Below are 277851 nucleotides of genomic sequence, written 5' to 3' on the forward strand. Positions count from 1 at the left end.
TGGATAAGAGTGTCTGCTAAATGCTATAAATGTAAATGTACAAGAACAATGTAGGAATAGACTGATTGCCCGGGCCCATTCTTCCTTGACATCAGATCACCCAGGTGAGGCCCGTACTTACCAGTTACTGGGCAGCAAGTACTGGTGGGAGTCTATGTTAGCAGGCATAGATCTGTTTGTGTCATCTTGTACTGCATATTAACTTACCTGTTTCACATCTGTGGTCCCATTTAGCAGGTGACACAGATCTACCTGACTCTAGTGGCTACACTACTACACATGTGGACAAAATTGTTGGTACCCCCGGGTTAATGAAAGAAAAAGCCACAATGGTCACAGAAATAACTTGAATCTGACAAATCTAATAATAAATAAAAATTCTATGAAAATGAACAAATGAAAATCTGACATTGATTTTGAACCACGCTTCAACAGAATTATTAAAAAAATAAACTCATTAAACAGGCCTGGACAAAAATGATGCTACCCCTGAAAATAATGTGATCAAAGGGATATGTTAAATCAAGGTGTGTCCACTAATTAGCATCACAGATGTCCACAATCTTGTAATCAGTCAGTGGGCCTATATATAGGGCTACAGGGAGTCACTGTGCTGTTTGGTGACATTGTGTGTACCACAGTCAACAGAGACCAGAGGAAGCAAAGGAAAGAGTTATCACAGGAGATTAAAAAGAAAATTATAGACAAGCATGTTAAAGGTAAAGGTTATAAGACCATCTCCAAGCAGCTTGATGTTCCTGTGATTATAGTTGCTCATATTATTCAGAAATCTAAGATCCATGGGACTGTAGCCAATCTCCCTGGACGTGGCCGCAGGAGAAAAATTGATGACAAAAGAGCCCAAAAACACTTCTAAAGAGATTAAAGGTGAACTTCAAGCTCAAGGAACATCAGAGTCAGATCGCACCATCTGTCGTTGTTTGAGCAGTGGACTTCATGGGAGACGACCAAGGAAGACAACATTGTTAAAAACAAATCATAAAAAGCCAGACTGGAATTTGCCAAACTACATGTTGACGAGCTCCAAAGCTTCTGGGAGAATGTCCTGTGGACAGATGAGACAAAAATTTAACTTTTTTGCACATCAGGCACATCAGCTCTATGTTTACAGATGGAAAATAAAGCATATCAAGAAAATAACACTGTCCCTACTGTGAAACATGGAGGGGGCTCTGTTATGTTTGGGGTTACTTTGCTGCATCTGCCCAGTGTCAGAAAGCTTGGTCTCAGTTGCAGGTCATGGGTCTTGCAACAGGGTAATGACCCAAAAACACCCAAGAATGGCTAAGAGGAAAACATTGGACTATTCTGAAGTAGCCTTCTATGAGCCCTGACCTAAATCCTATATCTTCCTCCTTCCAGGAGCTGAAACATGGCGCCTGGAAAAGGCACCCTTCAAGCCTGAGACACCTGGAGCAGTTTGCTCATGAGGGGTGGGCCAAAATACCCGCTGAGAGGTGCAGAATTCTCATTGACAGTTACAGGAATTGTTTAGTTAAGGGTACCATCATTTTTTTAGATTTAATTCTGTTGAAGCATGGTTGAAAAGCAGTGTTGGGTTTTCATTTGTTCATTTCATAGCATTTATATTTCTTATTACTTTTGTCGGATTCAAGTTATTCCTGTGATCATTGTGTGTTTTTCTTTCATTAACCGAGGATTACCAACAATTTTGTCCACGAGTGTATATTAACTATCATTGACCAATTCTCTCGTAGTGTCAGATTTATTGCGTTTTTTGGTGAGGATATAGTTCCTAAACTATAGTTCCCAGACTCTTGTGGGGGGTTCTGTCACACTCCTGGGTTTACCTCCTGGCCCTGTGGACACCTTGGACTTTCCTTCAAGACTCACATAACTGTCACATACCCTTAATCAACCAATCATGAACAGTTCTCATGCTTGTTGTCACCTAAGCACAGATGACCCTCACCAGTGTATGTTTCTTTGTTCCTGTATTTAAACCTCCCTCTGTAGTCTGTAGTTGGACCAGTTTTCTGTGCTGTGTTTATGTTTTTTACCTTGTCCCTTTGGCTCTGTTTACCTAATATAGTCTGCTGTTATTTTAGATCTTTGCCCAGTATCTCAACTCTGATTGTTGCCTAGCCCATGTCTTTGTTTTCTTTATTGATTTTTACCTGGTCCATATTGTTTACTGTATTTGTGGATTACCTTCTTTTCATTAAAGACTCTCTTGTTTTTATCTGTGAGTATCTGGTTTGTCCAACCTCCGTTACAAAGATATAGTTTATCTATAAAACGGGTACAATTTTCACCTCTGTCAGTTTTGTCTATTCAGATTTGGAAAGCTGTTCCTCAGACCACTGAAAACTTAAGGATTCCAATATCACAGGACTAACTGATTTAATTCTATTGAACTAATAAAACCGATTGGCAATATTAGTAAATGTTAACACTGTATGCTGTGTTTAATAGGGGAAAAACAATAGATTCAACTTATATCTTAGTTTTACCTGACAGTCAGATTTATGTAAACGTATTTATGTGGAACATAACTGCTGTATGAACCATTGTTTGATTCCATTCCTCAGTGTAACTGACAGAGCACTGATACCCCTGACACTTTTACTTTTTATCGGACTGGACAGATATCAACAGTTATCTGGCCTACATAAAGATAGTGCCATAAGACCACATTTATTTGTTAAACATTATGTAGAAAGGTTTGGATCCATACTCACAGAACGTACTCAAACATATAGCATTAAAAGATTAAATTTGAGGTGGGTGGAGGAGGGGGAGGCTGTGCAAATGTGCTAGTTAGTTGTTATCTGTCAGTGTGGTACTACCTGAAGAGAAACCAACTGGAGCTTTTAGAGTAACATTCACAGACCACTGACCTAATGATACAATATTTTGTGTACAATATTTATCATTCTGCTATGACTTACACAGTGGATTTAAAGCTCTTTGTAGGAGCTGTGCTGACTGACTGATCCATCTCTTTTCACCTCTGGCCCAAGTTAGGGCACACCAGCAGCAAAGCAAGCACAGTCACTTCTGCTGCAGCTGGCTTTCTGCTGAGTTAACACTGAAAGTGCAGCTACACACCAACAGGAGACTAAAACCAAGAACCTATAAAGGTAATGCATTATTGATCACACTACAGGTATTAAAGATGTCTGTTACTATTAGAAAATGGCCTCATGTAAGCACAAGAGAGACCCTAGCATCTACTGCAAAAATGGTGCACTTACAGTTATTGTAATTAGATTATATCATAGGTTTTTTCTGTGTTTTTGGTGACACTGCACTACTAACCAGAAAAGGAAACTCCAGAAAAAATTCAGAAAAGGAAGCTTCAATAGCTCTTATATCTGTAATAACTGAACTCTGTGAGAATCATAGCTCTTATTATACATTTCAAGGGATCATGGATCATGGTCAAACATTTGATAAATGCATGATTCATGCTTACTTTTTACTGATGTAAGTCTTCCATCAACAGTAGCAGGTCAAAATATAAAGTGTACTGAATCATTTTTAATTGCTAAGTGCTTTTTACAGCCAAATTGTGAAATGTCCTCAACAGACCAGTTTAGTTACTGAATAGAGGACTGATAGCAAAACCTCAGAAGCTAACAGGTGCCAATATTACATTACAGCCCTGGATTAGCATCACCAAGAAGGATATCCTGTGTCTGGTGATTTGTATAGATTGCAGACCTCAGATTACCGTATGCAAATTCTTGGCAAAGTGCTTTGCAACGAAGTACTGCTAATGACACTTTTATACAAGGTAATATGACTGTCCCCAGTTAGGATCGCCATAAACAGACCTTGTAGCAAAAATACCTTAATTTCCAATGAAGATGTAAATGCTCTCAAATTACAGGTGGCTTTCTGCACTTGTTTCACTTGCAATTGCTTCATTTTGACTTGTGATAGAGTGCAGTATTACAGTTATATTAGCTTTTATGGCCATTATGACATTTTTCTGTGTTGTATAGAACAACATGTGTTTTGAAGTTGCTTTTGGACATCAGCCCACTCATACTTTGGTACAAAGAGTTTTCCTTCAGAGAGGGAGGCATGTTGGTTTAGCCACTGGTAATGATATTAAACGTCCTGTAGTCATAGGCAATGGTGCTGATGATGCACCCAGCCTACACAAGTGGTTCATGGCGATGCATATCAACCGACTGCGGCTTCACATTGCCCCCAGGAGGGGCTGTGAAGGTCCTCCACCGATTTTAGTTTCTGAAGGGACACCCAGCAGGAATAAGGCATCACCCTCCCCATTTGTATTCATTTGCCTGGGACTGCCTGCTGAAACATTAATGTGCGTCTCTGTTTCGCAGAGGCAGGGGTGCCTCTGCCCAGCTGACGGCACAGATTGCACTTTGCCTGCCAGAGAGGGGGAGAGAGAGTGTAAGGGAGAAGCGATGAGAGAATGCTTCTTGGCATTAGTACTAGATGCATACTACTAAAAACAGGTTTCCATGGCTGCTTATGTCATTTACAAAAACATTTCTGTGAAGAACCACCCACTCAAAGGTTTAACAGGTTTTTAAAAGCTGATTACTTTATAGAATTTCTGCAAAATACCATTTTGGCACTCTCTCTCTATCTCTCTGTCTTTGTCTCTCTTTCCTTTTTTTGTCTCTCTCAGCTAAGTGGCGCTAAACTAAGCCTTGTGAGATTAAGTCTGGACTGGCTACAGACGGCTTTTGGAACACCCACTAGGGGCTGCACGAGGAGAGCACCAGCACAGAGTGAGATCAATACAGCGAGCGAAAGGGAGAACAAGATGATGCGGGGAGGAGGGTGAAGGGATATAGAATAGAGAGGGTGAGAGAGGAGGGAAGAGAGAATGAGGTGGGAGAAGGGGGGTGTCAGTGAGAACAGAGGGGTGGGGGGTGGGGGTGAGGGGGGGTGGGGGTGAGGGGGGGGGGGGGGGGGGAGAGGCCAGTGCTGAAGAAGAGGGAGACACTGAAATTGTATGCGAGCGGGAGGAGGAAAGAGAAAGACAGACGGAGAGGCAGAAGCAAGGTGTAGCTTCCCACACTGCAGCCGCGACAGGCAGGCTGATAAGAGCTCCCATTTAAACGGTGGCAACAACGGGCCATATACCACTTTGTCGCCAATAGATCTTGTCTTACGGCAACGACATAAGACAAGAAGCTTCCTTTGCGTTCAGAGGAAAAGAGACACAGAAGCCAGCATCAGAGAGCCGTGAACGACATCACTTACTGGGCTTCTCTAACTGGGTAAGTTTACCTGCATGTCTGAAATGAGTATGACTTTATCTAGCCTTGGTGAAGGTGCTAGATAGGGCTATGGGTTGACTAGAGGAGTAATTTGGTGCTAGCAATTAGGGTTGTAATGTAGATTAATTAGTTCCAAGGTTCCACATTAATCAAAACATTATCACACCTAAACAGCGTCAGTCTACTGATATCATATCACTGACTGATGCTATGATCAACTAACTAGAATTAGCATTACTATTTTTTGCACCAAGATTATATGGTCACATGTGAATACTGAGCTGTTTTTGTGTTTCTAGCAAAGGAAAGGTTATGAGTAGTATTGGCTTATGCTGTTTATTGTTTATTGTTTATTGTTATGTTTATTTTATTTTTACAACTTTTGATAAGTTGCTATGTGTATATATTTTATAAAATGAACAATCCATTACTGATATAATTACATGTTACATAGTGCAATTACATATTCATTCTAATTATATTTGTACCTTTTATGGTTGGCTATTACTTTAGAACATAGGGATATATTTTATCATGTGCTGATACATTTTTGTGCTTGTAATGTTTTGCCTTACTGAAAGACACCAACACAATATGTTCCATCATCTGATGATTGATTTTGACTTTCCATATAAAAAAATCATCTATGAAAAAGGGTACAATTACATATTAATTACCTGATGATATTGACTTTGGGTATTGGCTTTGATATAACTTTTTAGATTAACATTTAAATTCAGAAACTGAAGTGCTTGACATAAACACTAGTTTATATTTGTATGCCCTAGTTGTGAAATACTGTTTTAAGGATGTTTGATTGTGATCAACCTTATTTCTACCATTTCTACCACTTTAAGAGAGCCACATGATCCAGTCAAAAGATTAATCATACTTAAAGATTAGTCCAGAAACTCAAACATTACCATATTCATGATTGTATCATACACTGTAAAATGAAAAACAGTGGTCAGATGACTAGCAGCAATGGCTGCCAAACAGAAACGCAAAATTTAAGTCAAAAATCTTAAATCAAATTAAGTGGAAAAACAAAAAATTACAGAAGTCTAAAGAAGGCTCTGTGGAGAAACACTGTCACTTTACTGATTGTTCCCTAATTATTATGATCAAACACTTTCTAAAGAGTGACAAAGTTCTACAGCAAAATTAATCTTTCAAACACTGATAGTATTACATTGGGGTAGCACAAGAGTGGACACTACAGCACACAGCCACAACACTCACAGTCACATTCAGCACCATAGAAAAATGTAACTTGCTTTTATAGCCTACAACATTAGGTATAGGTATGCATAAGATAAAAAACAAACATGCGGACATATTGAGCCGACATGCCCAATATACAAACAGATGGTGCCAGAAGTCAGTGATAAAGATGTTTTACTCAAAGAGATTGTATTGCACAAATAAATTCTACAGGTCACATTTATTATTAAAATAGCTACATGTTCAGAAATGATTAAATCCAACATCAGTGCAGTTCCAGTTTTCTGTGTTGCTGAGTGTGACTATATGCCAGCTGATTACTGCAGGATTATGATGTCAGTTATTTGGTAGTTTGGTGGTCTATTCAATAAAGAAATAAAATAAAAGAAAGACTGTAAGTTATTTTAGAATATTATGTTTAGTATTTTAAGCACATTCAACCTAAACATTTGTTTTCTGCTGAACATAAGTTTTGTGTTTGACTTTATTAAAGGTGTTTGATCTTCTTAACCTTCATTGTGAATTATCTTAATAATTCATGAAAATAACTGCCAGAGGTGCAACATGCAGAATATTTAAACCTGAAAAGAACTTTAGCTTTGTACTTTATTTTGTGCATTTTGTGAAGTTTGTGCATTATTTTTTTTTTTATATCTTTGATAAAAATCTTGTGTATCTGGAATTACATGCTTGAATGTAAATGTGCACATAAATCTAATATGACTGACTTTGAAATTATAGAGATAAAATGATTAGTATGGACATAAACTATTATATAATTATCTGCATGTTTAACATATATCGCAATTTTACATACATTTTAATGTAATTTAAGAAAGCAGAAATATACTGCATAAATAATAATATTTGTCCAGTAACAAATACGGAGTCAATGTAATTATGCATTTTGCAATATATTATTATTATTGGTATAATACTTGAAATTAGTTAATTAGATACTTTACACATAATGCCTGTAATAAAGACTTTGTATACAATCAAAAAGAAAATCACTTGAAACACAGTGTAGTTGTGTTTTTCATATAATACTGATGCTAAACTGTGTATATGCCAGGCACTGTAATTAATAATGGCACTTATCATGACTGTACTGTTTGGGAGTTTTATAAGGCCTAGGGCTATTAGTTTCTCATCAGGACACAAACGACAGCTTTGGACTATTTGACAGTACTGTATGCAATAATATTTATTATGTGCTTGTATTGTTGGACTGTCTGGCCTTGCCCACCCTTGCGGAGATAACGTGCAAATAATCCTGAAATCAAATTTAGGGAAAGAATTGTATTACTGCAGGGATGTTCTGGTGCTTAGGGCTAAAGTGTGTCCAAGGCCCAAGTGGTATGGAAACTGGACAGCTAGAACAGGTTTTCAGGTCAGCTCAATGGATTTTGCACTCTGGTTTGGTGTAACGCAGGATATCCTTAAATCCAGCAGCAGCCTGGTCCCTGAAGCCAGAAAGATCCTATTTCTCCACGCCCAGTTTGCATTTGCCATCTCACAGCAGTTTAATGCAGCCTTCACAATCCCCGAAATCTATCCATTATTATTCTGCGCTTTGGGAAAACTTTCTGCCTGTGCTGTTTGAGATGCTGTTGCAGCATTGATACACCTGCTTTATAATATCTTTATTTGCCATGCCTCATCTTGCCTTTATTAGACTTTTGATGCAATTTCTTGCAGACAGTTTTATGTATCTGCTTTTTCTCACTTTATAGATGCACCATGAAGGTTATTGTCATATTTATAGGTGTCTAATTCATCAAGTCAGCTGACAGTATTGGTCATAAGCATAGAGTTGGATATTGGGATGATATTAAAAACTGCTGTTGTCTTTACTGCCAAGTTTCTGCTGCCAAATAAATCATAGCTAGTGTCCCTACTCTGAGCAGTGTCACATGATGGTGCAGCATCGCCTACAAACACAGCATAAAATGAAAGTTCAGGGCTACATTGTAATCTCTCTCAGGCATGAAGTCAAAGCATTTCTCCCTCCCATGTCTGAGAGGCCAGATAACATTCTCTGTCTCCTCCTGCTAGGAAGAGGTCCTATCCATTAAAGCACACAGCAACAGTAAAATATATGTAAATGTAGATCAATAATGCGCCACATGGACAGTAGATGTGAAAAGCTCTGCTTCAGCTAAAACCTTGCATGAACTACCAAGTAAACATGTGTATGCCACTGGAGCACCCTAGTGTGGTGTAGAGTGGTAGAATTGTGTTCTCTGGAATGATGGTGCGCCATCCAATACTTTTGGGATGAGTTGGGAATGAAGTGGGGTGGTGATCATCCAACATCTTGACCTCACTAACGCTCTTGCGGTTTAATGAAATCAAATCCTCACATTAGTGATCCAAAATCTAGCAGAAAGCCCTCACTGGAAAGTAAGAAAATTTGTGTTTGGTAGATTATTTCTTTGTTGTAACAATGTTTCTTGGCAATAAATCCTATACTGTTGGAAAGCCTGTTAAGTTCCCTTTTAAATGCCACATTTGTAAGGAACATGCATTTGTGGGATAAGCATGTGAGAATGTGGGTTGCGCCCATGAAAAAAATTGCCAAATCTTCTTATTTGCTTATTTTGCTGTTGCTACTGATACTTGTTTTGGGCCTCGGGTACCCCCATGTGCTGCTGATTGGCACCTGATTGGCAGCACCTGTGTGCATGGGCCTTGCTACAGTGCTGAGTGCTACAGTGCATTACATTGAGCTCTGTTCTACCTGGTTCAGTCAGCACTGTGGCATATTGTCTTCCTGAATGTGATCTTTGTATAAATTCACTGACTAAGTAAATAATTAAATGGTAACTCCAGCACCAGAAGCAGAAGCAATACCCCAGGTGTTATTCTATGTTGCAATTAATGGTTTACATAATATTTTTTAATCTAAGGGGTTGCCTGTGCATAGTACCAGCAGTACTTGTGTTTCACACAAGGTTCTTTGTTTATTGCATTTAAAAAAAAGCCAAGTTAATTAACCCAAGCTTTTCATTTGCATTTACTGTTCTCTGGGCAGGGACTAGTGGCATTTAAAAACAGATTGGTACATGAATATGGATGGTCAAGGACCAGTGTCACCCTAATAAACACGTTGACATGGCTAACTGGCCCATTCTCTTTCAGATGAGTCTGGAGAATTTGGAGTCTGCTAACCTTTCAGTGGAATCCAACTGACTATTAATATCGCCACTGAGTTAAATACAGTTTCCAGGAATGGTAATGTTGAATTATCTTTTGGGGCATTTTTTCATTGCTCCATTGCTGACCATCAAATGACCCGCATGTGGATCTTCATTTTTAGTTTGCCAACCTCATTACAAAGTGATGGCATGTCTAAAAACATGATCATGTCAGAATGGAGAAAACCTCTTTGTGCTGCAGTGCTGGAAAATTATACAGCTTAAACGAGCCATTTCTTGTCCATCTGCCTTACATGCAGCTATGGCTCGTTCTGTCACAGGTTCAATCTCTTTGATAAATGTTGTGCAGGCTTAGAACTGATTGGTGTTCACCTACTGAGTACCCGTGGTGGCGTTGCACAATAACCAAGTGGAAAGAGAAAAAGAAAATGAAGGAAAGAGAGGAGAGAATTACTTGAACCCATGCCCTTCGCTTCTGTGCTCAGCTGCAACCCCCCTTCACCCCCTCACCACTTACCCACTTTTTTCATACAGTCTGATTGCTGCAGTCCACTTCCTTAAATCTTGCTTATAACCTTGTGTATGCAGTAGGTGGAGCCGGAAAGCCCTTGCTCTGGGGTTCTGAAAGCTCATTGGCTGCAGATTATGCCCTGAGGTAGCAAGCTGCCCTAGAACAAGACACTTGTAGAGCATCATAGCAGTACAGTTAAACTTTGGGCATGTTGGTTTACACTAATGGGGTTAGCTAATTAGGCTAGGTCAATCAACATTGCCTCTTCTGTTAATTTGCTCTAGGCCACACAAACTACATTGTGATATCTCTGTTCTGGATGCCTGCTTTTGGCTTTGATAGAGCCATAAAAGCCAACCCATTAAATATTATGCGAATGTGTGAGGAATAAGTTGGTACTTTTGTGTGTGTGTGTGTGTGTGTGTGTGTGAGAGAGAGAGAGAGAGAGAGAGCATAAGAGAGAAAGAAAGCAAGCAAGGAAGTGATTGGTTGGCTGATAGCATGAGATAAATTTCGAATGGCCCACAGTTTGAAAAGCGTTGCTGAGCAGAGGAAATCAGCAATCGATGGAGGGCCAAAAAAGCCCCAGTTATATACTACTCAGTGACAAAGAACATTTGTCTTATCAGCTAGTGTTTGATCAGGCACAGGCTAACAGGCCAATTGATTGCTCTATAAAGCTGTAGAATTGTAAGAAATGAATAAATCAAAAGAGATTTACAGACAGGCAGACAACAGCCAGGGATTATTTCAGACCACTTGGGATTGGGCTAGTGTGGTGCAGAATTGTTTATTTGCTGGGTGAAAGAAAAGAAAAAAGTTGTAAGAGAGGACAGCAAGTGGCAGAAAAGAAGGGACCAAGGACAGTCATGTTGGATGAACGGAGTGACAATACTGGTAAGCTGAGAGGGCAGCTCTGCAGTTCCACTTATAGGAGCTCTATAGGCACCTGTCAATCAGCTACATCAAAGTCAAACAGCAGCCTGTCAGTGTCCGAATGAATGAGCTTGCTGACACGCTCAGAAGTTCTTAAAATAAATGTTAGATTAAACAAGAATGCCCCTACGCAATTTTAGAAGGTCTTGAATTCAAATAGTCAATTACAGCAAATTGATTCTTGATTGGGAAAATTTAGTGCTTTTAAAGCTAAAATCTCAAATGTTGGGGTTTGAGCTCACTTGCAAGTCCTCTTCTCAGAAGTGGGATGTTTTTAGGAAAGCTAATATTGACTGTGCTGTCTCTGACTTTCACACAAGGCATCTAACTGTAAGGCCGGCACCATTACTTGTTCTCAGATGAAGCTTGTGCAATTGCTGGGTTTTTTTTTCAACTCTTCTGCCAGGCTTTAAATACCAATCCAGAAGCTTGACTGTGTTCAGTAGACCCTTGCATCATGTGGCAGGTCCTGTGAGGCCGTGGTGTAAAGTTCAGGCTCGTAGGCCCTGAGCTGTCTGAGATAGGTTGTTTAAAATCGTGGAGAAATCATGTCAAGGGAGCCATCGGAAGAGAGGAGGCATGTTTACAAAATGCTTTAGCTCTTTCTTTTTCTCTGCTTGTCTGTAACAAGTCAATGCACAGAATGTTGAACACAAGATCATCGAAGCCGTTGTCCACCAAAATGGTTGGGCGGATTTTCAGTCAGGTCTGAGGCAGACTAAGCTTGTTAACTGATGGGTGATTAAGGAGTAAAACAATTATTTGCTCCAGTGAAGTTTTCATCTGCATGCAATTAGAATGAAATGTATCATTAACTTAATATGCTCTCTGCGTACAAGTTTCATTTCCTAACCTTTGCAGAACCAATGCAGAAGTCACTTTAAGAAGACATACATTTAAGTCATACAACTCTGTATATTCCCACCCCTGTGACAGTATATGTGTAATACATTTTTTGATACAATGTCGTTGTCAATTACTGCTGCTAATCCTGCACTTAGAATGGCTTCCAGTGTTGTCATGTTCAGTGACTGCTGTCTGAATCAGTCATTGACAAATCCATAAAGAATACTCTTTTTATACAGCAGGTCTGCCAGCCAAAGCTCCAAATACTGTGTTCTCTGTGCTTAGTGCCATGCAAAAGAAAACCAGCCCCAAGATAAAAAGAAGAGAAAGATGTCTTGTGCAAATATTTTTGCATTTTCAACTCGTTACTCGCAACTTGTTATTAATTTTTCCAAATTGTGAGATGGCTTGATACAAATAGTTTTGTAATGACTGCAGAGGTAGTAATTACAGCAGTGGCACTGATTACATGTACCCAGTAATTAAAGAAATACCATTGATTTCCCACTGAGAGAGTCCAACAGTGTAAAGCTTGATTCCCAAACACCCAGCATCCATCCTTCTATCCCTACTTCCTGCTCCCCTGTGGCGATAGGCCAATCAGATAATTGCAATTTGGGAAATGAACAAGCGGTCAATTCCAGTTTGTTGATAGTTAGAACACATTGATATTTTGAGGTATTCTAAATTCAGCTTTTTCATTGATGGCTAGGACTGAAATGAAACAGGTGTACTTTGTTGCAAAGATGTGCCTCTTCAACCTTGTTTTATTACAGAAATTTGAATATTTGCTCTGACACAGTGTTTGAAGTTTTGTGGCTGGCTCATGTTGGTCTTTTAGCAGCAACTTCTCCCCATCTGTGCAGGCAGATGGAGGAAGACTCCCACATAGCCTTGTAGCAGTGTTCAGCTGCCAATTTCCACATTTTTTGCTTTGTAGTTAAAAGGAAGAAAAGAAGTATTTGCTTTACCACCTGCATCTTTACTGTTCCATTTCTTTCACACTTTACCTCCTACCACCTCATTCATGATTGTGAATTTGGAGCTTTTGAAATTTCGATAGATAGATAGATAGATGAACACACACGCACACACATTCACATGTATATACATTTAAAGAAAAATCTCCCAAATTTTGTTACTGGCCATTAAAAGCAATATTCAAAATCCCTCTTTTCACCATCATTAAAGCAACACAAGCTGTGCATCTCATAAAGTGCTGTTAATGTCTCCAGGCCTTGCGGACGCATATGAATGAGGCAAGGAAAAAAAAGAACTCTAGCCTGATCGGCTTTTAAAAACCCAGCCACGACCTCCACCGTCTGAATTAATATTTCTCATTATTTGAGCTCACCACCCCAGCGAGAGCGCACAATGAGGCTTTCTGGGGCCGCTAGCATGTGTGTGTGCCGTGGCCGAGCCTGTTATGAGGAGGAGGACATTGGAACTGGCAAGGGGCTTTTGTTTTAATCAGGACATTTTGAAGAGACGTCACACTCTCCAACACGCTGCATAACTCAAAGCTTCTGACTGTGAAGTCTAGTCCACAGAGTTGTTCTAGCCGTTTGTGGATTATGTTAATTATTTATTTTTCCAGAAGAAAAAAAAAAATTTTGGGGACACTTTTGCTTGATATTCACTTTGACCTTAATGGGTATTGACTTTGTGTATTGTAGCGAGACAGGAATTGACCAGGAAAAATACACTGACCTTTTACACATTGTTCCAGTGAGGCTGCATTGCAACTCTTGCATATCTACAAGCATGAAGATGAGTGTGGTCAGTGTTTAAGAAGAGTTAACTGAGCCAGTGTCAAGTGTCCTAGTGTATGTCATGGGCATGAGTATTTTGAATTTTCCATTTTAATCAGTATTCACCATTGGTGAATACTGCACAATACACATTTTGTTAATTTATTCATTAATTCATCTAATTTCACAACACACATTTTGTATTCAACCAGTATAATTTTACTTACATAATCTTGCTCATTTATATATTAAATAGGCTTTCTCTTGGTTTATTGGTGAGATGTATACTACAAGCACAAGTCTGTCTATTGAGATAAGGCAGAGACCATTTTCAGTGCAGGACAGCAGCCATTTTCTTCTAAAGCACATGGCTTAAAAAAACATGATCCCTTTGAAGTTCAATTATTCAAATTGGGATTGGCATATTTAAAAGAGAGACTGAAAAGTGAAAAACAAAAAAATGGAGGCACAATCCCAGACAAGGTCACTGATGACAGACTCATATTTCTGTCATTTTAATTAACAATGTTAACTGACTGAATACAGAAATTGCACAAACACAGCTATTGGTTCAGTATCCAAAATGGGTAAATCCAGAAAGGGTCCACATATGCAAACATTGGTGTCAGCCCAGTAGTACGCTATAAACCAGATTGAGCAGGGAACCATTAAAAGGAATTAAATAAATGTTTTCCAGGAATATTTTAAAGAAATCCTCAGAACGTGCTGAAGCATTCATGCCTGAAATTGGGGGGAATCATGTTTAAGGCAAACTTGTTGGATCATACACCACCTATTGTCAGTTTTGCAGCATTGCACCTTTTCTATGGCCTCGACCACTCTTATATAACTACAATGAAAAGGGGACACGTGGGTAAGGCAAAAAAATGTTATAAAGCAATTCAAGGGTAACTGCCCTTAAAATCGGACTAATTTTTAGTGCACATCTTTGCTGTGGCTGGACCGTTGTTGTGTAGAAGCCATCAAATCTAGAATGAGATGAGATAGAAAAGATGAAAAATCTTTTTGATGAAAAATTTGGACCAGCGTTTGAATAGGCCATCCTATGGCAAGGTTTCCTGGTGAAAATGGAATCCACTGCATCGCCAGAGGCACCCCAGGTTCTCTACACACCATTCTCTTTCTCCACACAACTAAACACTTAAATAACACCCAGCACCTGAAGCATGTCTTCAACACTTGCATTTATTGTTGTTTGCCCCAACAGGAATGCCTTATTCCTTATCATTCAAATTCTTTCTAGCATGAGCTGTGGGTTAGGAAGAATTAAACTGATGTTTTACTTTCTAAGACAAAAAAAAATTGTTTATACAGTTTACCTTAGACTGCAAAAAGAAAATTGCATGAAGATTATAAATAATGATGCATGTTGCAGTCTGCACTGAGAATATATAACACAAGATTACAAACCACCTACTGTGCATAAGGCTCACACACTCTATTTGCTGTCGCTGCTGCTTCAGAATTTTTTTCTAATATCTGTTCACCCATCTGTCATTTTTTCCGCAGGTTCTTTTTCAAGACATTCTGGCAGCACATATGTTCTCCATCACCTGCTGAAACGAAAGTGTTAAAAAGACCACAAGTCCTAGAATAGTTATGGGTCAAAGGGCTTTTATAAGAGATATACAGTGGGGGAAAAAAATATTTAGTCAGTCACCAATTGTGCAAGTTCTCCCACAACTATGAGAGACAAAATGTGAAAAAAAAATCTGAAAATCACATTGTCAGATTTTTAAAGAAATTATTGGCAAAAAATGGTGGAAAAATAAGTATTTGGTCACCTACAAACAAGCAAGATTTCTGGCTGTCACAGACCAGTAACTTCTTCTTTAAGACGCTTCTCTGTCCTCTACTCATTACCTGTATTAATGGCACCTGTTTGAACTCGTTAACAGTATAAAAGACACCTGCCCAAAACATTGAACAGTCACACTCCAAACTCCACTATGGTGAAGACCAAAGAGCTGGCGAAGGACACCAGAAACAAAATTGTAGACCTGCACCAGGCTGGGAAGACTGAATCTGCAATAGGCAAGCAGCTTGGTGTGAAGAAATCTACTGTGGGAGCAATAATCAGAAAATGGAAGACCTACAAGACCACTGCTAATCTCCCTCGATCATGGGCTCCATGCAAGATCTCAGCCCGTGGGGTCAAAATGATCACAAGAACGGTGAGCAAAAATCCCAGAATCACACGGGGGGACCTAGTGAATGACTTGCAGAAAGCTGGGACCAACATTACAAAGGCTACCGTCAGTAACACACTACGCCGCCAGGGACTCAGATCTTGCAGTGCCAGATGTGTTCCCCTGCTTAAGCCAGTACATATCTGGGCACGTCTGAAGTTTGCTAGAGAGCATTTGGATGTTCCGGATGAGTATTGGGAGAATGTCTTATGGTCAGATGAAACCAAAGTAGAACTGTTTGGTACAAACACAACTCGTTGTGTTTGGAGGAGAGTGAATGCTGAGTTGCATCCAAAGAACACCATACCAACTGTGAAGCATGGGGGTGGCAACATCATGATTTGGGGCTGTTTCTCTGCAAAGGGACAAGGACGACTGGTCCGTGTACATGAAAGAATGAATGGGGCCATGTATTGTGAGATTTTGAGTGCAAACCTCCTTCCATCAGCAAGGGTATTGAAGATGAAACGTGGCTGGGTCTTTCAGCATGACAATGATCCCAAGCACACTGCCAGGGCAACAAAGGAGTGGCTTTGTAAGAAGCATTTCAAGGCCCCGGAGTGGCCTAGCCAGTCTCCAGATCTCAACCCCATAGAAAACCTTTGGAGGGAGTTGAAAGTCCGTGTTGCCCGCCGACAGCCCCAAAACATCACTGCTCTAGAGGAGATCTGCATGGAGGTATGGGCCAACATACCAGCAACGGTGTGTGCCAACCTTGTGAAGACTTACAGAAAACGTTTGACCTCTGTCATTGCCAACAAAGGATATATAACAAAGTATTGAGATGAACTTTTGACCAAATACTTATTTTCCACCATTATTTGCAAATACATTCTTTAAAAATCAGACAATGTGATTTTCAGATTTTGTTTCTCATTTTGTCTCTTATAGTTGAGGTCTACCTATGATGTCAATTACAGGCCTCTCTCATTTTTTTAAGTGGGAGAACTTGCACAATTGGTGACTGACTAAATACTTTTTTTCCCCACTGTAAGCGTTCCCACAGATGGGCTTGACAAACCACTAATGTTGTATGTTCAAAAGCAGCAGTTCCGATGTTGTTCAAAGGAAATACAGCCTTCTTTTTTCAGGCCACTACTCCTGTGTAGCCCTGAGCCAACCATATTCTGAAACAATATCAACAACTCCTTGTTTGTCCTGTCATTTCCATTATAGTGTGTGGTGCATGCCAGTAAAGAGTAGGGTGGGTAGATGGAAAGTCTTTCTCCCCTATTCTCTCTCTTCTCTTTGCTCTTCTCTCACCTCCCTTTCTTTACCAGTGTCAACTCTGTCAGAAGCATCCTGACTGTATGTGCAGTTGGATCAATAATTAGCTCTGGGTTTTTCAACATTTACATTTTTTTCACACTAACCAAGTGAGGCTATACTGAAGGTCAGTTCTGCTCTCTCGCCCTTGTTGGTGGTTCAACTCTGTAGGTGTATGTATTAAAACCTAACAGCAAAGAAGCATTCAGTGACCTAGAGGCAAGTTTATCTAATCCACAAACATAAAGAGAATCTAAAAATTTAGTTTTTTTGTGAAAAACATTTTGGGCAGATGGAAGATGGAACTACCCACGACAAAATTTACCTGGCGCAACATTAACTCTTTGGTCAATGTTAGACGAATGCCTAACTCAATATGCTTTGTAGCTTTCTGTGGCAGTACGAAATTTGTCTTGTAGTTCATTTCTGTAGATCCAAAGCTGACCCAAAGCTGCATAGTTGGGCTAATTTAAAATGCAATCAAGCAAGCATCATTGCTCTACTTACACTGCCAGGCAGTTTTGATGCCAGCCACTGCACACATCACACACGCTTGGAAAAGTAGAGCAAACAGTATTCCTCCCTATCTTTGGGTTTTTTTTTTCGCCATTGCATTTTACATTTTACACTTTAGACCTTGTATTAGTATTGTCTGTAGTTGGAAGACGTTTGTTGTTGGTGGTGATCAGAATTTTTTAGAAGGAATATCTGCATTATTTCTTATGAAAAGTGCAGAATCAACAACACTCAAAGACACTCAGAATATTCTTATAGAGGGCAACTGATCTATTAGATTTATAGACTTTATCTATTAATTTCTATTCATAATTTTATACTTAAATATTTAATGTACAGCTAATAATAAAACAAGATATATTAAATAGATAAAGTTTGTTAAATAGTTTAAAAAGTTACATTTAAAAAAATACATTTATATCTTAACATTTTTGAATATTTATAAAATCACAGCCACAGTCATCATGGTCACATCTTTTTCAGACACATGAAAACACAGAAATTACCTTTGAGAGCAGATTTCTATAAACAATTAGCAGACTGGTTAGTGCAATTTTGCAGTTTACTCACACAGTTTTGCAAATGCGAATATTTATTTATTGTATTTGCTACACTAAAACAGAGCTGAAAAGCCAACAACACAAATATTACCTGACTCAGACTTAGACAGTACAGTCCAGTTGCAGAATGGTCTCCCAACTACACAGCCTATCCTTTTCATATGCTTTGACATGTTGGGTGTTGTTGAAACACATTCTTGTATACAGAGTGTGCATTTAACTTGATTAGGATTGTTCTTGTTGTTAAAAAAATAGCCATACTTTTTATAAATGGTTACAGCTAGCCTAGTTTACCAACCACATTCACCTCAGGTTTCAGCTTATTATCAGTAAACCACCAGCATGTTCTCTCATGGTTTTTCTAAGCAAGCACACCAGCTAGCTCTAGCTGCTAGAATATAAAAATGTGATTTTTTAAGAGCTTCCTGTTATTGTATAAGAACACTGGCTCTGTTTGAAGAATCTTCAATTGCTTAGTCTGATGATTTAACTTGTAGACTTTCAGGGGGAAGTCTGACTATTTGTACTGCTAGATTTTATTATTTTTCTACAGGTTTCTTTAGATGCTCATGCAGGACAGCGATGGTGCTTGCAGCACTTGCTTTTACACATTGCACAGCAAACTTTTAACATCAGGTGTAAAGTAAAGTGTTTCGAAAGTAAAGTGTTTCCAAAATTTTACCAGAACTGCCGTCTTTATGTTTCACATTTTGGGACATTTTATGTAAATGAAACACGCAAACCCCCATTGAGTCTATTTTTTATTATCAGCTTTATAGATAATGATTTGTTATAGCACTTGCATGAAGAATATTGGGTGAGGTGCTCATGAGCCAGATTGCAAGACAAAGGCACTCGCTGATGCCTGGTAGTTTCCTTTCTCTTCTGCCTCAGATGTTTTGCCTTTGCGACCCCCACAACCTCCCTTGCAGAGCTGGAGCAGTTACCAAGGCAACGGCCAGCTGCTGGGTTGGATTGAAGGGCAGTGGAGGTGGAGAGGATCTCGTAGGTCCATCGTCTCCCATCCGTGCCTCTGAGCTCATGCTTGGTCCAGCCTGTTGCTCAGGCAGTAACCAACCACAACTTTACATAGTCTATCCTTGTGTAATATCTACACATATATTCTTGAGGTTGTTTTATTCTTGGAGTTAAAATTTATTATCTTTTATGTCTTATAAGGTTTCCTATTATGTTTCTTTATAACTCCTGTGTGTGAACCGTAATAAAAATGAACTTAATTGACTTAGTTTCACACCAATGTGAATTAGAACCCATCAGGAATGTAGTTATGTTAATTTTGCTGTAAAAATCTAATAAAATGAGCTAATAAAATATTTAATGACATTACACAATGAATAGTAGAGAGTAGTAATACTGAGTAGTTCTTGTTCTTCTATGTGCATCGGCCCAACTGGTAAACAATTTATATTGAATTACTTTATGCAGAAGCCAGCTATCACTGAATTCTATGAGAAGATGCTCTGATTCCTGGCCCTGCATATCAAGCGTACCTTTTTATATATATCTGTGGTTCTGCTAGTTTGTGCTGGCTGGGGCAGAAACAGAAGCCATAGAGCATCCAGGGCTGGCTGTAAAACTCTGCAATGAATAGAACCTGAATGTGAATGAGGCCAAACCATGCTGAATGTTTAAAAAGTGCCAAAAGATTCTCTCCAACTGGCTCTATACACTAGCCTCCAGAACAGTAGCTGTAATTGAATGTCCAATTGCTCTACTCGCTGTTGGGGAAACAAGGCTTGAAGAGTTTGCTGCTGTTGGCTGAAATGCACCACCTGTCTGGTCAACTGATCTCAGGTCTATAGGCATCCAGCACAGGGCAAATGAGCAATTAGCAACAACCAAGTGCTTATACTTTCATTCAAGTGACTTGGTCTGAGCTCAATGCATCTGGAGTATCAGGACTATATCTGGATAAGGCCAAGCCACATAAAAATGTAAGACTACAAACACCCAAGACATGTTTAAAACAAATCTCATTGCTCAAACCATTATAGGGGGTGGCCTCAGACATATTTGAGTCAAATGGTATAGCAATGTAAACCAGTGCTTGTACTTTCATTCAAGTGACTTGGTCTGAGCAAATTATGCAGTGTGCAATAAATATTGAAGTTAACAACCATTTCCTTGGTCTTGTCTATATTCTAGTAAAGGTTGTTGACTGTACACCAGTCTGTCAGCTGCTGCACCTCCTCTCTGTATCCTGACTCGTTGCCTTTTCTGATGAGACCCAGCACAGTTGTATCATCGGCAAACTTTATGATGCTGTTAGTCTATGAACAGCATTCTGACATAGGTGTCCTTCTTCTCCAGGTGGGTAAGGGAGAGATGAAGGGTGGTGGTGATGGCATTGTCCGTGGAGCGGCTGGGACGATATGCAAACTGCAGGGGGTCCAATGAAGAGGGCAGTTGGGTCTTGATGTTCGTCATGACTAACCTCTCAAAGCACTTCATAATGATGGGTGTGAGAGCAATGGGACGATAGTCATTGAGGCAGGACACCGTGGACTTCTTCGGCACGGGGACGATGGTGGTGGTCTTGAGGCACGTTGGGACAGTGGAGCTGCACAGGGAGACGTTGAAGATGTCTATGAGAACATCCGTCAACTGGTCTGCACACTCTCTGAGCACTCTGCCGGAGATGTTGTCTGGTCCTGCAACTTTCTGTGGGTTGACTCTGCGCAGAGTTTTCCTCACATCAACTGCAGTCAGGCACAACACCTGCTCGTCCGGCTTGGGTGTGATCTTCCTCACCAATGTGTTGTTTTGTGCCTCAAACCGTGCATAGAAGTCATTCAGGGCATCAGGGAGGAAGGCATCACTGTCACAGGACGGTGGCATTGTCCTGTAGTTTGTGATTGCCTGGATGCCCTGCCACATGCGCCGCGTGTCACCCGTGTCCTTGAAATGGCTGTAGATTCTCTGGGCGTGTGTGCGCTTTGCCTCTCAGATGGCTCATGACAATTTGGCTCTTTCTTTCCTCAGGGCCACCTTGTCACCCACTCTGAAGGCCGAGTCGCGGATCCTCAGTAGCACACACACCTCAGCAGTCATCCATGGCTTCTGGTTTGGGCGTGTGGTGATGGTCTTGTAGAAAGTGACATCATCAATACACATGCTGATGTAGCCAGTGACTGATGCTGTATACTCCTCCAAGTTAACAGAGTCGCCTTCTGTTGCAGCCTCCCTGAACATGTCCCATGCAGTGCACCTTAAAACAGTCTTGAAGGGCAGAGATGGCTCCTGACGGCCAGGTTTTCACCTGTTCTGAACTGGTCTGGAGCGTCTGACGAGAGGTTTGTATGCTAGAGTCAGCCACAAAGACGTGTGGTCCGAGAACGCAAGGTGGGGGCGGAGCTCCACCTGGTACGCGCTGGGGATGTTTGTGTAAACAAGGTCCAGCGCGTTTGCTCCTCTCCACATGTTGATGGAATTTAGGGAGGACTGACTTGAGATTAGCATGGTTAAAATCGTTTTATTTCTGTTTAAAAAAAACATATGGTCCAACAACTCTTTATTATAGGTATTAAACTGTAATTTTGAAGGTTGTTGACCTCTTTATTTGTTAGATTATGTAGCCATTGTTGGTAGCTAGCTACAGAGGCTACAGAAATTGACTTAAAAAAGATAACATTGCCAAACTAAGAAACTCCTTATCTCTACAGGACGCAGAAAAGCTAGTACATGCTTTTTTTATCTCAAGGCTAGATTACTGTAATGCACTTTTGTCAGGTTGTTCCAGCAAGAACCTCAATAAACTTCAGCTGGTTCAAAATGCTGCAGCCAGGGTCCTTACTAAAACTAGAAAATTTGACCATATCAGTCCAGTTCTATCAGTACTTCATTGGCTCCCAGTTAAATTCCGTATTGAATACAAAATTCTTCTATTAACATATAAAACCCTACATGGCCTCACTCCTGACTACCTGCGGGATCTTATTACACACTACGAACCATCAAGATTACTTAGATCTCAGGGTGCTGGCTTCTTACTCATTCCCAAAATTCAGAAAACCTCAGCAGGGGGAAGAGCCTTTTCTTATAAAGCCCCCCAACTCTTCATTCCTCAACCTTCCAGATAATGTTCAGGACTCAGACACAGTCTCAATCTTTAAATCTAAGCTGAAAACTCATCTGGTAAAAGGTAAAATGGTAAAGGTGCACGTATTTGTCACTGTACAGTTTACACTGTACAGCGAAATGTGTCCTCCGCATTTAACCCATCTGTGGTAGTGAACACACACTCCAGTGCCCGGGGAGCAGAGAGGGTAAAGGGCCTTGCTCAAGGGCCCAACAGTGGCAACTTGCCAAGCCCGGGAATCGAACCTGTTTAGTTTAGCTTTTGGAAATTAATGTTTCCCCTTAGATAAAGGTTGCAGGTCCAGGGGTTCGTGGACACAGAGAATTGTAGTACACTGAGATGCTGGAGCTGTCTTCTCGCTGCTTACACGCAATCACTCAGGTTTATGGATGGTGGAGCAGATGGACGCTAGCGTTTCAGGGTGCTCCCGTGTCTGTGTTACCTTCTGGCTCTCTTCTTTTAATTAGGCTGTTATAGTCAGACCTGCCGGAGTTGTCCGAAACACTATGATACCTCTCAACATTCTCTGCTGTCCATAAAATCCTCCCAGAACTAACTCTCTCTTTTTACCTTCTCCAAGTAAAATTTTACTTGACAAGACTTAATAATAATAATAATAATATTAAATTAAATCTGCAAATCAGTGACCCTAAATAACTCTGATGCTTGACCTTCAGACATGCAACAAAACTTGTTCATGCTGGGCACCAGGGTTTTCAGTACCTTCGGACTGTGTCAGTAAAGCAAAGTGCAAAGGTCATAGTGGAAACAGTGAAACAAAATGCTGAAAATTTTACAGGCAGATGATTAAATGTCAGGATAGCCACCATGACCCCCTCTGCAGCATTGTTTTTGTGGGAGTGTGCGTCTGTTGGAGAAAGTGTGGTGAGTGATAAATTGTACACAGAGCTGTGAAGTTTGCTTTGTTAATTGTGTGGGAGGTTGTAGGAATAGAATACAGAGATATTCTTTTTCTCTCTCTTGCATGTAGTGTCTACTCGACTCATTCACTATGAAATTTTACAGCCATCTATATAAATACATGGAATGTGTGTAGAATAATTTCAGCAAATAATTAGCAAGAGCTACTTAAAGTTCTGCAGTTGCAGTGAAAAAATAACACTCATTTATCAAGACTGTGTGTGTCCACTCTTTGGTGTACATTCATCAGTGGCTACTGTTCCAGAAAAATAACCGAAAAATGGGGGGATTATGGAGTTATGTAGATGGCGTGGGTGCTTGTTCTACCTTGCATTTCTTTGTTCATCAGAGTGATGTCATGGTATAATAAATTATATTTTATAAACACGATAAACGCCTGCAATAGCCTGCAATACTGCATTGTATTGCTACTGCTACTGTTTTGTATAAGCACTATGTTGGCTCCCTTACACTCTCAATCAGGTCCCTGTTTCACAAAAATTGGTTACTGAGTTAGCCAGAAAAGTCTGTTTGGGATGAGGTCAGAATTTTCCACTGGATCACAAAATTTTGTGAGCAACAATTCCTCAGGCCCAAATCTGCAAATGTGCAGGCTTAAGTTGATGGCTAGATAGCAAGTCATGAGCTGATGTAAGTAAAAAAAAAAAGGTTAAATCATATATGCTCGATTCATCTAAAATTTTTGTGATACTATACGCTAGTTTTATTAAACAGGGTTAGCCTGGAATAATCATATCCAGCTGGAGTAAATTTTCTGTGGGTAGAAAAAGCTAAGCAATCCAAAAAATATGAAGAAACCAGCAAAGAAGAAGTGGTTACATAAAATGATCATGTTTATTATGGAAGAAATAGGTACAGTTTTATAATTTATTCTGTAAGCCCTGCAAAGCCAAACAAAGTACAGCAGCCCTAGCTAAAAAGAGGGAAAACGCCATCCTTATATTTAATCTTTTATAAGCATTATTTAAAAAAAAAAAAAAAAACTAGGCTAGATGTTGTATTTGTACAAGCAATCTGGTAGAGTCTCTACTAAAGTTACTCTAATATCTCCTGCATTTCTGGCCCTTGCTTTCCCCTTGCTGTAGCTTTCCATTTATCACTGGCTAGACATAGGCTTTACGACAGTCCACCAATTTATATAATGGGCTTCTGTTCTAAAGGCCTAATCCATAATATGGCCATTTATGAGCTGTTTTGCCCCTTTTGGCTTGTTTTTCCCGACCCCTTTTTTGTACAACTCTAGTTTGACCCTGTATGTGTCATTCTTCTGATGACATTGCACGGGACAGGCATGTGCCAATAATAATGCCCAAGCTTTTATCTCTTGCCTGCTGTGTTTTTCTCAGCATCAGTCAGTCACTGCAGCTTAGAGAGTTGAAATAGTGGCTTCCAGCGTGTTATTAAGCAAAACCTATAATCATGTCAGTCATGCTGGGGAAAAGGAGAGATACCTATACTGGCAGATAGACTAGTTTAAAAAATGAAACGCAGTGTAAACGGAAATAAATTGCCTAAGATCGCTTCATTTCTGCAATGGATTGATATAGGCATCTATGAAAGAAGCATACCTGTAGTATAGCGTTCTGAACACATACTTTAGGCATTATTATTTAAATAATATAGGGAATTGTTGTGGGATACATAGAGCTGTGCTCATTTCGTACTAATTGTATAGTTGTATGTTGCTTTTGTCTCGCCAATTATTTTGTGAATACCAGAACTGGTTAGTGGGCACTCTACTTTGACCAATTACTCGAGTAGAATTGATGGATTAATGGACATTCCTATATATTTTGTCATGATAATTTTTTTGTGTCACTGATAAATTTTAGTATCAGTAATCAGTAAAAATATATGTTCACCACCAATTTATTCAAAATGATTTACTAATTCTTTTTATATGTTTAAAAAGGAACAACAACGAAAACATTTTCAAACTCCTGTGATCTTTGAGGTTTGCCAATGTATTTTACAAGAGTTTCCAAAGAAAAAGCACAAACAAACAATAATAACACAGTTTTGACCTAGTGATTTTGTACTTCTAAATTAAGTTGTATTTCGGAAATATACTTTTCCTTTATAATACTGAAGTAACAACACTTGAGTATTGTTTAAGGCTACAGCCTGGACCTTGTTTGTGTTTACACTGATCTCCTGTCAGTCTGTGTGAGACTTCAGTGCCCTATTATCCTATTATTAGTTCCCTGTATCACTGTGGGCACAAGAAGAACTACATAAGAAGAAACTACGCTGTAGTGGACAACATTACGTACTAGGGTAAAATGCTAACATCAACACACCCCTCAAATACAGAAGTTTGCTCAGTCTAGCCAAACGCCGCTGCAATACCATGAAGAGCTTGTTTTAGCATGTGTGTAGCATGATTAAACAACAAGTCTCCGTAAAAAGAGGCTTTAGTGTTGTACTTTGTGATAATGACTAGGAATTAAATGCAGATTTAAAGGGAAGAATCATTTTAACCATGTTTCTTAAATCTAGAATAATGGTTCCTTTAAAATAACTGTTCATCCTCTTAAAGGTGGAGTATGTGATTTGTCTTAAAAACAGTTTTTGTTCTATTTTTTGAAATACATAACAATAGCAGTCAGTAAACCAGAAGCTCTGATGACCTAAAGAAAATTGATTGTTTATTCATGTTTATTCACATTATTTGGCCATGCCCACTTTCAAGAGTCTGTTTCTTCTGATTCTGTGGTACAGTTTTTGATTATTTAGTATAAAAGTGATTTATGGTTGTATCATATTCAAAGTGAATGTAGCCTAAAGTAGGTTACTGCTGTGGACACTGAACAGGCAATTTAATGTTATTTAAAGCTATTTAATCTACCCAACAAAATAAAAAGATCAATGTTGTGGGGCACTATAGCTAACTTGTATCCACTACCTTCCAAAGCGACCTGCGCCTATGTTTAAATATGCAAAATGTCATATTCCTGAAGTCCATTTGTCTGCTCTTATAATTTTAATCTTAGCCTAAGAGCTAACTAAAGAGCCTCACAAGCACCTAATGCATCGTAACACTGTTGTTCAAGCAAAATCCTACTCTCCCGATTATCGTGTCACCCTTTAGCTGAGCATGTTATACTACTCATCTCTACCTAATCTATGTCGGAAGTTCTAAAACAAAGTAAATACTCCTTTGTTGTCATGTAAATTAGGAGAATTGCAGACACAGATCTGGAAAACATATTAGTTTGGGCCGTATTAATTAATCAAATGGCATAATTGCCTGTCTACCTACCTACTGCCCTTATGCACATGCTCTGCATGTTCACTCATTTGCACGCAGAGTCCGTTACACAGACTCAAACATACACACGATTGTCTAATGTTAGCTCCAGTTAGGAGCTGACTTCACAAGCTGGCACTGCTAATGACAGAAAGAAGGAAAAACAGAGCAAGAACAGGCTTTGATCCAAAAGAGATTAGATAATGGATGAAGTCAAACTGCAGTTAACATCAGTTTGGTTTTCCAACGGTGGAATACTCTGTGGCTTGTAGTCAGTTATATAGTCAACATAGTGGCCTTTTTTTATATTTGCTTCTTTGTGCTTATAAAGTGTATGGATAATGGATATGGATATATGGATATGGATAATAAAGTATATGTATAGAGGTCCCTGAAAAATAAAGTGACGTATGCAGCAGATTAAAAATCTGGTTAGTGCAAACATAAACAGTAGTGCAAATTATAATGTGCTTATAGACTCTTAAAGTGGTGTGTATAACCAGTTTGTGATAATGCACAGTTCAGTATTGAGTTGTGTGTAAGTTTGTATGTTTTAAAGTTGAGGGGATTATTTGTGAAAACAGTTTTTCAATCTGCCCCAATTTGCTGCTGTAGTCGTTAACGTAGGTGCTGAAAATGTGTCAACAACTAAATTTAAGATGGTGCATCATATTAACAATATTTAAATTTTATTCATGAATTTAGCTTTCATGCCACTTTGTCTCAAACACTTCAAATGCAAAGTTCAAACAACAAGCGCTTTTCCTCCTTACTATTATGTAATTGCTCTATGAGGTCAGTTTCCTCTGGATATAAACCATATATAATTATTATAAAACCTGCTACGACAAGAGCCTAGTCAAGTCAAGTCAGATTTAATTGTATAGCGCTTTTTACAACTGTTGTTGTCACAAAGCAGCTTTACATAATTAGTAATTAATAAAAGACAGAGACAGAGATCAAAGACCCCCAGTGAGCAAGCCAACGGCAACAGTGGCAAGGAAAAACTCTCTCAGAGCTGGAGGAAGAAACCTTGGGAGGAACCAAAACTCACAAGGGGGACCCATCCTCCTCTGGTCAGAACTATTTAAACATTATTGATAAAAATTACCAAACCAGATACAACAGATAGTTAATAGTGGTGATATTAATAGTGGCAGATAGTTACAAGTCCATTTAGGTTTTAACATGGTCATTAAACAGGTAGCAGTGCGAGGGTGTGCCGCTGGTCTGTTATGGGTGGTGGTGGGTGGGGGGTCTGATAGTCGGATTGGTAGGTGGCAGCTGGTCTGACGCAGGTAGAGTGGACCTCAGCGGGCAATCTTCCAGCACGTCTTCTTTATTTACTTGCAAACTATTTCCTTGACATTTCATATACATTCACCTGTAACCATGGAGCTGAAGTGAGCTTCAATTGTTGTTTATGTTACTGTAGTTCTTTTAACAAAACAGACCCTTTGTCTTTAAAATGTGTTTTAAATGTCTCTCAGTGATAATGTGTCTATGACAACTAGCATGATTAAATGGCATGTTTTTATATTTGAGACCTAGCTGAAAGTACAATAAACTTGCCAATATCCATTTAGCTACAGCATAACTGTGAGATTGTGCTCACCCAAGTGCAAGAAAGTAAACTGATAGTATCGGGTGCTCACCACAAAGTATCTCATGCTCACCACATAGTATCTGGTGCTCACCTCATAGTATCGGGTACTCACCACTTTCTTACCTAAAAAAAAATACATCATGTCCTTTAGGGAATTCGTAGAAATGTTCTCTCTGATAGACAGTAATGTGTGGCCCTGTTCTAAGTCTTGAGACTCACACTGCTTTAAGCATTACTAAAGACACTTACAACACCCATCACTGAGTATACTGAGATGCTGGAGCTTTCAAAGCACTTCATTATGATGGGTGCAAGTGCGACAGGACAGTAGTCATTATTGAGGCAGGAAAGATGGTGGTGGTCTTGTTGGTAAGTTGGTACGACTGCGCTGCTCAGAGAGAGGTTGTAAATGTCCGTAAGAACATTTGGCAGCTGGTCTGCACATTTGCATTTGCAGAATATTTTGTCTGGTCTGGCTGCTTTCTATGAGTTGACTTTGTGTAGAGTTCTGTGGACAAGCAGAGTACCTTTTACCTTTTATTTTTCATCATTCTGTGCTTCCAACTGAGCATTGGAGTTGATTAGCATACCTGGAAGGGAGCCATCCCTGTCACAAGCAGGTGGAGGTGTGCTGTGGTAATGCCCTGGATGCCTTGTCACATGCGCCATGTGTCAGCAGCATCTTGAAAGTGGCATGAAATAATGGATTTCTTTGCGTAGGCACATTTTGCCTTTTAGATTGCTGTTCTCAGGCCACCCTTATTCTCTGGCAAGATCAACTAGCACAACCAGCCCCACCCAGCCCCAGGTTGCACTGGTTTCTACACCATTTAGCCTTGATGTAAACACACAGTTCTAAAGGTGACTAGGCTGTGGGGTCCTGAGTGGAGTTCTTTATCCAAGTCCTTACACAAACACAGCAGTCTCTGAACTCACACTGGGTAGTCTGTTGGAGCTAGATTTTCTAAGTGGCAAATCCTGGATAGCAGGAAGGGTAGGGCCACCAGGCCACATGGAGTTAACTATAGGCTTAGTATGGACCATCATGCGGAGCTCTTCTCACAGTCACAGTGAGTGTGGCTGATTCTTAATTCATAGCAGGGTCTGGCAATGGCAGACATTAGTGCTGATTGTTGTGGTTGTTCCTGTTGTGGCCGCCAACAGAATGGTAGGCGAAAATAAGATATAAATGGGAAATAAAGATTAAAGATAAATCAATTTTTTTTTGCGCTAATGAATGTAAACCATTTTAATATGGATAAATGTTGGCTGCCCGATTATGCTTGGCCAATAGACTGATGTTTATATACATTTTCTGTTTCAGTGAAAATGTTTTGCTGTTTTTTTTTCTTTTGGATAAAAAGCTTTTATCTGTGAAAAGGTGGAACCATTCTCTTTTTGGTTCTTCTCACAGGATTTAAGCTGTCAGACAAGTGCAACAAGCTCTTCGTCTTCCCCTTTCAAAAGAGAATTGATGCATGTCTCACCTGTGATGGAGCACCTTAGGATTAGACACTTCAGAGAGGGGATTTTTCATTTTTGTCTCTTCTTCTTTTTTGGGGGCTGAGGGGAGATGCAAAAGCTTCATCCCTTCCTTTTTCAGTTGCACACATTGCACTGTACATGTGCGCTTGCAGAAGTGACTGAGACGCAGCTGTCCTAAGCCTTTTGTGGCAGACTTCAGGCATAAATAGGATGCCATCTGTCGGAAAATCCATATCCACATGTTATATATCAAACTACACAAACCTAATTTATGCAACGTATATGTGAACAAATCAACATGTATTTTGGGAGTGTGTATGATTATTCAGTTAATTACTTGCTTCAACAGACAGTCTTGTATGAATTGTCCCTGCATTATAAACCAAGCATATATTTTTAGAACATTCTCAAAAACTTATTATAGAGATTCTTTCTTTCACAATGCAGCCGTAATGACTAGACAGAGTCAAAGACATTGAAAAGATGTTGAATAGCTTTTCCCTTTTCATGTTACTGTTTATATAATTGTACTGTTTGAGTACAATTATGGTTCTGTTTTTGTTTATTATATGTTCATCCCTGAACTTGCATTTTCTGTCTTGTCTTATGCTTGTTGATGACTTATCATGAGCAGACTGTCAAAAAAGCATTTCACTGCAAGTTATACTGTGTATGACTATGTACGTGACAAATAAAATTTGATCTGACAAATTAATTTTATCTGTTTTGCTGTGGCTTTTTAACCCTGGGCCTCACAGCTCCAGTCAAAAATAGGCTTCTACCAAACAAGCCCTTTCCCCTGATGGGAGTTAATGGATGCAAGTATTAGAATTGAGTCTATTAAGTTGGGTATCACCTCCCTACACTCACCGACATTGGGCATGATTCATAAAACTCTGTGGTAACCTTGCTGCATGACATGAAGTCCTATATATAAAGTTATGGTGGCGGTTCTCAACATGTCACTCTCTCTTAACACATGAGCTCAGAAATAGCCAGAGAACAATGACATGTTAATAAGCTAATACATATTCATGACCACATTAGCCACAAGGGACTACATTTCCCATGTTCATTGTGCACAAGAATGTAAAGAAATAATTGAAATTCCAGTTATGGATGTATTTAAAGCAAATATGCTCTCTGCTTAAAATCATATTTCAAAAGAGATTAATGTAGGATTTTTGGCCAAACACTGTTAAAAGCCACAGCTATGTTGGGTAGGAATAATTGAGGGAAGCAATTCACTTCCCTCCAAACATGCAAAGATAGTAACCCCTCCCACTTGCACAACATTCATTTCAGGTGTATTGTAAGTGCATATTGTGAGTGTGACATAGTGTGACCCTAATAAATCCCCTCTTCATTCCCATTTATGACTTCTCCAGAAATCACTGTGCTTCCTCCTCTTCAAAAACAACACAAAAACTTTACATCAAACATCTTTACATTGCCCTTTAGGAACATGATTTTGTAAAATTGCTTCCTGCAGAGAAGCTCATACCATTAATATGGATCAGATACCTGCATTTGTTTTTCTAAACTGACTGTGATTAATGAAGGATACACTTTTTCTCATTAACTATTTGAGGAAGAGCAGTTTTCCCCATTAAGCATTAGTTACTATCAAATTAAACTTTGGCAATGTAGTCATGCAACCATTATATTGTTGGAATAACCCTCCTCATTTTTCTTTCATGCTATTTTAATTCCATTACAGGTCCCTGAAGGCAGGGACACTCCATACTGCAAAGAGTGAAAGAGTGCAGAAGGTTCAGAAAAGAATAAGTGATTTTAGTATTTCCATCACGTTTCTGGAGCTGTCTGTATGATATTGGCATGAGAAGTCTTATCTTGTCTGTGATGAGATCTATCAAGATCTATCAGCAGGTGTGTAATTATCCTCGAGTGTGACTGCAAGGAAAATGATTTAAAAAATCGTAAAAAATCTTTAAAAATCTACTTTGGGGGCCATGAGTATTAAGTATCTTCTTGTGGAGTTATGACATAACAAACTTTTGGGAGAAGGACCATGCCCAAAACTCATCCTCCTGTCCCTCAAGCCCCTTATGTAACCCCGCTTCTCAGTTTAACTCGAACTTCTCAGTTGTGTCGAACAAACATCGCACCCACCTTCACACCATCTCCTCCCTTTGTTTCATCACTCACCACACAGACCACAGGAAAGCTGCACTCCAAGCCAAAATATTCTCTACTCCACCTTCCAGTTCAGACATGTATAAAGTACTAGAGACCCAGACTTCAGTAATAGTACAAGTGCTCTATCAAAAAGTGACTTTTTTGGGCACCCTGCATGGTCAGTACTCAACACCCCCTTTGGCAGGTATCACAGTGTGTAAACATTGTTTGTATCCAGCCAGGAGTCGTTTAATTCTTGTTTGGGGGATTTTCACCCATTCTTCCTTGCAAAAAGGTTTCTATGATGTGTATGTAGTTATATGAGAGTCTTACTGTTCTTTTGAGTTCTATTCACAGATTTTTGATGATGTTTAGGTTGGGGGAATGTGAGGGCCCTGGCAATATCTTTAGCTTGTGCTTTTTGAGGTTGTCCATGGTGGATGTTTTCCAGAATGCATCAGGCTTGTCTTCATGTTCATTCTGGCGCTTACTTTTGTGGTGAAAATGCAGGAAAGATTTTCTTCTGATGTCTCTTTCATTAAGGTCATGTTTGTGCATGTGATACTGCACAGCAGAAAAGGCCACCACCACTACAGAATCTGCTAAATCTTTCTGAAGGTCTGTTGCTGTCAAACAGGGGTTTGGATTTAATAGCAATCCGAGAGCAGTTCACTCAGAAAGTTTTGCAGACCTTTGCCTCCACCTTTCCTGATAACTGACATTTCTTAATTAAATTACCAACAAAGGAATGGCTAGCTGAAACTGCTTTGCTATCTACTTGTAGTCTCTTCCTGCTCTGTGAACATCAACTATTTTAATGTTTAGAGTGCTAGACAGCTGCTTAGAGGAGCCCATGGCTGTTCTTTTACTTGTTCCCTTACTGATATTATATTGAATGTCTTATTATATTTATTTTTTGCAACAGCATTTGGATGACAATAATAGTGTTCCTTGTAATAATTCTGCTGAAGTTAAACATAAGTTAAAATGTACGGTATTGTGCAAGGTTAGCATAGGTTAGTGACCAAAGTGACCACAGCCTACAGAACAAATCTGAGAATAGTAAAATGTATGTTTGAGCAAGTGAGAGAAAAGATGTATGATACATTAAGATAAGTTTATTCAGGAACCCAATTCTGGAACAGCTGGCATTTCCATGGAGTTTAAGAAGCTGCTTTATCATCAGAATTATCATCTGATGTTACACACATACTCTACAAACTCTTCTTGGTTTAGCAGTGGTGTTTGTCCAAGAGCAAGCATCAAACTCCTGTGTCTGAGGGATGTGATGGTGATAGCATTATAAGCTGACATGTGGTGCTGCCCTAAAAAAAACCTTCTTTTTTTTATTACATTTAAACATGTAAACATATTGGACATAGGGTGTTTTATTTTTTACAGGACTGTACTTCCAGATTTTCTCATACAGTGAGAGATAGCTTATTTGCATTATCATTACATTGTGGAGTCCAAAAGAAATCACCCCAGTATAGGGGGCTAAAACAATTGACTTGTTAAAAACTTTCACCCTCCACCAGAGGAAGTAAAATTAACATGCTTTGAGCTGGGTCCTTAAGCTCAAACACATTGGGCAGTGACATATATTCAGTAGATAGATGGATGCACAGGGCTGGAGGGGATATCAATACTCATCTGCACTTGTAAAGAGAAGGAAGGGAGGAGGAAAGGAAATGTGGCAGATGGAAGCATCTGTGTTTGTCTAAATCAATTTGTTCTGAAGGTTTCACAAAAAAACTGCCACTCAACATTCTTTTTCATTACTCCTTTCCCAGTGTGGTACAAATGCAGTTGGAATGCCAGATAACTGCCCAGGTTACTCCTTTGAGAGCATAATTAGAGAGGGAGATTTTGGTCATTAAAATCCTATCATCAAAGTGAATAAAATTTCACAAGGTTACCAGAGTCCTTTTAATTCCCCACACAAACATTGGTGTCAGTGACATTACTTGCCCTTGGGCAGGAGGATAGTGGTACTTAATGTTATCTTCCCTATACAATAATGAATAAAACACAGAATGAATATGTTAAGTACTAACATACTAATTCCTAATTAGATGTCAGTCTCAGCTAAGAGGAACAACATAAATACAACAATGTTCATTAACTCTTTTCCACTTTCTGGTAGCGTTGGGCATTATAACTAAAATACTACTTAAAGTGTTGACGGTATATCAAAATGAAGACCTTATTTCAAAATTACAATGTGTTTGATGTGTCAGATGTCTGTTCTGTGTCTATCTAGTTCAAGGCCAAGCTTATACAAGCTTATAAGCTTATTTCCACATGTGCATTTAAAAGAGCCACTAAGTGGAGGCGCTGTGGGAGCTCACTAATAGGGGATGTCGCACTCTGAAAACAGGTGGGACAAGCCAAGCCCACTGTCGTTGTGAGTTAAGGACGGACAGAGTTGGAAACTCAGGAAAGGGAAAATAAAACAAATCTGCAAATGAAATGTGCCTGAAAGCAGTTGAAAAAACATCCTAAGACCATTCCCTCTACTCTGCACTTTGAGGTATGCTGCTGTATTCTCTAAACGTGTGATTTGAGCCTCAATTAGTTGGAAGACGGACTGTTGCTGTGGTGATACGTGTGCTGGCTAACTTATCTAGCTAAATACAGCTAGCTAGGTAGCTGACTACAAGTCCAAACACGACAGAAACTCTGCAGTCTTAATTTATCTTTATGTTACTCCTTACACCTTTTGCTCAGCTTTGCTCTTAAACACAAGTTTTTATTTTCACTTATGTGAGTAGCTCTGCAGTTACTTGACAGCTGCTGAACTGAACTAGCTCAGCAAAGGCTAACTTAGCGAGTGGTCTACAAATCCAGATTTCAACAGCAGTTCTGTAGCAATCATACTGTTATCCTGCTAACAAAGCTTATGCTAAAGCTGTTCTCTCCCCTGATTCAGAGCAGTTTAAATGTTGCAGTTGTTGTCCCCATGGAGGCAAAGTCATGGATATATATGGCTGTGCAATTACATATCTAATTACATAGTACATTTATTCAGTTACAGTTATTCAGTCAGCTAAGTAATTTATGTACATATCCATGATTCATAAATCATGCAGAAAGCTATTATCATAACACAGAGTATAGCCAGGCACTGTGAAATCCCTATGCCACAGGGAGTCTCATCTGCAAAGGGGTGGTGTCACTGCAGGCATTCCAATTAACCAGGAGTATACCTGATTCCACATGTTTAATCAGTCGGTGTTAGTTTTTAAATGTGTGTTACCATGTTTTCCATCATGTTATAAAAGTAGCACAATACTCCCCCTGTTGTTGAATGCGCTGCAATATACACAAATCAGCCCTAACATTAATACCACCTACCTAATATTGAGTAGGCCCCCTTGTGCTGCCACACCAGGTCTGACCGTTGAAGGCATGGAGTCCACAAGACCTCTAAAGCCGTCCTGTGCCATATGGCACCAAGACACTAGCAGTAAATCCTTTAAATCCTTTATGTGGTGAGGTGGGGCCTCCATGAATTGCATCAATGAGCCTCAGGTGCCCTTGGCTCTGTTGCCTCTTGCATTGGTTGTCCCTTCTTGGACCACTCCTGGTAGGTACTGAGCACTGCCTACCAGAAAAAGACCAAAAGACATGCCTGATGCTTTGGAGATGCTCTGACACAGTCCTCTAGCCATCACAATTTAGCTCAGATAATTATGCTTGCCCATTTTCCTGCTTTTAATGCATCACCTTTAAGAACCACCTTGTGGTGCTAATGTTATGACTGATTGATGTAATTTCTGAGTATATAATGCACATGTTAAGAAAAAAATCGGATTATTAGCCACTTATTATTAATGTAAAGTGTATTTATGTTCTTGATTTAGTTCTCAGAATGTTTGTAACATAAACAATAAAAATCTTGGCAAAAACGTTTGCCTCAACATGACAGATATGCAAGTCTGTGACATCCAGTAATATCTGGACCTGGGGTTTTAATTACAATGTTTGTAATAAAAATAAATATGTCAATACAGTGCTTATGTATTTTTAGTTGCTAATTTTTTTCAAAGCACATACACTACATAGATGGCTCACAAAAAGCTAAATGTGTTGACAAAACTGTCAAATCGAAAAAGAAAATATCATCGTAAGGGAACAAAAAAGAGGCTTTTAATTATGCAGTGTGTAATCTTCTTCAGGTTTTTTTGTTCTGAATAGGCCTATGTGTGGAGAACTAAATAATGCATAATATTGTTCCTTTGTTTAATCATACATTTGTCCTGTCATAAAACCTTCTCTCTACAGGCATGAAAATAATATGTTGTTACCTGCAAGGCCCATGTTTTGACACATTTTCCTTAAAATCAAAAGGAATAAAACATTACATTGTGATGTGGTTCCATTTTTCACACTTTATTGTTACCTTCAACCATTCACACATTTCTAAAATACTGATAAACAGTGTATTTATCAGTATTTTTTTAGTATATCTTACTGACATGGTACTTACTGATATCAATTACCATATGTGAACATGCTAACGTTTTCGTTTTACAAGTAAACGTATCATATTGTAACATTCAATTGGTACATTTACAGGAATATTCTAGTAGTGAAAAAGAATGTTTCTTTTTTATTTTCACTGCATCACATATTCTTAATTTAGTCAACATTATTAATGCTGTCTTTTAATGTTTTGTGTGTCAGTTGTAGTAGTTGTAGGATTTAGGTCAGAAATATGCAGTGGCCACTCCTATACCCATACCTGTTTTGTTGTTGTCATATAAACTTTTCAGACCAAAATTAGTTTGGCTCTTAATGTTAGCATTTCTATAATTTGTTTTAAAATAACAAAGCTTAAGTTTGTATTTGTGTCATACTATCATTTTAACATACCCAAAACATTTAATTTCTCTGACAGAAATAAGTGCTTACTGATCCTAACTGTGCTCTGAATGAGCTCTCTTGCACACACAAAAAAAGTCACAGCCTTGCACATTTTATGCAGTTATGGAAAATGGCATCTTATGGCAAGCTTCGTAGACACAGATGCACTTTACTAAAGCAAACATACAAATGTTGTAACTCCTCTGGCAGCAAATTTAAATGAGTCAAATGAGATGCCATCACCAAAGTGTCTGATTAAACTTGCGCATCTTTTGGCAATATCTAAGCTTTAGACTCTAGCCTATTAACACTAGCAATGACTATTTTCTGAGTACATTGCAAAGCATGCAAATACTTTTTACAACATGTCAGAATAGTCTGTGGAAGATTTGTGTTTTCAAGAAGAGGTGTGTTGGTGAGTTTGCTGCTGCTATTTTTTTTCTCGAAATGGTCTTGATGGCAGTTCTCCAGGATCTTTGATTACATTGCCTTGTAGTTAGAAGTCAGTTCAGAAGACCTTAATCATGATAAAGCCTATATTGGGTAGAGTGCTTCCTCTGCTTTGTGTCCATGCACTACCAAATGGTGTCAACAATTCCATTTTTTTTTTCCTGTGCACGAAGTCCATTTAATCACACTTTAAGATGCCTGCTGAGAGAGAGATGGTCTAGCAAGGAGCTGTCCTTAGTTCTGAATCAATGCACACAAAATGCTTACTTGTGAAACTTCCTCCCTTCTTATTCTTTCTCCTCTGAAACAACTTGATCGCCAATGACTTTAGATATCTCCACACATGATTACTAAAGAGCTGGTGCGATGGGTCTCAGGACAAGCAGTGGACAGCTGAATCTTGCTCTGCTTTAGGCACTTCCCATGTTAGCCACAGTTAATGGAACATCTCCCATCAAAAAAAGCATCATAAGTGGCCCATGCATAGCATAACAATGGCAGCCTTGTCAGAGGGAAGTGTAAATACACTATGCTGTGGATGAAATCAATGGCGGCTTCTGCTTATTCAAATGCCTGATAATCGCGGGCCTCATAAAGGACATTTATTAGACTTGGCCAGACTACATTGGAACTCTATGTCGTATTGGGATAAGGGTTCTGAGCCACAGATGAGCATTAATTCTCAGCTATTTAAAGTGCTGAGAAGGGGAGGGGAAGTACACCAGTTTGTGTCTGTCTCCTGCTGCTCATAGGGCACACTTTGTTGGTCTTACTTAAAATCCTTAACAAGAAGGCACACACATATTCAGCTTAGGATGGTTTTGACGCACAAAAGATTGGTGATAATAGTCGATTAAAGCAGATACTGATTGTATTGTTCTGTCTAAAGTCTAAAACAAATCAAAATCTGATCTGTTTTTAATATTATTAAGGCTTGAAAAATACAGTAGGAAGTATAGCTTACATCCAGAAAACATCTGGAAATGGGTCTCTTGCTGGCAGGTAAAAATCCATACTTTTCATGTTTTTATTGTTCTCTAATAAGGGGTAAAACATCATGTTTCAATAAAAGTAGGACAAATGAACAATTTAGAAACTGTGTTTGTTCTCATGTCAAATGTACCAGGTGTACCTTGACCACCAAGACACCAAACACTAGAAAGCAGATGTTATCCTGCCTGCAAGTTACATTGTTGACATATACACTGCAAATTTATTTTTGCTTTATTAAATGTTTTATTCAGTATTTTTATGTATTTTAGGAGGGTATAGAAGGTAATAGAAATAATGTCATACAATTATCTATTTAAGTCTTTTGTCAGTGTTTTTGCTTTGATTTGATCACCTGGATAATTTATATAAAAACTCTATATTGATACTGTACAACTTTCTCAACTATTATGATCTATGATCTAAAACCCTTTCCACCACTTGTTACTTTCCGAAAAAATATTTACACCCTGTAAAGTTATACAGGGCAACCATATAGTAGTAATTTTATAAATGTATCTGCTACTGAAGTTGATTGTTATTATTGAAAACAGTAATTTGTATAGTATTTTGGATAGTGATTGTGATATCATTATGGCTTGAGGGTTAATATTTACAGCATAAACTTTTCAGGGTAAAAATATCTCCCAATTGGTTTAGTTCTGCAGGACATTTTCCATGCCCTTTTTCACGTTTGTTGCCAGAAGCCAGCGTAAGATATCGATTTGTTTGAATGTCACAGCATGCATGTTTATATATTGATGCACTGCTGGCACAGTAATGGCATGATCGATATTGAAGTTTTTCCATATATTTGACACATCAACTTAGTCTCACTCTGAGGCCTTTCTCCATTCCATAAATACATTACTCAAACAAGGGCCAATGTGTGAAGGGTCCGCTAAATGATTAGCATGCAAAACTAAATGAATTGCCTGATTAAGCTTCACACTGTCATTAACCACAGTGAAGACAGACAAGAGCCCATTGATGACTTGCCTCTCATTCAACAGACAAAAAAAGAAGTTTTGCTACATTTTGCTTAACCTTTTGCATTTTGCTGCTTGCGGGCTTAAACAAGATAAATTACTTGGCTAACTGCAAGTGACACCACAATATTTCATTATCATTCACAATTCTGAGAGAAATGGACTATACTCAGTGTGGTTCAGTTTGCGTGTTTAACAGATATTTAGTTAAATTTAATTGTCATGAAACCCCTCAGGATGGTGTTAACATTAACCGTTAAAAGTCACAACCTGTTGTTTTTTTTCTAAACTCTAAACTATTTTATTGTAAATACATAGTTGTATTTACATTTGTGTTGTATTTACATAGTTGTATTTATAGTTGTGTTCTGTTTGTTTGAATGTCAAGAAATACAAAGAAATACAATTCTTATTTCTTAATCTTATATTAAATGTATTATTTCTTCTCAATGTAAATCCAGTAAATTTATGTTGTCTTCTTCTGTCTGAACTTTTGTATCACATTTTCTCATAAATGTAGAGAATGTTTCGTCTTCAATATGCTCTTAGATATTTTGCCTTGGGGTCAGCTGTACAAAGTTTGAGGGCCAGTACATCACTGGAATAAAAGAAGAAAGATGCCATTTTAATTAAAGTTGGCAGATTTACCCTTCACACAAGGTTTAAAACAGCATGGGGCCATGCTAAAGAGGACAGATGTAAATATATGACTAATATGATGTTGTCTGGATTATAGCGTAGTAGTTGTGGTGCTGTATTGTAATGAGCAAGAAACAGCAGATTTAGCCTGAAAAACACAAATGCTCTGCAAGACTGAGTAAGCCAAGTTTAAAGGTGTTATAGTTTAAAGGTGCCCTAGAATGTCAAACTGTATTTTTCCTTGCATAGTTCAATAATGAGAGTTTGGTAAATAGTATCATACTGTGAACCTCAAACAACCGTTGTTCCTTCATTCAAAATAAGCTCCCACATTAGCAAAATGGCTTGTGTTATTTATGCCTTGAAAATATATTGACAATAAATTGACAGTAGTACTGGAACACTGCTCATTCAATGTTTCTTCCAAAATTATGTGTATTAAAAGGGAATTATCCTGTTTTTATTGGAGTAACTGTCTCTGCTGTCTGGGAAGGCTTTCGAGTTTTAGAGTATCGTTATGAAGATTTGATTGCATTCAGTGACAAGATCATTGGTAAGGTCAGGATGTTGGGTGATAACCACTCCATTTCACCCGCAACACCACATGATTGCATAGAATACAGTTCCACTGGTCCACAGCTTAATGCTAACCCACACCTGATGTTAGGCATGGTGCCAGTAGGTTGTATGTTTATCTGCTACAGAGAGTCCTATACAGCAAAAAAAAAAAAAAAAAAATCAAAAATCAATAAGTTCTCTACAGCTCAAGTTATAGACACACCACCTCTTATACCAAACTACCGAAGCTACATTAGAACAGATTTTATTTTTATTTTATTTTAGAGACCTAGTGGGCCTATGAGCTTACTGTAACTGCATATATGGAGGGGTAGGTCACCAAGACCAAAGCCTGACAGGCCTGTCTCTGCGTAGAGAAGGAAAAAAGAGGGGCTTATCAATTGGGCTTGCACATGCAGGGGTCACAAAGACACCAGATGTGGGAGACATAAAAGAGGCTCTTCCAAAAACATAGGCTTCTCTTTGTTTCTCTGGCCCAATTGAACAGCTTATTCCACACAAGAACTCGCCCCTGGGACAGAGCAGAATTGATTCCCTGAAAGCATAATCATATTACTCTTCTCCCCCACAGAGAGACAAGCTGCTGTTAAGACGATTGCATCTCTGGCATGGCGTTGTCTGTCAGAGATGGAATTTTTAATTATCACTTAGAAGCCAATATTTTGTGCATCATTGTTGGCATGCTCAAAAAGGGGCTAGTCATGTACATGTAAACCACTTAAAGCAAAATATGCTATCTCCATACTGTCTGAGGGCAGTTAATTAGATAAACACTGACCACAATGCAAAGAAAATTCTGTGGACTCTACTTACTTTAAGACTCCATACTTTCATAAAGAGTGGTGTGTTCAATTGTCATAGCACACCCATCAATTTTTTATATTTTCAGCTCCATGAAGTGAACAAAAGGGGAAAAAATTACCACTTTTGTGACAGTTAGGCTAAAACAGATTCCTTTTTGTTGTTGTTTTAGGGATAGAAGGCTTGCTCAGACAGTATAGAATTCTGAATTGCCTCACTCTGAGGTTGATGGGTTCACAGACCCGGCTGGTTGAAAGCGTGGGAAGAAGTGGCCAGTTTAATTGCGTCCAGATCAATGAATAATGTCAGGCTTTTCCCCTCCTGAATAATCAACAGCGGAGAATGAGAATGAGCAGCAGACCACAGTAGACAGAGACCATCAGATAAACTGCATAAAAGTTTACCTACTGAATAATGTTGTATCCATCGTTTGCTAATATTAACAGCTAATTGGTCCAGCAAAGCACCATCTAGACCTCCTTGCTATTTAAGTATGCATGTAACAGTTTCCTCACTATCTCTTACTGTCTAATAGCCAGCATTAAATTAGAGATCAACCGCCATATACATTGGAATTGAAAAGTTTTCTACCTGATTATTTCCCATTGCCTCTTATTGTGCCTGTTTGGGTTATGTGGAGTCATATAAGAGAGATACACAATATCTGCTGTTAAAATAAAACAGGGCAACAGGAAACATGTATCCCTATTTATTGACAAACAACAAAAGTGTCTTTGTGTGGCTATAAACACATTGATTCAGTCTTTTTTCTCTCTCAAGTGTTTCTGTTAAATGTTCAAGCCATATGAACCAGTGTTTGGCCCTGTTTGAATATAAAAAAATCTTTTAGTCAAACAGAAGAGTGACCTTGTAAAGGAGCAGGAGCAGAAATACATCATCTGGATCACAGGCATGTTGACTATGACCTGAGTGAAAGTAATTTATTATGTCATTCAAGTGCTCATGTGTGCTTGTACGTATGTGGGTGGGTTTATGTATTGTAATGTAAAGTATGTTTACATTATGTGTATTTATAAGCTAAGGGGATGCAGTCTTTAACCCACCCAAAATAAGGTTTTAAAACAAATTTCTGGGTGGAAAATAAAAATTGGGCCAGGAAAAGCTAACTATTAAAATGAGACATTGGAGTTAGAATGACAGTTTAGGAAAGAAAAAAGGAGAAAATCTGCTGTTTTGTCTTTTAAACATATGGGGCTTGTTGGAGCTCGGCATTATATCACAACCAGCTAGTAGAGGTGCTAGATTTGTGGTGGCTTCACTTTTGAGAGACAGTGCAGTGTCCAGGCATTGTTATCTCTGAATAATAAACAACATGGCTCAGAATGCGCTAAATGAAAGTCGATTCCTTCCTCCACATTTTTACATTTTTTTAATTGTATCACAAACATCAGAAAATACTATAATACACTTCTACCTTCCCTCCTAACTGACTGCTACCATATACTGATTTAAAACATGAACTTATATCAGTAGCAATTGTGGCTTCTCTGTGTGCAGTTTTCACTAAATTCAAATTTAGAAACCAGGCATGTGACCGTAGTCTGAAAGGGTCATTTATTCGCCACTATTGGCTTCACAGAGGCACTTGTGCTGCTTAGTTATTGGCAAACACAGTTTGGCTCAGTTGGAATTGTTGAAGTGATGGCCTATGGGCTAATGGCACCAATTATGATAAGACTAACATACAGTGTCTTTGTCAATTAAAATACTTTTTCTGCCCAGGAAAAATTCTTAATTCTTAATCCACCTAATATTTGAGTTAAATATTTAGGTGATTAATGTTATTTTCCATCTGACAACCTGTTCAATGCTATTTACACACTGATATTAGCAAACCCAATAACCTAACAAACCCAAACAAATTAAGTAGTCTTATTTATATTTCAAGTGTATAGTATTTTTAGTTTTTTCATTAGGTTGAACTGGCAAAACACATTTCATAGTGTAAGAAAGTAGAAGAAGGTAGAAGAGAAAGACCAGCATGATTCTGTTTACTTGTTAGTGCTGCAACAATTAATAAACAAAGTTGATTAGTCATTGACAGTGTTAGGTATGGAACTTGACAGTGTTAACTCTGCTGGAGTTACAAAAACTAAAATTTTGATACTTGATTATTCATCCAATACATAAGTATTCAAGTAATAAGATGTGAGAAAGAGCAATTACTAGAAGCATGACGTGAGTGAGGGAGGTGTGATCAAATCTCCATTCACAGGCATACGTTCAGTCGTGCTTCACATATCCCACTCCCACCTTGAAAGGAAAACACATTATGCGTCACCATTCACAAAGCCCATTCTGCAAAAATGACTGCAGAACTGTACATCAATGATACAGATTTTTTTCTATTATTTGCCAGCATACAATTTGACATGTAGATCATATTAATGCTGCTGTAACATTCATGCATGAACAGGCACAGGCAGTGCATGTTTACTGCTATCACCCCATGGGTCACTTTAAACGTAGCTGCTTTACATACAGAGTACTAGGCTGTTTTTGCATATATAAGGCTGATAAAGAAGGAGAGCTTGGGCACAGGGTGCATTACATCACCGGCTACATTACATCAATCATGCTAATCCACTGGTTCCTGCAGAAACACAGCTAAGCCAGGGAGAAACTTCTGGGAATCTGTGAGGCACAGTGCTGAATTTGATAAAGGTGCTGGAGATGAGTTGCTGCATGCAGAATCTTTTCTTTGATGAAATTTCTCAAGATTGTTTGCAATTCAGATGTTTAATTTCCTTGTGCCCAGGTAGGAGACAGTTTGCTTCAGGCAGTGTAGGTGGAATGCTGATATGAGATGTGCTACCATTTTAGATAGAATTGTAACAAGAGGCTTTCATTTCTGCCAGCAGATGATTTGCATGGATGTTTACCTTCATGAGCAAGTCATAAACCAGCAAGAAAACAAAGATAAAGGTCATGCTTTGAGCCACCAATGCCACCTTTCCTTCGAAAGTTTGTAATTGCTGCAAGTACAGGCAGTGAATGAGGCTATTTTGTCCGTGTGGTGAGCCGAAAGAAGAACAAGAAGAAAACATCTTAATTTTTTTATTGTTTAATAAAGGTTGCTTTATTGCTAATATTTTAGTATCTATACTGTTTCCTGAAAAGGAAAAAAATAGCATAGAGAGCTGAGGGTCCATAAACAGACTTTCCAAGCGAAACTGCATCTTATTAACGAACCCTGAGATTTTTTTATCTCAGTAATCCACAACAAGACTAACTAGCAATATGGTTAGGTTCCCAATTACTTCTAACAGGAAGTACCTATTAAATGTTGTGAGCATGCATTGATTTGGTAAATAAAAAAATGCCTAGACTAGGTAACATAGAGGCTGAGGCCGGGCACCCCTGTTGGCCGGTCCCTAGAGCAAAAGTCAACAATTTGATATGAAATATCTGTGCAAGCAAATAGCAGATGCCATTGGTAAAGTGTTTGTTTTGTGGTTGCAATCCTGGAATTTTTCTGCCAAAAAGAGTTAAAGAACAACACTGCTCTACATAACTGTTTTGAATATGTTTATGAAGTACATTTATCACACACACTCACAAATAAATAAAATCTGCACACCCCTTTCACCTTCATCACGGTGTATTACATTCGCCTTCTACAATAGGTTGAATTAATATTTTACATTTATATTTTACACACAATCAGCAATCATTTTGAAGTGAATACAGGTTTTAGAAATACAATTTTACTTAACTGTCAAAAAGGGTCACATCTGTACACACCCTTAGCCCTTAACTTGGTTGTCACAGTAGCTTAGAGGTGGAGGCAAACACAAATGCAAGCAATGTATTTAACAAAACAAGACATAACTGGAAACAAAGAAAACCAGAATGGATAACAAAACTAACAAAAGAAACAAACAGGCCAATTTATAATATTCGGAAGCATTGTTGCTATTTAAACAATGCAGGCAAAATTGATAGTGGGGGGGGGGGGGGGGGGTGTAAGATAGCAATGAGTATCGCAACGCAGGGTGCAGGGTGTAAGATAGGGCCCAGAGACTACTCATACACAGACCAACAAGCAACATCTGAGACAAGAGGGCAGGGCTACAAAGGAGGCACAGGTGGGAACACTAATGCCAAGACGTGTCTTAGACGGAGACAGAAACAAACACAAACTGAGCCATGTGCTAAGCAGCATATGGGGAAAACCAAAAAAAGTGACAGAGGGGCACAAATAGGATAAAAGCGTCAAGTGGGCTGTCTTGTACTTTTTACTAGGGATTTCTTTCCGTATGGCCACTCTATCATAGAGCGTAATTTGTGGAGTGCTGCATGGATGCTTGATCTTCTGAAAGATTCTTCCATCTCCATAAGGGTAAGCTGGAGCTCCGTCAGAGTGAGTCTCAGGTTCTTGCTCACCTTCCTGGCCAAGAACCCTCTTCCCCAATCGCTGAGTTTGGTGGTTTCAAACTTTTCCATTTACGAATTAGGTTGGCAACTGTGCTCTTTGTAACCTGTAAAGCTACAGCAATTTTACGGTACCCTTCTGCTGATATAAAACAATCCTGCTTCTTGACCCTATGGCCTAGAGTTTGCTCTGACATGCACTGTCACGTGTAGGACCTTATATAGGCAGGTGTTGGCAATGTCCACAGTCATGTCCAATCAATTGAATTTATCACAGGTGGACTCCAATTATGTTGCCGAAACATCTAAAGCAGCATCAGTGGAAACAAAATGTAACCTTGGCACACTTTTGGGTGGCATGTCAAATAGTGTGCATACTTGGTGTGGTGTGCATATGATATTTGACATTTATTTATATATATATATATATATATATATATATATATATATATATATATATATACACACACAATATTGCCAAACGTATTCGCTCGCCTTCACGTTCTTATGAACTTGAGTGACATCCTATACTTATATGATGTTAGGCCACCCTTTGCAGCTATAACACCATCAACTTTCCTGGGAAGGCTTTCTACAAGGTTTAGGAGTGTGCTAATCTTTGCCCATTCTTTTGTAAGAAACCCATTTAATGAAGCTCTCTGTGCACTGTTCTTGAGCTAATCTGCAGGCCACATGAAGTTTGGAGGTCTGTAGCGATTGACTCTGCAGAAGTTGGCAACCTCTGTGCACAATGTGCCTCAGCATCCGCTGACCCAGCTCTGTCTTTTACGTGGCCTACCACTTTGTGGCTGAGTTGCTGTTGTTCCTAATCGCTTCCACTTTGTTATAAAACCACTGACAGTTGACTGTGGAATATTTAGTTACAAGGATCTTTCACATCCTATCACAGTACCACGCTGGAATTCACTGAGCTCCTTAGTGACCCATTCTTTCACAAACGTCTGCATGCCTAGGTGCTTGGTTTTATACACCTGTGGCCATGGAATTGATTAGAACACCTGCATTTAATGGTTTGGATGGGCCAGTTAATACTTTAGGCAATATTGTGTATATTGTGTGTGTTCAGTTTTCTTTTTGTAAAATCTATTGGATTTCACTAAAATAGAGCTAGCTATGGAAGATGGAGCTTGAACTTTACATGCACCTAGTGTTTGGGAAAGCATGACAAAAAAAAGAGAAACATATTTATAGTTTGCAGGTTGTGTTAGCCCCACTTAGTTCAAAAATTCCACTGCATTCATCCATCACCCTTATAATGTTAAAGTTAAGAATTGTATGTGAGGTCAAACATCAGAAACTTTTTTGTGGATGCATTATTGTAGCTGCTAACTACTCTGCTGCTAACAAGGCAGTAAGTATTCCCCTGAATCCAGTTATTGAGGGGAAGGGAGAAGAAGGGAATGTAAAAAGTGCTGATGGTGTAGGGACCAAGGGATCAGTGCTTTTTTATAGAACAGGTTGTGATCACACCCTTGAGAGAAGAAGGTTGACTGGCCTTGCTCAAAGCTGTGCATCAGTGGCCTGGAACTCAAGGAGGGTATTAAGCCCTCAAACTGGAACTAGAACTTTGATCTTATGGTTTTGGTGTCAATACTGTTGTTGAAAGATCAAATTACAGTAATAATACTTTTTGAACAAGGTATAGATAAATCTCCTTAGGAACGTGCATAGTAAAAGTTTTTAATTAACTTTGAGCCAATTCCATTTCTTCTTTAATGTGAACAATGAATGATGTTGAATAAACATACATATTTTCTACATATGCAGTGTATAGTCACAATAATACTAAAGGCCATTACTTTTACTGGCATATTTAAATACACTATACACATACACCAGCTATACACCAGCTTCCATCGGCCCGAAAAGTTTCTGTAAAACAAAACCAAACTTTTCGGGTATGTTTGGATCAGCAGTATGTCCGAAGGAGGAAGAATGAAGCATACGCTGAAAATAACACTCTGCCTACAGTAAAGCATGGCAGTGGTTCAGTGGAACTGGAGTGAGGACTGGTCTAAGAATCCTTTGGAATACCAGAAGCTGGTGGATCATGTTGGCAGCAGGTCACAATATCAAAGTTTGCTTTAGTAAGTACTAAAGATGCTTGTCTTGAAGGGGTTTAATAATTCTGAAACTGCTGCAGTCATTAAAAGCGCTTTGGCATTTTGTGTTGAATTTGTTTGTTTTATTGGTTTATTGCAAGCAGCTGAAAGTTTTGTTTGATAATCCTAATTTGCAAAAGGGAGTTGAATAATTTTGAATGCAACTGTAGATCATTTTAATCACACAAGAAATACTTTACATTTTACAGTCCCTTTTTTAAAGCTCACTGTCCCACTTTCCTATTAAACGACAGCCACTTGCCACATAGCCCCACAACCAGGAAGGTACAATTCTGATCCACTGTTGTGGCATGCTACATCACTGTGTTTGGACCAGGGTAATGTGGATTTATTGAAATGTAATACTGTTTCCGGTACTAATGGGACATGATGGTGCTTGAGAATTTGCTGGTGCTTGTCAAGCTTTGCTGCTTTATGTTTGCTGCTATATAATCTAAGTTTCCCTTGATTAGGGGGTTTATTTTTAGGCACGAGGAACACAAAGGCCAGGCATTAATGAATGGGACCTTTTTGCAATGTGACAGGAGAGAAATTGACTGGCTGGCTGGCTAGCAGTGTTCTCTGGGGCAGGAGAGGGGGCAGCTCTTTGTTTTTGCCCTCTGGGGATCCGGAACACAGTCTAGTACACAACACTATTATACAGTCTGTGTCTTTGTGCATCTGTGCTCAAAGGGAGGCAGATATATAACATGACAAAGTGGATCTGGTCATAGGTAATGTATCATGTGGGTTTCAGAATGCATCTAAAATCCTCAGGGATGATGACTCTGGTATCACCATAATCCAAAACTTCTTACTAGAGTTTAACAACCAACAGATCAATCTGACCTCTTAGCCTTGATGAAAATTTAAGCTCATGTTGCCTAACATTCCTAGTTTACTGTATGGTTTTGATTTGTGCAATTTTCTAGCTGGACAGAATCAGTGATGAGGGTATTGACCCCTGATGAGAACATATGAATGACTATTGTTAGACCAGTGGTTATAACTACCAGGCTTTTCGTTCTCCACATGTTCGTCACACATGGGGGACATATATTTTATCCTGATCTGATCATCATTGCGTTTGATAGGGTTTGATTTCCTTTAGTGCTGTGGATTGTAGTAACACATGTTGTCAGGCAGTGAGATAGGGCAAGTTACAGTTTAAAACCAGGTTCACACTTACCTGTGATCCTTATCACACTGATTGGGCTGTCAAAAAATCTATATGTGTAGGATTCTGTATATAGCTCTAATTTCCTTTGAACAGTCTGTGGTGAGATGGGTCCACTTCATCAGTTGCAGTTTCACAGTAACTGTCACAGTCTTTAATTTTCCATCTCCATTGGCAGCCTGTGACCGGGGCTCTGAGCTTTAAGACAGAGCAAAATGGCCCAATAGCATTTAATTGCCTGGTTTTATGGAGGCTGCAGAGGAGTAATAGCCACTCAGCAATTCTGTCCACATGATGGATTCTGCTGGCTGATGGTTGTGGATGAGTGTATGCGTGTGTGTTGCGGATGGGGGGTACTATAGATGAGACATGCATTTAGAAACAGCATGTAAGATGCAGATCAATTAAAAAAAATTATAATATCAAAAAGGCAAAAACATTAGAAAATGAATACTTGGAAATTATTATTTTGGTATAATATAAATCATTCATATGGAAATTATTTATACATTTGAATCAAGTAAATGTAGTACATTTTCTTTGTGCTGCACAGTCCTAAAACACCTATTCCCTGCACATTGTTGTATGTTCTGTTCTCTAAGATACATTCAAGAAGGGCTGTTTCTTCATAGGATTCATGTTTCTAAATTACATTTACATTCACTTTATATTCTGTATCAACAGGTAAGCTACTTACCAGAATTCATCTAATTGTTTTAAGGTGAGAAATGGATAATGCCAGAGTACAACATGCTTTTGTTGTTAGCGCGAGCAATAACCGTGAAATGTTTTTTTTTTTTACATTGAACCATATTTACACATCTTATCATGTATGTTCCAAAATGGATGCTAAAATGGTTTAATTTGACAGAAATGGGGCTGGGCCTGTGTATCAGTCTGGCAGAAAGCAATCTCTGGAGCTGTTCATTATTGCCATTGCAATGTAAACCGAAATAGAGGACAAATGTCTGTCAAAAAATTGCTCTCAATTCAAATACAGTTCAGTCTCCCTGACACAGCAGTGGAGAAGCAAAGCAGTCCCACTAGCACATAATCAACTCCACATTCAACAGCGCAGACACATTTTCTGCTCCTCTGTCATTTTCTCGCTCTTCAAATTCTTTTCTCGTTCATCTCCTGCTCATCTCCCATGGTGAGAGAGTGTTCTGTCCTGTGAAGAAGGTCGCACAGTTTGATCCAATCGGGCTTTATTTCTTTGCATTGCTTCTCATTTATTATCACTGGTGTGTATTGAAGAGCATATGAGAAACATGTGGTAAAAGTATTGTGGACAGATGACATAAAAATAAAATACAGTCAAGCAGCAGGAGTTATCCGAATATTATAGAAGCATAATGTTAGTATTAAAAAAAAAGTGGTGCTGTAATATATATTTTCAGTATTATAGAAAAGATGATTGTTGATTTACACATGGCAGAAATGTCTCTATTCTAAACAACTGCAGGTTTCACGATCATCAGTTCAAACATAATGTGTTGCAAATATAAGTGCAAGATATGCAGAGGCATTTACACTGCAATGGACTGAGAGGTTGCCATCCAAGAAAGAAGCCTGTTGTGTTTTTTTAGCAGAGACAGTATTTTAGATTTGAGCCAGTCATGCTTTTCTGTTCTCTCTTCTGCTCATCGGCATGCATGTGAACCACAAATGAACTGCCAAAGTTTAATCATAATTTTTTTTTGCTGCTGTAGTCTTTGAAAGCGATACACAGACATTTGTAACTTCTATTCCAATGCAGGACAAACAGAAACCACCTTTGCCTTACAGCCTGCATGTGTTGCATGCATTGTAAAACAAGCAAATCAGAATATTAGGAAACAATTAGGTAATCATCATTCCCCTCTGACTGTAGACTGTACAGGTGTTGGTCATAAAATTAGAATATCTTGAAAAAGTTGGTTTATTTCAGTAATTCCATTCAAAAAGTGAAACTTGCATATTATATTCATTCATTACACACAGACTGATATATTGCAATAGGGATAACCACACCCTGGAGAGGATTGTGGAACAAAAACCATTCAAAAATGTGGGGGAGACTGGACTGCAGCTGTCCAGACTGGACAGACGTATGCAAAACATGGGTTTCAGCTGTTACATTCCTTGTGTCAAGCCACTCTTAAACAAGAGACAGCGTCAGAAGTAATCCAGGTCATAGAAAATTTGTGAGAGTGTGAGAGTATTGTGAAGAGGAAGATGCGATACGCCAGACCCAACAATGCAGAAGAGCTGAGGGCCACTATCAGATCAACCTGGGCTCTCATAACACCTGAGCAGTGCCACAGACTGATCGACTCCATGTCACTCTGCATTGCTGCAGTAATCCAGGCTAAAGGAGCCCCAACTAGGTACTGAGGTATGAGGTACGTATGAGACTTTAGGGCAAAGTTCATTCCAAACCAGGGGTGGTCATAATATTGGAAACCACTAACTTAGAGGGATGTTTTAGAGCCTCCGTAGTGAATGTGTGTCAAGAATGGACTTCTTGCATATGCTTCTCAATGGCATAACAATGGTGCCCCTTGGGCTATTGATGTTGGAGTGGTATAAAGCAAATGACGTCTTGCTTGTGTCATCCGATCCAAGGTCAGTTATTCTTACTATTAAGTTGGTGGACATGATATTCTGATATGTGTATAAAGTAGAATATGTTTATTTTGTAGACTTGGCTAAAGAACATTGTTGACATGACACCAGCTCCTGAATGTTGCTGAAAATTGCTGACCTGGCCTTGTCTTATGTGTTTGCGACTCATGTGTTTTTTTGTGATGTAGTCAGTCTTAGTGAATCAGCAGTAGTTAACACCATTCAAGGGATATACATTTCTGAAAGTGAGATAAATCTCAGAAGCAGTTACAATAGCCACAATGAACATGTGGATAAGCAGAAGGTCTCACGCACATCTGTGTGTCTAATGACACTCCATGTGATAGTGTTACAGCTACCTTTTAATAAGTAAATTCAAAGTCTCCATCCATGAAAACCAATTACTTGCTGCAGAGTCTAACAATGAGCAAGGCTTTATTATCTAGTTAAGGATTAATGGAACCCCCCCCTCTCTTTCCTCTAGCAATGAACCACTTTCAGAATTGTATTTAATGTCACATCCATCTAAATGAAATTCTTCACTTAACAGATGTTTATTTTGTAATACATCATTAGGACTAAACAGACCTACATTAGGCGAGACAGACCTACATACAGCTATTAATTTACATTACAAATAGTGCAAAAATACATTTACATTCTATTTATGGTATAGACCATAAAGACTATTATTATTATTATTATTATTATTATTATTATACATCTTTTTAAATCTACAAAATGAAAAAATAAACATTCATATCATCTTATACGAAAAACAATAACTCTAATATGACATTTGGATCGCCAATTGCCCAATCCATACCTTCTCCATTCACATGCATTGCTTCAGACATGGGTGTTAGTCTTTACCCTCCCAATCACCTCTTTTGTCCAAACTGCTGATGATGCAATGTCTCCAGGCAACAAGTGCAGAGGAAAGCATGTGTACCCGGCTCTTATTTCATACTTAAAGAACACAATTTAGCAAAGCGAAAAATACTGATTGCTGAAACTGTATTGTAGTGAATCCAACAACAAAAATATTATGTTGTGAAAACTCCCAGTTCCCGGCAAGACGTTAATTTTGATAATGTATTACTGTGTTCCTATGACTTGCAAATGTGGCCCAAATTGTGTTTCTGAAGATAGACTTTATGAGCAGTCCACACCTAAAGGCTGCAGGCTACATATATCGCCTACTTGTCCACAGGTACATTTCAGTTTGCAGTTTAAAGATAACAAACAAATTCATTTCTGTCAAAATGCTGAAACCTTTCATTTATATGAGTATTATGAAAACTGCATATGATTTTTTTTCATGACTGAATGCCTGATAACGTGGTATCCGTTTATAAATTGATTGCATATTATTTGTGTTCAGCATTAATAATTTATGATAACTCCCTCGAGACAAAGAAACAAACCTTTTTTTCATCGAAGAACTCCCTCTATAACATGAAAACAATGCTAATTAACCCTTATCATTGTCCTTCCAGGGCAATTTGTAAAAACAATTTCTGGCAGCCTTTTCATCTCTGCCTTCATTAATGAGGAATGTATTATGAGTTATGGAAGTGCTGGAAGATAATTGCTGAGCCTTTGGTTTTTATTGTTGGGAAACAGTTCTTATTTCAGAACTTCAGCTCATCATCATTGCCAGTGGATGTCTTATGGTGAGTTGTTGAGTTAATGAGGAGTGCTGCACGTCCTAAATGTGTGATGCACAGTATGCTGTAGAACCTTTTTTGTTGTGGTGGTTGCTGTGGTGGTTGGATTGTAAACATACTTGCTAATATTGGCTTGTTATAATATGTATGCATATAAAAATTTGGTATTTTAGTTGTGGCCCAGAGCAAGAGTTTCACTTGTAGACTGGGGGAATTCATGTCTATGAACCAATGCATAATGCTTCTTTGAGCCATAGGCCACCAGTGGATGATGACTTTAGAGTTATTGTAATTGTATTGAATTGTTGTTTCAACATACAACTAAAGTGTAAGTAAATAATTACATTTTTATTACATAGCGAACTGCACAATCAGTTATGTTTACATTCTGTTCTGTGATGCTAATTAATGTGACAACATAGCAAAATCCTTGATGCACAAATGTTTGTTTATATTCAGATCACAATCTCCTTTTCTACAAACACATACAGTACTGTACAGAAGTCATGACATTAGAATACATTCAAATAAAATAATGATGGCCATCATTGCAAAAAGTGTGAAAAATGTATTCTATAAACACTTATTTAACACTTATAACACTTAATACAGCTTTTCAACTTCTAAAGGCCAACCTGACACAAATACCTTCATCCATTGCAGATTAACTCACTGCCTTGTTGACATGTGGTAGTTGTTGCAGATCAGTCTTATGAATGGTTTCAGATCCTGAAAGTAATAGACCCTTGGAGTGGTGCAGGCTTACATATTTCTCTCAGCCCTGCCAGGCAGTCTTATGATAACAGATTGAACAGATACTGGCTTTTAGTGTTTGAATGCACATTCCCTGCCACAAGCCACTGGTGTATATCCATGTCCTTGATGGGCTGTGATTGACATTGACAGGTGAATGTAAACTCATGGCTGCATGCACTGCCTAGCTGTGACGGATGTTGAACGTTTAATGTGCATCAGCGATTTTTGCTTTTATTACAAAGCGTGTGCCATGACTCGCCGGCTCTGCCTCCTTGCCAAAACCTTGAGCCTGTCACTTCCTTTTCTCTCAACATCTCTGGAGGATTTGTCAACTAAATGTCTATTATCTTTGCAGCCCTCAGTAAATGTGTTGCGTAGACAATGTTGGATAGCAGATTATATGATTTAGGCTGAACTGCACTGTGTTTAGATTAGCATGGTCACATGGTCTCTTTTTTTAATGGACAATGTTCTCTTTTTTTGCTGCAGGACAATATTTTAAGAAAACAAACAAAAATGCTGTGCTGAATAAGCATGTAATACCTGTAGAAAGAAGCGCAAGTAGCCATTTTGTGCTGTAGATGCTGCCATATACACTTAAAGAGAACAACTTGTACTCTAATTATTGTGATACATATGGACTTGATTTGTAAAAACATCAGATGTGTCAAATGTAAACAATGAAACTGCCAATTTTACATCTCCACAATGCTGCAAAAGCCCCTGATGTTGTTTTAGTGAAGCACTTTAACATTATATTTTTGGTGTCAGAAACATTTGTTTAATCAGAATTACACAGAGTGACTAAAGTTTAAAGTATATTGCTGTGCTTGCCTAAAAATGGTAGTTCCCGTCAAATGCTTTCTAATCCTTAAATCATTTGCTTTTCATTTATTAATAGATGTGATGGCAGATTATGTTTTTTAATGTGTGGTAAGTTAAATGGCCAAATTAAGCATTTTTATGCAAATGATTAATTGCCATGACTGATGAATCTGAAATTATTTTCCATGACATATTTCAGTTCTCTTTTTGATAGCTGGAACTATGTAGTGAGTGTGTCTACCCACTTAGGTAGCACCTCATCACTGGAATGCGTCATTGCTTTGGGAATATTCCAAGATTGCTTCCATGTCACATAAAAATAAATCAGGAAACCAAGAGAAACTGCTTTTGCCATGAATAGACTTGGACAGCACAATTAATAACTAAAAGTAAAGTTGGTTAATGCACAGTTTGACTGTGAAGAGAATTAGACATCCACCTTGAAGATTTCCTAAACAGAATTTACATTCAGCGCAAGATGATTTAGCCAGTCTGATGGCTACAAAGGGAATGTAATATTCTAAACGGATGTTTTGAGCCCACTAATACAATGGTGCTGTGTATCTTCTAAACAAGTCTGTTCTCCCTGGTGTGCTCTTGCTGTAAGTGTATCCTCATAATTAACATTTGAGATGTATTACTGGTAAGGATTAGCAGGGAAGGAGCATTCCATGTTCTCGTCTTCATGTAAACTCCCCCTGCTGGGGATGTTGCATAATCACTTTTGATGTGCTGGTGGACAGTAGGCCACTCAAATCAAATTATGCATGAATGCATCTGCCGCTGTTCTGAAGTTAAAGCTTAGACTGAAGCAGCAGGATGAGACAACATTCAAAATCACGACAAGTCACAATTAACAAAATGTCCTACAGGGAAATCAGTTAGAAAAAAATAGCTGCTGCATGGATTAGCTGAACATGGTGGAGAGACAAATCTGTCCATGACAGATGCCAAAGTTGGTATGGGTGCATTTGAGCAACACACATTGTTTGCAGATCTGATCAAATTCACAGCTCTTTCTTACAAATACCAAAGTTAGTTTGGATGCATCTAATACAGAGTAATACAGGTGGTTTACAGAGCCAAACAGATTTGCAAAGTTTTAGTTTTTTTACTGGACTTTTTCCAAGTAGATGATTTACTGTAGATTACGATATCTAAACCTTAGCCCCTCTATTACTAGAACCCTTTATTGGCATCCCACTAATTGGTGTGATTTAAATGAGGTGACATATAGTGAGATCTCTACAAGTATGTGTGATAGTTGCAACTGCAAGGGTGTCATGTCCCGAAGGGACCAATGTTGCAAAGTGTCACAAAGTGAAAAGAAAGTATATTTGGGTGGACTAAATGTTGGGCCACAGGTCTGTGGACAATGCCTGTGTCTAACATCTGTGTCTGGCCAAGAGGGACAGAGCAAGGAGGCAAAAACTCTAGTTCACATTTCCTGTTAATTGTATGAGGATTTTTGCCACTTAAGCCAGCCTTAATGTATGATTGTGCTTGTGCTTGTTGCTGGAACCAGGTATCCATCACATGCATTCTATTGGGGGTTCTGAAACTCACTGTTGACTATGGCTTCAGCACCCTGGACAGCAGCCAGTTGGGCTTGAGCCACAGTCACAGGAAAAGGTGTGATCAAGGCCACACAAGAAAAAAAAATCTGCCTCAACAAAAATAGCTATACCATTCATTTTACCCTCCCAGTTTATTGGCTAAACTTGTTGGAAAGAGTGCACTCTAAGTAATAAAAGGTATAAAAAGATATTTCTCATTTATGCCAATCAGAATAGCAGAGAGAAATGAATGCAGTACTCAAAATGAATGCAGTTTGCATGTTGTTATTGCTGTTAATTGCTGTTGACAGTGAGTAGGACAAACTATAGCTTGCTTTTGACTGGACAGCTTACTAAGTAAGGGACTATGGTGAATATAGGGATGAATGTGGTCTGCCTTTGTCTTGGTTGAATATGCAGCTTTTTTTAAATCAAACATTAAACATTTAACAACCACATTGACCATTTGTGACGGGCACAGATGGAATGTGACTTCTGCATTTATCCCTTTCGTGCAGTGAACACACACATACACACCAGTGAAACACACACAGTGGACAGTGAGCACACATGCTCGGAGCGGTGGGCAGCCATTGCTGCGGCGCCCGGGGAACAGAGTAGAGAGGGCGAAGGGCCTTGCTCAAGGGCCCAACAGTGGCAGCTTGCCGACCCCGGGTATCGAGCTCTAACCACTGAGCCACCACTACCCCTGCAAATGCAAACCAGCTCCCACCAAAAATGACTTTCAATTACTTCTGACCCTGTACCCGTCTCCTAATTGAAGCGATCTTGGAAGTGATCTTGGACATTGGTTCTAATATATCTATCCAGGGATGACAAAGCATCCCCAACATCTCTATTTCTAATTAGATTAATGTATTTCTCATGTTGTATGGCATGCCAAGCATGATAGGTGATTACCAGTACCAGTCCAGGCTCCCTGTGTTCTCAGTGTATAAAAAGATTTGTGATTATTGGAAAACACAGCCTCTAGTCAATTAATTTGGAGATGCAAATAAATTCTCATCAGCAGCTGGGCATTATTCATTGTCTTTTAATGAAGAGATGATAATAGGGTAGAGATATGACCTTCCCTGAAGGAAGACAATATTATTTCACCCAGTTACTGTGTTAGTGTTAGCCTTCTAATTATTAAAACAGCCTCAAGAAATTGATGACCTAGAAAGACAGTGCTGTCTTTTTTGGCCACTGTAAAAAAAAGTGATGATATTTACTTCCTATATTCTTGATGTTAATCTGGATTTAGTAAAAGCTGTTCAAACACATCAAATCAATTCCTTTCTGTTTCATTATTTCATTGTTCTTTTTTAAGTCTTTTGTGTACACAGATGGTTCAGTTTTAAAGGCTAAGACACATCTGGCCTTACTGTTTGGCCTTCCCAGATAGGCAGAGCCTATATGAACCACTTTTTTCAGAACTGGGTCAGAATTCTCAACCAGTGCATCCCAAAAGCAGTGCAGACTCAGCAATCCTGTTAGGAAGCAACCTGAAATCAGCCCAAAGCCCTGCTGAGACCTTTTAGCTAGAAAAAAGGTTTCATAAGCTTGGTTTGGCTAAGGCTATCCAAGGAAGGCTATCCAAACTGCTGGGCCACCCACTTTGATTGCTTTCACACCTGAGAACAGATGGTAATAGGTGTGATTGGCTCTTTTTCTCTTGAGTTATATTTGCCTGAGCCACAAAGAGGTGACGTGCTGTTCGTCAAAGTGGACAATAGCAAATAGAGGGATTGAATGCATCATTAATCACAGGAGGCTATATAGCTGGGCATGAGCAGTGAAGACCTTGGGTCTCAGGCTTTTTCAATGTCTTCCAGTGTTCCAGTGCAGAGAGAGAAAATAACAAGATCATAAGATATGTTTGCAAAGCTTGGACCATAATTAAGAGGTCAGATGTCAAATCATCTGGGAAAATAGATAGAGTTGTCTGGCTGTTCTTCCCCCCTCCCATTTTTTTAAAGAAAGCAACCTTGTGTTATCTTGACAAGTTAATGACAGGTTGCTACAGCAGTTTTTCTATATTATGGCACAACCTGTTTATTTATATTTAGGAATTCATACCAGTAGTCTCAGTTTGGCTTTAGGCAGTTGCCAGACAATCAGATCTGTGTTAGTATGTGTTATAACTGGTCTCACACTTATACTTTTGACATCTTACTCACATCCTTGATTTGAATATGCTGACACTTTAAAAAAATGCCATGCAAGATTCTTTATTTTGTGAAACACTCCATAATAGTTGTCCTGGGTTGTTTTTGTTCTTTTTACCTTCTTGGACTTGGACCTGAAACCAGTGAGTGGCTTAAATGTCCATGTGTTTGTATGAGTCTGTTTCTTAGAGTTGGATCCACAGGGAGCACACATATCCAGAGACAGAGACTTTTAGCTAAAGCAAAAAGAACACTGGGGCTGCTATTCGTCTCGCTCAAGTCCCAGCTTAGAAGACACTGTCAAGTACAGCTAAAAAGCGCTGTTTTAAAAAAATCCATCACACGTCTCTAAGCAGAATTCAGTCACTGTAGAAACCAGATGAAGACCAGATGATTTTTTTGTGCTATATCAGAGTGGAACCTGCCTGAAACATTCACTGCCATTCTGTTTTTAATTATCATTGAGTGGTCACCCCACCTCTTTCCCTCAAGCAGTCTTCAGGCCATGTATGTCTAACGGTCTGTAACGGGCAAAACTGGCAATTTGTTCAGCTGTAAAAAACAGCAAAAAACGACACATGGCAGACAGGATTAGTTGTGCTGGCTTGTTCTCAAAAAATGCTTAATTCTGGTAATTCATTCTTCTTTTGTTTCTCCAGGCCATGTACAGAATTCCAGTTAGGGTGCCACTGTTATTGTGCTGCTGCATTTACAGCATTTATGTGGGAAAGAGAAGATGAGCAACAATGCTGTGTTACATCACAGCAGTGCTCCCTGTTTATTTGTTTATATATAATATTTTTTATGCTGTGTTACATTACAGCAGTGCTCCCTGTTTATTTGTTTATATATATTATTTTGTATTTGTTTGTTTATTTTTATATTTGCTGCCCAACCAACTTGTAGTATGAACTTAAGAAGAGTAATTATTTTGACAATTGGTCTGAAAAATCGTTCTAAGTCTCTTCTCCCCATCTTTAATGGCAATCTATCACCGGTAAGAGCTCAGTAGGGATTGACGGGGATTGCAGAGTTCCTCTCTCTCTCACGCTCCCCTCGTTTGTGCCAGAGCCAAGAAAATCCTTGTCTAGCCCTTTCTCACCTGCATATACCTCCAACCAGCATTAGATGGGGTGGGGGGGGGGGGTAGAGAGAGAAAATCTGTCAGATAAGTCTGCCGGAACCTTGGTAGGGTTCAGAGCTTTTTATCTTTCTACTCACATTTGTCTGTCATGTAACTAAGGCATGGAGGTAAATTTTTTGTTTTATTAATCCTTTTAAATTATGCTTTTATGACATAGGCCTACCACAACTAACTGGTGCATTAACTATGCTAGTCATTTCTGCTTGCCAGGTTATAAATTACACAATGACTAAGGCATTCTGCCCTTGTAAGAATGAGCAGCCATCTCTGTTGACAGATTACAGCTATTGTTGCCCTAGTATCAGCCAGGTAATAAAATTAAATGCTCGTTGACTTTTGAAAACTACAGTGAAATATATGCACTGAAACACTTTGACTTCCCTCCTTGGACCAGGAGATTTAGCTACAAGCCACAAAGCTATTAAAATGCTTTTAATAAGACACTTTAAGCCAGCAGCACATCTTTTTCTACCCACAAGCCATCAGGTTCCTGAACAAGATGTGAACCTTTCACCAACACCACTGCACTCGGATACTTTATTATTAATACTATATATATCACTGCTATGGACAATATCACTAGTCACTTTATACAACAGGAATAGACAAAATCATACATATTTATATTTACAGACTATACCTATATTTTGTGTATATTTTGTATTTATATAATATACATTTTATATAACTTTATTTTAATATGTTTAGTATGTATACAGTTTGTCCTCCTGTAGAGCATCAACCTGAGCCTCACCACAAGCATTTCAATGCACAAATGTCCTGACATGTTGTGCAGATGACAAATAAACTTGAAACTTGAACTTGAAACTCCGTGTGTCAAGACTTTTGTACGCCATCTGATTGCATTTTTCTTTGTTTAAAAGCAGAGAAAGGAGGAATACAGGGTTCCAAGTCATGAGACTGTTGTGTTGTTTTGCTAACGTACTAAATTGAACATTTTGTTTAAGCCGTGGAGAGCAAAGATTAAAGTTTATCTTTTAATCTTTCCTTAATTTAAAATATATTTTTTACTTTTACATTTTTAGTTTTTTTTTTGTTTTTGCAACTTTACCTGATGCACATTGACAAATCTGTAGCCATGTGTTTCAATGGAATGTTGCTATTCAAAGAAAGGTTCTCAAAAGATCCCAAGGTTTTAAGCTAGTGCTTCTAAAAAAAAAGAAAAAAAAGAGTAATCTGCATTTTTTTGTAGCTTATGCTGAAGATAGTGCTGCTTTTTCTGTAATGAACACATGGAAATTACATATACTTTATACTTACAATAGTAAAACATTGGTATAAAACACTGACATAAAAATGATGCAGGTTTATTTGCCTTTTTTCCATTTGTGGGCCTGTATATAATGCAACCAAAAACTGCTTGATGGTTTTCAATTAGTTTTGTTTTTTAAACTGTCTCTCTCTTTCTCTCTCACACACACACACACACACACAAACACTAATTCTTCACACAGATTCTCGTCAAGCCCTCTCTTGTCTCTTCAAGACGTATAATGTCTTTCACAAGCGAGAGTGCGCATGCGAGAGAGAGAGAGCCAACAGAGCCGACAGAATTAATGAGAGGAAACGGAAAGGCCTTGCTGTGTGTTTGGATTAATTCTGTCTGCGAGAGAGGAGAGAGAGGGAGAGTGAAAGAGATAGATAAAGATGATGAGAGACAGGTGGGGGGTGGCAGTGACAAAGCTTCACTTACCTGTGCCTCATTTCACATTCACATTTGTATAAGCTGTGTTTTCTATTCACCAGCTATGAGCAAAAACCCATACTGTTTACTGATTCACTCCCAGCGTGTATTCTGCTCTACTCATAGTGAACACTTTGAGGTGAGTGTGGGTGATGTGCTCGGAATCCGGATTTTTACACTTCTCTCCACACACCTCACTCCAGCACACACAGTGCACAGCGACAATCGCAAATACACTGGCTGTGGATTGCTCAATTAATTACATTTGCATCTGACAGTGTGCAGAGAGATCAAACTTAAAAGATCAAATTTACTTTTGGAAAACAGTTCTGTGTAGTCAAAGAGAAAGCAACATTGTGTATCATTTTTACCCTAAAATAACAGCCTCAAAATCCTGTTAATGCTCAATGACTGTAATGGGAAGGATAGCATCTCTGTTGTTGCTATTTGGGGAACTGCTCAACGTTGCACATCTTTTGATTACTATTTGTGTTGGGACTGTTCCAAGTTTTTCTGTTCCGATACAATACATGCATTTTGTGTATTTGCCGATACCGACCTGATACCATTGTTGAATTTATAAACAATATACCTCACCATGTGGGAGAGACTTTCCTACATTGCAGGCGCTCAAGTCTCTAATCAAACTGCTTTTGCCTCTTTCTGTGGTTTTTACAGGCGCTCAAGTCTCTAACCGAACCGCTTTTGTCTGTCTCTGTGTTTTGTTTTGTTTTTAACAGTGATGGGGGATTTAAATCTGGAATATACTGATATTTTGTGGAAAAAACATATTTGTTGATTTTGGACTCAAAACAGAGTTCAGCTTTGTCTGCCTGCCTGCATGTGTGTGTGAGATGCCTAGCTCGCCCCTCCCTGCGCTGCTCTTAAGTAAACAGAGCAGGCTGCTGAATGCTGGTTAGACGGGGTCGGCTGTAAAAAGGCAAATTATATTGACCATGATTCTATTTATAAAAGCAATAAAGAGAAAACATCCAGGGCGGTATATCTTAGAATGTTAGTTCATATTGCCATTGAAAGGCATGCACTAGTTTGAAACAACACTTTTTTTAGGAACTGACATATAATAAAAATACATGGAATTATGTAGTGACCAAATAAAAATTTGTCAAAACTCTCCTAAGTTTAAAATGATCAAAGCAGCCCACTTTGTTTAGATGCAGATTAATTAAGCTTCAATTCAGAGCTTTGCAGCAGGGGTAAGGATGATCCACACATACTAAGACAATTTAGGTGTCTGAAAAGCATTATACAAACAATATTTGCATGTTTCTTTGTTTTATTTTAATTGTTCTGGAATCTACTTCACTATTTAGAGTTTTCTTAGAAACAAATTTCAAGCATTTGTGTCTTTAGCTTAAAAGTTCCTTGAGAGCTGTTTAAAAGACTATGTGTTCTGTCTTCAAGCTGAAAATGTTAAAAATGCACAGCAGTCACTTTGTGAACTGTGTATGTATGCTGCTTGTACATCATAAAACGAAGCCTTTAAATCTTATGGATTCATTGTCCTGAGCAGAAGGCGACCCCCTCCCCCTTACAATTAACCCAGCGTGCACAGCAGGCTCACTGCCTTTATTTCCAGACAAGCAATTAATCATCTTTTAATTCATAAATTGAATAGCCCAATTTATCATGGAAATAATTTTTTGCACAAAACAATTTATGCTTTCAGAAATAGTCATTTTCATTAACATAAAATTGGTCATTTTTCACAGTCATTAATATTAGTTCCTCAGGGTGGCTTTCATTTTCAAAAGCGGTTTATGAGATTTCTGCAGTTCAGCATTTGGACGCGCTCATTTCTGGTGTTGTGTGCTGAATAAAGGCGACCTCCGAAGCTCTGGATTTAAAATGTGCCCCCATTTGCTCTCTGAAAATGGTATTGACTTTTGAGTAGTTGAAAACGTATGCTTAACCTGTGAAGTTAGTGTGGCATGCAGCTAGTGCTTATGTCAATAACATTTCTAAATGTTTGTCCTGCATGAGTGTATACTAATTTAATGTATAGTAATGTTTGTCCTCATGAAGCCTTTCTGTCTAAGTCTTAATATTATTGTATCAGACAGACATTTAATTAATTAATAGTGTGGTTGGTGTGGCGCAACAGATAAATCCACTGAGCTAAAACCCCATGTGGGAGACTGGGGTTCGATTCCCAGTCTGGGTGACTGTGCTGCGCTACACCAATAAGAGTCCTTGGGCAAGACTCCTAACACTACACTGTCCCACCTCTGTAAGTCGCTCTGGATAAGGGCGTCTGCTAAATGCCATAAATGTAAATGTAATTTAGAAAAAATAGTGCTTGATTTAAAAACATCTTTATACTCACAGCTCTTAAAGGACCACTGCTCAAAAAGCATTTTTTTTGTCTGTGGAAGGAAAGAACGAGGGTAAAACAGGTTTTCTGTGACAGGTGAAAAATGGCCATGGTGAGGGAATCTATCTGCTGCATCAACACATCGGAAATAGGATCTCTGAAAGACAACAAATTACAGAAAGGCTGTGTGTTTCACAGAATGCCAGGGCAACCTCTTTCCCACTTCTTCCCTCATTTACTGCCCTGACCGATGTACACATGGCAAAGCAGCTGATTCCACAGCCTCTGATCTAGGGGTGATACTTGAGATATTTTCATGACACACATACATATCATGATACAGTTTTAACGGTTTTACTATCTAATAAGCTACTAAAAGGTTTACTAAAAAGTACCAGAAGAAATAAGTTACGCTGAAAAAAACCCTATTAAATAAGTACAATGCAATGAAGAACATTTTCCATGATTCTTGTATTCATAATGCTTTATAAATGCATACATGTTATAATGGATAAAACTGTAAAAGAGTATTTGACTTCAGTATTTGAGTTCCAGAACATATTGAAAACTGTAATATTTTAATACACTATAATTACATACAACACTGTGTGGAGCTCTGTGTGAGGTAATGAAAGCTTTTAAGTGTAATAATTTTAGTACAGCATTGTTTAATGATTCACATGTAGGTATCAACTGTAAACCAAGTAAATGTCTCCCAACTGTGTAAACTTCAATATTCCACAGTACAGGGATTAAATAATTATGCAAACAAAAAATGTATTTTCTTACATAAAACCTATATCACTTTAAGTGAATTAGTGTTGAGGTTTAGACTTTAAAAAAAAACTCAAATGATCAGTGTTATTTATAATCCAAACAGATATGAGTATTTTTATTGGGATTGAATGAATTTGCAAGCCACTGTGAAGAATAAATGTTATGTTATTGCTGCTGCAATACGAGAAGGAAGAGAACTTGTAAGGGAAGCCACAGAGAGGCAATTATTCTGGAGAGGAGGTAGACAAGTCAACAGTGCCAAGAGCTCTGCATACAACTGGCCTGTATGTGAGTATAATTAAATACCAAAACAAAAAAATACCAAAACATCTCTTGTTAAAACTAAAGGATGGATGGAAAATATGAATTACAGGAAGGTACTGCACAAGGTACCCACAAAATAATAAACTCCACTGATGCTGGATTTAATCATTTCTCCTGTGTTGGTGTTCCTCAACAAGTTGAGCTGTTACTGAACTGAACTGTGCTGGTTCAGTAATATACAGTCTGTTTGTGTGTAGTATTCTACATATTTGAGTAAAACTCACAATTTTCCCATTGGCTCCTGGCAACACCTACTTGCATACTGGGTGGGTTGTCCCCTCCCTTTCACACATCACCAGTGTGAAGTCACCCCCCCAGCTACCTCACCTTGTGTGTTCATTTGTAATATATGTAGTTCCATACCTGCCTGGCCTCAGTGTTTGAAGGCTGGATGAGCTTTTTACCACTTTCTCTGCTGGTGAGCATGGCTGCGTGTTGGCTGTAGTGGAATGCTGCAGTGATCACTCGTGCACTAATGTAGAATAATGCTTTCAGCATTTGTGAAGATGGTAATTGTTAATATGTCATGTCCCTGCCAGTGGATAAAATCCAGGACTGGAAACTGGATTGACTGTCTTAATAAAAGTATATCTTATAGTATTTTTAGTACATTTCCAATACACTCAGTGTATAATAGTAATTATTGTACTGTATACTGTAAAAAAATGTAAACAACATTGTAACAAAGTTATGATTTTGTACTATTTGTGTGCAAAATTGTTTAAGCACTCTATGTGCATTGATTGTTAGTGTGGCTGCAAGTACACTTTAGTGCACTGTAGCATAATAAAGTTTAGTATACTTTTTCTAGGGTATATATTGCAAGAACAATAAATATGAGGAATTTCTTCATTAAAAAAAAGTTAATTTAGAAAGAATTTAGTGTCATTAACTATTTTACATAATCTATATGTATAAAAATAGTATGATATGCAACTGGCATTATTTTTACATTTAGTACATTAATTAGTGAAGGACTTGTTAGGGATGGAAATATGGGTGTTTTTTTTCTTCTTTCAAATAGGTATGTTAATTTGTTCAGTGCCTATTTTTTTCCGTACACAGCACTTTTGTTCTCAAATGGGATTCTAGATTGTCTACAAATATTCAATTTGCATTTAAAAGTTATCTCATGCCATAACAGTATGCACACTGCCAACACACTGTATGCAAACAAACCAAATGTGTATTCACTCTAACATGGTACTATGTGGAAGAAGATGCCAGTACACTAGTTTTGTAGTGTTTCTAGAGAAGACTTGTGTTTATACTGCATCTATTAGAGTCTTTGTTTCTCTTTAGACTACTGTAAACATATGAGCTTCTGTATCTGTATGTCTCTGGCCATATATGTTGCAGGGCATTGGTACCAGCTATGCTCAATAGTCAGAGCCAGTTATAAGGGAAGAAAAGGGTAAAGCTTCAAAAGGCCAAGGTGTGAGCAACACAACATGTCTTGCTTTTTCTTTGTACACCAGTGTTAGCACAGAGCACTCAAACATAAAACAGCAATGCATCCAGAGATTCATGTTAGTAGAATCTCTCAGTATGTGTATGAATAGAGGTTTGTGTGTGTGTGTGTGTGTGTGTGTGTGTGTATATATATATACACACGTTCTTGTTAGCTCAGTGAACCATTTCCTTTTCTTTTGACAGGTGCTAGCTCAGTTTCTGTCTTGACATCTCCGGGTTACCACTTAAATGTTTTCGTAACTTTCTATCTGCCCGCCAATAAAAGTGATTACAACAGAGTCATCCAAAAACCTGCCCTGGCCCAGTTAAAAACTAAGAAAGTGAGTAACCTACACATAAAGGTAACTTCAGATAGTCAAATAGTAGATCAAAGAGTCTGAACAAAAAAAATCGCATTTGCAAAAATTGCAAACTGAACCAAAACAGAAAGTGCAATAAAAACAGAGCAGGTTAAAAAAACTTATAACCACTGACAGGGAAACCTGCTTGATATGCACTGTGAACACAACACCAATACTATACAATAATATGTACAATAATAATACAATAAAATGTTCTAATACTGAATTGTCATACAGCTGAAAGAATTCTGCATGGAAGAGTGGGAAACAAATTCTCCTAGTTGATGTCAGAGACTGGTAGATCATTGTAGAAAGCTAACTAAAGTTATTTCAGTCAAGGGGGGAAATATTAGTCATTAGGGCATAGGTTGTCTTGACCCTTTCCTCATAAGAAATGCATTTCTATTAATTACATTTTACAAATAATAAAAAAAACATTTAATTTTACATCCATCTCTTGACATTGTTTCAATTAAGAATGCCACATGTTTAATTTATATTAAAAAAAGAAAATGATTATCATGGGGTGTCCTAACCTTTTCACATAACATTTAAACAGATTTTTTGAAAAAGCAAAACTATTCAATCAAATGTACTTCTTTGTCATTCTTGTTTAAATAAAACAGCTTGCTAGAAAGGAGGCACTAGCTCAGTCTCACTTCTGGGATCACAGTCACAGGTGAGGGTTTAATACCGAATTGCAACAGTGTAGTTGCACATGCTACTTGGTTTCACCTAACAGCAGACAAGCCCTTTGGGTGTATGTGTGGGTGTATGTCTGAGTGGCATTATCTCTGGGGAAGGGCCTGGTGCCTATAACATCTTAATGAAGCACTGAGATCCACTCTTAATGATGCCATTTGTGAGGAGAGGTGAAGTGACAGTGCTGGAAGCCTTTGATCTGCAGCTTCTAATCAATGAGAACAGTGTCCTTGCTGCTGCAGCTCTGCAGGTTCGATACTATTTAGATAAGGTATTAATGTGGCGTGTATTATCTCCCTAAATTCTAAGGTCCAAAAATATTGGAACTCATGCACTTTCTTTAGAAAGTGTCCCACTTCTCCCAGAACATTGTTGCAGTTACAGATTTAGCATTCACATTTATTTCTTTTGTTTGCATTAGAACAACACAAACTAAAAGAAAAAGAGAAAAGAAGTCATATCTCATCAATTTATTACCTTATTTCACAGAACTCCAGAAATGGACTGGAAAACCTTCTTGGCCCCCTCAATTTAATAGTTAGTAGTACGCCTGTTGGAAACAATAACTGAAATCAGCTGCTTCCTGTAATCAAGCATGACTCACACCTTGCTACTGGATTTTTGGACCACCTTTCTTTCTTTCATTCAGATTTGCAGGGTGGCTTCCCCCAACTGCTGTTTCGAGATATTTCAACAGGAATTAGATGTGGACCCTAACAGTTTTAGATGTGGACCTAAACAGTTTCTGGTTGTTTTTGATGTATGCTTTGGGTAACTGTCCTGCTTTGAATTTGGTTATGTAGTCACTGTTCAAAAATCTTCCATCCGCTTTTCTCTTCCGTTCACATCAAAGAATGTTAGCTACAGTGCCCTTTGCTGCAAACGTCTTAAATGCATTGGGCACAGTAATATTAAGATTTCTAGAGATAATTGAAATTGAAATTGTCCATACATTTCCATAATTTCTCACATCTTCTGGCAGTTCTTTTTTTTTCCTCCATGTCCATGTGCTACTTGTAATTTCTGTTGTTGTCCAGTCCATTTTTGGAGTTCTTTGTGGAATAGGTTTCTTTTTCTTAGCTTTTTTGTGTTTCTTCAAAGAAGTTAACATGTAAATACTAAATAATTTGTAACTGCAACAATAAGAATAACATACTACATACTACATAATAATAATAACAATAATAATAATAATAATAATAATAATAATAATAATAATCAACTAGATACATATGACTAATAACTGAGAAATAGACTTTGGGTTTGGATCAGAAAGTTGGGTAATGCAGTGGTGTAATCGAGTATGAAGTAGTAGGTAGTGAGAATTCTACACAGGGAACAAGGCAGGTGTTATTGGAGGAATAGAAGTGAGGACCCCCAGGAAGGGTCAATAGGCTTCTTTCTCAGATGCATCTGTGATAATACTAAAGTGGATCAAAATGCAGCAAAGACAGGCTTGATACCCAATTGACCTGCAGCCAGGCTGCTCAATAATGAATGCCATAGGGCCATGCAGTCAAGCATACATTTTACTCACTGATCGCTCACTGCTTAATAGATGTACAATCTGCTGTCTGCTCCAGTACTGTTTGTCTTATTTTAGCTGTTGTTCTCAGCTTCTTATTTCTTTTGAAGTCTCTCACGGTTACTGGTTCTTATTTTATTAAGTTATTGCAAACGTGTTTTCGCAATAACTTAATAAAATAAGAACCAGTAACCATGAGAGACTTTAGCGACTGAACCTGACTGAAAGCCACAGGGCTTAACGGGAGGGATGAGATTTAAAACAGTGAAACCATTCATAGTGATAGAACTGCCTCAATTGCGATAAATAAAAAAAATAGCCACAGATTCTGTTCTAGGCTGTTAAGTTAGCTAGCAGTGCATTGTGTAATTCCTGCAGGGTCCAAACAAAAAACACTTGACACTGTAAATATGTTTATACTGACAGGGTTATAGTACAGCTCTGCATAGTATCGGCTGTCCTCAGTTGTCTTTTGTAAGTCAATCAGACTCTAACACACTTTGGTTAAAATGTGTGAACGATGTACAACTATCAAAAAGAACTACATGCTGTTAGTTTGTCTGATTTCAAAAGAATTTTTAAACACAGTTTAATAGCTTACAATAAAATCACAGTGATGACACTTCAATGACATTATAAATAAGGTAAATTGTAAAAAAAATTATATATATATAAATAAAATAGAGCTAATTTATGTTCTTGCTAAAAATAAAAATTGGTGACAACATGCAGGTGTTTGGGAAATTGAAACCTATGGTGGTTAGTAAACTAGATTAGCTATAACCATGTAAACATAGGTTGAACTGTGGTCCAAAAGTCTTTAGATTTTGTAACATGCTGATTCAACTGAGTACATTTATATTTACATACAGCAAATGCTCTTTTCCAGAGTGACTTACAAAAGTGCTTCACTGTTTACTCAGAAAATACCCTTAGCTACTTTCTATAGACTAGGATCTGAAGATACCTCTTAAGCCTACATACTACTAAATACAAGAGTCAAGGATACCATAATATTGGACACTACGATTCACCCAAGTACTCTCTGGAAAAAAAGGGGATTTTTTTCACCCAGGGGAAGTTTATTCCACCACTTCGGTGCCAGGACAGAAAAACTGGATTTGGGGTGCTGTAACAGAATCACAAATTCTGTGGAATTGAACACAGCTCTAGATTTTCTAAATATGTTTATATAAAGATGTTAGCCATTACAGCACAGTCACTGAAACCTCCAAAAGCCTAGACTTAATTAAATTTCTCTCTACATATACATTATAAAAGATTTATTTCATAACACAATATGGCATGAATATGAAGTATGAAAGATAATGTAATGCAATGATGAAGGCAAACAATCAAAGCCATTAATGGCATTTATTGAAAGAATTTCCACACCATAAACATCAAACTGTTTAAATTTATGAATGCAATAAAAAAATATATAAACAAGAAAAATTAAGTGAACTCTTTGGAATGAACAGGATTTTTACTAATTTTCAATAAAACCATCCAATCATTATCTGAGTCACAGTTGTAGACTAACAATCTAAACTAAGCTAACAATACACAACCATTTGTACTGTTTTTGTCTTTGAGCACATTGAGAAAACTAAACATGAAATTGGAGAAACCAAGAGGAAAGGAGAACCTAAAGGGAAACCCATGGGGGAACCCATCTTCCTCTGGTCAAAAGTAAATCAAAACAAATAACAGCAAAGCATGAAATGAACTAATAAACACAGTAATGAAAAAAAAAAAAAAAAAAAAAAAAAAAAAAAAAGAAAAAAAAAAAAAAAAAGAAATTGCCAGCTTGAGTGCTTTGGAATTGCGGTTATTTGGTTTCTGGGTGAGACTTACACTTGTAAACTTTAAATTCAGTCATCTTTGCACATACCTATAAACTACATGTACTGTGTATTGTCCATGGCACTGCAGACACTGAACCATGACCACCGCACTACATTTCAGGATGAATATACAACGCCCTCCACAATTATTGGCACCCCTCTTAAAGATGTGTTCTCAGGCACCTTATAATTTTTTTATAGCATAGAACAAAGGAATTTATTTTTCTTTTTCATAAACCTCCTTTCACCTCATTGTAAATGTGGGTTGATCTTTACGAAACTGGTAGACAAACAGAACAATAAAAGCAAATCCAGCTGCAGAGGCAAATGCCTGAACTAAACTGAGCAAATCTCAAACAAACTAAAGGAGGATGTCAAAGTTAGTTAATTCTACAAATTTTCCAAATTCCAATTATTAAAATACATTTTTAAATTCCTTGTTACATATCAGGATACTGCTTTAATGTGGGCTCAGTTGGCCACCTCACATCTCCTTAGTCCATATGCATGTACTTTACAAATAGTATTTCTAATTGTGTGCCTTTAGTATCACTGCTACTGGACCAAGACCCAAGTACCTCATTTTGTTCCTTTTAATGTCCCGAATGGCAATATGCTAATTCTAATGCCTCATCATGCCTGGTCAGGCATGGCAGTGGAAAACCAGGAAACACTTGCAGGGATGGGACGATGCAAGACTTTAATAAGCACAGTTAGGGAAACAAGACAGGGTTTACAAACAAGATGGGATAAACCAAGACAGCAGCAACTGAGGGACAAAACCAACAAACAATACAAACTTGACCAATCAGACCAGACTTTAACAAGACAAACAGGGGACTGGGAAAAGTAAGGAGCTTGAGTATATTAGCAATTAACAAAACCAAAACAGGGCAGGATAACAAAACTACTGAGCCTAGCTCAGGAGGGGACAGAGGCATAAGGAGAACAGAAAACCACCAGCAGCCCCTAGGTGCTAAACAGGGCTGGGATATTAATAATAACAAAAAGCTACAAGCCAGGCTTGGGCCTACACAAACAAATCACCAGGACACCCAGGGAAAAAAGGGCTAAGTGCTAATAAGCACAGCTAACACAGAAACCTAACAATAACAACAAAAGCAGGTTTACCTAAGACAAACAGAGCACAAGAGATGTGGCAAAGCAGGACACTTTTTGAGCAGGCTGTGGAAATCTCTGGACCTTGGACATTTCAGTTAATTCACAGCAACCAGTTCATGAAGGCCTAAGGCTTTTGTTGCCACCGTCCCAGGTGTTGTGCATGAGGTTAACGAGGGGGGAAGCAGCTACAGTGCGCATGCTCAGCCACTCTCCAGAAGCTTGGTTGCTGACAGGGCTCTTGGGCGGAGCCCTGGGATTGCCACAGGGAAAAGCACAAGAACAAGGTCCTGACAAACCTGGTGAAATTTCATCTGTTGGTTTTAAGTAAAAATCAGTGAATAAATCCTTTACAGAAAACCAAAATGGTATTTTAATGTGTATTTAGTACATTTTAGTTTGTATTTATTTAGTGAATTTAACATATTGGGAAAAATAAACGTGATGAATTGACGTTTGCACACGCCACATTGTTAAATATATTTTTGCAGGTATAATAGGACAGGACGATATAGTATATACTATATCACGATAGTATATATCAAAATAAATTTTTTTGTAACTACAGTATTTATCATAATACATGTAGTCACAGACTTAAAACAAGTAGTGTCACAGATAACAGTAGTGACAGATACTTAAAAACTACTGTTCAGATACTCTCCTGTACGGATTTTTATTCAACATCTGCTGAACTTCATCTAATTAAGCCAGTCTAATTACACTGTTTTGTAATGTGAACATATAACTAGAAATGTATATCATTGCTGTCTAATGAATTACATGTATCTCTAAAATGGTAACTTTTCAAGAGAAGGCAAAAATGTTTTTAACGTTGAATGGAAGTTAGGGAAAAATGAGTTTATTCCAAGTAATGTAAAGCATTCCTATTGGTCTGTCCATCCAGAATAATTTACACAGTAGACAGGCCAGCGTACAAGTAGATAGAGAAAACTACAAACAGACAAAAATGGAGATACATGTTTTTCATTGGACAGCTGTGATAGGTATATATAACTAGAAAAGTGCATTTTCTGAAGGAAACGCAGAATGGTTGCGCAGTTAAAATGGTTCATGCTGGTTGTTATGATTTTCCCAGGGGGTTGCTAGGGCATAGATGTGTGGTAACATGTGAAGTGCCAAAACGTTTACCCAAAAGATGGATGGTCCAGCTTATCCATTATCCAAAATCGCCAACAAAGCAGCAGAAGCATCAAGAAAAAATGGAAAATACTGCATGGTCCTACACTGCATGATTTTATTTTAAAAAATCTAATGCTTAATATATGTGGAGTAAGAGTAGCACATGTTGAACATGGTACATTCTAGATGTGTAAGAAAACAGAAATGGTGCATAAACAGTTCTTGATCTGTAAATGATAGGGTTCCAGAATTTCAGAGTTCCTTAGAATCTTAATTATTCTGTGTCGTTGCACTGGTAACCAACTGAGCTCCTAAAATATATTATTATCTGCATGGTCGCAGAGATGTACCCTTCAAATCTATTTATTGTGTGATAATGTTTTAACCATGCATTGAACAAAACATCCATATATGAAATTACTTTCACTCAGATAGAGGTTATTACATTGTATATATTCATGAAAGTAAACAAGAGACTTACATTCTGGTTCCCCAGTCCTCAGTTTACTTGCTCATTTAAATGCCTTGGACCGTGTTGCCGTAGAAACCTTGAAGGAGGAGATTTTTAAAACCTGCTGGGTCACAGGTACTGGAAATGAACAGGCTCCAATGATCCTGAAAGACAAGGCAATTTGGCAGGCGCTGTTGGAGTAATGAGAATAGAATGGTAATGTTGCAGGGCCGAGTTGTCCTGCTCTGAAGGATGAAGTAAGAGAGTGAGGGGGCATGCTTTGCCTCTGCAGTGTTTGTATCAGGGTGAACATTAACCTGTGCAAATAGGGGTTACGAAGTTGCCCCCACTACCTCGGGGCATGCGCCTGTCAGCGTATAACTCGCCACAGGTCCTGCCTGCCAGACACCCCAGACAACTCTATTTAAATGTTTTGGGCCAATGTGTACATAAGAATAGAAAGAGAGATACAGAGAGAAGCAGGGACATAACTCAAATTTAAGGATCTTGTTTCCCCTTGAAGTCATTTTTCAGCATTCATGTGGTTTTATGCACCATACATAGTAAATTATTTGTATAACCATTTTCTCTTTAAACTGAACATACGTTACACAGCCTGGATCAGTATCCATTGCAGTTGCTGTGCTGTGACATCTCATTGAACACAAGCACATTAGCAATGTTACTCGTGTCAGGTCCCAGTGATTTCTCCTGTTCTGAAGCAAAGATGAATTCAGAACAGACATGCTGAAGTGTACAACTACACCACTCAGTGTTCCAGCAGAAGCAAAACACTCAGTAATCATATTTGTAATGGCAGAAGCTGATAATGATATGTGGAGGATTTTCCTTGCTGTTAGGACATGAGTACTTTTCCCTCTGGGGACTGGAAAGTACTGTGATCAAGCACAGCACAGGGGAGTGAGCAAACATCAATGCAGCTTGCATACATTATTCAAGAGTTGGATGTGGTATCTTGTGTAAGCTTCTTTTAGAAAACTGGAAGCATGTTTGTTTATGTGAGAATGTGTGTGTGTTTGTGTGTGTGTGCTGGCATGCATCTCACTGATAGCAATAAGAAAACACTCAAATTTTGATGTTAACCATTTATATTTTTTAGCCATTACTTGGTGGATTTAATCGTTAAAGTTTTAGAACATGGATGTTCCTGTGATGGCATTTTAAGGATTGTTACAGATCTTGAGGTCTTCTCTAAAACAGCCTAACATGGTCATATTGGCAGGTGTTTTAAATGTTCTCCACACCAAATTATTTTTTCAGACTGTAGAGTGGCTAATTTTTAAATTATTTTGATATTGTTTAAATCCCTTCCCAGAATCATATGCATCTGCAACCTTTTTTTTTCAAAGGCCATAGAAACCTTTCTGAATCCCGGCATGGTAATACCACTCACTTTAACAATCAAGAGCAAAACAACTAAATGTCTGTGGTTTAAATATGAAGTATGGTTTATTAAATATGGTTCTTCAAAATCATCTCAAATGATGTGATCATCTATAGCTAATGTGCCACACCTCAACCTAATTTTAGACATTTTAAGTAGTATCAAATTTTAAGTTACTAAAATAAGTTATGTACAACTAGGTACATACACCGATCCGTCTTTTTTTGTTCTGATATCGATACATAAACTTAAATTACACCGCTAAACTATATACCTTACCATGTGGGAGAGACTAACAAAAGTTAGTAAACATGTTAATGTCAGTTTAATGCTTATTGTTTAATGTTTAAATATATATATATTAACACATATAAATTAATCAAATTGCTGTTCATTTGTCGCTAAAATAAATTATAGCCTGTGGTCAGGACTTCTGGGCTCCTCAAATGAAAAATGAAATTTGAAGTCTGTGTAACCAAAGAGGAGCGAGCAGCTCCTTCCTTCTCGGTTCTCCTTATATGGAAGACCAGCTCTGGCATTGACGTCATTACCCCCTTGGTCAGTAATTGCATACAAAATATTTCCATGTGGTAGATTTTCCTAATTAGCTTCTTCTTTGTCCCGACAGTCAGCATTAATGGGCTTCTCTAAGCTGTTGACCTTCACTCTTAAAATTATGATGTTAAAGATGCTCTCAATGCAGGCCAAAATTAATAGCATTTTAGAGGCACATAAATCTTCTCCATCATGTTAAAAGGTTTAAGGTCACCTCAACCCGGAAATTAGGGTATCAGAGAATCTCAGAATTCCCCCCTAGAAGAAAATCTTTCCTGTGCCCTGTCCACAAAGCTCAGGATCACACGTTTTCAAAGGAACATCTAAAGAAGTCCTGTGAGCTGATGGATTAAAAACTCATCAGTTCAGTTCATCAACACAGCTCACTAGCGCAACAGGGCACAAGGTGAAGAAAATCTGTGGATAAATCTCAAAAGAGCAGTGCAATCAAGATTAGCTAGGAAGCCCCTAGAACTAGAACCCTTTTGCAAGAATGAATGGAAAATCCCCCAACAGGAAGCTCTCAGCTGGCTAAAGTAAGCATACAGTATGCTTCCTATACTTGCCAAAAAGGGTGTTACTAAGTACTGACCATGCAGGGTGCCAAAACTTTAACTTAAAATAATCTTGCTTATATATTTTTTTATGAACCAGAATTGTGTAAGTGAACTAGATATTCTGTTCTATTTAGCATTTATTTTTTAACTCTTAATGAGATGGAATATATGGGGAATTCTCAGATGGACTGTAGTATATTGTGAGAGTAAATACATGTTAAAAATGTGAACACTTTCAAAGAGCAAAGAATATTATGCTAGCATAGTTCTGATTCCTTGTTGGTATTTTGCTCTTGGGGCTTGTATCCAGTCAATGTGCTTAAAAGTAAGAACCATGTGGTCATGTAGTTGCTATCTTTCCATTATCAATAGGGCCTTTCCTGATGCAACATAAAGCTGACAAAGCCTCCCACTGTGTTATCTTAGAAAGAGGTTAATGCTTTTGTTGACCTGCTAATGTCTTAACTATGTGTGGCCTCCATAGCTTATCACATATCTACTGTACACTGTTAACATATTCTTCTCTGAAATGTGTCTGAACTCCAGCAACACTGCTGTGTCTCATACACTCACATTAGAACCATGCATGTCTCTTTAATGCCACTGTCATTGTTATGTTGATGGACCATTACCAGAATAATCTTTGGTCACTGGTGTTTCAAGAGATACAGTCAGTAATTTTATTCTTACAAAGTACTAGATTTTCTGTCCTATTAGCACAATTAAAAAATGCTAACACTTTAATGGGATGCTATATAGGGGCAATCTCAAAAGGACTGTAACATTGTGTCAGTAAATACATGTTTCAAATATCAGGCTAGAATAGTTTTGATTCTTTGTTGATATTTTACACTTGGGGCTTGTTTTCAGCCAATGTGCTGGAAAAGTTTTATATGTCTACAAAGTAATTGTATGCCTACAAAGTACACCTTTTGTGTACCATACATCTGTACGGTAGGTCCACCTGATAAATATCACCAGTATATGTTAGTAGAACTGGCAAGTTCTTTTGGTGTTTACACTGTTTTGATAGTTCACTGTACTGTCAGTTTCACTGTATTGTCATTAACTGAAAAGAGTTTACCGTGACGTGAACAGTTTTTTTTTATTGAAACATTTATTTAAAAAACTTTCGAGCATTGCTGTACACACACTGTAACACTGTATAGACAGCAGTTATACTTGATCATGAGTTTGCTGTGGTAAAAAATAGACAGATATTGATCTCTCATCACTGCTTGTCACCTTAGGCTAAAAGATCCCAGTACTTATTAGGTCTCACAACACACACACAGGCTGTCCTATAATGACACTAGTCCACAAACACACAGGAAGAAAATATGCCTTTTTAGCTCACACTCAGTTTAGTAGCACTAATTTCATACACCATGTAATGGAGCAAAATAAAAGAAAATCTAAGTTGTGAAGAACTTTCCCAACCTGCCTCTATCAACTTGATTTGTATGTGTTTGACCCCAATATGTTTTTCTCAGCAATAATAAAAGCATGGAATGATTTTATGTGAATTATGTGACAAACACTGGGGGCAAACATTGGCCATTGCAAAGAGCATGAGACCAAACAGATGATTCCCAGCAGCCTATACTCTTAAAAGAGCAACATCAAGCTGCTTGGAAGACCTAATCTCACTCTGCTTTGAACTGAGCCAAAATCGCTTAGGAAGGTGCCCACTTCCCTGTGGTGCTCTAGTGATAATGACAGATCTGTCCCATTAGAGAGTACACCAGACCATGGATCCATTTAATAATTATCTGACTTTAAATAGAAAGAGTGGAAAAGAGAAAATCTGTTTTTGTCATATAGGCATGTTTAGCAGTGCCACTAAAGGGGTTGTGATTTCAGGGAGTTGTTTAATTCAACAGCCATTAATGTTAATGTGTTAATGTGTGCTAAGTGGAGTGTGTTTCTGCTTCTTTTTTTCTCACTTTTTGTAGATCTTTTGAGAATGAAATGTGTTCTGACACGTCACTTAAATGTGAAGGAGGGAGAAACGAGATGAGGTTGGAATTAAAAAGCCACATTCTCTGTGGACCAATACCACAACTAAGTGGAACGAAACTAGGGGTGGGATTCACCAGAGGCTGTACTGTCACAATGTTTAAAACATGGTATAGAATTCTTGTGATTTTATTGGACAATATTGCATTTGTAGTAAACTTGAAAATTGACAATATGATTTCATACTATTTAGATGGTTGGCTTGGACACATGGTTCAGAAAAATAAAAAACATCTCAGCACTATCTTCTGGATAATTATAGTATGACAGTGGTCTAGCATATTAAAATATTAAATAGAAAATATGAGTACTTGGCCTCTGTGGATTAATGTTTTTGTCATCCAAACTATCACAATGCTACGTTGTGCTTGTTTTTAAGTTGTTTCTTTTTTTTGTTTTTGTTTTTTTACCACTATAACTGCTCAAGCCCTACACCTGACAAGACAAGAGACATTGTGGTGTGACTTGGCTCAATGACAACAGTTTAACTTTTCATTTTTACTGATGCCTCTTTGCATCAAATGTATTATTAAGTATAGTAGAAGCTGGTGAACAGGTTCCTCAGGGAAAGAAAAAGGACAGGAGATGTATACCATTATTAGATGTCCACAAAACGGCACTAAATCTTGTAAAATCTTCCCATATCTTTCAGTGCGGCTTTGAGGAGTAAATTGATATTGGTTTTATTGTGAACTTATGTATTGTTTGATCTTTGAAGGCAGAGTAGTCAAAGTAGGTTATCATAGGATCTTGATTCATGTTCTTTAAAGATGATCTCTCTCTTCTCCAATTCTTTTCTCTTTCTCCCAATCACATAAGCCAAAACTAAGCATCAGACAGTTACTTTTAAATCTCTAATTTTTATTCTAGTGATCTAGTGATAGTTTTGTTGCCGAAAAAGATCAATCCAGTGAAAAACCTTCAATCAACACATTGTATCATGTAATTTTCAACATCCCTTCCCAAACTCAGCACAATGTACATATAATCCTGAAAACCAGTATTAAAGTTTTGAAAAATGAATCCAATTTTAATTGTTTTGTGGGTATATTCTTCTCTCACTACCAGACACTAGATGGTACTGGAAAAAATAAAAAGAGACCAATTTACTCTGTGTAAAAATGGAAGGCCTTGCCATACTCTTTTATTAAATAGTGTTAACCTCAATTTATTAGGATTCAAGAGTTTGTCATGTGCACAGCAGAAACAAGCAGTTACATTGTACAACTGAATTCTTACTTCATCCATTTACAGACACAATCTTATAAATATCAATATAAAAAGAGAGATTTTTGCACTGTTTGATTTTTCCTGTAAATCATGTTTTTGGCCAAATTTAGTTAATCTTTTACTAAGCTATTCTCTGTTAAGAACATTCCTAATTTCTCAATGCATTTGTTGCATGTGATATGTAGAAGTATCACAGAATTGTCAGAAATGTGAGGTGGTTGGACGTAAGTTATTAGAACAAGAATAAAAACCAAAACAAGAGCTTAACTGAAAACCAAATAATTTAACTTCAAAGGCTTATGATCAGACAGGAACACAAATACACAGATACAAGAATAATCAACAAAGGCCAGATGAGGGCAGAGATAAGATGTTCATGTTCACCTCAGAATTCATTTTGCTGCTGGCTTCAGTGCATCATCAATGAAGATATGTGCACCAGTACCTGTGGCAACAGTACATGCCTAAGCCACCAGCCTGTTAAGGTGCTATGTTTTGAATTGTGAGCAGTCCACACTTTGCTCTTTCCATCACTTTGATACATGATAAGGCTGGTCTCATCTGTCCACAAGACCTTTTTCCAGAATGATATTCCACACAGTTGATTTTGGTAATCCCAAGGTTTGACTTTTGTCTCTAATGATTTTCTTCTTGTTTTTCAGCCTTATAATATCTTTTTTCTTGTCTTTATGTTAAACAATGACAACAGGCTTCAAAGGTGTGTAATAGCTTAGAACAAGTACAGGGATCTTTAGTATGCTCTAATGAAGCACACCAAGTAATAAGGGCCTGTGAATAAAAATATCCCAAACATTATGATACCCTAAAACAGCGAGCAATGATAATTTCAACATGGTGAAACTGAAATATACGCAAATACATTTTGCGTTAAGTCTGGAATGCCTTTAATCATGTCAGATCTAAACTGTTTTGTAATTAAGTTTCACTTTTGAAGTATGAAAATGAATGTTAGTTTTAGATTAAATTTTGAGAAAAATATTGCTCAAAATATCAACATCTCTCCTCTGTTTGTGTCTGCAGAGCAAATCAGCAGTCTCTCGTAGGAATTGAAGAAACCCCCCTCCCCAGACCCTCAGTGACAATGTGTGGTTGCACCATAGTGGTGTTTATTTCTCTGGTGGGCTTGGCACTTATGTTCTTTGGTGCTGAAGCTGTCCCAGCCCATGATGGCAAACTTGTGCGGACCAACAGGTTTAAGCGGCAAGCTCCTGATGGTGGAGGCCTCCAAAGCAACCAGACACAGCCTATAATCTTTAACCATGTTTACAACATCAATGTCCCTCTGGAGTCCTTGTGCTCTGTTGATCTGGACTCCACCGCAGAGTCAAGTCAGAGGGATTCTGCAGTTCCTGATAAGCTACCCACAGAATACACGGAGCAGACCATGGACTCAGATAGCCAGGTGACCTTCACTCACCGCATCAACATCCCCAAGCAGGCATGCGCCTGCCCTGCCTCAGCCACCCTGCAGCAGCTAGCCAGCCGTATAGAAATGCTGGAGAGAGAGGTATCCCTGCTACGAGCTCAGTGCAGCGGCAGCTGCTGTGGAGAAAACTCTGCCATGGGTGAGTCACAAACAAACATGCCTTCCCAGTTGCAGTTGATGGAAAGAAGACTGTTGGTTGTACAAAAGTCAACAACAAGTATTAATTTTTCTAACCGTTAGAAATGTTAGCATTATTATAATGCTTAATCATTTAATAGCACTTATTTCTCATTTCTCACACATAGCTCATTAAAATAATCAGCAAAATTATGACAAAATTATGACTTTATTTAGGACCGGTGTGCCCAAATGGAATCAGGACATTCAACATAACTTAGGTGATACGTAATGGTGAACAGAAATCGGGCAAAAAAGAAGAACCAACAAGCATTATCCATAACTACACCCCAGGGCCTGATAATGTAACATAAAATTGAGACAGTCAACGTGAAACTTACATTTTTCTCCCTTGACAAATAACTGGTTTTCAAGAAGACATTTTAACACTTTAAATTTTTTAACAAAGTCATTGTAGGAACCTTGTTCTACTAAAAGCCTACAAAGCAAATTCAAGCCTTCTCAGGACTAGTGGGTGAGTTGGCAAAAAGATTTTAAAAAAAGGACCCCATTGAAAGATTCAGGGATCCGTCAAAAGTTTTACAGTACCAGTATTCTGAGCAGGTAAAACGGGCGGACTAGGGGATTAATCTTACTAATTGTGTCAAGATCTCTTTCAGATTCGCATAGATCTAAGCAAGATCTCATTGTTGTTCCCCTTGCTGCAGATTTAGAGCACCCACAGATTGAGTCAGAGATTTAAATAAATGCTTCCCAGGCCACAACAGAGAAAACAATCTGTTGCTTGGATGGCTGGTCTTTTAAGATCTTCCTGGCCTTGATCCAGCACTGCTTGCTATAGATGATCTGCAGGTCAGGTTGCTCGGTACGAATGATGCGCTTAGCTAAACACACCACCCTCTAGAGAGCCCATCTGTCCCTCTTGCTGTTCCCAAAGCAGACTGTGATATTTCCTGTTCACCTTGAAGGGTAGTCTAAAGTCCCTAAGGCGTCTGAGGTGCTGAAGACAGTGACAGGCCTTCTTCACCAGGGAGTTCATGTGGCAAAAAGAGGGTCTAAAGCAAGAAGGAATATGCAAAAAAAGGCAAAGTGTGATTGCAACAATCGTGACTGCAGCCTCTTTTCCGATGCCATCTTAGTTCCATTAAAAATACATTTATTAATGCAGTAAATAAAAGCGTAGAAGTGTACGGATTGCAGAAAACGAAATCCACTGGCACAGCAGGAAGGTAGGGCTAGGGTGTTTTTTGTTTTGTTTTGTTTTTGTAGCTTTTACATAGATGGTCATCCAAGAAGGCTGGGGTGGAAAGAAACCTAACTGAAGAAACAGAATGTCCTGATTATTATTGAGATGTCATCAAAGCCCAAAGTAAATTTGACAGGCATGAATTCAGAGATACAAATACAATGTTTTCCGCCAGTAACTGACAACACCACTCTTTTGAAGGAAATAATCTTTTAATTAATAATTTTTATTGCAAAAAATGAGTTTAATATAAACATAAAAAATGTTTGTACATTATTTTTTACTATTATGCCTAAAGTAGCTAGTGAAGGAAACCAAAATTATTATTGAGGGTTTCAGTATTTGTCTCTTGGTTCCTCTTCCTGCTGCAGTGTGCTAAATGGAGGCAGTGGCAGTGTCTGTTGGGAGAACACAACCATGGATGGTGTTAACATTGTGCTTGTTTAAAGTCTCAGTGGTGCACTTTAGCGGATTCACATCTGCAAGCCAAGGCTATGGAGGCCCTCCAGGGGTACTAAAAACAGCTGAAACTGTGGTGTAAGAAAAAGAAAGGCATGTTAAGCTAAACAAATGAGGTTAGATGGGAGATTAATTACAAGACCATTGACATAGGTCTTTCCCCCAGACCCTTGGTGTAAAGCTAAGTATTTCAAGGAAGCTGGCGCAAACTAGGCTACAGTTGTCAAAGCTAATGAGATTACAAGCTGCTGCCTCAGTTTCAGTCTGGTGATTCTAGAGTCTTTAAAATCCAAAATGATTGAAGTGTTCAGTGAGCAATTAAGATCACAATAATAGGTTGATAAATAGGAAATTGAAACTTGTGCAAGTGCAAGTAATGTTTCATAACTTACGCAAAATATAGCATAGCATTTTTTGTTATATTTGTTTGTATTCATAATTAGAAAAAATAGAAATTTTGATTATAGAGATAGAGAAATAGAGATTTTGTATATAAGAAGATTTTAGGATTGATGTTGGGGTACTGGCCTCAGTATCACTTGGACTGAAAAGAAAACCATTCCCATCACAGGTTCTGAGAGAAGTCTACTTAAGATGAAACTTTCTTTTTGAAAAGACTATAACTAAATATGTCTCCATTAACCAGTTTTCACTGTCAAAATAAATAAGAGTGTTGCCAAACCTTAATTATAATGATTCTGCCCCATATCCAGGTCGCTTGGACTTTGTTCCCCACTGCAGTGGTCATGGAACCTTTAGCATGGAAGTATGCGGCTGTGTGTGTGATGAAGGCTGGACGGGTAAGAACTGCTCTGAGCCACGGTGTCCAGATGACTGCTCTGGCCAGGGCATGTGCATTGAGGGCGAGTGTGTGTGTGATGGGGACTTCGGCGGCGACAACTGTTCAGAGCCAAGATGCCCAGGAGATTGCTCAGACCGTGGCCTGTGCGTTGACGGAGAGTGTGTATGCGAAGAGGCCTACTCCGGTGAGGATTGCTCTGTTGGCAGATGCCTGAATGACTGCTCGGACCAAGGCATCTGCATAAATGGAACATGCCAGTGTCGACCTAGCTTTCTGGGAGAAGACTGCTCACGTGTCTTCTGTGCAAACAACTGCAGCCAAAAGGGAGAGTGTAAGGATGGCTTCTGCATCTGCCAGGAAGGCTACACTGGAGATGATTGTGCTTCAGGTGAGGGACATTGAAAATTAATTCATATGTGTTACACTGAATGCAGCATTTTGTAGCATGTTTACCTTAAAGTAACAACTTCAGAGTCATTGTGATAATCTATCATCACTACTCTGGGCTTGGCATGTTAACTACACAGAGAACTACACAGAGAGCTAATTACAAATAGCGAACAGAAAACTGCGTAACACTGTGTAACCAGTCATGTTTGTAAAAAAAAAAAAAAAACCTTTATATTTACTCTACTGCACCAGTCCACATGCCGGTTTTGTATCCCTCAGTTTCACTGCAGTGAAGAAAACGGAAATTTCCCACACCACCTGTAGGGGGAGCCTAGGAACATAAAAAAAAAATTAATTCTCCATTACGGTGCTTTAAATCCCATAGCAAAGTTGAATAATTAATTACCTATTTAAATAATTACCTAGACACTGTCCTATCTGGACCTGGACTGAAAAACTATTAATTAATTTTAACAGTGTGTTTAGACCACTTCTTGTTTTACCCATCTTCTTAAATTACCATTTCAGGCCTTACATTTACATTTGTGGCATTTCAGCTGACGCTCTTATCCAGAGTGACTTACAAGGTTACCTGTATTACAGAGGTGGGTCAGTGTAGTGTTAGGAGTCTTGGAGACTGGGGAATTGAACCCCAGTCTCCCACATGGTGTGGTAGCTCAGTGGCAGGTAGTGGTGTTATCTGTTGCGCCACAACAACCACCTACCAGGCCTAGAGATCTGCTACTGCACTGATCATGCCATATGCTGGTTCTGTATCTGTCAGTTTGTTAAATGCATGTGTACCATGACAGAGAACCTAAAACGTGTTTTGTGTTTACTGCAGTGAGAGTAAACATGAATTATTCACCACACTAGCGGGGGGGGAGGCAAAAAGAAGCAAAAAAATACTAATTCTCACATAACGCTGCTTTAAGTTGCCTCCTTCAAGCAGATGTTCTGTATATTTGGATAAATAATTACTAGTAATCTGTAACATATTGCATTTCAAAAGTACCCTTACCAGTACAAATATAGCTATTATTTTGCAGACATTTATTGACATTTATTAAAGTGACATGATTTTATTCCTGTGTAGTATCACGTATCGAAGCACTGCTATACAGAACGCCACTCCACTCCTATAAATTAAATGAAATAAAAGCATTCAGCACATAGACTTATGGCTGGGCGATATGATAAAAATACTATATCACAACAAGACAATTTTCACAATACATGATATGTATTACAATACATGTAATCACAGTCTAAATTCAGCAGTAGTGACAGATTCTTAAACTACAATTCAGATATGTATATTGAGTACAGTGATTTTTATTCAACATCTGCAATTTTGCGCCTTTTTTTCCAACACGTTTCTTGCGACCCTGTTGGCCATTTGCCATGAAACGCTTGATTGTTCGGTGATCACGCTTCAAAAGTTTGGCAATTTCAAGACTGCTGCAACCCCTCTGCAAGACATCTCACAATTTTTGACTTTTCAGAGTTCGTCAAATCTCTCTTTTGACCCCTTTTTCCAAAGGAAAGGAAGTTGCCTAATAATCAAGCACACCTTATATAGGGTGTTGATGTCATTAGACCACACCCCTTCTCATTACAGAGATGCACATCATCTGATTTACTTGATTGGTAGTTGGCTTTCAAGCCTATAGAGCTTGGAGTAGGACAACATGTATAAAAAGGAGGATGTGATCAAAATGACTAACCAAAATACAAACATGACAACAGAACATGGGCAACACAAAACGCACACCTGAGGCTGGTGTAAAGCTAGGGAGCTAAACGTAAACAGGGAAACAGAAATGGGGAGATATAACTAGAACTAAACTACTGGCCGTGCCAGAAAGTAAACATGCTAGAAAGTAAACAGCACTCGTCAGGTGCAACAGAACTTACTAGACGTGGATACGAAGCTTAGGGATCAGTTGCTGTACCCCAGAGGCGACTCAGAACAAACCAGTGCAGTAGTACTCTCATGAACGACTCTCACAGACGTCCTTGTGGAGAACTAACTAGACACTTGACTATGTGGACCTGATACAGACGCCAACTCACCAGGTTGGCTCAGAACGGCAACAGTCGAGTTGAACACAGAAAACGTGAAGGACTCCTATGGACGTCCTCGTGAATCTCTAACAAGACATTGGACTAAGCTAAGACGCCAACTCACCAGGTTGGCTTAGAACGGTGAATTCTCGGCCAAGGGGTGTTCGCGTTAGCTCCCTAAATACCACAGCCTCAGGTGAACCAAATCAATAAAGCAATGAACACAAATACGACACATGTAAACACAACTTAAAACACGGCGTGATACATGAACAGAATGTCAACATAAAAGTCCCAAGCATGTGACGTGAACATGAACCTTGAACTTACAATCCGTGAATCATGAAATCAACTGAACATCAACTTAAAAGTCCTTGAAGCCTGTGGACCACGGCTCGGGACCGCCCCCGGGGCAGGCACGGCGACGCGGACCTGACAATTATTAACAATTAACATTGCAAATGTCAGGGTAACACTGGAATGGAAGCTTAGCATCATCCAATTGACAACATGTCAATTGCAATAATAAATCATCACACAATAGATTTGTGTATATGATTTCTGATACTGTCACAAAACCACAATACATTGCTAAAAACAGTAGAATCAGCCATCTCACAAACTGAAATTTGTCTGGTTGTTCTTGTACATGGAGTATAGTATTTTACTTGGTTACTATTTTAGCATTGTAGCTTCAATGCAAAACTAAGCAGTAAAGTTCAGACATCAAACATTATGATTTGTTTGGCAGACTGTCACTTTTTTAGAGCAGCATTATGGGAAATTATTATTTCTTGCTCCTGAGCTACCCCTACAGACAGGAAGTGTAATTTGTACTTTGGGACACCACTTAAGGACACACATTCCTGAACAAAGAGATATAGAACAGTCACTGAAAGTAAAAGAAGCTCATGGACTCAGGCAGTAGAGTAACATTACAGGATTTTCACAAATATGGCTTGTATATGTTCTTGGGAGTGTTGTCCTGCCTATTTCACCGAAGTTACATAGTGCAGTTAGCATCCTAAAATGGTTACATTATTTTTAGAAGTAGTACGACATACATCTATTAATAATAAGCAACCTTTAATATTCATTTCATTTAGCATCAGATTCAGATTTATTATCCTGCAAACACACAGAGTCCATGAATGAGAATACCTCAGTTTGCCTGGGCAGAAGAGCAACTGCATGGCTGACTGGTACACACAACAAGTCCAGCTCCTATGCCCCCAACTGCAGCTCAAAAATTGGGGATGGTTCAGTGTATAACAGCATCCATTTGTCAAAAGTCACATTCGCTGTGGAAGACATGTCACCTTAGCTAGGGCTGAGGCAATTTCTGAATCACACTTCACTTGCAATCACAGCTGGTTCTAAGAGGAAAAAAAGAAAGCAGGCAAAAACCTCCCACGTCGCCGCAAACAGCTGTCATCTCATGAGAAAGAAGAGCAGGAATAAAAGAGAGAAAGGGCAAATCATATTACCAAGCCTGCACTCTCCTTCTCATTTTCTCTGAGACCCAGTTGCGGCACAATTGCTCATTTCATTGCAATTAGGAGAAAAATAGCAGACCGGTGTGTGGGAGAGGTAGGAGAATACAGAAAAAGGCGATTCAATTATTATGGTCTACTCAGGTTCAGGAGCTTCAGAGCAGCATAAGCATTTTATGCTATCACAGAGAAGTGGTGGTGGGGAGGTGTGCTTTTGCCATCAATTGGTTGACCTTCGTTAGATAATGGAGGTGATGTTATGCATTCAGATGGGTGACAAGCACAGTATAAAACTGAGCTTTCTTTAAAACATAACAAGTTACTGACTTCTACTGTATAAAATTATATACACAGTGTTTTAGAAAATATATATAAATTAATGTCAGTATATATATTGTCATTAGTTGTTTACAGCTTCTATTGGCACAAGAAAATGGAACATGCATTAAATTACAGTGATAAAAAAGTGACGATATGTATACTCATGCAGTTTACACTTCTGAAGAAAAAAAATATTTACTATTTATGTCCTATTTCACGGTTGGCACTTTTAATGCAGACAAATGAAGGATTCGGATCAGGTCTGTCTTGTTGAACATGTGAATTCTGTATGTTCTGCAGGATTCTGTATAAATTCACTATTAACTGTAAAAGGGTAATGGATCTCAGTCGTGATATTCCTGCAATTTTGTGCAACCAGTGTTGGATTTGGCGGCATTAACCATTTACACTAGTTTTTCATTGCATTGCATCTCACTGACTTGCCTTTCCTAACAGCCATTTTGCTACTCAGGAACTCTGAAAAAATTGTGCCACTCAGTGTGTTTTATAGATACGGTCATACATGCCTGACTTCACTGCTAGTACTGTGTATACATTTCTGACTCTGAGCTTAAACCATTGACCACGGTCAAAATATGTGACTATAGATTTTTCCTTCCATACCTTGAAAAGGTAGTCTGTTTTTCAGCTTTTTCTTCTGCTCAACTGAACTTTGTAATTGAAAACCATACATGCAATTTGCCATCTATTCTGCTTCTTCAAGCACATAAGGCCTTTTTTAATTTCTTAAACGCCAAGGCACTCACCAAACTGTGTCCTAATACACTTTTTCAGATTTCTTGGATCACAACCAGGGAATTTATTGCATTGCATTGGCTGTATCACCATGAAATAAAAATGTCCTTATTAACACATGGGAAATATTTTCAAAAAATGATGACATTTGGGATTTGAAATGAATCTAGCAATTTACTTATGTATGTATGTACAATGTAGTACAATATTATCAAAAAATCAAAAGGGAAATACTAAAAGAAAATGTAACAAATTGGAGATTTAAGTAGTTGCCTCTTTAATTCTATCTTGTTTTTTTAATGAAATTAAATAGAATGTGCTTAAATCATTGTGCAGTCAAGCACATGACTCTATCTCTAATCAGTAGGTTTTCTTTACATTATGTCGTGATACAACATTAGAGTATTGACCTCAGCTGCATTTTAGTAGATGACCATGATTACACAGATGTTTTTCTCACCACTTTAAGAACATGTCATTTATTTACTGTCGCTCAATTAGCTTGGTCTTATTGGTCTTTGTACAGTGGCTCTGATTAACTCTTTGCATTGATCCTAAATCGTTGATCCTAAATTCTCTGCTTTTCATTAAGTTTCTGCTTAGCTTCTGACTGTTGAAGGCCACAAAAGAGATATTTATAAATCAGCAATTTAACCCTGCTTTTTCTGAATCAGATTGAATTCAGGCATTACGATGACCACTGTGTTTCAGTGAAGCATAACTCCCACAGCCTTCAGGATATAAAAACTATGATGAAAATTGTAAGCAAAACCCCTAAAAAAATAATTTAATGAACCTTTTATGTCACACATTTCCACTTTAGAAAACAGTAGTCAGCTACACATATTTCAGCATATTTTTTTGAGCACGACAGCTATCCTGCAACACTTTGTAATAAAGAAAGCATGTTTGATTTGAGCATGAATGATTATGCAGTTAAAAACAATGATGACAAAAATGGTGACTGGTTAAACAACATATGGAAGTGAATTGCTGATCATAACAGTTCAAATGGTCATCAGTGCTGAACTGGGAACTAAACTAACTGGAAACAGTGACCTTGAACACAACCACAACCATACCCTCACTGAGTTAAAGGACAATGTAAAAATGTGTATTTAAAATTATATGTATTCAAAAATTACTTCTTCTGCCTTCTGTTATTTTCAGATTCCACCCTTGCACACAATAAAATGCCAGTCATTTCTGTTGGTGTGCAAACATGAGAGTTTGATGTTTAAGCGCCTTAAATGAAAGTGGAGCAGAAGCTGGAGTGGTAAACTTTAAGTGGGTTCCTTAGGACTCTTTCCCCAGTTTGAGGGGTCAGTGGTGGAGAAGGAGCAGGAGGAGGCCCATCTGTCTGGAATGTGTGCAGATAGAGCTGAATCGCTTTCTCAAGTCTTCAGTGGCTCCCCAGGGGCTGCTTACTGCCTCTCTGAAACCCAGTCTCAAAAAAACTCTGGGTTTTTCTGTCATGTTTGGCCCAAGTGATACTCAATGGCTTGTGTTTTAGTGCTTAAATTTGCAAATTGGGTCATATTGTCAAATTTTTGATGCAGCAAAATGCCAGATCTGAGAATTTAGGTGGAGCATCCTCACACACCAACACATATGGCCCACATGACCCATTAAAATGACCTTTTGCAACATTCCTTTTTCAGCTGTATCCAGCTGCACTCTGAAAATTACCTGAGCACAGAAAATCAGTTAGAAAAAAAATTAAGGAACTACATTACTAGGTATTATGATGTTGGGATGTTTTAAGCATGATTTGAGCATGAATGATTATGCAGTTAAAACAATGATGACAAAAATGGTGACTGGTTAAACAACATATGGAAGTGAATTGCTGATCATAACAGTTCATAGAAAAACTAGCAGGAACATGATTCTACCTACATGATTCTAGAGCTCATTGAACATGTATATAAAAGGCCCTCAAGGCACTCCAAATTTTTACCAAATCTAAAAACATAAAAAAAAAAAAAATTTCATTTGAACCAAATTTTTCCATTCTTCTTTTTGGTCCTTAAATGTTTTACTAAGTAGGACTGGTTTGTTTGTAAAACACATAATTTCACAAAAATGCACAATGAATCATAAATCATGAATATTCTTTTTTATTCTAGCTGCACTAAATCTGGTGGTTTACTTTTGAGGCGAGCTAAAGCTGAGAAGCTGAGGCGAAGGAGGTGGTGTGTTAAGATTGCAATAAAAATGTTTCAGAAAAAGTCTGAAAAAGTATTAATTATTATATATATTTATATATATTTATTGAACAATTCTGCTGCTTAATAAATCTACAGAATTTGGTGTTTTCTCCTTTCATAAAAAAAAAAAAATCAAATCTTTATTTAGTTATTTTGAGTTTAAGTTTAAAGAGAAATAAAGGTGTATGCTGATCCTGTTGAAAAGGTGATTAAATACACTGTAAGAACTTATTTTGCTGTCTCAACAGAACCAACTAGAACCATGGGTCACAATGTCAAATTAAGTCAAATATAACTTAATTTACTTTGCTATGAAAAACAATGTTTCAGGTGCCAAGTGTGTATTAACTCTCTGTGAATGAGATTCTGTGTAGAGGTTTTATTCTGTTTCTGTATGTTGCAGCTTTTCATGCCAATATTCTGAATGATCTTATCAATTTAATAATGCAGAATAATGGAAATAAATGGTTGTATTCCCTTTTAAGAGTTGTGCTTCTGTTGACAGTGGCTCCTCCTATGAATCTGCGCATTCGGGGCGTGACAGAACGTACCATTGATATGGAATGGGAGGGTTCACTGGTTGTGACAGATTACCTGATCACATACATTCCTACAAGCCCTGGTGGAGTCCAGCTGGAGATGAGAGTTGAAGGAAACGTGACCAACACCACCATCAAAGAGCTGGAACCAGGCTTGGAGTACAACATCAATGTCTATGCTGTGATAAACAATGTCATCAGCGTCCCAATCAGCGCCTTGGTCTCAACCTGTGAGTGATCTTTTTGCTGAATCATATCATGACTCCCTTCATCAAATCCTAAATTTGACATCAAATTGTAAACAGACACTACACAAATTGTATACAGAGAAACACAAAAACAAATCTGCAAGCCTGTGAAAGTATTTCTAGTACTATTAACAAATTGTACTTGTACTTGTGCTAATTACAGAAAAATCCTTTTCAGAATCTACAGAAAATTTCATCATGCAGTATTCATCTTCCTCTGCAGTACAGTGTACAACTGTGGAGTTAAAATAAGGATGAATTGCCTCAATTTCTTTTTACGCTATTATGAATATAATAGCATTCATAAGGTGGACATTATAAGATGAATTCTACTGGCAGTAGAAAATGGCCTGACAATTGTTACAAATACATTGAAAGTTTAAATTGAAATGTAAGCATTAAAAAGTTGTTAGTAAGGTACATCACTCAATTACAACAATACTTAAGTAAAATACAAATCCACACATATTTAGATAATAATAATACAAATGTACAAGGGTAATAATGTAAGAGATTTATTATAATAAATAAGTGATTACTGGATAAAATAACAGCAGTAATTAGTCATTGTAAATGTTGGGATTGGTTAGTAGTGTAGATATTTGCCTGCTGTCAGTGGAGTGTCCCAAATAATTTAGTACATTTCAACATTTGTCATGAAGCTGGATGGAAGATGATTTCTTGAACATGCACACAGATACCCATTTTTCTTTCCTGCAGATTAACTTGTCTTTGCCAACAGGATATGATTAGATGCCTGCCACCTGCTGAGTAGCAATGCCAGATTGGCAAAAGGCTGCAGGGTACTTCTTCTGCAGTCCCTGCCTGTCAACCATGTGCTAAAAGAGAAAAAAATACCACAGCCAAGAATAGTATAACACATCCTTCGTATCACAGCAAATGTCCCATTCAAAAGCCAGTTGGGCATTCTGCACGCAGGCATTAACCACTGCCAGATAAACTACTGGCACATGAGTTATTATAGCTAATTTAGAGGTAATTGAGTGAATGGGAGCAAATTAAATCTGACAGAAATTGCAGCATGTAATTGGCATCTGGCTGTTATCAACAGAGTTTCTCATGCTTATCTTAACACCTGTAATCAGGGATGACCGAAGTGATAAGCTTTTGATAAATTTTTAAAAATTTCAAAAGCCGTTGCAAAATCACTGGGCCAGAAGGAGTGTTGTTATAAATTATTGGTATAGCATAGTATTGAAATTTGTTTTATGAAAAGCAAATATTTATTTCACTTTATTTAGATTTAGCATGTATGTTTTGTGTGTGTATTTGAATGTATTTGAGTGTGTGTATATGAATTGGTTATTTGTTCATAATCATTTTAAAGATTTGTTTATAATTTTAAAGAGAATGTATATAAAGAAGAAGTGTCTTTGTATCAAGCACATGCAAACAATTAAGTTTGTCTTGCAACTTTTATGGTCCCACTATCTATCCACTCACATATACAGTGGGGAAAAAAAGTATTTAGTCAGTCGCCAATTGTGCAAGTTCTCCCACTTAAAAAATGAGAGAGGCCTGTAATTGACATCATAGGTAGACCTCAACTATGAGAGACAAAATGAGAAAAAAAAAATTCTGAAAATCACATTGTCTGATTTTTAAAGAATTTATTTGCAAATAATGGTGGTACAAGACCACTGCTAATCTCCCTCGATCAGGGGCTCTACACAAGATCTCAGCCCGTGGGGTCAAAATGATCACAAGAACGGTGAGCAAAAATCCCAGAACCACACAGGGGACCTAGTGAATGACCTGCAGAAAGCTGGGACCAACGTTACAAAGGCTACCATCACACTACGCCGCCAGGGACTCAGATCTTGCAGTGCCAGACGTGTTCCCCTGCTTAAGCCAGTACATATCCGGGCGCGTATGAAGTTTGCTAGATAGCATTTGGATGTTCCGGATGAGTATTGGGAGAATGTCTTATGGTCAGATGAAACCAAAGTAGAACTGTTTGGTACAAACACAACTCGTTGTGTTTGGAGGAGAGTGAATGCTGAGTTGCATCCAAAGAACACCATACCAACTGTGAAGCATGGGGGTGTCAACATCATGCTTTGGGGCTGTTTCTCTGCAAAGGGACTAGGACGACTGGTCCGTGTACATGAAAGAATGAATGGGGCCATGTATTGTGAGATTCTGAGTGCAAACCTCCTTCCATCAGCAAGGGCATTGAAGATGAAACGTGGCTGGGTCTTTCAGCATGACAATGATCCCAAGCACACTGCCAGGGCAACAAAGGAGTGGCTTCGTAAGAAGCATTTCAAGGTCCTGGAGTGGTCTAGCCAGTCTCCAGATCTCAACCCCATAGAAAACCTTTGGAGGGAGTTGAAAGTCTGTGTTGCCCGCCGACCGCCCCAAAACATCATTGCTTTAGAGGAGATCTGCATGGAGGAATGGGCCAACATACCAGCAACAGTGTGTGCCAACTTTGTGAAGACTTACAGAAAACGTTTGACCTCTGTCATTGCCAACTTTTTAAGTGGGAGAACTTGCACAATTGGTGACTGACTAAATACTTTTTTCCCCACTGTACACCACTCCTCCTTCGAAGTGAACAAGAGAGTGAGAGAGAGGAGTGCTGTCTTGGCTAAGGAAAATGTTGATTTATTGAGCATGCTGAAGACGGAGGCCAATAATGCATCAATCTGTGCCTTCTAGATCTCTCGAATCCAGATGGTTTACTCTTCAAATCTATCACAGAGACATCCGTGGAGGTTCAGTGGCAGCCCTTCGACTACTTGTTTGATGGCTGGGAAATAAGCTTCATTCCCAAGGTAAGGCTTTTCCTTGAGAGGTCACACTTCAATTGATTCTTCCCTTCTGCTTTAGTTTCTCATATAACAGTGCTGAAAATAAATAGCCACCTGTAAGCATACCATTCTCAATATGCACTGCTTTGTAGACAGACTGTAATAGCTATTGTAAAACTCGGTCAAGGCAGGGGATGATACACTTTGCCTCAATTCATATGCCATTTCTGAGTAAAAAGAGCATTTCCAGTTACTATACTCTTCAGAAACATAGGTCTGCTAATGCTTAGTACTTTAAGTGCCAATATAGCGATTTTGCAAAAAAAATCAACTGTCATTTCCAGAATAGGGAATCTGTCTCTGTTTATTTGACATATTCATATTTTTCTTTTTTATATATATAAGCCTCTGTTAAGGCTCCAGAAAAAAACGGTTCATTGCTGGGGGTTAGAGTATTAATGCGAAATATAAATATTGAGCTTGTAAACAGCATTTCCCTTTTGGCGATAGGGCGAGAGATGGCCTTCGTCTCCTAGCCTAGAACACACAAGGGATTGTCTTTGGGCAGTAGAAAATTAGCCAAATCCATCTCTGGACAAGCCTTAGATGTCATAGTAGCAATAACCTCCATGTTTAAACAGGCAAGCTTTGGTTTTTTATTTTCTCTATAAACATCAGCCTTTTTAATCTACATCTCTTTTAGCCCCTGGTTCCTGCCACAGAGCAGAATGGGAGATAATCACACAAGATAATCAAGGTTTTACAGAACCCTGAGTTTTAGATGAAAAGCAGGACAACAAAAGAACAAAATACCATGGAAACAAAGATGAAATTGGAAGTCACATTAGAAGTGGTGATAGAGAGTTTAAGCCTAAGAAACACTTGTGTCAGTGTCAGAAATCTTATAAAAATATAATAAAATATAATAATCTATATGCTAACAGGAAACCTTTGTGTGGAATCAGCAAGAAATCAATGAGCAAGAGTAAAAAGGGAAAGACAAAAGAATGAACCATGAATTCAAATGGACAAACTTTAAAATCACTAGTTCACTTTTAAACTGCCCATCAACCTGCCTAAGTTGACTACATTTTAAGAAGCATTTGTGTTTTCAATTTTATTTTCTTTAACCATAAACAGCTATTTGCTGAAATGTTTTGCTGCATTTAGCAATACTAGTTTTTACATTTTTCATCTTAAGTTCATGTTTATTATAGTAACGTCCTTGGTATGCTCTGTTTCCAAACTGTTGTTAACAACACCCACCTGAAACTGAGTGCCAAAGACTTCTGACATCACAACAAGGGGGAAAATGTATTGAATGTAGCATATTTCCCAAACTGTTACTGTGACCGATACTGTTGCAAACATTTTCACATAGTTGATATTGTCTAATTATTATTATCTAACTATTATGTTAAATTATAGCAAATCAACAAAACACACTCTTCACTGCATAAACATTATAATTATAAACAATTATAAACATAGGACAGATGAATATCCCTAATTTCTTGATAGGGCAGTGCATGGTACAAGTGATCACAAATGCATGGGCAGTTTAACACTTAACACTTTGTACAGAACATTGGGCCTTTATTACCAACTATACATAAGAAGTAAATTCTTCCTAAAACTCATTTACACAAATTCCTAAGGTTCTGACATTTAGCATGTTTTCAAATTTGAGATTTGTTCATAGTTTTTACGACCAAGGGATCCACCATTATAAGAGCATTGCTGTGAACAATTTCTTGTGGTTTTCAAACAAGTGAATTAATCTCTGACATCATGACACTTTGTTTTTTAGAACTGTAGAATTTTATGTTTAGGACAATTCTTAAGAATATATTGGTAAATGAGACCCAGTGTTTCTTGAAAAAAATGTCTTATTTAGACAATGGGAAAAATAAATCCAATATTGACAAATCAAGCATCTTATCAGTGATGTGTCATTGCGCCTATAGTGTAAGTATTGTGGGCAGTGGTGGCTCAGCGGTTAGAGTGCCGGGATATTGATAACAGGGTTGTGGGTTCGATTCCCGGGCTCGACAAGCTGCCACTGTTGGGCCCTTGAGCAAGGCCCTTTACCCTCTCTGCTCCCCAGGCGCTGGAGTTGGCTGCCCACCGCTCTGGGTGGGTGTGTGTATTCATTGCCCCAACACGTGAGTGTGTGTTCACTACCAGATGGGTTAAATGCGGAGGACACATTTTGCTGTACAGTGACAAATACATGCACCTTATTGTGCTTGAAATGCCTGAAAGATTTATTAAACATTTGCTGGATATAAACTTAGAGAAACTTGCCTCTTGAGGTGTCATTTGTGTTTCAGTCCACTTTGGATAAAGAGTGTTACTGTTTGTTGCTGCATGGTTCCTTGCACCATTTTGGTGTATGTGTGTATGTGTGATGACTGATGCTTTCTCTGTTTTTCCATTTCAGGATAATGATGGAGGAATGACAGCTCAGCTGCCCAGCACAATCACCTATTTCCATCAGACTGGTTTAAGGCCTGGAGAAGAGTACACGGTTAATCTGGTGGCTCTGAAGGACCAGGGCAGGAGCCAGCCAGTCACCGCCACAGTGACCACATGTGAGCTTGGCTAGTGTTGCTTTGTGCCTAATATACACTACACAACATTAAAAAAGACAGAATCAATGCACTGCTGCAACATGCATTGCTTGGTTAAGTCCTCTTACATTAAATCTGGGGCACCTGACAAAAAGGGCTTAATGTTGAAATCTCTGTTTGTCATAAAAAGGACCAAAAATGTCTATTACTATAAGGGGTGGCTCTAGGGCAAGGCCTCCTCCTGCCACCAGGGGGAGGCCCCGAGTCACCCCAGCCAGTAATCGAGCCCACAGATCCAGTTGCCCCGGTGCTGGATATTTTGACTCTGGTCGTGTGTGTCTGTGTGCCTGTGTAGTTCTCAAGTTGAAGGCTGAGTGTGTGTCACTCCCCTTCATGTGTCTCTCCCGAGTCTGTCTCCCTGTGTCTGTGCAGTGTGACTGTGTCTGTGTGTGTGTGCGTGTAGCGCCCTTAGTTGTATTTCCCTCTAGTGTTAAAGAGGTAGCCAGCTCTCCCCTGGCGTCCTTTGTTTATTTGTTTGTTTGTTTCCCGCCTTTTGTTTCGCGTAAGATGTGACGTCTCCTTGTTTATTAAACCCACCCCCCTTTACGTTTCATTTGTTGGCTGCTTTCATAACTGCTGCTTTGGTAAAGCGGCAGAGCGTCAGTCTCGCGACGCGGAGGCCTGGGTTCGAGTCCCGAGCGTCATTTCAGTTTTACCTGCTCTAAGATTGAAAGACTCTGCACTTGGGCCCGTTGGTCACGTGATTGTGGTAGCTCACTCAGTAGCACGGCGGCCTGGGTTCAAACCCCGCTGTAAGTGAGCACCACATTACAATTATAAATTGAAGTCTGAACAACTTCTCCAGCCTTCTTCCATTTAAAACCTGGTTTCTGTGCTCACTAATTCATGTATAGAATATGTTTTAGTCCAAAAAAGTGCAGCTGTCAAAACAGGAGTGTGGAGTTGTGATGAAAACAAACATTTAGAATTATGCTTATATTTAGATTTACTGCCCTCTGTGTGTCAGCCACTTGTTGCCTACCATAGATATTTGTTTTGTATCCTGCCAGTTAATGTACATTTAAATAACTTCCATATTAACAATCACCATCTTCATCAATGCTGATGGCATCATTTTGCATTAGGGATAACACATATAGGAATGTAGCGTGGGGGATGACGACACACTGAGGGTACATGAGGGGGGAAAGACATGTCCAGTATGCATATAGATGATGCCAGGAGCCAGTTGGAAAGATGTAATGGTTACTCATCAAAGCTGCACTGCCCAAACATAAGGCACACCAAATCTAATTGACACAACTCCGTTCACTCAGCTAAACAATATAATAAATTCACCTTAACCTCAAAATATGGCAAAATCTCAGCTGTGTCTCAGCTATATATTTTAGAGCGATAGCTATATATTGAGAGTGATATTGAATGAATGCCATTAACAACATGAATAGCAAGTTTTGTCAGTGGTGGCTCAGCGGTTAGAGCTCTGGGCTATTGATGACAGGGTTGTGGGTTCAATCCCTAGGCTTGGCAAGCTGCTAATGTTGGGCCCTTGAGCATGGCCCTTCACCCTCTCTGCTCCCTGGGTGCTGCCCACTGCTCTGGGTGTGTGTGTGCTCACTGCCCCTAATTCATGTGTGTATGTGTTTGTTACCACAGATGGGTAAAATGTGGATTTTGCCATACATAGTGCAATGAGAAATACATGCACCTTTACCTTTAAATGCCCATCCCTGTTTGTACCTGGTTCATTCTCTTTCTTATTGGTTATTGCTCATTGGCAAGAAGTAGTAAGACTCTTACTACTTAATATTTGTGTGCTCAAATTACAATATTGCAATTTTTAATTTTAAACTTGACATGTTTTGAACTGATCAGAAAAAAACACATGAACAGAACAGTTTGTTCCAGATCTGAAAAAAATGTTTTTTGGCCATTCAGAAGTTTTAAAACTCCATGACTGTTGTGTCTATCCGTCTGTATATTCTGTTTCTTTGCAGGTATAAAACCATATGCACATGTGCATCTCATTTTTCACCTTATATATTATTGACATTTCACCATATGGGTGTTCATCTTTCATATTCCAACCCTTACAAGAGCTAACTTAGTACTGTATATAACAAAATTATATTAAAACAGAAAAAGCAGAAATAATGGCTGTACAGAGCGTAAAAGAGAGAGGAGAGAAAAAGAGAGTCACAGAAAGAGAGTTACATAGAGTACATGTGCATGTTTGTGCATTAGGCAGATGTCATAAGTGTTACACTGCTTGAGCTAATGGAAAATGTCACCTTGGTGAATGAGCAGGTCCGCCAGCAATTATGCACTTGTTGTAAACTTCACCAGAGAATTCTCGCTCTGTCACTGACAGACAGAATGATTAGATTCAATTGAACTTTTCCCCAACAATTCAAACTATGTGTCTGCAGCGAAAAAGCCATTAATTTCAGTCGTGCTTCAGTTGTAATTAAAGGTGCATTAATTATGCATATGGGGCCATTAATATTTCACATGGTATGTGCAGAGACCTTATTGGATAAAGAAAGATAAATTTGATCTCACTTAATTAGTTATGTGCACAAAAATCTATTTTCTCTAGAAGCTTGCGTGAAGAACATACTGACGGACTGTCAGATGGCCGTGCCAAACTATAAAAACAACTTTCTGACTTTTAATTATTTACAGTGAATGTGTAGATTCTGTCCAGACCCCAGGTGTGTTCCTGTTTAGTGGTTGTCTATTACAGTGTGGCAATAATGAGAAGGATCTTTTCTTGAAATAACAAATGGAATTACTACTGATAACCCAGTACACAAACCCTCTTAATGACCTTTACTGTTTAATTGCTTTGAGATTTCATCCTGCATTTGTTTTAAATCCCAGCGTACTGAGAGAAGAGTAAAAGTAATCACTTTACACATCCAGTACATTTGAGAGCTATGCCTGTTAATGCAGCTTAAATGGAGGCACTTAAAAAGTAAAGAGATGAAGATGAATGGAGAATGAAGGAGGCTGGAAAAAGTCCCTCACTGTCCAATTAGCACTTTTAAGTTGAGTCAGAAAAAGACCAGGGGTAGCCTAGACTTCTGACCCCAATTCCCCTACCTGATTAAACCTGTTTATAAAATAGCTGTTTTACTGCCCCCTCTGAGAACAAGGTTAATAACTCACCCAATCAATTAATTATATTTTGAAAGGCTGTTTAGAATTCTCAGAAATGCACATATTGTTTTCTAATGTCCTGTATTAGGTGATCACTCACTGTCCATTTATTAGAAAAATGTACTTGTGTTTCTACTCAAGGGTGACTTATAGGGAAATATTTACTTTTTTGAAAACATTTACTATGACTTCCACACTGTGACCACTAGGTCACCAAAATTTGGTAGGGTTAGGTCAGGACTCTGACTTGGCCATTCCAAAACACAGATTTTCCTTTTCAGTCATTCTTTGGTTGATGTATATGTGTGTTTTGGTCACCCAGCAAGTCATGAAGGGCTGCTCTTACATTCTCCCTGTAAAATGTTTTGCTATTAATGTATTGTTCCCTCAATGATCATAAGACTTCCAGTCCCTGAATCCCTAAATCTTGTTTCTCCCTCCACCATGCTTCACAGTGGGGATGAGGTTTTGGTGTTATTGTGTAGTGTTATTTTTCCATGGAACATTGTATTGTGCATTTTTGTTAAACAGTTCTTCTTTTTTTCTCATCTGTCCACAGAAGATTTTTCCAAGTTCCCCAGTTTTTTGGACATCAGCATCTTCCTTTGCAGTTCTTTCATGTACACAGTTCTTGTTCAGTTCAGTTGTTTCTTCTTTTCTGTAGGTCATTTGCTTTACCCTGGGGTTCAAATTCACCTGACATTGCCCATTGCACTCCTGGAGTGATCTTAACAGGACACATAATCCTAAAGAGACTTGCAACAGTCCTTAATTTTTCTCTTTTTTCATACAGGATTGATGTATACATCAATCCTGTATGAAAAAAGAGAAAAATTAAGGACTGTTGCAAGTCTCTTTAGTCTCTTTAGGATTATGTGTCCTGATTAGGTCTTCTGAGTTCTTCTAAAGCATGGTTCACATAATCCATTCTTTCTGGTAAAGAACAGATTTGTCAGGTGTTAGGCTTTGTGTGTCTTTATTTAATGGCCTAAGCACCTGTGAAACTCACACTTCCAATCACATCTCCTTAATTAAAACACTTTTTGCCTTTTTAGAAAACCATTAGCTTTTAGAAAAGTAATTTCCACAGAGGATAACATTTTTTCTAGCCTTTGGATGTTTACTCAGTGTGCTTAATTGAAGACCTGAACAACATTACTGAGTGTGTTATTAGTTTAGTTACATTGTCTATAATACAGGAAATTCTAAAGGTTTCACTTTTTCTTGCAACTGTAACACCTAATGAATCTGTTTGAGAGAAAGACAATAGTGTGTAAAATTGCATCAAGGCAAAGGGGACAACATGTTTTTAGATATTAGTTTATTTTTATTGGTCACAGACAAAAACAATAGATAAAGCAGTTGGTGTATTTTGCTGTTGCAGTGTGTAGGTTGAGAGCAATCAACTAGTGTACAAACTATACAAAAGCATACAGGAGCTGCACATTAGGTGCTTCTAATAAAGTGACTGCTGAGTTTAGTTTTTCGGCAGAACCTAAAAAAACAGTTTTAAAGTACTTCATTTTTCTACAAGTGAAGACAACTGCTTTTGTAAATGATCAGGGAAGAGTAGAATCCAAAAGTTCAGCGTTTTAAGGATTTGTTCTAAGAGTTCCAATTTCTGGAACTTCTTTTGTCCAAACTTAACAGACAGCTGGCCAAACCACATATACAATATGCTAAACATCTTACACTTCTGGACAAAGCGAATACTTCACCCAAAGCTCTCCTAGAATGGTCAGAATCAACAACTTTTTCTACACCATGACTACACACTGATGGAATAACTAAAAACACTACTAGCTTCTGTTTTTTAAGTGTTCAGTGTGACAGTCTGTCATAATACTCATATTATATACTTATTTATACAGGCAATTTTTCCATAATTAGTACATAGCCACTAGAATATAAATTATTACAGGGGTAATGTTATTTTTTTGGGTATGAACATTACTGAAACACAAATATAATAGGCCTGTAACTTTCTTCTGTCTGGGTATGGCCACAACACCTCATCTACATCACAAGCAGTGTTCTCCCTTTCCAGACAGTGAGGGAAGTACCGTCTGGAGTGACGTATTAACCCCTGGCACACTCCCTCATCAGTGTCACCACTGGCCTCCTCTATTGCCTGGAGAAGCTGGATGCAATGGTGGGGCTGCCATTCATATACATTCCTCCTCCATGCTGAAAAAACTCCTCAATAGGAGTGATTTTGCCACCACGCTGGCCAGGAACACAGACAATGACACAGTGTCATAATGTATAAAGTATAATGTTCCTCCCCCCTGCGGTTAAAGCCCAACTTTGTCAGTGTAAAGGAACTTTCCCCAGCAGCTGCATCTAGCTCCATCACCCTCTGAAACCAAGCATTACAGCATTGACAGTATTAAATACACAAAATACTCAATATTATGTTGCACAGGGCAATGGATTACAGTACCAGTGAGAGGATAGCATACCTGCTAAGTGCAGTTGCTTCACCCGTTTAGAGTTGCGCTGAAACTGGACCCTGTGTATCTGCTTCACGCTTACTTGATGTTTATGATGCAGATGGCCCACTGCAGATAAACTCACGGAATGGATATTTCAAAATGTGACATTGTCTGTAATGATGTATTGTCATATTTGTTGAAGGTGTATGCTGTTGTCTGCTCTGACCATGTTGACAACTAGGCTGGTTTTATCAAAGTACAAAGTACAAAACCACACACCTCAAATGCAAAATACCTCATATATACTGCAAAATGAAGCCCTGCAACCAAAAATTACATATAGCATTTTCAAAAAAACTCCATGTCATTCATATTACCAGATTTTTGTCTATCCAGCTACACACTGTTGGGCATAATGAAAAGCACTCTCATCTTTAGTAAGCTTTGCCATAATACTGAAATAGTTTAAAAGGTAGAAAATTCTGCAAATACTTCTGTATTTGCTGAATTTTCTACCTTTGAAACACACATGGTGCTTTTTTTTTTTTCACCAAACAAGTCAGTGCAACATATGCACAGCAGATATATTTACATTGGAGTGAATAAAATATGCTCACAAAAAAATAACAATAAACAAAAAAAAAATGACAGGAAAAAATGTGCAGAAAAAATATATCTAAAAACAAAAAGGCAAGAAAAATAATTAGGCAGCATCTTGCTCAACAGCTGTGTCTGGCCGCAACACCTTGTCCACATCACAGGCAATATCTTCCTAGACATCGGGAGAAGAGGTGCCTTGAGTGTCTATTCCCAAATCGCACCCACATCTATTTCATCATATGCCTTTGCACAAGAGATATGCGCACAAAGGGTTACGCGGTTGTATTTCCACCATGCTGAAAATAGCTCTTCTATGGGGTTCAAAAATGGTGGGTATGGTGTGAGGTATTGCATGAGAAATAGAGGTCAGCAAACCAGGTTTGGACAGGGGCTGCACAATGAAAGCTTACATTGTCCCATACTACAATGTACCTGTTTATTTGATGGTTTGCATCATACATACATTGTGGTGTTCCCACCACGTTGGCCAGGAACATCTATAATGGCTCTGTGGCCAATGATGTTTTTTCCCCTTCCTCTGGTCTTTGCTAGGTTGAACCCAGCCTGTTTCCTAGTGTACTGGATAACACAAAATTGACCGCTTTTTGTTCTTTGTTTTAAGGGAATACTGGAAATGGATGTTCATGCAATCCCACATGACTTCATCTTTATAGATCCTCTCACTCTTTCTCCCCCTCTTTTTTTCATCCTCCCTCTTCTTCTCACTGCAAAGTCTTCCATTGTTATTATTTAAAAAAAAAACATGCTCACCTGTGGTGTTTTTATAGTTCTTACTTCCTGATTGAAGTGGTACTAATTAACCATTGAGGTGTTTGGCCAGGTGGCACATACAGTTGAAACCAGAAGTTACACTACTTTACACTACATACACTATTTAAAAACACATATGTTTTTTTTTATTGTCTGACCTGAATTTAGAATAAACTTTTCCAGTTTTAGATCAATTAGGATTACCAAAATAATTTCTAATAATTTCTATTCATTTTTTTGGGCCTTAGCAAATGCAAATGACTAAATGAAGTCTTTCGCCTCTTGTAGACATCACACAGTATCCCTGTAAAGTGCGATTATGGGGACTCAAACAAAACCCAATGAAAGAAAATCTTGCCTTTGTTTGGTGCTCGAGTATGAAATCTGTGTGTAATGGTAGCTTAGAACAGTTTTATATCTAAGTTCCCTTACCTGTTTTTAATGGTACTTTGGGAGATGGATATGCTTTTTAGCTCCTTATTCATTGTGACATTTAATCATCCAAAGAGTTCCAGCACAGAGTATGAAGCATATATCTTTTCTACAAATACCTGTACTGCAAATATGTAATCCCTTTTCCTAAAGAACCATCATGCACCATAATGACACAGATGCCAGCTTTGTTAATTCTCCTATATTCTCCATGCTGTAAACCTTAAAATTTGTTTATTTATTTATAGATAGTTAGGCATTTTCTTTGGCTTTGAATTCAGTAAAAAGTTGTTTGCATACTTATTTAGAGGAGAGCCACCCATTATACATTTTTGTCAAAAGTAAAAATGTCACACCTAAAATTGTTGATACACAATTTCTGGAACTTATTATAAAAGTATCTGCAAAATAGCAAGCAAAAGAGATTTTGAGAACAGATATTGAGATATTGAGATAATAGATAATGAGATTTATGTACAAGTTTTACCATCTACAGCATTGTCATTTTTTATGTGTTCTGTTTCTATATCCAAATCCTTGTTGGAAAAATGTGTTCTTTGTATCCATTTCTTAGTAATCGATGGACCAACCCAGCTTATAGTGCGTGACATATCCGACACAGTGGCATTTGTGGAGTGGACACCACCCAGGGCTAAAGTGGACCAGATTGTCCTGCGTTGTGGATTAGTTGGAGATGACGGACCCAAGACCACGTTCCGCTTGGAGCCCACTCTGAGCCAGTACTCCCTGCAGGTCCTGCGACCTGGCTCCAGATATGAGGTCTCTGTCAGCGGAATTCGCAAGGGCAATGAGAGTGGATCCATATCTGCTGAGTTTACCACGGGTGAGCACATGTCTGGCACAAACAGAATGACCAGCTTGACAGCTGCTGTTACATTTTTCCTAAATACTTTAATATTGCCAAACTTTGCCAAAAAATTAAATTTACTCAATATTCCCCATACCCAAAATTTTGTCGGCCAGCCAAGACATGTTTGTAGTTCAAAGTTTTTCTCTGCAGCTACATAGTTAATACAGCCGAATACTTAAAATAAAAAAGTTCAAATCCATCTCTAGAGTACACATGCATCTGCCCTTACATGATTTTTACTAATTTTTCTTTTGATTTAATTAGCTTTTTTGCGTTATTACAAAACATATTTTGTGAGGAGAGAAATTTTGTAATTTCCAAAAAATCATCCATCCCTCACATGCAACTTAAATTACTTCTGTAATTGCCACCAAGATGTTTACAGAGGATCCTGTAAGTCCTGTAAGTTGCAAGGTGGTGGAGGAGCTGCTGCAGTTTGGACTTGGTTTAGCCCACTTTTGCTCCAAGTTCAAGTTATAATGCTTGCGTGATCTGTATAGTAGCTGCTTTCGTTGTTGGACAGGGCTTAGCATGGGCGTGCTTACTATTGTGTTGCTAATGATGGTTGCTAGATAAGTGCTATGGTAAGTGGTTGATTTGGTGTTGCTAGTTTATCACTAAGGTGTTGCTAGATGGTTGCTGTAGGTGGTGTCACAGTACCGTATCCTTAGTAGATTCTGTTGTGTTGCTGAGTGGTTTTCAGATAGGTTTTAGATAGGTAATAAGTGATTGTAATGGTATCCCAAGTGGTTTCCATGGTTGTTGGATGGTACCTATGCTATGTGGTTGATAAAGTATTTTTGGTTGTTGCTGTGGTATTTCTTAGTAGTTGCTAGGGTATTGTTTATAGTTACTAGGCAGATGCTGTTGCATCTGAGGTGGTTGCCCAGGTGTTGCCAAGTAGTTGCTGGGGTTCCCCATGTGGTTGGTTGGATGTTACTATTTATGTTTTATTTGTGTATTTCTGTTATTGTGACATTAAAAGAATGCAGAGACATCTGCACCCATTTACAAATCTGTATACAAACCTCATTAGCACCAGGCTAATCAATCTGGAGTTGGATTGGTTTTAATATCTTTGCTATGGCCAACTACAATTAATAATACAGTCTGTCACAGTTCAGAACTACCCCACTCACAAATCTTGCAACCATTACTCTAAAAGGCTGTAATCATCTATATGTCTGAGCCTTCATAATTACAATGGTTCCCAAAACAAACTGAATTACATTCAAGGAAATTAGTAAAAAATAAGCTTTAGTAAACAAATTAGAGATTTTGGATTTGTATTACTGTATTTTTAAGCAGGTTGTAAGGGACAATCTGAAAAGGAAAATAGATTATCAAGATATGGGGAACAAAGAGATGTGCATTTTGGTTATTAACCATAATAGCCTGTACATTGTTTTCTAGCTGAACATTTTTACACATGCTGTAAGCTGCACTGTAAACAAGAAAACATGCATAATGCGTCAAACCTCTGATGACCGGTCTGAGTAGCCCAACCATTTTCAGTTCTTTCGTTTTTCTCAGAGATTGATGCACCCAAGAACCTACGGGTGCTTGAACAGACCTCGACCACGTTGGAGCTGGAGTGGGACAACAGCGAGGCAGATGTGGAGGGCTATCATGTGGTCTACAGCACTTTGGCCGGAGACCAATATGACAAGGTTGTTGTCCCACGTGACGAAGGGGCCACCACTAAAACCACTCTCATCGGTGAGCCTAACCATAGTACTGTTTTCATGGTGCGGAAAAACAGAACAAAAGGGTAGCTTAAACAGCTGAAATGGTAAGTGTGCTGATGTGTTCCTGCATTGCAACAAGAGGTTGTGTCGAGTTTTTCTTTTTCTTTTTTACCTCATAGCTCTTCCTATAAAAATTACAGTCTAAACTGAAAAGAAAATCATGGCATGTTCAATTTTTAAAAGGATTTTGAAAGAATCTTTTAAGTGTCCCTTAACCAATTTAGTTTTTAGACACTGATTATACATACTTTTGTTAATGCTAGCATAGTTTGAAAAGAGAACATATTGGAGTCCTGGACAGGTTTGTTTTTTATGGCCAGGCCTGAAATGTACCACCTGCCGGAAACCACTTTCAATTACTCAAAATGTATCCATCCATCCATCCATCCATCCATCTACCTACCCACCTACCTACCTATCCACCTACCCACCTACCTGCCTACCTACCTACCTACCAACCTACCTACCTGCCTACCTATTTCTCAATCACCCTCTCTTTCCCTTCTCAGACCTGCAGCCTGGTACAGAATATGGCATTGGGATATCAGCCATTCTTGGCACCAACCAAAGCGTCCCAGCCACGATGAATGCCAGGACGGGTAAGCAATGCGAAGATCAGATTAAACTCAGCTCTCAGAAAATGCTAGCATATAATAAAATTATAACAAATAATTTATAATCATTAATAATGTTTATAAAGTTTTTTTTCTGTGTTTGTGTGAATGTGAATCCAACTTATTTGGATAATATTAGATATTTACTATTCAAATTAATACAATACAATACAAATAAAATACATGAGTAGACCCCAAAACAAATCTTATATTTAAAACATAAAGTTAAATCTTAATTTAATTAATGTACTAAAAATGTGCACATTTTAATCACAGAAATTCAAGGTATTCCCTTTTTCAGAGCAGGTGGTCATTCCACATCCTAAGCCTGATTTGTATTTTCTTTTCTGCAGGTTTGGATATTCCTATGGACTTGATGATTACTGATTCCACAGAGAATACTATCTCTTTGCTCTGGGGCATGGTCCAGGGACCCATAGATCACTACAGGGTGACTTACACCTCAGCCAGTGGAGTGACTACTGAGGTGACCGTGCCCAAAGACATAAACAGAACCATACTAAGTGGCTTGGAGCCAGGCACAGAATACACCATCACAGTCACAGCCCAGAGGGGCAGGCAGCAAAGCTCCGCTGCCACGATCGATGCTTTCACAGGTAACTTGCTGTAGTCCTGTGGATATCATGCATAATGCAGGTCTATCACTGTAGGCTATAGGATACCATGCATTATTAGTATGATAAGTATGTATGTCAACATACATGCAAATTATATATTGAAAGAGGTGTAGTGATACTTTAAAGAAATAAATAGGCAAAAATTAAATTTTACTCCCCATTTAATAAATGTAATCATTCTGTTTGTGTTGGCTATGTCCAAAACTGAAGGTACAGTGAAAAATGACACCCAATGGAAATAGTTATCTTTTTTTTCATATTTGAACATATGGACATTGGATCTTAATTTTAACAATATTGAAAGACGGAGGTCATATAAAGCTGAATCATCCAATTGCCAACATGGCCAGGACAGGCCATCCAAGTTCAGCCCAAGAGCAGACCGCAAAATGCATAAAGAGGTCTCCAACAGCCCTAAAATGTCATTGTGGGACCTACATGATGATAGCACTCACTTTAAAAATTAAGAACAAACCAAACTTAAGTTTCAATAATATGACACTCTTTAAATATGTTCTAAACATTTGCAACTGATATGCTGCGCCAGATTTTAATTGAGTCATTTAAAGTAATAATAAATGTGGGTGTGTCTTAACTCACAAGACAATTGCATTTCTATTATTTGCAGTTTACAGAATATTTTTCATTTTATTTGCTAAGTTATAGTAACTCATTTTATTATTGTTAAAATGAAGATACATGTGTTTAAATATCTATTAAATATATAAAAAATGTGCATGTTGCCCATGCTTGGTGTTAGTGCCTTAGAAGGGTGGTGATGAATGTACCTGTAACCAAACCACCTCTGAAACAAGCTTAAAAGGCAACAGTGCACCACTTTGCACCAAACTATGGACAACTGACTGCTTTCTCTCTGCTTATAAATACATACAGTTGCATCCAGAGTGTACATACACTCATCATGGACAAGAATATCATGGCAGTATAGGGGTTTTCAGTGATTCAATTGAACTATTCTTTGTTGAATGAGTATACAACTTAATTTAATACAGGGTTGCAGTTAGACATACAGCACATCAAATCTAATTGGTTAAATGTCCTTTAGCATGTTGCACTTGAAGATTTTATTAGCAGATTTATGGTTAGATACTTGACCATTCTTCTTGGCAAAATTAGTAGAGGTTAGTTCAATTTGTTGGTTTATCTGCCATTCCTCAGCCACCTTTATTTAGTTTCAGCATTCTAGCTGATGGTTTGAGGTAAGCCTAAAGAATTCTGAAATAGCCCTTGTCTCTTTATTATTCCATTCCCTTTGTGCAATGTACCATTTCCAGAACTATACTTAACATTCTTTATTCTTTAACATAGATACTTATATTTTTTTTCCAAAAAAATGTGGACGTCCACAAGAAACAAACAGTTAAACGAATTTGTGCGCTAAAAAGAAAAAAAAACGTATATAAAGCGACAGTCATTGTGCTCAGTTTTGCACTGAGCTTCCATTGTACCGTGTGTTGGTCACTCACACATATGTATGTTGAACACTCATTCTGCCACAGAAAAAGGACAGTCTTTATTGAATTTATTGGTTTTCAATGAATTATTGAAAACCTAATATTGTCAAGACATTCATGTCTGTGATGACTGTATATAAGTTTCTAACTACTTCTAAAAATGAGTTCTAGCTTGATGTGTACTCATCTGTGAACCTTTAAACACATAGAAAAAAGTATTTATTTTATTAGTTTCAGCTTTATTTGTTATCAAGGACTTTGTTTTATACAAACACTGTCTAAATATTAAATATAGAAACACTTGGATGGACCACAAACATATATCACCATAAAGTATTATTTGGGTGGTGAATCATTCTCAGCACTGTAGTGACGCTGACATGGTGGTGATATATGTTTGTCTAAGGTGGTCCTGTGGGCTCATGTCCATTGAATAATATGGTAAAGGAGGGAAATAAAGTATGCAGAGGAACAGATGGAGAACCACAAAGTGCTTCTATATGGTGAGTGGGGCTGATTAAAAAGACAACGTGTGTATAAACAAGGATGTAATATTAATATTATGGCTGATTAGTGCATATCATTGTTAAAATTCTACTTTTCAATCTTTTTCCAGACATTTTACACACAGGTATTAGTAAAAGATTGTTGTAAAATAACATGTACACATCAGCAACTGTATGAAGAGTTATTTACATTGACATAATATTTATAATATGGCCTGTGTACACCACATTGGTTTTGTAATGAAGCAATTGTGATGTTATTTCAGTGTTAATTCAAGGGCTTTAAGAAAAATATTGATATAACTCTTCCTGTTAACAAAATCATCCATTTCTTTACATAGCCCATTCATTTTTAAAGACTCAAAATTCATCGGACAATTGACTGAAAAGCAGTTTCATGGCCTGCAACATCAAAGGGCGTGGAAGACTGTGGAGGACAGCTAAAGTTGATGATTGCAGAAATCTTTCTTTGGTGCAGAACAACTACACACATGGACAAAATTGTTGTTACCCCTTGGTTAATGAAAGAAAAACCCACAATGGAATTTGCCTGCATGTTGACAAGCCCCAAAGCTTCTGGGAGAATGTCCTATGGACAGATAAGACAAAACTTTTTTCCAAGGCACATCAGCTTTATGTTCACAGATGGAAAAATGAAGCATATCAAGAAAAGAACACTGTCCCTACTGTGAAACATGGAGGAGACTCTGTTATGTTCTGGGGCTGCTTTGCTGCATCTGGCACAGGGTGTCTTGAATCTGTGCAGGGTACAATTAAATCTCAAGGCTATCAAGGGATTCTAGAGAGAAATGTGCTGCCCAGTGTCAGAAAGCTTGGTCTCAGTCGCAGGTCATGGGTCTTGCAACAGGATAATGACCCAAAACACACAGCCAAAAACACCCAAGAATGGCTAAGAGGAAAACGTTGGACTATTCTGAAGAGGCCTTCTATGAGCCCTGACCTAAATCCTATTGAGCATCTTCGGAGGGGCTGAAACATGCCATCTGGAAAAGGCACCCTTCAAACCTGAGACAACTGGAGCAGTTTGCTCATGAGGAGTGGGCCAAAATGCCTGCTGAGAGGTGCAGAAGTTTCATTGACAGTTACAGGAATCGTTTGATTGCAGTGATTGCCACAAAATATTAAGTTAAGGGTACCATCATTTCTCTCCAGGCCTGTTTCAGTATATTTTTAAATAATTATGTTGAAGCATGGTTGAAAAGCAATATCTGACTTTCATTGGTTAATTTTCATAGCAAGTTATTTCTGTGACCATTGTGGGTTTTTCTTTTATTAACCGAGGGATACCAACAATTTTGTCCATGTGTGCAGCAGGATGAATTCTGAAGTGTATAGATCTGCACTTTCTGCTCAGATCCAGTCATGCTGGGAAGATGATGACACTTTACAGTGTGCATGGGTCATGAATCAAACATACTGTGAAAGCAACCCAAAAGATTCTTAAGGCTCAGAAATTCAGTGTTCTCAAATGGCAGAATGTCACCTGACCTCAATACAATTGAGCATGCTTTTTACTTACTGTAAGACAAAAATGAACACAGAAAGACTCGCAACTGAAAGCTGAAAAGCAATTACAAAAATATATTTATATACAACAAAATATTAAAAATGTCACTGTCCAAATACTTGTGGAACCAACTGTGTTAACACTTGTACCTTTCTTAAACTCCAATGAACTTATTGTTTGTTCACATCTAATAATGGTTATTAGTTCATTTTTATTTAGTTTATTTTAATGACTTGCTATTGAGTGAGTTGAGTATTGAGTATTAAGTTATTATAAAGCATTCAATCTTTATTGTAAATGTCCGCAAACAGACTTCTTCAGTCTTTCTCCATGGTGTCATTGCTGGTGTATTTTGCCTTCAAAAAAGCCAAACACATATTCATCATGAGACGACAAAGCAACTTTTTTTCCAGTCATTGTCTAAAGAATGCTTCTTTTGTTTTGCACTGGAACTAAAAAAATGATGTAGCTTAGAAGTAATGTACATTTGTAAATATTAATTTGCATTATGCAAAATATGTGGCTAAATATTCACAAACTTGCATCAAACCACATTGAATGAAATATTTTCTCTGTGTGATTGTGGCCCTTTATAACACACTGTATATCTCTCTATCAAAATAATACAATTCTACTACTGTATATGTGACTTCATTTCATACAAAACGTACACCTTTTTGCTGAACTATTCCTTTTAGCTGGCTACTCACTTTTTTCCATGTGTTTCTTTTACCAGCAGAGATAAGTCCACTGGTTTTCATAAAAATCATTCAGTTAGGGTATATTGATTATACATTATGTATGATAAATAAAACAACTAAATAAAATTATGCATAGTATGATAATGATAAATCAATGTATTGTTCTAATACTTGATCTGTGTAATATTCTTGATCTGTGTAATCTACTGTAAAAATACTGTGCTTTCTTGGCATTTCAATCCTGTTAATTCTTCTGAATGGTTATGCTACCATCTAGCCCTGTTTTTTTCTTAACAAATCAAATCATTTACACATCAAAACCTAATTTACCTGCCAGACTTGCCCAGTCATCAACTACGATTTTTTCCTTTTTTGGCATGGCCACGAAGACTTATATCAACTTTTTGCTGTCATTTCATTTCATCTCCATATTCTTCTTTTCTTAAAAATCCCTCATCTACTCAGTGAAAGATGCCATCCACCTTCTGTGCCAACTTTGCATTCTCTCTGCCGTGACATTCATTCAGCATAATTCATTCTGCTTCTCTGAGAAGATTCACAGATCAGCAAAGAGTTTCTTCTTCATAGTTGCCAGCGATCTTTGAGGACGTGTTGTCATCTTGTAGTTCACCATTCACATCTTGATGAGGCCTGAGTCTAAGCCACTTTTGTGTATTGAAATAACATCAGAAGATTGGAAATCTCACAAAAATGACCCATGTCATTTGTCGGTTGATTGACAAATCAACTTTGCAGTAGGCAGCTAGCAAAAAATGTCAGGGCAAATTAGTGATGTCAAATAAGTGTGTTAGTGTTAGCTTGTTCAGTGGTTGCTCTAGGCTTTCTCTGTGTGTGTAGTATTGACAGACAGGAAAGATAATCCCATCATTATCTATTACTACTTTTTTTTTAATTCCTATTAATGATGTACAGATTTATAAGGGTATGGAGAGAAAATATTAAGATTGATCACTTTACATGTCAACACCACACTTACCAAATTTTTTTTTTTTATTTTGGCAAAAGCGGAGACTACTAAAAACCTGAAGCCTTTTGTTGTTCTTGCTTTGTGCATAATCAAACACATCAAGGAAGATAATTGTGGAAGCAGTTGTTATTAGGTTTTGTGTCTTTTCCTGACACAGGCCTAACCCGTGCTTTGCTGCCACACTGGAAACTGAAATAACTAGTGCAGTCAGAGAACATTTTGCCCTGAGAGTCAATAAGGCTTTTTAAAGGCAGGATCTGCAAACGGTGGCTTTACCTGGAGAAAATCACCTGCCTTATTTTCCCACCACTGTGGAATACTTGCCTGTGATGAACAATATTCGGTTAATGCAACCAATGAGCTTGTTTGCTTGATTACACTTTTTTTAGGCAAGTTTGAAAACCGCTATTAAGTTTTTCCACAAACAAAATGGCTTAGACCCAGAGTTCCTTATTTGGGCATACATGGTGGACTGCCACATCATCATGATGCACAACCTCAGAGGTCAATGGTTCATTCAATTTCAGGCTTCCGCCCTGTGAGCCAGCTGTACTTCTCGGACATCACAGCTGACTCATTGACCGTGTCCTGGAGTGCCCCTGCCCCACCTGCTGATAGTTTCAGACTGACCTACAGTACCCAAGATTCCAGTGAAAAGTCTGAAGTCATTTTATACGGGTCCAAAACCACGGCCATCCTGACAGGCCTTTTGCCTTCCAGAGAGTACACCGTTAAACTTGTTACCACGCATGGAGACATGGCCTCGCAACCCGTCATGGGCATAGTTGTCACAGGTACTGTCTATTCATCATTCTTCTTCAGATAAAGAAAAGAGTGAATGCATTAAAAGCTGCTGTATCCTAACAAACTGTTATGATGGTTAACATGCTACTTTGTAAACATGGATCCAGTTGGTTTAGGACTATATACTCTGTAGCTTCTGAGTGCTGCAGCTGTTCTAGCATTGCCATGTCATTCCTATTTTGAGTCTTGGTTCCAATCAAGTTTTCTTCCTCTTGCCATGAGGATGTTTTTCCTTGCTATTGTCACCTCTTGCTTGCTCTCTAGGGGCTTGGACCTAGAGCACTGAAAACTTAAAGCAGAGTTTAAAAGTTTGCAAATAGAAAAATGTATTACATTTGTGAAAAGAAGTGTAACATCTAACTAGGCATAAATGATATGATATGAGATGTGGACTAGATTTACTGGTCTTTTTTAACTTACTGTTTAGCTTACACAGTGCAGTGCTGTACTAGATGCCAGTTCAAGATCATTATCTGCATATTTGTACAGACAACAGTTTCTTATCACAGAGTGGCTTGTAGCTAAATATTTGAAGGGAGTAGACCACTCTCTCAATTTGGCTATGCAACACTGTTGTGCCTGAAACACTCATTCCAGCTTTGTAATGAGAGCCATTCTCCACTTAAAATCATATCTGGTCAACAGCTCTGTGGTCAGAACCGACTGATATAGAGTGGCTGACTAATTGTGCATCAACAGAAGGGCTATAGTCTCTTATTGTACACATATAATGTATAATGTAGTACACGTATAATGTAGTACACTGAGATGCTGGAGCTGTCGTCTCGCTGCTTGCACGCAATCACTCAGTTTTGTGGACGGTGGAGCAGATGAACGCTAGCGTTTCAGGGAGCTCCCATGTCTGTGTTACCTTCTGGCTCTCTCCTTGTAATTAGGCTATTATAGTCAGGCCTGCCAGAGTCGACTCTGTCTCTTTATCTTCTCAGAGTAAATGGTCACCCAGCCCAACCTGCTGAAAGATTGCCTGCTGATTATGAACAGAACAGTTAAACAGTATAGATGGTTTGTAAAAAGCCCTATACACATAAATCTAACTTGACTTGACTTAAAACACCACACGTCTTTGCTAATCAATTACTCATTCTACTCAACTACATCACTCATTCATTCATTACCAAACACTGACATTATAATTGTTTTGGTACTTATATGTTTATTTTTAATGTTTGCTTCAGAAAACTAGCAGACAAGAAATCTCATATCATTCTACACAATGTACTGTATAGAATTATTGGCACCACTACTGAATATTACAACAAAATGGTAATATGGAGTAACAATATGGACACAATAATTTAAATCAATTGCTTCCTGTAACCATGAATGAGTTTCTTACCTCTCTGTTGGAATTTTGGACCAATCTTCTTTTGCCAACTGCTCCAGATCTTTTAAAACATCTATAGACCACCACCATGTTTGACTGTAGAAGCCGTTTACTTTTCTTTGAAGGCTTCATTTTAATTTCTGTAAATGGTATAATGATGTGCTTTACCAAAAAGCTCTTTTTGGTCTCGTCTGTCCACAGGACATTCTCCCAGTGGGGTCCTATTGGGTCTCCTGTCTTAGCATATCATTTAATTCAGATGGCAAAAATTATTACTACCCCTAATTATTTATTATTCTCTGTCTGTATTGTGTTGCACTTGTGTTCTGTATGCACTGTGTCTATGTTGCACCATGGTCCTGGAGGAACGTTGTTTCGTTTCACTGTGTACTCTGTATATAGTTGAAATGACAATAAAACCCACACTTGACTTGACTTGACTTGGTGCAGGCTGACACTGTTGTAGCCACAGATCAGCTTGAATTTGTTTGGAAGTTGATTGAGGTTCTTTAGCCACCATTTGAACAATTCTTAGTTGCAATCTTCCATCCACTTCCAAGTGTCATTGGCTACAAACTTCTTAATGATGTTGGGCACAGTGGACACATAAAGATCTCTGGAGATGAACTTATAGCCTTGAGACTGTCTATACGTTTTTGCAATTTTGGTTACATCCCCAGACACGTCCTCAGACACGTTTTTGCTCTTCTTTGTTTTCTCCATGTTAGTGTGCTACACAGTCACCATTTCTCCATTTAAACTAGTTGAACTTGTGATTTCTGTATTGCCAGCACCTGTTTCTTGGTGCAACATGTACACATTGAAGATACATTATGTAATTAAAATCAGTTTAATTTTTTTCATAAATAGGCTAATAATTCCAATTTCAAAAATAGGCAAAAAAATAAACATACACTATATTGCCAAAAGTATTTGCTCGTCTGCCTTCGCACGCATATAAACATCCATAGGGTTTAATATGATTGACCACCCTTTGCAGCTATAACAGCTATAACTCTTCTGGAAAGACTTTCCACAAGGTTTTGGAATGTGCTGAAATTACCATGAGCACTGTTCAACAGTCCAAAAGATTATACTGATGTATTAAATGTATTAAATCATGTGTTAATGTGTTGATTGACTCTTCTGTAGGTATGGACCCTCCCAGGGAGATGACAGTGTCATATGTCACAGACGACTCTGTGACCATATCATGGATTCAGCCACTCGCTCCTTTTAATTACTACAAAATGTCCTACCAGTCTGCTAAAGGTACTGTCCTTCGCAGTCCACCTTCAGTAAAAAACCTACTTCAAAGCCTCTGAGAAACTTAAGATCTTTTGTTTGTCATGTTACAGGTCGAGTTGACAGTGTGGTAATTGACAAGGAGGCAACTAACTACACTCTGACCAGCCTCTATCCGGCAACAGAATATGAAATCAAACTAAATGCTGTGCGTGGAAGCCAGGAGAGCAGAGTCATCAGCACCAGCGTTTTCACAGGTACATGCAGATTGTTTTTCAGTGGTCAGGGATTACAGATTGAATTAGACATACAGTATAGTGTAGGAGTTCTGGAGTGTACAAGTTTACCTTGATTATCTAAGTTAAAACCAGTGTTTAAGGGAATAGGAAATAAAAAAAATACTTTTAAAGATCCATCATTCTATAGGTTTAACATTTCATTAATTTACTTTTTCTGTATTTCTTAGGTTATAGCATTTGAAACATTACACTAGAGGAGCATGCCATGAGCTTCAGTATTACTGTCTGCACCTTGACACTCAAACTTACATTCTGATGACATTCCATTTGTCACAGGCGTTTATAGTTTATAGTATAAATTGTATAGCTTTTTTTGTTTTCTTGTTTGAGAAAGTTTTGCCCATTCGTCCTTTCGTAAAGTTTTTAGTTGAGGTGCTTAGCCTATCATGTACTGCTCCTGAAATATCTGATATTCTGCACCCATTGTCTCTTAATATACCTTTGCTTTGTGAACATGTTTTACTCACCACTTGTTTGCATTTGAAATGCATTTGAAGACGAAGAAAGGTTTTACTCTGATGATTCAGTAGAACAGTGTACCACCACTCCGGAGCTAAACCTTCCTGTATTTTTTTGTCTTTTACCTTAAAACAGATTTGATTTACATTTCTAACAGGATTGTGTGGTTCTCACCGTTTTTAGGTCTTAACTTGACTTCCACTGTTCCTGTTAACAGCCATTTCTTAATTACATTCTTAAAACTGAAATTGCTTTGCTGTCTTCTTACAGGCTCATCCTGCTTTGTGTCCATTAGTTATTTTAATGTTCAGAGTGCTAGGCAGCTGCATAGATGGGCCAGTGGCTGCTTATTGTTGGGACAAAGTTGAAGAGTCAGACTAATGGGGCAGTGGTGGGCAGTGGTGGCTCAGCGGTTAGAGCGCTGGGATATCGATAACAGGGTTGTGGGTTCGATTCCCGGGCTCGGCAAGCTGCCAATGTTGGGCCTGTGAGCAAGGCCCTTTACCCTCTCTGCTCCCCGGGCGCTGGAGTTGGCTGCCCACCACTCTGGGTGTGTGTGTGTACTCACTGCCCCTACCACGTGTGTGTGTTCACTACCAGACGGGTTAAATGCGGAGGACACATTTCGCTGTACAGTGTACACTGTACAATGACAAAATACGAATAAAGCTTTAAAGCTTTTAAATTTGCATTACTTGGTCTTCCCTCACAATAATTGTGCCATAGCCATAGGCCTTAAAAGATAATGAAGGATATGAGAACTTACATTTTCCCTCTGACATTTTACAAAACCAAAAAAAACACACCCTTCGATCTACTGGTGCCAGGGGGTATTCCTGCCTTGCACCCAATTATTCCATGTAGGGCACCCTCCACTAACCTGACCAGGGACAAGCAGCTAAGGTGGATGTATGGGTGAATGGATAAAAATAAATGAATCATTTTTTAAAATGCGGGGAGCAGAGTTGAGTCCGATTATCAAACCCACTACCATATCATTAACATCCACCACTGCCCTTCTGCAAAGGTTAGGCCAAATATGTAGTAGATTTTCTGTTATTTTTACGTTATGAAGACCTCTACCCTGAACCATTTTGTCAGCAATGCAAAAATTTTTTTTTTTTTTTTTACTTTGCTCGTAATTATAACAGGATTGGCAGTTTAACTGAATTGACCAAATAATTTGAAAATGTGGCATTTGTCTACCGGTAAAAGGAAGAAAATCAGGAAGTTTTCAATAAAAAAAGCAGTTCTAATTATCCACTTTTATGGTGGCATGTTAGAGATTGAGGAGTAGGCACATTTTTCCCATTCTCAGCTAATTAAGGAAATTGTGATCTTCAGGCAGATCATCAAAACAAATTACCTTCAACCTACAGAGCTAGACTATTTTTATACCTTCTATAAAACCTCTCACACAAAAAAAAAAATCATAGGGAAATGTTAGACTGCTGCCAATCATCCAGCACTGTGCTTTCAATGGGGTTTTTTTGATCTGGGTATTTTTTGTGTGTGTGTTTTCTTTTTTTGGAAACTCTTCTGAAACTGCTTTTTTCCTGCAGCCATGGACATGCCAATGGAGCTGACCGCACTGAATGTCACCCCTCAGGGGGCGCTGCTGCGCTGGACCCCACCACTCTCCAGTGTGGACAACTATGTACTTACGCTTACCCGCAATCAGGGTAGGACATCAGCACATCAGCATCCTGAAAAAAAGAACGAGCGAGAGACTACAAGAGAGAAGCTTCTCTCAGCCTGCAGGCTTGTGTCAATACCAGCACAAATAATTGCTCTGCAGTGTTTGATGCCAGGGTAGTATTGACTCACTGCACAAGAGTCTTTTTTTAAATTTACTTGAGGGTTCATCACAGACTATGGACTTTCAGCTGTTTCAGTATTTTTGGATGATGTACATGCTTGATTTTTAATTATGCAGTAAAATACAGACTCTGAGAATTGTAAAAAAAAAAAAATCAGTCACCAAATTCTTAGACAAAAATGTTTATCCTTTTGTAAAAAAAAACAAACAAAAAAACAAACACTGCATATTTATATATCATAAACCATACAAAGTGTACAAGCAGTATGTGACTTGCGTTAAACTGACTAGAGAAACACATCTTATTGGTTGTGGTGTGTCATGATCCATTGGATGGACCAAAGCGAGGAGTGATAACAATAAACCGTAAACAAAACAGAAATGAAACAATTACAAGGGATAAGGAATAACTTAACAAAACCATGACAACACTGAGCAAAACCAAAGAACACACCAGGGGCTGGTGAGGCACTAGGGCTGTGCTCTTTCGCTACTCTGAAACAAACTTCCAAGCAGAGCCTGGGGAAAACTAAAAACTAAGACAGAAAGAGTAGCGCTAGTCAGGCGCGTTGAACTTACAATACTTGAGGGCATGAGGAGTCAGACGCCAAACCTAGACGACTGATCCAGTCCGACGGAGAGAGAGCTACCTGCTGAAACGAGCTGGAGAGTCGCTCACTCCCGGAGCTCCTGGACCCAAGCTTGCTGAACCTATGAAGCCTGGCGAGAGATCGCCGCAGACCTGCAGTAGCTCCCTAATGGACCCTGAGACGAGAACTGCCTAGTTAGTTAGCTTTCCCTGCTAAGCTAGCTAGGTAGAAAGAGTCCTCTGTACGAGGATGGACTCTACAGACCAGATCGATGAATCGGCTTACTCTGAAACCTTTCGTGGAATTCCCGGACCAACGTAGGGTCCAGGACATGATCAGCCGGTTCCCAGGAGCGTTCCTCTGGACCAAACCCCTCCCAGTCGAGCAGGTACTGCAATCGACCCCCACGCCTTCGAGAGTCCAGCACTCGTCGAACCGTGTAGGTGGGGGTCCCCTCGATCTCCACTGGTTCCGGCGGCGTGTCCTCCGGGGTGGCCTCGTCCAGGGGTCCAGGTACCACGGGCTTGAGCTGAGACACATGGAAAACCGGGTGAATAAAGACTGTGGGGGTAGTCGGATATGATATGCAACTTAGTTGATTCTTTTTTCTATTACATAAGGATCAGAGTACTTAACTTTTAGTTTGTGTGAAGGGAGACTCGTTCGGAGGTCCTTCATGGCCAACCAGACCCGGTCACCTGGTTGGTATGTCATAGTCTCCCCTCTCTTCTGGTCCGCTTGGGCCTTGTAGCATCACAGGAACATCTGGATGTGCTGGTGGGCTCCGGTCCAGACCGCTTCGCTGCGACGCATCCAAGCATCCACTGCTGGGACTTGGGTCTCCGTGGCAGTCCAGGGGGCCAGCGGAGGCTGGTAGCCTAGGTATGGGGTCAGGCCAGTGGTTGCGCACCTCAGCGAGTTCTGGGCCATCTCGGCCCAGACCAGATACCGGGACCAGTCGCTGGGGTAGTCATGGCAGTACAGACGTAGGAACTTCCCCAGCTCCTGGTTAGTGCGCTCGCACTGGCCGTTAGACTGAGGGTGATAACCCAAGGACAGACTTACACTCTGGGCCCCCCAGTCAGATACTATGTCCTCCGGAATCCCGAAATTCCGGAGGACATGGTCTACCAAGGCTTGAGCAGTCTGCATTGCTGAGGGCAATGCAGAGAATGGTATGAACCTAACCCCCCCTTGAGAAACGGTCCACTACCATCACCACCACCGTGTGCCCCTCAGACATAGGCAGGTCAGTAATGAAGTCGACAGCCAGGTGAGACCACAGACGTTCAGGAACGGTTAGTGGCATGAGCTTCCCCGACGGGAGCGTCTTCGTGGTTTTACATTGAGCACACTCACTGCATGATGCCACTACCCGATGTATATCTGCCCTCATCCCCTCCCACCAATATTTGGGAGAGAGCAGATAGTACGGGCGGGCCTCACCTGGATGACCCGATGCCGGAGAACCGTGAGCCCAACTGATGAGCTTCTCCCGGAAAGCCCCCGGGATGTAGACCTTGTCCACAGGGCATGATGGGGGCACGGTGGTGCATTTGAGGGCCTTGTCTAGCTCAGTATCCAGGTCCCACTGAATTGTCGCAATGGTGACACCCGACGGCAGGATGGATGCTGGAGCGGCCTCTCCCTCATCTGCAGTGCAGAGATCCAATTTCGTGAATATCCGGGCTCCCCGCAGCTGCTCGTGGGCGGAAGGCACCAACGGCATAGGAAACAGGTACCTATTGGTGATGTCGTTGAGTGCCCGATAATCTATACATGGCCTTAACCCACCCCCCTTCTTCCTGATGAAAAAGAACCCTGAAGCCACCGGAGACTTGGACGGAGTGATGTATCCCTGAGCTAGGGCCTCTGTAATGTAGTCCTCCATTGCCCTCTCTTCTTCCCCTGTAAGGGGGTAGATCCTGGCTTTAGGTAAAGTGGCCCCTTCTACCGGATTTATGGCACAATCGTAAGAACGATGGGGGGGAAGCTTAGCGGCACTGGACTTACTGAACACATCTCGCATATCATTATACTCCGGTGGCAGGACTACCATGTTTTCGGGTTCGGGGCTCTCTACGGAGGTAGACATGACCCTAAGGGGAGCTAGGTTAAGGCACTTGTCCTGGCAATAAGGGGACCAGGATGTAATCTCCCGTTCAGGCCAGGAGATATGGGGGGTTATGCTGGCTCAACCAGGGCAAACCTAGCATCATCTCATGCTCGGAGACAGGTAGAACCAGCAGGGACGGCACTTCCTGGTGGAGGAAGCTCACGGCGAGACGAAATCCCTCGGTGAGTGATGGGCCGAAGACCCATGGGCTGTCCGTCCAGGGTGGTGACGCAGAGGGGCTTCGGGAGCGGCACGGTCGGGATCCGCAGATGCTGCGCGAGGTCAGCTCGCAGGAAGCTGCCCTCCGCTCCACAGTCGATCAGTGCTGAAATGACAAGAGACTGGCTCTAGTAGGAAACCTTGACTGGCAATGTGATCGACCGGGAAACAAGTCCCTGGACGGGCACACTCACCGCATTGGTGAATAGGCAGGATTTCAATGGGAGTCGTTGAGGGCAGGCCTTCCTTCCGTGCCCCACAGCCCTGCAGTAGTAGCAGAGTCCCTCTCAGCTCTGTCTACTGCGTTCTTCCTGTGTGAGGCCCCGGGCGCCCACTTCCATGGGCTCGCAGGTCGTTCCTGCTGATGATGTCAGGGTGGTTCGCCCCTCTAAACCGGCGAGCAGCTCTCTACTTTGGACAGCCGGACCGGTCTGCCTTCCAGGCCTGTCCGCTGAACCCCCAGCTTTCGGGAACCTGGGGTTAGTAGGGCGACTAAGAGATGGGGCCAAGCTAATAGCGAGCGCAATAGGCTCGTCAAGCTCAAGCGACTCACCCTGGCATGCCATCTCCCGCTGCAGATGCGGATTAATTCCATTGCGGAACAGCGCCACCAAGGCCGGCTGGTTCCACCCGCTACCAGTGGCTAGCGTTCGTAACTCCAGCGCATACTGGGCTGCCGGCTTGGAGCCTTGCTCCATCCGCAGCAGGAGATTGCCCTTAGTGAGCCCCTCTTGGGGGTGTTGTAGCAGGTAGCTCTCCTCTCCGTCGGACTGGATCAGTCGTCTAGGTTTGGCGGCTGACTCCTCATGCCCTCAAGTCTTGTAAGTTCAACGCGCCTGACTAGCGCTACTCTGTCTTAGTTTTTAGTTTTCCCCAGGCTCGGCTTGGAAGTTTGTTTCAGAGTAGCGATATTGGCTCAGCCCCGGCAGCTAGCACAGCCCTAGTGCCTCGCCAGCCCCAGGTGTGTTCTTTGGTTTTGCCCAGTATTGTTTGTCACCGTTTTTGTTAAGTTATTCCTTATCCCTTGTAATCGTTGCTGCATTTCTGTTATGCTTACGGTTTATTGTTATCAATAAACTCCTCGTTTTGGTCCATCCCCTGCGAGTGTTCTCCTGTCATTGTCAGACCAAGTGGATCATGACAGAAGCCCTTCTCGGACTACTTGAAGCAGTTCAAGGCGGTGGCCTTGAACTGCTTCAAGTAGTCCGAGAAGGGCTTCTCACTGAGGTCCTCCCAGGTGGCCCAGTGGATATGAGAAAGGCGATCTTCGCCTGGTCAGTGCCGGTTGGGTGATTATTAAAGAAAACCGCACACTGTAGCAAGAACCCCTTGCAAAGCTCTGGATCGCCATGGTACGCATCCGGTTTTCCAACAGGATACGGGCTAGGGGAAATCGTAACAGGGCTGGGAGGACTAGTGGGCTCCAGCGAAGTCTGCACCAGTTTTGCGAGCCCCTGGATGCCACCCACTAGTTGGGTGACCTGTTGCTGTTGGTCTGCCTGTTGCTGCACCAGTTGACCAACAGTATCGGACACACTCTTCAAAGTGTGCTGCTGTTGCCCCAAGAATTGACCTTGGGCGCGAACAGCTTGATTCAGGGCGTCCATCCACGCTGTTCGGAGGCGGTCGGCCGAGAATTCTGTCATGATCCACTCGGTCTGACAATGACAGGAGAACACTCGCAGGGGATGGACCAAAGCGAGGAGTTTATTGATAACAATAAACCATAAGCATAACAGAAATGCACCAACGATTACAAGGGATAAGGAATAACTTAACAAAATCATGACAAACAATACTGGGCAAAACCAAAGAATACACCTGGGGCTGGCGAAGCACTAGGGCTGTGCTAGCTGCCAGGGCTGAACCAATATCGCTACTCTGAAACAAACTTCCAAGCCGAGCCTGGGGGAAACTAAAAACTAAGACAGAAAGAGTAGCGCTAGTCAGGCGCGTTGAACTTACAAGACTTGAGGGCATGAGGAGTCAGCCACCAAACCTAGATGACTGATCCAGTCCAACGGAGAGGAGAGCTACCTGCTGAAACGAGCTGGAGAGTCGCTCACTCCCGGAGCTCCTGGACCCAAGCTCACTGAACCTATGAAGCCTGGAGAGAGATCGCCGCAGACCTGCAGTAGCTCCCTAATGGATCCTGAGACGAGAACTGCCTAGCTAGTTAGCTTTCCCTGCTTAGCTAGCTAGGTAGAAAGAGTCCTCTGTACAAGGATGGGCTCTACAGACTAGGCCGATGAATCCTGAGTTGCTACCGTTAACTGAATAACCTGGGTGCATGAGGTGCACTAAGAGTAATTCTCAGCAACCGGCAGCTGGCACTAGCCCTACTAAAATACACCAGCCCACAGGTGTAACACATTAACCAAACAAAGAATAGTCACATGACAAACATAACCAGAAACCAAAATGGCGAAGAGGGGTGTCAACCCAAAAGTCCCTTTCAACATAAAAGTCCTTCCTTTGACTAAACATGACATGATTCATTAACATAGAGTTCATTTTCGCCTGTGAGCCGCGGCCCAGGATTGCCTTTGGGACGGGCGCGGTGGCGCGGGCGTGACATGGTGGTTGTAGACTGAGCTTTAATACTTCTCCCTCTCTTCCCTTCAGTCACAGCAGACACATTCCTGGTGGAAGGAAATAAACAGGATTATCAGCTGAGTCAGTTGATTCCCAGCACTGCTTACTCAGTCGCTCTCTACGCCACCAAGGGCCCTCTCACCAGTGGCACTGTCATCGCCAACTTTGTGACGCGTAAGTAAAGTGCCTCCTAACTTCCTATGTACTTCTAGGTACTAGCAGTAGGCATGGGGCATCACTAGCACTCCTGAAGTTTTTCATTTTAGTTTTTTCTTTAAAATTTCATGTTTCCGAAATTCCAAAAAAAAAAAAAAAAAAAAAAAAAAAAAATATATATATATATATATATATATATATATATATATATATATATATATATATATATACAGTCATGCCCGAAAGTATTCCTACCCCAAAGTCAAAGTTTGACTTAAATTTACTTTTATTTAACCAGAAATTATATTTTTGCCTGGAAATGACACAGGCATCTCCCAGGAGATAACACGATGATGTACAAGAGGCATCATTGTGGGAAAAAATATTTCTCAGCTTTTATACACATTTGAACAAAAAGTGGCATGTCCAAAATTATTCATACCCTTCTCAATAATTAATAGAAAAGCCTTTATTGGCTATTATAGCAATGAGACGCTTCCTGTAATTGCTGACCAGCTTTTTGCATGTCTCCACTGGTATTTTTGCCCATTCATCTTTAGTGATGAGCTCCAACTCTTTGAGGTTCGAGGGTCTCCTTGCCATCACCCTGATCTTTAGCTCCCTCCACAGATTCTCAATTGGATTCAAGTCAGGACTCTGGCTGGGCCACTGCAAAACATTAATGTTTTTGTCTGCTAACCATTTCTTCACCACTTTGGCTGTGTGTTTTGGGTCGTTGTCGTGCTGAAATGTCCACCGGTTCCCAAGGCCAAGTTTCTCTGCAGACTGCCTGATGTTGTTGTTGAGAATCTTGATGTATTGCTCTTTTTTCATGGTGCCATTTACTGCGATCAAGTTCCCTGGTCCATTGGCTGAAAAACACCCCCAAAACATTAGGTTCCCACCACCATGTTTGACAGTGGGGATGGTGTTCTTAGGGTTGAAGGCTTCTCCTTTTTCACGCCAAATGGTGCACACATCATTGTGGCCAAACAATTCAATTTTTGTTTCATCTGACCATAAAACAGAACACTAGAAGTCTTCTTCTTTGTCCAGATGAGCATTTGCAAAGGTCAAGCGGGCTTTTGTGTGCCTTTTCTGGAGAAGTGGTGTCCTCCTTGGCCTGCGTCCTTGGAACCCAGCAGTGTGCAGTGTCCGTTGAACTGTCTGCCTTGAGATGTCGCCACCAGCAGAGTCCAGATTCACCAGGATGGCCTTGGTGGTGATCCTTGGATTTTTCCTCACCTCTCTCACTATTCTCCTGGCCAGCACAGGTGTCGCTTTTGGCTTCCGACCACATCTTCTGAGATTTTCCACAGTGCGGAACTTCTTGTATTTTTTAATAATACTTTGCACTGTAGCCACTGGAACTTGAAAACATTTTGATATGGCTTTATAGCCCTTTCCTGACTTGTGAGCGGCCACAATGCACAGCCGCAGGTCCTTAGTGAGCTCCTTTGTCTTAGCCATGACTGTCCACAAACCAACTGCAGAGAGCTGCTGTTTTTCTCCTGTTGAGTTGATTAAAACAGCTGTTCCCAATGAATCAGGGTAATTAGGATGCTTTAAAACAGCTTGGACTATTTGGAATGGTATAGAACTTTGGATTTTCCCATATACTGTGACAGTTTTCAAAGGGTATGAATAATTTTGGACATGCCACTTTTTGTTCAAATGTGTATAAAAGCTGAGAAATACTTTTTCCCACAATGATGCCTCTTGTACATCATCGTGTTATCTCCTGGGAGATGCCTGTGTCGTTTCAAGGCAAAAATATAACTTCTGGTAAAATAAAAGTAAATTTAAGTCAAACTTTGCCAGGGGTATGAATACTTTCGGGCATGACTGTATATATATATATATATATATATATATATATTTCACCTGCATGTCACAATATTTTTCTTAACTGCCAATCACAGCTTTCATGTCTTGGCAGGCACTCCACTAGTCTTTCACATTGGGTGAGTTTATGCCATTCGTAGTATGCAAAAAAGGGGTGACCTGGTAGGCAGTGAGGTTCAGAGACGACACAGGGCTCAAGTGACACATATACCTTTATTTTTAACCACCCTGCACCGCACCCAAATGGAAACTTAAAAGAACATAAAAGAAAATTTCAGAATGAACTGAACAGAACATAACAGAAATTCTCCAAAATGACTTTTAAGTTAAGAAGGGATTTCTTTCTCTAGTAAAGTTGCTGTTTTAGAGATTCATTACCTTCTTCTGATCAAAGCATTATGATGCATAAAATGCATGTTTACAACTCAATTTGTTTTACAATACAAGAAAGGATTCATGTTCTATTCCCTTTTATAATTCCCTTATATAATTCCCTTTTCATTTGGAGTGGTTTTCTCCAACAAGGCAGTAAAAGTTCGGAACCTTGACCCAGCAGCCCTTCCCAGAGCTTTCATTAAGTTGCATTGTTTAGGAGGATTTAATTTGTGTAAAAGTGTCACAGGCCACTGGCTTCACCACCCAGGCGCCAGCTAAATCCTGACGCAGAATCGCCTGATAGGGGTTTGATGGGTTCAGTCGACTTCAAACAGTTTGTTTCTCTTTTTTCTTTTTTCCTCCCTCCCATTTTATGGTGATTTAATTCGGAAATAGTTATGCTCCAATACCACAGGAAATTCTAGATGCTGCCATGCTCTGATAACATGCAACAATGCCTCATCCCCTGACAGAAAAAAATATATATAGTAAGAGTGGAACAAACATCCTAAGGCTGTTTTGTAATATATGGACTCTCCTTCTGGGGGTGGCGAGGTGTCAGAAATATGTCATTTTGGCATTTATGGAGGAGCTTATGAGAGCTTAGCAGATAATTGAGATGAAAATAGAAGACCGATTTTCCACCTCCCAGTAGAGGACAGCACTGCCTGTCTTTAGCGTTTGGATTACTGTAATACTTTAATGGTTATGGAGATGGATCTGCAGTTGTGAATATAAATAGATTCTCAGGTAGTGCTTATGCTGTCACATGCGATCCCTTATGGCCAGATTATGCTCTGTTGGACAAGTTATTAATTTACTGTCCGCTGCAGCTGTGTTTAAGGATAAATGCTGAAACATTTAAACATTCTTCAGTGCCTGTAGTAGAAATCAGTCATATGTTTTTTGTTAGTGTATGTATGTTTATGTTTAGAACTAGACAATGACCAGTTTTAACCTGTAGGGATGATTGATACCATAGATGTTCTTTTCAATCCAATACCTAATACAAAGGCTAGTGTCTACAGTGACGCCTACATTTTATATCTTTATCTTAAATATAAGATAAAGATATCTTTATATCTTGTAAAAAAAAAGAGAACATGTAAACACCAAAAAAAATCAATGAATAAATAAAAACATTTTAAACATTTTCTGAATTGGACATGCTGTATACACTGACAGAATATTGAATATTAATCCAACAAATGCAGAGTATGCAAGCATGAAGCAGCTCAGGTTTTACAAGCTTTCACCACATTGTCACATTGACCCTGTACTTTGTTTGATGCCAGTACAGCTATTTAAATGTGTTGTTTGTCTGTGCAGCTTCACAGCTTATGGTAAAGAATGCTCTATATACTACCTATTGCAACAAAAAAGTGAAAGAAGCATGTGGAATGTTGTGGTAGAGTGGCATTACAAGATTTTGCACAAATAGGACTTGGGGTACTCAGAGTTTTGCAGTTTTTGTGAGCATTGTCCTGCCTGCTTCTCCAAAACCACAAAGTGCTGTTAGCAGCATGCTAAGCCCAAAGTGGAAACAGTACGGATGATATTCTCCTTATTAAATGTCATTGGAGCATCACAATGATTTTGGAGCTGTTATTCTATGATAAAAATGCACATTGCATCAAGGTTAGTAGCTCAGCATCCTTTACAATGACTAATGTCACCAAATATCAGTTTGGTATGTCAGTCAAATGTAAAATTTTAAACATTGGAAGAACATTATGTTTATATAATGTTGTATAACATGTTTATATATATTATATAATATTTTATAATATTGTTTATATAATATTATATTTTGTTATTGTTAAGCATGTTATGCCATGCATATCAAAACACATTATAATGCACTGTAATTGTACTGTAATGCAAGTGGCTTATTGTCTTTGTTAGAATCAATTCTCAAAAGAAACATTGACATTAGAGACATTGAAACTTCAGTATTAACATGCTCATCAAACTACTGTGACCTAAAATATAATTACCTTCGTTTAAGTTGCCTATAAAGAGATGAGGTTATTAAAACATTATTCCATACAGAGAGTTCTGTTCATATCGTGTGAGAAAACAATGGTCCAATCTGCTTCCAACACAGACTGGCATATTAGTTGGATCCTTGGCATGCAAATATTGTATTTATGTGTGGTAACAGTCAGTAAAAACAAGGGGACAGAGAGATAAGATAAGCTGTCAGGACAGGAGGTTATGGCTATGTGAACACACACAAGCTAATTGTCTCGCACTTCTAGTAGATCTCTTACTGCATCACAATCACTTGGGACTGCTCCTCATTTATACACACCGCTGGGTTTGCTCTATTCAGGTACATTGCTGAAGCTCTTCATATTTACACAGACACATGCACATGTGTTTTTATACAATGTAAGGATTGATTGTTCAGTTGTCTCCCAGTACTTTGTTCACCGATCAAATGTCTCAAACCCACTGGCAGAACCAGGCAACATCTTCATTTTAGTTGACAGTCGACATTCTTAAACAGTTGACAGTCTTAAAACAGTAAAATTAGCCCATGACTTGCTGTGGTGAACAAACAAATTTAAATGATGCACCTGGTCACTGTTTATGTATAACATTGTGTAAAATGTAAAGTTCAGTCATAGTTATGGTTGTAAGAGAATATCATTATACCTGAGTTTTTCAACTTTATGTTATGCAATACAGTAGTTATTTACAGTAGTTATTTTCAAAAGCACAGTATGGATTTGTACATAATAGTTCCCATGCCGTCATGGCAGACAGTGGTTCATGTTGTGTTGTGTTTAAAACCACTAGATAGAAATGTTGTCTTCAGCTATTAGACTCTTCCACCGTAAAAAGAAAAACACGTTTTTTTGTCAGCCAGTCAGTCCTGCTGTCTTTTATCAGTCAGAACAAAGCTGTTATTTCAGTCAGTCAGCTAGTTTAAAAAGGAGTTACTAGTAAAAAGAGTAAAAGGAGAATCGGACAGTGGGAACAATAAGTGGGCCTTATTCTGCAATAACTTTGTTTGTGACTGGATCTGGAATTCAGTTTTGTTTTGTGTCAACACAAAAGACATTTTGTGTTGACTTGTTATATTAGTTGTGTTGAGATATTAAAATGTTCCTATTTGGTTTATTGCAAACAAAGCAGAAGTTAAGACATTTTGCTTAATAAACAAATTTGCAATGGGAGTTGCAACTGCTTAACTGCTTAACCTCTGTAAAATTGTTTTGTTTTGTTTTTAAAAGCATTTTAGGAAGTAAGGGCCATTTGATTGTTCCTGGTGGTTGTTTTTCCTGAAAAATGTATGATAACAAACACACACAGGTAGATCAGTAGGAGATTATGGTGCTGAAATGCATAGGTCAATAGAACACACAAGATCATCTGGAATTGTTAAATAGGTTTCTTTCTGCTTTCCCTAATATTTGATGTTTCACTTCGCAGCCATGGATGCACCCCAGAACCTGACGGCCAGCGAGGTCAATCATCGCAGTGCCCTAATCTCCTGGCAGCCACCCATTGCAGACATCGACAACTACATGCTGACCTACAAGTCGGCTGATGGCAGCCGTAAGGTAAACACAAAATGGAACACAAAATGTTGTGAATGTGAAAATGGAATTTAAAACACATTTGTGAACTACAGATCTACCAAGTAAATACATAGAGAGCATTTTTCAATCAATATTTAAAAAGTGAAACAGAAAATATTATCATATATGCTTACTAGTGACTCTTCAGAAACAATTTTCTCCAGCATCCATCAGTTTCAAGTAATTATATCATACTCAGTATGTCTGATGGTTGGAGTTTCAAAATCCTTTTGCATCATCTTTCTTAAAATGGACTTACTTGATTGAAATGTTTTTTTTTTTATTTATATATAATTACAGCACTGCTTCTTTTTCAGCAAAATCAGGATTGACCTGTACTGTTTCTTGTGCCACTGATTATCCAGAAGGTGTCAGTAATGTGCGGTGATTGTGCACTTGGCTAAAAAAATGTCCACCTAAAAAAGTCCCTCTAGCAAAGTAAAAGATACAGATTCATACTAACTCAGACACTGACTTATACTAACCTAAAATGCTTCTGTTTTTTTTTTTTATTAAAGCAGCATTATGTGAGATATGTGTCAGTATATCTAGGTCCTGGGCTCTGCCTGCAGTCTTGTGTAATTTACATTTTGAGCCACCACTAAAGCTAATAGATTCATAACTGTTATAGAAAGTAAACAAATCATAATCATGTGGATGCGGTAGAGTAATGTAACTTTTTTTTATTTTTACACAAATATGACTTACATAGTGCAGTTTCTACTGTGTCAGGCCTGGAGTAGATAGACACTATCATGCTTTAAGTGCCCTGCAAGTAATTGTACGTTAAGCTGTTTCAGTCAGTAAGCTACATGGTTGGTCTTTCTATTAAAGAGGCAAGTTTGCTTAACCTTACATTATTGACGCATGATAAGGACATGCTATATATTCAGAATTTGTTTTTCTGTAGAGTGTTTTACCACGTTACAATTTACAGAATTATCTAGTATAATAATAACTCAACTTAAAACATGACCTTTCATAAAAAAAGTTATTATTGACATTTATATTTTTATTTCAAAATTAGGTCACAGGCAATGCTCTGTCAGGCTTGTCTCTATGAGAACCTGACAAATAGTGTTTTATTTTTCTTATGCTGCTAGATGTGGGGCAGAGAAAAAGAAAATGATGGAGAATGATGGAAGGAAACACTGATTGTCTCTCCATAGCAGATCATCCTGATAAAAGTATATTTTATCAAAAACAAAAGAGGGTAGAAAAGCTGTCATCAGTTTGAGACTAAAATAGAAAGCCATTCTCATCCTCTACTTCCTGGCAGCCTGATAAGCCATTTCCTCTGCTATAGAGCCTTCATAGCTGCTCATATAGAGAAAAACAAAACAACACAACTAAACAAAAAAGAATGCTGCATGGAAGGGCAACTTTACATAAATTGCACAGCACTCAACAAGACAGCAACACAACAGTTTGCTAGGCGGGCCAGTTGCACCCTGGTTTGTATGTGTTCCTTTCATGAAATATCTCTTTGTAGACCTGCAGTATTCAGAAGTCCTGCTTATTTTACTCAAGGCCATGTTTACACTGCATTATTACTGACATTTAAGTAATTCGCGTCCAGTGCTAAGAGGGTTAAAAATGACCAAAAAATAAAGAATATTGTAAAAAACAGAAAAGGCAATTAACAATGAAACACAGGTAGACAATTATAACAGTGTAGCTATTTTCTTAGAGAAATTACAAATAAATCAAGAGTGCCATGAGTACAGTTTCAAAACATTGAACTACAGGACAGGAACAGGTCTGGTTGACCCAATTCAGCATCATCATCGGAAGACTGGTTTCTGAGAGTCAACAGCTTGTATGATTAGTATCTCAAATGACAGCACTTTGTAGTGAAGCTTAATACTGGACCAAGCCTCAGTTTCAACTGTGAAGAGAACACTGTAGGTTTGACGGGTGGATTGGCAGTAAGAAAATCATTGTATAGATCGCAGAATTAGAAAAGCTGCATTACCAATGTAAGCCTGCTTTCCTTATTTTGCCATCTTTCTTACTGCCAATCCACCTGCCCATTGACTTTGTTGAAGTATACATGATCTCAGTTTGCTACTATTATTATATTAACTACATAAAAGTAATTTTGACCAGATGAGAATGGGTCCCCCTTGTGAGTCTTGGTTCTTCTCAAGGTTTCTTTCTCCAGCCCTGGAGTAGTTTTTCCTTACCACTGTTGCCTTTGGCTTGCTCATCAGGGTTTTTTGTTGGTTTTCTGTCCTTTTACTGTATTCCTGTAAAGTTGTAGTTGTTTTATTTGAACACTGTACTCATAACTACCCATACAAGCACTGCACTACACTGGGTGTATAAGGTACAGTGTTTCCAAGGCTCAGTGGAACAGTGTAGATATTTACTGTATATGTATGATGAACACAAACACAATTTTTAGTTTTCATGTGTAAAATGCCTCATACACTACTTTCTTTGTAAAGATAAGCCTTTTTTAACTAAATGAGTTATAGTTGTGCCAGATCTAGCACAAACTGTTTGGTACATCTGCATCTCAGCTCAAAAAATTAAGAGAATTACACTGCATATTAAAGTTTGATGATCCAGGTATTTAAAATTGTTTTAATACAAATCCATGCTTTTTCTTCTTAATTAGCAAAAATGTAACAGCATTTTAAAAATAACATTAACTACATGAATATTGCAATAAAATGGGAGTTTCATTCCCCATTATGAACATATTCTTTTCAAAATGGTTTGGAAATTAAGGAAAGATAGAAATAATAGTGATCTCAGTGTTAGATGATGCCAGATGTGTCTGTAGATATGACTTGTAGTTTTCCAATTAAACATATAAACACACTCAAAGTTTGCGTGTGCCAGTTCTACCTGGTGTTTAAAGAAATGTATGTAAGGTTCTGTAGAAAGATTGTTTCTGTCATGCATTTGTATGTAATTACCTCCAAATTTCTATACAAATGTATGTAAACATTAATGCCCTATTAATATACTTTTCCACCAATATCTTGCTTGACACAATGTAAAAAATCTTGACTATAAGGCTTTATGTAACTGTTTATGGTGTCTATTACAAGTTACTGCGATATTTGCGATACTTTTAGGAGCTGATCCTGGATGCAGAAGACACATGGATTCGCCTTGAAGGGCTAGCGGAGACCACTGATTACACAGTTAGACTACAGGCAGCCAGAGGCCTCGAGACTAGCGCCATCGTGTCCACCTCCTTCACAACAGGTATGTCATATTAACACAGATAAACAGCAAATAGAATACACTAGGGCTGTAACAAACAACTATTTCGGTCAAATAATCAAAGCACATGCAAAATAGGACCAAAAAAATATATAATCCCTTAATTAATTTAGATTAATTTGCATAATTTCTCAGACCACCAAAAAAGAAAAAAGATGAGACATTAATCAAATGAGACATTCTTTTTTACCTTTTAGTTTGAAATATTTTCTGTATTTAACTCACACCATGCTTCACACAAATATAACCCAGCTCTCCAGTCACACAATACAGTGATGTCATTGCAGATGTGTGGCCATGTTGTTGATGGCTCCTGTGGCACAATTTTTACAAACCATAACGTAAGTAAGTATTTTAAAGGATGCCCCAATCTATTTTGTTTTCATCACATCCTGATCCTAATATTGAGTATTTACCAATATTCTGTCTAATCCAGTATTTTCTGTATATTTCACACTTACATGCTTCATAGTGCATAAAATATTCTGGTCTGTCTGTATTTTTAAAATATTTTGCTTTTTAGATTTAGTATGTGCAAGATGCTTTATGGTTCCTTTTTTTAGTTTTTGGAAAGCTAAGAAGGCTGTAAGAATTGCTCACTAACAGCTAAGCTAATTATGATGGACTACACAAGCCTACCTCTTGTCAGCATTAAACAAAGCAAAAAACTGTAAAAACATCAGAGTCTTTGTTAATGTAGGTTGCATGCACAATCTGCCTCCATAGATCAGAAGGCAACTTGTATGTCTTCTGCGGTTTGTTCTGTTTTTTCCACTGAGTTTTATTGCACGTTTTTAAGCTTTGTAAAAGTAGTTTCATTATAAATATTATTTTGCAAGGCAGGTAGCTTCACCACACTTGAAATGTTGCATTGCAGATATTTAAAGTGTCAGTTAGGCTGTTTTGAATTTCCACTAATAAATAACTCTGCATACATGTACACTGCATATTAACTTCTGAAAACACTACCACAAGTGGATGGTGTTCATTAACAATGTTAGACCAGCAACTCCTGTTCTAAACTAAAGCAGCAGACATCAGATTTAATAATAATAGTAATAAATCATGTTAATTAGATTTTGGGGGGACCAGCGGGCTAAGACGCTTCCACTATTATCCGAGGATCGCTGGTTCGAATTCATCATCCGCCGGAGTCAGAGAGAGCACAATTGGACTTGCTCTCTCAGGGTTGTGTTGATGGCACTGTGTGATGTCAGCACAGGCATCTTTTTGTTGCTGTACCAGACCTGGGGAGCCGCGCTTTGCTCTGAGCAACCTGGCTACCTAGCAATACTGCATCAATGGCAGTTCGAAAATCGCATTGCTAATCATAGTTTTTCAGGGGAATTGGGTAATTGGCCTTCCTTTAATGGACAATAGGATGGGGCTTAATATAACAAGTACTAGTAAAATAAAATATGCCTTATTAGTCACTCTTATACCAATTGTTTATTAGGACTACTTTCTGTGTTCGTGATATTGCTTGTTTTTTATACAAGCTTACTATGAGCTTACTATGAGTCATTTTCTGTCCCCTGTGATTTTACTGCACAGTGTGCACTGTCGTTTGTTTTCTTTGTGTTTATTTTTAGCTGTAATTAAAATTGTCACTTCGTTTTTCACATCTCTCATTATCTTTTGTCATAGTTAAATTAGTGAGCTTCCTTCCCTACCAGTTCCTGTTTTAACAGACAATTCTTCTCTGGTCCTCTTAAGTGGCTTTTACAGTGGTATGAAAAAAATTGGCCACCCCTGATTAGTTTTATGATTTTCCTTTATAAATCATTGGATGTTTAATAAATGTTTGGATCAGCAATTTCAGTTAAATGTATCAGAGAAGTTTATAGGATTTACAGAAAGTGCAATAATTATTTAAACAAAATTAACAAATTAACAAAAACTAATTACACATAATTTAACACAACATTTGTTTGTAAGCTCATTGACCTACATACACAGGTGAATCCAACTATGAGAAGCAGGTTAAGGTGGCAAATTTCAAATTTCAAGCCTTAAAACAGCTCATAAATGACCTGAGAACAAAGATTGTTCAACATTATGGTTTAGGGGAAGGATACAAAAAGCTAAAGCCAAGAAAAATTTCAGATAGGCAGAGGCGAAGGATGGTGAGAACAGTCATAGTTAACTCACAGACCAGCTCCAAAGCACTTCGCACAAGGAGAGGCTGTATGTGCAGTAATGCAGAAGAAGCCTTTTCTGCACACACGGAGTCGCTTGAGGTATGCTAGAGCACATTTGGACAAGCCAGCTTAATTTTGAAGTAAGGTGGTGTGGACAGATGAAACTAAAATTGAGTTATTTGGACATAACAAGGGGCAGAAAAAGAACACAGCATTCCAAGACAAAAACTTGCTACCCACAGTACAATTTGGTGGTGGTTCCACCATGCTGTGGGGCTGTGTGGCCAGTACAGGCACTGGGAATCTTGTTAAAGTTGAGGGTCGCATGGTCCAGTCAATATCAGCAGATTCTTGAGAACAATGTTCAAGAATCAGTGACAAAGTAGAAGTTGCGCCAGGTCTGGATACTTCAAGAAGACAACGACCCTAAACACTGCTCAAAATCTACTAAGGCACTCATGCAGAGGAACAAGTACAGTGTTCTGGAATGGCCATCTCAGTCCCCAGACCTGAATATTATTGGAAATCTGTGGAGTGATTAAAAGCGGGCAGTCTATGCTCAGAAACCATAAAATCTGACTGAACTGGAGATGTTTTGTAAAGAAGAATGGTCCAAAATACCTACAACCAGAATCCAGACTCTCATTGGAAGCTATAGGAAGCGATTAGGGGCTGTTATTTCTGCAAAAGGAGGATCTTCTAAATATTGATGTTATTTTTCTGTTGGGGTGCCCACATTTATGCACCTGCCTAATTTAATTTAAATAATTATTGCACACTTTCTGTAAATCCTATGAACTTCATTTCACAATATCACTGTGTTCATCTGCTGTATGATATATTTAACTGAAATTGCTGATGCAAACAATCAATGATTTATAAAGGAAAATCTTGAAAACTATCAGGGGTGCCCAAACTTTTTCATACCACTGTATACTTTTCTTGTTGGTGATGGATGTTTGCCCAATCTCACCCTTAGGAAATCGATTATTTGCCATGCCTCAGAACTGCGCTCAGCACCTCTTAAACGGCGAGCTTCTGAGCGGAGTCTACACCATCTACATCAACCGAGACCCCAACCAGGGTGTGCAGGTCTACTGTGACATGACCACTGATGATGGCGGCTGGATCGTGAGTATTTTGGTTGTATGATTGGTTGCATTGAGAATGCACATTAAGAATAAAAATACTAATCGTATTGTTTATTAATACAATTACAATAAATATATAATAATAACAACAACAGCCTGGTTGGCTGTGTCTTGCATGCTTGAGGGACTGATATATACTTATTGTGCACTAGGGGGCAGTGTTGCACTTAAAAATTAAATTGAGCTTTTTGCACAGCTTTATCATTTTGCCACTAGAGACTACTAGGCTGAAACCTACATGCTATTCCACGTCACATGGTTGTGTTTAGGTGTTTCAGCGTCGCCAGAATGGCTTAACCGATTTCTCCAGGAAGTGGAGTGACTACAGGACTGGCTTTGGGAATCTGGAGGATGAATTCTGGCTAGGTGAGAGGAACTGAATATGTAATGTCTAATAATATTTTCCAAAATGCTGGGAAAGCAGGAACCATGTGGGCCAATCCCTATTCATTATCAAAACAAATCGGGTTCCCAATTAACCAAACAGCTGTATATGAAAGCATCAGTTCTGTTAAGGGAGGTTTCTTTTTCCTACTAACATTTTTTCCATCATAGGTTTCCACTTTGTTTCTGTAGTTCCCAGTGAGTGAATTATCAACTATATTCAGACTTTTAAGAAATCTGCTGAAACGTACTTGAACAGGGTTGGGATGAGGAAAAGTATTTCAGCACTATCTGCTGAATCTGCTGAAACGTACTTAAACAGGGTTGGTATTTTCTATATTCAGATATTTTTGTCTACTGAAATACTTATCCTCATCAGCAGATAGTTTCTTAAAAGTCTGAATATAGAATATATCGACTGCAGAATGCAGCCATATCAATGGCATAGTGAAATAATGAGTTTGATGCATTGATCTGACATATGACCTAGTGTCCTTCTTCAGGTGGGAAATGGGCCAGTTCCAAAACAGCAAAACTGGTTCATTTATCGCTATATTTACACCCCTAAAATATACGTACATATAGACCACTAGCGAAAGCTCTGGTCAAAGCTGGTGAAACAAAAAACAATGTGTTGTTAATACTGGAATGCAACCCATCATCACTAGTCAGTGCTAGTTTTGGGAATACAGATTGCTACACAAAACAGAACTCATGACTGCAGTTCCGCAGAGGGGAACTTGCTAGGATGGCCAGACCTGGCCGTATCAGCATCTGCCCTTCAATGTCTCTATTTCAGTATAAATGTGGTATTAGGTTCTCAGCAGATTTGCTCCATTCTTAGTTGTCTGTACTGTGCTCTTCAACTTGGTGCATCCCTCAATTTCTGCTTTCCCCACAATCCACTCTGCATGATTTTATCAGCAAGCAACATCAAGATCCCAGCACGGCATTTCTTCACCATTGGAACTATTGGAAAATGTGTTTATCTTTAGTGAAGTCATTAGTGTGCGATATTTGATGAGATGGAGGGATCTCTTAACATTTATGGTCAGAACATCTGGACACATAACCTTTTGGTAAAGCTATAATAGTAGTCCCCAGTACTCTTATTTTTTCTGTGCCTCCAACACACTTGTACTGCAGCTTGAAATATTGGTTTAAACACACTGAGACCAGACTCTTCATGTTGGAGTTTGGACAGAACACATTAATTAACATTGTTAACATGGTTGTCATCAACAATTTATTCAGTTAGATTTTATTTATTGGTAATTTGATGATTAATGTTATTTCCCTAAGGTAAGCTATGTTGTTTTTTTGTTGTTGTTTTTTTTGTTTTGTTGTTTCTTTTCATGAGCATAATATGTGGAGCCACACCCAGGTGTAGACAGATCTCTGCAGGCTACCGTTGGGTTCAAATTGGTGCTTTGGGTTTGGTTTGCCAGACTTTTGTCAAGCTACTATATTGGGTTTGGATTACAATTTTAGGCCTGATTAAACTAGGTATGTGGTTCATGATTGCTTGCTTCTGGTGTGTTGGTATTAAGACAGAGCAATGTAAGGTTCCTTGACAGAACTGGAAGATCCTCAGACTCTCAACAATACTGGAAGTACTCTTGTTATAGTTTTTTGGTCTTTGTCCATTTCCATGTAGGCCTGGATAACATTCAAAAGATTGCAGCGCAAGGTCGTTACGAGCTCCGCATCGACATGAAGGATGGCCAGGAGGCAGTTTACGCTAACTATGACAGGTTTTCCATTGGAGATACCAGGAGTCTCTACAAACTGAGGATAGGAGAATACAATGGCACAGCAGGTGAGTGGATGTAAATTAAGAACTAGCCTGGACATTGGACATTGATCTAAAATATTTTTTTAAACTCTTCATTAACTAGTCTCTTGTAAAATAACACATTTCTTACAATTTCTTAGTGAATACCAAGATTGTCATGTCTAATGCATTTATTAAAATATATTCCATTTATTTTTTGACACAGATGTGCAAAAGCTTATACACAGCTTGTCTAGTCCCTGTAAGAAATTATTGCTAATAGAATAGGACTCTCTGGAGCAGAAAAACATTAATCTGTTGGCACCATGCCTAATGCCAGGCGTGGGCTAGAGGTTTACAACTGAGAACTGTGTTCTCTGGAATGATGCTCCATCCAATTCTTTTGAGATGAGTTGAGGAGTTGAGGATGATGTTGGGTAGTGATTATCCTTACCTCTCTAAAGCTCTTGTTGTTGAATGCAATCAGATCCTCACAAAAACGCTGACTGAAGACCCATCTCTTTTATGAGTTCTGCCATTTTATTTTCAGGCAACGTGTAGTATGTTAAGTATTGTGCATCTATGTAACCATACTGACTTTTGTGTTTGGCAGCATCTAGCTTGAGGTATATTTTGGATTCAAGCACATACACACTAGATATGGATATTTCCTTAGTAAACAGCAAAGCACTTTTGTAAGTCGCCTGCTAAGACCGCAAAACCATCTGCTAATTCCCTAAATGTAATGTAAATGTATTACCTTTGATTTCAGAGGAAAAAAATGAATCTGCGTAGTGCCAATACTCTAGTTCATATAGTGTACTTGATATTTTACACAAACGCATTTAGTGGCAAAGATGCCATCATCATTTCCAGGTAATAGGGATCATGACTGTTTACATATTATATATTATTGCCAAAGCAGTTTTCTGTGTGTTGAGCTTGTGTTCTGAGGAGATTTCTGAAAGATAATTGACATTTACATTGTGAAACTCTTTATTCCTTAGTACACTCTGTACCTTTGCTATGCCTTTTTTTATTCCAGGTGACTCTCTGAGCTACCACCAGGGTCGACCTTTCTCCACCAAAGACAGAGATAATGACATTGCAGTCACTAACTGTGCCCTCTCCTACAAAGGAGCATGGTGGTATAAGAACTGTCATAGAGCCAATCTCAATGGCAAGTATGGCGAGTCCAGGCACAGTCAGGTAAGCTTTTGATATCTTAGGATATTGAGCCATGCTACCTTTTTTACCTATCCTTTAATTCAAATATTGAAACAGCAAACTTCATCATTACAAACAAAGGCTGTTAAAATGTTACATGTTTGCCTCTGCACATTTTTTATCAGAAATCTTTTAGCATGAGCAACATTTGTATGTCATGGCGTGTACGGCCAGACCAAGAGGGATGAACACTCGCAGAGATGGAGATCAAAGCAAGAGGGTTTATTAACCAAAACGAGCATAAACACAAGGGGTATGAAAAACGTGAGCAGCAACTAGGGGTAAAACAAGAAACAGATCCTGAACGTGACAACCAAAATGGCGAACACAAAAGAGGGGTAGCTGGGGAACAAGCCGCTAGACCAAGCGGCAAGGCCGACCTAACCTGAATATGCAGCGTGCTGCCGTGAATGTGGGTCACCTTGCTTGAACGTGAATGGCCTGGAAACCTGGACAGGAAGCGAGCGTGTCTCACTTGCCACGAGAGTTGACGGGAGACCTACTCCTGAACGTGAGTCGAGAACTAGAGCTGACCTGAACACTTCAGGGTGTCTTAGAGATTCCAGATGAGTCAATTCTCGGCTGAGAATCAAGGGGTAGAAGCTCCTTAAGTACCCCCAGTCCCAGATGCAACACATGAACAAAACCAAGGAACAGTGAACGATCACAAATGAACATGAATCAGCACAAGTGAACAGAACCAAACACACATGAACACAAACTAGGCGGAACTGAGGAGGAAGTCCTTATTTGGGCCTGTGGGCGGCGGCGCGATACCAAGTGCCTGACATTGTACTTCTTTTCTTAGATCTGAGATGTGGCTTATGCAGTCATATTGAGAAAAGAATGCAGAAGTAATGGCAGACATCACCAATCACAAATGCCTGGCGTCCTGTTTGGAAACTATCATGTTCTCTACTTGATCTCACTTTAACTTACGAAGTCACCAGTCATTTGCTTCTGAGTTACACTTTCTAAGTGATTTAGCAATTATTCTTCAGTGCTGCAGGGGATCTGGTTGACATTTGGATTCAAAGTAAAACCACTGAAATCCAGCCTAGCCGCTGCTGCTATTTTGTATAGCTGCCATTGCAAGTTACAAAAAAAGGTTAATTGTTTGGAAATGTGTAAATCTGTTAGATACAGTCAAAGCAACAAAATACCATTATGTTTGTGATATGCATTAAAATGCAAAAGTGTAGCATTAACGTGTTTTTTGAGATTTAAACATACCACATTAATGATCAGAAAAAGAGCATGTATGTGTCATGAAGCATGTGTGTGAGAAGTCTGCACATTTTCTTTCTGTTGGCGTATATTGAAAACATATTTGTGAACACTGTGATATTGTAAAAAGTTAAAGTTAAAATTGGAAGTGTTTAAGTTTGATTGTGGTTTATAAGATTTATTTATTACAAAAGTAAAGGTGAATTTAATTGATTGAATATAGGTTAAATCTACACACATCTACAAACCATCTAGAGTGGATTATTAAAAACTGAAACTGTTAAAGTAAAATGCTCCTTTGCATATTGCAGGATTCTGCGCTGCTTTAGCTAATACTGTGCCAATACAGGCCTGGTTTGTTTGAGAGTGAGAGGGGATGTGTGCATAATATGGATATTCTAACTAGTTTTTTAATATCCTGTTTTGTTTTTATTTTAGGGCATCAACTGGTATCATTGGAAAGGCCATGAGTTTTCTATTCCATTTGTAGAGATGAAGATAAGACCCTACAACTACCGCAGCATCAGTGGCAAGCGAAGGAGGTCCGCTCCGCATTAATCAGCCATTCTCCCCTGTCTTACTAGCTGTTCCTATTTTTAAATACAGTAAGGAAAAGAAAGTAAGGCTATGTTGTTCAAAACTTTGAAAAAAAATCCCTTTGAAGAATGTTGAACAGAGGCTAAAGATAATTCCCTTCTGTGTAAACCTTTTGGTCCAGTGCGAAGTATTGTAAAAACATTTACAAGTGCGGCATGGTATTGTTTACGTATTACCATGAATGACTGGCAAAAATAACTACATTAATAAAGATCACAGTAGAAAGAATCTTATTTTAGCTCCTTTGAAAAATAACGTTTTAGAAGAAAACAGATGCCCAGAAAAATAAGAGCCTTCTATTTTTATAACTGCTGAACAAATAACTGTACAAACTGTACAATGACTGAATGATCTATGCTTAGGACTTTTCTCACTTATTTTATTTTGGATCAGGAACTGATTTTGGTCACCTTAATTCAGTTCATTTCACCGCCTAATATGTGGATGCAGTAATTTGCCTTTAAATCTTTGAAGAAGAACCTTTAATTACATTGCCAAATGGATAAAAATAAATGTTTGTAGTCAGCCATACATTCTCCTGTTCAAAATGCATGTTATCTGGAGACATATAACACACTTATTATTCTTTTGATACTTGCTCTGATGGTATTTGCGAAAACCAAAGAATTATGAAGAGGAAACATCTGCAGATAGTAAGATTGGCCTATTTCCACACTGGATTACATTCTGTAAGTTAAAATGTTAAAAGTTTAAATACGTTTAAATGCTAGATGCTTTTAAAGAATAGAGTGAAATGCCATCATTGCAACTCATAAAGAATCCCAGACAATCTGGCAACCTTTCCTTTGAATGTGTGTCCAGGTGTATGTGCATGTGTCTCTATGTGGGAAGAAGAAGAAAAATAAAACAGTATTACGCTCCCGATAGTTTAGCTTAAGATTATTGCACCATATTAAAATCTAGTGTCTTTGTAGGTTCTTTCTTCAAAAAGAAGAATAAGAAATATCCATAATCTTTTCCAATTGTTTGTCTAACCAGTGTTTGATTACTGAGTCTCACATCACATACTTCTTTTAGCTTGAAATGAAATCTATTCCTACTGAAAGCCTTTTTATTTAACTCTATTTTCTTTTTACTGTACTGACTCAACTTTGTAGATTAACATCACCAATGCATTTTTGTAAAAAACTTGTATGTAATAGATTTTTAAATCATTTATAGTTAGATGACTGTATTAGGTCCTTTGCCACTTTAGTAGTAAATCTAAGCCACACAGTTATGAGATTTTCTTCAAATGTCTTCTAAAAAAATGGAATTCTTACCTCAGCTGTTATCTGTAATGTTTCTGTTTTACCAGCATATTAAATTTTTTGGTTACGCTTACTTGACATAGCTGCAAGATTTAATGCTATACTAATGTATTTAAGTGCAAATATAAGTTTGAGTTAAAAGTCTCCCTGGCATGTTCACTCATTAGTTACCGCTATTTATGTAAAACCGTTATTATTAAGGTGCGTAGGTAAATTCCAGGTCTAAAAGACAATCAAAAGGAAAATCAAAGACAAATTATAATGGATAATGGATGTAGATTCTTAAAAAAAAAACATCAGAAAACTCATTTGAACAACAATAGGTTCTCAAAACATGTAATAAATCATTTATGCAGAATTTGTTTTGTATTAGTTTTCAAGTAAATTGAGATTTAAAAAGTCTACTAAATAATTGTAGTTTGCAACAAATGCCCAAACTTGCATCAAATGCACATCTTTCATGAAGTATTTTTTTTTCACAAAATCATCAAAACACAATTTAAACTTTTGCATACAACTATTGATAATGCATTTTCACAGGCTATTCATGTCTAAATGACTAACTTATGTATGTATTTATTTATGTATTGATTACATTCACATAATTGCACACAATTGACAGATAAAACCAGCAAAATATCATGTTAACTGATGCAATTGCACATGTTTAATGAAACTTCGAATCTGTCAAATGTGCCTCAACCTTTTCATCTGGCATGTGTATTTTTGCCCATGTCACATGAGAAAAGCAGGTAACCTCAATACTTGGATCATTATAGAAGAGCTTTCCCGTATTGACACAATCAACTCATGACATTTTCAAAAGTTTAATAAAGTCCACCTAGGATGTCCTGCAGCCACCATATTACTCTAATAATGAACACATTTCAACAATCTGTGCCTTTCCATATACTTTGCACATTAGTAACTAAACCCTGAATCAATTAAAAAAAACTTCTGTTTCCAGTATATTCCTGTTGCTAAAGTAGTTGTTAAATATTATCACAAAATGCTTCAAATTCCCATGATACAGCTTACTGATTCCTGACATATTGACAAGCTGCTCTAATGAGCTTTTCTGATTAGTGGCACTGTAATGTGTTAATCTCCTTTTTAATGTGTTAGACGCCACAGTCATGGTAGTTTCTCAAACACTATTATCAGGCAAACATTTTACCTAGACAAATGCTGATTAAGACTCAAAGCAAATATTTTATCATTAAACAGTGTTTCTCAAAATGGAAAGTGATTACCTGAAACTTACAAATCGGTTCAAGACACAACCAATAGCCCTTACAGTACTTCATTAAGAAGTAATTAAAGCAAACACTAAATACACTTTAACCTCAGCTCTGTCATGTAACCTCTTCAAGTGTAAACAAAGCTCCTTTTTGCATTGGCACACCATAACTAGCCTTGCAGTCCATAGCTAACAGCAGTGCACATTTTCTGGCCAGTCTACATTGAACAGAAATAATTTCATTTTGTTTCACATTCCGTGCCTCATATTTTATTTGAATCTTGTAGATATAGCATACAACAATGAGCCAAAAACATTATGACCACCTTCATAATATCAAATATGCTGTAGATCTTCTACATACTGCCAAAAGAGCTCTGACCCACAGAGGAATGGTTTCTGCACATAATGCCCAGACCCAGAATGTCCCAGCAGAACATTTCTCAGAGCATCATACTCCCTCCACTGACTTCTCCTCTTGCCACAGTATAGCTTGGAGTCAATCACATCCTTAGGTGAATGACACACAGCCGACCAAACAGCATATTCTTTTTGCCCAGGCTCATTGATGAGCCCTGAGTCACTTGTTCCAGTTCAAATTATTACCACTGATGACTGGCAGAACCCTTCAAGCAGTTGCCTAAAGATTGTAGAAGTAGACTGGAAGGTTACTCCCCAGAACCGGCATTCCAACCCCAAATTGTTGTTCAAAGATAATCAGTTTTATTAACTTCATCTACATGTGGTCATAATGTTTTGGCTCATCAGTCTATGTATGTTGCAGTTTTACCGTGACTCTTTCAATAAAGAATTCTGGCACATTGCTGGTGCTTTTTGATTTCTAACAACTGACTAAATCATATTCACAGCTAGTGATTTAGCTTGTACTTGCTAGAGTGATGTTTTTTTGTTTGTTTGTTTGTTTGTTTTTTTAGAAAAAGTTGGTCCCACCAATTTTTTTTTGCTTGATTCCACTGTCAGTTCCTAATTATGTTGTTGATTAATCTGACATGTTATGCCTTACAGCTCCTACAAAACTAGTGTAAATGTATCTATGTAAAAGACGCAGCAGTAAGGCATCATATGTTTTTCACTTAGAAACATATGAGGAAGTCAGGTAACAACATTCAAACTAAGTTAATTAGAATGTCTTACATAATGTCTTACCTAATGTCTGAGTGAATGTTTTTACTGGACAAAACCATTACATAGCTTTAATGAACTGATGTGTACCATGTTACCCTCAACACTGTCAAGGAAGCAAAACAATATATAATAATGTTTTACAATTCCAGTCAGATTTTTGGTTTTTCTTACTTTTACTTTGCTCTCCTGGCTTTCTTTAAGAGGAGTAGTGTATTGTTCAGAAAACGTTTTAGTGCAGAGAGAAAGCAGAAGATTTCCCTCCATTATTAATTTGCCTAGCATATGGCAAAGGCCCTTCCAATTTCTCTCCATTTTACATTTTGGCTCAAGACTTTACATGGTAACACTCAGAAATATGTCTCTCATAGATCTTGAGATTCCGACCTACTCATGGTAGTCAGAAACCAGTCAGCAGTACGTTTCTCAACAGCACCATGGCACAAAGACGGAACTTTCAGGGTCGAGTGAGAATCACACTGAACAAGGCGCAACATGGGTTTTAAAGTGGTCCAAGACCTCCAAATGAACCCTCTGAAAGCCATAGATGCTTTAATACAGTGTAAATGTTTTTAACCTGCATTGCTTTTGTAATGGTGAATGTCTAACATTAGTTAGAACTTTAGTTATAGCTAAAAATGCAGAAATTACATGTTGCGGGGTGGCACTACAGTGAACCGATACTATAAAGTCAAATCAGTTGTTAAATAATTGAATTTTGGCAGTGGAGTGATTGGATAATTTAGGCACAAAATTAAACTAAATGTAAGACCCAAAGCAGTATACACACGCTATATAATACCCTTAAACTGCATATAATAATATGTTTAACTAAAATAGCCGCAGTACAGTTATAATGCTGATCCTTTTTATCCATGTGAAGCTTACATGGAGCACCAATAGGCTTCTCACTTGTGACTTGTGAGATCTTCTTAAAAGAGATTTTCTTTAGTGTCTTAAAAGTTTGTTAAAGTTCACAATCATCTTCATAACAAATTTCTGCATGGTGAGGAGGTGTCCACATATTTTAAGCTGCTGTGAGAGAAAAAGTTGCTTTTTTCATCTTGAATTTAACATCAGAAATATTAAAATGTTTAAAAATTGGTTGCTAATGTTGAAACTTTCTAGGCAGTTTGTGCCAATTAATTATGAACATGTTCTCTACCAGTTAATATGGGCCCAGATTATTGTTAATGCTGTCATTTCCTTTTCAAGGACTTTTGAGGTAATTCCTACTGTAGTTACTTCTAATGTTGACTAATCTTTGAAACTTTAAAATTGATCATTCAGTATTCATACGTTAGATTTTGCATCCTTTCTTTCCACAACTCTTTGTATCAGCTGAGAGTTTTAATATTGAATTCTATGAAGACACACAATGTGGGAAAAGGAATCTGTCTACTAGACTAATTGTATTATGTTGGATAACCCTGGATATTAACCCTGGTCACAGATCAACTTAGTTCTAGTTTGACTAAAATGTGCTGTACAATTCCTTTTTTAATACATTTTCTACTCATTAATAAAATATTCTACAATTAATTTGGGTGTTTTGCCTCTTATTTTTGAACAGAATGTAAAAACAGGGTGGGCCATTTATATGGATACACCTAAATAAAATGGGAATGGTTGGTGATATTAACTTCCTGTTTGTGGCACATTAGTATATGGGAGGAGGAAAACTTTTCAAGATGGGTGGTGACCATGGTGGCCATTTTGAAGTCGGCCATTTTGGATCCAACTTTTTTTCAATCGGAAGAGGGTCATGTGACACATCAAACTTATTGAGAATTTCACAAGAATAACCATGGTGTGCTTGTAACTTTATTCTTTCATGAGTTATTTACAAGTTTCTGACCACTTATAAAATGTGTTCAAAGTACTGCCCATTGTGTTGGATTGTCAATGCAACCCTTTTCTCCCACTCTTCACACACTGATAGCAACACCTCAGGAGAAATGCTCGCACAGGCTTCCAGTATCCGTAGTTTCAGGTGCTGCACATCTCGTATCTTCACAGCATAGACAATTGCCTTCAGATGACCCCAAAAATAAAAGTCTAAGGGGGTCAGATCAGGAGACCTTGGGGGCCATTCAACTGGCCCACGACAACCAATCCACTTTCCAGGAAACTGTTCATCTAGGAATGCTCGGACCTAACACCCATAATGTGGTGGTGCACCATCTTGCTGGAAAAACTCAGAGAACGTGCCAGCTTCAGTGCATAAAGAGGGAAACACATCATCATGTAGCAATTTCAAATATCCAGTGGCCTTGAGGTTTCCATTGATGAAGAATGGCCCCACTATCTTTGTACCCCATATACCACACCATACCATCAATTTTTGTGTCTTGGAGGGATCTATCCAATGTGGGTTAGTGTCAGACCAATAGCGGTGGTTTTGTTTGTTAACTTCATTCACATAAAAGTTTGCCTCATCACTGAACAAAATGTTCTGTGTAAACTGAGGGTCCTGTTCCAATTTTTGTTTTGCCCATTCTGCAAATTCAGTGCGCCGATCTGGGTCATCCTCATTGAGATGCTGCAGCAGCTAGAGTTTGTAAGGGTGCCATTTGTGAGTAGCTAATATCCACTGAAGGGATGTTCGACTGATGCCACTCTCCAATGACATGCGGCGAGTGCTACGCTGTGAGCTCTTGCTGAATGAAGCTAGGACAGCCACTGATGTTTCTTCATTAGTGACAGTTTTCATGCGTCCACATTTTGGCAAATTCAACACTGAACCAGTTTCATGAAACTTGGCAAGCAGTTTGCTAACTGTAGCATGGGAGATGGGTGGTCTCGTAGGGTGTCTTGCATTGATATCTGCTGCAATGACCTGGGTACTGCGTTCACCAGACATCAACACAATCAAATAAAGTTGGATCCAAAATGGCCGACTTCAAAATGGCCGCCATGGTCACCACCCATCTTGAAAAGTTTTCCCCCTCCCATATACTAATGTGCCACAAACAGGAAGTTAATATCACCAACCATTCCCATTTTATTTAGGTGTATCCATATAAATGGCCCACCCTGTACTTATGCTGGGTCAACTTCTTTTACAAAAGAAATTAAAAGTCCTAGTCCTAGCTGAATCCTGAGTCAGTGTTCTAGCTTGTAGTATCTACATAAAAATGGTATGCAATGCTGATACAAGACCTGCCCTACCTTACTTACTTATTAGCTTAACTTACAGTTAGCATGACACAAATAACATGCTAATGTTTATGTGCTTTCTCCTTTGGAAACATCATCTTATTTGGTACCAAATCTACAAGAAATGTATTTTTGGAGTCAGTTGACATAAACTAACAAGTCACGGCTGAACTTGTTCTTGCCGTAGCTATTCTAAACAGATCAGCAGGTGATTAAACCTGTAGACAGCTGAGTATTTACACTTTAAAAGAGGCTTGCTAATGTCTCACAATGGTTCCTGTCACAGAATTCCAGAAGTTGCCCAGGCATTCCACAGCCATGTTCACTCTTTCTACTGCTGAATGCTGCTGAAGTTCCCTGGGTGACCCCTGCTCTGTGTGAATTTGATGTGAAGTGGCAGAGCATGCCATCCCCCAGATCTCGATAAGTCGCTGAGCGCTGAGAGCTAATCCCTCCTGACAACACAAGACGAAACTGGAAAGCTGACTGTGTGAGGACCTGCTAATGGGTTCTGCAGTGACTTGACTCTGAAGAGGAAGCATCAGTAATACACTGAAAGGAGCTATTTTTGCATGATCAGCACAGCTGACCTACCACAAGGACTGCAATATCAGTTGGACAACAAATCTTCGTCTTAAGGTAAGCTTGCTTCTGTTATCTAATGTTACCTTAACTAATGAATGTAAGGTTCATTCTGATGCACAATATTCAACACCTACAAACAATAACAAAAATGTAAATGAAAAAAATAGTCACAAGCAAGCACAATACTCAAAGCTACTCAAAGGATTCTTAGACCATTTGACCATTGTTATTAGGACACGTAACTGAGACACATGGCTGAACTTAGAAAGACAAGTTATACCACTGCTGAACACAGTCCAAGCTTTTGTAGGGCATCAGGACACTTAAGGGGAAGAAGAAGCTTTCCAATGGCCAAGAGCAAGAGGGCACTCTGTAAAAAGGGGGCTATTTAGAGCTCCCCAGCCATGCTGAAATTGATGCACTCAGGCAACATTCCTTTATAAAGCATATTGCATGAGACATGTTTTTTGTTTTTTTTCTCTCCTCCCTTCCATTTTCCACAAAGATGTCACAGCATACGGTGCAAACTCACTACAGCGCCCCTTTAGGCTGTGCATTCTATAATAAGTCTTGTAATGAAATGGCCCTCAGGCCTTTTATGGGGCTTATTTGGAACTCTCTCTCTCTCACTCTTTCTCCCCCTCTCCCTCTGTGTATTTGAGCGTGTAGTTATCTCTGAAAACATACTCAAAAGCCTCTCTTTTAAACACACACTATTGTGTGAACTATTGTGGGCTTACACTGACTAAGAGATTAGTCTAAATCACTGTAGATGTCATGTCTCTCCCCAAAACACACACAGGTTCTAATCCTAATCCTGAATCTAGTCTTCAATAAATTAATAGATAAAAACAGAATCTATTTAAAATTAAATATTACTGCACTCAACCATTTCTTATGACTGTCATCATTTTCTGGATGTAGTAAATGTAGGTTGGTTTCTGTCATTACTTAAAAACTACATGAATTAGCTAGTTAGCATGCTTAATAACATTAGCAAGACTAGATACAACCTCCCCTCACTAAAACAGGGGATGGAGGAGCTTCACGTGATATATTGTTTAGAGGGTACAAGTTGAAATGGTTAAATTTGTTTGATGGACTAAAACATTCATGAAAGAGAAAAAAATTGTATTTTTTTCAAAAATTACTCTAGGCCTAATGCTGTGAACAAATAGATCCATTTATGGCAGGCACTGAATGTTCTACAGTTCTTCATGATGTCATAGCACTAAGCTAATACATTTTATGAGGCTGACTCATGGGCTCCGTTTTACTTTGTTGCTGGTTAGCAACCACCTGTGCTATATTTAGTTTCTCCAAAGACTTCTTCAGAACCATTGTGCTTTATTTTTCATTAAGAGAGCAGCTCATAAACAGAGCTCTGTCATGTTCCTGAGATGTACACAATGCTTTAGAGACAGGCAATAGGCAGCCAACTCCCTTTACAATCCAGTCAGGCTGAAGAATAGCTGCTGGCAACGATGCTTCTTCTAGGTTACTGTTTTGCTGATAAAATTTTTTTGTATGTGTCATTATATATTGGTACTAATATGAAGTCTTTGGCGATCATATTAGTGTTAGCTTCAAGGTTGTCTATTAAAGGAAACTTCCACACCCATTTTCACCCACACCCAGCACTTCCTGAGAAGTCAACAAAGTCGCTGAACTATTGAGTCAAAAAGTTCAGTTCATCACAGAATCTCATTTATGGTTTCACTTCCTTTACGTTGCATAGTTGAATAAATTGCACTACAGTACAGACAAAACTGTAACTAACCCTAGTTTAACCTAACATTGATGATACAGTTGTTCATCATTGACATCTTAAGTAATACGAGAGGTGCGCCTTTAGCATTGTAGGTAGAATCTTTTGGCTGCAATGTTTAACTTCACATCTACTTTTACTGGAAACACACCTCAAAAACGCTCCACTAAACACACTTTCAGTTCTGTTTTCTGTTTTTTCTTTTTTTTTTTGGGCTCAATCTTACTTCTATTGATTGATTTTAAAATGCCCTATATTGTACTATATAGGCTTACCATAGAGGTGTACAGCACTCTCCCATTGTCACTGGTCAGTATCTGACTACAGGACTGTTGACCGCATACTTATAGAAGCAAGGACACTGATATAGTAGTGTGTGCACCGCGAACTCATCAAGCAGGGTTTTAACATTACCTACTACCACTACCTAAAATATTTTGTATTTCATTAGGGCTAATGGAAGTATAACAGAAACATGGACATAGTTATCAACGATATACCAGCAATGTAAGCGTTTCTAATAACATGCCTAGTGAGTACTTGTCAGGGATCTTCAATCACAGGCCTGTGGGATGAGTTAAACCAGGGATGTCTGAGCAGGGAAATCACTGAACTGTGCTACCAAACATTGCCCCTTTAGAGCCAAACTGAATAATCCTTATGTTAAGCATTAGAACAAGTGGAAACATATTTGACTTGTGTTAGTTTAGAGTCAAATTGACATGGCCATTAGATTATTAATTATTAAGGATTATGAGGTAACAAATTATTTTCATTAAAATCCATTTCTGCCAAAGATATAACATTGTAGACGAGATAATTTTTTATAGTGTTTATTTTATAGTGTTCATTATGAAGCTAAATAAAATTATCCAGATGTACACACAGTTTTGTCCACTGTCTGACATTTTAATTTAGTGCTTGTAATGCAAATGAGTTTCAGTGAAAATGGTTTAGGTTTTTTAGCAACATGTTGGTAGTTCACAAGCTTGACAGCTTTTCTTCTTCTTTTCACTTCCTCTAGCTTTTTTTGGTCCTTGTCTGGCAGACATGGTTACAAAACATGCATGCCTGCTACTGAGTTGCCTCAGCAGCATGAGTTCATGCTTGTGGGATGTGAGATTACACAGTCCCACACTTTTACCCCCCTTCACCCCTCCCTCCCTTGTCCTGTGACATCACAGGCAAGTTGAGTGTATAATGTACCCACAAGAATGCGAGCATGTGAGGCAAATAGAGTGAGTGTGAGTTAGGCACAAAGCTCTCTCTCTCTCCTACACAGAAGCCCTGCAATAGAAACACATCTACACAGTCTGGAATTAACCCTGTCAGATGAAGCTGTAGATGAGGAAGGAACCATATTTCGTGCCTTTTTGAAAGTTATGTGACAACATGGATGACCTCTGCACCTTCTCTGTACAGAGTGAGTAAAGTCAGTGCTTTAAGAGTGTTTCATGGTGTTGAGGCAGTTGATGGATAGTTGTTACATTCTACTGTTAAGTTCACATTGTGTTTCCTTTAACTTTTTACACTGCTGCTCCACAGCAACTCACAGCGTTTATAAACATGGTGAGAAACATTTTTTTTTTCAAAGTATTAAAAAATATATGAATATATCTAAAAATGTGAAAGACATTTTGAAGAGCAGTAGATCACCACAAAAAGCAGTAAATCATCACAAACAGTGGATCATCTCAAAAGAGAGGTTAGTTGTTTGTTTAAGATCACTAATGGAACCTTTTTCTTTTTGTAAATATTGCTTAAAAAGGTATAAAAGTAGATGAGGTGAGGTCATTTATTTTTTAAGGATAAGACTTAGTATACGATTTGTGTACTAGTGCACAGTTTTTAGATGTAAGCAGATGGGTTTGAATCCAAGTGAGGTTGAGAATCAAAGTTTTGACATGAAAAATGGTTTTTGTGACATTAATTTCAGCTTGGTTTCCTTCTATTATAAACTAATAAGACAATGTCCTCTGTTCAGTTGTACACTGAAAAAGATGATTAGTTATTATAGTTGTTATTTTTTGGACTTATAATGAGTTTATTGTCAGCATAATTTATACCACAGTTGATGTACTCAATCAGCTGAATTTTTTTTTTAAATCTAAAATGTACTGACGAAGTTATTGACAAAATCAAAAACTGTGTTGAAATCTCAGCACAGACAAAGTCAAGTTCTCAACAGACTTTCAGTAGCACGTAACAAACATTGTGAGTGCATTACTAAAGCCCATCCTGGCTTTGTGTGTAGTTCATAGATTTTTCCTGTTTGCCATTCTTGAGTAACTCAAATGAACATCAAGAAAAAAGGAACATTCCTTTTTTGGAATATTGTGTGGAGCAGCTGGTGGCTTATATTTATACAAGTTGTTGTTTTTCTTAGCTGTACCAAGTATTTCTTTTATATGACGATCTATTATAAAAATCTATTGTCATTTTTTTTAAGTTATTGTCAACACAAGATAAATAGACATCATCAACATTGTGTTTATGGTTGAACAACTCTGGTTGATAAGAAAACAATTGTAAGGGTCTATGGAAAAGGTTTAACAGGCTTTCAAGGTCATCACAGCTTGTCACAGAGGTGTAAAGCGAGGTGTAAAAGATTCAGAGGGTGGTTTCCTGTTTTGAAGTGGAAGGCAGGATGTTGAGTTGACAAAACATAGGCTTTTTGGGCCTCAAAAAGATACAGCATCCTGTAACTTTATGAAGACATCACTTAAAAATGACCATTAAAAATGTATTATTCAGTCTCCTTTTTTGAGAACTACCCAAGACATTTCATTGTAATTACTTTTCACTTGACCTTCTACTTCATTAGTAGAGTAAACCAGATCTCATGACTTGTCTCAATTACTATTCATCTCTCCTTGTTAGTGTGTTCTTTAGGAGAAGTCCAACCTGCTAAATCTTACTTTGCAGGGCTCTCAGACCGAGTGGCAACGACTCCTTACTGCAACTTTTATGAGAGTCAGTCTAAATAAGACACTTAACTGAGGAAGGAAGACACCAGGGAAACTGTTGTTCACCCAACTCACCTTCTGCTCTCTCCCTCTTTCTCTATCTATCTGCAGAAATGTCCTCATTCCATCACTTCAGTGAGAGTCAAAGCAAGAGGGACTAAAATAGAGTTGGAGACTCCAGAGGAAGTGAGACTGAGTGGGACCCAAGTGTGTGGGGGAAAATAAACGTAGCTGGCCTTCCCAAAAATGATATCATCAATAAGCAAAAGATTTTGAAGGCATGTGGATGAGATTTTGTAAGAGCTTCAGGAGGTATATTTCTGGATTCAGCCGGTGGAAATCTAGGATCTTGCCACTCTTCAAACCTTTAATAGCACTGGTTGGTATCTGATGTTTCTACAGGGTGTTCCACTACATCAGAGGAGCTACAAATCTGGGACTGAGCAAAGGAGTTTACAAACAGGGTTAGGCTTGGCCTTGAAGACCAAACTCAAGATTGTCTGATAGGAACACTCCTTTCCCCTTGACAAGTGGTGAAATCAGGACCTTCTAATCTGTTCAAAAGGCTGACCATTTACCATAAAGGGTTAAGAATCTAACCACTTTCTATCCCCTCATTCAATAGCACTGGCTTGTATCTGACTTGTAGTTCTTCGTGATGAAATATTCTCCTCCATCAGAGAAGCTGAACTGAGAAGGGGAGTCTACAAGCAGAGGTAGACTTGGCTTGGGGGGCCACAGTTGAAATATCCAGATAGGAATCCCCCTTCCCCCTTGACAAGTGGCACCAACGGAGCTGAAATCACCTTCTAGTCATCCTACTGACAATTTGCAACAAAGGATATTTTGAGTTTGATCTGTAAATGAAGTCTTGAGGGAGTAGAGGAACTTGCTTTAACCAGGCTGAGCAATGAAGGAGCAAATCACAGAGTTTTTCAATGACTTGTGGGAGCTTGCAACCGCCAAACATAATGAGGGTATCTACAACACAGTGTGTCTTGTGGTACTGCTCACTCTTCCTTTGGTTGTCTTCTTCACTTCCCTTGTAGTGTGCTGCCATTGCTGTTGCTGCCATGCTGATGGATGCTTATGCTGTTGCCGCAGAGATAGAACCACAGTCACAAGCACCCAGGCAGAAAAGAACAAGAAGAAAAAGAACAAGAAGAAGAATGGTGGCCAGACAGAGGAGGACTTGTGGATTTCAGTCAAGACAGACCCCATGACTCCAGACAGAGTGGCCCTTACCATAGTGTAGCTAGTAGGCTTTGTTCAGCACCAAAGGCCATGCTAAATATTAATTTATGTCTGGCTATTGTTTACTGCATGGTACAAAGGGTACTAAAGATTGTATTGTAATGTCTGAAAAAGGGAAAAAACAATGATAAAATCCAGTTCAATTTGTTTCAAAGATCTTAGTGAGGGTGTTAAACTGAGCTGAACAATAGTGTGGGATTTGTGTGTATGCATGTTGGCACTAGTGGATTTCTCTTTCTTTCACTGAACATACTCTACTGGGCATCATGTAGTGCAGCATTCTTTAAAAATTAAGTGATTGTAGAATCTGCTAATGAGCTGTGACCACGTTGCTGTTTTACTTTAACAAGATATACACATTAAATTACAATGTGCCCTATTTTGTTCAAGTCGATAGGATTTCTTAAAATATTTACACTTTCTCAGCCCCTGGTACAACCAACTTAAAAGCAGTTTTAAGGCACAACTACCACAATTCAAAATGTTCAGATATATTTCAATGTGGTTAGCGCAAAGCACAAAAAGCATTTCATACAGGAAAAGGTATTGCGTGGCACTGGGGAAAACTTTCTAAGATGTGAAAATGAAACTTACTGGTTATGCAGAAGCTGCAAGATGTATTTGCTGAAAGTTGTACAGATACAGATCCTGTGTGTTTTCATACTTGTATATTTTGGATCGAACTGTTGACAGATCCTAATGTTAAGGATACTAGTTGTCTATTTAAATTGAAGTACAAAAAGATCAGGGAGATGATTGTCATTTGCTTGAGCATCATTTTTGATAAAGTTGTGTGGTAGGGAAATTTGAATGAATTTTTTACTGCATGAAAATGCTTTAGTAAAGTCATTGTGAATGTACTGAAACATTTGTTTCTCATTGTTTCAAGAGAGACTAATTAATGCATGCAGAAGATGATGGCTGTGTCTTGTTTAAAAAAGTAAAGTCAACTAAAATAAAGATATTTTTCTATTTTTGATTTTCTCATCTGAAAATAGAAAAGGCTTAATTACCATTTATGTATTAATAAGGTTTAAGAGCAACAGTCTATCTTGCCCCTTGTTATGCCTGTTCATGTAAGCTTTAATGACATTAGGTGCATCTTTTTGACTTCGCTCAGAGGTAACAATATGGAAACATCAGGATTAGCGAAATAAAAAATAAAATGAATTCAAATGTATAAGCACATCTGCATATTTTACACACATTTGCATATTTTATGTTCTCCTTTTTGTGTGATAACTGGGTAAAGTTATTTACAGTGGGGGGAAAAAAAAAGTATTTCGTCAGTCACCAATTGTGCAATTTCTCTACTTAAAAAGATGAAAGAGGCCTGTAATTGACATCATAAGTAGACCTCAACTATGAGAGACAAAATGAGAATAAAAAAAATCTGAAAATCACATTGTCTGATTTTTAAAGAATTTATTTGCAAATAATGGTGGAAAATAAGTATTTGGTCAATAACAAAAGTTCATCTCAATACTTTGTTATATATCCTTTGTTGGCAAAGACAGAGGTCAAACGTTTTCTGTAAGTCTTCACAAGGTTGGCACACACCGTTGCTGGTATGTTGGCCCATTCCTCCATGCAGATCTCCTCTAGAGCAGTGATGTTTTGGGGCTGTCGGCGGGCAACACGGACTTTCAACTCCCTCCAAAGGTTTTCTATGGGGCTGAGATCTGGAGACTGGCTAGGCCACTCCAGGACCTTGAAATGCTTCTTACGAAGCCACTCCTTTGTTGCCCTGCCAGTGTGCTTGGGATCATTGTCATGCTGAAAGACCCAGCCACGTTTCATCTTCAATGCCCTTGCTGATGGAAGGAGGTTTGCACTCAAAATCTCACAATACATGGCCCCATTCATTCTTTCATGTACACGGACCAGTCGTCCTTGTCCCTTTGCAGAGGGCCCCAAAGCATAATGTTGCCATCCCCATGCTTCATAGTTGGTATGGTGTTCTTTGAATGCAACCCAGCATTCACTCTCCTCCAAACACAACGAGTTGTGTTTGTACCAAACAGTTCTACTTTGGTTTCATCTGACCGTAAGACATTCTCCCAATACTCTTCCGGAACATCCAAATGCTCACTAGCAAACTTCAGACGCGCATGGATATGTACTGGCTTAAGCAGGGGAACACGTCTGGCACTGCAAGATCTGAGTCCCTGGCGGCGTAGTGTGTTACTGACGGTAGCCTTTGTATTGTTGGTCCCAGCTTTCTGCAGGTCATTCACTAGGTCCCCCCGTGTGGTTGTGGGATTTTTGCTCACCGTTCTTGTGATCATTTTGAACCCACGGGCTGAGATCTTGCGTGGAGCCCCTGATCGAGGGAGGTTAGCAGTGGTCTTGTAGGTCTCCCATTTTCTGATTATTGCTCCCACAGTAGATTTCTTCACACCAAGCTGCTTGCCTATTGCAGATTCAGTCTTCCCAGCCTGGTGCAGGTCTACAATTTTGTTTCTGGTGTCCTTTGACAGCTCTTTGGTCTTCACCATAGTGGAGTTTGGAGTGTGACTGTTTGAGGTTGTGGGCAGGTTTCTTTCATAACGAATTCAAACAGGTTAACGAGTTCAAACAGGTGCCATTAATACAGGTAATGAGTGGAGGACAGAGAAGCCTCTTAAGAAGTTACAGGTCTGTGACAGCCAGAAATCTTGCTTGTTTGTAGGTGACCAAATACTTATTTTCCACCATTATTAGCAAATAAATTCTTTAAAAATCAGACAATGTGATTTTCTAAAATAGTTTTTTCTCATTTTGTCTCTCATAGTTGAGGTCTACCTATGAAGTGTCATCGCAAGCGGTGCGAGCGAAAGCGCGGTAAGAGAGCCGGGGTTCGCGCGAGGCTAAAGGCTAGCCCTAGCCGCCCGGCTATACCATCACTATTCCTCGCAAACGTTTGCTCCCTCGACAATAAACTGGACTGCATTCGACTCCAGCGAGCGACCCAGCGAGAGTTCAGAGACTGCTGTGCTCTAGTCTTTGCGGAATCGTGGCTCAGCGACAGTATTCCAGACAGCGCCATTCAGCTAGACGGGCTAGCCTCGTTCAGAGCGGACAGGAGCGCGGCTCTGTCCGGGAAGACCCGCGGTGGAGGCGTGTGTGTTTACATCAACACAGAATGGTGTAACAACGCTGTGACTGTCGCCAAGCACTGCTCTCCGCTGGTGGAGTTCATCATAGTCAAGTGCAGACCTTTTTATTTAGGGGAATTCTCCGCCGTGATGATAGCCGCCGTGTACATACCGCCTAGCGCTAGCGCTAATGCTAAGGAGGCACTGTGGGAACTGCACGGGGGCATCAGCGATCTGCAGACCAAACATCCAGACGGACTGTTCATTGTCGCCGGAGATTTCAACCATGCAAATCTCAGGTCAGTCCTCCCTAAATTCCATCAACATGTGGACTTTGCCACGAGAGGAGCGAACGCGCTGGACCTGGTTTACACAAATATCCCCAGCGCGTACCGGGCCGAGCCCCGCCCGCACCTCGCGTTCTCGGACCACATGTCTGTGTATCTGACTCCAGCTTACACACCCCTCATCAGACGCTCCAGACCAGTTCAGAAGCAGGTGAAAACCTGGCCGGCAGGAGCCATCTCTGCCCTTCAGGACTGTTTTGAGTGCACTGCATGGGACATGTTTAGGGAGGCTGCGACTGAAGGCGACTCTGTTAACTTGGAGGAGTACACAGCATCAGTCACTGGCTACATCAGCAAGTGTATTGATGATGTCACTGTCTCCAAGACCATCACCACACGCCCAAATCAGAAGCCGTGGATGACTCCTGAGGTGCGTGCGCTACTGAGGACCCGCGACTCGGCCTTCAGAGTGGGTGACAAGGCGGCCCTAAGGAAAGCAAGAGCCAAATTGTCACGAGCCATCCGAGAGGCAAAGCGCGCACACGCCCAGAGAATCCACAACCACTTTAAGGACACCGGTGACACACGGCGCATGTGGCAGGGCATCCAGGAAATCACAAACTACAGGACAATGCCACCGTCCTGTGACAGTGATGCCTTCCTCCCCGATGCCCTGAACGACTTTTATGCACGGTTTGAGGCACAGAACAACACGTTGGGGAGAAAGACCACACCCAAGCCGGACGAGCAGGTGTTGTGCCTGACTGCAGTGGACGTGAGGAAAACTCTGCGCAGAGTCAACCCACGGAAAGCTGCAGGACCAGACAACATCCCCGGCAGAGTGCTCAGAGAGTGTGCAAAACCAGTTGACAGATGTTCTCACGGACATCTTCAACGTCTCCCTGCGCAGCTCCACTGTCCCAACGTGCCTCAAGACCACCACCATCGTCCCCGTGCCGAAGAAGTCCACGGTGTCCTGCCTCAATGACTACCGTCCCGTAGCTCTCACGCCCATCATCATGAAGTGCTTCGAGAGGTTAGTCATGAGGAACATCAAGAACCAACTGCCCTCTTCATTGGACCCCCTGCAATTTGCATATCGTCCCAACCGCTCCACGGACGATGCCATCACCACCACCCTTCATCTCTCCCTTACCCACCTGGAGAAGAAGGACACCTACGTCAGAATGCTGTTCATAGACCTTAGTTCAGCATTCAACACCATCATCCCACAGAACCTCACCAGGAAGTTAAGCCTGCTGGGCCTCAACACCCCCCTCTGCAACTGGATCCTGGACTTCCTGACAGGAAGGCCCCAGTTAGTCCGGTTCGGGGACAGCAGCTCCAGCACCATCACCATGAACACTGGGGCACCCCAGGGCAGTGTACTGAGTCCTCTGTTGTTCACCCTGCTGACTCATGACTGTGTTGCGAAACACAGTTCTAACAGCATCATAAAGTTCGCCGATAATACAACTGTGCTGGGTCTCATCAGCAAAGGCGACGAGTCAGCATACAGAGAGGAGGTGCAGCAGCTGACAGACTGGTGTACAGTCAACAACCTTCACTGGAATGTAGAGAAGACCAAGGAAATGGTTGTTGACTTCAGGAAATCAAGACCGGACCACTCTCCGCTTAACATCAACGGCTCCTCTGTGGAGATCGTTAAGAGCACCAAGTTCCTTGGTGTCCACCTAGTGGAGAACCTCACCTGGTCCCTGAACACCAGCTCTACAGCCAAGAAAGCCCAACAGCGTCTCTACTTCCTCCGGAAGCTGAGAAAGGCCCGTCTCCCTCCACCCATCCTCACCCTCTTCTATAGGGGAACCATAGAGAGCATCCTAAGCAGCTGCATCACTGCCTGGTTTGGGACCTGCACAGCCTCTGACCGCAAGTCCCTCCAACGCATTGTGAGGACAGCTGAGAAGATCATCGGAGTCTCTCTCCCCTCCGTCATGGACATTTACACCACCCGCTGCATCCGCAAAGCAACCAGCATTGTGGATGACTCCACCCACCCTTCACACAGACTGTTCTCCCTCCTGCCATCAGGAAGAAGGTACCGCAGCATCTGGTCCAACACGACCAGACTCTGCAACAGCTTCTTCCCCCAAGCCATCAGACTCCTCAACACAACTCAACTTCTGAACTGATATCTTTCTGGTACATGTACACTCTCCCTCTCTCTCTCTCTTTCCAACCATTTACCCCAGATAACATGGGAAGCATTTTTTGCACAGGCATTTGCACTAATAACTTTACTACCTCACTGGACTCTATTTATTGCACATTGCACAACTTGCACACTACCGTCATTATTTATTATTCTCTGTCTGTACTGTGTTGTGTTGTCTGTCCGCACTTGTTTGTTTGTGTTGCACTTGTGTCTTGTATGCACTGTCTATGTTGCACCATGGTCCTGGAGGAACGTTGTTTCGTTTCACTGTGTACTCTGTATGTAGTTGAAATGACAATAAACCCACTTGACTTGACTTGACTTGACGTCAATTACAGGCCTCGCTCATCTTTTTAAGTGGGAGATCTTGCACAATTGGTGACTGACTAAATACTTTTTTTCCCCCACTGAATATCATTATCACAACATAGGGCTCCAACAGCCGTTAAAATTCCAGGCTTTTGAAGACAGGATTGTGGGTTCAATACCCGGGCTCGGCAAGCTGCCTCTGTTGGACCATTGAGCAAGGCCCTTCACCCTCTCTGCTCTTTGGGGGCTGGAGTTTGCTGCCAACTGCTCCAGGTGTGTGTGTATGTGTTCATTTCCCCTAGTTCACTAGTGTGTGTGTTCACTACCATGGATGGATCAAATGCGGAGGGCACATTTCATTGTACATAGTTTGATGACCAATACTTGCACCTTCTCAAAACAAACACTCATAGAATTTGTTTAACAGAGCTGGCATGCTAAAGTATCAGGCACACCTGAAACAAAGTACTTTTTTGTGTAACATCATGGGAAAGTCGAAAGAAATCAGCCAAGATATTTGGAAGAGAATTGTGGACCTGCACAAGTCTCGCTCATGGGTGCAATTTCCAGATGCCTGAAGATGCCTCATTCATATGTACAAACAATTATACGCAAGTACAAACAAGATGGGAATGTTGTTAGAAATCCGGCGTCCAGGAGACAGATTCAGGAGTCAGGAGACTGGATCTTCAGTGTTGATGAGTTTATTGATACACACAGAGATGTACAACTCGATCGGTCACGGTCAACCCAGTCTGATTAGGGGTATTTTGAGAGGGCCTTATATACATTGGAAATTGTGGGAGGAGAAAGGTTGATGAAGAGGAGTTTAAGGAGGGGTAGGAGGGGGATAAAGGGTAGGTCACTTGGAGTATCAACAATAGGGGGTCATAGTTATGACTTTAAAGAGGGGTAGGAGGTGGGTGAAGTTGAGGGCACTTGGAGTGTCAACAATAGGGGGTGATAGTTATCACTTTAAAGAGGGGTAGGAGGTGGGTGAAGTTGAGGGGGGGGGGGGGTTATGGTATACAAAGAGAGTGAGTGACCACTTTAGGCCGGCAGACAAAGGGTAACAAAAGATGAGACAAAGGATTAAGATAACCATTTGATAACAAGTTGAAACCACATGAAAGTAATGTTAGAAAAGACCATATTTTCTCTCAATTCCCCCTTTGATTCTCCCTCATGGAGAATCACAAAACAATATTAAGACTACTAAGTACAATACATATGTACAATAAGAAGTCGAAAACAAAAACAAACAAAATAAAAGGCAATAACTATACAAAAACAGGGCAGTGCCTATTTCTATATTATTATGCTAAAGAATGTCACATTGAAGTTGTCCATGGCTGCAACTTCCTGAAAAATACCATAGAGAGTTTTCTTCTGTGTCTGTGAGCAGTCACAGTGTGTGTCCAAGTTATGTTTGTGAACATCAGTTGATGGTAGATCATCCAAGTAGTCCAGTGGTCAGCTGGTTCTTCGAGTCTGAAGCTTGGGTGCAATGTGTAAACTATTCTTGCCATTCTCAATGAACAGGAGCACTGTCTGGCTCCAACTGATCTGTAACACAGAAGTAACATTGCGCAGTAAACTGTTCATTGTTGTTGGGAATTTTTCAGCAATAGTATACCTGCTCATCCCCACTATCTGTCCCTCAGAGGAGGCTGCTATGGTAATGCATAGTGTGTTGAAAGTCTTCACCAAAGGGTTGGCCCCTATGGCATAAAAACCATAGTTCTTCCCTGAGGCTCTGTGCATTACCCACCTCTTCTCTTTACTGACCCTATTATTTCGTTCTGATGAGCAGATACAACCTTACAGTAAGAAACATGAATAACTGTTTCCTTTACATTTCACTGCTGAATCAGTGATTAGCATAACCTGAAATGGGCCACCCCATCTAAGTTCTAAGGACTGTTCGTCACTGTTTCCTCACCAAGATCCATTGACCTTTCAGCAAGTAGCACAGTTTTGGCTAACTAATCTTGTTAGTTCTGAAAACATTTCTGAAACACTAGTGTAACCAGGTAGTGTAATGCTAGTGTCACATCATCTGGAGAAATTTTCACACCATTATTTAGCCATATCTATTATTCCACAGATCAGTGGTTCACTCTAGTGTTCACTCTAAATCTACAATAGGGCCATGTTGCCCAGGGTTATCTTTAAGCAGATCGTATAGTGGTTTTTAAAAATGTAGCATTACTTACAAGGCCTAAGAAAGCTTGGCAATTAGTGCACTGTGCTTGGCAGTGACATTGCGATAACTGCAGCTTCTCTACAAGGCACAATTCCTCTAGAACCCTGGGTAACATTGTCCAGAATATGTACACCAGCACAACACAACTGAACTGCATCAGGACCTTATGTCCCTTGCTTACATAAAAAACAGTAAAAAAGAATAAAAAAAAGTGCATTCATGCATTTGATATGCATTTTCTCATTCACACTACTTGGGTGTCATTAACATGCTACAGTAAGTATGGTGAGTTCAATTCTGTGGACAGTTTAGTTTAAACCACAGCAGGAGGAACTGTTGATGTCCCTATGACTCTCTGTATTCCATTGAATATCAGAAACAACTGCTCTGTGACTCCCTGCAAGGTCCTTAACGTCAAAGACAATTGCTCTTGTGAAATCCCTGCTGGGCTTCCCTGTGAAAACCCCCCCGAAGAATTTCCCACTAGGTTGTCTCTCAACCTTGCACCCATATTGTGGCTATCTGCCCGCTTTTTGCGACATACTCTAGAAAAGTGACCAATTTGATGACAGTAATGACATTGTTTCTTCTGATTAGAGAACCTCTTGCTTGCATCTGAGTTAGAGCTAGTCTCTTTGAGGACATTAATTGATGCTGGAACATGGCATGGTTCTAGATCAATGTCCAATCGGTCAAGTTCATTCTTAAGGTCACTCCACTTAGTTTGCCGCCAATTTGGAACAGCAGTCACCAGAGCTTGTTTTAGATCTGTCCGTAGTGACTCAACCAGCTGTCCAAAATGGGGACCATCAGTTGTACTGTCAATGTTATCACCATTGTATTGATGAATGCCTGAGTGACGCAAAAAGACTCTTTCAAATCTCTCACAGAAGTCTGCTGCAGACTCTCCCTTTCTTTGTCTACATTTGGTTATCTGTGTCCAGTCAGTTGCTTTATGGCATTGACAGCTAATCCAATCATTGAAAGCTTTCCATCCCCCTTCAAGGTTCTGGCCATTGTTACCCATAGCATTTAACACCTTTTTAGCAAGCTGTCTACTGTCTGCAACGTTAAGTACCTGGCTTGCTATAGCTACAGCATCATTGGGGTGCAAAGAGTAGAGATTCCTTTTCTTATGCATGAGGTCAATGAAATCAAGCCCCATTTTCCTTGGATGCTTAAACTCCTTGGACAACTTGTCCAAAGTATCTGCATCTAAAGGAACATGACCAATTTCTACACTGGTTTCAGTACCTCGGCATTTTGCGTGATTAAGTACTTCAGAAGATACAATGGTTACAGGTCTCATCTGAACTCGCCTTGCACTAGGATGTTCAGAACCCTCGTCAGAAGATGAAGATTCTGATCCATCAGAATGAACAGTCTCATTGCCTTTGTCGTTTACAGATAATTCAGGATACAGCCTTACTGTTACTTGAGAATCTCCATCCTCTGTGTAACATGGCTGACCTGCTGGAGGGGCAACAGAAGGACACTGGGACCTTGATTTAGTTTTACAACTAGCATGCTGCTGTTCAACTTCTGTCAGGTTTTGCTGAAGTGTCTTACATGTTCTATTGGCATTTATGGTAGCTGTTTTATGCCGTCTGCATTCACTAATTAGTTCTAAGATCTTTCCCTGAGCTTCCTTTAACTCATCTTCCATAGACTTTAACTTGCATTTCCAATATTGCTTAATTACAAAAAGACACTTCTTCACTGAGTCATGCTTAAGGCCATAACCTAAAGCTACCTTACACTCAGCAAAAGTCCATTCTCTATCAGCAGAGAAACCTTTGGATGAAAAGTACTGAGTTATCTTTTGCTCATTAATATGTTTCTTCACTATGCCATTGATTACCTTTTCAAAATCAGAATCAGTCCACTGAGGCATTTCAGTCCCTCCCTTAACTAAGGTGCTGCTTTTATAGTTAAGAGGCTTCCATGAGTCTTTACCAAGATTCTGAGTATGTTGGCCTTTTCTGGACATGGTGAGGAAACAGGAGAACAAAACCAAGTTTTCTTCTTATTAACTACAGAAGAACAAAAACACAACTCATCAGTAACAAACAGACCTCTCTCCGTTCAGAGAGGATTCCGGTTACAAACGTTACATTTAACGGTAACAAAACAAACTTCTCTCCTTTAGAGAGGATAACAGCCACAAAACACTAGGTTTTTGTCAGTGACAAACAACAAAACTTTCCTCAAAAACAGAGAGGATAACAGCCACAAAACACTAGGTTTTTATCAGTGACAAACAACCAAACTTCCCTCAAAAACAGAGAGGATAACAGCCACAAAACACTAGGTTTTTATCAGTGACAAACAACCAAACTTCCCTCAAAAACAGAGAGGATAACAGCCACAAAACACTAGGTTTCTATCAGTGACAAACAACCAAACTTCCCTCAAAAACAGAGAGGATAACAGCCACAAAACACTAGGTTTCTATCAGTGACAAACAGATAACTTCTCTTCTTTCAGAGAGGCTAACAATTACTGACTCCTCTGTCTTAGGAAACCAGAATTTCTCTTCGATTCGAAATGGCGTTTACTCACCAAGAAGGTTTCAGTAGGCCATCCGGGTCACGGCACCAAACTGTTAGAAATCCGGCGTCCAGGAGACAGATTCAGGAGTCAGGAGACTGGATCTTCAGTGTTGATGAGTTTATTGATACACACAGAGATGTACAACTCGATCGGTCACGGTCAACCCAGTCTGATTAGGGGTATTTTGAGAGGGCCTTATATACATTGGAAATTGTGGGAGGAGAAAGGTTGATGAAGAGGAGTTTAAGGAGGGGTAGGAGGGGGATAAAGGGTAGGTCACTTGGAGTATCAACAATAGGGGGTCATAGTTATGACTTTAAAGAGGGGTAGGAGGTGGGTGAAGTTGAGGGCACTTGGAGTGTCAACAATAGGGGGTGATAGTTATCACTTTAAAGAGGGGTAGGAGGTGGGTGAAGTTGAGGGGGGGGGGGGTTATGGTATACAAAGAGAGTGAGTGACCACTTTAGGCCGGCAGACAAAGGGTAACAAAAGATGAGACAAAGGATTAAGATAACCATTTGATAACAAGTTGAAACCACATGAAAGTAATGTTAGAAAAGACCATATTTTCTCTCAATGTCCAGCCAGGAATGAGACAGGTTCTGTGACCCAGAGATAAATGTGCTTTGGTCCGAAATTATGAAATGTATATAAACTTTTAAATTTGAATAAAGAAAAAAATGCCTTAAAAGAAGGAAATGTTTATTCTGATTTCATGTCAGACAGTGAGAAAAAAATGTATATGTCTCTTTATATAGTGTATGTGAACTGATTTCAACTGTACATATTTGAAATCTTCCCAGCATTGTGCAGAGTTTGATCATGAAATTTAATTTTAAAAGCATTGTTACTGAGTGTAAATGCATATTATGTAAATGACATTTTGATTATCATTTTGACACCATTATTTCATAATTACACATGTCATTTTAGTTCAAGAAATACATTTTCATTTTGAGCACAAAAATGCAGTTGTGGTCAGAAGTTTGCATACACTCACCATGGCAATATTGGGCTTTCAGTGATTTTTTTTATATGATTCTTTTTATATATCTAGGGCAGAATGAATGTACATCAAGGGTACTCAAATATGTGTGTCACAGGTCCACATACCAAATTTCTACAGAGTTGAAGGTGTATAGAGGACGTTTTCTTTCTGTGGACTAGCATTAGGCATGGGGCAAAAAAAAAGGCAGAGTTGTGGTCAGACGTTTGCATACACTCACCATGGCAATATTGGGCTTTCAGTGATTTCTCTGATATGATTTTTTTTTTTACATCTAGGGCAGAATGAACATACATCAGGAGTACTCAAATATGTGTGTCACAGGTCCACATACCAAATTTCTACAGAGTTAAAAGTCCATAGAGGACAAGCTTCTTCTGTGGACTAGCATTAAGCATGGGGCCAATAGGTTAATTATCTGCTTAAGAGAGTCCTATTCTATTGGCAGTATTTTTCTTTTTTTCTAGCGGAGGTTGAATGCCTCACCTTTACTACTACTACTACTATATGTATACACTGTGGACAAACAACTGAATCTTTGTATTGACCATAAAACATTGCTCCATAGGGCCATGTTATAAGTTGCATACTTTAGTCAAGTTTGAAAATGTCCATTTTGGAGAAGGAGCTTTTTGCTGTTAAAACTTCTTGTGTTGTTCTTGTCATGATCCGCTGGGTCATACAATCAGGGTGAACGCTCACAGGGGATGGACCAAAGCGAGAGTGTTTATTAACTCAAAACCGGGCAGAAACCAAAGAAAAATAGCAATAGTTAACAGGATGAAACGTGAAACAGAAGGACAACTGTGGCAACGTAAACAGGGCAAAACAAAAGAGCACACCTGTGGCTGGTGAGAGACGAGAGCTAGGCTAGCAAACCAGGGGCGAGCCAGAACAATAACGCTAACCTAAACCTACTTGCAGTGCCTGGGGAAAACCGTGAAAACCTTACGATCTTACTTGACTCCAGAGCCGAACCCAAACGACAGAACCGATACAATGACAGGGCTAGCTTCCTTGAGCACAGGCAATACCTCAAGCCCGTACTTGAGCTAACTACAGTGACTAAGCTTCGAGCACGAAGCGAAGTGAGTTAGGCTCACTCACGTGAACAAGCCCCTAACAGATCCCTATGGTACAATACGACCTTGGGTAAGCGAGTAGTCACGGTTCGGCAGATACACTAGAGTACCTAGGCTAAGGAGGTTAGCCTCTGCTACCTGAGACCGCTGCAGAGCCCAACGGATTCAGTCTGCACTACGCCACACAAGATCCATACATTCTCTGCACTGGCTGCTGGCACTATACCTCCTTAAATATACCAGCCACAGGTGGAACGTATTAAACAAGCGTGAAGATAAACACATGATTCCAACATAAACGTGAAGCGTGAACTGAACATGACTGTAAACGTAAAAGTCCATTTCAAAACAAGAGTCCATAGTGAACATGACATGAACGTGACAGATAAACCCAAAAAGTCCTCATGAACGCCTGCGCACCGCGGCACGAGACCGCCCCCGGGGCGGGCGCAAGACGCGGGCGTGACAGTTCTGACCTTTCCCTTTGAACTGTGTGTAGAAGCCATCAGCAATAGCCAATCTTGAAGTGTATATTTTTGACTCTGTGTTGATTTTAGAAAAACAAATTTCACCATGCACCAAATTCATGTGATTTTCTATTAAATATTATATTAAATTCTATGAACTGTACTGTATATGCACAGGATTTTAAGTTGTCTAGGTCTAGACAACAGCTTTAGAGGCCAGTCCCCACATCATTGTAAATTTATGTACACCTCCTCTGACATGGCCAGTGTCAGTATCTCCTGACATGAACAGGTTACTCTGGTGGTCTTCTTGTCTCTAGCCGACTGCTTGTCCACAGCACCAGGGGATCAACAATACTTATTACTAACAACTTTGAAGCACTTCACCTGCGAAATTTGAAATGTCTGTTACTGAATTTATAAGTGGTGTTTATAGTCACTAGGTTAAAAACTGTATATGTACTGTCCAAATCGAGATCTCAGATCACCTAGGAGAGTTTCTGTCAGTGTAACACACCCACACCCCAGCAAGAAACAAAGCCTTGTTTAGCCTTGGCTCTGGCTCATGCTCCTGCAGGAGGGGAGGAAAGGAAACAGCGGCGGTGCCCACTAAAAATGTTGCCTCAGTCCAGTGTTGAGAGAAGAGATGTGGGACTGGAGGCTATGTTTGTATATGGCACCTACAAACACATGCCCAGGAGATTTTGTTTTAGACAACACTTCTAAATCCCTGTTAAACGATTGTCTATCTTTTTTGCTTGAATTTCTTTGCGGAAAAGTGCTTCAAGCATTCAAGTTCTAAAAAACAATATGTCTATCTGTTTCTGTTCTGAAGAAGTGTAACAGTGTAACATGTATTCAACTTAAAAAAATAAAAAAATAAAAAAAACTACTGCCATACAAGTTTAGTATTGTAACTGCAATATACTCTTTTGGCAACTGACACCATACTTTCACTTCTCACACTGTTTGTTCCTCTTCATGACAGATGTTTCCTTTTTTGTGATGAGGACATACTGCTTACAGTTTTTTTTTCTGTGAGAAAAAAGACATGGGTTATTGCATTGCAGCAGCATTTGTGCTAAGACAGATGACATAAATATTTATTATAGGCTTCAAATTTAAAGAAACATGTTCAAACATCTCATTTCAAGGATTTTTATTTTCTATGAGAGTATGACATTAATGAGTCTCACGAACTACACCTATAGAACACATTTGAACAAAACAGGCATCATACACATTATACAACATTGAGTTGTATTCTAACTTCTGAATCTACTATTGCCATTGCACTACCATCTCACTTATTACGGTGAGATATGTAAAGTTCATTTACAGGTCATTTGGACATGGTGCAAGTGGCATTAACTACAAATGTACCACTGAGTTTAGCACTCAAAACACTTTAAATGTAAATACAATATTTTGTTCACTTGTCAATATAGTGTACAGTCGGTTGCTTAAAAAAATCAATAGGTATGTTAAGACTTACAATACAAATATCCTTTTTTGAATATGGCTTTTGCCAAAGCAATATAGGTACACAGTATGAACATTTGCAGCATAGAAAGTCAATTTCCTAATAAGAGCTAAAAATCAGTTCCCTCCCAGAAAAAATGAGGCGTTATTGAAAAACACGCAGCTTAATTTATCATACTGGTTTTTATTGGCTGCATAATGGTCATTAGGCAGCCACTCTCCTTTTGAGTGACCTCTTTTTTCGGCTGGCAGTAGCTACGGGACGGATCTTTATTTCAGTGAAGTCCAGGGACATGAGGTGGCCTTTCCAGGGCTCCCAGTTGACCCCCTGGTGGATGCAGTAAAAATGCAATTTAGCTTCTTTGTGACATTCAGACAACAGTGGAAATCACTACTGTACTACTCAACTGACAGAGATATTCAAGTCTGTACATGACATTATAGAGCGGCTGTATATTTAATTACAGTACTGTGCAAATGTCTTTTAAGATTAAAGACATTTTAGTTTGGAATCAAGTAAATTTCAGCTAAGGCCAAATACATTTAAGATTGACTTTAACATTTTAGGGATTGTTATATCCTGTATCTGTATTTGTTCTGTAAATCCTGTATTTAAAAGTACCATCTATTCTTTACACTTATAAATCATGGCATAAAGCTATAAATCATGACTTTAATAAAACAAACAACAAACAAAAAAATAAGGCACTCCAACAAGTGCAACACTGTGCAGATGAATGGTGGTAAAATCTTACCATACTGTGCCTGTTGTCCTCAAATTTGCCATTAAGGTTGGCCAGGTGGCAGTTTTTGTACCACCAGGCCCCACGATGAGTGAGTGCGCAGTTGCCTAGAGCGATGTCATTGTCTGAGTCCATTGTGGAAAAGGGTCTTCCCTGGTGGTAGGTCATGGCATCACCTAAGCAAAAAAAATGTATTGAGTTGTTTACTACCCTCAAATTGACCTTCAGTATTTGAAGAGAATAAGCCAAAATCACCCCTGACTAGCAAGCAACTAGATTCTCCATACAGGAGGCATCTTGAAACTGTCATCACCAACAAAGGCTTTTGTACGAATTATTAAATACATTTCAGTTAGCATGTTCAATACCTTTTCCCTGTGTCATTTCTAATTATTACACATCATTTATGGACATTTGGTTTGATTTCTTTGCATGTGTGGATTGCATGGGTTGTTACCGACATCTAGTGAGACTTTCTGTCAATATCTGCCACTGTTGGGCCCTTGAGCAAGGTGTGTGTGTGCTCACTGTGCCTAGTTCACTAGTGTGTGTATTAGTGTTCACTACCACAGATGGGTAGAATGTGGAGGACACATTTCGCTGTACATAGTAGTGACAAATATGTGCACCTTTACCTTTACAAGCTGTGTGTATGCATTTGCACATGTGTGTCCAACAATGGGTTCAATTTAAAGTAGTTTAATGCATTTGTTAGAAGGGGTGTTCAACATTTGGACATACCGTGTACTATAGAACATAAAATGAAAAACTACAGGCAAAACACTATATTTCAGATGGCTGCTACTGTTTTTAGTAGAATTTTAAAAGTCTGTTTTTTTTAACAGTTTGTCATATAGTGTCAAAGTGCATATGCAAGTCTGTTTGAGGGTACCAACTTTCAAGCATGTGTATGATTTAGGCATATGCTTCCATTACTTGTTCTATTAGACTTATGTATAATCAGTTTTAGGTACACGCATGTGGTGATATGAAATTTTTTTTTAAACAGAGTAGCACAATATGCAATTGTATTTGGCCACATCCATCCATCCTCACCTGCATTTCCTCTGTAGTTGCCAACAGTCAACTTAAACTTCTGCTTGGATGTTCCTACTTTGAAGTCGTCATAGACAGCATAGACACGCTCATTTCCAAGTCCCAGATCAAAGCGCACCTCATATCGAGTTGGAGTGTTGGTCAGCTCATGGATTTTCTCCAAACCTTGACATTAAAATACAAATCATCACCAACAGCATCAGGACTTCTCACATCAAAACATTGCTACTTGACACACAGAGAAATTGTATGTGAGAATATTAAAGACTTCGGTAATCCATTCAAAGTCTGTGTTTGTGTATTATTTATTGTAATGTTTCATATAATATCTTTATACCCAGCCAGAACTCATCAGTCAGTTCTCCAAAGCCTTGCACATACTGTCTCCAGCGCTTCATGAAATCAAGTTTACCAGTGTTGCGTTTCTGGAACACCTGGGTTTTGAAAAAAGAAGAGAAATACCTACAGTGAAGAGATGTTATTCTCTCACAAACTTAGTTTGCAGTTTTTGTCATTTAGACCCTCATGAAAATAATTATACACAAGATGTCAATCCTAAATCACTTAATCTATACAGTATAAGTTAAACATAATTTTGGATTTACAACTAAAGTGAGCATGCATTTGAACTTCTCACAATGTATTGCTCTTTATGTCTGATAACACTGTAATGTTTGAGCTGGGATTTGATTGTGATTTGACTTACAATCCAGCCACCTCCATCCGTTGTCATGTCACAGTACACCTGCATTTGTCTGCTACGGTTGTTGGCCAAATAGATAGTATATACCCCATTCTCCGTGTTGCCATTCTTCATGATCTGTGTGCAGTCCATTGGGAAGGGGTACGATATTCCCACTGCAAGACACAAAACACCATTACTTGATAAAATAATAATTCCAAGTATAATGCACATCGATAAAACAACTCAAATCTCATCAAGTGTGTGTACATATCCTTCTTGGAGATAATAGACAACATTTGAAACACTACTTTTAGTACAAATGGTTTACATTACCAGTACTAAAAGTAATCTCCACCACTTTACTCCTCTTTGAACCTTTGTATGCTATCAGAGTGACAATATACTTCTTTCCCATAACCAGATCAGAGAGGGTAAATCTGGTCTCTCCCACAGCAAACATCTTCTTGAAAGTCTAAAGTAAACATTAAACATAAGTGAAAATATGTCAACTCATATCTAATTTACATTTGAATGTATCAGACATTGATGTATGGTCCATAAGAATTTTAGTTCAAAAGTGTTTGAAGGTACTGGTATCATCTAATTGAAACTCATTAAGTAAGGTAAGAGTTGAGTTTTGTGTTGGAACCGTGTATCTAAAGCATGTGGTGGATGAGCTTAGCAAACCACAGAACTTACTTGCATACTGCCATCTTCAGGACTGTAGGTGAGGATGTAGCCCTCAATGCGAGCCTGAGGAGATTTCCAGGTTAAAACTGTAGAGTCAGTTTGCACATCAATGGCTTTCAGATTCTTAGGACCATCAATTTCTAGAAATTGAAAAACCAAGGTCCAAGGTCAGCAATATATTTTAATTTAAAAAGAGACATATCATACATTTCCATTAATACAGAACTACTGTTTTTATTGCACATTTTTTAAAATCCAGCTTTCATACTATTCCCAGTTAAAATAAGTATTTTCATTTAATGACTATTCCAGGAACATTTCTGATGAACTAGTTGTTCTAAACCAACTGTTTATTGTTTGAACTGGCATTATAGGGTGATTTTAAGAAGTCATGTTGGATTAAGTAACCTGTTTCAGCCTCTGTTGTAGCTATTCTGCTAGATCGAGAGCCCTTGATGGCCCAGATGTAGACTGTATAGATGACTCCAGGCCTCAGATCAGTGAACTTGTGAGAAGTGCTGTCTGCTCCAACCCAGATCTCCTGACTGGAACCTTCAGCAAAGCTGTATCTTAGCATATACCCATCAACGTCAGCTTGGACTCTGTCCCATGACACCAACACTGAGTCTTCTGTCATCTCTCTGGCCAAGAGGTTAGTAGGAGCATCTAGTTCTAAAAAGTCATTTGTACAACAGGTTAATGCTCTAAACATTAATGACATGTACATGTTGACCACTTAACACTTTTCCAAAATGGCCTTTTCACAGTAATTATTAAGATACCATTTACAGTATTACAGAGTTATAAAACATGTGTTCTGTCAGGTCCGCTTCGCCGCGGTCCACAGGTCTCTTATGTTGATGTTTAGTTGATTTCCTGGTTCACGGACTTCCTGTTCTGTATTCATGTTCACGTCACACACCACGGACTTTTATATTGACAGCCATCTCATGTATCACGCCATGTTTTTTCCTGTTGTGTTCACGTGTGTTTCATTTACGCTCATTGATTCATTGATTCGGTTCACCTGAGGCTGGGGTACTTAGGGAGCTGACGCGAACTTTCTGTCGCCGAGAATTTGCGGTTTCTGAGCCGACCTGGAGTGGCGGCGGCTGTCTGAAGAATCTAAGGTCGAGTTAGGTCTTCAAGAGGACGTCTTAGAGAGTCCGTCACGTTATCCCGGTTCATGAGTTTACTACTGCTCTGTTTGCTTCGGAGTCGTCTCGAGGGTAAGGCGACTGATCCCTAAGCTCCTGTCCACGTCGTGTGAGTTTATTTGCGCTTGACGAGCGCGGTTTTCATTTGCTGTATTACTGGCACTGCCAGCGTTCTTAGTTCTAGCGTTATCTCCCTGTTTTGCTATCCCTTCCAAGCCTAGCTCCCTGGCTATCCATCAGCCTCAAGTGGCTTTCTTGTGTTGCCCATTTGTCACGTTTTTGTTCATGATCTCCTGTGTTATTGCTGAGTTCTTGTTTTACCCCTGTTTTGTTGCTGTTAAAGCAATCTTGCATCGCACCGTCCCTGCGAGTGTTCACCAGTCATTGTCAGACCTAGCCAGTCATGACCTGTTTAATGAATGTCTATTCTTAAAAAAAGAATTCTATTTAATCTCAAATTTCAAATCAAATTTATCTTTAATGTTAAATAGCATTTATTTGGAAATGTTTAATGTGTTCCTTCTTTTGACAGACTAATGTTTGTATTGTTTAACAAGAGAAAGCGTCATAGTATATTTTAACCACTGTTTTGCCAAACTTCACTGCAGCAATATACTTTGAACAATAAACTATTTCAGAAACCTGTCTGAGCCTTTGGTTTTTGTTTTTTGTTTTTTTGTCTTTTTTTGCTAGAGCGCAAGTCCTTAACAGCCCAGACATGGGTTGTATAGATGACTTCAGTCCAGTGAACCTGTAGGAGAAGCTGTCTGCTCCTACTCTGACCTCGTGACTGGAGCCATCAGCAGGGCTGTAGCTTAGCATGTAGCCATCAACTTTAGCTTGGCCTCTGTCCCATGACATCAACGTTGAGTCTTCTGTGACTTCTCTGGCCAAGAGATTAATAGGAGCATCTAGTTCTAAAGAGCCATTTTGTAAAACAGGTTAGTTTAATCCTTGCCTCAGAATGAATTAATTTTGCTCCAATTGTATAAAATAATGTGGAGTGGTGTCCTTGATGTAAAAACATGAAGGAAAAAATACATTAAGATATCAAAATAATTGTTATAGGAGGAGGATGAAATGAGCTTGGTATTGTGGTAAGCCCCTGGGGAAAGGGTGTGACCACCATGACCTGATAGACAGCAAGGCTCAAGTGACACTATCACACAAGTGATACCTTTTATTTTTGACCCTCCACCACACCCAAATGAAACCCTTTTGGGGCTCAATAAATGTGCCCTTTTTGGTCAGCCCTGGGCAGCTCAGTCCATCGTATGCTCTCCATGTTCATCTCTCTCATGAATGACTAAGCTGGCCCGTTTATGTTGTCCACTAGGCTCGTTAGCATAGCATAACTAGTCCTGCAGTTTTCGAGATATCAACACCAGATTGTCCGGCTGGATTCCGTGTAGCGATAGGATTTTGTTTTTTAAAACAAAAGCAAGTTTTTAAAAAAAGAAACTGTTTAGTTGCACTTGCATGATTGACGGTATGATAACCATCCCTTTTCTTACGACAGTATACTCTGCAACCCCATTAGTTGGTTACATGACTAAGTTAACTTTTCTCTGTAGTTAATCTATAAACAATAACGTATAGCCAATCAATAGCACTAGATTTCTTCCAAGACAATGCACTGCAGAAAGATGAAATCTTTCAAAAAAAATGCATTTGTTACATCTTAATGTAATCTTCAAGTGCTTAATGTTTTTGAATGCAGTGAGTCTGAATTCTACTGACCAATGTCACTTAACACTTTCTTAAAAAGTATCTGTTGGAAAAATTATTTGAGCAGTTAATTTTTACATAAGCAAGATTATAAATGCTACACAGTAGCACTGAAGTATTTTCCTGCAATCCTGTGTAAGGGTCACTAAAACATATGCTTGTTCCATCAGCCATGTGGATGAAAAAGGAAAGAAAAACAGGTGGTTGTGCACCTCAAGGGTTTCTTTTCCCTGTTCTCAAATCACAGCATCCGTAAGGCGTCCCACCATTTGAGTTATGAGGCCAGTCAATGTCTGTTTCGTTTGTTTTTCTTCCAACCATATGAAGAGGCCCATAGAATCAGTGCACCCTAGCAAATCTGTACAATTGGGTTCCTGTACCATAAAGCTTATGGCAAGAAAACTCATTTAAAAAAATAATACTAAAAAAATATCAAGAGCTTAATACTATATTAACAGTTGCTGCTAGATGAAACCCACAAGATTTATAAAAAGGATTTCTCTTAAGGTTGTTTTCTTAGACCACTTTGGCTATCAGCAATGATATTAAACCTTCCTTGGTATGGTTATAAATCATCTATTTAGACATAAACCATCATTGTTTTTTTTATTGCTTAGCTCACATTGTTCATGCAATTATGATATGCTGTCATTGTTTATAGCTCAAATTATGTTGCAAAGTGCTAAAAGAGAGCTCGATCAAAGGCTTGCCATAAATCTTTCAACTTTATCACAGAGAAAATAAAAATAAAATAGAATATAGGAAAAACAAAAAGGTATGCTTGTGGGAGAAGTGAAGTATTTTTGAATAAGGGTCTTCTCTGAAGGAGTATTTAAGAGGAGGAAATAAACAGTGAGGTCAAAGCATGGCCTTCGGTATGAAGGGAGCAGCTTACCAGTCTCAGCCTCTGTAGAGCTCTTTCTGCTGGAGCGTGAGTCCTTGAAGGCCCAAATGAAGACTGTGTACAAAAGACCAGGCTTCAGAGAGGTCAGCTGGTAGGAAGTAGCATCTGCTCCTACCAGGATCTCCTGACTGGTGCCCTCAGCAGAGCTGTAGGTTAGCATATAGCCATCAATCTCAGCGCGGACCCTGTCCCATGTCACAGTAGCTGAGTTCTCTGTGACCTCTCTGGTGACCAGGTTAGTTGGAGCATCGACATCTGTGAAACAGATCATTTGTGATTCAGTGCAAGAGACCATTATACAAATGTAAGTATTGGTTCTTATGCCATACTGCAATTCAGACTTACTTTTACCAACAACATGCCCATGCTACACAGTTTAAAACCACTATGTCGTACCTCCCTAGATTTGCTAGTGTCTACAAAATGTTCACTATAAAACCCCTACTTAAACAATGTATAGTACTGTGCCAAAACAAAAAATAAACAATTGTAAACATGATGGTTTCCTTAGCACAGTCACAGCCTTAAAATAAGTTATAGACTAATGTTAAGTCTAATATTTTAATATCTAATCTAATATTTTATCATATTTAGCAGTGTTTGTCACTGTGTATCCAGATACAACATCTGTCTAACAGGACAAGTAGTGCAGCATTGATATTTCATATACAGTGATATTTTTTTATTATAAGAAAATAATGACTGCTAAGTTTTATATGTTATTACCCAATAAAATATGGATGATTGGAGTGAATGGCTGTGTGCACATGACTGGTTTACTGGAGCTAAGCAAGCACTGGCAGTGTTCTTTGCAAGGAAGTGAGAAGACATGCAAAAGCAATCATCTGATGTATTCCTCTGTGACTGCAACAGGGTCAGTGCAGTGTCACCATACTATCTGAGTCATTGAGACTGATTAATGATGCCTTCCAAGAACACTGCAATTCACATTTCGTATTGAAATGCTGTATGTTGTTGTACCCTTTTTTTGATTGGCCTTGAATTGGGGCTTGAATACAAAACAAAATGAGCATATCTGGTTGACTTAATGCTGTAACATACATGTTAGTATGTACAAGCTGTCAAAAGCACTAGACAAGGTTCAGAACGGGATGGGAATTCCAGAGACGTATAGGGGTCTGCTTGGTTTAGCAAAAGTGGAAAGGCATGGCTTGCAGCTTTCACTATATGGAAAACAGTCTATCCATCAAGGACTCCTTGGAGGGTCTTGGACCCTTGAGGTCACCTCAAATTGTATGTTGCAGAAACGCAGTAAAGGTAAAAGCGAGGCTGGCTGAGGGTAACTAAAGTGGAGCAAATAAGACCTGGTTGTGGACTAATAGTAAAATCAGTTCCTTATATTTCTGAAGTAAGGATGGACATTTATTTAATGATGGGCTATTATGGAGTTATGGGTTAATAGAGGTTCTAGTTAGCACCTTAGTTGAGCCAATATGTTTATTCAAAACAACCAAACCTTAATTTGAATATGAATTCTATATTCCTATATAGAATTATGGGAATATAGAATTCATAAGCATGTCTGCAAATATTTAAAATTCATAGCCTGCTCATGCACAGTTGTATAATATATTGTTGGCAATGCAGTTTGAGATTATCTTTTCTTAAACGCTCATCAGAATAGTATACATAGTATAGTATACACAATACATGCGTGTCCTCATTTGGTATAGTCAAATGTATCAGAATTGAAAATTAGATTTTTCAACAGTGTTTAAATCGTTATTTAAAAGAGACACAATGCTTTCTTTATTGTTGGGTGCACAGAATTCTGCAAACTAAATCATGTACTTTACATGTACAAATGACAAATGAGAACTTTTAAACACATTATTAAAAGGAGAAAAACAGTGTATTAAAACCCTGTATTAAAAGATTCATGGGGTTCCTCCAAAGAACCAGACTCTATTTTTTGTTTGTTTGTTGTTTTTGAGAGAGCTAGATCTGCTATAGATGACTTGTTATTAAAAGCGCTAAGTGTAATTACTAATCCATACTCTCAATCATTACCGATCCTTTTAACATGAACAACTTGCTTATCTTGGATTTCCACTTTTTTTGATGTTCAATCAGTGTCTAAGCACCAGTTGTGTTAATAGGACCCATAATGCTTTGGCAGTTTGCTCTAGAATGCCAATGGCAACAAAAAGAAAATATCCTTGTCATATTTCAAGCTCCTCTGACAAGTAAGATAGCATGTTGCAAATGTCTGGTTTGTATGCTGTAAGTAATGAGTAATAGAGGATACACTGGACATTACATTGGCACCATTACATTAAATAAGGGGGATCCCTGAAGTGGAGTGGACAATGCATGCTTTATTGACTGAGCTGCAATAACTCTAAGAAGAGTACCTTGAAAAGCCATTCTCTGTATACTACAAAAAAGACAGGCTAATGATGAGTGGGAGTAGGACAGAGGTGCAGTCATTCAGAACTTGCCAAGGAGGGGGGAAATGCAATCTAGCATAAGCCTCCCCCTGTAGTCAGGGGGGTGCCTAGCAGGAAATGGTCTCTGATTTAACATACAAGTAAAATGATATTTTCACACAGTCATCTACACTGAAAATATCAATAAACAGAAACTCAGTGTGACTCTCACATTCTGTGTGTGTGTGTTTAGGACCAATTTTAAGTTTGGACACAAGCGATATAGGGAGTGTGTACAACCAATATGGCTTTGTTCACTTGTTTTATTAACTTTAATGTTACCAAGATAAAAATGATCTAATCCCGTATTCATGCCACAAAGAAATGTAATTTGCGCATATAGTGCTGCAGAATGATTAACAAGCATGACTGTAGATTGAACAAGTGCTGCCTGATTATTTTGAGAAGTTAGTGTGATTTCGGAACTGAACTGTCCAAACAGATTGACCATGTTGCAGTAAGCAAATAACTCAACTAAGAATGTTTTGTTTGTTGGCACAACAGTCAGGGGCACCGTATGGGCGAAAGTTGTAGGTCATCGAAAGTATATGAACCTGAAATTAGCACAAAACAAAAAAGTGGCAGCCCTGGACAATTAGGGCACAATCTAAGGTCATGTGACAGAATCTTTTCATATCACAATTATGCATTCATAGTCCAATGTGCCAACCAATGGGAGCCAGTAGTGTTGGCTTCAGTAAGCCACAGAGATTTTAAACTAAATAAGGAGAAAGACCTGCTGCTGTTTACTCAAATACAGAGCTGCATAATCAAGTTATAAAGATACAAAAAAAACAGCAACTAGTTTAATTGAAACTTACATACATCATTTTTGTTGCCCTAGGTAAAAACATCAGCAAACGCTTTTGCAGTTGTTGCTTATGAGCAATAAAAGCATTTTAAAAATGTTTTTCTTGAGTCAATCGCAAAGCCCACAACAAACTAGAAGCACACATCCATGTGTTTTTTCGCATGTCAAAAATGTTGTGTAAACCCCAATCTATTGGATTGAATGTGTTCACTTTTTTTTTCATGTAACAAGTGATGCAAATACATCATAGCCATATATGTATAGGCTAATAATTACAAGCTAGCATCAGTGTATCAGTTATTGTAAAATCTTGTTTCATTATCAAAAGTACAATTTTACTGCTAGATTTTGCAGGCAAAAAAGAAAGAGAGAGAAAGCCTGCCTCCAAAAACCTGGCTGCACTGCTGTAGGATGTAAAATGTGCCCAACATTTCAACTAACCAGTAACTCCAGTGGCATGCGAAGGCTTGCCCTCGGTACTTCCTTTGATGGCCTGCACTGATATCTGGTACTCTGTTCCTGGGTTAAGACCTATGAAGAAAAACTTTATTATTAATTAGTCTTACAAAAAGCAGTTTCTTTTTAATGCAAACAGGTGGACTCAGGTAAGCATGAAATTGTGTTAACTATCTATACTTTAATGTACCAGAATGGGCATCCTATCAGGGAAGATATGAATTTTATGAAATGACAGGACTAGTGATAATACTTTGACAAACATTAATTGGTTTGGTTTTATTGGCCATTTGTTGGGCAATGATTTCTTAATCAGAGCTCAGAACCGACCTACAATGGTGTGCATGGTCCTGGCCTCCTGGCTCCTGGCCACATTTTCTTGCTCCTCAAGGCCATCAGGGCTAGCATGACGCAATTTGAAAAAGTCAACCTGAGCTTCTGGGTTCTGCCAGTCCACCTGGATAGAGTCCTCTGTCTGGCCCAGCACACGGATTCCTTCTACACCAGACAAGTCTACAAAAATGAGCCAGCAGAGCCTGTCAGTCACAAAAAATGGTTCAAACACTGCAAACAGATTGAATGTGTTCTCAGAAATAACAGTTTAAGAATAATAGGTAATTAGTCCAAAACTTTACAAGGAGTTGCTGGTTTGTTTTAGCATCAAGCCAAGACATTGCTTAGCAATGACAGTAGCAAAATTATACAATTCATTTAGTGAAACAACCATGCTGTTATCAGAACCAGTTTGTTATGAATAACGGCACAGGTCGAACACTTCTGAACTGTTGATTAGAGATTGTTTTTACATGAATTAGTGCTTACAGATTCAAATGGGACTTGGAATGCAATCACACACTCTTTCAGATAAAACCTTTCTTAGCAAACATGACCACTATGGTGACCACTTTGGTCTGTTATGTGGCATGAGAAACACAGAGCTGCTTAGAATCCACAGATGCTTGTTACTTTGTTGTGTAAAACATTTTTCATACTGGTCATGGTCTTTCTCACCATGCTGATCAACCAGCTTGGTCATGCTGGTTGAATAGCATGGTCATACTGGCCTATCCGCTTCAAAAGCTTTAGCTGTCCAGGCTGTTAATAAAGTAGCAAAATGCATTCATTAGAAACATTTAGACATATAGTGTACTTGCTGATGACAGTATCCCATAGCACAGATGAGTAGCAATTACTTGCTGTCTTCTAGAAGGCAAACAATCTTCAGGGGGTCCATAGTAAAACCACACTAACACACTCAAGGGCTCAGCCTTGCGTGCCTATAAAATTCCATCTGTTGCATCTTTTACTTTTAATTCACAACATGCAATCCAATTACTGTGCATCTGCTGGACATTTTAATGACTGAACATTCTTGGTAAATTACAAATACAAAGAAAAAAATGTACTCAACAGGCAAACTCTATTAGAGAAGACACTTTAAATACATTTAGATAATGTGAACATTAAAAAAAAAAATTATATAAATAAAATGACATAAACTGCATCGAAAAAAATTCTACCCCATGATCAGAAGGAATACATGATTACACTACCTACTTTTCCACACATCAAAATGTTACTCTTCTCTAGTGGCTGACATGTGCTTCCTTTATGCTTACAACATAAAAGCATGTTACCTTTAAAAAGATTCCTTACTCATTTCACTGACTGGCGGTAATGACAGTAATGTTGCGAATGGTAATATATTGTTAAAAATGTTGGATAGATATGAATATTTATAAGTCACTTTATAAGTTATTATAAAAACACACATTGTTATTGTTTATTCGTTTAAATTATTATTTTTTTTTGAGCAGAGATGAAAGTCTGGGTTGAACTGCACATCCAGTGATTATTTGGGGTAAAAAGTAGCAACGTACTGATGTTTTAAAGTAGTCTTTTTTGGTATTGCAATAAATAACGTTAAAAAATAACATAAAAATAGAAGAACTATTGCTGAGCTAAAACCTACATTTAATGAATTAGATCAGTTGTTTTTACCTGTAGTGGCTGTGATGTGGTCTGAGTCACTGTTGATGTTCTTGATGACCACGTAAACATGCACAATGTAAGTAACTCCAGGCTTGAGACCAGTGATCAGGTAGGAGTTCTCTGTGTTTGCCACCTGCACCTCCTGCATGGCTCTTTTTTCTCCCTCAGGGTAGTAGGACAACACATAGTACTCAGCTCCTCTCACATGCTCCCACTCCACCAATAGAGACACATCTGTCACTGTGACCAGGCGCAGGTCTTGTGGACCCAAGACTGCAGAATGAAGGTTTTCATTTTCATTATTTTACTGCAGCATGTAAAATCAATAATGCTAACCCTCTTATGTCCCACATGCATATAGTTGTTGTCAAAAAGTTTACATACATTATGGACATGAATGTCTTTTTTTGCCATTTTTTGTGGTTTCAGTAATTTATTTGAACTGTTCTTTTCCTGGGGCAGAATGAGTGTATAACATGCATCTTCAACACACAAAAAATTGCACCTTGCACTTTGACCAGTTTTTGGTAGCCACCAACACGCTTCTGGCAGAATTTTGGTTGGATATTTGATCACTCTTCTTGATAGAATTGGTAGAGTTTAATAATATTCTGGCACGGGCACAAGTTTGAAGCACAGTCAACATATTTTCAATAGCATTTGTTCCTGACCATCTGAACTAACTTCCAGTCTTTCAGACCATGGCAAGATGGCTACACCTCCTAATCTCTTGAACTTGCATTCTGTTGTTTGAACATGAACTGGTTCTCATGTGTAAACTGTAATTGTAAGCCAAGGTCTCAAACCTCCTGCAGGGGTGAAATTGGTTTAGTGAGTGTGGCCTCCACAAATATTTCCAAAGACATTACTGGTAAAACTAGCTACATAATGGAACATAAACCTAGAACCAACATTTTTAATGATCCACACATAAAATACAGGGGAGTAGCTGAAAATTCAATACTCGCTATTGTTTGACTAATTGACTCATGTCTACATCAGCCAATTGTAAAGCATCACAAAGACACAAAAGAAACCGTTTGGAAAATGGTCAGTTCTATTTTTTAGAATTTAAAAAAAAGTTGTACTTAAGCCATTTCTAAATTGTTTGGGATATGAAATTAAATTCCATTGGAATTTTAAGGGAATCAGCTCTACAGCAAATAAACATATTGGTAAAAAAGTAATCAGCACAATGGTACTACAAGTTTTTTTAAGTAGAGCTAAATGGTCAGGTTTGACATTAGATCTTGTTTATGATGCACCTGTGGAAAAAATGCCTAGATCAGTAGGCATGTCTACAAAGCCTATGCCTATTAACCATAATGCATCTGGGAATTGATGCACAGTTCAGGCAGTATTTTTCCATTACGAAAGTATCATTATCGTAGGTATAAAATATAGTAGGTGATACTCAATGATCCAGTGCATGTTCTCCATGAAACAGATATTTCATTTTACTGTTTCTGTTCATCTGTGCTGACATGGCACATAAACACCATAGGTTAAATGCAGTAGTACATACCTGCACCAACTGCCACATTTGCCAGAATTATATAATTCTGTGCATGTAAACATACATGTAAGCATGTAGACAGCATTGTGGAAATTATTATAAATACACTAATATTAACGGAGTAATGTGAATGCAGTGTCATTTAACTGTGTTGGTAAAGTGAAACCATTAGATGTACACAAATGATTGGCAGTTTGAACCATTAGGCACTATGATGACACCAATTAGTGTCAAGGCCATATGAAGGGGTAATTGCTAAACCTAGTTCATTATCAGTCATGGACTCAATTATGCTGTCCCCTAAGCCAGAAAAAGCCCACTCAGTAGTACTAATATGAATGATGTGTTCTGGCCTAAGGCTCTCGTCATTCACAATATTGTTTTTTTTTAGAAGATTGCATATCCATGCATTCCTGTTCTCAGGCTCGTTATGTGTAAAAGCTGGAGATAAGTAAAGCTAAGTTTGGAGGGTGTAACTACATTATTAGGTACTGATAAGTGCAAAGCTGCAGTGCTGCTTGTATTCAAACAAATGTTTAAAAATCAATTAATTGAAAACAGTAATTATATTGTATAAATCTCTAGTTCAATGCCTAGAGCCTCATGAGTGCTTGTGTGTTTGCTTTTGCATTATGTTCATATAGGCCTAAAAGAAAATCCCATATATCTACATGTTTAACCAACAGAATTGTCACACAGTGAGTGACATAAATAGTTATGCAAACAGATATTACAATTACTTATATCAACGATTATGGCAAATTAAGAGGGAGGCTTATGCTGTGGTTTCCCTGAAAACAGTTCTATTGTCTAACCATTTACAGTCTGAAAAGTATATAAAATATACTTATAAAATATTTCACATATGTGCAGTAAATATGGTCTGTATGCTCAAGCTTCTACCAAAGGTTGAACTCAAATAGATATATAATGCAGCACATTAACTTCCCCACCCGAGGAGAACAGATTCTTGATCACTGCTACTTAAAGACAGTTACAAACCCCTCCGCTGCCCTGCCTTCGGCAAAGCTGATCACACCTTCATTCTTCTCCTGCCTGCATACAGACAAAGACTTAAACAGGCCAAGCCAGTCCTCAGATCAGTCTACCAATGGAGTGAGGAGGCCATCTTCACACTTCAGGACAGCTTTGAAACCACAGACTGGCAGACTGGCAGTTCTGTGATGCAGCTGGCACTGACATCAATGAATATTCTGACTCCATCACAAGCTACATCAGTAAATGCACTGATGACATTGTACCAAAGATCAATGTCAGAACATTTCCCAACCAGAAGCCCTGGATCAGCACTGAGGTCCGAGCCAAACTAAGAGCTTGGACCACAGCGTACAACACTGGTGACCTGGAGAGTTACAAGAAAGCCAGATATGACCTTCAGAGGACCATAAGGCTGGCCAAAAGGAACTATAGGGACAGAGCCATGGGTCTGATCTTAGACGCATGTGGAATGGTCTCTGCGCTATCACTGACTACAAAGGTGGTGGGATCTGTGATTTGGGTTTGTCCTCCTCACTTGCAGATGAGCTAAATGCACATTATGCTTGTATGCTCGTCTGAGGTGGTCAGATCCTTCAAGGCAGTTAACCCACGCAAAACACCTGGTCCTGATGGCGTTCACAGTCGGGTGCTAAGAGCATGTGCCATCCAGCTGGCAAAGGTTTTCGCTGACATCTTTAACCTTTCCCTAAGACTGTCAGTGATTCCCACATGCTTCAAGAGAACCACAATTGTTCCAGTTCCCAAGATACCGGCTATCACCTGCCTGAATGACTACCGCCCTGTTGCACTGACATCAACAGCTATTAAGTGCTTTGAGCGGCTGGTCAAAACCCACATCTGTTCCTCACTTCCAGCCACCATGGACCCTCACCAATTTGCATACCGCTCCAACAGATCCACAGATTACGCTATTGTACTGACAGTGCACTCTGCCCTCACACACTTGGACAGGAAGAACACCTATGTGAGAATGCTGTTCATAGATTACAGCTCAGCATTCAACACCATCATCCCGGCTAAACTCATCCCCAAGCTCACAGACTTGGGTTTGAACTCTCATCTGTGCAACTGGGTCCTGGACTTCCTAACAGGTAGACCCTAGGTGGTGAGAGTAGGAAACAGCTTCTCGTCCACGCTGACTCTGAGCACAGGGGCTCCTCAAGGCTGTGTCCTCAGCCCCCTCTTGTATTCCCTGTTTACACATGACTGTGTAGCCAGACACACATCCAACATCTTCAAGTTTCACCAACACCACTGCACTCGGACACTTTATTATTAATACTCTATATATCACTGCTATGGACATCACTAAGTCACTTTATATAACAGGAATAGACATAAACATACATATTTATATTTAGCTCCACTCTCTTTTAGACTATACCTGTATCTACAGATCCCTTCTGTCTTTGTATATTCTGTATTTTGTGTATATTTTGTGTATTTTGTATTTATTTAATAGAATTTTTATAATATATATAATATATAGAATAAAATAGAATAGTTTAATGTATATGTATATAGTTTTGTCCTCCTGTAAAGCATCGACCTGAGCCTCACCACAAGCATTTCAATGCATAAATGTCCTAACATGTTGTGCAAATGACAAATAAACCTGAAACTTGAACTTGAAAGACTGTGTTGCTACTGAGATCAATTACCAAAAAAAGATTTGTTAAACATCTGCAGATATGTAGTGGGTTCTCCAAATGAAGTGGACCAGCACTTTTGTACGGTGTACTGACAAGCAATCAATTAGATTAATATTATTGGATACATTTATTAAAAGCTTAATGATCAGCTTTTTAAAATGGATAAGGGGAGATCTCAAGATTGAGAAAAAAACTATATTTAAGCTCTAAAGCTTACCCATAGAGCAGTCATCGCCGAAAAAGCCCTCGTCACAGATACAATGTCCATCAACACACCGGCCATTGTCTTTGCAGTCATTTGGACATTGTAGGATGCTGCAGTCATTCCCAGAGAAACCCTCCAAGCACACGCACTTCCCATCCACACAGTGACCCTTGTCATTGCAGTTGTTGGGGCACAAGAGCAGGCTGCAATCGTGACCAGTGTAGCCAGTGTGGCAAACACAGCGTCCATCCACACAGTAGCCATTATCATTACAATCGCCAGGGCAGGAGGACACAGAGCAGTCTGGGCTCTCCCACCCTGGGTCACATTTACAGCTGCAAGAATCATGCTGGTAGGTTCCATGTCCACTACAGCCGGTGTCCACACCTGGAAAAAGGCAGCGTAGTCATATAAGAGATGAGATGATGTATTACTGTTTTGTGTTTTCCCTGCTTAACCCTTTAAACAGCCTATGGCCCACTGGCAGGCAGAAAGTCTTATTACAAAATTCCTGTCATTACTAAATAACATGCTAACTATTTATAGTACTTGATCAACACCCTATCAATCTGAATCAGATTTTTTAGAGTGAGAAGAACACAAAACAATGTACTTGGATACTCTAGGGCTGCAGGAAAACACAATATTAGACTGTTCCGTGATCAGTGTCCAATACATTTTATTATTATTATTATGATATTATTAAATTATTTATTTTCTTTTGAAAATAAAAACTTTTACCTTATTTTAGTGACATCATGTTGAACAGTATGATTAACAGTAATCGTCATTAACTATTAGTATTAGGACAGTGAAACAATTGTTTTGGTATTTTTACCTCTGTATACCACCATAAGGGTTAATTACTGTTAACACCAAAACAGAACATAAAAAGCAAGTATTTCCATGCGTGATCCTAATTGCATGTGTCCTGTGCTCTTAGCGTGTGTGCTAATACCTGAGCCTCCTTTACAGCAGCCCTGAGCACACTGGTTCTTCAAGTAGGTCACCTCCTCTTCCAGCCCATTAATGCGGTACAGCAGGGCCTTTAACTCCTCAGAGTCGGCACAGCCACAGCCACTTGACACCAGCCTGATGTTGTGCTTGAATACAATTTCATTCTCCCCGTCAACAGTCACTACCTGACCCTCTGAGGCCTGGGACAGTAAAACAGCCTGCAGGTAGGGTTGGACATTACAACCCTTTTTACTATTTTATTTTCACATGTTAATAGTACTATAGATATATAGTTTATAGTATCCTTGCTAGAAAATATTTTATATTGTAACATGGAATATTTATATTTGATCATTAAAAATCAATGTCAGTAACAACATCATGGTCCAAACATTCTGTACTGTTCTATACAAATTGAGACTATAACATTTTAAACTTTAAACAAGACAATACAAAATTTACAATATTTATTTATTTTCATTCCAAATTACTTATCTTATTTGAATACCTAAATAAATAAATAAATACTAGGGATGTTTTTATTAAGTTTGAGTATCCATATGTTTCAATGACCACACCAATTCCTACCTGTGAACTTGGCTTACAATCTGAGTCAATTTTGTACACGTGGCTAAATGTGACTCCTTTCTCTGATTTTTCCGTCAACGTGACCTGGAAAACTGTACATACCATCCCCAGCAGGAACCAACCTAGCCTGGTGAGCATGGCCTGTGAAAGAAACACACTTTTTGTTTTTGTTTTGTTTTTTTGTTTTTTGCAATGGAAAACCACATGGGGCCTTCAAACACATTCCATGCATTGTTCATAGAAGCACCCTTATTTGTGGATCATTTCTAAAGGGTACCTGTATTTCATAAGGACGATAAAAAAAAGACACATTACTTTACATTTAACGGTCCAAGATTTGTTTTACTAGAGAAATGGCTGATCCTACAATTAACAAAGGAATGTGGCTGGAACAATAATGTCATCCAAACTTCATTAAAATTAAAATTAAAAACTTAAAATTATATATTGCTTACATTGTGTTTAACAGAAACTAGAAGCAGTGCTAGTTTTGTGGTACTTGTTGTGCTAAACTATAATTTATTAAATAAACACTACTTTACCTTAACACAATTTTCAGACTCCAGTGATGTTACAATGAGTTCTGATGTCCTTATTGAGACAGGTAAAAGGATAAAAGGACAAAATGAACTGTCATACTGACTAATAATTCATGGCAACAATAATCTAGGAATAGGACTTTCCTATCTCACCTGAAAGGTGAGAATTATTGCAACTTCATTCTCCCATTGACAATTGTGTCAACTGACAGCTAACACAAGCACAACATATCAAGCTTAGCTAATTAAGTATAAGCTAAGTATTTAGTAGAATTCCCATAACACCCAACAGAGCAAAATTAATACCGGTAAACAAAATCAAATCACAGCATAGAATAAACACGTGACGCAAACGCTCAGTGCGAAGTCAGAAACACATAGGCAACAGATGTCTGTGTTACTGCCCTCCACACCAATAGCATTGAAATCCACTGCTAATACAAAATAGATCTGCCGACCCATTTCCATTCAGGGCAATAAGTCAGCCATTCTCTGTCTCTCTATAAACTAATACTGCTCAACAGTCTCTGCTCTTTGTAAAACCATTCCAAACTAACTCTGTCTCTTTGCCTTGTTTGAGTGCCTGACCTGCTAGAAGACTGACTGCTGGGGTCCCCTCTACCTGCATCAGACCAGCTGCCACCCACCAGTCTGACAACCAGGCTCCAGGCTTGTTTCTGCTAAGAGGATGGTAATGGCTTAATAGTTTCAAGTGAATCCCATTACATATATTTTAACTTTAGATCAGTACACTAACAGAGCTGTGTTTTTTAGCTGCAGTTAAATCTGTCAGTAGATAGCAGTGCCATGTGTCTGATGACCTCACCTAAACTATGATTTTAACTACAGCACATGGCACTGAGGCACATAGTGGAAAAGTGCAGAACTGCTTCTTTGAAACCCGCACCAGAATCCCAGACGCCACCCACATGCTGGATCTTCTGAGGACCGTAAAGGGCCGCATTTACTGCTGCTTGTCAGTGGCTTTTATTTGATGGTTACCACTTGACGTATTCTATTTATCTTGGAGAGGGTAAAGTGTTGTTTATGCTACTGCCGAGGCGCAAAAAGACTAGGAGCTGAGTGAGAGCTTTCTCTGCAGCCCCCCTTTTAGAAAAGAAAAGCCTTGTAATTTATTACTTTTTATCATATCCAGCATTTGTTGGACAAATTAACACTGTTTTTGTTACTGAGCCTTTAAGACTGATATATGTAAATGATCATTACTGTTCAAAATGCAGTCTAGGGTGAAATCTGTGGAACAAAAGTTCACAAGCATTTGTTCGAGCACAAATCGAGTCAGTGATTGTGCCTTTTGAAACTTAAACAATACCTGTACATAGCACTCACTTTTATTGAAACACTACCTTAAATGTTGGTCATGTTTTGCAACTCTGCATTGTTTTTTTCTTAAAGAGATTTCCCTGATGATGCCTGCTCATGTAGTTTCCTCTCGGTGTCTTGAGCTCCCTTCAGGGACCATCAGCAAATATTGAATGCAACGCATTCCAGCTCTGAGTAATTACCTTTGAGCCTTAAGCGTTCAAAAAGAATGATGCCTCTCCTCATCCTGCCCTGTTCCCTGTGGGTGTGTCAACACATTGCAAAGTACAAAAGCTTTGCAACTGGGACTGGCAGGGCATGGGGTTCACATTCCCAATCCTAGATCAGTGGATAGACATAGGCAATAAAGCTGCTGTAAACTCTATTTCAACGCATATCCACAGTCTTCAGGTTCATGGAAAAATCCACATTTTTTAATGGGAATTTGACATTTGATGTTTAACATAAGAGAGCTAAAGAGCAGATATATTTCTGTAAGATCCATTGAGGGCTGCTAGACTGAAAAGAAGGAAAGAGGGGAAAGTCCACACCATCCAACAATCTTCTGGTCTGATGGTTTTTTTCTTCTATGTTTAAAGAGAAGCTTGGGCTACACTGCTTAGAGAGATGGCAGCCAGGCAGAGAGACAGACTGTTAAAGCAGCCTCAAAGATTCAACACTGTCAAATTTCCTTTTTATTCTTCAAGTGGTGAGAGCTAAAGTAATTATGCTCAGTTCTGCATTCTAAACTAGTTTCCTCTTCTTTGTTTGCAACACCAGCGACTCAAACCACAGCAGCCTTGATAAGGTCACAGAAGCCCAAAATCACTCTCTTCGCTTTATGCAACACCAGAGTTTACCATATTCTTTTCATTCAGGCCTTGCTGCAGGCGGCATCTGTTGCTCATCTAAACTGAGTATCCAGTTAAACCAAAATAGGACATAGTATACAGCTCCCCTTGAGATGTCAGACTAGAAGGATGTAGAGTGGACCATGATAAGAGTGTAGTCAAAGATTGGAAAGATAGTGACAGTGTTTCTGGTAGCGCTGTCATTACTTTGACAAAGAGTAAATATGTGAACCTATTATTATTACCTATTATGTTTACAACATGAAATACAAAACACACACACTTGATGCAGCTCTCCACTGATAATGTGGAGCGCACTGGGGCACTTTCAAGCTGTCATCTTTGACTGAAAAAACAATTGCATGTTAGAAACTCTGATCACCCCTCAGAACATGCATTTCCTTACATTCTAGCACTCCAAACATGACAGGTAATTCTGTTGCCAGTGATAGGGTTACCATTTAGGGTAACCAAAAGATTAACCTTGTCCTAGATGTCCTCCATAGTGGTGTGTCTCATCATTTAACATTAACAAGTGAAAATATTCAGAGGCAAAAATGGTAATGTTACTCATTACAATAATGCCTGCTTAAATATGTTATATCAGAAATGAGGCCAGCTACATGAATGTATCAATTTTAAATAATTGAGAATCTATACATCCATCAGGGACACTTTAATACATAAGCAAAATATCAGCATTTGTCTTACCACAGAAGATATTTCTCTGATGTTTTGAAAAGTCCTTCTTCTTTGTATGTGACCGTGCCTTCCAGTAAGCACCAGTTAGTTAACTGTCTATGCACACTGTGCCCTCCTGAGCTGTTCTGTGACCAGTCCTCAAACTCCAAGAAATCTTCTCATTCAGCTTGAATCTGCTCCCTGTAGTCTTGAGCCAATCAGAACCCTGGTACCTCCCTCTCTCTAGCTCAATCACAGAGACACATAATGAGAGCCAGTCTATTGCTTTCCACTGCTTTTTCATGACCTTTATACAAATAAAGAGGCATTTTGTGGTGCTGCTGGTGTACTGTACCACATATGGGTAATGAATCTCTACTCTAGGCACTTCTACATGTAGGAGACCCAGAAAAGCCTGGCCAAAGTCAACACAGAAGCTGGAGGTTTTAGTACACTGCTGAGTTAAGTATTTATGAGAAAACAGCCATGTTTCAAGTTCAGCGTTTTTCCTTCTTGTCTCTCATAGTGGAATAATATTGTGCAAGAAAATTGACTCTAATCTAATTTGCACCTGAATTAATTTCTTTAAGGTTTCTTTCTGTTTGTTCTAAGCTTTCAACGCAGTGCCTTGGTCTACAGGGCTTGATATATGACCAAGGACACTTTAGACGTCTTTGCTTCTAGGCAATCAATATGTCACCAGACACCTCTGTATAAAAGGAAAATACACGTGTTGCAGATGCACTGCAGAGATCACAATCACTGATATAAAATGTAATGTTGACAGCCAACGTTGATGTTTTTGTTCCTTTTCATTTATTCTACTAGCACAAAATAATAAGAAGTCACAACTGAAACAGATACAAAAAAGAACCTTATTATGGGTATATAATAAGTTATATACCCATAAGTTATATAATAACTTATAAATATATTATAAGTTATTTCTCATAATTACAGATGCACCTGAATGACAATTTAACAAAACATAATACTCTTTTTTCTGTTTTCTGAAGGTTTTTAAAGAGAATTTCAAGAGATTCATGTTTTTAAGCCCACTTCACACCAGACACAACTTTGAACTCCATTAATTTTATTTTTCATTAAGGTTTGCTGCTTGAATATTTACTGAAACTTGGTTGAGTCTGCCTGATTTGTGTGCCATCAAGATATTTAAAGTAAACTACTCAGACACAACTGACCATCAATTTATTTCAGTACACTGACCCAAACACTGCCTTACTGAGATCCAACATAAAACCAAATATGCAAAATATACTAAAAGATTCACACAATCACATATTACTTGCTGAAATACAATCTTATACTTGCTTTTCTCAGACAATGAATGCATACTAGCATATGACTGTCAGCCTCATGCTCATGTGTCTAGTTCAGTTTGTTTGTTTTCACACATGTTCCTAGTTTTGCTAAGTTTATCATGTCTTGTTTACATCATGTATTTCACCTGAGACTGAGGGTACTTAAGGAGCTCGGACACTGAGCTCCTGCACGAAAATTTTTAGTTTAGGGATCTCGAGGTAGCCCGAGAGGTTAAGGACACGGATCACGGTTTGTTTAGGCCAGCTTCGGTTCTTAGTTCAGGTCCTTCCTTATTTCTGGACAGTCATTTTCAGGTTACTTTATTGGGTTCTTTCCCATTTTCAGAGGTGTAACTAATCACATTTACTCTCTTTACTGTAATAAAGTAATTTTTTTCATACTTTTAAAAAGTAGTTTTTAAAAATGTTACTTTTACTTTATTTATATAATTTTTTAAGCATTGTAAATCTCTACATTAAATCACTTCTGTTGCAGAGTAAATATAAAAATAAAATAAATTTAAAAATTACAATTTACACTTTTTTTATATTTTTAAGGTGAGCCTATTTAGACAGGACATTTTATAGGAGATAAACCCAGCTGATCTTCCTCAGCTGTTCTGTTATGTTCCACTACCCAAACAGCAGAGTACAGCTTCTCATTGGTTAAAGTGATTTCAGTTGTTTTTTAGGGGAGATTGTATGAGGTACTTATGCCTAGTCAGTGTATTACCTGTAGTCAACAGCACTCAGCCCTCTTCCCATTTGCAGGAGGAGAGCAAGGTTAAATTCTGCAAACTGTTTAAACCAATTGCTGCTCAACTTAACAAGAAGTTGAGAAATAATGCTCTAAAGATGGACACCCAATTCTCTAGATAACTCTAGATTTACAGTAGTGCATTCCATGTTTGGAATTAATTTAACATCTGTTGTTATTCAACAGATAGAGAACAGTTTGATATAAAAGAATGGCACAGCTTTGTCATAAGAAATATAAGGTAGGTGTAGGTGTTACTGAGTTGTTAAAGAGAGGAATTGAATTATGGAACTGCCCATGGTTTGGTGGAGTTTGACAGGGAAGTTTGTTCCAATTAAAATAAGTTGCTACAAAATGGTCTATTGTTGCAAGTTCTCGTATAAATATTAATCCATTTAATGAATGTTTTAATTGATGCAAAAGTTAAATCATAACTTGGCATAAAGCATATAAGTAATACCACACACCTCAGCACATACATAAAAATCCATTGTTAATTCTTGTAAAATTTCTTGAGAATGGAAAGAAACCATGATTTATATTCACATTTTTATATGCCTGCCTCTCTCTCTCTCTCTCTCTCGTTCCCTCTCTCTTTCGTTCCCTCTCCCTCTGATTTGTAGGAAACATCTATATACTGATGAATGAATGTATCTGTAAGATTTCAGTGTTGTGTATAGGAAAGCAGCAGAAATGTAGCATGGCATAAACTAGATTTATGACTTCCTCAGTCCTTGAGCCGAGAGCACAGCAAGAGTTTGTGCATGCAGAGAAAGATACATACTGCAATGATAAACCTATGGGAGGTCCGGCCAAGAGGGGGTAGACAGCACAATTTTATGTTTCAGAGAAACATAAAAGATAACATCTTTGAAACAGCTGCTATTTTCCTCAAGGGATCAAAGCATCTGTCCCAGCCTAGAAAAAACAATAAAAAAATATACAACATAACATACAAAGCCATAAGTCAATGACCAAAACTTTGCTCTGAATTGTTCTTAAAGAAAGATTTACCAAAGGAAATTATTACGATAATTATGATAATATAAATATATTATGACTAATCTGTAGTGAGTTGTAATGCTACTGGATTTGATTATTAAAGGTCAAGCCCTCCACAAGAGAATAAAGAGAGGGGAAAACTTCTAAATCAAAGCCATAAGGTACTTATGCAGTCCCACACATGTGATCTATATCTTGTGCATACAGCTTCTGTCAACAGCATGTTCCAATCTGCACAATTATCTATTCAGATGATGCTCAAAATCACAAAAGAACCTGACAGATACAACAATAGGCTTCCAAAATATGAAATTTACAACCGAAACCTAAAGAATGTCTGTCTTCTCAATTTGTGAATTAACATGTCTGAACAGCAAACCTGGTATTTTCAGTACATTATGTTACTAATGCAGTAATTTACCACAATGTACCATGAGACAGACCCTAGTGCATTATTGTGATTATATCGCAGTTCTGATGTTTATTTGATTTTCAGACAAAAAAACAAAAAATTATTAACGAGAAGTTTTCCACAAAGATAAATTGCTTCAATTAGTAAGCATGCCCTGCTGTATTTAAATGTTGGGTCTCATACAGCTCTCTGTTCTCCAACTTATTTTGGTTTTGGCTGGTTTAACCTTCATAAAAAACAGTTGCCACCCCTGCAGTGTTTTTACTGAGGTGAAACATTAGTATTTAAAAAACAAAAAAACAATGTCTGTTGAAAACAGCAATCTGCTTTGGCGGATGGTATAAAGAACTTGTTTGTAATGTTAGCTTTTTTAATTTTTCAAAAGGGACTAGCTCTAGCAAGTATCTTGCTCTGGTCAACACTGAATTGCAAAACGAATAACAATATAATTGGGGGGGGGGGCTGTTTTAATGTGTAACTTAGTGCCTTTTGAAGAATATGGAAGATAAAGATCTTCTCTTCACTTAACTACTTAACAGTGTGAACAGGGGTGCCCAAACCTTTGGTAAACAAAAACAGTTGCTAGACTTGCATTCTCTGCCATGATGAACAATATCACATATAAAGTTGGGCAGTATTCAGTTTTTTCATACCATCTCAAACTATTACCGCGGTGAATAGTATTACCACAGGCAAGGGTAGCGTAAGCTGCGCCAGTAGTGAAGATTGACCTGTGTTTATGCAGCTTCTGTACAATCTCATTTGATGTTATTTTAAAAACAATCAAATACAAAGTAAAGTTTGCGTACAGGGAAATTCATTAAATGTTAATTGAAATCAAATCAAATCAAATCAAACCAAAAATGTTGAACTGCTCTGAATTAGGAGAGCCTTAGCCTTAGAGTTAGCTTTATCTTAGGTACCTTGATATTCAGTTCAACATAGAACATGCCCACACTCACTTACACAGAGAAACGACTCAGATTAAACAACTGGTGTTGGAAAGGCTATAGTTTTGTGGTTTTGTATCTGTAGCCCATTTACCTTTGATTGGCTGTTTTGGAAAACCAAAATATAAAAACATTTTAAGAAAATCAGTAACCAACTTGGCAAAGATTCATTGTGATATCTATTTGCCCAATGTATCTTACTTTTAAAACATTGCACACATTATAAGAACATTGCTCAATAAATGTTTCAATAACTTTCCTGATCATTCAAATAATTGCATGGTTACCAAAAATAATAAAAACTACATGATGAGGGGTGGCATAACATATGGCTGATGTATTTAATTACAATTTGCTGAGAAATAGTATGTACACACAATAAAAGGGCACATGATGCCATATATAAACTCATACAGACAAACATGCAATTAATATGTTGCATTTGAGGTATCATGTAAAAGAGTTTATATTAGGAATAAGTTTCCATACAATGTGATCTTACTTATTAGGAGATTAACACTACTCTAGGTGGGCATTATCAAAGTAAAGGCATTAAGGTAAGACACAGGTTATGCATGGCACATGTGTGAGAGGGAAAGTAAACAATTTTGACTGTATCAGAGTGTTAGCACTGCAGACAACATTTGTAGAGGAAGAAACTATCCAAAGAAAAACATACCCATGAAGATCTATAGACTGAGCTGTACTAAGGTGAACATAAATAGACTGTGGAAATAAATGGGTCAAAGCACTCAAACAAAGTACTGGACATCGCTTTTATTGTTTACTCACATTCTCCCCATTTGTCCCTCAGTATCTTAAACAGATTTATACTGTATATACAAAAGAGAGACATTAAAAAAAACAATAACAACAAAAAAAAATTCCTTTTCTTCTCTCTCCTTCCACCTCTTCTTTCTCTTGTTCCACCTCTTTTCTCTCTCCTTCCACCTATTTTCTCTCTCCTCTTCCACCTCATCCTCACCATTTACCTTTATTTTCTATTTTTCTTGCCTTTCTCTTTGGTAAGAAAATACTATGTATGCTACCTTTCCTCTTCACTTCTGTAACATTCAAAGTAACATTAGCTACAATGTTTTCCTTGACAGACATTGAATCAATATTAGCTTTTATAGCCTACTCTATACATTACTAACGTCTGACCTAGCTAGCATTACATTGTATAGTTAGCAAAATAATGTGACATTTATCATCTCAAAATCAGCATTACAACTTGAATGCACTGTGCTTTCATTAGAATTTAATTAATTCATGGATAGTTCATTTGTTTTAACCTCTTACCTCCCGTGTTTCCTTTCCTCGGCTCCCTCGCACCACTCAGTTTTCCAAACAAACCAGTCTCTTGCTGCTCAGCCGCTATCTCATGCTGAATACACTGCACTCTGACATTTGAGATTTGCGCTCGTAGATGTCAAATTTGCCATAACCTTTCCTTTCATTCGTTGTTGGGATGCACATGGTTAACAACGCATACATGTTGGCATTTCCTCACACCTTTACACCACCTCAACAGCTGGGGCTGTTGACAAGGCACTTTCAGGCTGTTGGCACCAAATTTCAGCCCAACCATCTGTGCACCTTGACGATGAAGATTTATTAAATGTCCAGTTTTGGTGAGCTTGTCCCTGCTGCAGCCTTAGTTTTCTGTTTTTAGTTGACAGAAAAGACTCAGTATTCTGCTGTTATAGCCTTCTTTATTTGGCCTCTCTAATCCACAAAGCATGAAGCTGATATTCCAATTTAAAATAGCGCCGCAATTACATCCTTCTAAAAATTCCAGTAAGAAGCTAGAGAAAAACACCAGCCTTGTTTGTGGAAATGTTCACAATATGAGCACTTAAACTAGCACTGAACTAGAACACCTTTTAAATGAGCACTGGGACTTCAACTAGCAAGCGTGTGGTAAGTATGACTTTTAAACTGTGTGTTTTAGTTGCACACTATTAACGGGAAACAGGTTAGATAAACTAGTGGAATTAAAACTCATTGTTACATCACATTTAAAGCTTAGGAGAGAGGATGAATGAATGGAAAGGCACTCTAGAAGTAGGTGATGTAAACATATTGCTTCCTCTGATTGGTTCTTACCCAAATTTAATCTCACTCAACTAAAATGCTGAAAAAAACCATGAAAATACTGAAAACTATAAAACTTTTTTTTTCCCCTGACAGTTTATAGTAACTTCAGTACAAAACCATAAATAATATATAATACTGCTTTCTTAATGCCCAGATTTCCTTTTTTTATCCAATTTTTCCCTTTTTCTCTTAATTTAGTACTGCCAATTAACTTATCCATTTGTTCCTCCTCCTAGCATTAGCAATGCTTTCGAACATTAGGAGGGTAAGAACTTAATATATGTCTTCTCTGCCTCGTTTCAAACTCCAGCTGATGTGGATGTGGGCAGCTATCACACTCAAAGCAAAGAACTGGTCCACAGTTCTGCCACCAACCAACATCACTTTTACAGTGAAAGTGCCATCTACCCAACCTTTAGCAAAACGCCATTGATTGGGACTTAAACTCGGCACCTGAGGGCCATAGACTACTGGGCCACTTTTAGCCCCTCATCTTCTAGAGGGTGCCCTTAAGACTTTACTTCCTGCTAACCTTGGTGGTCTCACTGAACATATTCACAGATGTTCAAAAAACATGGAAACCTAAATTCACCATATCATATCATGTCATTTTTGGAACCAAAGTGGCATAAATATCCATGTCTCAGTTTTGATGGGGTTATGCAGTTATGATTGGAACACAAGCACTGGAGTGCATGTGATGCTTGGCTGTAAAAGCTCCACTCTTTCAGATGTTTTTAATTCTTTATATAACAGTAAAACAAGATGGGGAGTATAATGTATTCATCAACTACAAAAGGATTTTTCAAAATCAGAAGGAAGTATTTTTAATGAAGCTCTCTGATAGCACCATCTTTCACCAAGAGCTTTCTTGGCAAGGCTCCTAATATGCTACAATTTGTATTGGAGTCGGCTAATATCTTTGAAAAGAAGGAAAACAAGAATGTAACATTTTTTGTTTCCTTCATCAATGGGGACACGCACTATTTTAACACAGGCCTTTGTTGGTGGGATCCTATCAGAGTAATTCAACGCATTACAAAGGTCAGAAAGACCTTGACATCCATTTAAAATATAACGTTATACACATAATGTGATTATTTTCAATGAGAGTCAGTGACACATAAGGCTGTGAGTGACGAAGTGGGCAAATTCATTGACACAATCATTATGCAAATGAGCAGGGATCTGCCAATCATAAAACAGGTTTTCATGTTCCTTCAAAACCATTCCACTGGCTATGGTTTCTAAGATTTGTTCCTTTTGGAAAATGAAGGTAACCACATTGCCAAAGGTAAAGCACAGTCTCTGTTGGGGAATAATACCTTTGCGAAGCATTTATACAGGACAATCTTTCTCCAAAAATATTGTGCAGTTTATTTCTTACAACATCAGAAGATTCTTAGTAAATTAACCATGTAAATATTTTTTTTGAAATAAAATAAAAAGGGTTTTTAGGCCTACATGGCCTTTAGTTGTTTGTCCAACTTGCTTCCTGCCTGAGAATCTGAGCTAAAATCAATATTCAGTGTTCACCAACAAATTGTTTCCAGACTGTCACCAAACTGTCCAAACACCCAAATTAACTTACATGGACATAATTAAGGTCAATACAGTACTGACCTCGGGCTGAGCTATTATTCTCTTTATATGCCTCTCACGTTTACCAACCAAGCCATTTTTAAAGCCTTGGGGCTCATTAGGGAGGAGGTCAGTAAGCCATGTGAGGGCTGGGTGGATGTCCCGGCCTCTTCGCTGCCACAGTCGCCCCAGGCTTCCAACCACCAAGTTCATGGATTAGGCACCAAATGGTGACTGGAACGAAAGGTAGAGAATACAGTACACAACTTAATTACAGTAAAGAGAGTTCCAGTGAAAGTGCATATAGTCCCTGAGCTAGTGAATCTCAGTGTGGATATATTTAATTAACTGCGAGAATCAGAATAATCAGTAGCAGTCTGTATATTCAAGTTGTGGTTAGTGTTGCTGAACAGTTTAACAGTGTACAGGTTAAAATGGTAAATGAATCTAGTGTTTCTTGCACTGATGTTCCTGTAACTACAGGTGCTGGTCATAAAATTAGAATATCATGAAAAAGTTGATTTATTTCAGTAATTCCATTCAAAAAGTGAAACTTGTATATTATATTCATTCATTACACACACTGATATATTTAAAGTGTTTATTTCTTTTAATTTTGATGGTTATAACTGACAACTAATAAGAAACCCAAATTCAGTATCTCAGAAAATTGGAATATTGTGAAAAGGTTCAATATTGAAGACGCCGGGTGCCACACTCTAATCAGCTAATTAATTCAAAACACCTGAGAGACACTTTATATGGTCTCTCAGTCTAGTTCTGTTGGCTACACAATCATGGAGAAGACTGCTGACTTGACAGTTGTCCAAAAGACAACCACTGACACCTTGCACAAGGAGGGCAAGACACAAAAGGTCATTGCTAAAGAGGCTGGCTGTTCACAGAGCTCTGTGTCCAAGCACATTAATAGAGAGGCGAAGGGAAGGAAAATGTGTGGTAGAAAAGTGTACAAGCAATAGGGATAACCGCACTGTGTTTTCTGAGGTCCAAGGTCAACGCAGCCGTCTACCAGGAAGTTTTAGAGCACTTCATGCTTTCTGCTGCTGACCAACTTTATGGAGATACAGATTTCATTTTCCAACAGGACTTGGCACCTGCACACAGTGCCAAAGCTACCAGTACCTGGTTTAAGGACCATGATATCACTGTTCTTAAAAAGAGTGGCTTGGGTGTCAGAGGATATGTGGATGGCTTTCCTCTCACATGTATTATTTCAGAGGTTTTGTATGGATGGGGCAGCTGCAGTGATGTGCTGAGCAGTTTTCACCACTGCATGCAGGGCCTTGAGGTTAGCAGCAATGGTGCTGCCATACCAGACTATGATGCAACTGACCAGGATGCACTCCAAAGTGGCCCTGTACAGGTTGCAGAGGAGCTATTGTTGACTCTCCTTAGCCTTCAGAGAAAGAGGCGTTGTTGGGTTTTTCTGATGTTGATGTGTTGAGTTACCAGATGAGGTCCTCACCTATGTGGACACAGAGAAATCAGATTTGAATTTGGATACACTGAGATCAAGACCACAGGTAAGCTCAGCCTATTTATCTCCAGCTCCCAAACTCATCCCAGAAGAACCCCTTTAGACCCCACCTGGCATTAGCCATAGTGCCAAACGGGTCATGTTTATCTGTTCCAGAGTGTCCTATTCTATTTGCAATACTTCTGTACAGGGACTAGAAAATCTTGATTTGTACATCTGTGTCAGCAATGAGTGCAAAGTAAAGTAGTAAGATTTGTTTATTAGAAGGGATGTCCACATTTGAACATATTGTGTAGCTAATTAGCTAATAATGTTTAATAGTGTTATTATGATTACTTAATGTAAGTGTTACACCGGGGAGACATTTTGTTCTGGATTGTTTGTGAAATTGATGTAAAATGGGTAGCACCACTCTTTGGACTATTTATTTTGCTAGTGTAAATGCTTTGATATACTGTGATCCTAAAACTGACAAGTTAATAACAACAGAAATTTGGTAAATTATTTAAGGAAGAAGGAGGAACACTAAATCACCCTTTGTATTGCACATATAAATTTTTTAAGTAAAGATTCTGTCTGACATTTTAAAGAAACACTGCATCATTTGATAACCTATTATGTCCATCTGCTGCATTTGTGGCATACTGTAAATAAGGTTCAGGGTTAAATTTAAGATTATGCTTAGCGGTAGGGGCAGGATTACATTTAATATAGTCAATTGCATGTCAGGGGAGAAAATGAAAAGTCATGACCAGATATTACTTTTAATAACATTTTCATTTGATTTTAGTCACATAAAATGAAAAATATTGTTTCAAAAGTGTTAACACCCATTAAAGAACTACCAATTTAACCTCTCACATGCAAAGTTTACTTAGTGTTAGTTGTCAGACAGTTACCTGGAGGTATCCAAGAGCAAGGCAAGAGGTTTTTTTTTACATAGTTTTTTTTTTTTGTTTAGCTTTTTTATTATTATTATTTTGATTTAGCAACAAGTGTTTGTATTGATATATGGATTGTTATAAAGTGGTTGTGTTTGTTGTTGTAAAGCACATGGGTGCCACCCCTACTTTTTTGCACAACTGTAGATTACTTTTTAGTAATTATTTTTTATTATTTTCTTTTTATTTGTTCCTCATTGTTGCTATTCTTCTTGTTGTCGTCGTCATCATGACTGGCTAGGTCAGACAATGAGGGATGAACACTCACAGGGATGATGCAATGCAAAAGAGTTTATTAACAAAAACAAGGGGATCACGTAAACGAAAAAGCAGCAAAGTACAGGGCCAAAAAACATACGTGACAACGGAATGTGGGTGAAAAATAACAAACCCACCTGAGGTTGGTGGAACCTAAGGAGCTAAGCTTGAACGTGAAAACAGAAAGGGAGGTAGAAACAATCACAAACCTGGCCGGGCCAGAGGATAAACGGGGAATAACAAACTGCGCTCGTCAGGCACTACAGAACTTGACGTAACTAAGGAGCTGTGAGATCAGTCGCTGAACCCAGACGGTGACACACGGACAACCTGAAACTTGGCACGCTCATGAACGGTAGAACAGAGTTGAACGGGTAGCACGAGGAAGCCCCACGGACGTCCTCGTGGAATCTAGAACTAGAAACTTGACCTCGGATCTAAAACCAGACGCCAACACGCCAGGATGGCTTAGGGTGAATAATTCTCGGTGACGAGTCCCTAAATACCACTGCCTCAGGTGAACCAAATCAACGAAACAAAGAACACAAATCAAACACACGTGATGACAACTAAAATGTGACGTGAAACATGAATGTCAACATAAGAGTCCGTGATCAAAGACGTGAACTTGAACCTTGAACTAAAAGTCCATGAAACATGACATGAAATGAACATCAATTTATAAAAGTCCTGAGGAGAGCCTGCAGGCCGCGGGGTGGGCGCGGCGACGCGAACCTGACAGTTGTAAGGTTGTTTTGCACTAATTTTCTTTTGCTTGTCAGCATTCTACAAATGTGTTTACTTGGGTGCGGAGAAGGGTTTAGTGTAAATATTAGGATATATTGTTCTTTTAGCTTAGTCTTATTAAATACTACTGTTCGAATTTTACGAATAAAATAAACAAATAAAATGGCTCTCTGGTGGTTTAGAGTTTCTGGGTCTCATGCCTGTTGTGTAGGAGGGAGGTTGGTTCACAGTGTGACACCTCCTCTTTTATTTGTAGTGTAGCAGGACCTGGAAACATGAGCCACCAGAATCCCACCAGTCAACAGTGGATGGAGTTATATGGAGCTGGTGCTTAGACCACAGGGTACTGGGGTAATCCAAGTAGAGGTGAGCACAATAAAAATGGGCCAATCAGGTCCATCGACTATTTTGGATCAACAAGGTGCTAATCTGGATGTCTCTCAACAGCGGCAATTGCATGATTTGTTGCAAAGATGGTGAGAGGTATTTGCGGAGCATGAGGAAGACTTGGTCAAACTGGGGCAGTGAGACATCATATTCCTACGGGTAAAGAAAAAAGATGGCTCCTGGAGATTTTGTGTAGACTACAAGAAGTAAAATTCTGTGACTCATAAGGATGCTTACCACTACCACGGATCAAAGATTCCCTAACAAGGCTGAAGACTGCTCAATGGTACATTAAATTGGACTTAGCCAGTGGATATTAGCAGATGGAGGTGGAAGCCCAGGATAAAGAAATGACTGCTTTTACCACTCCTTTATGATTGTTTGAGCAGACACCTTTTGGCCTCTGTAATGCACCAGCCACCTTTCAAAGACTTATGCAATGTTGTCTGTGGGGATTGTTAAATGAGACTCATTTAACAATCCCCACAGACAACATTGCATAAGTCTTTGTTTATTTATTCTCTGTTTATTTACCCAGATGACATCATTTGGAAACTCTTGCATCAGAAGCTTAGTCACAGTGGCCCACTAAGTTGCCAACCCTCCTCCAAGCATACAATAACACCATACACAGTAACACTGGCCGCACCCCCCATTTTGTAGTTATTAGTCAGCATGCCGGCATGCTACCGGTGGACTGGATTTATGGTGCAGGACAGGTAAATTAAGCCAGAGCGATGGAGGGATGGGTAAGACACCATTATAGTCTAAGACTAAGGCACTAATACATAATGCAATCTGAGTCTGAGACAGCCAGCGTTCCCCAAGGCAGTCCGAATAAGTCTGATTATTTTGTTGTTTAATGTATTTAATTCAGTTCTGCTAGTATCCAATCAAAAAGGTACGTCAAATTGGAAAACAACCAGTTTTGTTCATAGATTTCATGTTTTATCAAAGAGTGGATTTTCTTTCATCATAATGTCTTGGGTGACAGGACTGACAGTGTTGTGACAGGATTGGTGGTGTCATGACAGGACAAAGCATTTTCAATTTCTTATGATAATGATTAGACACATTTTTTTCTTAAAGCCAATAGAAATAATTTAAATATACTGAAATAAAACTGAAATATGCTGTAAAGCTGTTATTGTAAAAAAAAAAAAAAAAAAGCAAAAGCAAGTTTAAAATCATAGAATTCAACAAAATAACTCAACCTGGTTAAGTTATGCCACTTTCTCTAAGTCATAACTAATTAATGCATACTGCACACTTTTCAGTGTTTTATGTAAATGTGACAGGACATGACAAAAACATGAGGAAAGTTGTAAAATAATAGTAAAACGAATTGTCATTTGTCATTTTCAAAAGTGCTTTAAATAAGGAAACCTGTAAGCACATCTATTAATGACATGAATGACATTCCTTTACAGAACAAGTCACAGAAATAATTTGTTGTCAAGGTTTACATATGCCTATATTATTACAGTCATTCAGAAATGATCCAGACCCTAAATATGAATTTGTTATGAGAGTAAAGTCACAGTACAGATTCCTTAGATACAATGAAGAAATTTGATAGAACTGATTTTTTTGATGCAATTATTTCTTAAAGCCACCAGATGTCACTGTTCTCTAATGTCGATTTCAATGTTCCAGCGCTTCAGATCTTTTTCGGTACAATCAAGAAGAAGCATCAAAAGCTTCACCGATATTTTATCAGTATTTTTGTACATTGTGTCTGCAAGTCAGTTTGAATTTGATTGGAAGTTGATTTAGGTTCTTTAGCCACCATTCAAACAATCATTTGTTGCAATTTTCCATCAACTTCTCTTTTCCGTCCACACCCAGAGAGGTTAGGTTAGACTGCGGTTGCAGTCGTGGGTTTATAAATTACGTTGGGCACAATGGACACAGAAACATTAAGATCTCTGGAGATGGGCGTGTAATCATGAGATTGTCCATAGTTTTCCACAATTTTGGATCTCGTATCCTCAGATAGCTCTAATCAAGGGCAGAGAGACCGATCGCTTCCATCTGCCTTGAGACGTCACCTAGGTTCAACTGCATTGAGACTGTGCTACAATTAAATCTAAACGTAGAAAAACAAAAAGAGCCTGTCTTAATAACTTAATAGTAAACAATCATATTTAAATTGTAACAGCAACACATCAGACCTAAAGTTTGGTCTACTCAATATAAAAATTGTTTAATTAAAAAAAAAGTCATTGAATTAAATTAAATGAATGAAATTGTGATCAGATATTCTATGTTTTCTAACTTGGGTTAGACCTGTTAAATATTTAGCACTGATTGAAGCCTAATACTTTAGTTATTAATCAGAAACACTGTGATACCTTCACTTCTCTTGAGATTCTTTCAATTAACATAAGCAAACAAGAAAACATTGTCATTAATTAATATTTACCACAAGCGTACTATTCCGATATTTTTAAAATAATTTAGTAACTTTGCTGCAACAGCAATTAGTGTGTAGTTATAAATTACTAATTGTAGGAAATACAATTTAACATTTATTTTGAGGAGTAAGATGATCCACTATATAAGGCTCTATCATTATTATCCAAAATGTAACAGGGCCAACACATAATTTAATCATACACTATATATATATATATATATATATATATATATATATATATATATATATATATATATATATATATATACTAGATTTTTTACATTTATTTCAAATTTATTCATATAGCACCTCACAACAAATGGCATAAAGCAGCTTTACAAAGACATGGGTCTCCTTTTGAGCAAGCCACGGGCGACAGTGGCAAGGAAAAACTACCTCAGACAAAGATTAAGAAAACTCTAGAGGAAGCAAGTAGAACAAATAACAGAAGAACAATAATAAAACAAAAATGGTAAAATAAGAACTATGGCTAATGTTACACCAAGTCATAAATTAAAACTACGAGAAACTATGCTAGATATACTACAACTGCTTTCTTCTATCTACTTATTTAATTCATTTAATATTTTTGGTTATGCAAATAATAAACCCCAATCACAGTTATTTAATGATATTTTGTGTTTACTTTAAATTATGTCTCATCAAAATAAATAAAGTATTCATTTTCATCGTTTCATACAAAACAATTGTGCTGAGCATATGACCCCCGATTTTTAGAAATGCTAACAAAAGGAAAACAGAGAAAACGCTGCAGCACACCAGCAGACCACAACCAGCCTTGTGTCTCCTTTATGTCTACACAGCCTTCTGTAAAATTACGACACGCTTTGTTCTGCTGGTCTGAAACTGCTGGTCGAGAACTGCGGCTGGCTCTACTCTCCAGACCACTAGACGGCACTGTCTGTGATCACTTCCCAATTACTCAGGAAGTAGCGTCTTACACATACGTTTCCAGACATCAATGGTCTTAGCATGGTCACCTTCACGATGCTAAGGGCAGGGCTGGGGTTTCTTCAGTCAGCGTTAAAGTGCACTGAACAGGTAAAACGTAGCACTACCTATTATCCTTTGCTTGTTTTAGAGATTGTTCAACAAGTTTTGTTTAGGTTGGTTTGGAAATTAAAACGGTCAGACCAAGCCAGTTGTGTAGTGTATGTATGAGCAGCAGAGCTATCATGTTATGTAAGCTAAATCCACATCTTAGTAGCTAGCTCCTAGTAAAGACCACATCCAAGTTACTCCAGTTATGTTTTTTTTTCTGAGCTCTGTTTTTACGATATACGTGATATTTTAATCATTTCTGTCTAAAGAGTATATACGTGCATGTGAAAAAATTGATACCAAATTAAGTCCATTCACATAGTCATGTCTTTGAAACAAGATTTTATGAACAAACTCATAAAGAGGGCCGGTTCTGTCCTTCTTAGACCCAGTGCAGGTGGTGGGAGACAGGAGGATGACAGCCAAGCTGCTGTAGAATAGCTCCCACCCCATGCATGAGACTCTGGCAGCACTGGGCAGCTACTTTAGTGACATGCTGCTTCACCCCAAGTGTGTGAAGGAGCGGTTTCGCAGGTCCTTCCTTCCTGCTGCCATCAGACTGCACAACCAGCACTGCTCCCAGCGGACCACATAAACACACACTTAACTACACACACATGTTCAGGGAACAGAGATCCCTAAATGCAAAAATACTATGTGCAATACCCCCCCCCATGTGCAATTAAGAGTCATTTGCTGTAAATAATATTGTTATTGCTTTTTAAATTCTTATTTATATTGTGTATATAGTGTAAATTATTTATCTACATTTTGTAACTGAGTGTCTTGCTATCCCTTTCTGCTGTGACACTAAGAATTTCCCCCACTGTGGGACTAATAAATATCTTATCTTATTTTTTAATCATCATCATCATCATACTGCTCCTGGTTGCGCAGTCTGGGTTTCCTCAGATGTTGAATACGATACAAATAATTTGATATAAAAAAATGTTTGTGGCAAATTCTTTGCCTCGAGGCTTCATTTAATGTCACCAACGTCCATCTATTTTAAATGTCTCTGCTATCGCATCACTCCCACCTTGTAGAGGGAACTGTGCAGCTCCAGTCTCATTGTTTTACACCAGGGGTGCACACACTTTTTCAGCATGCGAGCTGCTTATCTAATGACTAAGTCAAAATGATCTACAAATGACCTACTATAAAAATGCAAGACATATATCTTTTTATAAATAAATTGGCGTTTCTTTATGTGTACAATGTTTGCTGGTGTCCTGTGAATAACTGCATGAACCAATATTGCACAATACAACTACGTGCATATTTTGTCATTAGCCTACCTTGCTCGGCTGACTTGCACTGAATGGAATCAATCAGGGATGCATAGTCCGAATAGTATTTGCTGATGGCCAGCCTCAAGCGAACTTCCAAATGATCATCAGAACGGTACTTGGACTTAATGATCTTCATGAATGAAAAGGCTGACTCACATAAATATGTGGAGCCAAATAATGCAGTCAAGGAGGTGGCACGTTTTCTCGTGTTTACCTCTGTAAGTAAATTCCAGAACTGTCCATGAGCTCTGAACTTTTAACTTTTGTTGGCTTGTAGTATCAAAATCTCATCCTCCACTCCAGAAGAGTTTAGATGAAAGTGTTGCAATTTTTGATGCTTCAGCATCCTCTCGAAATGTATAGCACATGAATGTAACGATTGGCTCGATTAAAGCAAAGTCTTGAAAGCGTTTGTCAAACTCTGAAAGACAAAAGCCAATCTGCTCTATGTAGCATGCACTGTCAAGCTGCACACATGACTTCCCTTGCGTCTCTAGCTCTGACGCGAGGTTCTGAAAGTTTGCCAAATCATGTTCCTGCAGATTTGAGAGTTGTTGCATTTTTCATTTGCATTAATATTGATCTGCTTTAATTAATATTGAACTGAACTCATTTCAGACAGAGCTCTGTTTCCCTCCGTGTGTAATCACAACTCAAGAGTGGTCACAGTCAAACTTTTTCAGATGCGTACAGAATAGCAGATCTTCATTGGCACATTCATTATCTGTTTAGCATTTTTGAGCACTTGTTGGTGTATTATGTAGTAGTAATTGAAGAAGTCCAGAAAATCATCGTCCTCCCTGCACTTGTATTTCAGTATTTCTGATTATGTGTAGCATGTTTTATGAGTCAATAGTGACTAGGCATGATGAGTAGCAAGACAGCAAATGCACCAAGATCTCACTCATATAATTTATCCCTCCTCATCTCCCTCCTGCACGCACACACAAACACTGATAGGTTACATCTCAAATGTGCCTTTCTCATACATAAGGTAGTAGTAAGAAATGCAACAGCTGGACAAATTCATTTATGACTTCATCAATGACCACATTAATTAGCATATATATTTACTTTTGGAGATAATTGATCCCTTTTGTATCTTTTATACTTTTTGTTATTTGTACTTTATTCTCAGATGAGCTATTGAAGGGGATACACCCCTTTTTTATTGAGAAAAAACTAAGACCAAATAGGCTAAGTTGTATTTAAGTTTTATTTTTCATGTACATTATAAAAGTTTCACAGAATAGTTAATTAAACGGGCTTAGTTCTGGAGTAGGGGTGTGCGTTATGTATTGTCTACAATGATATCTTAATTGTTGTTTTAACAATGTGTGAGCAGACATTACTGAGTATGTCATTCACTTTGTGAGAACCGTAAATCTGTGACCGTCAAATTCTGTGACCTCAGTGGGTAGTTTCTGAGATTTCTACTTGTTTCTTCTAGAAGAGGGGAGACAAAATGTCGCTGCCAGAAAGTGTGACCCCTGTATACTTCTATATGAAGTGGTTGCCATGTAATTTACAGTTTAAATGAAATAGATCTTGGATTTAAGATGTTTTAACATACATAAAGTAAAATGATAAAACTTCAAACCTTTGCAAATGACAATAAATAGCATGAAATATAAATATAAGGTAATATAAATACAGTACATTCATTAAATTACTATTTAATGTGAAAAGAAATTGTGTGAAACAGGCTTCCCTTATTTAAGGGTGAAGCCAGCACATGCTATACATGCATTTCTCCTTAAAAGCCTGAGAAATATGGGTCTTTCGAGACATTGTTCAGAAGAAAAGCGAACTTTGATTAAAACGTTGATTGGAGAGGGTAAAACTTATAAAGAAGCACAATAATAGGCTGTTCAGCCAAAATGATCGCCAATGCTTTAAAATGGAGAGCAAAACCAGAGAGACGTGGAAGAAAACGCCATTTGAGACTACCAAGACTACCATTCGAATGGATCGAAAAATAGCCAGAATGGCAAAGGCTCAACCAATGATCAAAGACAGTCTCAAGTTACCTGTGAGTACTGTGACAGTTAGAAGACGCCTGTGTGAAGCTAATCTATTAGCAAGAAGTCCCCGCAAAGTCCCACTGTTTAAAAAAAAAAAAAAAAAAAAGACGTACTGAAGCGGATGCAATTTGCCAAAGAACACCTGACAGTTTGTCAGATGACCCCCAAACTCTGAATTCAAGCCACAGTACACTCTGAAGACAGTGAAGCATGGTGGTGCAAGCATCATGATATAAGCATGTTTCTCTTACTATGGTGCTGGGCCTATTTGCCGCATACCAGGGATCATGGACCAGTTTGCATATATCAGAATACTTGAACAGGTCATGTTGCCTTACGCTGAAGAGGAAATGCCCTTGAAATGGGTGTTTCAACAAGACAACAACCCTAAACACACCAGTAAACGTGCAAAATCTTGGTTCTAGTCCAACAAAATTGAGGTTATGGAGTGGCCATCCCTGGACCTTAATCCGATAGAAAACTTGTGGGGTGACATCGAAGATGCCGTTTCTGAAGCAAAACCAAGAAATGCAAATGAATTGTGGGATGTAGTCAAAGCAGTTACCAGTTGACAGAAGCCAGAAGTTGGTTGACTCTATGCAACACAGATGTGAAGTTCTAAAAAAAAAAACTGTGGGTATTCAACTAAATATTAGGTTAGTGATTCACAGGAATGCTAAATCCTAAAAGTTTGTAAAGAGTTTGTAAAGACAAATGCAGACACTGCTATTTTTTTTTAACAGCCCAATTTTCATTTTTTGTTATTTTCTGTAAAGTAGTTAAAAATTATATACATTTCTTCATGTTTTGTTTTGGAAAACCGTATGCAATGTTCCCAATGCATGGAAATAAAAACTACTATAAAGATTTTCTGCTTTACTAATGTTTTTAAACACACTGCTATTATTTTGAACACAACTGTATGTATGTGTGTATATGTATGTGTGTGTGTGTATATATATATATATATATATATATATATATATATATATATATATATATATATATATATATATATTCTCTGCGAGGAGTGTGTATGTCCTCGCAGAATCAATACATTTAAAAACTGATAATTTGTTCTTGCACCTATTATTCCTTTGATATTGGATGTGACCAAATGCCCTGCTTGATGAAGCTTTGTAGGGTTTCATCCTTGCTGGTCTTCTGTCATTATGTAAAGCGCTTAATATGTAAATAAATGGTTCAATGTAACCATTGTCTGACACGGAAGACAAAGGAAGACTGGCCAATGAATCTGCATTTGCTTTACCCACATATGTGTTCTAAAATTCTATTGGATTCTATTGGTAATCGTGTGGCTGCAATGTCCATGAATTGTTTGAGGTAACATGGTAGCCATTTCTTGATTAAACATATAGATAAGGACTTCAGTTCAGTTTGCAACAATTGCTCTGCTGCATCAGATGCCTCCAAATAACCAATGCACTGAAGGCATTTGTCCTGGGCATATGCATAGAATTTCCATAGGTTGATGCCAGTGATTAGAATATTATTTGAGAGAGTTTTGGTGGAGGCTGTCTTATTTAAACCTCAGACATTTAGTTTGGTTTGCTCTTGATTGAAGTTACTATTTTTACAGGTGTCGCTGCACAGTAGAACAGGGTATTTTTCAGTGAAACAAGGGTTGTCATTTCCAGCATTCCGACAAGCATTTCTCAAAGTTTTCTTGGTCTTCCAGGCGTCAGCTTGTTCTCCATTGCTACATACATAACATTATACCTTCGGCAGGGTCATAGGCAACCAAAGCGTGGTGGAACAAAGGCTGGCACACGTCCGAAATGTGCTACTGTAGCTCAAAGTACTAGGTTAATGCTGGTTCTGATGGAAAGGTGCTGGAACACGCAGTGCATTACAGGTTTGTTTTTTTTTTGCGCCTATGTTGACCAGTGTCCACTGCCAAAAAGCACATGAGCAATGGATGTAGGTGGCCTGATGAGTCGTTTTTTTTGTTTTAGTTTTTTTTCCTCCAGTGGGGTGCTTTGGGCAGTGTTCTGCTGGAAAACCTTGGGTCCAAGTCCATTTTGAATGACTTTGAATTAAATGCCACAAAATTGTATATGAGTGCAAGCAAGAAAGCCTATTTAAAGTCTGGAAAGTGTATAATATCTACACATACAAATGTAAACATTTTTACTGCATGACTGCTTGTGAAATGATCACTACATGGTAAAAAGTAAAAGAAATATCAGGAATATGAATGTTAACAAGTTTAGTTTGTTTTCAATGTATCTATTATCGTATTTGTTTTAGGCCTGCAGAGGTTATTATGTTGACTGGAGGATGCTACGAGATGTAAAGAGGAGACAGATGGCCTATGAATTTTCAGACACAAGACTACGCATCAATGCCATCAGGAAAAACACTCTTTTACCTAAAGAGTTACAGGTGTCTTATTATATGTATTACTTGGTAGTTCTTCCGCTTGCCAGGAGGATTCCCTGTTTTGGGGAACTTTTTCTTGGCCAGGTTACTATGTCCTTATGCGACAAGACTTTTGTCAGGGACTGTATGTTGTTGAATATGCTGTTTATTGCTACAACAATGTTGTCCCTTGGCAAAACACTAGATTGTCAAACATCACATTATAAAATTGTACAAAACAAAAAATACATTAACCTGGGCAAAGTGTTGTTTTTTTAAATTACTGTTCAACTATTCACAGTAATTATAGACTTCATAACAGACTTTAAAAACATTACAGGTGTTCTTTGTAAGTCTTTACTGGGGCAGAAACAATGCAGCAAGACAATCCAAAAATGCAGCTCCCCTTAATATATACACATGCTTAAATTTATGCCTGAAACATACCATAGTCATCAATGTTCCACTTCTGTTTTTACAGGATGTAGCTGATAAAGAAATTGCTGCTTTGCCCCGAGACAGTTGTCCAGTACGCATTCGCAACAGGTGTGTGATTACATCACGACCACGTGGAGTAAAGCGCAGGTGGCGTGTGAGCCGTATTGTGTTCAGACACCTTGCAGACCACAACCAGATGTCTGGGATACAGAGAGCTATGTGGTAACAACTGGCAACACTTGGATTTTTAACACAGTTCAGTGACTGGCAGTATCTGTATGGAGAAGGCCTCAGATCAATATGTTCAACTGTGTCACAGTAAAAAAAATAACATGCATCATACTTGTAATGTACCAAGGATCTGTTTTGTTTTTAACTTAGTAAAAGTTATTCAGAGATTGTGTGAGCGTTTCTGAATGATTTGTTTTAGAAACTTTTACTATTGTATGCCATTATCAACACTTTTTAGAACAGTTATCAAGCATTTGAAAAAAGGAATTTGGTGATTTCGCTGCACACTTACAACTGTCACTGCACACTGCTAATAGTGGAAGCATTCATTTTGAAAAGGCCAACAATCCATTAACAGCAGCATTTGCATCAATCTTAGATTCTGTCGGCATTACCCAAAACATGACCCAAAACGCGAGCATTGATAGCATAAATATTATTCCTCAAAGCTCAGTAGTATCGTTACAATAAGCCCAATACGATCATTACCTAATATGTTATGAGCTACAGCGACCTTAGCCTACTTTCTATCACCAAACAGAGCTCAATAGATGTTCTAATGGTCTAAAAAAAAAATATCCTTTGATCTACCAAGTTAGCATCATTCAAATGTAAAATGACAAGGCAAAAAACAAATCTTGCACCGTGATACATTGATCAAACCCATACCTTAAAACAGAGGGTGCAGAAATGGCAGACGACAAAACTAGAGGTGTTCCACTCTGACCTGAAGGACAGCCTAATTGAGTATAAAAAGGTACTCATTAAAGCTCAGCCAGCGTATTTGGCCTTGCTAATCGAGAATAACAAAAACAATCCAAGAATACTTTTTAGTGTGATTTTAAAATGTACTAAAAAATCAAACATGTTGGTCACCTGGTGTGGCTGATTTCAAGCATAACTTGGTTGTAGAACAAAGGCTGAAAGACCTTTAGACCTCTTTTAAAAATAGTAAAACTGTCCCTTAGCTTAAGGCATGTACCCAAACCCTTAAATTCACAGTCATGAAACCTTTGATCAAGAAACCAAATCTTGATCCTAGCATACTGTCTAATTACAGACCCGTTTTTAATTTAACATTTATTTCTAAAATCCTAGAAAAAGCTGTGGCCCAACAATGCTGCTCATATGGGGAGGAACCACATGTATGAGAAATTCCAGTCTGGATTCAGAAACCATCATGGCACGGAGACAGCCCTAGTGAAGAAGATAACAGACGATCTCCTTCTTGCCTCTGCTCAAGGTTATGCACTCTACCTCAGTGCAGCCTTTAATACGATAGATTACACAATTCTTTTTGAAACGTTAGAGAACATGGTTGAAATAACAGGAACAGCCCTATCATGGTTCAAATCATATCTAACTGAACACTACCAGTTCATAAAGGTAAAAGATTTATCTTTAAATGATACAAAATTGGGGTATAGAATTTAGCAAGGCTATATTTTAGGACCACTATTAGTCACATTATACATGTTGCCACTGGGCACAATTATAAGCAGACATGGTGTTCCAACAACTTCCATTGTTTTGCAGATGATATGCAGCTCTATATATCCGCTAAACTTAATGATAAATCTAGATTAAAGAAAACTGAGGGCTGTGTCCTTTTAGGTCCAAAAGCTGCAAGAAGTAAACTATCAGACTTTATGTTAAACTTGTCTGATTTTTCTGTTATTCCTGGTTCAGCAGCTAAAAATCCTGGAGTCATATTTGAATCAGATCTATCATTTGACCAACATATAGCTAATATAACTAGGACAGCCTTTCTGCAACTTTGAAACATTACCAAACTAAGAAATTCATTATTTCTGCAGGATGCAGAAAAAAATAGTACACACTTTTATTACCTCAAGGCTGCTGAGTACCTGTAAGATCTTATTATGAACCATAATGAGAGAGGGAATTTTAAGGCAATTTTTATTACTTTCTTTAAGTTAAAAGTTTAAATACACTAAGATTACTATGACTTTAAACAATTTGGGACAGCCCATATGATGTCATGTCTTTGGAAGCTTCTGATTCTGAGCATCTGAGCTAATTAGAGACACACCTGTGGATGTATTTTAAAGCACACCTGAAACACACTGCTTCTTTGTGTAACATCATGGGAAAGTGCCTTGTTCATCTGTACAAACAATTATATGCACGTACAAACAAGATGGGAATGTCCAGCCATCATACCGCTCAGGAAGGAGACTGTGTCCCAGAGATGTGCTTTGGTCCGAAATGTGCATATCAACCCAAGAACAAAAGCAAAAGACCTTGTGAAGATGCTGGCTGAAGCTGGTAAGAGTGTGTCATTATCCACAGTGAAACGAGTGCTGTATCGACATTGGCTGAAAGGCCACTCTGCCAGGAAGAAGCCATTACTCCAAAAGAAACATAAAAAAGCCATTTAATATTTGTAAATGCACAAAGGGAAAATGACCTTAATTTTGGAGACATGTCCTGTGGTCTGACAAACCAAAAAATTTACTGTTTGGCCATATTAACCATTGTTACGTTTGGAGGAAAAAGTATGCTTGCAAGCCTGAGAACAACATCCCAACTGTGAAACATGGTGTGGGGTTGTTTTGCTGCGGAAGGGATTGTTGCACTTCACAAAATAGATGGCATCATGAGAAAAGAACATTATGTGGAAATACTGAAGCAACATCTCAAGACATCAGCCAGGAATTTAAGCTTGGACGCAAAGCATACTGTCAAACTGGTTACAAAGTGGTACAAAGGATAAAAAAGTCAATGTTTTAGAATGGCCATCACAAAGCCCTGATCAAACATGGCTCAGTTACACCAGTTCTGTCCGGAGGAATGGGCCAAAATTCCTGCCAACTATTTCGAGAAGCTTGTGGAAGGATATCCAAAACGTTTGACTCAAGTCATACAGTTTAAGGGCAATGGTACCAAATACTAATGAAATGTATTTTTGACTTATAATATATATAAAATATAGAATAATAAAAATTGCCTAAAAAAATCCCTCTCTCATTATTCTGGCATTTAGCAAACAGAAATTATTCTGGTAATCCTAATTGACCTAAAATGGCAAATGTTTATCCTAAATTCATGTCAGACAAAAATGCATATATATCTTTTTATATAGTGTATGTAAACTTCTGAAAATGTATTTTAAATGCATAAAATGTGTGTCTGTATGATACTGTATATATGTTTGTATACTGTCTGTATATACTGTATATATGAAAGAGAAAAGGCTTTTTTGTGTAAACTACTTGACAAGGTGTTCATATTTACGTTTATTACAGATTTAATCTATTAAATCATTGCAGCAAAAAGGTTAATAGGAAAAAGACAAAATAAATCAAATGTATGTTCATATGTGTACAAACATATATACATGTGTTTTATTGTGTCATGTCCTGTGGGTATGGTGTGTTTTAATGCAGCTACCCTTTTAGTAGCAGATTAAGAATTTTCCACGTATTTTCGTACAAACGCCTTATTTGTTGTAAATACGTTGTCGCGGAGCAGTTTTTGTGTGCCTTTATTTTGAAATTGGTCTTATATATCTAGCGCGTCTTACAGCATGGTAAATTATTGTATTTAGATTCCGATTCCGAAAAAGATTCCCTTTTTAGCTTATCTGTAATTACAATAGTGACATATTCGTTTGGAAATATTCATTCGACTGTGATGTTTGATCGTGACGGTACTTTTAAGTAGTTTTGATGCTTAATTTGTCGAAGGGAAACTTTGCGGAGGAAATGAATCGGACGCAACGCCGGAAAAACAAATCTTTGAAGAGGCTGTGGCAGTCCAGTTCAGCTAGCTAGCTAGTTCACTATAGCTTAAAACTAGATGTTTACTAATCTGTGGTAAATAACAATTTGGTGATATTTTTTTATTTAAGGCAGGCACAGCAATGGACCTCGGTGAACAGGTAATTTTAGGGCTGTTTGTCATCATTAACTTAGCCTTACTCAGGTGTTCTAATTTAGCCAGACAACACGTGCCAGCTTCACAACCATGTGAACAAATAACAACTTTTAGTTTATTTGGTTTAGCTTGACGTTTGGAATTCTGATAATGGGTAGCTAGCTAGCTAGCTAGCTAACCAACAACATAATTTGGTACAGGAACCTGTGCTAGCCTGCCTGCCTGCCTGTTTCACCAGTGCAGTGGGCTGATATGACATCAAAGAGTTTCGCTACCAGGAACCTTAAAACGGTTTCTAAAGTTTTGTTGTTAATTCTTTCAATATTGTGTTCAGATTTTTGGCCTTGAGACCGACTTGAAAGAACTAACTCGTCTTCTGGAGCTGTGTGGAACCAAACGTGCCTATGACGTTCTTTCCCAGGAAAAGATAAAGATAGAGAAGGAGCTATGTCAGAAACGGCTCCAAACAGAACAACAGACAAAGAGGGAAACTGGAAATAAGGCAGACACTAATGCGAAGGGATATACAGTTAAAATAAGTAACTATGGTAAGCATATTCCAAAAGTCCTTTTCATGGTCAATAAGTCTGTATTAGACTACCTGAGTTACTTCATTAATTTCTCTTTGTTTTAGGGTGGGATCAATCTGACAAATTTGTAAAAATCTACATCACACTCAAAGGTGTACATAAAATTCCTGAAAGTGTTGAGGTCAACTTTATGGAAAGGTACCATAATATTTTAATTGTAATTTTTATGGACACTTTATGCTTTTAATTCTCTTTTTCAGTGGTATATTCAGGAGAGGAAATTGGCTAATACCAATTAAATATCCACCTCAAGTATGATGTTTGCAAAAACAATAGTCTCTGTGCTCTGGGTTTTTGTTGTTTTGTATTCTTCAAATTAATGCAGCTTCATTTCTAAAAAGTTTGTAATCCTTGCTGAGAATCTGATGTCATATTGTGGTATCTGTTCTGATGACTTGTCGAACAAATATTTTTACAGGTCCTTCAGTGTGCTTGTTAAAGATTTGGATGGGAAGAACCATGAGTTGACCATTAGCAACCTCTTGTGCCCCATTGCAATAGATGAGAGCAGTAAAAAGGTTTGTCACCTCCTCCTGTCTATTGTTATGTATTTGCAGTGCTTATTCTAATAAAGCAAATGCATCTCTTCAGCTTCAGTGAATAGATAGTGGTTGTGTATAGCTTCTTAATGTTTCTGTTGTTTTTTTTCTGTTTACAGTTGAAAACGGACATGGTACTTGTCATGTGCAAGAAGAAGACAGCAAAGAAATGGGAGTGCTTGACACAAGTGGAGAAACAAACTAAATGCAAAGAGTGAGTATACCACAGTCCCCACATAAATTGCTGCCAGTCTTAAGAATTCACAGTATTTATATCAAATCAGTGCAAATTGGATGGACTGTGGGATTACATACAATAGCATACAAAAGTTTAGGTACCCTATGCATTTAAGTATTTTAACTTGTCCTTTCATGTCTGAAACACAAATGTATTCACACAGACTTGGACCTTGATGGAATTAGCATATTCACACGGGTGTGTGTATGACCAGTTTTAACAAGGACTTGCTTTCTTCCATTCTAATTCAAACATTTTTTTTGGTTTAACAATAAGTGAATGAGCAAATGAAGACCAAATTTACCATACTGATATCTCCATGTTCGCAGTAGCTCTGTATTGTGGCCATTAGCACTGCGATTGCTCAAGTAACCAGCAAACCCCTTTAGAAGTTCTGTATGTGTCGTAAGTATGTAAAGACATTGTGTGACCAGAAAAACTGACTTTGCAGGGATGGTTAAGCCAGCACACTGACCATTTTATTAGAATATTTTAGTATTTTAAATATATTTAAACATATGGACATTTGATCTTTATTAGAACAATTTAGGGAGATGGAGGTAATATTACTAAACATATACAACTGAAGAAATGTATGAAATGAAAATTAATAGATACTAACTAATACTATTTTCCTGTGATTAAAAAGTTGACACTCCCACATGTATTACTTCTTCGTTTCTACTTCATTAGAGGGGATTTTGGTTTGCTCTTGATTGGTGTAGTGTTATAACATTGGTGAGATCCAGAGAGTTCTCTGATGCCTTCAGAAAAAAGGTTGTAGATACTTATGAGTATAGTAAGGTATGTTAAAAAGCCATGTCACTCTGCTGCTGCGTTCTCTTCACTGGCTTCCCGTAGCTGCCCGCATCAGATTCAAAACCTTGACACTGGCCTACAAAGCCAAGAATGGACCAGCCCCTCCGTACTTGATGGCAATGGTCAAAAGCCGATCCGTACCAAGAGCACTTCGAGCTACAAGTACGGCTCGGCTCGACCCGACCCGCCATCCCTCAAAATCCATGGAAGACAAGCGTCCAGGCTTTTTTCTGTCCTGGCACCAAAGTGGTGGAATGAACTTCCCCTGGGTGTCGCTCGCTGTCTTCAAACGCAGACTGAAGACCCACCTCTTCCGAGAGTACTTGGGCTAATAGTAGAGCGGTCACCTTATTGACTTGTGTTTAGTAGTGTCTAAACTTAGAGGTATCTTTAAATTTTTAGCCTATTCAAACTAGCTGAGGTTATTCTTGGGTAAATAGCAAAGCACTTTTGTAAGTCACTCTGGATAAGAGCGTCTGCTAAATGCTGTAAATGTAAATGTAAAAAAATCATAATACTTAGAAATCAGCCATTCTACTGTTCACAAAATAATTTGCATGTTCAAGTCAGGCTGTCCTAGCAGTCTAACAGCAGACCACAGTATGCATAAAGAAGTCTCCAACAATCCTTCATGTCGTCATGGGATCTACAGGTAACTCTTGCCACAGCTAAGGTCAAAGGACAGCATCTTTCAGTAAAAAGAGACCCCACCCATTTGTTTTGTTTTTTATGGGATGTGTGCAAGGAGGAAACCCTTGCAGTCAAAACAAACAAACAAACAAAAAAACATCAGAGCAAGAATAAAGTTTTCCAGAGAACACCTATACCAACCAGGACACCAAGAACAACGTGCTTTGGACAGATGAATCCAAAGTTGAAGTATGTGGACACAGGACATGTTTGGCACAAGAACCCATATCAGCCGTGAAGCACGGAGGTGGAAATGTCATGATTCGCGGCTGCTTTTTTAGTAAGGCTATAAAAGCTCTCAAACATGGCATTCTTTATTGTATGAGAGTGTTCTCGAGGAAAATGTGAAAACATCTGTCTAAAACAAAAGCTGACACACCATACAGCTGAAAGAACTCTGCATGGAAGAGCAGGAAAAACTTTCTCCCAGTTGATGTCAGCGACTGGTAGGTCATTGTATTAAATGTGTAACTAGAGTTATTTGATCCAAGGGGAGGATATATCAGCTACAGTGGCAAGAAAAAGTATGTGAACCCTTAGGAACATTTAGCCTTTTTTTGCATTAGTGATATAATGTGATCTGATCCTCATCCAAGTCAAGTGTTTCGACAAATATAATGTGTCTAAAATAATAACACAGTTAGGTCTTTATAGAACACACTCATTCAACATTTAAAGTTCTAGGGGAAAAAGTAAGTGAAAGCCCCGGCAGCAATAACCTCAACCAGGTGCTTCCTGTAATTATGCCCATTCCTCCTGGCAGAACTGCTTTAGCCTCATGTCTACGACTCTCTTCAAGTCAGTCCATTGCATTTCAATTGCAATTGTTTTTCATAAGTCATTCTGTTGTGAACTTTCTCTGGTGTTTTGGGTCATTGTCCTGTTGCAGCACCCAACTTCTACAGAGTTTTCAGCTGATGTACAGACACTCCCACATTATTCTATAGAATTTGTTGATACACTTGGGAATTTATCCCCTCAGTGATTGTAAGCTGGCCAGGCTTTGATGCAGCGAAACAGACCAGAATCTGACTCCAGTTAGCTTTTCTGAGATCATTAAGGGTTCATATACTTTATCCACTAGCACTATGAAGTTTTATGGTTGTGTTGGAGGAATAAACAGTGAATGCATGTGGTGTGGTTTAATAGCCCTTCAGTGTGTAATGTGCCACGTGCCTGTCTCAGTACTATAGTAATGTGGATTGTCCTCCACAGCAAATCGAGCTTTGATGAGAATGCAGATCCTGGAGAGGGACTGATGAACATGCTGAAGAAGATTTATTCTGAGGGTGATGACGAAATGAAGCGCACAATCAACAAAGCCTGGGCTGAGTCTCAGGAGAAGAAAACCAGAGGAGATGACTTTGACTTCTGAGTCTGATTGCTGATTCTCTCAAGAGTGAACCCTCCCACTACCCTTCCTTACCTACATACCATTCCTATAAATTACTTTATTACTGTTTATTTTTTTAGATGTTATACTGTATATTTTCTGTCTTGCAGAAAGAACTTATAGCATGCCTTTAAATGTGTTCTATGTATCTGCAATAGCAACTGCAACCAGTTGATATCTGTTAGAAGAACATGGGTGTTTTGAAACCAATAGGAGGGAAAAATAAAAATGCATCCCATTGGCAATTCAAGGATGTTCCATGTTAGAAATGCTAAAGTGTTTGTACTGTAAGAATTCGAGTTTAAAGCTTAAAGTTATTTACTTTTGTGAAATCTGCACATGTAAAATAAAATGCAACACAAATTCCATCCAAGGCTAGCTGTGGATTTAGGTTATTATAGCCCTAGACAAGATCATACTTTTGAGGCCCCTTCCAGGTGTGTCCAAAATACTTCTGATATTATTCTGATATGTAATTTGAATCAGTGCATGTATGCAAATATAAGATATGTATCTTGTTTTAAGCGAATGTCTGCATTTAAGTAAAACTAAATTAACAAATTTCAAATCAAAATATGTGAACTTGTTGAGCAGATGTTCATATTGCCTATTTGCATGTAGGCATTAGACATGAATTTCAAATGCAATGTGACATGGTAAGTGGGTAGTTTTGCATGGGAGCAGTGTGAAAGAGGTGTTCAATACAAGAGGATGCTGTTAGCTGTAAAATCACTTCTGATTCTGTAAAGTCTAAATATTGTAGAAAAAATGTGTGTGTGGAACCTTGCAATGATGTGAAGGTTCTTTACACTTGTCCCTTTGCAGTATGGGGCAGTGGTGGCTCAGCAGTTAGAGCACCGAGCTCAGCAAGGGGTTAAAGGCAGAAGCCAAAGACAATACAAACAAAACTAAGCCTCATTCATTGTTAAAAGCCATTTGGCTAACTCGCCTGTTGCTACATTTATCTATGTAAATTAATTGTTTCTGGAAAATAACAACTGTGCAAAACAAATTATAAGTATTGAAATAGGTGCTTAATCAACCACATCAAATCGCTATACGAAACACAAATATTAACCACATTCTCATTCTCACAACTCATTTTAGGTTTATTTGGAAAAGCTACATGTGTTCAGTTGTTTGCAATTAACAAGACCAATTTAATACTTTTATTTTAATTTCAGAATTATTCAACCCCCTGAACAGAATCCAAAAGCACTCTTGTGAAAAGTGATTCTCTCCCTTGTTTGTAAACTTCGTCTTGCTGCACAATGTGTGGCAGCAGTGACAAAGCTCTTTAACTTTCTCTGTCTGTAGTTTTCATCTTAGGAACACTTAAACTATAAGAGACAAAATCAGAAAAAAAAAATCCAGGAAATCACATTGTAGGATTTTTTAAAGAATTTATATATATATATATATATATATATATATATATATATATATGCAGGTGCATATGTTCTGCCTTTGCCAATATGTTTGTTATGTGAATCTAACATCAAGGTGTTTTTGTTACATACTGTTATTTGCCTGTCAGTGTGTGATAAAGGCAATAAGTAAAAGAAAAAAAGTATGGAACGTAATCCCTTGAAAACTATTAAGTGTTGCATAAAATCCCTTAATGGTAATTTCCTTTAGAATTATTTAAGGGATGCCAAACCTCACCTTAACACTGCGAACACTGAGAAAATGATTTTTTTCAGGTTTTTGAAGACGACCATGTACCTAGTTTTTTTAGATTCTCTAGATCTAAATGAGCTACAGTTATTAAGAGAGTATAGATTTTACCGTCGTTATTTGAAATCAGCAGCAAACTGTTTAGCAACTAGGAGTTTCCAATCGTTATTCCAGTCCGTCCACGGCGTTATTGATGGAACGCACATCAGGATACAGGCGCCTCGGACACACAAAGACCAGTATGTGAACAGAAAGTAAGTGAGTGTGCAGCTGGTTTGTGATCACCTTTGCATAATGAAAAATATTGTTGCACGTTGGCCTGGAAGCATGCACAACATGTGGTGCCGTAGGTACAACCTGTTACCAAGCACTTAGTAGTCTTTCACTCTACATTTAACCTCCGTATTTAACCCATCTGTGGCAGTGAGAAAACCCTGCAGCAGAGGGATTTAGATACATTGCTAAGGGACACTTGGCCGTGACTGATGAGGGAGAATGAAGCACAGTTTCCTTTTCCCGCTGCCTTCACATCTTGCTGGTCCAGGATGTAGAACAATTTGTAATGTGTCTAAAATATGTAGCTATAGCTATTTAGTATAGCTAATTATTGGTAATGGTATTACTGGAATTAAACCTATAACAGTATACTAGTTTATCAGGCTTGCTAAAACTATCCATAATTGACGTGATAACGTCAGACCTGCACCAAAGAGATTAATTATAGGTCTGTCTGATACAGTTTTTAAAATGCTTTGCTATGCAGGGGTGTTGGACATGAATTCCGAATTGAAGTTGCCTGTAGCTACAGTATCACTGTTTTATAATCTTAAAGGTGCTATAGATAAAACATGCTAATTTCATGGTGGGCTTGTGAAAAAAAGAACTCTTTGTTTTAGCAATGTACCAAGAACATATTTTTTGTATTTATACCTGAGTCTTAATGAATACATTTGCTGTGTGTATAATTAATACATACTGTGTGTATAAACTCACTCTGGCACAACCAAAAAAAACAACATTTTTTTGTGTGGACTGAAAAAGGGTAACTGAAATACATTTTTGAAAAAGGTTTTCCAGGTTTTCCCACTGTTTATAAGGGCATCATGTCCTTGGCAATAAAATATGCTACAGCATGATCAAATTCTTTTGCTTTAAATCATGCTGTAGCATATGAGGGATTTTACTCAATTCCCTTTGAATATGACTGTGTGACAGTTGGCTAAGCTGAATGAGGAAGTGTCTTTACACAACTAGCTTGGCCCTAAAGCATTAACATAATAATAATAATAATCAAAAAAAGCTTTTTATCCAAAATGTTTATCAAAAAAGTGTAAAATTGTCAGCAGACAAGATGACAGTGTTTCTAAACAACATGAACAATGGAACACAGATCTTAATGATTACATAAACGACTCCCACTGGTATGTACAGCACAGTTAATACATCAAACATAAAATAATCTATAGAATGTACCTCACACAGCACAAGAGGTTTCTCATAAGGTATTGAGAAATCTAATGAGAATCTAATGAGAAATGTACTCAATGTAAAATAGAGCAAAGCCAGATGGCATGAAAGTATGTGGGATTCCATATACCTTCATGCCATATGGCTTTGCTCCCCGATCTAAAAGTTACAAACAAAACATTACAAACAAGATTTCATAGTTAACAAGCTGCAGGGTTCTCTTTATGTTTAGAGATAGATATAGGGATGTTTCCAAGGGTGCAGAATTAATATATGTCCCCACCAATGTTCAATGACTACTAAAGTCCCTAGTAATAATTTTGAGCAAAAATTTAAAATACAACAGTCTGTCAATATCTGTGTCCCACCTCCCTAAGCCAGAGGCTGTGACTCTAAAAAGCGTTGACAACTAGGTGAGTATATAGGCTGAGAGACACAAAACATCTTTATGAGTGTGTTGGCTGCCACATATATAAATAAAGGTTCTAGATGACACGCGTTAATGACATGAATTGCATTAAGGAGACATAAGAAGATATCTAGCAGAAAAATAAAAAGAGAAAGAAGTAAAAGAAATGGAGAGGAAAAAGAAATGATGCTATGCCCTAATAGTTGGTATTTCCCCTTTTGTATACCCTTTTGGTATTTTCCTGAAACCGCCTATCAGTCCCTCGACATCGATTGGGAGAAGGTTTTCCCACTTCCCCATGCAACGTCTGCTGTGTGACGTTTGGACAATGTTGCTTCAGTTTTTAGACAGACGTTTTCATTTTCTGTTTCTCACAGGTAGTGTGAGGTAGTCAGGTAGTGTAATCGCAACAAATTGCGGATTTAAAAAGTAATAAAAAAAACACCACAAATAAACACAGCAACATAAGGGCATTGTCCTGCGTTTTTTCTTTTTGTTTTTTTGTGTGGTTTCGTGTTTTTTATTTTTCTTGCGCAAATTGTGATCCTGACACTTAATGCAGCTAATGAAATGGCATTTAGGCGTTTAAAAAAACATATTTCAAGTGGCAATTAAAATTGTTTCTTTAGATTAACCATGTATAACAAACGTAATCCACCAGGGGGCGTCACAAGCCTTCTGGTCCTCAGTTAGAATGGCAAGGGTCATTTTCAAACTGTGATTTCAAATTGAAAGACTTTTGCAAGTCTTGTTTGTTTGTTTGTTTGTTTTTTTAAACAAAAAATTACAAATAATGTCTCGTAAAAAAATCAACATTTTAAAACTACATCGCGGGCTTTAATCAATCCACCAACGGGTTTGCTGCTACGAATAAAAAAACTGTATAGATTAAGGAAACCATAAATTCTACGTCAAAGGCGCGTCCGAGTAGTCCAGCAATAGCCGACCATTGATAGTCATCGGGCTCCTTTGAGGACGCTGTGATTGAATCATGTGATTTTGACTTTCTCCAGACCAATCACCTCTCATCTTTCCATAGTTGCTCCTCCCATTTAATCGTCTTTTCCTATTGCGTCATGGGTACCTTATAAACTAGTGCAACTCTGTCTCGACATGTTTTATCAGCGCTACACGCAAGAGGACTGTGCGTTAGGGATTTGACTCTTAAGGACATCGACATCGACATCGACTCCGACTCAAGACGGAGCTAAAGAACTATTTTACGTCTAGGATCAATCTTAATGAATGGACGCGACCAGTTTTACCTCGGCACAGCGTCGTTCGTGTCAAATGATGAATCCGGATTTGTTCAGAGCGTCTCCGGACCGCTCCCAGGCAGCCCTGTCGTCTAAACCAAACCGGAGTTCTGCTAACAAATGCGAGCAGACGAAGACTGAGCTGGCGCAGGTTGTGGTCGACCCGAAAAGTGGAAAATCTTACACCAAGGGAAAGCTTTTGGGGAAGGTACTTGATGTTTCTTAACCTTAAAATGTCTATCTCAGACTCGTTAATGGTATGCTGTTAAAGAGACTAACCACAGACTAATGTTTCTCGGGTTATTTTATTTTTGAATGTTCGATTTCACTGTGCATCTGTGCGGCATAGCAGATACACGACGAGAGGGTCTACTATTTAGTCTCCCTCTTCAAAAATCTGCCAGCTCACAATGTTGCCTATGTTATTAACTTGCAATCTGCCCCTTCTGTTAACCAGAAGTGTAACGGCGACATTGTGTAAAAAAACGCTCTTCGCTCGATCTTTGTTATTTTTGTATTAGACGGAGATTTTTTTTTTCTTCACGGCCATAACGCTGCATTCCTCGTCGGTGCAGCTGCTGCTGCAGCTTCATCACTGACGTCATTATTTACCGATATAGTCTGTTAATAAGCCTTAGGTTGTCTATCCTTTTGAGCAATATTAGGTTGTGCAATGTGAAAATGCAGCGTCATGATCCAGGTTTTTAGGTGGGGTTGTGGTGGAGGAAAGACGAAGACGTCATTGTCCCGTTTATGTGTTGGAACATACACAAGCAGTTGCCGTGTACATATGTGTTAAGGCAAGTACTGTTATTTTACTCAGAGCAATTTGTTTTGTTTTTAGGGTGGATTCGCACGTTGCTATGAAATGACCGACCTTTCAAACAACAAGATGTATGCTGTGAAGGTTATACCACAAAGCAGAGTGTCAAAGCCACATCAGAGAGAAAAGGCAAGGGAAAAACATGCAACACTGCCTACTCCGCATTAACGTTCATTAGTCATTCTTTTCCATTTTAATCTTGGCATGATTAAACTAAATATACTAAATATATCAGTTTCATATAAATAATTTCAGACTTCAGGTTTTAATTTTGATGTTTGTGTACATAGATAACTAATGAGATAGAACTTCACAAGAGCCTCCAGCACAAGCATGTGGTGAAGTTTTCCCATCATTTTGAGGACCAAGACAACATCTATATCTTTCTAGAGCTCTGCAGCAGGAAGGTGAGCTGCTTTCATGGGAGCTAAACAGTTAAACAGCCAATCGTTTTGGCAGTAAGAGTAGGTATTGTTGGTGTGAAAGTGGGTTTTGAGCTTGACTATTTGCATTTATCATAGTCTTTGGCACATATTTGGAAAGCCCGGCACACCCTGACTGATCCTGAAGTGCGGTACTACCTCAGACAAATCATATCTGGCCTCAAATACCTCCACAACAAAGGCATCCTCCACAGAGACCTTAAACTCGGTATTGCATTTTCTTTTGTAGCTGAACTTGCAGTTTTAAAATTGAATTATTGTTATTGAAGTATGGTTCTGTTTTGAATGGGTTTGACTGCTGAAGTTGACTGCTGGCCTTTTTTTGGCAGGTAATTTCTTTGTAAATGAGAATATGGAATTGAGATTAGGAGACTTTGGACTAGCTGCAAAGTTGGAAACTGTTGAGCAACGAAAGAAGTATGTTCCATTTCAATCTCTGTGCAAATATGTTTTGGGGTTTTTTTTGTTTGTTTTTTTTTTTAAATCAGTGTGGTGACATTTTGAAGAACTAATTCATTTTGCTCAACAGAACCATTTGTGGAACACCAAACTACCTGGCACCAGAAGTTTTGAACCGGCAAGGCCATGGGACTGAGTCAGATGTTTGGTCACTGGGTTGTGTAATGTAAGCATATTACATTTTCTGCACTGTTTTAGTAATCAAGAGAAATGGGCTTAAAAAAAATGGGCTTTGAAAAGAGTGATTTGACAGATCTTCACATGTATTCTATCTGTTTCACTGAATTGTTCAGGTACACACTCTTGTGTGGGAACCCACCGTTTGAAACCTTAGACTTGAAAGAGACTTACAAGTGTATCAAGGAAGTGAGATACAGTCTCCCACCTTCACTTTCACCAGCAGCACAGAAGTTAATCTCTGCAATTCTGCAGAAAAACCCCAGTGACCGCCTTACTCTAGACCAAATTCTGGTCCATGAGTACTTCAGCAAGGTTTGTAGACCGCTGCAATGCTTACTGTAATATAGGTTTCTTTGTGACTGTTGCTTATTTCCCATTGCTGCTGGATGTGTTTGATGTCTGTGGTAGTTTATTCTCATTTCCTTGAATACTCTTTTTCTTTTCAGGGCTTCACACCAGACAAACTTCCCCCAAGCTCCTGTGTGATGGTGCCTGAACTCAGCCCCCCCAGTCCTGCCAAGAAGTTCTTCACCAAAATGGCCAAGAGCCTGTTTGGCAAAAAGAAATCAAAAGGTTTTTAACCTTCAGTTTAACGTCTCCGTGGATTATTTTTCTTGGTTTCCCTATTTTTTTTTTTTTTTTTTTTTAACCTTTTGTCTTGTGGACTTGCAGTAGAGAAGAGCCCTAGCGAAGACAAGGAAGACATTTCAAAGCTTGTATCTGGCATGGTAAAGCACTCAATCAGTCGGCAGATCAGCTACAAGACAGTGGGTATGAATGAGGTATGCATGGAAAAGTGGTTATCAAGTGCATATCCAATAATATACTTTTTAATAATTAACTAATTGAGTGATGTTGTGGTGCTATCTTATGTTGAATTTCTGCTTCTAGGCTAATTCGGAGTCTGATTGTTTTTAAAGGGTGTAATGCATAGTCTAAGAGCACTGTGCTTGTTTTATTTGTGAGCTGTTGTATCTCTAAATATTATTATATAATCTACTAAAAAGGGGAAATTTAACACCAACCGTCTGCACCTGTGCCAAAGCTTCATTTAGACCCAAACTACTAAAATAAATGTATACACTATTTTTTTTTTTTAAGTTTTATTTTTATTTATTAAAGTATTTTGCATCTTGTTTTCAATACAGGCTACCTCTCCTGTGGGTCAGCTGGCCAGCTCTGGACCTCTGGACACACCAGGTGAAGAAGAATCCAGGAAATCGGCTCCCTGCTCTTTCAAAGGCACAGTGGCCAGCAGCACTGAGGGTATGGGAACGCACGGGTTAATTTTTGTAGACTATAGTAGCAACAATGACTTGGCATATGTATATGCTCGATGTATTTTGAGGCTTGTAGAGCGCTAATACGAAAATATTTTTTTCTCCAACAATAACCCTTTTTGCTTCTTTTGGTGTAAAAAAAGTTAAAGTGCTAAATTCATATGATTGCTTGCTGTCTGTTGGTGCCATTGTTAATTAGATTGTCATGTTGCTTCATAGCATGTGAAGACATCCTGACCCCAGCAGCTGTGGCCGAGGCGGTCAAGAAGGTTCTTAACAGTTGCTTGTCTTCCATGCCAGCAGGTCTGATTGAAACTTGCTTACTGATTTAAGCATATATGAATGTTTCATGCTTTGAAATATGTAACGTAATACATAAAATGCAATATTGCAGTATCTTCAGCATCAAGAAACCCGCCATGTCTTGATAAACCTAAACCTTTCGTGTGGGTGACCAAGTGGGTGGACTACTCCAACAAATACGGTTTTGGATATCAACTTTCCAATCAGAATGTCGGTGTCCTCTTCAATGAAGGCACTCACCTGAGTCTGTGTGACCAGCGCAGGTAGTGGCTTTTGTCTTGTAAACTTCAGTTAGCAAAGCTTTGAACTTAATTGAACCCCACATACTTAAGGGGTGCTTTATTAATTTATCAGCTTCTAAATTAATTAGGGCAGACAGATCAGACTCCATATCAACATAACATTATTCTTAATCCTCCCCCACAACAGGACCGTGCATTACTGTTTGACCAACAATAAACACTTCACCTTTCAAGTTGATTCATTACCCGAACCACTTCAGAGGCAAAAACACATAGTGGAGCTCATGGCCAAATACATGGAGCAGAATCTTATGGAGGTAAAACTTTTTCTATTCTCAGTGCAGCAAAGAAGGTTTGAAGTCATGATTTATGCTGTATAAGTGAATTCACAAGCTTTCAAATGGAGCTGAGAATTGTGTGTACCTCTTTCTTTAGGGTGGAGATCTGGGCTGTGAGGAGCAGTTGCCTCTTACCATGTGTCCTCTTCTCCTGCAGTGGATAAAAACTGAACATGCTTTAGTCATGCTCTTCAACAATGGTTCAATACAGGTAAGTTTTTCTGTCTATCTAATATGAATTGTGATATCAGTGTGTAGTAATGTATGCGCACCCCTGGTTACATCCCCTAATATATGTAATAAATGTGGGGCAGTGGTGGTTGAGCGGTTCAAGCTCTGGAACTTTGACAGGATTGTGGGTTTGATACTCTGGCTTGGCAAGCTGCCACTGATGGCCTTGAGCAAGACCCTTTACCTATTTCAATATTGTCTTGCAGTAACAGTAAGTGATTCTAGGATTCCTAGATATGGATGAAGCCTAGTCTTCCCTTAAACCATGCTGTAACTAGTCTACATATGGGGTCTGGGAATATAGTACTTTTATCAAATGCTTAAGAATCCCTTTTGCTTGTCTGACTGTTATTTGCTTTCTGTAGGTGAACTTTTATGCTGACCACACAAAGGTCATCTTGTGCAAGTTGTCAGACTCCTACCTTCTGACATACATTAGCCGGGAGCGCATGTCCAATTCCTATCTTCTGAATGTGCTCAGTGAACATGGCTGCTCATCAGAGCTGCGCCATCGGCTCCATTATGTTGTGCAGTTGCTGCAGCACTATGCGAGCGTGTGACCAAATCCCCAAAGCTTGGGCCTTGTGCCATCACCACTTGCTGCTAAAAAAAAAAAAAAAGAAAAGGGGGGGAAAAAAAGACTTCCTCGCCATGAAGTCGCCTCATCCTAGGTCATACCCTGGACTCCTTGGACAATGGTGCAATGTTTTGAATTTCCTTTCTCCTTAAATACTTGACCCAACACCTACACTACCAGCTTGACTTTGTGTTGTACAACAAAGCACTGAGCCTGTTCGTTTCAGCTGAACTGGTGTGAGGGGCATAACTAACATTCTATTATATTTTCTCCCTGTTTACTTTCCAAAGTGGTACACACCAGACATGGACAGCTTTATTTATTTATTTTTTTATAAGGAGACATTTTAAAGCTGGCAGAGGTGGGTGGCTGAAGTGTTGGGAAGCATAAAGTGCCTTTCTGAGGGACTTTTGTCCAAGTTGTGCAATAATGGCCCCTCTGAACCTCAAGCTCAAATCAGAAAAGGCTAGTGTGGACATTGCAGATATTGTAATGGGGTGGGATGGTGGAAGGAGCACTACACACACACTTGGTATAAGCTTTTGCCTGATAAATGGTATTCTACTTCTGTAATATCTATATCAGAAGAAAATATGTATTTCATTTGTGCCTCCAACTGTTTACTTCATGCCTTCCACCATATGATGTATTCCTTAATACTGTGATCCTGACTGTAAAAAGTTAATATACATGTTTATCGTATAATTTGTTAAGCTGTTATCTTTTCAGACAATTATTTTTGTGGCACATGTTCTGTCTATTTATTTATTTATTTATTTTTTGTTTCTTTTTATTTATTAAATTAAACACATGTTAACACTGGGTAGTGTTCCATATTACTTTTTTATGTATCTGGGGAGGGAAAATAAAGTTTCTTGAAGTGCATATGGTTTTTTTTTTTTTGTTTTTGTTTGTTTATTGGTGTGTGTGGACAAATGTAAAGTTTTTTTTTTTTTGGTTTAAGTTTTTAAAGCTTAGCATAAGCCTTAAATCACAGGATCAAGTTGCTTTTGAAAGACCCATATAATATGGGCTGTAGCACTGTCCTGTGCGGGTCTGGTCTGGTATGGGTTCTACAGGTGCATTTCCCACTGGCTAGTCTGATCTAGTAGCAGTTGGGAGACTCCTCCTTGGATCTAAAGGTGCTTGAGAAAATGGATTTAGCTTTGTGGCTGTCAACATTTCCCCTCTGGTTCAGAACTGCACAAAGCAGACAGAATGGGCATTGTGAATGGTCTTGCAAGATGCTTTACACAAATAGAAGGCGTTTAAAAACAATCTTACATTTCTACTTTAATTGTATGTTTTTTGGAAGGAGATTTTGTTGCACCTAATATTTATTCCACTTCTCTACTGGTCTATTTTACATGTTCATGTAGTAGAGTAGATATTGAATGCAGCATATGTCTCTAAAATCCCAATATATTAATTTGCATCTGCGCTTCCTTTACCCTCATGAGGCTTGCTCTAAATTGCTGAGCCATGACCCAATTAGTGAGTCTTTGGTCTATTATGCTTTTATACTCAATGTATACCCTCATTATTTGCTTCTGAACGGAAGTGCTAAAAGAAAAAAAAAAAGTATAAAGGGCAGTGTAAAAGTATTTATATACATTGTTAATGTTAACATTTGTTGTGTTGTGTCATTGTCCCATTACTGTCCGTGTGCAATGTGATCCTTTCAGCAGGTGGGGACATGCTACAAGTGTCTGTAGACTGAAAGCATTGTGCATTATTCAAAATCTGTCCTAAAGCGGGCTTTTGTTGAGTTACAGATTAATCAACACCTGTAAGGCTCTGTTCTAGTTCATCCCAAACTGGAACTAAGGGTACCTTGGCCAACCCCTGAAAAACAACTCCATAGCAATATCCGTTCTCCACCAATCTTAACAGTTGACACAATTGAGTCAGACAGGTAATGTTGTCCTGGCATTTTTCAAACCCAGACTCGTATAGAGAATTGTGATTCCAGTGGAAGAGTGCTTTACACCAGTCTTGGTGTTTATTGAGTCAGCAGAGCGTTGGCAACTTTTATGCTCTTTTATGTGCTTTGAGGCTCTCGGCGACCCCATTCTGGAGCCTTGCTGGCAAAGTCTGCCACTTCATGGTTGAGTTGTTGTGATAACTAAACACTTCCACTTTTCAAAAAGACCACTCAGTTGATTGTGGAACATCTAGGATGCAATTGCACTTGCAAAGGTGTGGTCTTTTTACCATGTTCAATTGAGCTCTTTAGAACAACCCACAAATGTTTATAAAGGCAGACTGCTTGGCTAGGTGCTTATTTTTATACACCTGTGGCAATGGGACTGTATAAAATACCTGAATTCAAATAGTTCCATATAGTATCCAAGACTTTGGATAAATCAATATGGTTCCCTGTAAGGGTTTGAGTCTTTGGTGAAAAAATGATTCAGTTAAACGAAGACAGAGTCTGTAGATATACTTTGCCAGTTTAATTATGGAAAAATGCTGGTCAAAACAAGTTTTTGATCATGCAAAAAATTTTGAATCACAGGATACAAATCAGGTTGAAAATCAGGTTGAGTAAATATAAAGTCAAAAATCAATAAGTCTGGTCTAAGCCAGAGTAAAAGGCTGAACATCCATGAGAAAGTGTTGAGACTCAGCCCCCAGTGCACTTTTGCTGGAGGTTTTATACCCTAATAAACGAGGTTGCTTCACCTCATTGCACCATGACAGGCAGTCAGCGCCCTGTTAGAGGGTCAGCATGACACCTAAAGATAAGTGTCTCCTCAGCAACCTTCATAATGAATGTTTGGTACCTGATACAACAATTACAAACAATTACTTGCGATTAACTTGTCCACAAAGAGATAGTCCTTCGGGCAGGTACAGCACACAGGAGATCTGTGATGTGTGAAAGGGAGGAGGGAAGGATTTATTGGAGAAATAGATGTTTGTTGTGGAATGTACATATGTGAGGATGGGGGTTGTATTTATCAGGGCGGGTGTCGTGAGTGTTCTTGGAAATGTGTGCGTGAGGGTGGGGGTGTATTGGTCAGGGTGTGTGTTGTAGGCCTTCCTTTAGAAGTGTGTCTGTGAAGATGTGTTATCTGTGTGGCCAGTGAGTATGTGTATGGGGCCTTGGAGGAAAGGAACAGGGTGTGATGGATCTTTCTTTAGAACTACGAATGCATGCGTAAACATGATAAAGGGGATGGAGTAAGGTGCCAGCTTGTTCCTCTGGGCCTTTTGGAAGACAAAACAACTTCGGCACATTGTTTAAACTTTCACATTAGTTTAAATTGTTCTAAATATGATTGGTAAACGATTAATATATATGATTAGCGAATGATGTAGACCATGTATTTCTCTTACAACTCTGTCTGGTATAATCAGATATAATGACTGTCCTATTTCTGTAAGGCGAAGCATTTAAATATACAATAACCATTATTGATTTTAAATTTAATTACTGTACTAATTACCAAATACAATTATAATTTTATTGTTCTATTCTGATACATTTGCATATACAACATTCATGTCACAAATAACCACTAGTAAACCATTGTAACTATTGCTTAACCTCAACTAATCAGAATTGCTGTAACAACTGACTTGGCCATGTGTTTGTGTGTGTCAAACTAGGACACCAAATCTCGAACAACTGTTGAATAAGACAATGATTTGGTTTTGGAACCACAGCCTTGTTTGCTGTTCAGCACAGACGTGAGTTAACTTGGAAAGTTAACAATAAAAACACACAGAAAAGTCAATCTGCATCTGGTGAGGCAAACAAGAGTGTTGCCCCTCACAGTTTCTTATTTGCCTGCTCCAGCGGTGGTCTGAGATAGAACGAGTGAATCACCCTTTGGGGGGAGGATGTCATGGATGAAGGGGTGGGCAGGAAGTGTATTTTCCTTTCCAGACTCCTTATTTTCCTTGTCACAAAACAGGCCCTCCTTTTCCCTCACTCCTTTAGAGGCTGTCTGGGTTGGGAGAGTCACTGCTGAGTAACAAACTGGGTCGCTGCTGCACAAATCTGAGTGACAGACTAATCTTATCCACAACAAGCTATATGTAGCATTTATGTCATCTGTTAATCATGTCTCTGCGTTGATAACCTAGGTCCTTAGGTGCATAATTTGCCTTACCAATTTTATCCATAGCTAAAATCACCATTTTATATATACAAACCATACAGACACAGTCACTGTGATCATAAGTTTCTTTATGTTTAGGGCAGAGATGCACAGCAACAGTACTTGTCCCCAAGGTTTCTTTGCTTTCTGTTGGAGTCAGGCTGAGGCTGAGAAGATTGAAGGGGCTCTCCATCCAGTGTTGTATAGTTCCCACAGATGTAGCTGCTACAGCCTATAGTGTATTAAACACTAAAATGTAACTGTTAGCATGTTTGATAGGTTTCCACACACACATACCCTACAGTTGTCCAATCAGCACCAACACACTGCCCTTATCTAGTCTACCATGATTTTGTCAGTGGTAAATACACTTGCATAACACTGAATAACACTTTAAAAACGTAAACATTTCAGTCAATAAAAAGTAAAGAAATAAAGGACTGCTTGTAATAAGAGTGAGACAAAGAGGAGGGAGATAGTGCTTGTGAAATCACTGTATTTACCCTAATAGTGCGTACTGTGTATTTTTTGGGGCAACTGCATAGACTGAACTTCCCTACCACAACGGTTCAATACCAATACACATAGCATTACACTCCTAAAACTTAACATTTCTGTTACCATAAATAGTTGAACTGATTTTAAACTGTTGAACTGAGCCCAATCTTTTGCATGTAACCAATTACCCACAACATGAACAAATCCATCACAAATCTAGTGAAATCTGGTTTCAATGGCACCTGTCAAGTGAAAAGATATATTAGGCAGTAAAGTGAACAGTCAGTCAAAGTAAGGTCATGTGTTAAAAGGAGGAAACATGACATGAAAAGCTTAAATATCTAAGACACTTTAGCCCAATTGTGATGACTAAACTGGGATAGAACATTTACAAAACATCAGGCAGGTATTCTCGCCACCTTCAGGCAAGTGGGTGTTGAATGCAGTGGCCAGTACCTATCAAAAGTGCCTCAAGGAAGGCCAACTGTTGAAATAGGGTCATTGGTTCCCAAGGTTCATTGATGGAGGCCTCACCTCACAGATAACAGGACTTAAATGATCTGCCACTAACTTCTTGATGCCTGATACTACAGGACACATTTAGAAGTTTCGTGAAGTTCATGCCTTGGACAAAGAGGCCTAGACAGTATTAGGCTTTAAATGGTGTTAATGGTGTTAATGTAATGGCTGGTTGTTATATATATATATATATATATATATATATATATATATATATATGTGTGTGTGTGTGTGTGTGTGTGTGTGTATATAACTAACTGATTCAGATGATCACCTAATTAGTACCAAATTAAGGGAAATTAATGCTATTGTGAGGATTTGTCTTTTTCTCAATGGTTTTAAACACACTGCCATTATTTTGCACGTATTTTGTATACGCAAGGTGAGCAGGGGCACTGCAAGGGATTTTTGGCCAACTCTCCAGGAGTTGATGAATTAATCCAAGTCTGGGAGAAGATCCCTCAGGAGAACATTTGCCACCTTATCAGGAGCATGCCCAGGCGTTGTAGGAAGGTCATGCGCCTACATGGAGGCCAAACACTATTGAGCTTCATTTTTACTTGTCTTGAGGAATTTACACTTAAGTTGGATCAGCCTGTTATTTTGATTGATTGATTTTCCAATTTTATCTTGAGTATGATTCCAAATCCAGACCTCCTGACTTTCAACTGGAATATTTCATTCATTGAGATCTAGGATGTGTTATTTTAGTGTTCTCTTTATTTGTTTGAGCAGTGTATTATATGAATGATGAAAGTTTAGTAATTTAATGTTTAGTCATTTAATATTTGTTGCATCATGTAACATTTTAAGATGCCCAGTCTGACACAGGCCCTTAGAATCATCCAAACCCCCCCCCCCAATACCGCTGTGTGAGTGTGTGCTTATTTAGAGCATGGAAAGTATTCCACTTTACATCTTTTTTTCACTCCACCAACATAATTTGTGACCAAGCTTACAAGAGCTGTTGGCTAAAGACCTTTGAATATATGTTCTTGTTCCTTAGAAGATGTGGAAGTAATTTGCTTGTTAAGTTCACAGATTTTTCAGACCAGACTTTCAAAATAGTAGGTGTTTCTCATTTTTAAACAGTCTGTTCTGATTATATTGTAATTTAGGGAGGCTGCCACTCACACACTGTGTCTAGGAAATGAAACAGAGGGAGTGAAGAACGTAAGAGGAGGACAAAGCCTCAAAACCCTTCAGTGTATGTTTGTGTTACAGATGTCCATAAAAGGAAGAAAGAAAGATACAAAGAAAGTAAAAATAGAGTAAGAAAAGAATTGAGAACTAGAATTTTGAAAGAAAAGGGAAGAAAAAGAAAGTTGTTTCTGTAGACAGCTGTGCTGTTATGAGGCTGTGGCTGTGGACTGTAAGATGGCTGCCCACAGGGTTTCTCATGAACTGGGGCTGCCCCAGGCTTGTTTCTGCAAAAACTCCCTAACTCCCTAAAAAAAAATATCAACGCTCTACTCATTTTCATAAAGAGACACAAATCTATCCTTCAGGGAATTTACTCATTTACTGTTTTATTCTGTATGTTCCACATAATTACCTCAGACATTTAGTTTGGTTGGCTCTTGATTGTTACTGTCACCATATTGAGATCCAAAGACCTCAATGAGGCCTTACATTTACATTACATTTACCACATTTAGCAGACACTCTTAGCAGACGCAGAGTGACTTACAAAAGTGCTTCACTATTTACTCAAGAATAACCTTAGCTAGTTTGGATACACTAACAATTCAAAGATACCTCTAAGCTAAACACAAGCCAATATGGAGACCATAGTACTCTACATAGTACTCGCCCAAGTACTGGTCTTTAGAGGTGGGTCTTTAGTCTGCATTTGAAGACAGCGAGCACCTCTCCTGTTTGGACACCCAGGGGAAGTTCATTCCACTACTTTGGTGCCTGGACAGAAAAAAGCCTGGATGCCTGTCTTCCATAGATTTTAAGGGATTGCGGGTCAAGCCGAGCCGTACTTGAAGCTCGAAGGGCTCTTGGTGCAAATCAGCTTTTGACCATTGCCATCAAGTACGAAGGGGCGGTCCATTTTGGCTTTGTAGGCCAGCATCAGGGTTTTGAATCTGATGCGGGCAGCTACAGGAAGCCAGTAAAGAGAATACAGCAGGGGAGTGACATGGCTGAATTTAGAAACGTTGCATACAACCTGTGCCGCCAATCACAACACAGTCCAGCTTTAATCTACAATTAAAAATCAGCTGACCCACTCTCCAGAAAATAATTTACCAGTGGAGAACATTTGAAACAACTGCCAACATGGCTGGGTCAGGCTGCCCTAGCAAGTTCAGGCTGCCATGCATTTGCTAGCCCTCATGCAACATTTTGAATATTTTGATGTAAAGGTAGCTTTAAACAAGAATTGACATTGACTTTAAGAAACATTCATTCTATTTTCAATTTCTATAGTATATATTACATTATTGACCTTCCACTTCATTGTTCTGCAAGAAGATTGAATTAGGCCACGTTTGAGCTAAGAGTTATTATACTTGTCCAGTGTCTAGTAAATATTTTTATGAAAAAAAATGGTACACCAATCCTTTCAGCCTGCAAGCCAAATGAGTTCATTAAAGCAGCTATAGAATCTGTTGGCTCATATTCTACTATTGTGATGTGTTGATTGATACATCTCAACTTTCATGGCCTGTGACTAGTGATGAGGCTTTTGTTTTGTCAGCAGACACTGTTGAAGCAAGGTAATAATTCATGCTGGATGAATAGGGTGAGTGGAGGGGAGTGTAAACGCTGAGCTGAGAAGGCCATCACTGTAGGTGGCTGAGATTGTTTTCCCACATGCAATCTCTCTCTGCTTTATAGCATGCAGGTGTGAGATTCTGTGCTTCTAGAGTGAAAAAACACACCACAAGAGCTCTTTACACAGGGAGCTGACACCTTTCCAAACAATGAGGCCTTTTTATAGACACTCATAAAGTGCCTATTTATGTGTTTGTGTGTATGTGTGTGTGTAGCTCTGGATGTGCTGGTAGAAATGAGATCGGGGGTATTAGCTGGGGAACCAGCTACCTTGCAAGAGCTGCTAGGCTGACCCAACCTGGAACTGCCACGTGGCAGAAGGTTGCCTAGCTGGAATGAGAGCCATGGGTATCTCCCGGGGCGGGCGTGGCGACGCGGACCTGACAGTGACCTTAAAATAGTTTAGAACATATTAATTTACGTAAATGATGTTTCTTCACACCTCCCACTTCTCATTTACAAATAAAAAGTGCATAGGTACTTTGTCAACTATACGAGTGTTCTGGAATACTAAAATCATTATTTGGGTATTTATTACATTTCCTCACTGGAAGAGCGAGAAAAATATACATGCTAACAATTCAGTAATTTTTTATGTTTTAACAAGACTGAAATGTGAAGCTTCTGTTAACATTTGTGAGCTATACAATAGCATCATCAAATTGTCAATATGATGATATAATATATTATAGAGGGCATGTAAAGAATATTAACTAGTGCATACAATTAGAGCTGTATAGTACACCATTAAGTATGAGTCATTGTGCCAAAATATAATTTTTTGTTTAATCTTAAATAGGCTAATTTTTAAATCACTGTTCTCATATATTTTATGATATCACATTCTAACATGTTTGCCAATCTAAAATAAACATAAAAATATAATTCATATAATGTATTGTAAAAATGTTCTAATGTGTAATGTTACTGTTTTTTTAGAGGAAAAGTCATTAAAGTGAAAGACATCTGCTGAGCTCAAATTATGCACAGCCACATTATATATTGTCAGGTCGTGTTTAATTGCTTAAATGTTGATCTTTGATGTCTCAGGAGACTTATTATGAGATCAATGTGGTCACATATCTTTCTCCTAAAAAGTACTAGAAAAATAGCATGTCTTGTCTGAATCTCTTAAGACTTCATATTTTATCTTTTATCTAAAATGAACAAATAGAATGCAAAGGAAGCAAAATTATTCAGACGTTTAGGACTAATGCTTCAGAACACATCCAGTTAAATGAAACTAATCAGTTCAACGTTCTATTTTTGAACCTTTTATTTCTTAAGCGGAAATAATTTCGCATAGTAAAAAATCATATGAAGAGGGTTTCTCCACAATAACCTATCCTTTATTTGTATCTTTATTAAGAGCAAATTAATATTTATGATGATTTATGTAGATGCTGCTAAATTGCTGTTTTAGTCAAATAAAACATACATTTATATAGTTGTTAGATGTACAGCTATTAGGGTCCTGAATGAGAAATTTTAATAAGGTCCTGTCTTAAGTATTTTTTGTAAAATCTGAGCACAATGTAAGATATGTACTAAAACCTAAAAGGAGACACGTAAGTTTACTGAGGTCTTTATCTCAGGAGACACATTTGGGCAACAGAAGAATTATGCTAGTCTTTTTTCCTAACCATCTGATCTCATTGTTGTCTTGTAGAAACTAGAGAGATGAGGATATGTAGATCATTTTTATTTTCTCTGGGTCTAAGGAGATTAACTTGTAGATATGCATTAGATAGGAAAAGTCTACAAAAGGTTGCATCATAACACCCAGGCACTACCAAAATAAAGCCATCCCTCAAAACAAAAAAAGCATTAAAACAAGCTGAAGCCCGTATGGGAGGGTGTCTAAAGAGGCATCATATAAATAAAACCACATCAAAGCCCATCTAAGTTTACCAGAATGTTTTCTAGGTCAGATGAGACAAAATGTGAGCTGATTTTGAGAAAAACATTTGAGCTGAATTTAAAGGTTTAAAGAATGGATGGATGGTGCAAAATGCAGGATGGTACTGCAAAACAAACTGCTTCAGTTTACTTAAACCTAAAGCTTGGTAAAAAACTTGGCAAGACCTTTGTCCCAAGGTGAAATAATATACCTGTATTGTGTTTGAACATCAGAAAGGTGAATTTGTTACGAATTGTCGTTCCGAAATGTCCAAATCTTAATCTAAACTATTTCATTATTTGGTCAAAAAGCATAATTTAACCAATCTGAACAGACAAACTTACAGCAGCTATAACAACAAAATGTGGTTTTAACAAATACTAGTCTGAAGTTGAATACTAGAATAGAAGTTGAATAGGAGCATTTTTCATATGCTGAGTAACACATAATGCTTACTGAAGCTTGGATTTTTATTATCAGTGCAAGTAGCTAAATTGTCACCAGAGATAAATTTTGACCATTTCAGCTACATTTTAACTGAATTTTTAATCTGCAGCGCTGGTCAGTCTATATTGAGCGTCTTCCAGTTTCCTTTTTTATTTTAAATTCTACTGCCACCTGCTTCCACCTTCTTAGTTAACCCACTTTAGTTCTTGTTGCCAGGGCAACAGCAGTGGAGAGGTTTCCATGTTCCCAGCTGTGTCACACACTCACACTCATCTCACTACACAGTAAGCTCAGTTCTTCAAAACCGGAAATGATGCATGACACTATGCTGAGTAACGCAGAATGCACATATACACTTCATTCAACCACAACATTCCAACCTCCTTCTTGTTTACATTCTTTGTCCATTTTCTCAGCTCTACTTACCATATATAAGCACTCTGTAGTTCTATAATTACAGACTGCAGTCCAGCTGTTTTCTGCATACTGTGTTAGCCTATTTTGCCCTATTCTCTGATGAACAGGTCCCCACAGGAACATGACAGAGAGGAAATTATTTGGGTGGTGGTTCATTTTCACCACTGCAGTGACACTGACATGATGGTTGTGTGTTAGTGTGTGTTGCGCTGGTATGTGTGGATCAAACACGACAGTGCTGCTGGAGTTCTTAAGCACTGTGTACACTCAATGTCCACTCTATTAGACACTCCTACATAGATACTCCAGTTTTGTCCTGGTTGGTTCACCACATCAAGCACATTGGAGCGCCCCCATGCTTTGGGGTGCCTTTGGGGTTTCAACCTAAGAAAAAAAAAACTTTTAGTAAAAGCATTGTCATTCCGTATTGTTTTATTTTTTGGTATGGCTGGTCGAGCTTTGAGTAATCAACTTTATGAGGTCAAAAAAGATGAGATATGGCCTAGCAATGGCAATGACAGGATTGATCAAACAAAAGGGATAAATAATCAAACAATAGCTGTGCAGCTATTCACACATCACATCCTTTAGTGGATACCCTGTTCTGCTTTTTTTCACACTAAACTATGCATCTTTTTTTCTTTGTCTCCACTACCTGATGGCTTTCCTAGAAAGTTGTTTACACAATTATTGTATTTTTATTTAGGTGTGTTGTTTAAAAATCTTTGGGAACAGTTTGGGAACCCCTGGTAAAATATAATGTTTGGAGATGTCAGTGCTCCCCAACTCCTGAAACCCACTGCCTTGAACATTTTAGTGCTTTGCCTACTTGAACACACCGGTTTCAACTCAGTAGATTAGTTGGATCTGTTGTTTGATACAATATATTTATTTCTTAATTTATTTGCTAATTTTAACATGTTCCAAACCATCAAAACATAAAATGTAGTAAGGGCAAATGTTTGGGAACCTCAGTCAGTACTTGAATATCCCCTTTGGCAGAAAGCACACTGGTTGAACTAATTTGCACTTACAAAATCTTCATACTGACAATTTGTTATTGTCAGGCTAATTGCTTAAACACGAACTTGATGTATTGATAGTTGTTATAAAATAGCTGTATATATTCTTATTAGATTATATATCTGAATGCCATCTTTTTAGCTTCTTGAGCTTGTCGCTTCAAAATTGGAAATGATATGTAAACAAACAAATTTCATGTTTTATTGATTTTTAGGGGAGTAAGTAAACACATTCTCTATGTGGAACAAACATTCACATAAAAAACACATTTTAATGCAAAGCAAGTTTATTTACTGAATTAAACATATTGGATTGAAATAATTTAAACAAAAACATTTAATATTTTAGAATCAGCAAATAAATAGAAAAAATATGTCATGAATATTATCATACTCACACCTAATTAAAGACATGTTTGATAAGTTTTGTTAGGCTAGAGCTGGGACTACTGTTGGAAAAGTACTTAGTTGTGTCATACCAGAATGTCTTTTATCATTCTCTTCAGCCTCCCGCAGAAAATCTTGGAAGTAGTTCTGAACATCCATTTTAAGGTTGTGCCATAAATGGATTCCTCCCATTTCTGTTGTGTGCCTTGGATAGGATTATTTCCTTTTTGGTCAGTGCTCAAGTCAAGTACATCTCAATTAAATTTTAGACATCATATCTGGCGGTGCTTTTCTTTTGCCACTGCCATTGTTGAAGACATGGAGAAAGATCTTGTGACACAGAAATAACTTTTTTGTGATTGGTTAGTAATGTTTTGTTTTAATGTTTGCAGGATTTCATCAAGGTGGGATAAGAGAATAATCTAATAATGCCCTTTTGCAATGTAATGTTTGTTTTTTAATGAAAATACTCTTTTGAGTTACTTTTAAATTCTTGTAAAGAATTGACAAAAAATCTAATTTTCCGTGATTAAGTTTTGTGATGTACTTACTGAATCATTCATACTGACTTAGCAAAATGACAAAAAAAATGCTAAATAGTTTATTCTTAGCTTACTCATCTTGCCTATAGTTAGCAATAGGTTTCACTGTATCAGTGCCCCAAATTAAATGTAAACATAGAATAACTACTATCTTAATAACTTAACAGCACTACCTCAGACTTAAAGTTCAGTCTACTCAATATTAGATAAGCAATCATTGTGAATAAAATTCAACAGAAATGTAATGTTTTATGTCTTACTGAAACTTGGATTAGACCTGATCTATATTTAACTAAATGAAGCCACCTCTACAGGTTATAAATATGTACCCAGCCCAATATTGTCAGACAGAGGAGGTGGAGTATGTATACTCTATTTACCCAAATACTCTTTTTCTTTCATATTCATACCGATCACAAATAAGAATGACTTAATAATACTTAATATTTACAGGCTGAATAAAATCATTTAGTGATTTTGCCAAAGACCTAGCAGTGTGCAGTGATAAAGTAAATAATTCTCTGAGATTTTAATGTTCATTTTAAAAAGACCTCGATAGAACATGGTTAGAAAAAGAGATATAGAATTCCACAAGGCTATATTTTAGGACTGTTATTATTTACATTATACACATTATACACAAGTTAATAGCAATCATGGCGTTAACTTTCATTGTTGGTAAATGATACACAACTGTACATTCATCCAAACCTGATGACAAGGTTCCAAAGCTGCAATGAATAAATAATAACACTTTTAGTGTTAAATCTGGTTAATTTGTCTGTTATTCCGTGTTCAGCAGCTAAAATCTTCATTTCAAATCTTGATAACTGATTCAGATGTTTCATTTGACCAACATAACTAATATTACAAGGACAGCTTTTCTACATCTTTGGAACATTTCCATGCCTAGAAATTACTTTATCCCTTATCCCTCCATAATGTAAAAAATAGTACATGTATTTATTGCTTTAGGGCTAGTCTGTTGCAATGCATCATTGTTAAGAATGTTCCAGCAGTAAACATTAACGCCTTATCACATCATTCCAGTCCTGTCAGCACTGCATTGGTGCGTCTGTATCACTTTCTGGCTCTCTCCTTTTTATTAGGCTGTTATTGTTATAGTTATATCTGCAGGATTCATTTGTCACACTCTGATAATGTTCACATTCTCTGTTAATGACGGCTCACTTGTCTGGCCTGACTCATAGAGAAGTCCAACTGATGGGCTTCTCTGCTACTAGCATCAGACCAACTGCCCACCCACCAGACTAACTGCTGGGCTCTTCTGTTACCCGCATCAGACCATCTACCCTTGTGCTGCTGCCAACCAACTATGTTGAAATTCACATAGACACTTACACTTACCATTATTATTATTATCACCAATGACTATCATTACTTTCATTATTCTTACCATCTGTTGTGATTTTATTAATTATTTTATATTATAATTCTAGCTTCTTGGCTGCCTTGTCGTCTGCCTTTGCCTTTTCCCACTCTCCACGAAGGACTGGCAGGGGCGGCGGCACCGGTTTACTTCTCTCTCCTCTGTGGCGCTTCACCCCGCTCTCTTTTTCTAATCTTGACATTTCCTCTTTTGAATACCATGCTGTTACTGTCTCTTCTCCCACTAGACTTCACATCATTGTTCTCTATCGTCCTCCTGGTCCTTTGGGCAGTTTTGTTGATGAACTGGATGTTCTCTTGAGTGGACTCCCTGTTGACGCCCCACTTATTCTACTCGGCGACTTCAACCTTCCATCAGAGAAACTCCAGTCTTCATGCCTTCTCGCATTCAACCAGTCTGCACCAACACACAGAGCAGGGAACACTCTGGACCTGATCTTCAGCAGACCTGTCCCTGCTCTGGATATGGCTGTGACTCCTTTGGACTTCTCTGATCACCACTTTCTCTCCTTCTCACTCCCCCTCTCTGCTCCTTCAACTACCACTTCTGCAAGTTCTTCCACTCTTCACCGCAATCTTCGCTCTGTTTCCCCCTCAGCTCTTGCCTCAACTGTCCTGACCACTCTTCCCCATCTTGAATCTTTCTCCTCTCTCCCACTTGAAACTGCTACAGACACTCTCCTCTCTTCTATCTCCACCTCTGTCGACCTTCTCTGCCCTTTCTCCCCTAGGTCAGCAAATTCTTCTCCACCTTCCCCGTGGCTGTCAGATATTCTCCGCAACAACCGTAGAGAGCTAAGACTGGCTGTAAGGAAGTGGCGGAAGTCACAACACGACTCCGACCTCCACTCTTATCAGTCTCTTCTCTCCAGGTTTAGAACGGAAGTTGCTGCCACTAAAGCATCCTACTACAGTGGGAAATTGGAATCATCTGCATCTGACCCACGCAAACTATTCACCATCTTCTCCTCTCTCCTCAACCCTCCTACTCCCCCACCTCCCACTACCCTGTCTGCAGATGATTTTGTCTCCTTCTTTGAAGAAAAGGTTGACAAGATCCGCCGATCTTTCCCCCCCGCCTCTACCCCGCTCTCTAGGCACTGCCCTCCTCCTCCCTCTTCTCTGACCTGCTTCTCTCCTCTTTCCACAAATGACCTCCTACATCTTCTCACCTCCAATAATCCTACCACCTGTCCACTAGACCCTGTTCCATCCCCTCTGTTCCAAACAATCGCTCCAAACCTCCTTACCTTCATCTCCTCTATCATAAACAGCTCTTTGTCGTCAGGTCAGGTACCATCAGCCTTCAAGTCTGCCAGAGTCGTGCCCATCCTAAAGAAACCAACTCTAGACAGCTTGGACATCGGCAACTACAGACCTATCTCTCTTCTCTCTTTTCTCTCAAAGATTCTCGAACGTTCTGTCTACAACCAACTGTCTCTCTTTCTCACTCTGAACAATCTTCAGGACCCTAACCAGTCTGGCTTCAAAGCTGCACACTCTACTGAAACTGCTCTCATTGCAGTTACAGAGAAGCTCCATGCAGCTAAAGCTGCCAGACTGTCCTCGGTTCTGATCCTTCTTGACCTCTCCACAGCTTTTGACACAGTGGACCACAAGATCCTCCTGTCTATCCTTGCCGGTCTTGGAATTACCGGCTCTGCATGGCAATGGTTTGCATCATACCTGCAGGGACGCTCATACCAGGTAACGTGGCAGGGCGACACGTCCGCTCCTTGTAGTCTCTCCATTGGCGTTCCACAAGGCTCAGTTCTTGGTCCTCTTCTTTTCTCACTCTACACTCACTCTCTTGGTAAAGTGATATCCTCTCATGGATTCTCTTACCACTGTTACGCCGATGACACTCAACTCATGCTCTCTTTCCCACCGTCTGACACACAGGTTTCTGCCCGTATCTCAGCATGCCTCGCCGACGTCTCTTCTTGGATGGCAGCTCACCACCTCAAACTCAACCCCAGCAAGACGGAGCTGCTGTACATCCCGGGAACTGCTGGACCAAGAAACGATCTTGCGATCACCTTTGAAAACTCACTGGTCACTCCTTCTACTGAAGCCTGAAGCCTTGGTGTAGTGATGGATGATCAGTTATCGTTCTCAAGTCATGTTGCAAACGTAACTCGGTCCTGCAGATTTCTTCTGTACAACATCCGGAGAATTCGACCCTTCCTCTCTAGAGAGGCCACCCAGGTGCTTGTTCAGTCTCTCGTCACTTCCAGACTTGACTACTGCAACTCTCTTCTGGCTGGTCTCCCTCTGCGCACCATCAGGCCCCTGCAACTCATCCAGAATGCAGCGGCACGGGTCGTCTTCAATGTCCCAAAATTTAGCCATGTCACTCCACTGCTGCGTTCTCTTCACTGGCTTCCTGTAGCTGCCCGCATCAGATTTAAAACCCTGACGCTGGCCTACAAAGCCAAGAACGGACCAGCCCCTCCGTATCTGATGGCAGTGGTCAAAAGCCGATCCGCACCAAGAGCCCTTCGAGCTTCAAGTACGGCTCAGCTCGACCCGCCATCCCTCAAAATCCGCGGAAGACAAGCGTCCAGGCTTTTTTCTGTCCTGGCACCAAAGTGGTGGAACGAGCTGCCCCTGGGTGTCCGAACGGCCGAGTCGCTCGCTGTCTTCAAACGCAGACTGAAAACCCACCTCTTCAGAGAGTACTTGGACGAATAGTTCTATGGTCGCCTTATTGTATTGTGTTTAGCAATGTCTAAGCTTAGAGGTATCTTTTGAATTATTAGCCTATTCTAACTAGCGAAGGTTTTCTTGGGTAAATAGCAAAGCACTTTGTAAGTCGCTCTGGATAAGAGCGTCTGCTAAATGCCGTAAATGTAAATGTAAATGTAAATATTATGATTATATCAGCACACCAGTGCAGCAGAACAGCTTTTTAGCAACTTTTTAGCAATAATGTACTTTTGACCAGAGAAGGATGGGGCCCTCTTGTGAGCCTTGTTTCCTCCAAAGCTTTCTCTTCTCCCTATTCCTTGATTCCTGTAAAGCTGCTTTGTGACAATCACAGTTGTAAAAATATATATTGTAAAATATATATATATATAAGTTGTAAAATATATATATTGAGTTGACTTGAATTGAATTGTGCATTAGCATGCATTATAATCAACCATTATATAACTGCCACACATGCGAAGTGCAAGTTTTTGTGCATTTAGATTTGCATTTAGGTGCTCTACATTGAAATTGAAAAAAGGCAAAGAGCAAATTTCAGCAGAGTGTTTACAGAGCTAGATTATATCCACAAAACCTGACCAATAGAAAGCAGTGCACTACAGCAGAAAGAGGCTGGCTAATGTAAAGATTGTTAATGACTATACTTAAGCTTTGATTGGTCAAATGTCTTGGACGTTAGATTATCCCTCAAATACCTGGTGATATAAATCAAAATAGATTAGCAGGAATGTCATGCTGTCCTATGCTGGTTTGGTTAAATGGTGGAAAAACACTTACACTCACAAACTCACTCAAAACAGCCACATAACTATTACAACATGGACAAATAATTATTATTTAAATTATTTAAAATTGAACAATTTTAAATAATTGAAACTTATTTTGGCATTAATAAACAGAAACAAAAGGGCTTTTATCTTGGTATGGTTTTGAAAGTAATAATGACTTGGAGACAATGGAGCTTAGAGTATATTTACAAGTTCTTTCAACTACCAGAGTATATTACCACCAAGACCATCATTTGTCTTCTGGCATTTTTCATTGGCTGGAATACTGAGTTTTAGTAGCACAGAAGATTTAAAAAAGAAGCAGCCAGGAGTCAATAACAGCTGTTAGCTTGTATTTGTGTGACCACTGATGGAGCCGGCTGTGTATAATACTGTGGTGTTGCTATTACATGGGTAAAATGTAGTGTTGAGTCTTTGTGTCTGTGCGTGACGGGTGGAGCAGACTCCAGGTCTTGCACTATGTCTGGGGGTCTAGGGCAGAGAGAGGGATTCAACCCCCATCTGCCGCACTGACAGTGGGGCACTCAGTCCCAGTTGGGGGGAAGGGGCCCTGCCTTGCTCTGCACACAATACAGAGTCTGCCCCTCTGTCAGTCAGAATAGACTTCCCATTATGGCCTCCCACTCGTTCACTCAGCTCTAAACACAATTATTCAAATTTTTGCACACATACAAAATAGGCGTGAACATGCACACACCTGTCTCAAAGGCTCCTTAGCTTGCAAGAATAATTTAGGTGGAAATCATAATTACACAGCTTTCCATGGACAAATGTGGTGTCTGAAAGTGTCTAAAGTCTTTACTTTTGCACTAAAGCTATAATATTAGTTAAGCTTTCCTTAGGGATACAAGAAAGCTAGAACAATCACTGAGCCCACCAACTTATTATTATCATCTCACATGAATAAAATGAAATAAATTGAATAAATGTTTTTCCACCTCTCAATTTATATTTATTTATGACATGCATGTAACCAAGTGTTTGTCAGGTCAATGCCTTTCCCACTGGCTCCTGGCAACAATTATCTGCAAATTGTTTTACTTGTTTTGCTCCTCTTTGTGTTTTCTGTTCCCTGGCCTACTGTTCCACGTATGTGCACCTTCCTTGTACTCTCTAGTTAACTTATTAGTCCCTTGGTTTTGAGAGCAAGTTAACCATCGCAGCTAAGAAAATGTATAACAACTGGTAACACTTTATTTGGAGTGGTCCTTTGTAGATGCTTAATAAACTCTTAACAGAGAATCAGTAACAGATCAAGAGCATATGAGTGGAATCAAGTGGAATCAAAATGTATTCAGCAATAAAGGTAGCACGGTACTTATTTTATATAGTGAAAGCAGAATGATTCAACTCCACATGATGACCCATGCTATAATACATAGCATGCAAGTTGATCAAGGTCTCTGAATATGGTTATTTTTGGAAATCTAGAAACTAAATGTACAACTATGTACAGCGAAATGTGTCTTGCGCATTTGACCCATCTGTGGTACTGAAAACACACACTAGTGAACTAGGGGCAGTGAGCACACACACCAACTCCAGCGCCCAAGGAGCAAAAAGGGTGAAGGGCCAACCCTGTCATCAATAGCCTGGAGCTCTTGGAAACTAGAAAATAAAAAAGCTTAATTTAAGGTGAAATATCATATAACTCCCAATTGCTCCATTTATCCTGACATATTTACACAATGTAATAGGAAGCTAGAAACTGAAAATAAAAATTAGCTACAAAAATGTATTAATTAATATTACACAAAAAAAAGTTTTCAAAGTGAAGTGTTTGTAAGAAGCAGGTTATTCTTGTCAGCTGTGCACACACACAATCACACACCAAAGCAGAAAGATGATTTAAGGTGCCAAGAAAAAGATATCAGCCCATACTCTAGCTCTTGTGAACAAATGTAATTGAACTATGCCAAGGTCCAGCCTCATTTTTAGTCTGTGTGGTTGTGTGTGTGTGTGCACGCACAGTCTTGACCCATCTAAAGGAGTTGACCTTTGGCCTCTACCTACACCCCTGAGCAGCTGTCAGTGAGGCCCACTTACAATTGGCTGCATCTGTCACTGACCTTCTAGGCTCATTGGTGGAAGGGCACAGCTTAACTTCATTAGAAAAAAAAAAAAAAGCATTCTCTTTGGGGTAAATTCTGTTTTATACATATACACATATAATCACATGTATGCTCTAAATTCAAATGAAAGAAAATTATTTTTAGCTATGTGCACTCATTTTGTACATCCTGTTAAACATTACTGTCAGCCTTCAGAACCACTTACTAACCTTCTATTTGCAAGCTAAGTCTGAAGGAATATGACTTAAAAGCAGACAATTCTATTTCAGGGAAAGTCTATTTGAGGGAGGTGTGTCATTTTGTACACACTTTCTACAATGCTAATTAGTGGCATATAAACTTTCATTACATGTTAAATTGTCTTGGCCGATTGACTACATCTGTAGTAAGACTTAATATGCATGTAAAATAGCATAGTCTTTTTAAATCAGTTGCACAGAATATAAGGGATTTGAGTAATTAGTTTTAATGCATTAATGCTTAAAAGCTAGCATAAGGATTAAGAAACATCCAGAACCTGATAGAGGTTCGGAAAGGTTTTATTAAGGCACTTCATTTTATCACCTAAAAACTTTAGATGCATGTCAATTAAAAAAAAGAAAACACAAAAGAATATCCTAAAACCCACTCCTCTAGTTTGAATGCTTGTGCGTGTGGCTCACGTCTTGACTCTTGCAAGATGCAGTTAGACGGAAGAAAGTGTGTGAGGTGTATGAAGTGGCTGGGGCTGGTGGGTGGTTGTGAAATGATTGGAGACACTGGAGTGACGCACAGAAGCTTAGAGCGGGAGGAAACCCCGCTCATGGATAAGTGTCTGCTTCACGTGGGAGGTCTTCTGCTTGCATACAGTGTCATAGATTTCCTGTCTCACTCAGACTTGACACAAATAAATAGCTTGATGTGAAGCAGTATAAGTGGAATTAGTTTAGAACTAGACTGTCAAACTGACCAAGTGAATAATGAGTTAATAATGTTAAGTTAATAAGGGTTTCAAACTTTCCAACATCAGCTTTATGGAAAAAATACCTCCAAAGCTCTTTACCTAAATTCCTTTCCTTGTTATTACTTTTATTTCTGAACAAAATATGTCTCCCCTGCTCTGAAAAAAAACAACTAAGACCAGTTTCAAATCCATGGAAACCAATTTCCAAATTGGTCCAAATTCAATTGGTCCAAGCTGGTTTATGCCGGTCTGATGCTGGTTTTGGTGTGACCTTGCTGGTTGACTAGCAAAACCTTCCTGATGAAGCAGAGTTTAGCATTATAAATGAGTATACTGCCACAGGTTACTGTGGAAACAATGTGTGGGTGACAGTTTATGTCCAATACAACAATTGTTTACATACTGCTTGTTTCCCACCCACAATAGAGTTTCTTTGCAGGCTTGCAGCCTCGTTCTGAAGAATCAGCTTCCTGTTGACTTGTGGTTAAGATGTAGACTGCGCAGTGGTATCATTATCGAGGCAGCTTTCTTAAAATAGCGTGTTTTTTTCCAACCACTGTCATTTCCGTCCACACTAATAACCACAGAAGTTTAAAATGATGCAAGTGTGACAACTCAAAACACTTGGCTGCTATTACTATGAAAGCTTGTTACACTTATGTGTGTTTTCTGACCCATTTATTGAAAGTATTGTGAATCCAAAATACATACATATATCTCTATTTGCAAAATGTTTAAAGAACCACAATTGTATAAGACAACAGTTCATTTTATTTTGCTATATTATTAAAATTATTGTTACAACATGTACATTCTGCATAATCATGTTTGAGGCTTACAATTAGTCTTTTTTAAATTTTTAGTGTAAGAAATTATTATTTGTGCAAAACAGCTTTCATCAAAAATCTAACAAATATAATAAATATCATACACTTAAATGTAATAATTATATAATAGTATTAATAATATTGAAATTGTTGCTAATATACAAACTATTGTTAACATAATATGATAAAATATTTTACTTGACACAAATGTGGTATTAATTAAAAGTAATTCTTTGTTTATTGGGTTTACATTGGGTCAAGGGGTCCTTTTTTGAGTAAAAAGCCAATTTCAGTCAAATTGCACCACACTTGTATCACCTACAAAGACTTCTAAGGATTATAAACAATGTTAGGCCGTGTGCACTCTTCTATTGACATCAGTCCCTGAGCCTGGTTTTGTCTACTAAAAGCCATCAGCTTACAGGAACATTCTCTTAAGTAGGAGTTTCAAAGCCATGTACAGGAAAAATAAGCCTTTGCTGGGTGTTTAATGGGGCATGAGGCAAATCAAAAGCCCAAAGGATGCATACCTTAGAATTCCCCAGCCTCTGATATCATGCTACCAAACTCTGAATGACTCAGTTGTTTCAAATGACATATCAGTTCTAGGTGTCATATCACTCAACCCACTGATGTCAGACTTCATTGTTATTTAATGCTTACATTAAACAGGAGGAATGTCACAAACATTGTCTAGGATCAGTGTCAGTGATGTAAATGCATTTGTGGATTAAGACTCTGAGTGCTTGGGAGAACCCTCCAATGCTAAGAGCTGAACTTTAGTCATGGCTAAAAATATTAGCACCCCTGCACATGTGCAATTATAAATGCTTTGGTATTCATATGTTAATTTCTTTTGTGTGTGTATATACATACAGTGGGGGGGAAAAGTATTTAGTCAGTCACCAATTGTTCAAGTTCTCCCACTTAAAAAGATGAGAGAGGCCTGTAATTGACAACATAGGTAGACCTCAACTGTGAGAGATAAAATGAGAAAAAAAAATCTGAAAATCACATTGTCTGATTTTTGAAGAACTTTAAATTATTTGAAAATAATGGTGGAAAATAAGTATTTGGTCAATAACAAAAGTTTATCTCAATACTTTGTTATATATCCTTTGTTGGCAATGACAGAGGTTAAACGTCAACGAGTTGTGTTTGTACCAAACAGTTCTACTTTGGTTTCATCTGACCATAAGACATTCTCCCAATACTCTTCCGGAACATCCAAATGCTCTCTAGCAAACTTCAGACGCGCCCAGACTGGCTTAAGCAGGGGAACACGTCTGGCACTGCAAGATCTGAGTCCCTGGCGGCGTAGTGTGTTACTGACAGTAGCCTTTGTATCGTTGGTCCCAGCTTTCTGCAGGTCATTCACTAGGTTTCCCCATGTGGTTCTGGGATTTTTGTTCACCGTTCTTGTGATCATTTTGAGAGATCTTGCATGGAGCCCCTGATCGAGGGAGATTAGCAGTGGTCTTGTAGGTCTTCCATTTTCTGATTATTGCTCCCACGGTAGATTTCTTCACACCAAGCTGCTTGCCTATTGCAGATTCAGTCTTCCCAGCCTGGTGCAGGTCTACAATTTTGTTTCTGGTGTCCTTCGACAGCTCTTTGGTCTTCACCATAGTGGAGTTTGGAGTGTGACTGTTTGAGGTTGTGGGCAGGTGTCTTTTATACTGTTAACAAGTTCAAACAGGTGCCATTATATTTGAGGGGCAGTGGTGGTGGCTCAGCGGTTAGAGCGCCGGGATATCGATAACAGGGTTGTGGGTTCGATTCCCGGGCTCGGCAAGCTGCCACTGTTGGGCCCTTGAGCAAGGCCCTTTACCCTCTCTGCTCCCCGGGCGCTGGAGTTGGCTGCCCACCGCTCTGGGTGTGTGTGTGTACTCACTGCCCCTAACACGTGTGTGTGTGTGAGTGTGTGTTCACTACCAGATGGGTTAAATGCGGAGGACACATTTCGCTGTACAGTCCACACTGTACAGTGACGAATACGTGCACCTTTTTTTTAATACAGGTAATGAGTGGAGGACAGAGAAGCCCTTTAAAGAAGAAGTTACAGGTCTGTGACAGCCAGAAATCTTGCTTGTTTGTAGGTGACCAAATACTTATTTTCCACCATTATTTGCAAATAAATAAAAGAATATTACTGAACTGGAGGCTATTGCTCATGAGGAATGGGCTAGGGTTCATCAGGAACTCAGGTACTAAAAATGAATGTCATGAAGGGGTTGAATAATTCTGCAGTTGTCATTACAAAGTGACATTACATTTTGTGCTGAATTTGGAGAACCCACTTGTTATATTATAGTTGTGTTGAGCTATTCAAAATGTTTTGCTTGTTTTATTGGCTTATAAAGCTTTAATAGACACTTCAGAACATTTCCACCTGGTGCTAAAGCCCTCTATCTGTAGCCCAGGAGGGTAACAGCTAAGACAGAAAGCTTCTGGTACACCACTATAGCTTGAGAGCTATTGCCATAGAGAAACTACCTGGTCCAGGACTTGAGGTGAGGGAGATCATGGCAGTACATGGGCACAGGTGAGATGCTTTAACATACAAAGACTACAGTGTGAATTGTGATTTTTAATAAACTGTGGAACATAAAAACAAACAAAATGTGTTTGTCCTGGCAGTCTGAAAGCTTGCTAGTTACTAGAGATCATCCATGGAGAGCAGCAAACGACTGAGCAACATTTTGTCTGATTGAGCTGTTAACTCATCTGAATCACATATGCCACCAAAGTGACTAAGGTAAAGGTAAAGGTGCACGTATTTGTCACTGTACAGTGTGCACTGTACAGCGAAATGTGTCCTCCGCATTTAACCCACATGGTAGTGAACACACACTCACACACATACTCACACACACACGTGTTAGGGGCAGTGAGTACACACACACCCAGAGCGGTGGGCAGCCAACTCCAGCGCCCGGGGAGCAGAGAGGGTAAAGGGTCTTGCTCAAGGACCCAACAGTGGCAGCTTGCCGAGCCCGGGAATCAAACCCACAACCCTGTTATCAATATCCCGGCGCTCTAACCGCTGAGCCACCACTGCCCCATACCAGCATGCTTTAATTTCACTGGTTGCACAAGACAAAGTAACCTGCTCAAAAATGTACATCAGACAGTAGTCAACCATGATTACTATCAGGAAGTTAAGCCTTGGCAAGTTAAAATATACTTTATCGTTCAGCACCATAAAATTAATAATCTAAGTGGATGTGTAAATATTTCTGTATGTACATTTGTCCCTGTGTGGATTTTAGAAAACCCCCATCTATCAAAGATGTATGTTGTACACTCATTCTGACCCAGAAAAATAAGAGTTCAATGAAAACATTGGAAGCCCAAATATGGTCATGGCATTTATGTCCATGATAAACTGTATAAAAAGGTATGACCACAAATGTAAATATTTTGTTAATATTGTAAATAAGTGTCAATAAGTAAACACATCTCTTAAATATATTATACAAAGTACAAAGTAATAAGGAACAAGGAATTTTTTTTTGTCTGTTAGAGAGACTCAGTATTGACTCTTCCTGATCTGGCTCATCTTCTGACCCACACACACTGTAGCTCATTCTTAATACTCCATTTTCTCAGCTTGTCTTTGTCTCTAATTGTCCATAAACCCATACACACCTGATTTTACTGTAAATACTAGGCTTTTCTTTGGGTGTTTTTTGGCGCCTTGAGCTCTAACGCTGTTGCTGTTGTACAAGGTGTCATGCAACATGCATTTACTGGCCAGATGGTATAAGCCATGTATCCCCGTCAAATTTCAAATTAAATGAAATCTACACTACTGGGCAGACTGTGACTAGAGATCAGGCAGAATCCAGGAAAACTGATGTGGTAGGATATGGTACCTGCTATTTTAAAGCAGCTAATGAGTGAGTAAATGAGTTATAAATCAGATTCAAGAGGTGCTTTTTGTAACATAATACACAACACAAAGTATTGTTCCTAAGACAAGAGTAAATGTTATCCATGTTATCCATTAACATGAATACATTTGCTACATTCGGCTTGTCAGTTACACATGAAATCAGAGCGTAATCTTTTAATACCCCTCTAAAGACGTAAATTGTTACTCCTGTTGCCAGTAAGGGTCACTGGCAATGGGTCGGAAAGTTAACTGCCAATGTACTGCTATGTAGCTGGTGGAGGATTGACCAAATCAATAACCTTGCATAATTTTAAGAACTAGCAAGAGCTAGGCTTTGATACAGTTATATTGTGGAAATATAAGGAAATATATAGAAATATCTGGAGTGTAAGTGGATTACAGTAGCTGTTTCTAATAAACAACATTAAATGGCATTACTATATACCAGTATTCAAAGAGTAATATATTAACAAAAGCAAAAGCAGTCAGTATTTTACGTTTTATTAAATTTTGTATTGTAGAATTTTATATTCAAAAACTCTGAACTCTTATACTCTAAACATGGATAACATGGATGCTTGAGAGAGAAAGACAAATAATAGACATGGGTGATTGATCTGAGTATCACTGTTTTCCAGACAAAGCAGTGCTAAATAAAGAAGGCCTTTGAACTCTTCGGCCAAATCCTTAAAAATGAAGACATCACCCTGTATATGCATGACAGACAGAAAGAGAATGAGAAGATCTGTCTTTTGCATTACATTAACTGTGAACTTACCAAGGAAAAGTGACTGCTCTCTGCTATCTGCTATCCACTCTCTCGCTGTGTCTCTCCTCACTCTCACACTTTTTTTTACATAAGGATGCAGTCAGGTGCAGAATTATTGGATTCTCTGATAAACAAACACACAGAGTTATGCATTGTCATGCAATACAGTGTTGTGCATTGGCATAACACTAGCATTGAACAAAATGATGTAATTTTAAAAAGTGTGATTTTCTTTCATTGTAGATTGCATTGTCTTTAGCCACCAAACACATTTTTCCTAAGCCTCAAAAGTAGCTTAGTTACCTACTATTTAACATGTAATTTCCTAATAAATTGGAATTCTTGGATTCTCTTGTAAAGAGGCACACAGCTGAATCGGCATAACATAGGCAATGTCCTTTCTGTACATAGTCCCCAAACACCAAAATAAAAACTTTCTAGCATTTTTCCAGGCCAAAAAAGTCGCTCAGCCTTGGCCGAGCCTACTACTCACCCTACAAACAATAATAGTATAATAATTAAATTAGAATGCTGTCCGCTGAATCTTTTTTTCTTTTTGTTTTTGTTTGGAGAATTGTGATTTTAAAAAAGTTCTCACATTTAAGTCTATTTATATCAGGATGGAAGACATAAAAGTACTAACCTAATCTTATTTTCTCATCCAGTCAGTGTACACAATGTCTTATAAATAGCCGCTAGTACTAAAGACTTTATTATCTTGTTTCACTCGACGTTAACTCGATGTTCTGAAGCAGTTTGGTATAGCAGCGCCATCAAGTGGTAAAGATGCTGCACGGCGAATATTTTTCTGATGTGACGTGGTTGTTCTAGTGAAATGACACCGCCTACGTGAACTTAAGCCAGAAAATGAGGTCGAGTAAGAACAGTAATACAGTTACGTGTACTCGATGTGGAAAGTTTTGGGAATTTTGATAGATAATGGACTAATGAAGTGAACTGACTACAAGTATAACATTCCATTAAAACTAAAGTAAAGCATTTTACTTCAAAATTATACAAAATTAAACAACAAATAAGTACAATTACTCAAACATTTTACACTGTTGGTTATTGATATGATGGTTAGTGTTGTTCCTGAGACGTTCCATGGACTCTTGTATCAGGAACAATCCTGAGACTTTTGGATTTTTTTCAAACCTCGTCTCACCTATTTCTTTTGCCCACAATTTCTGAAACCTCGCTCCATTTTCTTAAAACATTAAACACAAAAAATCTTCATGCAGCAAAATCAAACTTTTGCCTCAAAACAGATACTCGGGTACTCATAATTAAACACAGCTCTCAAATCATGAACAAAGTCAACAAAATTACTATCAAACTGTCAGTAAACAATGCAACAAATAGTTGAAAACACCCTGTTCAAGTCATAGTTCTCAGGAAAAGGAAGATTTTTTATATAATAATCACATATCACATAATTGGCTTTTGAGCATGTTACATAATTGTAGCTCAACTGCAGTTCTGGTTATTTGTTGATATGAACCTGCAACCAGTCAAAATCTATTGAGCAGTCATTACTGTAAACAAATGGAAAGCACAATGTTCAGGGTCATACTATTTGTTTATTATACAGTATACAAACCACAATGCACTGTACTACAGTATACAATGCATATACATGTATTATATAATGTAGTACTGTGCATTGTAAGGGACTTAAATCAATTAACAATTGACATAACAAGCAATATTTTCCCTCCTGAGGCAATGGGGGAAGATGGATGACACGCGCATTAGAGTACAAAATGTAGCTATGTGGATGCACATGCTCTGCATATGCTCTCCCAGCATGACCCTGGGATGCAAAATCAGACAAAATCAAATAAAACATATAGGAAATAAAGATTCCTCACTCTGCCTCCATTTTCACATTCATGTGGAGAGCTATACCAAAGTAATTACTGAGAGCAAGTGGGCTATAAAACCCTTTAATGACCCTTTAATGAGGAAGCATCAGCCCTAACAGTGCTCTTTAGATTTGCAACATGACTCATTTTGCAAGCATCTGTAAATCACAAAATGCACCACAATTTGAACAAGTGTATAACTATATGTGCTGCAAAACTGGACTGGATTCAGAATGCTAAACATCTAACAATCTAAGATCTTTCAGAGCAGAAAATCTTAAAATGTGCTAGCTCCTGTCCTTACAGCACAGTGTAAGCTTGAGTAATATACAATACTCACTCTAGACCACTTTCACCTGTCATCAGAAGCAATATCTTTAAAATTAAAGTGGATATTAGTGGGTCTGATTTATCCAGCAGCACATAACAGGGTCATATGTAATCACTAAATTATTGGGTTAAATGATGGGTTAAAAAAGTGATAACAAAGTATCTCAAACTGAATAACTTTTATTATTTAAGAATGTCTGAGTCTTCTGAAGTTTTGACTGCAGACCCATAAAGCGACTGATTGTTTAGACATAACAGTAGGTTTATGCAGTATAAAATATTGTTTATTTCTTGATTTTTGAAATTTTACATTTTCTGTTTTGTGTTTGTGTGAATTGTGTCATTAATGATTACTGATCTCACATTGTTTGCTAAATAAACATGTTTAAAACATATTTGATGTTTTAAATTGAAAGCTGGAGCTTCATCAAAGAGAAGTAGGAATTAGAAAAGCATGAACACATACACACAAAAGATTCTTTTCAACATCAGCTGAATCATTGTTTGAAACACATTCATCTGTCTTGAAGGCACAGTAACAAACAAAATTCAAAAGGAAATTTGGAAATAGTTGTGTGTGTGTGTGTGTGTGTGCATATATATATATATATATATATATATATATATATATATATATATATATATATATATATAGATAGATAGATATAGATAGATAGATAGATAGATAGATAGAGTGGTCTTCAGTAATCCTTCAGTAAATCTTCAGTAAATAACAAACAAAGAAAAACAAGCCAATATTGACAATGCCAGACATCTAACAAACAAATGAGAGAGTTAGCAAAATTATTATGAGTGAAAAAATAAATATAAATTAAAAAAAATAAACAAATAAGTAATTTTAAAGGAGGTGAATATTTATGAAATTTCTTTTACATTATGTATTTTATTTAACTGACATTACTTAGAAATCTGTTTAACTTTGACATTACATGGTTATTTAATATACATTCATATGTAAAATGGCAAATTATTTTGACCATTATTTGTAAAAACAATAAGAGGAAAATATCTAAGAGAGAGATATAGAGAGAGAGAGAGAGAGAGAGAGAGAGATGTGCAGATTTTTTTGTACAGTAGACCAGTATTGTCTAAACGAGAATAATAAATGATCTGGAAATCTTGGCTTTAAATAATGGTTAAATCAAATCAATTTACTTTTTTTTTTTTTTTTTACAATTACCTGCCAAAATGAATAATATTTCAATCAAAGATACACTATATCACTATATCACGTTCAAACACTGTTCGTCACTGCATTCAAAAACTCCATTGTTTAACATGAGCACAAGATTTGTGCCAATAAAATTCATTATGAGGCTGAAAAATGCAAAAGGTCAAACCTTAGAATTACCTAATTTAACTTTGTGGAATATAATTAAGAAGAACACACAGGTGAGCTCATTAATTGCAAAGAGACTGGTAGGCCAAGGAAGACCTCCACTGCTGATGGCAGAAGAATCACTGTGGTAAAGCAAAATCTTCAATTGTCTGTCCAACAGATCAGAAGACTTTTTCAGAACATGCCTGTATTTCATTAATGATGTAACTGCTAAACACAGAAGCACAATGAATTCTGTGTTGTATAGGAACATATTATCTATTTAAATTATAGTAAATGCAGCCAAACTCATTGACCATTGCTTTATTCTACAGAAAGATAATGACCCAAAATGGACTGGAGAAAACTGGGGGAACCAAGACTCTGCTCAGGTGTGCTGATATAATGATAATATTATATAAATAATATAACCATAATAGAGAATAGTACACATAATGAAAGTAATGATGGTTAATATTGTTAATAATAAAAGCAAATGGAGTCCTTTAAAGACTTAGTCGATAGACAAATAGCAGTAGCAGGGAGGTAGGCAGCTGGTCTAATGCAGGTAGCAGGAAAGTCCGGCGGTCAGTCCGGTTGGGTGGGCAGCTGGTCTGATGTTTGGGCCCCAGCTTTTCATTGGGACCCAAAACCCCTAGTTTAAGTCTAAGTCACTGTAGTCACAAGTTTGGAACCATCAACCAGCAAGAGCTGATTTCTGAACACCAGCTGCTCACCTTCTCAAAGAAAAGGAACTGTTGCCATACATGCTCATGTTTGAATGTTCATTACAAGTAAAATACTTATTTTGTCTATTGAAAAGACAATTATTCAGTTTGCTGTAATAATAATATATTTCCTCTGAGCACTGAGTGTCAAACAGAAACGACAGGCGATTTGTACAAATACTTATTTGATCTGCTCATCCCTACTTCCGATACCATCGCACATTCCTATTCGTTTACACAAACACGTGTAGATCGACCAGCTCGGGTATCCTCTGGTCTTCCCTGGATCTATGGTGCGCTGCTGTTCCTTTGAGATGTCGGTGGTGGCATGTGACTGAGGTGGAAAGTGGTCTGGATTTTTACATTTGAAAAAGGGGGTTACCCGAGAGACGCCGTTGGAGACAGAAATGTGAAACAACTACAATCGACGTATTTAGCTGTTTCAAGCTGGTCATACGGATAGAACAAAAAACTTAAGCCAGTCACCGAGGACCGAAGGCTCAGGTCTGGATTCCTTCTGGTTTCGTCGTCGCTGGCGAGAGGTGTTTTCTGAACACCAGCAAGAAAAGCTTCCCACCTTCCTTCTCCCTATCAGAATCAAAGGGCTCTATATGAACTTTTGCTGTACGAGTCTTCGGTAGTACGCACGCGGGTGAACACTTAAACAGTTTAAAAGAATGTCCTCAATTCAGCCGCTGTTCGAATGTAGCTAGCGAACGTTCTTTCATTTTGAATAACTAAACAACAGTAGCGTACATAGCGTACAGACTAGTAGCGTACATTGTGTAGCGATCATGAGAACAACGTCTTTCCTTCGTCTAGATTCATGGAAGTCGCTACTTAAGTTCGCGTGCAGATTTTAGTTAAATGGTAAAAAATACATACATCAAGCAATGCAAAATTAAGCTGCCATCGCCCTTGATTCTTCGATGTAAAGTTGGAGCTAAAGCAACGTTAAAGTTCGTCCTGGGATGGAAGCTCTGTCTAGAATTTACCGTGTTGGTGCATCTGGCACGGAGACCGATTCAATGGCTGGCGACGTGGACTCTGTTCAAGGATGCATTATTTCTTTAGACCCTGTGTTAGACGAGATTTTAACGGACTCATTTTGCCAGCAGCAGGGATGGGTGCGTTTATACGGTAAGTTATCTTGTATCGTATTTACGAAGTTGCTTGTTGTAGATGTTTTTATTAAACCTTTAGGAGACATCAGGCGAAAGGGTGTCTTTGACTGCCAGACAGTTGGCCTACATGAGTTTTTTTATTGTTCCATTTTACAACTGTAAATGAGGCGACACAAATGTGTAGTCTGTAAATCCTGACAAAACAAGTCACTCCAGTACCATGATGACTACGGATATGGGTTGCTAAGTATGTTTGTAAAAAGGCAGAGGGTTAAAAAAAAAATTTTATTGGGGAATGAATTAAGGCTACATGTAACAATTGTTTTCATAACAAATTAATTGTTCAGTGTGACTTTGATTAATTAGAAAATAGATTTATTTTGTATTGTATTGTGTGTTCATATTTGCAAAACAACGAATACTATAATAAGCTTAAAAACACTGCTTTACTCTGTTTAAAATGGACATAATTAACAAAAATACGTTTTACATGACAGTCCAGGTTCTGGGGTTTGGGGGATCTGTGGCATGTAGTCAAATCTGGCATTACTGAGCATGGAAACCTAGCAGATACACCCTCAAGTAGCTAATCATACTTAAAAAAATGAACCACTGTTTTTTGTTGCTGTTTTAAAAAAATATATATCTGTGATAATAAGAACACAGAGCTTTAAAATTCACCCTAGCAAGTATTTTCCAAAATCATTTCAAAACATAAATTATTATATACATTATAATCATAATAATAATAATTATTATTATTATATAAACATAGTAATTATATAAATTATTAATTATCTACTATGAAACATATGTGCTGTGAAACTAATAGAAGTTTCTTCTGGTTGCATGTTAGTTGTTTAAGACTGCTGTAGCTTTTGTACCCATGTTGGCTGAGCCTGTTGGCAGTCCAGTGACATTTTTCCAAAGAAAAGCAGTTTAGTAACATTTAGTACTGTCCACCTACAACACGCCCCCCCCACACTTAATGAGTATGAGTAGGAAAAATGAGAAAGGAAGGAGACTACAAAGCATCATCAAGGAAATTAAGGTCTGTCCTATCCAGCTGAAAGCCAGACACCGTTAAAAGAATAAGATCCTTAAGGACCCTTTGGAGGTTCTTCAATGAAACTGTAGAGCCTTTTTTTGATGGTTCCTCAAAGCATATTAAAAGATTCCTCCATAGTTTCAAACTGAAGAACCTCCAAAAGTTCCTCAACTTGTTATTAACAGTTAACTAAAATCAGTATTAGCAAATAAACCAGATATTTGTGTAGTATTGTCTAATTTCATTCAGCTGTATTGTTACATTGCTCTTGGTAATGCCACAATAGTTTCCATTGTTTTCTGCATGTGGTAATTATGTTGTCATTGCCTTTGCTATTCTGCTAGTGCAGATTGAAACTGGTGTGATACTGAGACAGCAATGAGTCATAACCATACAGACCAGTGATTACAGTGACTTCCTCCTTTTTATCATCTCTATTTAGCCTGGACTTAGTTGCTAGGCATTCTGCTCAGACCACTAAAAGCACCTAGAAAGCTCATAGTCATACATAACATGATTCTGTCATATGATCTCTCATTTATTGTTATTATGGCAATAACTGGAATGTCCGTTTCTATTTATATATTGTATTCCGCATGGGAATGAGAATGTGGCTTGGGCAGCCTTTGTGACTCCTTGTTAAAATATACTCCCACTCAGCCTTTCACAGAACAGTTGCTGCATGATTATGGGCAACATACCAGGTTTATCCATGGCAAAAGAAAACAGGACCTCCACTCAAATGTTTAACACAGCTTTTATGAAACTTTTTTAGTTTACTACACAAATAGAAGTTTTTACATGGTGGATTGGGTTTAAGGTTCTGAAGCTGGAGTCACGACACCATGTTTTCAGTGTCGTTGCTCAGATGTGTTTGGTTTTGGAGAGGAAGAGAGGAGTGCTCAGTTTGGTGAATAGTGCAATTGTGTTCATAGTGAACAGTTTCGGCCCTCAGTTGTCTCTCAGGATGTGTAACCCCCCCTCAAACTTCCTTGCCTCCTCAACTTGCTTGCTGGGGGAGTGTTCTATACCAGATACAGGGACTGTGATGTAAGCAGACCATTTTGTGAATGACCTCAATGGCATGGCACCAGTACTCGTGGTTCTAAACAGTGAAAGACCTCATTATGGCAGGACGCCTCCTTTCTCATTTAAAAAAAAAACTTATTTAAGCTCACACCACCTCATACGGTGACTTGAGAGGAAATGTATCTACCACCCCCCAAATGTTTGAAATCCTTCTGCTTTGACATAGCTTTTCCTTCATTACAATTATTGTATTATTCTACAGGAAGATGCTGTATAGTATTGGGGAAAATATTGGCTGTATACTTGATTGACTGCTTTTAGTCAGTTAAGATCATATCATGATTGACATGGCCAAAGTGCTGTTGGGGTCAAACTGGAGCAACAACTCATCTAATCATTTCATATTCTTTTCAAAATTCAGATAAAACATTGGGTCTAATTTAAGTTAAATGACCAAACATCCCTTCCTAACAACATTTTCTCATTCTGTAATGTTCAGCACTGCGTTGTTCAGTGAAAGAATCCTGTGTGTATGCCTATTAAAGGTTTACTGGGGGGGAAAAAGGAGAGATGCTGAAGGGGTTTGTGCTTTGTGGAAGTAACTTCGGATATATGAGATGACTGTGACACTAAGGTTGGGCAGTTTCCACTTATTTCATACCTTAAAAGTGTTGTAATATTCATGATCAAAGTGAACACTGCAATTTTAAAACCATCAATAAGCGTTTCAATTGGTAATAAGGTTTTAAACTGTGTTGAAAGTTGGAAGAAATAAGCTGGTTAGCAATAGCTTAGCTAGCATGGCACTTTCTGCTGATCCCAGAACATAACCAAAACTTTACTGATTTAAGTTATAATGACTGATGTTGAAAGGACAGAAAGCTGAAGTAAAACTTTTACTGTGGTTAACTTTACTTCGCTAGCCTATCTACTAATCTGTCTTCTAATGAGTGCCATGTAGGACTGTAGGGCTGCAATTCTGACTGGAAAATTGAAAAGTTTTTAAAAAATTTTTTTTATTCAATGTAATCATTAATCTACGTGTTGCCTCAGCCAGAGTTCTGCAGGGAATGTCCAATCTCTACCCTTCCCTCTGATTCAAGCAGCCCAAGGTCAAGCCCAAGGCATTTTCCTGAAAGCACAGGATATCCTCCCTTCCTGTTTTCAATCCAATTAATAAACCTTTGTGGATAAATACTGCATCTGTTGCTTTACATAGATCAGGCAATACCTGTAAGGGGACCAAATGTATTGTATAAAGTGTTTCAAGTAAAGTGTTTAGTAATGCCATTGGTAAAATTGAGTTTCACATTAAATGGACAATATCCCCAAGTATACCTTGGTCCACTAAGGCTTGGTTTCAGAGGTAGTCTATTGGCACATCCCACCAATAGAAAATAGAAAATCTATGGTGGGATTTAAAGAAAGTGGTTGCAGCATGCAAACTCAATAGTATTACTAAAGGCCATTGCTAATGAGGATTCCTGGTTATATATCATGTTTGCAGCAGGTCATAACAGCAAAAGAGAGTTCTTTGAAGATGCATGTCATGAAAGGGTTGAATTATTCTGAAACTGCTGTAGTCATTAGAATCTGCATTTTATGTTGAACCATTCATTATATTAGTTCTGCTGAGCTATTTAAATTATTCTTGTTTGTTTTTTTGCAAACAGCTAAGTTTGGGAATTTGTTGCAAACGTAACTCTGCCATGCAGATTTCTCCTGTACAATATCCGGAGAATTCGACCCTTCCTCTCTAGAGAGGCCGCCCAGGTGCTCGTTCAGTCTCTTGTCACTTCAAGACTTTACTACTGCAACTCTCTTTTGGCTGGTCTCCCTTTACGCACCATCAGGCCCCTGCAACTTATCCAGAATGCAGCGGCATGGGTCATCTTCAATGTTCCTAAATTCAGCCATGTGACTCCACTGCTGCGTTTTCTTCACTGACTTTCTGTAGCTGCCCGCATCAGATTCAAAACCCTGACTCTGACCTACAAAGCCAAGAACGGACCAGCCCCTCCGTACTTGATGGCAATGGTCAAAAGCCGATCCGCGCCAAGAGCCCTTTGAGCTTTAAGTATGGCTCGGCTCGACCCGCCATCCCTCAAAATCCACGGAAGACAAGCGTCCAGGCTTTTTTCTGTCCTGGCACCAAAGTGGTGGAATGAGCTTCCACTGTGTGTCCGAATGGCAGAGTTGCTCGCTGTCTTCAAACGCAGACTGAAGACCCACCTCTTCAGAGAATACTTGGGCGAATAGTAGAGTGGTCACCTTACTGACTTGTGTTAAGTAATGTCTAAACTTAAAGGTATCTTTAAATTATTAGTCTATTTAAACTAGCTGAGGTCTTTCTTGAGTAAATAGCAAAGCACTTTTGTAAGTCGCTCTGGAGAAGAGCGTCTGCTAAATGCCTTAAATGTAAATGTCTAGCTTTGAGGTAATAAAGGTGTGTACTAGCTTTTTTTGCATCCTGTAGAGATAAGGAATTTATTAGTTTGGTAATGTTTCTTAGATGTTGAAAGTCTGTTCTACTAATATTAGCTATATGTTGCTTAAATTATAGCTCTGAATCGAATATGACGCCAAGGTTTTTAGCTGCTGGACCTGGCATAATGGAAAATAATCTAACATTAAGTCTCATTGTCTTTTGGACCTAAAAGGAGAACCTTTGTTTTGTTACTGTTAAGAATAAGGAAGTTCTGTGACATCCAGAGTTTTATATCCTTTACACAGTCCTCAGTTTTCTTTAATCCAAATTTATCATCAGGTTTGGCTGATATATAGAGCTTTGTGTCATTTGCATAATAATGGAAATTAATATCACGTCTGCTTATAACTGTGCCCAGTGGTAACATGTGTAATGTAAATAATAGCAGTCCTAAAACATCTTTTCCCTTTACAAACTGATAGCGTTCGTTTAGATATGATTTGAACCATGATGGGGCTCTTCCTGTGATTCCAACCATCTTCCTAGTACCAAGCTCTAGTAGAATAGTGTGATCTGTTGTATCAAAGGCTGCTATGAGGTCAAGTAGGGCTAATAAAGATACATAGCCTTTCTTTAGAGGTAAGAAGGGGATTGTTTGTAATTTTCACTAGGGCTGTTTTAGTGCTATGATGGGGTCTGAATCTAGATTGGAATTTCTCATACATGTCTTTCTTACTCCAGTATAAGCAGAGTTGTTTAGAAATCTCACTAAAAAGTGCTCTGGGATTGTTTTTGTTTTTCTCGATCAGCGAGGCCAAATGCACTGAGCGAGCTTTAGCAAGCTGACGGAGTGTAAGGTAAGGTTGATGGGTATGGGAGGTTTTCAGTAGACTGTACAGTGGTCATTGGGGTTATTGCACGCTTTAGACAGTGGCGGGGGGACAAATTAACATTTTGCCTAAGATGCGGCTCATAGGAGATTAGATAATGGTCTGATATTACTGAGCTTTGAGGTAAAATATTTAGATGATCAATTCCATAGTCTTGACACCCAGAGTCAAGACTAAATCTAGGGTATGATTACAGTAATGTGTGGGTCCAGTTACATTTTGGATAATGGCAATAGAATCTAAGATCGATAATTATAACTCTGTCACTGCACACTGCCAAGAGTTGGGCCCTGGAGGTCTATAGATATTATTAGTTTGAATGCATTCTTATTTGTAACCGGATTGGATATATTAATGTAGAGAATCTCAAACAAAGTGAAGGTGTTTTTGAATATCAAATGTATGCATACTCCACTTCCTCTGCCTGATAATCTGGGCTATGTACATAATTATAACCTGCAGGGGTGGCTTCATTTAGTGCTTAATATTGAACAGGTCTAATTCACGTTTCAGTAAGGCAGAAAACATCTCATTTCTGATCACTTATAATTTCATTTACAAAATGAAAGTGAAAATGAAAGTAGGGCAGCACCCTCCTGCGTGAGGTGGATGCCATCCCTACCTAAAAAAAAAAAAAAAGCAGGCTTGCCCTCGAACTTTAACCAATTATCTATGAAGCCCACATGATTTTCTGAACACCACTGAGACATCCAGCAATTAAGCGTTGTAAGTCGTATGTATTCTTCATTGGGATGGGGCCAGATGGGGCCAAATTACGGCATTGGACATCATCTGGGCCAGTTTAACCACCTCTGTAAAGTTATCCTTAGTTACTTCTGACTGCTGCAGACGAATATTGTTGGCTTCTACAATGAATGACTATCCTGGAATATTTCCAGTTTGCTAGCCACTAAAGGCATGAATGTCGCGAATGTCACTCTGCCTTCCGGTAAACAGCTAACGGTTACTGCTGGAGCCTCTAAAGGACTAGCTATTTTCACCTGTTGAACAAGAGTCCCATATTATGCAACCCTATTCAAATGCTCAGTTTCTCTACTGTCAGAAGAATATGCAGATAGGGATGCACTGATTAAACCTTTTCCTAAAATATATCTAGTATAAAGCTAGATAGATAGAAAATTTAGCAGCCAGTAGCAATTGTACAATACAGCACAGTGATACATATCAATAATTACAATACAAACAAGGTAGGTAATAGTTACTGTAGATTACATGTCACTGCTTAGCTGTGTAAAGTAGGGATGTCCTGATCCAATCCAGTGACTCTGGATTGGGGGCTAAACCATACATTTCTAATGGATCGGGTATTGACTTTTAAGATTCTGATCAACTTCCGATCCTTAGGTTTGCTTTATAATGGTGCCATCTGGCGTCCTCTAGGCACTATTAATAGACATTTCCCTTAGCTTCTGCAGGTGAACTTCATATGAGACCTTATTCCAATGAGGAATGTAAATGAGAGTAAATGAGAGAGCAGCAAATAAATGAGAGCATCAAGTAAAGAGCGTGTTTGGTGGTCTATTTTCTGCCGTTTTTGTTCGTGCTGCCAAAAACCACCCATTTTGTTATACATTTATTTACATTTACTGCATTTAGCAGACGCTCTTATCCAGAGCAACTTACAAAAGTGCTTTGCTATTTACCCAAGAAAGACCATAGCTAGTTAGAATAGACTAATAGTTCAAAGATACCTTTAAGCTTTAGACGTTACTAAACACAAGTCAATAAGGTGACCATAGTACTCAGCTATTCGTCCAAGTATTCTCTGAAGAGGTGGGTCTTCAGTCTGCGTTTGAAGACAGCGAGCAACTCTGCTGTCCGGACACCCAGGGGAAACTCGTTCCACCACTTTGGTGCCAAGACAGAAAAAAGCCTGGATGCTTGTCTTCCGCGGATTTTGAGGGATGACTGGTTGAGCCGAGCCGTACTTGAAGCTCGAAGGGCTCTTGGTGCGGATCGGCTTTTGACCGTTGTCATCAAGTACTGAGGGTCTGGTCCTTTCTGGGCTTTGTAGGCCAGCGTCAGGGTTTTGAATCTGATGCGGGCAGCTACAGGAAGCCAGTAAAGGGAACACAGCAGTGGAGTGACATGGCTAAGTTGCAGGGGTCTGCTGGTGCGCAGAGGGAGACCAGCCAGAAGAGAGTTGCAGTAATCAAGTCTGGAAGTGACGAGAGACTGAACGAGCATCTGGGTGGCCTCTCTAGAGAGGAAGGGTCGAATTCTCCGGATGTTGTAGAGGAGAAATCTGCATGACCGAGTTACATTTGCGACATGGCTTGAGAACGATAACTGATCATCCATGACTACACCAAGGCTTCGAGCTCCTGTAGAAGGAGTGACCAGTGAGTTCCCGAAGGAGATGGCAAGTTCGTTTTTAGGTCAAGCAGTTCCCGGGATGTACAGGAGCTCCGTCTTGCTGGGGTTTAGTTTGAGATCACCATCCAAGAAGAGACGTCAGCAAGACTTGCTGAGATGCAGGCAGAAACCTGTGTGTCAGACGGTGGGAAAGAGAGCATGAGTTGAGTGTCATCAGCGTAACAGTGGTAAGAGAATCCATGAGAGGATATCACTTTACCAAGAGAGCTAGTGTAGAGTGAGAAAGAAAGAGGACCAAGAACCGAGCCTTGTGGAGAGACTACAAGGAGCGGACGTGTCCCCCTGCCATGTTGCCTGGTATGAGCGTCCCTGCAGGTAATTCCAAGGCCGGCGAGGATAGACAGGAGGATCTTGTGGTCCACTGTGTCAAAAGCTGCAGAGAGGTCAAGGAGGATCAGAACCGATGACGATTTGGCAGCTTTGGCTGCATGGAGCTTCTCTGTAATTGCAATGAGAGCAGTTTCAGTAGAGTGTGCAGCTTTGAAGCCAGACTGGTTAGGGTCCTGTACATTGTTCTGAGTGAGAAAGAGAGACAGTTGGTTGAAGACAGAATGTTTAAGAATCTTTGAGAGGAAGGAGAGAAGGGAAATGGGTCTGTAGTTGCCAATGTCCAAGCTGTCCAGAGTTGGCTTCTTTAGGATAGGCACAACTCTGGCAGACTTGAAGGCGGATGGTACCTGACCTGACAGCAGAGAGCTGTTTATGATAGAGGAGATGTAAGGAAGGAGGTTTGGAGCAGTTGTTTGGAACAGAGGGGATGGAACATGGTCTAGTGAACAGGTGGTAGGATTATTAGAGGTGAGAAGATGTAGGAGGTCTCTGTGGAAAGAGGAGAGAAGCAGGACAGAGAAGAGGGAGGAGGAGGGCAGTGTCTATAGAGGGGGGAAAAGGCAGGGGGGAAAGAGGTGGGAGGTGGGGGATTAGGAGGGTTGAGGAGAGAGGAGAAGATGGTGAAAAGTTTGCGTGGGTCAGATGCAGATGCTTCCAGTTTCCCCCTGTAGTAAGATGCTTTAGCAGCAGCAACTTCCATTCTAAACCTGGAGAGAAGAGACTGAAAGGAGTGGAGGTCGGAGTTGTGTTGTGACTTCCTCCACTTCCTTTCAGCCATTCTTAGCTCTCTACGGTTGTTTGCGGAGAACATCCGACAGCCACGGGAAAGGTGAAGGTGACCTAGGTGAGAAAGGGCAGAGAAGGTCGACAGAGGTGGAGATGGATGAGAGGAGAGTGTCTGTAGCAGTTTCTAGTGGGAGAGAGGAGAAAGATTTAAAATGAGGAAGAGTGGTCAGGACAGTTGAGGAGAGAGCTGAGGGGGGAAAGAAGACTGCGGTGAAGAGTGGAAGAACTTGAAGTAGTGGTTGAAGGAGCAGAGAGGGGGAGTAAGAAAGACAGAAAGTGGTGATCAGAGAAGTCCAAATGAGTCACAGCCACATCCAGAGCAGGGACAGGTCTGCTGAAGATCAGGTCCAGAGTGTTCCCTGCTCTGTGTGTTAGTGCAGACTGGTTGAACGTGAGATCAAATGAGGATAGCAATGGAAGAAGGCATGATGACTGGAGTTTCTCTGATGGAAGGTTGAAGTCGCCAAGTAGAATAAGAGGGGCGTCAACAGGGAGTCCACTCAAGAGAACATCCAGTTCATCAACGAAACTGCCCAAAGGACCAAGAGGACGATAGAGATGAAATGATGTGAAGTCTAGTGGGAGAAGAGACAGTAACAGCATGGTATTCAAAAGAGGAAATGTCAAGATTAGAAAAAGAGAGCGGGGTGAAGTGCCACAGAAGGGAGAGGAGCAAGCCTGTGCCACCGCCCCTGCCAGTCCTTCGTGTAGAGTGGGAAAAGGCAAAGGCGGACGACAAGGCAGCTGGAGTTGCAGAGTTGTCTGGGGTGATCCACGTCTCAGTCAGAGCCAGGAAGTTTAGAGACCGAGCAGAAGCAAAAGGCGAAATGAAATCTGCCTTCTGCACTGCAGACTGGCAATTCCAGAGTCCTCCAGTCACCATCACTTTGGTATTAGAACAAGGTGGGTAAATGAGGTTACTGGAATTGCGGCGTCTGCTTCGGTGTCTGCACCTCCGGCTGCTGTCAGAAGTGTGGACAGTGTTTTTGCAGTTTGTTGTAGTTCTGCAACAACAGATATCTTATCCCATTATTTCCATTTGGAAAGATCTGTCCTCCCAGCCCATCTTTACTCCTGAATTCTGCCTAATTAAAAACTAGACTATGGTGGAAATGCTTTGTTCTATCAGCGAGAGAACCACACTCCATGCTCAAGTTGTATGAGCTGAATAGCCAGGTAGGCTGTAAGATATTGAACACTGTAGAGTTTAAAACAGTTTAAAAAGTTGCTTCAAGCAAAGTATATCAGATTAGAATTTAGATGTTACCCCCATGCTTCACAGTTGGTGTGTGTGTATACACACTAAGTAAAGTTAAGTAAAAGAAAAACACTAAAGTGTTTGTGCTAGGTTGACTGGTCGTAGCATAGCATTTATGCTGCATAGGCCTTTAGATCTCTCTTTGTATCTCTTTTGCTGTATCTCTGGCTTTCTTAATTATCTTTTTGTAGTGAGGAGCTATTTTTGGGAGAGGGTACATGCCCTTCTTCCTCCTTGCTTGCTCTGATATAAGACACCATGGTGCTGAAAATGGATGCCAGCAAAGGATGCAGCCAGGAGTCATTTTCCCTGCACGCCACAGCAAAGACAATGTGTGCCTAAATATCAGCCCTTTGAAGGGTAAGGAGAGGTATGGAGAATACAGATATTGTTAAAAAAATTGTGAGGTCTGGGTATGAATATTTAAAAGTTTCTACTCGCTGTTCACTCAAGGTACTATACAGCTTTAAAAGTTTCAACTAATTTATAAAAAGTTGCATAAATAGACTTTTTATATAACTTTTGCTGTCCCCCAAAACCTTGAACATAACAAAAAAAAAATCTAATATCTGTTATAGTTGAATAAAATTAGTTTTTTTGCACAACAGTTGAATACAAGTGATTCAAAACAGCACCACAAACTTTCTATGTGCAGATTAGGCATACATCCATATTGCTACTTTTTTATGAAATAATCATTAAGTAATTAAGCTGATATACAGGATTGGGTGTAACAGTATGTGTATTCATACCAAGCCATCGTGGTGTAAACGTTACGGTTTGGTACACAGTTTAAAAATACACAGTACGCACTATTTGGGTAAATACAGTAATTTCACAAGTGTGCACTCCCTCCTTATCTCTTTCTTTCGCTGCCACACATGGAGAGTGACTAATTTATGATCTTTTGATATTCTGTTTCTGATGTTCTGACCTTTTCCATCGTATTTCAACTGTATAAATAATGGTGGATTAAATGAGTGCAATGTGTCAGTGTGTTATGTAGGGTGTTTGTGGAAACATACAAAAACATTACTGCGTGACTGTCTGTTCAATATAAATGAAAAGAAACCTGGGTTAGCCTTTTTTTAATAGTAAAGCCTTGTACCATACCATGAGATCCAAATTTCAGTGAACTTTGACTTTTGTGTGACGTTACTTTGAATACAGACTTATGCAAAGGTTTAGGCTCATCATACCCCAAATGGCATATTTAAAAGGTAGTAAACACAGCCTTTATTTCAAGTATAAATATATAGTAGTATGTCAAATCATAATTTGAAACCATCAGCTGAATTGAATATTTTAGCTTTATATATTCTCTGACTTTAAAGCAACCATATGTATAGCATTTTTACCTTAAAATAACAGCTTCAAAATCATTGTGACGTCCACTGACTTGTAATAGGGAGAATGGTGTAACTAAATGCTGCTTAACCCAAGTCATATTTGTGTAAAATCCGGTAATATTACTGTACCACATCAGTCCACATTCTTCTTTCGCTTTCAGTGACTGTTCTTTATCTCTCCGCTCGTCCAGTGGTGGCTCAAGGCACAAATTATACTTCCTGCACACACTGACTCAATCAATTTTAAAACACAAATTCTAGCCATGACATTTTCTCTTAGTCACATGTTCACTGGAGATTCTAAAGTAGCAGCATCCTGTGCTCATGGATGAAGGACTAGAGAATGACCAACATAAAACTTTGCAGCAACAGATGAGCTTCTGTCTCTGACTTTACATCTACAAGGTGGACCAACTAGGTTGGAGTGTCTAATAGAGTGGACACTGAGTGGACACAGTGTTTTAAAACTCCAGCAGCACTCCTGTGTCTGATTCACTCGAACACACACTAACGCGTCACCACCATGTGCATTGATGAACAAGGTGAAAGGAGGTAGCTATATGCAGAGGAGCAGATGGACTAAAGTCTGTAATAATAGAACTACAAAGTGCTTGTAAATGGTAAGTGGAGCTGATGTAATGTGCTAATGTGCTGATTCCAAACCAGGTGTGACAATATTCTGATTTGTGTGTGTGTGTGTGTGTGTGTGTGTGTGTGTGTGTGTGTGTGTGTGTGTGTGTGTCATGAAAGACATGAATTATGCGTTGGGATTTCCTGAAAATAGTGTTTAATATTGATTTAGATACAGATGTGTTTACTACTTCTCAGTTAAACAAAACAACAACATTTATTTCTATATAGTCCAATATTGTTTCAGGACCTGTTTGCTTTTTAGATTTGAATATCTTTGAACAGTAAAAAGAAACAATGTTTAGCCTTTTTTCAGTTAGATTATATAGGTAGATTATTATGTTTTTTAGATCCCTGAAGGTAGTGCCTGTAAATGTTTGGGTCATGCAGTGTAGTATTTTATAGCTTCATTAGCATTGTAGCTATAGTGCAAAACTAACGGAGAAATCTTTGTGGATCATCAGGGTGACTGTGTGAAACAGACTAAAACCCAAGTGTTAACCTATTCATTAGGTCCATTGAAAAATGTTGGTACTAAACACACAAAACTGAAGAAAAAAAAAACACTTGTAATATGTAATTAATAAAATTACTATTTTCCAGTGTGGAAATGTCACACAGCTGAAAGAATTCTGCATGGAGGGGTGGGGGAAAACTTTTTCCAGTTGATGTCAGAGACTGGTAGATCATCATAGGAACATCTAACTAAAGTTATTTAAGCCACGGGAGGCAAATATCTGCTACTATGACGGGGTGTGCTAACTTTTTCTTCACAAGAAACTTCAATTTCTATGAATTGCATTTTACAAATTATTTTAAGATGGCTTTAATTTTAAAAGACCTTTTTAATTGTAAGTATTGTATTGCTGTAGTTTTATTATCTCTATCTATTCATATTTCTTTAAAAAAGATCAAATGTCTGCCTGTTTAAATATGTTAAGACACTTTTTCACATGACTCTATATAACTAAGTTGCTGTTCTTGAAGGTACTGGTACTTGTCTACCATTATAAAGTTGTATGATAACCAAATGTGTTTTATCAGTTTGGTTTAACCTCTGTCTATGGAGCTAGGTATAGTACCGCCAGGGAGCGGATAATTATATTTATTAGGTTGAAGTGCAAATACTTCAGACTAATTAAGCAATTGATGACTGTTCAGTAAATTATTTTCAATGTGAAGTGAAGGAATAGGTCACACAGTTTCTGTTTAGGCTGTTGTCAAGAGTAAAGCGAGACTAGAGTGAACCACATTTTGATATAGATTTTAGTAGACTATCATATGCAATATTTAATACACTAATTAACAAATAATAACAAAAAATAGCTGAAAATTTAATGGGTGTAATAAATTATGCAGTATAATTTGTAGTGCTTTAAGTGAGCGTAAAGCTCGAAGAGGAATAGTGCCATTTTTATATTAATAGCTTTAACATGTAACTACTAAGCCCAAACAGCTGTTTTTGAGAAAGTGCTTACTGTCTTTGTGAAATTATTTCCTACAATTTGGCCAATTTGACATGTTTGAAGTAATGTTTTTATTTTTGGGGTGTAACAGTGCATCATAGCATTAATATTGCAATGCAAAAATGTGCCCAATAGTGTTCTTTTGAAGCTGAATAGTCATAGCCATTTTGGGTCAGAAAATGCAGTCATGCCAAAAGAACTGAAAGAAATCTTGGAGACACAGTTGCTGGAAATCTTGCACATGACTGTGATCAAAGCATGTGCCTGTATAAAAGACACTTTTGCTACAAAAATCATGTTAGAAATAAAACTCTTAGTCTGCAGTAACTGGTTATTTTATTTTCTAGAGAGAGGGATTTATTTTTTTTATTAAATATTTATTTTATTAAAGTTTTCCCCCTTCTAGTATTTTTGTTTAAATGAGATGTACAGCTATCTTGTTTTTATTTATTTTCAAAAAGGAGAAATTGTAGGCGGAAATTATTATTTTAAATAGTTTCATGTTTCAACTACAACTACTAGGTTCAAATACTTCACATTTACATTTATGGCATTTAGCAGACACTCTTATCCAGAGCGACTTACAAAAGTGCTTCGATCAAGCATAACCTCAACTGGTTTGAATAGACTAAAAATTCAAAGATACCTCTAAGCTTAGACACTACTAAACACAAGCCAATATGGAGACCATAGTACCCTACTATTCGCCCAAGTATACTCTGAAGAGGTGGGTCTTCAGTCTGTGTTTGATGACAGCGAGCGACTCTGCTGTTTAGACATCCAGGCAAAGTTTGTTCCACCACTTCGTTGCCAGGACAGAAAAAGGGCTTGAAGGGCTCTGGGTGCAGATCGGCTTTTGACCATTGCTTTAAGGGTTACTGTAACATAGTGTGACATACCGTATACCGTCACACAGTGATATTTTAAAAGACACTTATCATATCATGAAAATCATATC

The 277851-nt window shown here is 38.7% G+C and overlaps 6 protein-coding genes across 8 annotated transcripts; 5 read left to right on the forward strand and 1 right to left on the reverse strand.

The window, feature by feature from the left end:
- The first annotated feature begins 1414 nt into the window (after nucleotides 1-1414).
- Nucleotides 1415-143501, forward strand: tnr (tenascin R (restrictin, janusin)). Of its 3 annotated transcripts, none has more exons than XM_072688249.1 (22): nucleotides 1415-1478; nucleotides 80045-80589; nucleotides 83007-83483; nucleotides 90838-91101; nucleotides 93805-93920; nucleotides 96340-96490; nucleotides 104465-104734; nucleotides 106277-106480; nucleotides 107019-107108; nucleotides 107477-107740; nucleotides 113487-113753; nucleotides 116261-116380; nucleotides 116467-116610; nucleotides 118674-118793; nucleotides 124481-124624; nucleotides 130268-130398; nucleotides 133506-133638; nucleotides 136777-136928; nucleotides 137218-137314; nucleotides 138990-139151; nucleotides 140152-140315; nucleotides 141999-143501. In XM_072688249.1, exons 2-22 carry the CDS (start codon nucleotides 80106-80108, stop codon nucleotides 142116-142118), a joined length of 4074 nt encoding a protein of 1357 aa, XP_072544350.1. In that variant the 5' UTR covers nucleotides 1415-1478; nucleotides 80045-80105; the 3' UTR covers nucleotides 142119-143501. The 3 variants fall into 3 exon arrangements, with proteins under 3 accessions (XP_072544350.1, XP_072544349.1, XP_072544351.1); XM_072688248.1 differs by lacking the exon at nucleotides 1415-1478 and adding an exon at nucleotides 4968-5252; XM_072688250.1 differs by lacking the exon at nucleotides 1415-1478 and adding an exon at nucleotides 4968-5252 and having other exon boundaries at nucleotides 106295-106480.
- A 9046-nt stretch (nucleotides 143502-152547) lies between these two features.
- LOC140561707 (uncharacterized protein KIAA0040 homolog) lies at nucleotides 152548-156726 on the forward strand. Its single transcript, XM_072686941.1, has 2 exons — nucleotides 152548-152746; nucleotides 154401-156726. Exon 2 carries the CDS (start codon nucleotides 155200-155202, stop codon nucleotides 155542-155544), a length of 345 nt encoding a protein of 114 aa, XP_072543042.1. The 5' UTR covers nucleotides 152548-152746; nucleotides 154401-155199; the 3' UTR covers nucleotides 155545-156726.
- Nucleotides 156727-170025: 13299 nt separating this feature from the next.
- Nucleotides 170026-192307, reverse strand: tnn (tenascin N). Its single transcript, XM_072686942.1, is given in 18 exon segments — nucleotides 170026-170516; nucleotides 170944-171107; nucleotides 171988-172152; nucleotides 172325-172421; nucleotides 172694-172845; nucleotides 173006-173144; nucleotides 173372-173502; nucleotides 173771-174034; nucleotides 175162-175257; nucleotides 175260-175436; nucleotides 177143-177406; nucleotides 180854-180943; nucleotides 181199-181381; nucleotides 182870-183133; nucleotides 187266-187640; nucleotides 188212-188428; nucleotides 188799-188939; nucleotides 192223-192307. Coding segments are annotated over 17 exon segments (3039 nt in total). The 5' UTR covers nucleotides 188937-188939; nucleotides 192223-192307; the 3' UTR covers nucleotides 170026-170393.
- Nucleotides 192308-207528: 15221 nt separating this feature from the next.
- Nucleotides 207529-214167, forward strand: mrps14 (mitochondrial ribosomal protein S14). The gene is made up of 3 exons (XM_072688252.1): nucleotides 207529-207628; nucleotides 213216-213350; nucleotides 213808-214167. The coding sequence occupies exons 1-3, from the start codon at nucleotides 207560-207562 to the stop codon at nucleotides 213988-213990; spliced, it is 387 nt and encodes a 128-aa protein (XP_072544353.1). The 5' UTR covers nucleotides 207529-207559; the 3' UTR covers nucleotides 213991-214167.
- Nucleotides 214168-217558: 3391 nt separating this feature from the next.
- On the forward strand, nucleotides 217559-222720 carry cacybp (calcyclin binding protein). The gene is made up of 6 exons (XM_072688251.1): nucleotides 217559-217899; nucleotides 218230-218443; nucleotides 218530-218623; nucleotides 218904-219003; nucleotides 219144-219238; nucleotides 221987-222720. Exons 1-6 carry the CDS (start codon nucleotides 217882-217884, stop codon nucleotides 222144-222146), a joined length of 681 nt encoding a protein of 226 aa, XP_072544352.1. The 5' UTR covers nucleotides 217559-217881; the 3' UTR covers nucleotides 222147-222720.
- A 4111-nt stretch (nucleotides 222721-226831) lies between these two features.
- On the forward strand, nucleotides 226832-232734 carry plk3 (polo-like kinase 3 (Drosophila)). Its single transcript, XM_072688253.1, has 15 exons — nucleotides 226832-227181; nucleotides 227818-227925; nucleotides 228087-228203; nucleotides 228318-228447; nucleotides 228569-228656; nucleotides 228769-228864; nucleotides 228992-229190; nucleotides 229325-229451; nucleotides 229551-229660; nucleotides 230027-230144; nucleotides 230378-230461; nucleotides 230553-230724; nucleotides 230891-231020; nucleotides 231139-231252; nucleotides 231638-232734. Exons 1-15 carry the CDS (start codon nucleotides 226963-226965, stop codon nucleotides 231830-231832), a joined length of 2007 nt encoding a protein of 668 aa, XP_072544354.1. The 5' UTR covers nucleotides 226832-226962; the 3' UTR covers nucleotides 231833-232734.
- The last annotated feature ends 45117 nt before the right edge of the window (nucleotides 232735-277851 follow it).

Source organism: Salminus brasiliensis, chromosome 9 (genome assembly GCF_030463535.1).
Source record: "Salminus brasiliensis chromosome 9, fSalBra1.hap2, whole genome shotgun sequence".
Taxonomy (NCBI): Eukaryota; Metazoa; Chordata; class Actinopteri; order Characiformes; family Bryconidae; genus Salminus; species Salminus brasiliensis.

Coding starts and splice junctions, on each gene's coding strand:
- tnr (XM_072688249.1), top strand. CDS start 80,106: ATGTGTGGTTGCACCATAGTGGTGTTTATTTCTCTGGTGGGCTTGGCA. Junction 113,754..116,260: donor CATGGGCATAGTTGTCACAG/GTACTGTCTATT, acceptor ACTCTTCTGTAG/GTATGGACCCTCCCAGGGAG. Junction 124,625..130,267: donor CATCGCCAACTTTGTGACGC/GTAAGTAAAGTG, acceptor TTCACTTCGCAG/CCATGGATGCACCCCAGAAC.
- LOC140561707 (XM_072686941.1), top strand. CDS start 155,200: ATGAAGGAGCAAATCACAGAGTTTTTCAATGACTTGTGGGAGCTTGCA.
- mrps14 (XM_072688252.1), top strand. CDS start 207,560: ATGGTCACCTTCACGATGCTAAGGGCAGGGCTGGGGTTTCTTCAGTCA. Junction 207,629..213,215: donor CGTTAAAGTGCACTGAACAG/GTAAAACGTAGC, acceptor TATTTGTTTTAG/GCCTGCAGAGGTTATTATGT. Junction 213,351..213,807: donor TTTTACCTAAAGAGTTACAG/GTGTCTTATTAT, acceptor CTGTTTTTACAG/GATGTAGCTGATAAAGAAAT.
- cacybp (XM_072688251.1), top strand. Junction 218,444..218,529: donor AGTTAAAATAAGTAACTATG/GTAAGCATATTC, acceptor TCTTTGTTTTAG/GGTGGGATCAATCTGACAAA. Junction 219,239..221,986: donor AAACAAACTAAATGCAAAGA/GTGAGTATACCA, acceptor TGTCCTCCACAG/CAAATCGAGCTTTGATGAGA.
- plk3 (XM_072688253.1), top strand. CDS start 226,963: ATGGACGCGACCAGTTTTACCTCGGCACAGCGTCGTTCGTGTCAAATG. Junction 228,448..228,568: donor CCACAGAGACCTTAAACTCG/GTATTGCATTTT, acceptor TTTTTTTGGCAG/GTAATTTCTTTGTAAATGAG. Junction 230,725..230,890: donor AGTCTGTGTGACCAGCGCAG/GTAGTGGCTTTT, acceptor CCCCCACAACAG/GACCGTGCATTACTGTTTGA.